Source organism: Neopsephotus bourkii, unplaced genomic scaffold, assembly GCF_033783945.1.
Source record: "Neopsephotus bourkii isolate Nb327-2 ecotype Australia unplaced genomic scaffold, CSIRO-AGI_Nbou_v1 NB_1057, whole genome shotgun sequence".
NCBI classification, from domain to species: domain Eukaryota; kingdom Metazoa; phylum Chordata; class Aves; order Psittaciformes; family Psittacidae; genus Neopsephotus; species Neopsephotus bourkii.
The window spans coordinates 211,523-459,837 of NW_026901546.1; the positions used below are offsets into that span (position 1 = coordinate 211,523).

Below are 248,315 nucleotides of genomic sequence, written 5' to 3' on the forward strand. Positions count from 1 at the left end.
TGTGGCAGAGGAGAGAAACATGCAAGCACTTTTTTTAAGGAGGTATTCCAGAGGCAGAAGCTATTGCTGAAGCTGTAAGGACAAGTGGGATTCTCTTAGGAAGCCCAGTCTCATTTTTCCATGGGATGTTCAGATAGCAGCAAGAGGAGGCTGCTCCCCAAAGGAAGGAGAGAGGCAAGCAGCCATAGGGCAGGTCAGACGGTGGCCTTGCCAGCAGGATGCAGTCCCATGGCGCCAGTGACAGGTGGGCAGAGCAGAGTGGTGACTACAGCAGGTCCTATTGATACTCTGCTGAGCATCAGGGAAAAAGGAGGTAACATGCCTGGTCCAAGGTGAATACAGGAAATCCAAACAACGATGCAGGTACAGAGTTAGGGGTAAGCGTACCTGTGATGTAGTTCAGGCAGCAACTGGCATGAGGCCCGGGCATGAGGTTAAATGGAAATCTCAGTCAGAGGATGTAGGTGGAGGCTCTAGGAGAGGCTTGTCATTGCAACCAAGGCCTATTTGTCACCTAGGTTCCTGACAGGGATTTGGCTGTGGGCTTTCTCACTGGCTCTGTGTAAGTGAGAGGCAGAAAGAGGGTGGGATATCAAGACAGGCAGTAGAAAGGTGAAGAAGTGATGAACCACTGTTTAGAAGGAAGCTGATGGTCAGGGCTTCTTTTGAGCAGAATGTCTGTTGGAAAAGTAGACACTGCTTTGGGGAGAAGAAATATTCCTACTTTTTTTTTTATTTATTTATTTATTCCCTAGTGGGATACAGAGTGGTGTGAGCATATTTTATTCAAAAATATCCACCACCACCCCCCCCCCCCAAGCCCTCTGAGTAACACCAAAACACTCTGACTCATGTAGCCCATTTTTTGCCCCAGATGGAAGTGGTTTGACTATGCAATTTACTTTGTATTGGAACAGTACTTGATGTCATGAGGTAACTAAGGAGAATATCCTGATGTAATAGTTCTGGCAATAGTAACGAATCTCTGAATGTTGGAGATCATTTGGTTTCTTAGTTGACATGGTTGTTGACTGAAGAGAAACATGGGGTATTTTACTCTATTGTCTATTTTAAACATCTTCTTTTCAGGACAGAGTCTTATTTCTTGTACTTACATCTCAGTATTCTCTGATCCACATTTCTGGTACAGCATCTGTTCAGTAAAGTTACAAATGGTATTAAGATTTGTGTTCCTTCTCTTTCGAGTACTCTTTTCCTCAAAGACATAAATCTAAGTTTTTTGAATTTTTCTTCAACTGAGACCACTGCTGTGCCTAATAATGGATAAATGATCACATCTTTTCCATAGACAAACCTTTGTATTTCAGGATGGCAACAGCACCACATGGAAGTAATGGATTTGTTACCTCCTCCACATGCCTTCCTGTTGCAGCTTAACATCATAGGTGTATAATAGATTTGTTAGCATCTCCAGGTGCCTTTCTGTGACAGGTTGACGTAACAGGACCCTCCAGTGGTAAACTTTATTTGTTTGAGTGTTTTGGAAATGCCAGGGAAACAGCAGAACTTCTGAGATGGCCAATTAGCTGATAACTGTTACAGTGGAATCTTATTATCACACAACACTTTTTTTTCCCTCCATGAAAAATTTCCTTGACAGTCTACCAGTGTTACAGATGAGTTTCTGGTAGTAAGTTTCATTAGTGGACTAAATTCCCCATCAGTGTATTTCTTTAGTATATTGAAACACATCTTTATTTTACAGCTATGGTGTACTTACTCACATTCCTTCTTTTCTCTCCAAATATTCAAAACATACCTACTGTTTCCGGTAGGCAAGTGCCAATTTCAATTTTCTTGGTACAAGATTCTTCTATATCCATGATGTCCCCATACAGACATGGACTAATCTTGCCTAACATCATGTTTATGACTTGTTTCTTTCATACATTTTTCATTAGTTAATTCTCCTTTAGCAGCACTGGCCTAGATCCTCAAATGTGTTTATGCACCTGTTTCAGTTTTCAAACACTGTTTTTAGAACTTGTCTAATATAAGATAATAATACCCAGTCAGTTGCCAGCACCTATAATAAATGCTCCAAGCAATGTAGAGATGTTCCATCTGCTCCAGCCAATGAGCCCACTTCATTTGGAGCTCAGCTCAGATGCGTCTATACAAACTCCCATAGCATGGGGAACAAACAAGAGGAATTAGAGATGTGTGCATGTCTACAGAGGTAAGATACAATAAGCATCACAGAAACGTGGTGAGATGGCTCCTATGACTAGAGTGTTGAAAGATTACAGGCTCTTTAGAAAAGACAGGCCCAGCAGACGGGGAGGGGGGGTTGCTATTTATGTTAGGGATAGGCTGGAGACTATGTAAGTCTGCCTGGGGACAGGTGAGCAGTCGATAGAGAGTTTGTGGATCAGGGTTAAAGGGAGAACAGCAATGAGAGACATTACTGTGGGGATCTGTTATAGACCGCCTGATCAAGAGGAATCTGTGGGTGGAGCACACTATAGACAGATAGGAACAGCCTCACGCTCGCAGGCCCCATTCTCATGGCTGACTTCAACCACCCTGACATCTGTTGGAGGGACAGTACAGCCCGGCACAAGCAATCCAGGAGGTTCCTCCATTGTGTGGAAGACAAATTCCTTCTGCAAGCAATAGAGGAGCCGACAAGGAAGGCTGCCATACTTGACATCTTGCTCACCAACAGGTTTTCCAAGGGCTGCTTGTAAATGGGACACTCCAGGGCAACCTTAGTTGCAGCGATCATGAGATGGTTGAGTTCGAGTTCCTCAGGACAGTGAGAAGAGCAGGCAGCAAGCTCACTGCGCTGGACTTCAAGAGAGCAGACTTTGGCCTCTTCGGGAACCTGCTTAGTAAGGTTCCATGGGATATAGCCCTAGAGGGCAGGGGTCCCCAAGACTGTTGGTTGATACTCAAAGATCACCTACGACAAGCTTAGGAGTGTTGCATCCCAACTAGAAGGAAGTGCAGCAGGAGGGCCAGGAGACCTCCTTGGATGGATAAGGAGCTGCTGAGGAAACTTTGAAGGAAAAAAGAGGCTTATAAAAGATGGAATGAGGATGATTAGGGGACTGGAGCACCTCTTGTATGAAGATAGGCTGAGAAAGGGGGCCTATAGGGATGCTGGGGAGGGAGTCTTCATCAGGGACTGTAGTGATAGGACAAGGGGTAATGGGTTCAAACTTAAACAGGGGAAGTTTAGATTGGATATAAGGAGGAAATTCTTTCCTGTTAGGGTGGTGAGGCACTGGAATAGGTTGTCCAGGGAAGTTGTGAATGCTCCATCCCTGGCAGCGTTCAAGGGCAGGCAGGACAGAGCCTTGGGTGATACGGTTTAGTGTGAGGTGTCCCTGTCCATGGCAGGGGGGTTGAAACTAGATGATCTTAAGGTCCTTTCCAACCCTAACTATTCTATGATTCTGTGATTCTATAAGATATGGACAGTTGTAGTAGTGATGAATTTCCCTACTTTTGAGAAGGCTTTAAGGGGCATTGTGTCAGAACCAAGTTAATTAACTGTAAATTCTGCTTATATTGCTGTAAAAGTGAAAAGAAATACTTGGGGATGGGGTAGAGAAGACTAAAGCAAATGCAGCCTAGAGTTGTAAGCTGAGAGAGACAGGGACAAATAGTCTACCCTTAATTTCTCATGTTCAGGAGGAAACACCCGGTTATGTCTTTGGTTCTTTGCTGTCAAGAAGATCACTGCCTCTGTGATTTGTTAAACTTGCTTATGGTGTTAAATAGAAATGAAAAGTATATGTTGAAAACATAAATGGAAAGATACTAAGCTACAGATGGTACTACTAGTCATTTTTTAAGCATTCTGTCTATTTCACTCACTGTGCAAGGTCCATCAAACACACCCTGCAAAAGTGCTTTCACAAATTGCATGGAAACCTATCTTCAAATTCTGCAGTTTGAGTTGCAGCACAGGATAGTATTATTTGTCCGAATTTAGCTATATTGTAGAGGAAAAAGGAAAAAAAAGGGCAAAAATATGCTAACTAGTAAATGCTGTAATCATTCTGAATCTACACAAAACTGCCACATTTCAAGGGAATAATGTAAGAGTAAATGCCTCTTGAAAAACTCCAGCCAGAGGTCATAAGATAAAAGAAACTACTGAAAGCTTTTCTAACAGAATTACTACTTCAAAGCACATTCAATACTATTTCTTTGGTTGGTTTTTTGGTTGTTGGGGTTTTTTTTTGTTGTTGGTTGTTGGTTGTTTTTTTGAGAGAATCTTTGCAGCTGTCATTCACTCAGCTCATCTTTGTGAGTATTCTAAAATTTAAATGCAGTGAGTCCATAGATTCAGAAGGAGTTTTGAAAAAATAGTTACAGACAAGGTCAGGGCAAATCTGACAAGCCTGGAGTGGATTATTTGTTCATTCAAAGTCAGTTATTTCTTGCTACTCACCCTCTCATTTAAAACTCCTGAAGAGTGATGTGCACAGATGTTCACCAAAAAAATCTGTTTTAAAAAGTTAATGTTTTCAAGCCATACACTCTTGGGGTCAGAGCCAACTTTCTGTATATTAAAGCAGTGTTATTAAACTTGGTGGGACCTGCAGCATGTCATAGGAACAGGACTGAACATGTAGCTGGCCTGTTTCTGTACCTATGAAAATTGACTCATTTCAAGAAGATGTCACCATAGCCTGTGCTTCACCTCCCCTGGGAAGACTTCTCAGGAAAGTCAGACCTTCTGTGTAGTGAGCACCATGTTGATTCCCACTAACATAGCCTTGAATGTGAAGGAGAAAGTGCCATCACAAATTGTTACTTGTATTGTTTTGTCTAGCTTGTTAAGTTCCCTGAAGAGAGCTGGACCAGTCCCAACAGTGTCTTTGAGGCAGAGCACCCTAGACAGGGGTGTCTGCAAGAAGTGTATGCAAAGAAGTTGTTCAGGGTGTTTCCAACACTGGTACAGTTTTGGAGGTCTTTCACAGAGGCTGTAAGAAAGCTGTGAATTGAACTCTTGGAGCTCAGTTATCTGTGTGGAAAGTAGTAGGATATAACATTTGCAGCTGCTTTTTGCATGACACTAAAGGCACAGTCAGGCATTCTTATCCCTATAAAAGTCACATTGGTTCAAGGGTGGAGCGTAGACTTCTGCTTCTGAGCTGCCTTTCAGCTGTCTCCTCTTTTCCTTTCAATCAAAGGTGAATGTCTGTATCTCTTGAACAAAATGGTAATGAAAGTGGAGAGAAACCAAAGTTTTATTTGGATGGCAGACCTTTAAGTTCAAAGCCTAAACTGGGTTCCACAGCACAAGATTTAAACGTAGTAACCTTTGGAGGCAGAAGCTGGTGAAGGCTGTCACTGCAGCTAAGGGGGAGAACCTTACTAAACCTCTATATGTAAAAATACAATCTAAGCACATGAAATAATAATTTTGTAAGGGTTTGTAGTGTATTTCACTTTCCCAAGTAGAAAGTGTCTAATCTTTAAAGCCCTGCAAAACAGTAAACCATGGCCAGATGGTGGTCTACATGACACTCCCTCCTTCACAGATGCCAGAATTCCAAGGTAAAAATTACAGAAAGTAACTTGTGAAGTACAAAAGCCTTGGTTACAGCAAAACACAGGAGGATGCACACTTCTAGGTTCTGGAAGTCTTTCTCAGATGTCTAGGTGCATGTTCAGTCTCTGGCATGCTCCCTAACAGTGCAGTGGGTGCAGGTACCAATAACTGCCTAATGCATACCCTGCTGTGGCTTATTTTTGTAACCAGTTGTATGGAGCACCAGGCACAAGACATCAGTGACAGCCCTGCTGTTTATTATTAATTATTAAGCATGCTTCCTTTGTTGTACATGTTATTTGAAACTGCAGATGTATTTGAAAGCCTTGGAAAACTTGGTTTTGAGATATATGGTACCTTTATTTTTTGTTTAAGCTTCTTTTTTTTCCAAAGATACATTATTTTTCAACCTTTAATGTTGAAGATTCACTCTGTTCGATGTTTTAGGTCCTTCCCCTGGATGTATTAAAACTGGTGTGATGGATGATTGTTATTGCTTTAGAATCTTCCTACCCTTTGCTAGAATTATGGCTCATTTTCACAGATACCTTTCCTAAAATCAGGGTGGAAACATGTCTTTCCTGAAGAGATCACTAGTTAGATAGATAGATAGATAGATAGATAGATAGATAGATAGATAGATAGAAAGAAAGAAAGAATAGGGTAGAAGAAAGTGCATAGAAGTTATAGTCCAAGGTGACACAACTGAGCTGGAACTGACACCTGACAATGTCCTCTCCACATCACAGGCCATCTTACATGCCAACTTTTAGTCTCACTGAAATGGAGTTACTTGTACTTGTTACAAGTACTTTGTACTTGCTTTGAAATGGCATTCCTGAAATATCCTTAACCAAGAAATGCATTGTTATATCATGACCCTACTTTTCCCCACATTTGACAGCATGAGAAGTGCCAAAATCTGGCCCCTTTTTCTTTGCTCTTTTTCACTCTGCTTCTTCTTTCTCATTCCTTGCCCATTTTCTTGTCACTATCCATATTTACAAGAACATCAGCTAAATGGAGCTGTCTGAAGAAAATGACAAGTAGAGGAACACTAGGATTCATCTCAAGGTGTTTAAAGAAAGTGTAATCTGTTCTGCATAAACAGCCACCTGTAATATCTTGGTTTATACTGCATTCAAATAAGTCAAAGTAATTAAAAGCCTGCATGATCCAAAGTTGTAAAGAACAATTTTTGGTAGGGAGCGCCTCATTTTTAAAGACATTGGGAAACTGAAACAGCAAGTTTTGTGCTTGGCACAGGTGATCTGTTCCTGTCTGGAGATATCCTCAGTCTATCAAATGAAGGAAGAATGTAGCAGCTGAGGTCTCTTTTAATTAATCCTCATTATTATATTGGCCCTTCAGTTCTTTGTATGCCTGTGTATATGAATGCATAAAGGGGAGGTTGCACCTTAGTTAATATGTTATGTAGTGAGATTTTGCCTTTTTTATCAGCTTAGCTTTCATGGTAGTTGTACTTACTGGTAATTTATTACAGGCTTATTAAAAAGCTTCTCTTTGAAGAAGGCAATGACTTCATTACAGCTTTTTGTTTTGGTTTGCTGTGGGCTTGTTGGCTTTCTTAAAAACAAAACCTGCAAGATCTGCATCAGCAACATATCAAACAAATAAGAGATTAGACTTAGACACTTGGCTTAATAATTTTTCTAGCCATCTGTATTTAGATGTACTGTTACAATCAATATGTTCTCCATATATCAACTTTTTTTGAGATATAGTACTGTGAGGACTGTGGGCTAGCTATTGCTTTTATCTTTTTTTCACTGTTGAAGTATGTAGAATCCACGAACTGAATACCACACACAGTGACTGCCACTGCTTCAAAACAGAAATGTAGTTGAAATAGAAACAGCCCCATAGTGAGACTGCATGTCATGTATGTGTGATCGTTACTGACAAAGTTTTGCTGACATGAATGATGTAGATTGAGAAGAAGCCTGGAAAGATGGCTTACCACCATTGCTGAATACAGCTCAGTTAAATGTAGCTATACTGCCAAAAAAAAAAAAAACCTAGCTAATTAACAAAAGGATTATCATTGGCATGTCTTGCTTGCAAGCAGGAGAGGATGCTTGCTTTTACCTGCATCAGTAGAGGCCTGCATTGCTTTTACAAAGAGAGCTACAGCATTGTAAAGTACCAGTTACTTTACAATTGCAACTGCGGTTACTTTACAGTAAGCTGAAGTTGTAAAAACAAGGCAGAGGGTTGGGTACAGGTTCACACTCTGTGTATTTAAGGGTAGGTTCCTGTCCATCCACAGGTGGGTATTTTGAGAGGAGGACTAAGGTGGATCTGGGAGTCTTTCTGTAGAATATATGGAGTCCTGTGGGGGACTCCAGAGGTAGCCATCAGATTGCCGGTCCCGTTTCAACAGCTTTGCCTTTTCACTGTGATTTTACAGTGAAACTCAACATAGCTGTTGACATGGGACTAGCAACAAAGACCTGCTGACTCCTGCTCTCTACCACAAAATTCAAGGTGGAAATAAACAAGTTTTCTTCTGAAGACAACTTCAGAAGGGTTAGGGTTTTTCTAATGGTTTTGTCTTTCCTTCTGGAAGTGAAAGTAATGATGTTTCTAGAAACACTAATCAAACTGACCATCAGCTTGTTTGCCCTTATCAGTCCAAGGGTTTACATGTGAATTTGAAGGTTTCAGTTTTCTGGGATTCTTCAAAACAGCTTGTTTCCACCAGCAGCAGGAGCTGGAGGAGCTTGGACAGAACCAAATTCAGTGGGCAGGCACCTGAACTTTGGAATCCAAATCTCAATAAGAGATTTTGCAGAAGCCTAAATGGTAGCCTGGGGAGGTTGTACAGACACCTGGGGTCTGAGAGGTCCCAGATTAGAAACTGGAAAGTGATCCTTGCTGAGAGCTCAGGAGTGTAGTGCCTTACCAGCAAAGTGGTGAATGGCTAATTGGGGATGTTGCCAGGCCACTACCAGAGGCCCTACCTGTCAAGCCCCATCTCATAGCTAGATCCCTGTGAGCAGACCATTGTGCCTGCACAGTGTTTGATTGAAATCATTGCATAAGCTGAGGCAGCTTTTGTTATAATAGCCAACTGGAGCCAGTGGATACAGGCTCCCTTTGGCTTAATGAGGAGTAGTATTTTATAATCCTGTAGAGTCAGCTAGGTAACAAAGAAAACTCTTTTACCAGCTTCTCCTGGATTTTGGAGTTTCTTATATTTCTCCCTTGTTTTAGATTAGTTTTAATGCCCTTTTTATTACCTCTGTGGACTGATTTTTTTCAAAACCAGCATGCGCAGAAAGCCCATGCTAGTATTTCAAAGCATAAGTTTGCTGATTTATATCATTATGTATAAAGTTTTGGGTTTATTCTAATGAGAGTAATTACTAATATTTGTGTAAATTTACCCTGCTTGGTTCTGATTCTGGGTATCTGCAAGTGCTTGTCTCGTAACTTTATCTCTCTTACTCCAATAAATATTTCTTCATAAAAAATAACCATAGACTTAAATAATTCCTGCAAGCATTAGCATCACAGCTTTCTTCTCTTCCTGTGTTTCATTGTGACTTATTATTAACTTACTCCTTTTCCAAAAATAAATATATTTTTTTTATATATTTGACACGTTCCTGATGGTATATGATATTATTTCATTTTGCTAGGGCTGCCCTGATGTTTATTCTAACAGTCAAGGTTTCTTACTTTCCCTTGAATTTCTCTTCTCCTGAATTTTTAATCCGGTCTTATTTCAATTTGCTTGGCTTATACTCTTGTTTTGGAAAACTTTGTTTATTGTTATTTTGTTGTTGTTTTGGTTTGCTTAATTTTGTTTGGTTTTTTTTTTTTTTTTTAATTATGTTCAGATAACCATTGCAGTCAGCTGAGGACCTATTCTCACAATTGTTTTTTGACCCGCTTATTAGAATACCGCATAACTCAGTGGTATGAATCAGTTTGCTGATTGCTGGCACATTTCCCTTCTTTTCTCTTTGATGTATAAAATAACTGCTCTGTAAACTGACCTCTCTAGCAATTGCTTGTAAATAATATGTGCCTTCCCCCAGAGAGGTTTCTGTGTGGATCACAAGGCTGAAGCTGTTTGCCTTGCCTAGTGGAAATTGCCCAGCCTGAGTTTTCACTGGAACTGTGGTTGGAAGAGGAAGATGTGCAGCAGCAGGAAACGTTTGGCTGGTCAAGCCGTGTTTTGCCTGTCACTTTGGAGAGACTTGTCTGCTGCTAACAAGATGCATCTCTTAGTTTGTAAACCCCCAATCCTGTTGAGCCGTTGTTCAGTTTCTGCAGGAGTGTTGCTGCATAGCCCTTTAATGACTGTGGGCACTTCACACACAGCAGTGTGTCTCTGTATGTGCAGAGGGGGGTGTTTTCCTTTGCAATTGCTTGTTCTAACTTCTAGGAAAAAATGGAACTAGTGCAGCCACTGCTCCCGCTTCTCTGCCAGATGCCTTACCATGCCAAGACGATTAGCCTTATTTGCTTCAGCTTTGCATACTCAGAATGAAATTAGGCAAGTTATTTCAGTGACAAATATCATGATAAATCCTGTACTGACCTGTACCTTGTTGAATGCAGTTACTGATGGAGTCACTGGTTGATTTACACAATAGGGATACTTAGAGCTACTTTTCAGCATAGAATATAGCCCCAGTTTTTTACAGAGTGAGTAGGAGAAAAATGTCAAAATAAGAAAGGTGTGATATTCAGAGACTGCAAGACAGCTACAAAGGAGAGCTACCATTTGGAAAAAATGAAACAAAACAACATAATTATGTCAGAGATGGACTAGTTTGCTGATCCCTCAGCCTTATTTGTGCCTTTATTTTTATTCTCACTTTCGTGATTTGGAGGACTAAGGTTAACTAAGGGTAAGATATATAGATATATATATATAATGCACAGCAACAAGCCAAAGTTTACTTTTTTCCCCACCAAGTATAATGGGTTAAGTTTGTGATGGACTTTGTCCTGCAAAATTCTCAGTGTCACTTCAATGAAGGATTCTCAATAACTTCCAGGACTGGATCTGGAAGGTGCTGAGTGGTTTGGTAGCTAGAAAATAGAAGCTTTCTTTTTACAGTTTTCCTTTTGAAGCAATGTAAGCAACACTGAAATTCCATTAACATCGTGGTTACCAGATCTCCATTATTGTATGCTAGAGTGATAAGGCTTTAAAAAATACATCAGCTGAGCCAAGACATGTAGAATGAAAGCCTTTCTAACAGCATCCTAAGAGAAATGGAAGATGGAACCTTCATTCTGCTATTTGTATAGTGAGTCTGGTATTATGAGTGAAAACCTGCAGAAGTATAAGGAAACACAAGAAAGGCCACAACACTAAAGACTGGGTTACTGCAGGAGCTAAGCCTTTAGCAACAAGTGTTCTTATTCATGGACAGCTGACTTAAGGTTGCTCTAAGTTACTGTGAATATTTGTGTTTAGAGAGTGACTCCATATCTAGAGATAAGCAGTAAATTGTAAGGGATTGGTCATCCCTCAACTGCTCAAGGATTCAAGAGCTATGTGGGAAGCTTCCAGCCCACTTGACACCTGTGGCAACCCGTTCAGTCACAAACTGAAGCATAATCCTTACATGTCTGTATTAATTTGAGTGACTGGCACACAGAGAGGCAGGAGTAGCCAGACTGCAAAGTTGCTAAAATGTGCATTTTTTACCTCTGTATTAGTTCAATGTATGGGACCATATTTTATGGTTCATGGAGATTCCATACACTGAGATTATTTGTGTATGGTATTTTCACAGTTAACTGCAGAGGCTGTTTTAGAAGTGCTGTGTTTGTCATTTGGGAAACATGGAGAAGTATGTGATAGAGCAGTTCAGCCTGCAGGTTGACTGCCTAAACAAAAGGCACACTAGGACTTTAATCTACATTGCCAGCTGTGTAGGGGCCAGAAGTCCCACTGACACTCAGAAAGTGAAGGGGAACATGTGCTGTGGCATCTCCCATATAAAAGCTGTGGTTGAGCTGGAGCACTACATGCAGTCGTTTGCATCTCTGTTGGAAGTCAGCTTACGTGCAGACACTGCAGTACCGAGCCTAGCATATCAAAGGTTAACTGTGTGCATTCAGCAGGTGCCATGTGAGCAGCAAAACCGAAGTCCTGATCCCCTTGCAGAAAGGGTGGGTCAGGTAACTTGGAGGGGAAACCTTTCAAGCATTCAGGCTTAGGAAGCATAACTTACAGGTTGTTAGCAAATATTTGAATATGTTTGGAAGTTGAGGTCATTTAAGTTACTTCATGTCAGAGAGAAGTAATCACAAGGAGGACTTCGTAATTAAATCAGTGTTAGAGTGCAGGTAACTGAGCACAGCTCTTGGAAGCATTCTCCTTGAAGCGACAGCTGCTTTTATCCTTAATACAATGTGTGTAGTTTGTATTTACATAAATTCACATGACCTTTTTGGATATTTTGGTGGAAACAAACCTCTGGAAGTAGTGCCTATCTCATATTCTTTGGTTTAATTTTGGAAAAACCTTAACAATTGCAATTTCCTATGCAGCTTCATCAGGCTATTTCATAACATTATCGCAGTTCCATCAGGCAAATGGATTATGAAAAAGGTGCTACATAGCAGAATGGTTTTAATTTAAATGTATAGCAAGACATTTCTGTGAAATAAGAACTGCATTAACAAAGCTGGCACTAAGCCACAGCTGACTTTGCTCAGATTGCTGCAACCTGCATCACCTCAAGGCCGTTTACTCCCGAAAACAGGCAGAGTCAAACTTTTCCTACTGCTCTCTCAGTAGTCTCTTGTAAAGGTGCAGGCTACACAGTCTGATTTCAGGTTCATGCTGCAGATCTCTTCTGTGATTCATACTTGTTATAAAAAGTTTAATCTTACAAGAGTAGTGCTGCAGCAAATTGCTCTGACACTGGGATGCAGAGTTCCAGCTTCCTACTTTACCTCATCTGTTCATTGGTTTTCAGCTAAGTCAGAGCGAAAATCCAAGTACAAGAGTGAAAGTGTGAGGGAAGGCTACTTTCTCTTTTCAAAACTTTCCATTAACATTTTTAAATTAGAGCCTTTAAAAAAAATAATAATCCTTAGTTGACATCTTTAAATGAACTCTCAGTATAATGCTATCGAGGTTGCTGTGTCCTTGGCTATCAGGCAGGTACGCAGGGAGGATGGGATAATGCTTTCCTCCCTCATTCCTTGGAAAAAGGATTAAGACTATCTGAAATAGACTTGAAATAAGACTATCTCCCTGTGAAAATTTAGAAAGGCAAGTTATAATTGAATTTTACTATGCATCCTAATGGCAGGCAGCAATTAAGTATTTAATACATTAAAGGTTCTGTATGTGGTTTTCTCTTTGATAACTCCAAAATCAAAGCTTCTCATTTCTTAGGAATTGATGACAACAAAAATTCAACACTGTACATTTCACAGCAGTAGAAAAGACAGGTATCAGAGTACAGAAATAATTAGCCATTTTATGAGGCTAATATAGCCAAAGTATAAGTAAAAACCAAAACTGGAACAGGCATTATGAAGAACAAGGGTTTCAAAAGGAAGATACTATGACTGATTTACTTAAAGTAAGACAAAGTCAAGTTAAAAGCTAGAACCAAAGGGAAACTTTATACATTACCCACTGTTTCTTTTGCTAGCAGGTGGTTTATTTCTGCAGTGATGCTTTAGCAACTAACAAGCTATTAAGCAGGGGTACTGAAAGCAAACTCCTGTCTCTGCAGGATTTTAAGCATTAAAACCAGAAATACCCACCTCATTGCTGCCTTAAAGCTTTAGCTCATCTCCTAAAGAAAGCTAATTCAGATTTTAGAGTTAGCAGACAGTTTCAGTCATGGGCTAGAAAAGAAGGAGCAGTGCATACAATGTGTAAAATGTCATGTGCAAGAAATATTGCTGGATTTACTCGTTGCTTTTAAAACTGTCTAACTTTCAGTAAAGCTACAATTTAAGGCATTTTCTTACTCTATTCAATATTTGTCTCACTAATACGCTATGTTACACTGTCTTTGAAAGTTGACTGAGAATTATATTCTGGTTTCACTCACTGTAGCCCTGAAAAGAAACTGTAGGTAACATTGTTTAATAGTCATAACTTCAGCTAAAGCTTCAGCTGGCAGCAGAGCTACAGCACTAAAACTTGTAGCTCAGGCCCAGCTAGCCCTTCTGTCCACCAATATATCTGGCCCCAGTGAAGAAGATGAAAATGTAGTATCTTTGCTATTCACAACAGAATGCACCAGTTCTTAATTTTGGACTTCTATAGGGTGTATTCAACCTGAGCTGCATCAAGATGAGTGTGACCAGCAGGTCAAAGGAGGTGATCCTGCCCCTCTACTCTGCTCTCATGAGACCTCACTTGGAGTATTGTGTACAGATCTGGTGTCCTCAACATAAAAAGGACATGGAACTGTTGAAACAAGTCCAGAGAAGGGCCACGAGGATGATCAGGGGACTGGAGCACCTCTTGTATGAAGACAGGCTGAGAAAGTTGGGGCTGTTCAGTCTGGAGAAGAGAAGGCTGCATGGAGACCTCATAGCAGCCTTCCAGTATCTAAAGGGGGCCTATAGGGATGATGGAGGTGGACTCTTCATTAGGGACTGTAGTGACAGGACAAAGGGGTTACAGGTTCAAACTTAAACGGGGGAAGTTTAGATTGGATATAAGGAGGAAATTCTTTCCTGTGAGGGTGGTGAGGCACTGGAATGGGTTGCCCATGGAGGTTGTGAATGCTGCATCCCTGGCAGTGTTCAAGGCCAAGCTGGACAGAGCCTTGGGTGATATGGTTTAGTGTGAGGTGTCCCTGCCCGTGGCAGGGGATTGGAACTTGATGATGTTAAGGTCCTTTCCAACCCTAACTATTCTGTGATTCTATGATAAGCTTGGCAATGGAAACGTGTGCATTATTTGGTCAATTTGCACTTGGCTAAAAAGTGAGGGTGAGAAAGGGTCATCTAGAGGTTAGTACATTTTCAGTGCAGGAAAGGGTTAATAAATGTAGTGGTTTGCAGTGAGGGAGGAACTTCAAAAGACAATGGAGCAAAGACATTTTGCAGGCTTTTATTCCTTTGGCATCTACCACCATGAAGTATGTTCCTAAAAGTCAAAAGAAAGATTAGTTTAAAACATGGCAATGAACAAACATGAAAATGTGCCATGCTGATGTCTGCCAGGACGCTGCCCTTCTGGGGAAAAAAGTGCTGATGATGCTAGGAGAGATTTATAGCCGCACAGACCACACATGGAATCAAAGTCTGACTCTGTCACCCCTTTTCTAAAAATGCAGCTGATCTCACTGCTGTGTTTCGGGAAAGAAGGGAGCCCCTGAAGAAATAATTGAAGAGGTCTCTGGAGAGCAGAACTGCTGTTCCGGTCTGCCCGAGTATGGCTGCCACTGGGGTCACCATCCATGACTGACTGGGTGTCTCCTCTGTAACATATTTGTTGCTGCAGATGCTTGCAAAAGACAATAAAGGGGTTGAGAGGTTTCTCATAATCAGCGTGTTTCAACCAGTTTGAAACCAGAGGTGGCCTGGACTCAGACAGGTGCCCTGCCATCAACCTTGCTTTTAGGAAGAACTCTCTCCCTTTGTTGCAACACTGGCATGGGTTAATGCCTGATGATGTGGGCACCTACACACGTTCAGATGGCAGCAGTCTCTGCCATGAACATGCTAACTGAGCAACTAATTGCCTTTCTTGAGAACAGATTAATTCATAAAACGTGTAGGAGATAGAATTCTCAAGTTTCCAAGTTTTAAGTCTGATGGAAGTTTATCCCAGTGCAATCCTTATGAGCCAAACAGTCTTGTCATATTTGTAAACTTGTTCTTTACTCTTACTATTCAAAAGCTAAACGCTTAACTTTAGAAAACATTCCAGTGACTGTGAGATATTTGAAAACATCAAAACCAAAGATGTACTTCAGTACTTGCTGGATAAGACACCATGGATGTAGTTTTCAGCAATTTGCACATTTTGGGCTTTCCTTATTTACTCTGTCAAAATAGAAAATACTTATTTAAATATTTTAATTTGAAATAGTCTTGCAGTGTTCTTTCCTTACAGGTTTCATGGTTTTAGTTCATTAAAACAAGAGGCAAAACTAAAACACTCAGCAGTATATCTTTCTTAAAACTTCCTCTTGGCTTCAAATGAATCTCTAATACATGCTGAATGAATGTAACAAGATTTAACCAAAAAAGAATATACATCTTACATATTCACCACTGCTTCTGTATCAGTCATACCCTGTTGCTCTCGAATCCAGTACTCATCTCCCGTTTTCAAGTTAATAATAATTAACTCTCACACTAATTTTGAAATAATGAAAGGCTTTCCTTTATCTACTGATTAGTAAGAAGCAAGAAAGAGACTTTGATGTCCTCCCCTTGGAATTGTTGTAATATTTTAGCTTAAGCCTCCTGACCCAATTTGTAAGGGTTCGAGTCAAGAAGGATTACTATTTTCTCATAACTAAAAAAATAGTTCTCTACTGCTATATCCTTTTGAGATTCTTCTCTTATCTCCAAGGTCAGGTAGAAACATTAAGGGATTAGGAATATGCTCTGTCTGTGGGATAGCTCAAGACAACCTTGTGGTGTTCTCTCACAAAATATAAATAAGTTTGTTTATTTCTTCTTAATTCAAGCAATGTTCTCAGGCTCTGCAAAAGCAGCACAGTCTCCAGCAGCTTTAAAACTGATAATCCTCACCTAATTTTCAAGCTGTTCGAACATCTTTCACTTCTTTCTCTGATGAATTTTAACAACTAATATTTTTATGGGATGCTGTTGCTCCAAGTTGCTTTCTCTGCCTCTTACACAGCTTTAGATCTTAGTGCCTATTGAGCTACTTGCAAGATATGCTTTGTGTTTTCCTCAAGTAATAAGGAGAACATCTTCTGCAGGTTAAATCTCTGCCACAGTGTTGTTCTCATCATACTAGCTGTTAAGGGAACGTTCCCTTTTTGCAGCAGTACACAAGCGAAAGATCTATGGGTATGTTTCTGTGTGTCGTGGACTGGCATCCCTCAGCTAGTTCCTAACGGAATCAGGCTGTGCAATCTGTACATTTTGCACTGTCCTCTGTTTGGTTGCTTGGTTGTTTTTTCTCAATTATGTTTGTTATTTTATCCAAGTGATTGTTCACATTCCTGGCATAGTAAAAATCCTCTTGGTCTGACATAGTGCCTTAAGTGACTGCTTCACTGCTTTTTTTGAGCATGAAGTGATTATGTTCGTGCTGTTTAGAATACATATAAAGAAATACAGTATGTTGTTTATTTCCACCGAATGCTAGGTGAAGCCAGTGGAAAAAACGGTAAAGGTTACAGGGGGGTTTATCTGAAGGTGTCTTGCTCACAGGAATACTTACTTCGGTGTCTGCCATATTCTTACTACTGACACACCCCACTGTGTGAGCAGATTCTGTATCATACCCTGTTTCTCCTGGTTTTCTAGAGTAAATCACTGGGAACAGATGTATCTTGCTGTCCCATCATAGCATCCTCTACAACACGGAGAGATCTTTGACAAAGAAAATAAATAAATAAATAAACAGAGTGAATATCTCAGTACATATGCTTCTGCAGGCTGATGGTGAGATTCAAATGTTTTATTAATCCATTTGACTTATACAGTCAAGGGAATTTAGATGGGGGAATACGAGAAAAAGGATTTTGCTGGTAAACGCTGGAGTTATGCTATAAACAGGAAAATCAGAGCAGTAGGCCTTAAAGAGACCCTGATTCCAAAATTCCCTAGAGAAGAGTGAAAATTCTTTGCATAGGTGTGTTACTAACACAGACTCATTTGGTGAGGGAAGCCATTTAATATCACTTAATATGAGCCATTTAATATCACTTAATACCGTTTAATAAATGCTTGTGCATTTTACTGTAATGAGGTTCACTGCCCTTGCCATTTTACAGCTCTTCGGTCTTCTATCAGTGTATGAAGCTTTCATACATCACTATGAAGCTTTATTTATTTCAGGCTTCAGTTTCCTTTGACAGTCTCAGACTTCAGAATATGCAATGCATAGAAAAATGTCTCCATTACAACAAAATTATTGCAGTCCTTTTTTAAGGATTTAAAAAATTGTTCATAGTTGGGAATGAAGTACCTTGCAGTGGAAAATGTGGTCCCTGACTAAAAATTAATTCTGTCAGAATTCTGTATTTTAGCTGCATTTTTCCTGACTCAGAATATCTGCTATTAAACATATTTGTCTGCACAGTAATAATCAGGGGATGCCTGCAACCAAGCCAACTTTTTCCGAGTTGAAATTAACTGACCTTGATCCTAATCATCCCAGTGTAGCAGAGTATCTGAGTCAGATGCCTAGTTCAGTAAGCATCATGAGCAGTGCTGTGACTAGAGGTCTTCAGGACAAACATAAACAATTAAACTCTGGATCAAATGGAGACACTCAAGAGCAGCAGGTGTCGAGAATGCTCTTTTAGAAAGACATAACAGATCCTACAAATCCTTTGTTTTATTCAAATAGTTTCATTTGTTCATTAGAGTGAAACCTTAGATGACTAGGAAAAACTAAGGACTTCTTTGCTGACTTCAGATAAATCAGAACCACAAACTGGAAGAATAACTTAAATAATGTCTGGTGTTCTCTGTTCTAAGAAAGGATCTTCGTAAGACCAGCTTTACATACCTATCTTCACTGTTTATTTCCTACTGAACAAATCATATCTCTGTTCCTCTGATGTTTTGGTTTTTTCCTTTCTGTTTAGGTTTTCGTGTAGGTTTGTTTTGTTGTTTTATGGTTTGTTTGGTTTTTGTTTGTGGTGGCATTGGTGTTTGTTTATTTTTTCTTTGTTTTGGTTGTTTTTTTTAACCATGAGAAGAAGTTTCAGAATTGATATGGCTTAACCTTGAAGAGAAAGGAGGTATTTTTGCTGGTTGGATTTCTCACTCTGGTTCATAGCAGGACCACACAGTGTTATACTAGCAGAGCTGAGTCACAGGCACCCTGCAGGACAGAGCAGAAAATGGGGGAGAGGGCTGGAACTGCTTCAGCTAGCAATGGAGATTTTTTTCTGTTTGTAATTTGTCTGTTCACCTTAAGCACAGAGGAAGGGAGAGCTAAGCTAACAAAATCAGAGAGCAGCTTTAGCAAATGATAACATCAACCCTATCTTTAAGTCTTTCAATTCATTTGCTCCATGTAGATCAGAGCATCCCAAGTTGTGTTTTCCCAGAGGATCTTCAGAACTTCATAGGTCTCTCCGAGCCCATACACTTTCCTTGATGGAAAGTTCCTCATAATGCCCTACCACCAGAAGAGCAGCTGGCAGGGGTGCTTTTTACTGCCTGTACGTAATTAAGGGCTGCCAAAGGCTGTGTTTGCCTGCGTGTACAGTAGGTTACATTAAACTGTTGTATTGTGGATGTGCACACAGAGCAATGGTGGTCACCAACAGTAAGAAGTAGCTAATAATGATATTAAGGGGGACTAGTATGGCTATGCTTTGACATGCTTAATCGGATCTAGGTCGGTTTATGGGCTGAAGAGATACTGTAGCTCTGTGCAAAATATTTAGAGATCCCCTTTCACACAGATACATTGTTTTGAAGAGCCAAGACTGAAGCTGCATTAAATGAAGAAACAACTAATCCAGATTTTTCATTGAGGAAGGGTGGGTGGATTATTTGAGACACCTAATGGTATTCAACTTCAGTAAATCAGTGTAAACTGAAGTGTTTGTGGAGCTGTATTTTACACCTCTCTTCCCGTGGATTTATGTTGTTTAATATATGCATTACAAGAGTGCTTTACTGTATTAGACATAAAAAAGTATAATAACAGTGCTTTTCCCTCTCCTCCAAAACACTAAGCCATTACATTTTCCAGCAAATCTAATTGCATAAAGTATTCCAAACACAGTCATAGAATGGTTCGAGTTGGAAAGGACCTTAAAATCATCAAGTTCCAACCCCATGCTGTGGGCAGGGACACCTCACACTAGACCATGTCACCCAATGCTCTGTCTTGAACACTGCTAGGGATAGAGCATTTACCACAGGGCAGCCTGTTCCAGTGCCTCACCACCCTTACAGTGAAGAACTTCTTCCTTTTATCTAATCTGAACTTCCCCTGTTTAAGTTTGAACCCGTTCTTCCTTGTCCTACCACTAAAGTCCCTAATGAAGAGTCCCTCTTGCGATTAACATTTCCAAAAGAACAGCTAAACTATAAGAAGAGAGCTGATACTAATATAGATCACATTAAATCTGATCAGCGAGTGTGAAGGAGGCTCCTCCCCTAAGGTAGCTTAAAAAGGCTTAAGCTGACAGATACCTCGTTCCTCCTCTGTTCTGAAACAACAGTCAAGTTGCTCTGAAACAACCTGGATCAGTCAACAATATCCTGGGCATTTTCCAAGAAATGTTGGAATATGGCATATACACAAAAGAGAGAGAAAGGAGAATCTTAGAGCACACAGAGAGTTGACTAATGCCCACACGCATTAGTCATGTGGGTGAAAAACTGTAGGGACACAAACAAGGGATCGTAATCAGTTATTTCAGTCATCAGTAGATGATTTCAAACGTTCTTATTTAAATAAATGCATTGTGGCTAAAAATGGCCTTCATTTTAAGAGTTTCTCTAAGGTAAAAAAGCTGGAAAAGATGGAAATGCTTGATACGTAACTAGTTTCCTGCTTGTACTTGCATCACTACCTCAAAGAAATCCTATGGATAAAAGCTAAAACGAATCCTGGTAAGCTCTTTGGTAATACATTAAGTGTGCTAATAGACAACATACTGTAACTTACTCATGAAACTGCCAGTTTTTTTTCTCCTTTTGGTAACAGACATAAAACTTTAAAATACACAGTACAAGTCTTAAACATTTTAATCATTATGAGCTGAAAATGTGTTTGTGTTGTGTTAAACAATTTGTGTTTGTTAATGATGTGTTTGTTTGCGATGGTAGCAAATAATGCTGGCTATAGAAATAGCTATTCCACAGAATATGCTCCAGAGGTAGCTGCTTCTCTGTTTAAAGCAGCAGTGGAAGAAATGTATTGCCTTTTGCAAATCCCATTTCCAATAAGAAGTGGAGTCTTCTGTAACACAGTTAGAAGCCCTGAGATTGAACTAACAAGAGATGTACCAGTCACCTGATCTCTTTATTGCCTGCCTCTACCAGAACTGCTGTGGTGGGGCTGGTGGGGCTTGCTGAAAAGCATGTGTACCTCTTCTGGAGGGGCTATTGTAGTGCTTAAAGGGATTCAACACACCTCCACATCCTCCAGAGTAGCTAGAAGCCTGTACTATACACTTCTTGTGTTTGCTGTAGTGTCTTTTAAACATTGTCAATTAAATTAGCTCATAAAAGTTTATACAATGAGGAAAAAAAATCTTTTATGTGGGAAAGAAATTAAGTAATTGAAATCCTTCTTCCTTCCTGAAAACACACTCCAGAGACAGTCGGTTCAATGGTGAGATGAGAGAAAGATTTCTGTGGAAGCAACTGGTGTCGAAAAAAGCCCCATCATTCCGTTTCAACTACTAAATACTGAAGAGGAAAAAGCACTTGAGGGGAAGGCGGCTGAATGTGATGCCTAGGGGCTCCTCCTGCAGGTACTTCTGTGCACAGCTGAAACCAGCAGCTCTCTACACAGGCAGGACACCTCACTTACATAGGGCTCGTTGCAGGCAAACGAGGCTTACCATCCTAGCATTGTCACACTCGAGCCAAGTGCCTCCTTACTTGGGCTGAGTGGCTGGAGAGAGGCTGAAGGACGGTTGCGCCTGAAGATCTCAGCAAAATGATTTCACTTCTGTCTGTGCAGAATTCCACCCTTGGGAAAGCAAGCAGCATGAAAGCTGTTCCCCTTGCAAAGAGTTCAGACAGCCCTCGGCCACTTCTGTGGGAATGATGCATGACAAAGCCAAAGTCTGCAGCTCCATGTCAACAGCAGCTGCAGTGACAGTAGAACAACAGCTAACATTATGTCAACACACAAGGACTGCTTATGGCTTAATATGATTACTGTTCAAGTCACTAAACCCATCTGCCTCTATCCTTACAGCGGTATCAGCCCCACTGGGTGATTTCCCCTCCTGGCATCAGCTCGCTGTGAAACCCAAATCCCTCTCAGGATGCTGCGCAAGATCTGTTAGGGTGGTGAGGCACTGGAATAGGTTGTCCAGGGAGGTTGTGAATGCTTCATCCCTGGCAGTGTTCAAGGCTAGGTTGGACGAGGCCTTGGGTAATATGGTTTAGGGCGAGGTGTCCCTGCCCATGGCAGGGGGGTTGGAACTTGATGATCTGAAGGTCCTTTCCAACCCTAACTATTCTATGATTCTATGAAAGCTGGAGGGGAGAAAAGGCAAGCCAAAGGTGGAAATTGGTGGAAGATCTGCCAACCGTAGCATCAGGTAGGCAGCACAGCAGGGGCATGGGGAGCTTGCCATCAGGCACCAGAGGGAGGAGGAGATGATGTGGGAAGAGTTATGTGCAGATGTGGTTGCGCAGGGTTTATAGGCAAGGGCTGACCTGGCAGTTACTGTGAAATGAGAGAGGGGCCAGGGGAAGAGGTGAGGGAGGGAATGGGAATGGTTAGGTGAACAGAAGGCAGACAATCCTGCCACAGGCACTCGATCAACCAGGAAGGCAGAATGTGAGATGGAGGCAAAGCTCTGGGCTTTGAGCAGGACCAGAGCAGAGCTCAGTTCAAAGCAGGGAATGAAAGGGTGTTGGAAACCTCCCATCTGCACAGATGACAAATGGGCATGTAAGCGCATCCACAGGCCAGCAGGCCTGAACTGCATCATGGAAAACAAACCCCATACTGTGCGGCAGACGAACGTTGTTCCCTATAGTTACTTACCACTTAGTTTTTCAAGATAAAAAGGCTTCATATTTGTGAAAAACATGTAGCCCAGCACCTCAATGCCCCGACTGGTTCTTAAGCAGGAGACATTCAAATTCTCTCATAGTAGTAGTTTCCCAGTGTGCAGTTCTGAGGAAGAGCAGCAGCCTCCACTAAGGAAGGGCAGCTGCAAATTCCTTTCCATTTGAGTTAGGACTTTATCTAATCTCAGATTGGTTTGTATCTCTTAACCCAGCCACTTCACTCTCCTCACAGCCATACCCACCTGTTTTGGGGCTGCCTGTCTGCTGTCCGTCTTGCTGGGATAAGCAGCAGTGCACTGGCATTATTAACTTGAAAGTCTCTCCCCATATGCTTAGCTGTAGAATTTGATACCATCATCCCTTCAGACTGCACTCAGAAGTTTCCCAAAGGTTCTGTCTCTAGAACTCTCCATCCACTACAGTCTGCCTCAAATCCAGGCCAAAACAATCAATAACTGATAGTCGCTTTCCAGGTCTAACACTCAAACCAGGCATTATTTTGGCCTTTGTTCTTTTTCCTGTAGTGGTTTCTGCTTCAGAGAGAAGCGGAGCATAGACACTTCTTTATGGTGGTGCACCAGCCAGTAGGATGTGTGTGTATCATTGCACCATCAGTTCCATGTTCAGTCTCCTCCAGAGGACTCTGGTTTCCAACACTGGATCTTCTTTCCCTCCTATTCCATGTTCTGGTGCACACCAGTGCTCCTGCTCTCCTTCAGCTGGCAGGACTGCATGGACTGACACTGCTCTGGAGTCAGCAGGTCAGCAGTCAGGGACAGATCAGTGACCAACCCAGACAGCAGGATGGGAGCGGTAAGCAGGCACTGGCCAGTGGAGACTAAAACCTTTGGGCACAGCCCCATGGGACAGCAGCACTGCCAGCAGGAGCATGGGAAAGCAGTTAGAGCTGCACAGTGGGCATGTGGCCATCATGGGGAGTGTATTTTGTGTCTTTTGGGGACACTGAGCATGTATGTTAAGGGGCTGGTGCACCTGGTTTTGCAGATGCTGTCACACAAAGCTGCAGATCACAGATACGCTCTTCCACTTAACAGACTGGGGACATGTGTGACCTGCAATCTTTACCAGCCAAAGGCAAGAAAGAGGAAGTGGCTGGTTGCAGTGATGTAGGTTAATCCTCATAAAGTTACCTTACAATGCTGTGGAAGACAGCACCTTCTCTGTGACAGTATGGGGCAAAAATTAATTAATGAGATTTCCATTTTCATTTACATTTTTGATGGGACAGGTGTGCAAGCAACTATGTGGGGATAAAAAACTCACTTCAGGAGTCCTTCATTGATCTAGAGGAGCAGAAGTAAAGAAAACACCAACAAACTGATGCCGGTATTTTTGAGAAGGAATTTGTTTAATGAAAAACACCTTGTCTAAATCAAATGGTTATTTCTTCTCTAAAATAATCTTACATTTTATCCATACTTATATTACATCAGAGAAAACCAAGGACTACCATCTTAAAATAGCATTGCACTTATATATGAAAGGCCAGAGTTCTGCTGTTAACAGTTTCCACTCACAGTTTAGAGTTAAGCTGTGTCAGCATCTTCTCAAGCTTTATTGCCAGTGCCATGTTACCTTTAATCCTTAATTTTCCTGTCATGAAGGCCAGGGTTGGCTTTAGTTTACCTAAAAAGAAGAAACAAAGGCATCAAAAAATCAGAAGGAACTGGTGACAGCCTGTGCACAGGAAAATATAACGCCACTACAGTGAGCCCTAGCAGCTATACTGATACCAAGTTCTGCTGTTAAAGAAGTGCACACTTAGGAAAACAGTAAAAAACTGCTCTGGAGCCAGAAAAAACTCAGAGAGCAAAACTGCATCAGATGTGGTATGCTGTCATGTAAAAAAATTATCAGATCATGACTGATTTTAACTGAGACAAGACCACACAACTCGGGTCTCTGAGCAGAGAACAAACAAACCAGGTTACTTTCCGACCAAATTCAAGCAGCACACATTCAGGAAACACACACTACAGACGCACAGGGCAGAAGCCAACAGATTGACTTGATTCCTTCTGAAGCTACACTGGCTGCTAATGTTGCAATGTCTGGTGAGTAACAGCAGTATCAGCTTGTAAGCTCTTCCTGCTCACAGGACAGAAGAGTTCTGAAACACTGAGGATTTTCAGCTGAGACACAAGAAGTCTACGGCCCCTCCACAGCAGGACCACAAAGCCCTGATGCTGCCATTTGCCCACCAGCAGGTTTTCTGAGCACCACCACCCTGGCAAACATCCCTGTCACTCACCTGTGAACATTTTCACAAAGTCAGTACTGGACATGCTCATAACCACATCAGCCTTCAGAGGAGGCTTCCCAGGACCAGCATTCCCTCCCTTGTTTTTCAGGTCAATGTACCAGGTGCCCCCTTCATCACCTGAACAGACAGTGAGAAAGGAGGTAACGAGGCAGCAGAGCATAGCCCTCCCAGCTCCTCCCTGTCAAACAGCAGCTGCCATGCCCATCTGGAGCAGTTACAGGATGGTGCTTGCGCTGGCAGTGCTTGCCCCATGTGCTGGCAGAGCCAGCCCCATGCAGGTGCCAGCAGCAGCAGAGCCCCAAGGCAGCATGCTGCTGACAGAGCTGGTGGCAGCTAGTGCTTTCACCATGGCCTGTGAGTGCTCCCATCTATCAACTCCAGGACCCTGTGCATGGGGCAGAGCCACCCCAAGCATCCCAGGAGCAGCAGCAGCTACCATGTGGGCCGAAACTGGGCCCAAGGAGCATCCCATGGAAAGGAACAGAAGGTGGTCTGTGTTGGGATCAGCTGGAAGAGGCGAGTGTTGCTGTCTGGAAACATCCCATGCCTTCTGCTAGGAGTGTGAGCATGTGGAGGCTGTACGAGTGAGAGTCTTACCGGATAACTCAAACTGAAAGACACCCTGAGTGGTTCTCACATACTCTTCACTTATTGCTCCCTGAATAACTCTGAATGTTTCTGCAACAGGACTCAACAGCTTGGCTGCAGCAGATTCTGATCCTTCTTGATGGGATCCGCTTAATTTCTTTTCCTCCTTGAATGCTTGGGAACCACCTACAAGAAAGTGCTTATTTTACTCTTTCCAACGAAAAACATTTTAAAACTGCATGTAAAAACATGCACAGAAAACTTAATTTGAAAATCTTTGAGCTCCACAGTAAGGAAAATGAGTATTTTAGTATTGATACTGATAAAGGATGTTTTTCGCACCTGGGAATGTGAACAGGTATACAGCACTGAATACAATTCTGCAATATATTTCATTTCCTAGTATGTCAAAGAAAAGTGGAAATAAAACCACAGAAAGATTATAATTCTGACTGTTCACAGATGCTTACGCAGCACACTGATTTCTAACACAGTCCACACACTCCTGACAGCACTCACATAAAATAAGTCAGTGTCTTTAATAAACGCCACTTGCATCTCAAAATACTTCTGTTTTATCTTGCTAAGAACATGGATGTTTTCATTCATTCTTCTGCAAAGGCTTCTAAGCTGTAAATCCATTCACTGCTTCAATTAGCATTTTACTGTACTGCAGAGAACATATACATTTTACAACAAAGGACAGCATCTGCCATTTACAAAGATGATCAAGTTGAACAGCCTCTAAAAATGTTGCAGGCAGCCTCTTTGGTGTCTTCAGTATCAAAACCCCAGGTAAGACTATTCTGCAGCTCCCTACAAAGTAACCCGCATTATGAGGCCCAGGGAACCAACAAAATCTGTCCCCAGATGAACAGTCTTAGTGCAACTGCTCAAATGGCATTTCCAAGGGAAAGTGACTCTGTTCCAAACCTTGCTTCTCTGCCCTTCTCTTACCCCTATGTTGCCACTCCTATGCAACCTGTTCAGCATTCTTGGTTGCCTTCCTACTTGACACACTGCAATTCTGAAAAAGCAAAACCGATATTTTTCTGTAGAAGGCTTTTCCATTTCTTCCAAGAGGTATTTAAGTTGTGTAAATGTGCAAGTTTTGTCTAATAAGCAATGGAGGCTCTATGTTGTGCTCTTTAATATAAATTTAGCAAGGCAAATGAGACCCTCCTGCAAAATATGCCGTCTGTTCTTCAATTTCTTATTCTAGCAGTCTTTTGCCATGATATTTACGCTATCACAATTCACACGTTTAAGAGAAGACTTCTCAAAATAAGCCTCTGATTTTCTATCATGAGAGTCCTGCAGAAAAGAGCTTTTTTTTCTAAAAAAAAAACATTTTTTTCCTAGCTTTAGGTACAGAGTGACTTCCATTAAGTTTTACTCTCCAAATGATAAAAAGTTTTTGTCAAATAGCTAGAGTGGAGTCCCAGCTCTTGGGAAAAAAGAAAAGACATTTTGAAATAGCAAGAGCATTCAATATTGTCAGAAATTATGGACTTTCACACACAGTGCTTTCCTTACCATACCCTTCTTGTTTCCTGCCTATCATGTCAGTTTCAAGATCCAAGAAGAAGTCAGGCATCAGGGGGTGACCTAAAACAGACGAAAAATGTAAGTCCAAGCAAAGGTGGACAGTACAAACAGGAATCCATTTCATATAGAACTACAGAAAAATTGTTTAAGTAAATAAACTACAATATGAAGGAAAGAGATAGCATGAAATAACGTGCTTAGAGTTTGGTTCATTTAAAATCTGACTTAAAAGTCTCTTAAACTTGCAATGAAAAAGATTTGAAGAAAAACCAAACTTATCTCACTAGCTGTTAAAGAGTAACATATACATCTACAGCACAGGTAAATTTTCTTTTCATTAAAAATTGGTAAATAATTCTTTTCATTAAATAGGAACCTGAAGGTGCAGAACTGCATGGGACCTGAGAATATGCACCAGTGGGTCCTGAGAAAACTATTGGATGTACCTCCCAGGCCATTATGTATTATATTTGAGAAGTCATGGTAGACTGGTGAAGCTCCTGCTGAGTGGAAAAGAGGAAACATAACCCCTATTTTTAAATAGGGAGAAAAGAAAGACCTAGGGAACTGCACGCCAGGCAGTCTCACCGTGGTGGCCAGCAAGATCATGGAGCAGATCCTCCTGGAAACCATACTAAAGCACATGCACAATAAGGGGGTGACTGGTGACAGCCAACATGACTTCACTAAAGGCAAATCATGTCTGACAAATTTGGTGGCCTTCTACAATGTGGCCACGGCATTGGTAGATAGGGAAAGCGCAACTGACATTATCCACCTGGACTAGTGCAAGGTATTTGTCACTGCCCATGCAACATCTTTGTCTCTAAACTGAAGAGGAATTGATTTGACCATTATAATTCCTTATCACTGAGATGGACCACTCAGTGAACAAGGAACTGGCTGGATGGTCACTCTCAAAGAGCTGTAGTCAATGGCTCAAGGTCCACGTGGAGATCAGTGACAAGTGGTGTCCCTCAGGGGTTGGTGCTGGGATTGACACTGTTCAGCATCTTTGTTGGTGACATGGACAGTGGGATTGATGCACTCTCAACACATTTGCTGATGACATCAAGCTGTGTGGTGCAGTCAATGTGCTGCAGGGAAGAGATGCCATCCAGAGGGACCCTGACACACTTGAGAGGTGGCCAATGCCAACCTCATGAAGTTCAAGAAGGCCAAGTGTAAGGCCCTGCATCTGCACTGGAGCAATCCCAAGCATAGCTAATGGCTGGGTGGAGAACTGGTTAACAGCAGCCTTGAGAAGGACCTTATAACAGGACCTGCAGGGGACCTACAAGAAGTTTGGAGAGGGACTTTTTAGAAGGGGGAATGGCTTTAAGCTGATAAAGGGGAGACTGAGATTAGACATCAGGTAGAAAGTTTGCACTGTGGGGGTGATGACGCACTGGCACAGATTGCCCAGAGAAGCTCTGGCTGCCCATCCCTGGGAGTCTTAAAGGCCAGATTGGACAAGACTTTGAGCAAACTGGTCTTAGTGGAAGGTGTCCCTGCCCACAGCAGGGGCGTTGGAGCTGGATGATCTTTAAGGTCCCTTCCAACCCAAACCATTCTATGACAATTTTTTAATTTACTAAGATTTTATGGTTAGATTCTCAGTGAAGCAAAGCAACTCTTTACAAACTGATTAGTTTAGAAGACAGGCCGAGAAAGTTGGGGCTGCTCAGCTTGGAGAAGAGAAGGCTGTGTGGAGACCTCATAGCAGCCTTCCAGTATCTGAAGGGGGCCTATAACGATGCTGGGGAGGGACTCTTCATTAGGAACTGTAGTGACAGGACAAGGGATAACAGGTTAAAACTTAAACAGGGGAAGTTTAGATTGGATATAAGGAAGAAGTCCTTTAGTGTAAGGGTGGTGAGGAACTGGAATGGGTTGCCCAGGGAAGTTGTGAATGCTCCATCCCTGATGGTGTTCAAGGCCAGATTGGAAAGAGCCTTGGGTGATATGGTTTAGCGTGGCAGGGAGGTTGGAACTAGATGATCTTAAGGTCCTTTCCAACCCTAACTATTCTATAATTCTATGATTAGTAAGAGTCCCTATAAACAGAACTATGTTAGTATTCTCCATACAGCCTTGCCTCCTTCCTGAACTTACTTCTCATCTTAAAGATGTGTATTACCTGGTGCAACTGCATAGACATCAAAATCCTTAACTCCTTCTTCTCTCAGCAGAGCTTCATCAATAATGAAGTTTCCAGTGAAACTTTTTGGTTTCGTTAAAATGCAATATGCAGCATCTGCAATGATGTCTGTTTTTCTGCACTGTTTTTCTATTCCAGATCCTCCTAGCATATCCATAGCAGCTGTATGTATGGCTAGAAAGTTTGGAGGATAAAAAAACCAAAGTTTTAACAGTGACGACATGAAATGCCCATTTCTCTGGCAAGCATACAGACTTTGTTTTCCTTTCATGCAAAAGACTGTATCAAGATAAAGCTATGAAATACTACCAACCAACAAATCATTCTCTAGAAGCACCAGTAAAACCCAAGAAAACAAAGGAACCAAAAAGAGGAATAACGAGCGAACAATTTATGAAATTCCCTCTATCTCTTTACCAGTGAACCCCCCTGGACTTCCTCCAGCTTATTCTGGACACAAAAAACTAACAGAACAACTATTTTTCTCAAAGTGAATGTATGGCACATTAGTCATTACCAGATCTTTCCTCTGGTGATTATCACACTGAAAATCTTGATGCTTTATTTTAACCATGTAATAACTCTCATGGAATAACAAACTGTTTCTCCAAGGCTAATGACAAACCAAAAAGCAAAATTTCAAATAATTTGTTCTGTACTCCACAGAAAGGCTGTTTGGCACAAGAATACAATCCAGATCTCCTAAACTTCTGATTGTTTTATTAACCAGTTCTACTAAGTTCTGCACCATTCCACCACTCTTTTGTTATGCTTCCCCCAAAGATGCTACTAACACTATGGCATGTTACAGTTCAAGCCTGTCATTTGCTCTTCCAGGTTGAGGTATCTGTCCTATTTTTCTTTCATCCTGTTCCACAGAGCAGCTATTTCATTGTAGCATTTGGCACTTGCCATGTTATTGTTTTCTCCTCATACGGTTCTGCTTTGTGACTTTTTTCCCATCTACTAGCCAAGACTCAACACTCTGCCTCCAAGTTTTGGGACAAATTTGCAAACCCACTCCTAAACTGGGTCTGGCAGGTCCTTGGAGTAGAAGGGTAAAAACCTGACTTCAAATTACTTCTGTCCTTCTTCCAGTGTTTCCAATTCCACACAGTAACAGCAGCTCTGATTCAAAAATGATTGCATCATCCTTTAAAAACCAAAGAACAGGCATTGTGCAGGACACATTCATCTGAGCTGGATCATTCAACTTCCAGAGCAGGAACTGGTAAAAAGGACAGCAGTCTTCAATGCTAGCCAGGACATTCTATCAAATGTTTTCTAGGAAAGTGCAAGAGTGAGTAGATGTCCTTGTTGACTTCTGTATTTACTCTTCTGTGGTGTGGATTAGGTTTCAGTTACCTTTGACCAACCTCAGCTTCTCTTTTCCAAATCAACTGAACTGCTATGAATACACACCCAAATAAAAAGCAGCAAATAGACGGACTAGTACATATTCCTAGGCTTCCCTGAGCCACCTTCCCATTTTTAAGGACAGGAAATAAATTTCTTTGATCCTCTCAAATGTGATCTGTCCTGAAAGATGGTTGTTGGATTTTCTTCATTAACTACCAACAGTTCACATAATATTTCTGCCCTAATACTCTGATGAAATTTACCGGGCTCTGTTGACCTGAATATATTCCACTAACCTGTTTCACTTCTCCTGCCCATGCTTCTGCTGCTTCTCTGTTAGCATCAGCTACGATTCTTCTGAGCACAGTGAACCTATGTGCACATACTGAATCAAAAAGGTTTTAAACTATGAGGTACTGCCTCATAGTCTGGTTGCCCATCGTTCCACCTATTTTATACAAAGTGCTTTATACGAAGATAAATGGAGAGTTCCTAGCATCTCATTACCAGCCTACTTTCACATGTTTCAAGAATCAGATTAATCAACAAATACTAGCATACACACTAGCACTGAGGCTAATCACACTCATATGAGATTATAGCGGATTTTTTAATTAAGAACTTTGCAACTGTATTTTCGATACCATGGAAGCCTGTGTCTCTATCTCTCTGGTGACCACATGAAGTAGTTAACTTTGTCATTTTTTGGAAGATAAACCTTTTGAAAGAACATTTTTTTGTACTGGAGAATTTGCACATTATTATCATCTTTCATTGATGGCACTTCAGTTTTCAAAGAGGCATCGATGATTTATATAAATTCCAAAAGCTCATCTAATGTTTATAACAGTCTTAAAACAAATGAGCAAGAATGGATTCAGCAAGTACAAAGCTCTATCTGCGTATCTTTGGTTTTATAGAAAGCTTAATTACTTTCTAAATTACTTTGCAGCATCCAGCACAGAGAAGTTACGATTTAAAAAATGCATTTATTAGAATATACTGTTGTCATTTGTAAACTGAATCTTCCTGCATTTCCAAGCCTCATGTTCTGCATGTTCCTGGGGGGAAACAAATATCAGCTGCACTCTATAACAAGTGCCAAATTCTGCAGTGTCAAACTCTTTTTTGTTTTAGCAGGTACACAGTGGCACTCTAATGCACAAAAGAAAGCTTTTCTTTGGTTTGGGTTTCCCTTCGGTAAGAAAGCCAGATTTTGTAGAAGTTCCTTTAATACCAGACTGTATCTGGGACACTGGTACTACTACTGACATTTGGAGTGCTACAGCATATGCAAACATGGGAAAGAAATCATGTATTGAACTATGCAACATTGAGACTTAATGTAACTTCTGCCTGTAAAGTTAGCCATCCTTCTGAAAAATTCTTCATTGTGAGCAGGTGGACAAATTCTCCTAAGTTCCATTTTCCATTGCCACGGAAAACATGAGGCTGAATTAATCAGATGGGTGGGGGAAAACACCTACGCTATAAAATGAAGATTTAGTATAACCAGGTGGTCTCTGCAGGAAGATAGCTTCCTGCTATCAACACTTCCAGCTTCCAACACTCCACTGGGACCCATAAAACCACCAACTCACTTCCACAATAGTAGCAAGTGTTTTCTACAGCATATCCAGAATCAGAGAGAAGGTGTTTAAGAATCAGAAAGCTGTGAAGGGTGCAGATAATGTGCCTATACAGCTTATAAATGTGTGCATTTACAAGACGCAGGTAATCTTGTAACACCTTTTTGCATTAGAAAAGGCAGCAAATTAGTAAGTTGTCTGTAGCTTGATACCACATCTCTGTCTGAATGAGATACTCTACATCAATTCCTTTGCTGTCCCTAACCCCCACATACAATTTACATTGCTTAATCAGTGACAAAAAAAACCCCAGAAAGTGGTAGGTTTTTACCTCTGCTAATGGAAAACCAAACTACTCCTACACGTTAAGATTCTGAGAAAATATAAAACTCATTTAGCAGCAGTATTTTAGGGACAGGTCAGATGGAATGGACATGAGGTCTAGTGAGCTAGAGGCTTTAAAAACCAAGTTTCATGGCTCTATTGCAGATAACAAAGATCTTGGGAAATCTCCACTGAAACTTAGGTTTTCCTGGAGCACTCAAGAAGCAAGTATGTGAAAACAAGCACATATTTCTTCTATCCTTCAGAAACAGAAAAATACACCAGACCCAAAACCTGAAGGGCAAGCTTTCACTCCACTGCCAGAAAGGCAATCCAGACCCTGAAGTAAGATGTGCAGTTGCCTTCAACACATCAAATACTAAGATCTTATCCTCTTCAAATTAGTACAGGTTTTGTGATGATATAGTTATAATAAATTATACAATTAGCATTACAAAAGTTGATCCCTTATCAAAATATTTCTAATGATAAAACTGATGGTGCAAGCAGGATTATGATGCATCCATTTCCTGGGGGAATTTAGGATGCAGGCATCCAGACCTATGAAAAGGGACTAAGTCAGTCAGAGATACTAATCCAAGTGTTCAACTGAGTATTCCCAAAAGCATTTAAGCAAAGAAACCCAGCTGATTTTATTTGAGATAATTAAGTTTTGCTCATATTCCTCACTTCAAAGAAAGCAAATCATAGACTTCTAGGTCACACTAGAAGTTAAAACAGGCCTGCAACTCCTAGAAGGAAAACATGGAAAAGTGTCCAGTTACACTGGAGCTCCAGGCACAGAAGAGGATTTTGCTCCGCATTTCGCTTCTTCTTCCTTGGCAATCCCAAGGTCTGGACAGAGAAGAGATTCAGAGCAGCCCTGTGGAGAAGGACTTGGGGTGGGGGTTGAAACTTGATGATCTTAATGTCCTTTTTCCAATCCTAACTATTCTATGACTCTGTGATTCTATTCCTTCCTCCCTTCCTCCACTAGGTAAGGGAATGAAGTGCTGTTGTGGTGTTTCATAGCACAGTGACAGGGCTCACACCATTAAAGGGCAGGATTACCCTTTCTTTGCTGATATTAACAATAGTACCTTTTCTGTACAGAGATGAATTTGAGGTAGAGAGACTGGCCTTTTTGGCAAACAGCTGACCAGATGTTTAACAGCAGCTGTGATCCTAACTGCCTCATAGAGAACAAACTTCAGTTAACACAACATGGGAGCACCAGGTTATTTTTCTTCCACAGAGCTCTTTAATTTCCTGATGCTTGCAAGCAGATGGTACTGTGAACAATATTTTGCTTGCCCACTGCGCTCAAACTTCCAACAACAGAATTATTTCTCCATTTACAGAGGCACATTATCTCAGTTCTACCTACGTTTTGGCAATTTAACTAGCAAGGAATTCTTAACAGTACTACACAGACAAATATGTAATTCCTACCAATGAAAGCATGCTAGTACTGTTGTAATTTTGTTCAAACCAATACTCCGACTGCATGATAAAGAACACACACAAACCACGAGACTATGCAGATGCTTCAGCCAACTGAAAGGGTTGAATGGGTTGCAAACTAGCGTTTGGATCAAAGCGGCAATGGTCTAGTGTGAACAACAAATGAACACCAGCACCAGTGCAAGATGACACATATGCATAAAAGAATATGCATGTTCTTATGCATATTGTTTGATACACAAAGAATATAAGTAAGAAGTGCTTGGTCTCCTGAATCTATTCCAGAAATCTGAAGTGTACTCAAAGTCAAATAAAACATGCTGTAGAGACCAAAATACAAAAAGCGATTATTTTAATACCATTACAAAATAAAGTTTAAAAAAAAAAGAGAAAAAAAAAAATCACCTGTTTTAGGCCATAAAGCATTGACAGCAACTTCTCCTCTAAATTCTTCTGCCATTCCCAATACGCACATAGACATCCCATATTTTGAAATGGTATAAGCTAAGACAAGAAGTATAAGAAACAAAGGTTACAGTCTGTGAATGGAACTTTAACTGTGAAGGAAAAAAAAAAAAAAAAGAGAAAGAATTATTTTTGTCATAAGGAAAATTAAGTTTTGGAGGACAAACCAGTATCTTCCTAGAGTCAAAATCTCTCCCTTCTCCTCACCACCCCAGCAGATACAAGCTATATTTTCACTACAAGCCAGATTTTCACTACAAATAAAGTAAGAGCTAAGATAAGATGCTGTGGCAAAAACAACGACTGAAGCCTAGCTGTATGGTGGTTTTGTTGTACTTTTTATACAGCACACTGACAAGAATGATGATTTTTTTTAAGTATCCTAAGGCATACAAGCTGCTAGCAACCAAAGTTGTATCCTATGCAAAACAAAAACAGAAGGAAAAAAATAAATTAAAAAATAGAAAATTAAAAAAATAAAAAAATCTAAATCCTTGTCATCTACCTACTGTGAGATGGGAAACATTTCCGGGAAAAAACTGGGACTTGCTGGAAGATTTTAACATGACAAATGTCCAAAACTGAAAGGCTGTTTTACAGTTTCAACATAAGCAACATTAATGTCAAGAAAAAATGGGGTTGCTTTCCAACTTCAAAATTAATTTCCGTTTAAAAGACAACATTCAGCTTTATCTCTATTATATCAAGTAAGAAGTTGAGTCAGTAAGAAAACAGATTTTGGATTTCATTCCCTATTTGGAACAGAAAATGTTTTCTAGTCTTCAGAATTTCCATGAAAAAGCACAGACTCTTACCTTGAAAATATTCTTGAAAATGTAAAGGACGTATTAGGCCATGACACCTGCTATATGTTTTCCCATAAAATAGTTTATTTATGTTAGGTATGAAATACTGAGGAACCATTAGGGCCAGCCTGTATACAGTGCTAAGAATACAAGATCTGAATTCTGGGCTGGCACTCCTGCACATTTCACCAAGTATTTGTAAGGTTCTCAAAAAAGTAACAACAAAGGTTCCAAAAGCTACTCACCACAATGATTTTTGAACCACATGGGATTCAGATTCATAGGTGGGCTGAGGTTCAGGATATGGGGGTTCTTACTCTTTCGCAAGTGGGGAAGGCATGTTTTAGACCTGAAAGGTAGATTTAGACAAATCAGTCACCTCTTTTTTTATGAAACACCTATAATTACAGTAAAACCATACAAGTAGACCAGTATTTTCATTTTCGTGAAAGTCCCAACACTACACTGAGACCCTAACTGCATCACTATTTAACTGATATAAACAAGGTCTGTCCTAGCTTACTTATCTCAGGCCTAGTACAGGACCACATTCTCCAAACAGTGCAGCAGCATCTACTAAAGCTGATTTTCCAGATGCTCAGAAGCCACAGTCTCCTTGTAATAGTTTTGATAGGGACAACAAAATACTATGAGGCAACAAGTGAACCACTGAGTCATAAATGTATTCTCTTCTGATCCCATACCTATTTCTCCTTTAAAACCATGATAAATAAATAATATTTTATAGTGAAAGGCTATTACAAGTATTCCAAGCAAAACTGTAAACTTCTTGCCTGCTGACTGGACAAGTCACTATTTCATTCAAATCAGACTTACACACTTACACACAGATGTGTAAATCATAACCATCATTTGGCTTTACTTGTAGCACTGAGGTAAATGTCTGCATTTCAAAGGGAGAACAGCAACACATTAGTGACCTACTCTTTACACACTTCACCAGGACCTATGCATACTGTCAGTCACAGCAGGAATACCTTCAACTGCAAAATCATTACAGTAAATTATTTACTACCCGCTTAAACATTCTGGGGTTTCAACTCCCTCCGGTGTCAGTGTGAGAGGTTCACTAAGACACATCTCAATTTCCTAATGTACAGGAACCAAGAATATGTCAACAGATATACTCCGTAAGATGGGACATCCTCCCTACCTTATTCCACTTAAGACAAATAATCCACATTTCTTTTATTTTTTAGCTATTGTAACTTATTAAACATTATTTGGGAACAGATCTCTACAAATTACAGAGGCAACATACAAAGCAAGAGAAAGAAAAGCTTGAAGTCACAGAAAGGTCTGGGTTGGAAAGGACCTTAAGATCTATTTCCAACCCCCCTGCCATGGTCATGCATACCTCACACTAAACCATGTCACCCAAGGCTCTGTCCAACCTGGCATTGAATACTGACAGGGATGGAACATTTGCCACTTCTTTGGGTACCCTGTTCCAATGCCTCACCACCCTCACAGTAAAGAACTTCTTCCGTATGTCTAACCTAAACTTCTCCAGGCTGAACGGCCCCAGCCTTCTCAGCCTGTCTTCATAGAGGAGCTGCTCCAGTCCCCTGATCATCCTTGTGGCCCTCCTCTGGACTTGTTGCAACAAATGCTTCACTAGGTCTTCCCAACTGACAACTTATTCCCAAATAAAAGCAATGACAAAAGACCATTTTAACTTCCCTTGAGAGGTATTACTATTTCATATACTCTTTCATTCACAGTAACACAGTGATCTTTTTGATCTTTTTAAGGTACAGTAAGTTAGGTCCCTTCTAACCCAAACCATTCATTCTATGATTCTGTGAGAGTAGCAGCTAGAGGAAATATGACTTCAGGAACCCGGCATCAACTGTGACTAGCTAAATGTCTTATCAAGAAAGTGACTGTCGCTGTTCGGCTGTGAGGGGGAGCCTGCCACTGGCAATACAGTGGAACCCATTCACAGATTTAACAAGACATACCACAGAGTGTCTTCTGGAATGCCAAGCTCCAAAACCGATTTTCCTTTCTGAGCACAGAACCGCTTACACATACAGGCTTTCAAAAGTAGAAATCACAGGGTGGAAGCAGGAAATACCACTCTCCAAGAAGAGTCTTTCTTCCACCCTCCTTTTCTCTCCATATTAACCACATGCTATCTCTCTAATTAAGAAAGCTTCTATTTATGTGTGGGTTTACACTATTCTAATAGCAAATAGCTTCACTGATTCTTAGCAACAGAATATTAAGAAATATAATCGTATCTTGACAACCAGATTCATCAGCACACAGGGGAAACAACATTCTTCTAGGTAAAACTCTGATACAAAAGCTTCTGATCACATCAAACAGCTAATCTAGAATTTAGAGATTCTGCATTATCCTAAGGGTCTGTGTTTGTTGTTACTAACACAATCCCATCAAAATCAATGTTTTCATTTTTAAACAGAGTAATTTTGAATTACATCCTGTAAATCTAAAGATGATACCACCTGCTGAATCCATTTAAAAAAATGAGCAAAGTAAGGGCCACAGGAACTGTGAAATCAAACCTTGGTGCATTTAATAGATAATAGAACTGGTAAGCTGAATGTAGGCAGGGAACACTTTAGATTGTTTAGTTACACCTTTAATGGTTCTCTTGTAACTATGGGAAGTTGTACCATGCCTGTGAAGATGAGAAAGGAAGCCAGCAAACGAGACGCTACACCTGACATATGAAAAGAGTCATTTTGCTCAACTTGAAAAAGCAGACAGCATTTAGCAAAGCCAAGCTGCACCTCTGTTTGAAATAAACTAGTTTCTGCTTTCTACCTGCATGGAGGGGCTTGTGAACACTTAATAATTGCAATTTGCAATGAATTCCTGGAAATATTAATTTTAAATCAGTTGGCCAATAAGCGAGCAATGTCAGCTAAGCACACAGAGAATACTTGCTCTCCAACTCTAGGGCAGCAAAACAGCTACACAATTTCTTAGAGAAACTGAGGTATACATTTTGCTACAGTTTGCTTCTTTCTCTCAGAACTTACGTAAGGTAGGTTCCTCGTACATTGACATCCATCATAAGATTGACCTTCTTCATTTCTGTTTCCAAAGTGCCAGTCAAAGAGATGGCGCTGGCATTGTTCACCAAAATATCAATCCCTGGTTTTAAAAGAAGTCATTTCACGTAAGTGTTTAAGGACAAAAGCAGCCTGTTCTTTTCTCTTTTTGTTTGAGCACTGCCTGTTAATGTCAACCCCACACTTTAGCGTACCTCCAAAAGTCTTCACAGCTTTCTCCACAGCATTAATAATCTGCTGTTCCTCCCTCACATTAACGACGCATGGCAAAGCTTTTCCTCCAGCCGCTTCAACTGCACAATTAAAAAATTAAACATTTAAAAACTTGCTCTCAGATGGAACAAATGGCATGCAACTATTGAAAATCTCTCATTCAGTGACATGCTTCAAGAAGGCAGTGAAAATCACACTCACAAATTGCCACCTTTTTACGTATCGCATAAATAATAGGGAAGCCAAACCCAAACCTTAACACCAAGAATGTGTACGGTTCACACATACATCTCAATTAACACAACACTTTCACATCTATACACATACATCTTCATTACAGTAATATTATGATAACTCCCAGCATTCCTGGAGGGCGCAAGAGGCACTAGGCTGTGAATTGGAGCTAAGAGAGTCTATTCAGTTTTCCGCTCAGGTACAACAATCAAGCCAGGGCCAGCACCTGAAGCCCTCCTCATTTGTTACAACTTACTCTCTGCTGCAGCAGTGTAGATAGTCCCTGAAAGAGTTGGATGGGGCTCAGCTGTCTTGGCTGCTATCACAATGTTTGCACCATCCTTGGCAGCTTTCAAAGCAATGGCTTTGCCAATGCCACGGCTTGCACCTGTGATGAAGAGCGTGCATCCTGCTAGTTTCCTAAAGATGAAGGGGGAGAGCAAAACAAAACTTGTAAATCATTGACTTTTAACAAAAGTAATTAGCAGAGTCTTCAAACCAAATGCCTTCATCATTGTACTAAGAAAACAGTCTCTAAGTATAAAAGGAATGGCTACCACATAGCAAAGTACAGTAGTATTGAAGGCAAAACCACTCCCCAAATCTGCAAACACCATCAAGCAAGAAGGTCACTCAATTACACTTCTCACTGTTCACAGCAGAGCTGCTACATTCTCCAACAACAGAAAATGAGTAAGCTGTAAAAATGAAATGCTGCTTTCTAATGAGACAGCACACCTCTGTAATTTACTAGTCACTGCCCTCTAAACACAAAAACTGCTGCTTCAATGTGGTATAAAGTTCAAATCCAGAACCACAATGCCAATGCAGGGTGCCACACACAAGTGCCAAAAACCTCCATTTTCAGAAACGGCAATTATTTCTTCTAAAGCTTTAGCACTAAACTCAACAGTTTCCTGGTATGGAGGTAACAAAATGCCATGGGGGTAGACTACAAGAGGTTCAGAAGCTATCCAGAGGATCCTGACATACTAGGTGAACAGAAGCCTTGTGAAATTCAACCAGAACAGATGTACAGTCCTGTACCTGGGAATAAAAGTCTCTGCAAGGATACAAATGGGACTGAATGACTAAGGAGCCCTCTCTGGAAAAGGCCTTGGGCAACTGGCAGAGAACAATTTGGGCATGAGACAGCAGTGTGCTGGGCAACAGAGGCTGGCAGCATCCTGGGCTACAAGAACACCATAACCAGAAGGTGGAGGGAAGGGATTATGGCCCTCTGTTTGGCACTCATAAGACCACATTTACACCCCATAATGAGCTTTGGGTCCCTCAATAGAAGCTATATGCTGACAAACAGGAGCAGATTCTGCCAGTGTGAGACAGAGACAGCCGGAGGCTCAGCACTTGTGTGACATGCCCAGTTCAGCCTGGAAAGCAGCTCTGGGGGAAAGCAGCAGCAGTCCCCCAATACCTTTGCAGCAAAGGAGGAGATGGAACTGAGCAAACACGATGTGGTGCAGTGCAGGAGGATGAGAGACAACAGGCCCTTTCAAACTGGAAGAAATGATTGAACTGCAGAGGTCTGGACTGTCTTCCCCAGCGTGAGAGTCAGGCAACAAAGTAGTAAAGAGCTGCTGCCAGCCTTGGAGGTTTCCAAGACCAAAACAGCCAGCCTTGAGCTGTCTGACCTCTCCCAGCTGATCTGTCTTTCTTGAAAAGGCAGGGCTGGAGACCCCTCGAGGTCCCTTCCAACTGGATCTATCCAGTGATGCAGTCTGGAAGAGTCCAACCGAAGATTCCTTTCCCCAAATTATTACCCCATTCAAAATGTCAAGGAACATACACTACTCGCTCCAGTTACACTCCCTAGTTTTCATCTCCAACCTTTCTTACACCATCGGGGTACCATCCTCAATTTCTACTTTTTCTTCGCACAAACTGCATCTCCAGCCTACAGAATCCTCTTTTTCCCCTAGGCTTACGATCAGCACTGACTACACACTCTCTTCTGGAGCTTCTTTCCTTCAATTCCAGCTCCACAATCTCCAATTCTGGCTCTACAGCACACAGAAATAGTGTTCACCAAAATAAGCAATGTCTTACTAACAGGTAAAATTAATTTTCATCCCTTCTGGAACATCGAGCTGACTTGATACCCTCTCACACACCCCTTTTATACTTTGTGTCAAAAAAAAAAAACCAAACCAACCCAAAACATTCTTTCTCCTTCCTTAATTTTACTTCTGTCTCACTCCAAAAGTTTAATTTATCCTCTGCAAACTGGTGTGACAGCATCCTCCCAGCCACTTGCACTAACCTCTTAAAATACTTATTCAATGCTACCAAATGAACTGCCCAGAATTTGGAGCACTTTACTCTCTTGAGCAAGTTATACTCACAAGACTTAATGGTCCAATACTTAACAAGTTTTAAACCTATGTTTGCCTAAAATTGCTTACGCCCTGTATCGTGAAGGTTGCTGCCATTATTGTTTCCACCATAGCTGGTTAAATTCACCTCTGTGCCCTGCGGTCTCAGGGATCTTGGAAAACAAGAGAGGCAAGTTCCTGCCTCACCAAGCACCAGTGCTGATACAGAAACTTGCAGTTCACATCAGAGATGGTTTTTGCTGCTTGCTTACACATACATTAGGAATTTAATGAACAATCCTGTTTATAACATACAGGTGCAAGTAATACTATCTTATCTTGATGGCTATTAGCAGCCCTGGCTCTGAAAAGCCAAAGGGCAGGAAATGCCTTTAAATTAAGCTCCTATACTGAAAGCAAAGTTGATTGCCAGGTAAAAAGGCACTGGCTTAGAGAAGAGAGAATAAAAGAGAGTTTAATACCTATAAAACCACAGTTACACTACCTAATTTGGATGCAAGTCCTCCGACAGCAATTTCCCCTGCAAACCGCTCCGCTCAAGGAAACCACTAACGAGCCTCACCAACGCTTCCAGGCCCTCTGCGAGCCGCTCCCTGGACCCGCTTCCAGCCTCCCCACTGCGCGGAGCCACCGAATCGCACCGCCGGCGTGCTCCCCCCTTGCGGGCCGCGGAACGGGACCGGGGTCCGGCGGGGAGAGCGAAGGCCGCTCGCAGGCCCGAGGAAGAACAGCCCACAATCGAAGTTCACCTCGCCCCCCGCCCTGAGAGGCTTTCGGTGGCGGGACAGAGGCGGCTTCCACCTCAGCCTCCCCCCGTCCCCCGCGGGTCTGTCCGGCGGCGCCTGAAGAGCGGGAAGCGGTGGCCGGAGCCGAGGGTAAGGGGTGCACCCCGGCGAAGGCGCTGAGGGGAGCGGCGGGCGCCTTACCCCGTGTTGGGCAGCATGGCGGCGAAGCACGGGCCGGAGACAGCCGAGGAGGCTTCCGCGCTTCGCGCAGCCGCCTGCACGGCAAGGGGCGGAGCGGTCGGACAAAGGTGAAGGGCAGCGCAGGGCGCCCCAGCCCTTGTGTGCGGATCAGGGAGGCCGGGCCTGCGGGAAAAGGCCCTGGCCGCGGTGCGGAGCGGTGTGGTGTGGTGTGGTGGGGTGTGTCTAGGCGGGCGGCTGGGGGTGCTACCGGTGTGTGAGTGGGGCTGCTAGGAGAGCAGGGCCGAGGTGGTCGGGGACATAGACCGACCTGAGACCACACAGGGGCGTCCATGGGGTGATACAAATGGTGCTGGGAGGCTCCCAGCACCATTTAGTTCTGTGCTGAGTGTACGAAGTTTTGCTTTGATCTGAGCTCTGCTCCGGAGCTTTGAACAGGAACAAGTAATAGCATTCCTCCATCTCACTCTCTGCCTCCCCAGTTGATCTGAGCGCCTATGCCAGGATCGTCGTGTCTTCTGCTGGCCCAAGCGTGGCCATCCCCTCCCTCATTTCCTCTCCTGGCCCCTCTCTTACAGTAACTGCGTGGTCAGCCCTCGCTTACATGTCCTGAGCACTGCTCTGACCCCTCGTTTGTCAGCACTGTTTTCATCACAAATCGAACCCACAGCCACATACTAGCTACTACGAAGAAAACGATCCCTATCCCAGCCAAAACCAGCTGCTGCTATGGCAGTGCCGCTGCTGCCCCTGGCACTGTGGACCGCTGTCTGCAGGTCCCTGCTCGGTTCCTCACTCCCCAGCCTTCCCCCGTGGTTGACCTGGCTCCATCCGAGGAAGGTGATGAGGAACACACAGCCTTTAAAGAGGAGCCTGCAGGAATGGTCCTGGTGAGCAGCGCCAGCTGGGGCCTGGGTGTCCTCCACACAGATCTTTCAGCCCAGCGACAGGCTCTGAAACAATAATTCCTCCTCCAGCTGACAATCCCAACAAACTCGCTGCTGCCCTTCCAGCTGCCTGTGTATTTCACATCATAGAACAGTCAGGGTTGGAAGGGACCTTAAAGCTCACCCAGTTCCAACCCCCTGCTATGGGCAGGGACACCTTCCCCCACTAGACCAGGTTGCTCACAGCCCCGTCCGACCTGGCCTTGAACACTGCCAGGGATGAGGCAGCCACAGCTTCTCTGAGCAACCTGTGCCAGTGTCTCACCGCCCTCATGTTGAAGAATTTCTTCTTAATGTCTAATCTAAATCTCCCCTCTGTCAGTCTAAAACCATTCCTGCTTGTACAGTGAGTTTATAAGTGTGATTTCTACATTTGTCCCTATTTAAAATAGTTCTGAACAACAAAATCTCAAAATGGAGTCAGAAGAGATTAATAACAAAAAAAGAAGTAATACATTAAATAATTTAGTCACTATAATCAAGTTCTCAAAAAATACCTTTAAAAAAAGGACTGGAAAAGCAAATTATATTTTAATTAATCATTAAAGTGCTTCAGTATTATGATATATATATATACACACATATACACACATATACTTTGTTAGACTGAGGTGTTTGAAGGATATGAGATTTAATCACAGAGTCTGATTTAGCATTTTTGCTACGTGGATAAAAATACGAACTATATACTTATAACATGCACGAACAAAGAGGTGTTTCTAAAGAACTCAGAGATCTGACTGTAGTGGTATTACTGTTTCCTGTGCACAGCCTGTATCCAGTTCCTTTTCATTTTCTGATGATTCTGTTCCTTCTTTTTAGATAAGCTAAAGCAAATCATAGCTTTCATGTCAGGAAAATGAAATGTTAAAGGTGACATGGTACTAGAAATGAGTCTGGAAAAGACGCTGCCACAGTTCATTTTTGAACACTAGCAGAACAGTGGCCTTTCATATATAACTACAATGCTGCTTTCAAATACCAGTCCTCATTTTTCTTTGATGCAGTTTAATACTCAATAAAATTTGGAATTGCTAGATAAGACACAGTCTGATTGTAATGCCCAACAAAGAACATGTTTTTCTTAATAACTTGCTATAATGATTAGAAGGAAAAAATGCCCCAAAATTGTGATGTTTCAAGGATATTTTTTGTAATTTTCACTTCTTCTGATTGCAAGCCATCCTCTGTTACTGTGAGAGATATATTATAATGTTATCTTGCCTTTAAATTACCTGATGTCTAATGAGATGTGAGTTTGAATCCCAGTATTAGGGGATGTACAGCATGTTTCCAGTGCGCTGTAACAGTTGAACTCAGCACTAACCTTTCCTCTGAATGGGAGACAAACAGCATTTTTCTCTCCTGTACTGGTTTCAAAACTTATAGGAATTGACCATCTCTATCATAGAATCATAGAATAGTTAGGGTTGGAAAGGACCTTAAGATCATCTAGTTCCAACCCCCCTGCCAGATTTTATTAGAAAAGGCTGATGATCTCAAGCTATTGGAAAACTCAGAGTATATGCTTGTCTGCAGAATATGGTCCCATCGTTTGTTTCTTTAGGGACCCATCTTAAAATACTTAAAATACATAGTTTGAAATATACAGATACTACATAATATCTTTCAAGTCAACATACATATTCCAATATCTTTTCAAGACTGTCCTGTAGTGGGTATTGGGAGCAAAGTTGTTTAATTTTATACCTATTGCATCATTAACCTATGTCTTTGTAGTTTTCCCTTGTGTGCAACTTCTCTGCCAAAGCATTTTGAGTTTTCTCCGGGATTGTGTAGGTGAAGGAAAAAGGTGTGCGGCATCCAATTCAACATCAACTGTGTCTTGGCACCCAAAGGCTGAATGTGCTTATTTGCTTCCCCGTGTCTACAGTTAATGCTGTGTGTTTCTTGTGTAGTCATTAATACTGCTCTTGCACAGAATGGTTGTTTTGAGTGTTGTTTGGTGGTAGACTATAATGCCTGTGTAATCACAAAGAAGGGTGTCACCTTTAGAAGAAAAGTGCTTTTGTTGGAGATGGATCCAGAGCAGCACAACCTGTCTCCGTCTGGCCACTGTGTTTCTTCTCTCTAATACATCAGTAGTGTTGTTTTGCACAAGGGAATACTGAGAACTCACTGTGCTCCTCTGGGGAGACTGCTGCCAGTAGCTGGATGAGGGCTGTGCCTGACCACTGATGGCATTGTATGAATAACTACTGATGCCAGGGAGAGAAGTGTGGGGGTTGGAATGTATCAAAACTGTCAGAGACCATGGGAAGGAGAAGCTACAGCAGGCAATTAAGAGTGACCATGGGAAGGAGGAACCACAGCAGGCAATTAAGAGTGACCCGTCCCTGACTGGTACTTGGAAGATGTTGGAACTGGCAGGGAACAAGGACATCAGACTGGGAAGAGGATGTCAATAAGAAAATCAGATAGACCGTTCACCTGATGTAACCGCAAGGCAAACACAGATGTGCTTGGCTAATTGCTTGGAAGCATATAAATACCGTGTAATCTTTGCAATAAATGATCCAGCTTGCACTCTACCTCTGGGTCCGTGCCTTCATCCTCACAAATGGCGCCCAACATGGTGCAAGACAGAGAGCCGTGACTCTGCGACTGGTGAGGATGCCCAGCTGAACTCCGAAAGGCTGCAGCAATTAACCGATACCTCTGACTGAGGTAAGCGGCTGGGAACGGGAACATGGGAAACTCAGTATCCCCCGAGCACAAGTCGGTGTACAGAGTATTAGTAAAATTCCTAGAGAAGAAGGGGGTTACTGTAAATGAAGATAAACTGACTTACTAATATGGGCCTCGGCCTATGCCCCAGAGGTGCCATCAACTCATATTTATCAGAAGGAAGTATGGGACAAGATTGGGGTCTACCTTTGGGCCGCAGCCACAGGTGATGATGCGGCAGCACCCAAATTTCTGGCTGTATGGTGCTCAGTCTATGAGGCACTTGACGAGGCAGTACAGGAAGTGTTGGCACCGTCAACCCCTTCTGTCCTAACAAACAACACCCCTTCTGTTCTTGCAAGCAACACTCCGGATCTTCTCGACTCGGGGCCGACAGACCCAGAAACCGAGCCAGATCTATTCCCGTCTGATCCTGGCATTGGCTGTCATGAGGCGCAAGCTTTGCTGGTGCTCACACACCCTCCCGCACTTATCGATCTGTGGGAAGATATCCGCCGGCAGGCTGCAACAGCAACTGAGCCATACAAAGATGACCCTTTTGATTCCGGACCAATCGACCCTGACAGAGAACCCTGCCTCTACCCCCCTGACCCGCATGATATGTGGAAAAACATTAAAAAAGAAGCGGAAAATCAAGGTTCTGTGAACCTGCCCCACAGCCTGAATGCTCCACATCCCGTCCGTCACAGAGCGACCCGCGGGCTGGGCGGCGGGGAGGAAAACGGCGCTCCCGCGGGAGCCCAGCGGAGGCTGCGGCGGGGGCTCCCCTTCGGCAGAGGGGCTGCACCTGGTTGCAGCGGTGGGACCAGGAGCTGCGGGGCACGGGCGCGCCGCCTCCACCTCCCCGTTGCCGCGGCGTCACTCCCTCGCAAGGCGGAGGCAGCAGCAGCTGCGGCGGGCTCCCTCCATTGTCTGCCAGCGGGCAGAGGGCTAGGATACTCGTCCGCCCCTCGCCTTTGTGTGCTGCGGTAGGCGCGGGTGCGCGCTGCGCCCGCCAAGATGCGCGCTGCGGGGCGGCGCGGGGTCCACTCCTCCCGGTGAGAGGCGGGAAGAAACCCAGCCTCTGCTCCGGAGGTTTTTCACCCACAGCAATGGTCTGTTAACAGATAACGATTCCGTCAAACATGCTACCCTTCAAAATAGAGCTGCCATAGATTTTTTGCTAATAGCTCAAGGACATCGTTGTAAAGACTTCGATAGAATGTGTTACATGAACCTCTCTAACCATTCTGAGTTTGTCCATGAGGCAATTCAAAACCTAAAGGAGTTCAGAAGTTGTGAGTGGAGAGTAGATGGAACTGGCTAAAAAGTTTGCTGTCAGAATAGGGCATCAGTGCATGGTTGAAAGACATTATTAAAATCGGAGTAGCCTGTGTAAAAATCTTTTTATATATTTTAATCACAGTTCCTTGTTTAATTGCTTGTATAAACCGTTTGATTGCTAAGTCTATTAACAATGTTTTGTTAGTTTATAAATAAGGGGGAGATGTGGGGAATGCTGCACAAGAAGCTGCGCAAGTAGACCTGGACAAGAGCCCGGACATCTGGACTCTCATCAGCCACAAACCTTGGGAGAAGTGAATGGGACAAGTGGGGAAGAACCGGTGAAAGAACTGGAGAAAGAACATCAGGTGGAACTGAAGAAAAAGCATCAAGATAATTTCTGAGGACTGTAAATTTGGAAACAGGAGGATGCTTAAGACAAGATAAAGAATGTATAGTCAAGGGGAAGTGGAACTGAGATTGTAATGAGTAGTGATAGCAAAGGACTATGTTTAGAAATAATTATTCAAGCAAAGGCGAGTGGACAGTAATGTGATTGGCTGAAAGAGTGCGTGATCAATAAGATTGTTTTGTGATGGAAAAGTACCAAAGGAACTAACCCCTACTAATTGTTAGGCAGAAAACTATGAAAACCTGTAAGCTCACTCAATAAGGGATTTCATTTGTAGCCAGAACTGGAGTCCATGCCGCAGTTGCCACAAGATCGGGCCTGGCAAGGAGTGCCATCCCATATAAAGGGCGGCTCGTGTGCAGTAGGAACCTTAGGCATGTTTATCCTAATAACACTATGATAATAAACAAGGATTGCATTCTCGAAGGTCAACGCACGCTTTTCAGCTGAGCTGCGATGACAAAGTAAATTTTTGGAACCTGGGTGAAATAATAGCTGCTTCATTTTTAGCTCCCAGAGTAGCTAGCGCCCAAGCTTTAGCAACATTGAATAAGTTAGGATGTTGGCTTGCTAAACAAACTAATGCTACAGCATCCGCTGTCTCTGCGCTGCTCACTGATGTTGACTCTATTAGACACACAACTTTGCAAAATAGAGCAGCAATCGATTTTCTCCTCTTAGCACATGGACATGGGTGTGAAATTTTGGAAGGAATGTGTTGCATGAATTTGTCAAACCACTCAGAATCCATACATGACCGTATCCGTAAATTGAAAGACAGTGTAATGAAGTTAAGGGAGGATGATAAAAGATTGGTTATCATCACTTTTCTCTAACTGGGGTATAACTGGGTGGCTGTTGACATTGGTTGAGCATTGATCTTTTCGCTTGCCCTCTTCACCATCATCTGTGTTGTACCTTCTTATTACAATGTATGCAGCGAATGTTATCCCAAGCTTTTGAAAGAAGTATATACTGCATTGCAAAAACAAGAAGGGGGAACTGTGGGGGTTGGAATGTATCAAAACTGTCAGAGACCATGGGAAGGAGAAGCTACAGCAGGCAATTAAGAGTGACCATGGGAAGGAGGAACCACAGCAGGCAATTAAGAGTGACCCATCCCTGACTGGTACTTGGAAGATGTTGGAACTGGCAGGGAACAAGGACGTCGGAACTGGGAAGAGGATGTCGATAAGAAAATCGAATAGACCTTTCACCTGATATGACTGCAAGGCAAACACAGATGTGCTTGGCTAATTGCTTGGAAGCATATAAATATCGTGTAATCTTTGCAATAAATGATCCAGCTTGCACTCTACCTCTGGGTCCGTGCCTTCATCCTCACAAGAAGGGCAGGAACTACCACATCCAACACTTTGATTGGTATAAGTGGTTATGGATTCACGGCCAACAAGGACAAGCAACTTAGGACAAGAGGAAACAGCCTCAAGCTGCTCCAGGGGAGGTTCAGACTGGAAAAATTTCTTCATAGAGAGAATGATCAGGCATTGGAACAGGCTTCCCTGGAAGCATTCAAAGACTGTGTAAATGAGGCCCTTAGTGATATGGTTCTTAAGTGGTGAACTTGACAGTCCTGATGTAACAGTTGTACTTGATGATATTAAAGATCTTTTCCAACCTAGTTGATTCTATGATTAGCAAGAAAAGGAAAGCCAGAAAACTTGGACCTCTGTTTTTCAATTAAATGTATTTACACTGTCTACAGGAGGAGTGTGCATCCCGTTGGCAGCACCATGAGCATGTGATAGGTATCCCACTGCCCATCTCTCACAGTCTGTAGGATAAGTGGGCTGGTGGCTGTGCCATGGGATAGGTGCTGTGGGACCTGGTGATGTCGAGTATTAGGGATATTTGATCTTTACATTGCAAATGTTCCTATTACGCTATTCCTGGAGTTCCTGCTGTGAACAGACATGGCTGAAAAACCTGCTAGTCAGCTATGTGCTGCTAGAATGAGGCCCACAATAGGTGCTGTAATGGAGAAATTGCTGCATTCCACTGAGGATTTTTTGCATGAGGGCAGGAATGTGTGGCTTTTTAATCTATTGCTCAGTGTGCTGCTGTTGAGGCCCATAAAAATGAAGTGAACAAATAGTGACTATTTTTCTACTCTGAGTAACTGGAGAGAATGCAACAGGTTCTTTGGGTGACAGCTCCAACTGATACATGAAGAAACCAGCTCCAAGACCTATGCAGAACACAGACATCCTCTGCACGCTGCTGGTGATAATGAGCAGGACTGACGGCTCACTGCGCTGCGAAGGAAGTGCAAGCTCATGTGCCCCATGTGCCCAAGGGCTCTATTTCGGTGTCTTCTCTCCCACCTCTTGAGCACAGCTCCAGCTGCCTCGTGTTGCTAAGGTGCGGGCGGGCTGGGTCCGGCCCCGCCGCCAGTGCCAGCAGAGGGAGCAGTCGGCAGACACACCGGAGAGCTTTGCGTCCCGTCCCTCCATCACCCCTGGTGCGCGAATGAGGGTGTACTCGATGACGAAGCACCGGGACTTGCCCCTATTTGTCCCATCCAAATAGACAGTGAAAGCGTAATGCTTTGTTGCCAGGGAGAGACTTGGTTTGAAGGAACATTAGCATGAATCCTTAAAGCTTTGGCAAAAATTAAACCCACTGAATCTCGGTCTTCAAAACGGAGTGTTGCTTTATCTTAGTTCTGGGTAGCTTTCTTTCCTAGAATAAGGCATTGCTTTCTATAGCAAAGTTAAGTGAGAACTGCCTAAACATAACTAACTCAAGCAGTAATACATACACTCAGTATTTTTTACTAGGGTGTAGCTCTTCCTCTGTATCTCTGCTTTCCACCATTCCCACTGGGGGCTGATGCTGGAGAAGAAGAGGAAAGGACCTTGACAGCTCTATGGGGACAATATCAACACTCCTTTTGAGACAGATTTACCTGCACAGTGTTATCAGTGGGGTCCACACATCAACTTGAAGTTACCGTAGGGGGGAAAGAACAGAAAGAGAAGGAACAGGGAAGCTGCCCAGAGGCCAGCCAATAAGCTGGGGCCCATAAAAGAATGTCCTTTTCAGTGTCAGCAAACCATAAGGATAAGGAACATATCTATCCATAACTATTCTTGCCAGGTTTTTTCCTCTATTAACTCTGTGCTGGGCATTAGGACCCAGTTAAACACCCTCTTATCCCTGGACGCTGTCAGTGCTGACAGGATCTTATCTAGTTGGTTGCAGGTGGAGCATGCCAGTCACTCCAGTTTGTGCGTGTTTATGGCTGGTAATGGGTATTTACATGACTATTATCTACTTTTCTGATTGCTAACTCTTGATTTTCCCCTAATGTAAAGTTGCAAAACATGCAGGAAGCACAGGGGTAGTGAAGGGGGAAATCTCGGAATGTTATCAATTGCTTTCCATAAGAACCTATTGTAATACTGAGCTGCAGCAGGTGGGAGGGCATTCAAATAACAGCACAAAGGCAACAGTACAGGAAGGAGAAGGGAAACAGACTGACACAGCAGCTCAAGTGGAAAGCTGCAGGGCTGCAAGTGAAAGGCTGGCCACAAAAGTGTGCACAGGATGCCCTTAGCATTGTAAAGATGAAGGCAGTTGTGCACCTGCATATGCAGCAATTGATGTGCTGCATCACATATAAAAGAGGGTTTATACAATTAAACTGTGATCACAAAATTGGACTTGGAGGCATATTAGAACTTCACAACAGGGAAGAGCACACAGTTTCTGTGTGGCATGGTTAAACTCAAGCTCTATGGTTCAGTCTCTATGCAAGAAAGGAAAAAGTGGGTTTTGATAAATTTCTTAAACTTGACTTGTAATTTTAGGCTTTTTTTTTACTGCTCTTACTTTCTCCCATTGATAGGAAGCACATGGCATGAGCATTGACTCTCAAAACATTCCTTTTCATCAATGGTTAAAGTTTCAGTAGGGTAGGGGATGACAATCATATAGTTATCTTCAGTTGTAATTGTTCTAATGGTGTGACAGTATGTGTGACATAAGGCATTGGGAGAATAAATAGCATAAAGCCAGTGTACAGAGGTCTGGATTTCTTTTTTTTTCCCTAGGAATGTAATTCATAATCCATTAAAAAAAAGAAATTGTTCAGAAGGATGTTGTCAGCTATTTATTTATAAGCTAAGAGCTTACTATTTCTGCTAAACAATCGTGATACAGGAGAATTTTGTGATCTGGACTTTACTGTAAAAGCAGAGTGCCCAAGGTCACATCTATTCACTGAAACTCAGATCTCTCAAACTTCTGAGTTTACCAGGAGAAAAATGGAGGGAATAAACGAATAACATGGTTGCATCACCCAAACCTGGGAGCAAATAAACCTATCTGGCTCACTCAGTTATCTTCTTTGCCAGAGGAATAAATGCTTCTGTGAAAGTGACAGCTGAACATATCCCAAGTAAATAAAACCCCTTCTTCATGTTTACCATCTTGGCTGGTCTTATTTTCTTTTCTTTGAAGAAAAGGAGAGCCTCCCATGATATGACATATGAGACACTGTTACATCACATACCGGTAGGAGCAGAAATGGACATGCGGTCGGTCTGCTACAGCCTTCAGATGCTGCTTGTAGAAAGACACCCCTTTTCTGAACCCAGGAACTCACAGCTAGCAATGCAAGGGGGTGAAGAGCATGACCCAGTTATGTTTTAAAGTCACTCTCTGTGTTGAAAAGCATATAAGGGACTAACTTGAGGCCACAGGCTGGAGAGCATCATAGTTTCTTAGACACAGAAACAGCCCATTGTCCTTACCCTATATGCAAAAATTACACGCTGCATGTTCCTACTAATATCAGCCAAATCTCCATCCTATAATTAGCACATGATTATACTGCCAAGTCCCCTGTTTTCTTTCAAGTGGTTTTCTTGTTAGGCTGTTATTATACTTTTTTACTGCATTCATTATTCAGGGGTTTGTTTAAATTGCTCAGCTTTACCTGTGTATTTCTGTCATGCACAGCTGACACTTGCCTGTTGTTGCCACAGATATGTGTTGTTTCAGCAAAATCCAAGCTGTCTCCACTATCATGTTTTGGGTCTTCCCAAAACAGATGGGGAGCTGCTATAAAGAGGAAATGCAGAACTCCAGTCCCATCCTTTTCTGTCTCAACCCCTTCTCGCAGATGGCTGCTCTGAGGAAGCAGTACAGTGTACACCACTGAGGCTTGCTTTGACTCTTGTTTTATTTTCCAGGTTATTTTCACTTTTTTTTCTTTTTTTTTTTTTTTTAATTTTGGCCTGTGAGACATTTATATTGTTTACTTAAAGCAGAAGTAATTTACATACTGAAAGCAGCTCGTTCTTTGAATTTTTAAGACATTTTTGTAAGAGTTCTGTCTTCCAAGTAAACATTGAGGAAGTCAGAAGCTTTTCTCTATTGCAGCAGCTGATATTCTGATTTACACACAGAGAGCAGTCAACCTCATTTGTTCTTCCACAAGAAAAAACAACTGGAACTGCTTCATTTGTGTAATAGAGGTGCAGTGAGTGCTGAAAATGAGACTTACTGGACTCTCCGAAGCCACATCAGACAAGACGAGCCTAGGACGTACACTAAATTTAAATGTACACGAATTTCATATAAAGCAGAGTCGTGTAGTGACAACTCTGCAAACACTCAGACTGGGTTTTCAAGGGTATTTCAGCCCTCTGGTGAAGTAGCATGGTGGTAACAGTCTGAGAAGTGAAGGACCAGCAGGAAATTAGCTCTGCCCTGGTATGCTTGGGTGTGAATGTGAAGTAAGCCTTGTGACAGCCACAATGACAGGATTTGTCTGCAGTGTTTCCTACAGCATCATGCACATGTGAGAGAAAGGTGGTTGCTGAACATGACAGTGTGAGTTCTGAGGCGGAAAACAACAGGTACCTCTTTCAGGTCATTAGCTACCAAAGATGGGTCAAGCAACAAAATCTAGAGCTGACCCAGAAGCTCTTCATGGATGTTACTCTCACTCTGCAGGCTCTTGTGAGCTTTTAACCTCTTTTGCATTTCATCAATACTCACTCACTTTGGTCTTAACTTTGACTTGAAGCTAGGCATTTTGCCCTTTTATTTTTTTACGTGATGTCTAACTGCAGTGCTAACAAATCCATTCACTGTGGATCGGGTGGTCTTCAGTGTTGGTACTTATTCCCCCATGTTCCTTCAGGATGTCAAAAGGAAAATGAGTGCCCACATGTGTGCATAGGCTGGGTTATGAATGTCCAAATGAAGTCTGGAAAGGGCAGGAGTCTTCTGGTAATCAGTGATAAAGACAAAACCTCTTCAGTGCGTTGCGATGGCTAAATCCCTGCACCTCAGATTTTCCCACTCTACCTTCTGCTTAGGAAACAAGCCCAGGACATTCCTTACCTGATCACCCCTTCTGATTCAGCCTGGTGCTTCCTACAGGACCAGAAAGATGTCTGCTTGAGTGCTTGCAAAAGTCTGCCCTGACACAGTCAGGCAGCTTTTGCAACACTTAACCACAGCAATCTACTGCAGGCAGCTGGAGCAGAACACTCTTCTGAAGCTTCCCTGTGCAAATCAGGCTTCTTTTGGACTTGTGTCCCCATTACTGATCCAGAAGGGAGCATGGCTTCCTCTCTTGTGGATCTGTTTAGCAACCTGTGCTCTGGTTTCTGACCTGTGGAGCAGGGACATAGAGTCAGTGTTAAAAGCAGGATTAAAATAGCTGAAGTTGTGTTGAGCAGCGTGCATTCAGATATTGTGGTAAAGGACTAGAAGAAAGACCATGGTCTACCTAAGCTGCATTTGTTCTGAAATCATCTGCAGAAGTGACAGAAACCTTACGGCAACGTGCGGTGCCTCTACAAGTAATTTTTGGATGGGGAGGTAGCTGAAGGGCAAACTAACACTGCTTTGCTTTAACATATGACATGTATTTGACTGCAGATATTCCAGGAATACAGGTATGATGCTTCACAGACTCTGCTTGTAAAAACCTTCCTTACATAATGAGAAGGTGTGTGGGCATGAGGGAGAGGTTGCCTGGTTGCTCTCCCTCTTACAAGATTACTCTTAGGCAAGTGGACCATGTTGTGATGCTGTTTTGCCAAGACTTGGTAAAGGAATTGACTTTTCAGACATTAAATTGCCAATGTTTTCGATAGGAGAGCTAAAAAACACCCAACAGACAAACATCTGATGCATGGCTATGTTCTGTTCTCTTTATTTTCCAAGGAACTTCTCAATTGCAGCATCCCTGTCCTGTCCCATGCTTTACTCCCTGAGAGTGCCAATGAGGTGTGTCCACTGAGGTGTTCTCAGCCCACTTAGTGGTTTTGATTCTAGACCTGCCTTCACCAGTGTAGCTCTGCTACATTACCGCTGAAAACAGGGATGCAAGTCCCTCTGCATGGGCCATGAGAGAAGGACTCTGCCTCCTTATTCACCAACCCCAGCATGCAGGAATGTTGCAATACCCTGCCTTCACTCGTCACACCAGTTGTCTGCAATTCAGACCACTTGTCTTCCTGCGGTGAGGGAGGAAGCTGCCGCCCACCTTGCTGTCCTTAATTTCCAGTCCTCATGGCTATGTGACTGGGACGTGCACCTGCCTTGAACTGTACCTACCTACCCCTTGCACTGCACCTCCAGAGCACCCACATTCCACGAGGGAGCCCACCCCTTGTCCAACATCAGTGCTGACTTGTAGGTGCCTGTCCCTCACCAAGCCCTTTCATCTGGAGAAACTTGTAAGCAAAGGCTGAGTGGGTCTACCCCATGTTTAGTCCTCTGAGAGGGGACTACAGGAGTGCTCCAAGTGACTCATGGATTTTTGGGGTAGGAAGTTGCCTCCCTGGATTTTCTGTGCTTGTATCTTTGGCTTACCTAGAGGCACTCAAAGTGAAGATCCCACTCTCTGCCTTACGCACTGGAAGGCTATCTGAAACAGGCTCCCCTCATGGTGGTATGGAGAAGACACTGCAAGATTCTGCCAGCATTGCATTGTTTCTGGGACATTCTGCGACCTCCCAGATACTACTCTCTCCATGCTCCAGCTAACTGACGGGGTCAAATTTTTCCTGGGTCACAGTAAATGAAGTCTAAAAAGGAAGATGCTTCTTTTAACATACACTGCTGTCTCAAGGGGCTGCCTTTCTCAGAAAGATACTGGCTGTGCAAGGAAATTTTTCTGACGCAGAAGTGGTTCTGGCTTAACTCCTTGTGCTGCAGGAGCTAGTCTGGTTGGGCACACATTCCTTACAAATCACAGCAAAGTATTCCTACTGTGATAAGACACTTGTTTGTGATCTGCATTTGACTGGTGCCAGCTGCGACCAGCAGGCCTCAGAGGAGACATGCCAGTGTGCTGGTACACTGCTCAGCGGGGCAGGAATGAGCAAGCATGGTCATGGCACAGACCGCAGGGACATGACTCATTCATTGCTTCATTGCTGCCTGGGTCAAATGCAGGGCAGAGCTGGGTAGCAGAAATAAACTTCTCAGCATGAATGCCGGCTCACCTGCCCATCCTGCACAAACAGGAAGGAGCCGCTGGCCCATGCCACTGACAGTTGTTGGTACTGGACTCTTCCCTCAGAGGACATCCCCGGGAAAAGCCAAGCTCTGCTCTGTTACTGCTTGAATGATGTAGTGCTCGAGGGATGCTGGGGAAGCTGAGCAGGTTCATAACAACGCCATGTGGTCAGTGGGTGACTGTGAGTTTTCTATGAGGTGGTGGCACCTCTGCTCTGAGGCAGCTGTAACTCACCATGACCGCTGGACGTCTCTTCAGGCAGGCAGCCAGGTGTCTCCAAACAGGACAACAGTGACTCCATTCCCTCCTGTTTGACAACACGTAAACCCATTTCACAGCCTGCTGGCCCAGCCAGTCTTTCTCTGCAGAAGACTCAGTTCTTGCAGGACCTGGAATGCGTTTGCCTTTGCCCACTGCTTTTGGCCCACTGGTGGCACTGGTGTTAATGGGATGACAGATAACCCGACAGGCTGCCCAGTGGCTCAGGAGGGGAGAGCATGAGCTTCCACTGAGCACCATGACCTGCATTCCTGGCACTGGGGCCTGGAGTGAGCAAATTCCTCCTTTGTTAACAGCCTTATAGGGCTGATAAATGGTCACAGCACAGGTGGTAAACAGAGGCTAGTGAATTGACCAAGGTCACAGAAGGAAGTCTATGTTAGTTGTGGGATGAAGATGTGACACACCTTCTTCCTCAGCCCACTGCACTAGTGACAGGACCCTGCTGCCTAATGTGAGTATGCCTCATCTATGAAGAGAGGCTTAGCACCTCTGGAAGGTGTCTGTCCACACCAACAGAGCTCTGTGTCAGTGTGTTTTATGCCAAGTTGGGAATAGGAGAAGAGACAACCGTCAATAATACCACCTCACTGTGGCTACCTCACTCGTGCCTTGGCTGTGCAGGGGCAGAGTAGTCTGTGTGTCCACCCGCCTCACAGAAGACAGCACAGTCCTGTTGAGTCTACAGCAGCAGCCCTCCTTCCCAGAGAAAACCTTGCTTTTGCAGGAACAAAGCACACGCTGCTCACTGCCCTTCCAGTGCAGTTACTAATGCAGGCAGTGAGCTCAAATCAGTTCATCTAAAATTGCAGTTCTGTGCTGAAGTGCTGGTGACATTACTAGGCTAGCTGAGCTCTTTGGCAGTGCGTTTGGTATGAGCCAGAAGCCTCTGATGCAATCACAGCCCTGTGTACAACACTGTGATGATAATAAGGCATGACAGCCAAGCAACCACATTAGAGGTTTAAGAAGCATTTTCAAACCCTCTTTTTAACTAATGAGTGCAGATACAGCATTTACCTGGGGCTGCTCCTAATAATGAAGAAGTGAAGGAGTAGAAAGAGATGGGGCAGAAGGTGGGAAGAGGGCAGGTTTGGAGGCTACTTTGTCCTGTTGCCACAGAAGAGCATAAGAGAAAATGAGAAAAGCAAATAAAAAATACAGAGGAGTCGGGAGCCAGGAGAAATGAGAATGAAGAAGCCATATAAGTAAGATAGGTAATGGCTTTCATGGGCTGCTTGCAAATGCTCTGCAAATTCAATTGCAAGAACCAGGTTCATGTACAATTCAGCAGTCTACATAGAAGTTATGGCCAGCAGAGCCAGCTCTGCTGCTGCAGAATGGACACCAACAAGACAGAAGATCAGCAGTGAAGAGCAAGTCCCTTATGTTGCCTGAGTGAACATAATGCTCCAGGTTTTAAGGCCCTCAGAGACACAGAGTGTTTATTCAGAAGGCAGTTCTCCTATTCAGAAATTCTGTACTGACATTATTTGGGAAAATGTAATTATTTGATCTTAAAAAGAGAGCTCAGCAGCCCCACCTTGGAGGCAAAGAGGCACTGGCTTGAACCATACGACCCATGCAGTCTCTGCCCGGGAGGTGTGTTTGGTGGCCTAAGGGGTGCTGCTCCCCAAAAGACAGCCCATCCCAGCCCTGGCAGGAGCTTGTGAATGCAGCAGAATCCAGGTGCCCCTTGTCTCACAGGAAGGTAGTGGTCCTGTCCTCAGTGTCCAGTACTCTGATTCCAAGTCCCTGCACTGCAAGTGAGATGTGGGAGCAAGGTGTCATGTGTTTGATCATTACGGATGGAGGCAGACTCTCCCCTTACTCCCTGGTATAATTACTGCTTCCATTAAGGGTTCTGCATCTTTAGAAGTCTACCAGTGAACCCTTCAAGTGTTAGACCTCCACTGAGTTGCAGTGACATGGCAATGACATCTTACAGAAAATAACAGGAGCAGCAGGGATGATCTTTTCAGGCAAGGTCCACACTGCTACCAAATTCCCCTGCTGCACCACAGGCGAACCCAGAAAGAGCATTACTTTGGCATTAATACATTTCCAGCTTGTTTCCATTATACTCTTGTGCAAGTATTGTTGCCACCGTAGCTGGCAGCATGTGTTAGCCCATTCAAGTTTTGCAGATGTTGGCATAAGGAAGATGTGGAAAGGAAACCTCTGGGGCATCAAGCAGGTGGGTTGGAAGCCCGATACTCTCGCAGCAACAACCAGGCCTGCCTCCTGGAGTGATGCAACAAAGCAGGGGGCAAAAAGCCCAACAGAGGAGATGAGTGGAGTTTGCTTTGGCACGTGCCTTGCCAAAAGAGGGAGAACCAGCACTCAGAGAAAATGCTGCAAGCTCATGGTGAGCCCTCCCATGATTAATCACACAAAAAATCCTCACGTGAGTCATGTTGCTGTTGAGAGCTGTGGTTGCAGACACATCCAGATATGCACAGTTTTCACAGCAGATAAATTGCAATGTTCATTGCTCTGCAGGCTGGGCTAGGAGGGGCACACATATATGCATGTGGAGTAAATACTACACACAAAAATGATAAAATCGTGATGCTGCACTTCTGATCTTATGCAGAAATGTGAAGTAACAGTGATTTCTGTATGCCTGAGCAATGCTGCTGAGTAGCAGTCGTTCAGACACACATACTTCGAACAACTCAGCTGGTATAAGCCAACAGAACTCCGTCGGGATAACCAGAAAGGCATCATTCTGTGCCAGCTGAAAGCGTGCTCCTTAGCGCTAGTGAGCCCGGTTTTCGGGCAAAGGCTCCCACACACGGCAACGCGGATGCCCGCAGGGGTGCGCGGCGACCGCATACCCCCCCCTTGCGGGCCGCACCAGGCTCGCCGTGCTCGGTGCCCCGCTGTGCACGCCCCAGGCGAGCGGGGCCGGTGCGGGCCCGGTGCTCGGTGCTGCCGCTGCACACTTCCTGCGGTGTGTGTGACCGGGCGCCGGTTTCCGGCAGCTGACAGGAGCCGGGGCCCGCCGCTGCCTCCTCCGGCGCGGAGTACCACCGTGCAGCGCAGCGCAGCGCAGCGCAGGGCACACACGCACGGGGGGAGGAGGAGGAGGAGGAGGAAGGAGAGGGCGGGGGGACATGAGCAGCCCCCCCCCCCAAGTCCCCCAAGCTGTAATATCACAGTAATCCCCCCATGCGATACAGGCAATATCGCACAGTCACCGACAGGCACCTGCAGGTACGTGACCCGCCCGGCTGCACCGTGAGTGTGTGTGTGTGCGTGTGTGTGTGTGCGCATCCAGCGCTGGCCGCCGGGGGGGGGCGGGCGATATTCCCGTATTCCTGGTATTTCTCTCTTTGTGAGCGGCGGAGGGCTCTCCGGAAAGCGTCCCCGGGCAGACACATAGCCCCCCGGTCCTTCCGCGGGCTAGCTGTGCCCCGCCGTGCTGCACGGGAGCTGCCGTTGCAGGGGGAGGTGGGGTGGGAGTGGGGTAGGCGTTTGGCACAACGTTGGGAGCAGGGTGACCCCCCCCCGCCCCGCGTTGCATCCTGTTGTAGTAAGAAAAGCGACCCTTCCTGCCCTACTTCCCACGGCTGAAATAGAGGTGGGAGGGGGCAGCCTGGGGGCGGCGGTGTGGGGTCTGGCGGGGGACAGAAGGGCAGCGCCTGGCGCTGTGGTTTGTACCCCCCCCCGGGGGATGTCGGAGCGCCGGGGGAGCCCTGGGCCCCAGCCCGAGCAGGCAGCAGGGTGCGCACTGGGGTAGGCAGCCCCTCGCAAACTTGGCTTGTCACTGAGACGAGGCAGAGCGATAAAGGGAGCCAGAAAACTGTGAGACAAGCTTGGAAAAGACGGTTAAGTGCAAAGGCAAAGAGTGAAAACGGTGGAGATCTATCGAGCCTTCTGTGATTTAATCCCGGCTGTCAGAAACAGAGCCACTCTCCAGCCAAAGAAGTAACTGTTACACATGTTTTAAAACTCACCTTCCATCTACAGTGTTAATAGTTATAAATATCCCATGAACACAGCTGGTTACTCGGTAGTACTAGATGAAGAGTAAGGCTGTTTCCACTCGAATGAATGAAGATCTGTCATAGAAACAAAACAATACACCGGGTAAAAATGACGTCCTCATACATGCCTGGCTTTCAACACTTCAGTTGTTAATCTGTGAAGTTTGCTTTTGTCTGCCTTCTTTACCATTTCCCCATCCTTCTCAGAAATACAACCTCTACAAGCAGTGCTGCAAAGCTAAAACTGTGATGGATGCTGAAAGCTTGACTGTGAGCTGCTGGGGACAGTAATGGTTTTCCTTTCTTCTGTTGATTTGAAAAGAAGTGGCACCAAGCTCTTAGTGTGCTTGTTAGCAGTGGTGAGGATTTGCATAAACGAAATTATTACATCCCTTCACTACATTCTGGATGTCAACGCTTTAGGCCAGGGACTAGGCTTGGTTTTGTTAGATTTTTCTTCTTTAAGCAGAGTAGCCCCCAAAGGTCTGTTCAGGTCAGGAGTGACCAGTTCCTGTTTCCCCCTGCGGCTGCTTCTATTCCCCTCTGTATAATTCAGAGCTCAGACCGACAGGGCTGTACTCATGTGGTACTGCAATTAACCTAATAACCCGAGCCAGCACCACGCTGGGGCTGCACGTCTGCCCCACAGCATATGTGTGTAGGTTCAGGCTCCTTCCGTCTGACTGGCATTCCTGGGAGCTGACTGAAAACACCTTGGGGGTCAGATCTGCCAGTTGTTTTACAAACGTCATTTCAGGCTTGGCTAAATCTATTTTTGCCCACTTCGAAAGCCACACAAGAGTCAAAGTCGGAAGTCACACGGTTCATGCACTCACCTGCTGCCCTGTGCTGAGCCCCGCACGCGACCTGCCTAAATGATACAGCCCCTCTTCCCCCTCCACCAGTGCCTTTCAGCAAAAAGCTGTTTTTCAACCTTGTTGTCAAGTTTATCAGCCCTTTGAAATCCTTTATAGGATTTGTTGGTTTATAGGTAAGCCAACAAAGCAACCCAATAGTTTAAAAAACTTGCTCCCAGATGAGTAATAAAGAGATAAGAATTGACAGGTACTGGGTGAGCTAAGTATTAACAGCTACTGTTCAAGGGATAATAGACGGTCTTACATTCCGTGAAAAGCTTATCATGAGAGAAATATGCAATGGAGTTACTTGTTCTGTTGTTGCCAATAACTTATCTCAAGAGCGTAACACAGCTGTTCTTCGTATGCCACTAACATAGTACGTTTCCAGGAGGTAACCTTAAACTTGTGCAAGAATTGTAACAGCTCAGGTTCTTCTCCAGCCATTGTTAGTAAGCTGGTGTTTTGGATTGTTTTGGTTTTCAAGCAAATCAATGTTGGTGTTGCTCCTGTACTGATGCACTGGTAGTCTCTGTACTACACCAGGATATTTCCTGTAACAGAACTTACTGGAAGTTTCAAAAGCACAGTGTAATTCTGTTTTGTTCACTCAGTGATAATGGGTCCGTAGTCCCCGAGTTCCCAAAGTTGGCAGTTTGCTTCACCACCAGTTCACACCTGGCACTCACCACTGCATCTTTGCTGAGCTGCCACGGTTCCTCACCTGGGTGTCAGCTTGACTGGGCTGTTGTGTGTCCATACACTCCAGCTCCACGAAGACTCTCAGAGTTGCAGCATGTTTTGGTCTTTCTGGTCTCCCAGCCTTATGCCTCTCTTCCTCCCTTCCCTGTTCATTGCAAAATGCAGACAAAAGAGGTCTGAAGGTCTTAGGTGTGGGCGGAGCTGTAATCCCACCCTTGGCTCTCATTTCCCTGGTGCCACTGTTTTTCCACATCTGCACTGTGGGGGTGATAACCCATCCAGGCACAGCCCTCAGAGGTGGTGTGAAAATTAACTACTGTTTGTAAGGCACTTCGCAGAAATGTGTGTGGCAATTAGTCCTCTCAAGGATCGTTATTCATCTGGTAATTCAGGTGTAACTAGCTCAACCTAAGGCTCTGCTTTCAAAGTTTATTGCTGCACACCTTTCTGCGAAGTAGAACAGGGTGAGAAGGAGGTTTATTGGCTTTTCTGGTTCCTTCTCTGTAAAAAATACTCCAGAAATTGAGCCAAATGTTTCCATTATGGATCTGCATAACAGCTCAAAGGAACTTGAAAGGCTTGTACCTTAGTACTTACTAATAATGAAGGTGACCCATGCAGCACGACTGCTTCATCTTCAGTTACTTGACCTTGATTTTGTTTTGTTGATTTATGAACTTTATTTACTGGTGGGGGTGGTGAATTCTTTTGCAAGACAGAAATTACAGCGTGCCAGCCCTCCCTTGTTTCCATGGTAACAGGTACACCGCACAGATTCCTGAATGAGACCCCTGGATGGCCACTGATTGTGTTTTTCTGGTTTGGTAATGCTGGGCCCTGAAGTAGATAAAAGGTCGTGTTCATACAGCTGTCCGAATTCGAGCAGTCAAAATGGAAACAGAAGTAAGAGTAGATGCCTTTAGCACGGTGAGAATGTATTGTAATGTAGTCTCAGTCACACATACATGGATGGGATAGAAGCAGGTAATTTTCAGTACTGTGTTTTCTTCCCAAGAAGGGTATGGTGGAAAGGACCAAGACCCTGGTTTTAGCTTGAGCTTTATGATCAGCTCCTGTGGCTGACTGACGTGTGTGAAGAAGTAAGTTATTCTGAATCATCTGGGGACTGTTCTCAATTACGGATGTTTTCTGCATTTTCTGCCCTGACAGTTCTCTTTTTACAGTCCTTGTATTGCTGGAGAGTTCCTTCATACTCCTCCACTCCCTCTTCTTAGTTATTTTTTTAGCAACAGGCAGGATCTGCAAGCTTCCCTTGACTGATGCCAGCTCAGAGACACCGCATGGGCCATGCTGGACCCAGGCACCTCAGGATTAACTCTGTGGAAAGTTACAGTAACAAAAGTTTTCCTGTAGTATGGTATTATGGGATCAGATTCGTGGTGCTCACAGAGTAAGCACTGTGTGAGACCTTGTATTTTCACTGCAAGGTTTCAAAGTAATTAATTTGTAAAAACCTTGTCTGTACCTAAGATGTTTTACGTAAGCGGTTTATAAATGGTACCTAAGATAACTGGAAGAGGTGAGGGGAGGGAAGAGACGCCTCTCCCTTTTTCTTCCCAGCTGTAGTTTAGTCATTTTCCCACCCTTTATTGTGTGGTCTGTGCTATTATTTTCCTTCATTAAAGTGAGTGTCTTTGGGCAGTGTGGACAAGCAGGCAAAAACCTTCAAAAATGCATTTTTAAAAAACAAGAACATAAACATAGAGCAGAAGGCAACCATCCAAATGCATATGTTGCTCAGCTTTGGCAACTGGCATAGATAAGAAGATTTTTCTAGAATCACCAATGCTATAGTTTGAAAGCTTTATCATTTAGTCCCTTTTCACCTCTGAACAGCTGCATCTTAATGAAAGAAATAAACAAGATAGTTATCCATGATATAATTATCTCTTATTTTATTCAAAATAAATGGTAACTGGCAGAACCTGAATTTAGTAATTTCAAATTTCAGTGTCTGTCCCATCATGGGTTACAGAAAAAAGATGAAGCACTGATGGTCTAGTAGTTCACACTGAAATTCTTCTGTTGCCCTGCCAGAAGCAGCCTCTAAATGACCTGTGATACTTAACTTCATATTAACCCATCCTGCCTTAAAATTGCTAATTGGTGTGACAGACAGAATAAAACTGGAACAAGTGGTGGGTTAGAGATCTGTCTTAAAGGCAAAGCTGCAGTGGAAGGGTGTGGAATGACAAACAGCCAGACAACACATCATTATTTTGTGCGCCCTCAGCAAGTTTGCCGATGACACCAAGCTGTGTGGTTCGGTTGATACGCTGGAGGGAAGGAATGCCATCCAGAGGGACCTTGACACGCTTGTGAGGTGGGCTGATGCCAACCTTATGAAGCTTAACCGTGACAAGTGCAAGGTCCTGCACCTGGGTCGGGGCAATCCCAGGCACAGCTACAGGCTGGGCAGAGAAGAGATTCAGAGCAGTCCTGTGGAGAAAGACTTGGGGGTGTTGGTCAATGAGAAAATGAACATGAGCCAGCTTCAGTGTGCGCTTGCAGCCCAGAAAGCCAACTGTATCCTGGGCTGCATCAAAAGGAGCGTGACCAGCAGGTCGAAGGAGGTGATCCTGCCCCTTTATTCTGCTCTCGTGAGACCTCACTTGGAGTATTGTGTGCAGTTCTGGTGTCCTCAACATAAAAAGGACATGGATCTGTTGAAACAAGTCCAGAGGAGGGCCACGAGGATGATCAGGGGACTGGAGCATCTCCCGTATGAAGACAGACTGAGAAAGTTGGGGCTGTTCAGCCTGAAGAGGAGAAGGCTGCATGGAGACCTCATAGCAGCCTTCCAGTATTTGAAGGGGGGCCTGTAAGGATGCTGGGGAGGGACTCTTCATTAGGGACTGTAGTGATAGGACAAGGGATAATGGGTTAAACCTTAAACAGGGGCAGTTTAGAGACTGGGTATAAGGAGGAAGCTCTTTCCTGTGAGGGTGGTGAGGCACTGGAATGGGTTGCCCAGGGAAGTTGTGAATGCTCCATCCCTGGCAGTGTTCAAGGCCAGGTTGGATAGAGCCTTGGTTTAGTGTGACGTGTCTCTACCCATGGCAGGGGGGTTGGAACTAGATGACCTTAAGGTCCTTTCCAACCCTAACTATTCTATGGTTCTATGATGATTTAGGCTCTTGATCACTGATCATCATCGTTAGGCTTAGAGGTAGCAGCACTTTAGATCAGTGTTTTCCCCTGTGTGGAGATGTGCTGGCTTGCAAGCAAGGTGGTTGGAAGCTGTTGTTGAGTTCTGCTGGTTTGGCTGCTAGTGTCAAATCTGTCCCCTGCCCTTGGAGACTCCCACAAGGTCCCAGCAAAAAAGCAGAGTTTCTAATATGTCTCTGCTGAACCCAGACATTTATTTTGTCGATCTAAAGTTCCACATGGTCAAGGGCTGTGGTTTACAAACCGTTTCGGGAAATCACTTAACAGTTTGCCCAGTAGTGACTCAAAATACCTGCCATTAAGTCTATAAATATGTAAATATGCACCATATTAAAATGGTGATAATATATACATGTTAAATTATGCTTATTTATAATATATATGTGATATATACCTATATTTGTACTATGTAAAAGTTATTCTTTATATTGTATTATGTATTCTTTATTATTTTATGTATTACATCTTCTGTTAACATGGTATATATGATGTAGTATTATTATTATGCATATTCTATTATATTCTGTAGTCAGGTGAGAGAGAACAGATAGGCCTCACAGAGAAGGCGTCTGACTTACGGGTTGGAGGGAGCTGTTGTTCTACTGGGATCTGTCCTGCTCCCGGTCCTATCCAGTGTTTTTCTGAATGATACATTGGAAGGAGTAACACACTTGCTCTGTATTGCACGTTCATGGAGCATGAGGCCAGAAGAAGCCTTAAAGACATGGAAGCACTGAACCGAGTTTCAGAGTTGTCTCAGCAAGTTGGTGGCTTGTGCTGGAGATGGCAGGGTGTGAGGTGTAAAACACAGGCTTCAGCTCCATGTCAGCATTAGGGAAGTGCTGAAGTTACAAGCTGGGTAGCAATTTCTTTTTGCCAAAATATTTTTGAAGAAAAAAAATAATACCCTGCAAAGGGGAGGGGACTAACTGCTGCATGGCCAAGGTACATGGGACAGGAAACAATGATTTTCAGTGAGAGGGGAGGTCAGGGCTCAGCATCATAACATGCTCTGTAAGAAAAAGGCTCACAAAGCCTTGGGATAACCTGTGAAGATGTTGCCACAGGAATTCCTCACAGTGAGGTGAAATGAATGTCTGTCAGCAGGGAGAGAGGAACTGTGAGTCTGCTTAGGGGGAGCCTAAGGGAGCGTTCTTTTCTTTCATAATTAAGCCCCTTGTCTGTAGGAAGTGTTTCTTTAGAGCAAGAGTGTGATGTTCGTTTCCCAATATGACTGAAGAAAGACAACCAGAAACCCATTTTTTTCAATGGGGAGGTGGAAAAAGAAGGGTGCCTGTCTGAAGCTGTAAGTGACTGCAAAGCACCATCTTGTAACAGAGCAGTGTGACCCAGTGTGATGTGTGAACGGGTGCATGGAGGGATGTCAGTGCCATGAAGAGGAAAATCCTCTGGTGAAATGAAAACACTTTTCAGTTGGCATATCTTCAGCTTTATTCTTCTCGCAGTACCATTACCTCTCTAGAAGTAATACGAGTGCATGAAGATGCTTGAACAGCTAGGAGCCTCCTCCCTTTTTTAACCAGCACACTAGCATGGTATTTACATGGTGTTCAGCTGGGCTGTGGTCAGGTGCTTCCATGTGGCTGTGCACCATGAGTTTCCAGAATGACAGCTGAAACTAGGGAAAGATGAGCTTTTGGTATGTTCTTGGTGCTACAGTGTTTTCCGAACTGTTTGTCTCCTCTTCATAAACCTGAAGCTGCATACTGTAATTTCTATACTTCTGGTGTCTCTGCAGTCCAAGTAGGGAGAGGAGAGGATGTATTTATGTTCTCTGCTAAGTGTTCCCCTGAAGCTGTAGAGAAAACCCTTGTCGCCCCGTGATAGTTTGCAAAATCTGCTGCAACACACCATAAGGAGCCAGCATATTTTAGCTGGTAACACTCCAAATGTCATAGCTTAGAATTTGCAAAATATTGCAGGGTGGAGAAAAAATGAACGAACTAATCTCAAAATGTGGAAGCTGACACTTTTTTTTTTCTTCTCCTAATCTGTGAGATTTTCATCCTTGGTGTCGAGCCAGCTTTGCACAGAAGATGCAGATGGCATTCAATGGCATTTTTTCTCTTGTGCCCCTGCAGTAGTCCACAGTCATACCAGGTCATGCCACTGTACACTGTGATGTTAGTATCTGCTCAGATTTTATTGTAACCAAAAGGTTTTTATAAGAGTCTTTTTTCCTCATGTTTAACTAGGAAAGCGAATATTTCCTGTCTGAATGAAATTCAGGTTTCGTACTGTCTGTTTTTACCTCTGTTAGGGTAAAAATCATGCCTGGCTTCTTTCTCCTCTTCACACCCCCCCACCCCCCCCCCCCTTTTTTTTTTTTAACATTCTGATCTGTAAATATAAAACCAAAGGTGCTTTTTTAAAAACTGAGCTCTTACTCACAGACTCAGTGTTCAATTCTTTTGGACGCAAGAGGCAAACATTTGTTGTGTAACCAGTAAACTACAACTGAAACTGTCCTGTACAGTGCTCGGCACAGTCTGTGCCAGACATGTGAACCCTAGAAATTTTAGCAGGCTTGATGAGTGTGGATGACATGATTTTAAACCACTCAGGTTTAACATCTCAATTTCTGATTTCCAAAAGTACAGACAACTGTTGTGGAACTAGGCCAGTTAAAAGGAAGGAAGTGTTGTTTTAATGGCGAATGAACATTAAATATCCACCAGCATGTTGATAATTTTCAAATCTTTTAGATTTCAAGTCACATTTTCAAGTAGATTTTCCTCACAAGTTTAAAATTTGTGCCCCCATGTCAAATATACAAAAAAAACCAAAATACCCCGAACAAAACACTCTCATGTAAATAACTTCTGCCCAAAACCTCTTTCACTTAAATCATGTTTGTTGCACACAGGTTCACTTCATAGCAGGTTATAAATAAGAACCCCGTAAGTGAACTATCTTTGCTGAACTGAATATTATGAATTAAACAAGCAGTGTAGGCCTCTACCTACTTTGTCTGACCTGACGAGATGGTCAGACAGGAGAAGATCTGATAAGATTTTAGCCTGATGTGTGGCATCAGCGTAAAAATCAGGCATGGAGCTGAGTGTCTACCAAACAGCAAGTGTGATTTGACTGAAATACTGGTGACTGGTGGAGGATTTTTAGCTGGGGAGAGCTGCATCAGATATTTTGATTTTATAAATTTCTCTTGATTTGAGGGAGAGAAGATACTTGTTGTGGGGGTGAGTGAAGATGGGAAATTATGTATTATATATAGATATATATGTATATATCTATATAAATAAATGCACAGTATGTAGCATTTTTTTGTCCTTTGTCTTACCATAAATAGCCTAAGGGCTCAGTCCTATAACATACTAGACGTTCTGGTGCAATCTGGCAAAACACAGGTGAATAATCCTCCCAGAAACAGAAGCACTAGTCCATTTATGCTTGCAAATTTTAGTAGATAATTCAGTTCTGTGCATTTTTTTTCCTGTATTTTTTTTCCCCCAAATTGACTGTGAATACGTTTCCCCTCCAGCTAGCTTTTTTGTCTGGTTAGATAATCTATTCCGAAATAATGAGACTGATTTCAGTATGGAAATGTGCAGCAGCCCTTCTTAGTAATGAATTCACATGGGGGGGGGGGGAAGGCTGTCTGGCAGAGGGAAAAAAAAATAGAAATTTGCAAATTTGGATTTACAATTTCATTTGGACTGTGAAAGAATACATTATACTGAACATCGCAAATAAATCATGTTTTGGAACAGCTCCACAAGATAGTGGAGCATTACTGGAATACAGCATCAGGCAATTTATATGGAAGGTGGTTACTCACCCGGCCCTTTATTTGCAGGAAACATTCCACACTTTAATTGAGCTCTCTTCAGTATGCTGCATGTGCTTGCAGTGTGTTTGCTGTGTGCATTTGAACTGTCTCGTAAAAATGGTCAGAATTTGTTTTGGTCTAGCCAGGAGTCAAGGAGAAATAGCAGCTCAGAGCCATAAAGCAAAGATATGCACTATTAACCATTGCAATTTATTTTTTGTGTGTATATGTTAATATTCAATACTTTCCTGTTGGATAGTTAACTGTAAAGCTAAGTGACCTTTTTCCAGTTAGGCATCTCTAAAACTGTCTTCACCTCTATTCACCTCCTAGATACTGATTAAACTGTGTGGCTGTGTTTGATTAGCTTAGTTTACAGACCATTTAACTGGTGCATAAGTATTTACATGGGATAATACTGTGAAGATTAAGGTGGGGAAACTTCAGACCTGGAACCACTTCAGCAGGCTTTATAAAACAAAGAGGTATGATTCCAGAATGAGTGTGGATTTTAAAATCTCAGGATTTGCCCTCTGGGCTCAATCATTAATTTTTCTTCTGGAGGAGAAGTTGCTCTTGCTCCTGGGGTGGAAGGCAGTGATTTCCCTCCTTGCAGCACTTCCCCTTGTGGCCGTACCCTGATATTGGTGCCCTGTCCATGGCTGTGAGATTCACATTGGGCACAAGGAATATCCTTTTCTTAACATGTTCATCAAATTCCCTTTTTCCCACTACTAATGGCCACTGGACAGTGATCTTCATTGACCTGTTTCAAGGGAGTTGCCAGTCGGGGTTTTGTTTTCCTCTCTTGGATTTTGTTGTTTGTTGGGTTTTTTTTTGGCAGACTGTAGCGCTTCAGAAGTGATTGGGATGAGCAGTGCATAGTCTTTTTCCTACTCAGGTCATTCATCATTATGTCTCTCGGTGAGGAGATGGGGCCCCCATTGATGTCCTTGTCAGGGTTTCAAAACTGGGCTGGCAAGTCAATAGGAAGGCTTGAAGGACACACCTGGTTCCCTTGATGGTACTGAACAAAGCTTCCTGTAAAATTAAGGCAGCCTTTGGTAACCTTGGGGGGAGCAATAAGTGGGGATATCCTGGCTGTGCAGAGGGACCAGTGCTTTTGTGTGAATGAACCTACCGTTCTTCTGGGGTTTGCGTGGGTTGTCTGTCTTGTACAGTATGCAGTTTTGAGGTGCAGTAAGTTTCCTGCAGTCTTGCATGGTCTCTTTGTGCAGAGCTGATGTCCCAGGAAATGTGCTTCTGGGACCAGGTTAAGCAGAAGTCTGCAGCACTTTCTCATGGGAAAACCTTCTCTGTGAGCCAACCTGCAACTGAGAGGGTTATATGCAGTACCCAGGCCTCCGTGATGAGTGCCAGAGCTCTCCATAAGCAAGGCCCTTCTCACACGGCTGGAGAGTCCACTGTTCCTATTGCATACCGCTTTTATGAGAATTAATACGTGCTCTCTAAGGCATGAGGTGTCTTGTTGAAGCTTTATTGAAGGTCAAGTAAATTAAGTGGTGTAGGTCATTCTCATCTCCTTGATTCACCTTTCCTCTCTATTTAATTACTACATTGAAAGACTCACAGCCATCAAGGGTCTAGCAGTTTTCCCTCATGACTGTTGTGCAAGTGTGCTATCTGGCTGCATTTGTTTTGAATGCTGTACCACTTTTAATTATGCTGTAAGCAGGATACCTTCTCAAAAGCAATAGAAGTGTATCACTTTTTCTGTATTTATAATTATACTATAAGGAATTCAGAAGGATGTCAAAGTAAAATTTCTGCTGATGTGACATGCTATTTAAGGAACAATGTCTTGTTTCATTGTGTGGGGTGGGGGTTTTTTCCTCATTTCAGGGGGCTGACAAAAGAAAATGGCATTACCATTTTTCACATGGTTTAACCCATTAGATTGTTTGGTAGAAAGTATTTGATTAGGCAGCAAATTGAATTGCTTTTACATTTTCAAGACACTTAAGATAGAAAATAGAAAAGACAGCACTAGATAAGCATGCTGCATATATAATAATATTACTGCCAAAGAAATTTAATTCAGTCTTCGGTGATGGGTTTGGGCAGATGTGTTGCATTCAGCTAGAGATAAGGTAATGCATGCAGTGCAGTCTTAACTAAGCAGGAACGGAATGAAACTGATATTTTGCATTAGTTATGTATTATTTATTGTATCTGATATAAGTGTACAGCTGATACAAGACACCTGATGCCTGGTATCAGATACTGCGTCTGCATGTGGAAAGGGTAGGGTCAAGCTGTCTGGACTTCCTGTAGTTGCTTCAGAGAGCTTTTACTTTGTAAACAACTACCTTGTTAGGGCTTTTATGGGCAGCTTGCTTTCTTTGCTAAGGCTGTAGTCCTGTCATTAAAAATGAAGATTCGCATTAGTAGTTGGCTGCTAGTGTGCAATGGTTCCAGTATTTCATCTCAAGGCACTGAAAATCAACAGTTGTATTCAAGTTTTGTAAGAAACAAGTATTTCTGTGCTCTGAGGGTAGGAATGTGCATAAAGACAGTTTTGGGATAGTTCAGGATCAGAATGTACTGTGAAAGGGAAGAAAGCCTCAAGTTTTGCAAACATACATTCTTTGAGTGGCCTGATGGAATAGATGTCAGTAATATCCTTAGATGGAGAATGAGAGAAAGAAGAAAAGACCACAAAAAATGCAGGGAAGTTTCCAGATGTTCAAGTAGGAAATTAACTGATGGAAGAAACTATCCAGTGCACCACATATGTGCCTTGGTACCATTTACATGGGAGATGAGTTGGGACTCTCAAACTTAAGTTTGCCTCAAAAGCTGCATAACTCAGAACTGGTGCTTTCAGAAAGAGTTTACCCTATCTTGGCATAAATCTCTCAAGGGAAGACCAAGTTTTGAATCAGACTCTGTAGACAGGAAACTAAAATTCCTCTAAAACGGTGTGATCAGCAATGGTTTGCCTTGGTCCTGTCAACTCTCCAGCCAGCTGCCCCTCAGAGCCACATGGGCTTTGCACAGTGCACTACCCATTGCACTACAGGAACATGGCTCCCATTTTAGAGGAGAAACTGAGTCAGAGAGACCTGGGCTAAAGGGTGTTGTGTTGCTGAAGGGTGTGACGTGGAGCCAGAGACCTCTGAGTTCCTGACTGCGCTCCAAGATGAGAAACACGTCCAGGGTGATCAGCCAGGGTTTCCTTGATCTTCCCAGGGGTGCTGACAGATACAGGAATCTTCCTGCCTGCCTGAGAAGGGCTGAGCTCCAGAGTGTGACAGACGGATGCCACAGCATTGGGCTCCAGTTGTGCAATCCTGGCATTTGGAAAGGTTTGTGTTTGAACAGACCACCACTCAGACCGTCCATCACCTGCATGCAATGATGAGACCTCTGTTTAAATCTTAGGCTTTTTTCTGATCGTATGGCTGGATTTTCAGCTAGCCCAGTAGTGTTGGGTTTATAATTAAAGCAAACCAGCCTGTTGGCCACCGCCACCCTATCATTTACAGACCACAGTTGTTTCTAGAGTGCAAACCCAGTGATCCAGTACCTGCAGAATGGGGACTGCAGGTCAGGTAATCTGACAAGTCATAGGGGCACAGAATGGGGAGAATAGTCTCTTCCCTCCCACCTGCACCACCAAGAGCAGCTAGGTCCTTCTCAGTGTCACAGAGAACTTACTTCATTTGAGGGGGAAGAGTGTGTGAGAGGTTCACTCAGCTACAGAGGTGGGCAAAAATAATGAGCATGTTTCGGTAAATGCATGACTGCACTGAGGAGTGTCATGTGCTGCAGCCTTGATGAAATATGCATTTCTGCAAGTGAAGGGGAAAAGTGCTCAGGAAAGAAGGTGCAGGAATAGTTTGTAATCTTAATGAGCGCCTGAGCCACCGCAGTTGGCTTGCAGGCACTGGCCAAGATTATAGCAGTGTGTTTTGGGGATGAAAACTTAGCCAGTGATGCCTTGAAGGAAAAGGGACTTACAGCTAGGCAGCAAAAGAGCGAAAATGGGCAGTGGAAGAGCTATGCAGCACTCCTGGATGCTCATCAGGAAATGCCGCTTGCAGTATGTGGTTCACGTGGACCTCAAGCGCCCCACTGTACCTGCTGCATGCAAGCCACCAGGTTTGCCTGTGCAAAGCAATATGCCTGCATTTTGCTGACAGAAACTGAAATGTTTTTTGCTCTTCCTTATGGGATGCATTTGCTTGTTACACTGCAGGAGCATGGAGTAACCTGGGCAGACAGGCAGAATGACCATGCATACCAGGGGGCAAGACGCAGTGTTTGTTCTGGCAAAATCCTGTTTTATTCTGGTTTGTTTTGTGTTTGTAAAGGCCTCTGCAGTGCATGCTGGGGATCGAGTGGGCTGGGAGTGGGAGGTTGCAGGCTGCTGGGGAGAGCAGTTTTTCAGGAACTTCTGCTGTTGTAAATGAAACCCATGGCCTGTCTGGTTGCCAGCTTCCTCACCGTTAACAGGGGAGGTTGGTGAGAAACTGCCATAAAGGGCAGTCCCAGATTTTCTGTGGTAAGGGTGGTTTGGGAAGATTTACAGGCATTGTGAATTTAATTTTACAGGCATCTGTGCACGCGCTGCTCACCAGGAGTGCTTCCAACAGTTCCCCCTCTGCTGTGTGGCACAGTGAGCACACACTGCTCCAGCTCTTACACCCTGACCAAAATACTCCTTCAATTCACATACTGCAAAACAGCTGCACTTGTGAGGTTCTAGTGAGATACATCTCTTGTTATCTCAGTGACAAAAGTGCTTAGTGTGGTGTGAATGGGGAGAGATGCAAGGAAAATCAAGTGAGTGTCCTCAGGATCTGGCATATGATTGTCAACTGGGAATCCCACTTGGCTGCAACATGCATGGCAGAAGCATGTTCCATGCAGGTCCAGGGGCTGGATGGAGGTGACGACATTGAGCCAGGCATGAGACCTTCACCCCACCTTCCACCAGTCCCTCTGGAGAGGCCTAAGCATCTCACATATTTCTCCATGCCTTTATGCCTAATGGTAGAATGAGCAGCATCGATGTGGCAGTCAGATGCTATGAGAAAGCATTAAGAAAGTTGCAGCATATGTAAGCCTTGCTGGAACTGGAAATGAGTATTTGAGTTGGACAGTTGTGTAAAGACTGCATTTCTTCATAGTAATTATTAAAGTCAGTCTCTAACTGTCTGTGCAAGCACTTGTTAGAGCAGAGGCAGGTGATAGTATTGCTCTATCCCATTGAACAGTTTAGTCTAGTGATAACATTACCACTTGTGGTTTTCATGGGCATTTGTTAAAATATATCCGTGGTTTCAGTTTTGGGGACTTTTTGCTGACATTGATTTGTTGAATCTGACTTTCCTAATGTTACCTGCTGATATCACAGACATTGTACATTATTGGCATCAAAAAAAGTTCCATAGGTAGAAGAAGTAGGCTGGTTGTTTTTAAGGCATGAAATTAAATACAGAACACCACCAGAATAGGAAGCCCCAAAGGATACCGCTGTAGCTGAGCCCAGCATTGGATGTTGCACAGCCGTGGCTGTGGCTCAGACTTCACTGTGTTCAGGGATAAACACCCCGCACCTGCAGCCACACAGGTGACCAGATCACGCTCAGTGAGCACCTAGCAGCACTTAGCAGCAAGGTAGTCTCTGGTGCCATCCCCTTCTGTCACCTCTTGCTGCTGCCCTGAACAGTCTCCATGCATTGGAGGGCAACGGGAGAGAGTTTCTTTGTGCGTCTTGTATTTTCACAGGTTCGGCTCAAGTATCACTTCTAACTGCTGGCACAGAACCAGTGCTTTGCTGCCAAATGATGTATTTGTCCCAGATACAGCTCTCCTTCCCCACATTCTGCCCTTCTTTCTCTATCCATTGGGTCGGACTCCACATGTGAACAACCAGGAGTTTTACCTTTAAATAACTTTTTAATGGCTAGTTACCAATCACAGTGCTCTTAGTTATTAAATGTTTAACTTGTGCAGCTGTTCTGCAGAGAGAAAAAATCTTTTGACTGCCTCTTCCATATCTATCATCTTTCAAAAGTGTACAGCCAGGAGATTTTAATTTCTTTCTCTTTTGTCTCTGGCAGATTTATTATTGTGCTGTACAGCTATTCTAAACACAAGCCTTTTAAAATGCTCTTCGAGGCTTTGTTTATTGTTTTGTTTTAGACTATTCCTAGGTCGATTTGTTCCAGTCTGGCAGATGGTAAGTAGGTTAAATTTCCCCTGACATCCATGAGTGTTTTGCTTGCTTTAGATTCCACTGTAGTGAGATGTTTGTGCAGCTTAAAATGAAACCTGACTTTAACAAAGGTGACCACACCTCTGAGGGCTGAACTGAAGGGGAGCAGAGCTGTTATATGTTCTCCTTCTGCTGGGCTTTATGAAGCTGGTAATGTGGAGCTTGCTCTTTGCCAATGTAATTTGGGATGCCAGAACTTCTCAGATATCCTCTGTGTTATGTAAAGCCTTTGAGTGTTTTGTTTCAGTGCCATTGTTTTCATGGACATTGGATGTTGTAATTTGGTTACAAACAGGCATGATTACAGAAGTGATAGCATTCGTGCCCCATTAGAAGCGGCATTTCAGCATGTGCATTTCTACTCTAAGGAAATGGTTACGTTTGAAAAGGCAGTTGTAGTAAGATCAGCTTGTCCATATTGTAGATAAGGAAAAACACTTGTCTGTTCTGCAAAACTCTGTTCATCTGCTGGGTGTGGCAGCATTTCTTTTCCTATCACAACAGGGAAGTGTGGGTCAGAAATTATTGTTAACCTTTTGTCTAACCAGGACAGGGTCATGCTGTGTCCCCACAGGATAGTAAGCGAAATGTTCCCTTCTATTTGGCACCCCAGCAAAGTTCTCAGTTCGATGATTGCATTGCTAAGGGCTCGTTTGCAGCATTGCTCTTGGCTTTGTACATGTAATGGGGCTCCGGCTGGAAGTGCCAGCTCGTTCTGACCCTTCAGTGTAATCTTAGAAGACAAATGCTATTGAAACTTTAGACTGAGCTGGCAGCATCAGTAGGATTAGAAAGCTGAACATAGCAGGGACACTGTCACTTTTTCAATGATTTCAATGATAGCAATCAATCTGCACTCCCTTTGGTCTCACTTCTCTTTGGTCCGAGCATGCACATTTTGCTTTCAATTGGGCAGGTGGAAGTGGGGACACACATACACATAAGGAGTGCCCCTCAGATCTGTTGGATCTTGTTTTCATGCCTTGCATGTGGTGCAATAGTTCTGGAGATGCGTACAGGTAAAGGTGAAATGCTGTCAGTGCGAAGCAGGGGTGCAAACGATCTGAAGGCTTAGATCTGGTGTCACGCAGGGGATATCGCCCCCTGGCTTCTCTGTTGGGTTGCTCCATCATCAAGTATGGGTATTTCAGCAGGGTGGAAGGACATCTTGGCTTGGCAAAGCCAGAATAAGTGCTATCCAGAGAGAGGTGCCAACAACATCACTGCTGAATTTGGTGGTAGTAATTTTCACTGTTCCCCCACCAGCTTGCTCTCACTGGTGACAGTTTGTTTTTGGAAGAAGCCAGCCATGTTTACAGATAACTAAAGAATGGTGCAAAGCATTAATACAAGAATACACAATACAGATTCTTTGTTTTGTTTTGGATTCACCATAATAATAAATAATTATCACCTCTTAGTGGAGCATCTCTTTCTGAGAGAAGAGGAGATAAAACTGTCCAAGCGCATTGCCAAAGAAGTCTTTTTGGAAAAACATCATCAGAAATTCCAGAAATTCATCAGAAAGCTGGTCAGGCCAGTTCAGTACATTTAGTCTATCCATTAATGTCAGCATCTGCTTTTCCACCCTTTCTCCTTTTTTAGATTCTTATTTCTACGTTAGACCCTGTGTCATTCCTCAATATAATGCCAAAATAGCTCTTCTAGGTTCTGCTTTATTCTTTCAAACAACATATGTCCAGGTATCTTCTGAATCTGCATGAACAGTTATGTGCAAGAGACCTGCCTGGCTTAAAATGTAAATACACTCCTTGATATTGTTAGACGAATGTATATCTAATGTGTGCATGTCCTTGCAGAAAATGTTTACAAGAATTAGATTAATAATTACAAATGTTAGAAAGCTTCGTGTTACCTGGACTGTGATCTTCAGTTATACTTGGCATGTTTTTCAGTGTTTCTTATTAATTGCTAATAGGTTATTCATATCTGGGTGGAGTTAGACAAAACTAAGAAATCAGATATTGATATCAATGTCCCTGGAATCACCGTAGGGTATGACACTTTTGCTTGTATTTAAGGGACAAATGTTTCTTTTTTCCTTTTTTTTTTTTTTTTTTTTAATGAGCAATGGCTGTATGTTTTCTACTAGTTCTATTCAAAGGCTGGACTGAATGCAACCACAAGAAAGAACTATTTGGAAACACTGTCAAGTTGATATAGTAAAGTATCTTCTGGTATCTTTGAAACCTACTGTGTTTTAAGAAATATTTGGTTTATTATCTGTCTTTTAATTGGCAAGAGAAAAGAAAGTCTGCAGTACCACAGATGGAAAGATTTATATTTTTTAGGGTTTATTTCTGTTACGTTTGGAGGGGCAAAGAAGCTTATCTGGATGTATTTCTCCAAGGAGGTTAGTCATGTTTTTGAAGTGTGTACCTTAAAATAAATTACTGTTCTGTTTGTAATTATTTCTGTTCATCTGTTTTTACTGGGATGCATCTTATTTAGGGCCATTTCTCATTCTAATCATGAAATGAACTAGTATGAGCAGAAATGAGTAATTTTGGAAAGAATTTCTTAATCTATTTGGTGCAGTAAATCCAGTACTAATGAAGCATGGCAAGAACAGACTTTAATGAAGATGTGAAATACAACAATGTAACAATATGTGCAATAATATAGTCACAATTTTTCTCATACACCCACTTCCATTTTACTGGTCCCATGATATAGTCTTATTTTCACTTGCCCTGCCAAGCATTCAGCAGCCTAAGTAACATGTTGCTCTGAAATGCAGTGGTCCAAAGGCTGCATTTCTGGTTTTGAATATTCAAGAGGAAATAAGTGAGGGTTCTTGAGACTCTTGAGTGTCCTTCATGACAGATAGAGCTCTTCCTCCAAAGTTGTCTTCTGTGTGCTACCTGCCAGTGCTTGTCTACGTAAAACGAATATTCTGGGCTTTCTGTTTCTTAATCATGTACCATCCCAAAATCTCCATGTTGTACATGCCAAATCTTGCGCTGATGTTAAACAAGAAGTGCGCTTGGTTAAGAACACAAATTTAGCTCTTTTTGCCAAAGCTTTGGGACTTGCGTTGCCAAAGGTTTCTCAGGTTTTTAGGCACTTGAGGTCAGATTTTATAGCTGTTTACACACCTACAGCGAGCTCTGAAAATCCCACTCAGTGCCTGTCCATCCTTTTCATTACATAAATGCTTCTGAAAACTGGGGCGTGGGTTGACTGAGGCAGCCAAAGTCAAAGGGACCTTTTCCATGTACATATGTTTAAGCCTCTGTAGCTCCAGAATGACCTGGGTAAGCTCTGTTCCTCAGATCTCTGCAATGCACTGTGGTCTGCTCCCTGCTTTCTCCATCAGGAGCAACTACAGGTCAGGCTGCTTGCCCTGTGGGGTTGCTACCAGCTCCTCACCTGCACAGAGGTCCAGCATCATCAGGCTTCAATCTCTTTGGCCACTTTCAGGGAACCTATCTCAGTAATCCTAAAATGTGATCTGTTTTAAACCTTGATTTAAATTTTGAGGTAAGCTGAATTGATCAGTTATTTTATGCTAGAGCTGCACACCTAGGGATGTTTCTAGGGGTAACAGAAAAATTGGTGCATGGTTGGATGGAGTGGTTTTAATTTTTTTTTACCCACTGGCTGTTGACTACGAGATGTTACCCAGTATTTCTGACTGGCTTACATTTGAATGCAAATCCTTGCTGGCTCATCTCTAGGGCGCTGTTCTTATTACTGTTTTTTCTATATCATGCTGAAGTCTTGTCTAGGAGTTTTATTAGGGACTCAGCTTCATGTGATCTGTTATGCACAGTTGGATATAAAGCTGTCAATGGAATAATCTGATTTCTTTGTTTCCTGTATGTTTTCAAGTATGTTTTTCTTGCAACTCTTTTTTTTCCAAGATTTTTTTGTTGTTTTTTGTGATTGTTGTTTGGTTGGGGTTTAGTTTTTTTAAGATTTTAAAAAGCAGACTTCAGTCTGATACCAGTTTAAAGATACAGATAGTTGTTGGTATGTCAGGAAGAGCACTGTAAAGATAGTTCCAGAATGTTTTTCCTCGCTGAGAATTAAGTTCTTGGAAAATAATTTAGAATAAAAAAAAAGGAAAAAACCTAAACCCATACATTCTAATATAGAAAGTGAAACTTCATCCTCACACAGAAGTGCCAAGTTCTGTGCTTGTTCTATTTTTCTACAAAAACCCAACACCTCTGTTTTGTGCAGATGGTTAATAGTGTGATTTCACTGGCACTATTTAGCCAAATCATGCAAGTTTTCAATATTGCCGCAGTTGCACTATTCTGATTTCCCTTGGTTTAAAAAAGCCCCAAAGTGAGAAAAATCCTACAAATCAAAAACACAAACTGAATTTGGCAAAGTTTTTCGTCAACAGAAGCAGCTTGCGTGTGTTTGTGAAGAATAACATGGTGTAGTTAAGTTGTCTGGGTTGAAGCTAATGGCATTGGTTTTCTGCTAAAGAAGATGGGAGAGTTTGGTCTTCACATTTTATGTGCAAGTCAACCTAATATTCCTGTTTTCTTTCTGGTACATTACATGGAAGCTTTCTCTTAACACATTTCTACAAAAATGAAAGACCAGGGAAAACATCTTGCCTTCAGGCTGTGTGTGCTTCATTCTTCTCATTGTAATTCTGAAATTGGAGAGCATACACACACATCATTGTAAACTCAGAAAATTAGATATTTTAAAGATTTTCCAAGCATGTAATTCGATTTCTCCCTTAAAAAATGATTGTAAACTGCAAACTGAAGCAAATGCTGGTGTCTGATATGGTGTGGTTTTGTATTCAGATCACCCTGAGAAATGGTGTGAAGAAAGATAGAATTTTGGAACAAATTTTAATAAACAACACAAAATAAGTGAGCCATGATATGTAAGCTCCCTGGTAGCTGAGTAAAAGCTAGGCATTTTTTCAAATACTCCACACATTTAAATCTTATTGTTGAAATACTTTTCAGAAATTATTTACCAGAAAATGTGTTCTTTGTTTTAAAATGTTCTTTGCTGAATACAGAGCTAGTAAAATAAGAGATGGCCAAGACTGATTTAAAAACTCCCTGCCATGTTTTACTAATCACAATGCACATGTGTCTTCTCAGGTACCCCTCTGAACTGTGTGGCTGGTTGCATGGTATAGCACTGTACATTAGTGTCAACATCACATTTGTGCTGACGTTGCTGTGAGCAGTCATACTGACAAGGCTCATAGAGGCGCTGTGAATATTGGCTCTTTACCCTGGCACTGTTACAGCAGAGCTGTAACCATTAAGGTGTTGGCTGGATGCAAAGTTCCCTGTCACTGTCATATCCGCCTCCTCTCCCAGAGCAGCTTTTATACCAGAGGCTCTTCACTGAGTAGTAGAGGTACCAGAGACTCCCTGTTTGGTTATTGCAAGACCCGGTTCTGGCAAAAGCAGACCAGGGATACGCTGTGTTTGCTCTGGAAAGCTGTGTTGCTTTTGTCACCACCACCCCCACCCCCCTTGGCTTGCTGTGAGTGAGGATGCCAGCTCCTGTATGAAGCATAGCCTGCAGTCATTGAAAATGAAGGTAAGTTTTTAGCACTTGTAAGAGATGCTGAATTGAGAAAAATGGAGCAAGAGGTCTTATTCTTGTTTCCTGTTGGCCTGACCCCTTTACCATGCTTCAGCCCCACTCTGAGGGCTACAGGTGTGTCTTAGGGCTCTTGACCTGTTGGAAATTCCTGGGTAAAATATGAGCCTGGACCAGAAACCAAACAATTCAAAATGGCTGTTTTCCAGGGCTGTAACACACCTCTGTAACTGTGTTTGAGCAGAGCATGCATATTTACACATGACTTGCAAAGCACTATAACTATGTTTACACTACTCAGTGTTTTCAAAATCTTAAAATCTTTTCTGGGTTCAGCTGTACACTGCTCAGTTGTAAGCAGTGTGGAGGATTACTGTTTTACAGGATTACCTTAGTGCTACAGGACTGGGAAGAGCATGGCAGAGCATGTCCTTTATGGCGTATGCAGGGAAGATACAAGGTAAGTGCCTTGACTTCTCTGGAGCTGGAGGTGCTTAGCAACTTTGCAGATATATCCATGAATGGTAGAAAGCTCACTTGTGTCCTGACTTCAGCTGTAACGGTTATTTTTTTCCTTCCTAGTATCTGATGCAATGCTGTGTGTTGGCATGAGTCTGAGAACAATGCCTATAACACATGAATGTTTTAGTTGTTGGTCAGTAGTGCTTATCCTGATGAAGGACTTTGCAGTCTCTCATGCTGTGCCAGTGAGGAGAGGCTGGGTTAGTGTTTGGGTTTAAACCACAACAACTTCCTTTTCCAAATTGTTTCTTGGAAGGAAGATCCTTCCTCAGCAAGAAGAAGTGGTTCCATGCATTTCTGTACTGTTCTGTGATAATCCTACTTAACTGTAAATCAGGATACCCAAATCAGGCCTGTAGTCCTAAGGACTGAAGTTCAGGCCTGAGAAGCATCAGCACAGGGAGTGTCTTGGTAGAGGATTTATGATAATGAATTAACATGTCTGCATAATTGGCAGGAGAGTCACAGTGAGTTGGAGGGAATGGAGGGAGAAACAGGTGAGTCTGAGGAAGCTTAAATTGAGACACCAGCGTCTGGATGAGAGAGAGATTCGCAGGTGGCTAGAACCTGCTCAGATCACTCAGATCTGACATACCATCTCTTCTGCTCCTTTTCACCTGCTTCTCCTCTTGGTGCTTTTCTGGTCCCTCTGTGACTCTTCAGCCATGCTGTGAAAAGCAAGGCTCACATAGCTCCTCTTGGGTGGATGCTGAGGAAAAATGCAAAAATAGAAGCAGTGGTGCTTGTAGCATTACATTTGGATTGAGGATTGAGCCCCCATACTGTTCCTCTATCCACTCTGCTGTCAATGGATAGATCTTTTCATTTTGTGAATGAGGCAGGCTCTTGGAAGGCTCATAATCTTGTGTAAGTCTTCCATGTGAAAAGGCAGGGAAACTCCCAGACACTGTCCCAGCCAAATCCTCTTTTTTTCTCAGCCAGCTGAAGGCGTTTCAACAGCAAACAGGTTTTGCTGCTTTCCTTGGGCTTGCTGTGATGACAGCTGTAGTTGAAAGCATGCCATAGTTGGCACTGAGAGTGTCTTCCCTTGAAGACTAACCATCAGCTGAGGAGGAGCTGTGGTCTTGTGGAGCAAGTGTGAGAGACAACCATGAGATTTTTCTGAATGGAGAACAGCACCTCTTGCCCAGAAAGATGTCTGCTTATTTTTATTTCCTACTTCCCCCTGCACCCTCATTCTTGATGCTGCTCATTAGTGATAGGAAGGGTAGCTGTGAGTCATTGTGAGAGGAGCCCTGGCCTCCTTATTGTGCAGCAGAGCTCCTACTGACTTCAGAAAGCTCAAGATAAAAGCACAGAATCTCTGAGGCACACATAAGGGAAGGCACTTGCTGCAAACAAACGATTGAATTGATATAAAATCTGGGATGAGCTTAGAACTGTGAAGGTGAAAAATTCGAATGAAGGTTTTGTTTTGTTCCTACTGTATGTCCCTATTTATTTCTAAATCAGTTTTCACAGAGCTAAAAATATAAACAAATAATATAAGCTCACATAATTTGGAAATAGTCAGTGATTTCATTAAAGTGAGAAGTTGTTTTTCCCTTGAACACACCAGATGGAAACCGTACAAAAGAGATAAGGAAATGGACAAATGAACATAGCTGGTTTAAGCATACATGACATTACCAAACTATCTCACAGACTTGCAGAACTTGCTGGAATTTGTGGGCCTTTCCTCTGTAATTTATACTTTTTGTTTCCTGGAGAGACATTCAATTAATAATATGTTTTCCTAGCTAAAGAGGATCGTGTGCAGTTTGTATCAGAAATAGAGATTTGCCCCTTTCCCCCATGGTAAAGCAGAAGACCTAGAGGATTCATACTTTGCCTATAAGATGTCATTATTTTCTATACTATTTCTTTCTCTCCCTCTGCTTCTTCTGCTTTGCAGTTTTTCTTTCAGGCAGAAAGTAAATTCAGTAATATGTCACAGAATCATAGAATCACAGGATAGTTAGGGTTGGAAAGGACCTTAAGGTCATCTAGTTCTGACTCCCTGCCAGGGGCAGGGACAACTCACACTAAAACACATCACCCAAGGCTCTGTCCAGTCTGGCCTTGGATACCACCAGGGATGGAGCATTCACAACTTCCTTGGGCAACCTATTCCAGTGCCTCACCACCCTCACAGTAAAGAACTTCTTCCTTATATCCAATCTAAACTTCCCCTGTTTAAGTTTGAACCCATTACCCCTTGTCCTATCACTACAGTCCCTAATGAAGAGTCCATCCCCAGCATCCTTGTAGGCCCCCTTCAGATACTGGAAGGCTGCTATGAGGTCTCCATACAGCCTTCTCTTCTCCAGGCTGCAATGAGGTCTCCATACAGCCTTCTCTTCTCCAGGCTGAACAGCCCCAACTTTCTCAGCCTGTCTTCATATGGAAGGTGCTTGAGCCCTGATCATCCTCGTGGCCCTCCTCTAGACTTGGCTCCAATAGTTCCATGTCCTTTTTATGTTGAGGACACCAGAACTGTACACAATATTCCAAATGAGGTCTCACGAGAGCAGAGGAGCAGGATCACCTCCTTTGAGTTGGCATATAAGTTTTGTACTCCCAAAGTCTAAAATTAGAGAAAATGCATTGACCTATTCCCAGTCCTTCCAGTCTGCTAGCTTGTTTTGAATGTGGTTGTCCATCCTAATCCTTTGGCAGGTTGATGACATCCTTAGCAATATCAGTGAAGAAATCAAAACACTGGGGCAAAGAAGCTGAGCTTTAACTCCACTGTTAGTAACAGTCCCCTCATAAGATATCGCAAGAAAGGTAATCAGCAGTGGCATGATTTTGAATGCTCTGTTGCATGGCTGGGACCTCTGCATTTGGAGAGCACTCTATGGAGGAGGCAGCAGCTCTGCTGAGTCTGCTTCACCCTCTTCCTTTGGGAAGGAAAAATACTGCCTGCAATCCTGGACTGACGGTGGGGCCTAAAGGACTGCAGCAGAATCTTGTGGGGACCTCAGTACACACGCTTCCCACTGCACACCTCTGCTTCATACCATTTTTTTTTCATTCAGCTCCTTCCCTGCATCCTTGCCTCTGCTGCCTCCTTTCTAGGGAAGCCATATTACAGATTTCCCTGTTTGTCCTGAAAACATCCCACATGAAGTCCTAACCAAAACTTCACTGCAACACTCATCCAAAAGGAGAAACGAGGGGAGCTGATTGAGTTAGCCATGCCTTTGTTCCCCACTGATTGTTTGTTCTCTTCATGTGGTATAGGAAAGAGTGGCCACAGCTACCAACTACTGTTGCTTGTGTTTCTTCTCTGGCTCATAATAAAGGGCCTATTCCTATTGTTGTGTGTAAAACTAGGAAGAATTTTGTCGGCCTTCAACTAGCTAAGCCAAGTCTCGTCCTAGAACATGGAAGAGGGATGCTCTTTAGAGGTCATAAAGTAGATCACCTACAGCAAAACCCTGATTCTGGATACAGAAAATTCCTTTTCCCAAATCACATGATGTCCAGTTAATGCATTACAGATCTCAAGGAATGATTTTACAACAATAATGCTTTCTGTCATAGCACTTATTCTGTACACATTAGTCACTACACTGACATGTTGCAAATGAGGTCGTAAAAGCTAAACAAGCCATAAAATTGGATTCTTAATTTAGGGTCCAGATAGCTCCTGTGTATTTCTATCACCTAGACATGCTTCACTTTGAATTAGATATTGCCAGACTCTGAACTGCAGAAAAGTGCTGTGGAAGGTTAAGGCTTTGCCATCTGTAATGCAGTTAAAATACCACTGTTATTCGCACTGCAGCTATAGTGTGTTTTTTGCCAGCTATTGTGTATATGGTAGCAGGTTATTAAGCATGAGTCATCTTACTGAACCTTGCCAGTCTAAATGAAAGACTTATATAATCTTTAAAATGTGATTTGGTAAACAAGGGCAGACTGTCAGCCAGCATCATGCTGTCTGACTGAGCAGACAGGAAACCAGGTAGATAATGATGTTGTTTGCTGTGCTTTCTACGGAGTCCCTCCCTGCCAAAGTAGCATTGCCAACTTCTGCAGCAGTTGGTGAACCAAAGACACATTGCTTCTGAATAATGGATGGATTTGGATTTTCAGCTCTGCACAAACAATCTATACCATGGTAGTTGGCCTGATCTCATTTAAGTGTGAGGAAAATGGTTCTTCAGCCAAATAGGGATTTCTGTCTTCCAGGATATGTCCGTGGTCACGCAGCAATTGAGCAGCTCCATGCTTTCCCATGCGTTTGCACTGATGTAGGTTCTGACTAGAGCCCTGACTACAGCTGTCCTTCCTTTCCCCTTCACCGTGAGTAGGGTGTTAGTCCTCACATCTTTTGGTGTTTCTACTGTGGCAGGAAGCATTTTAAGTGTGTATCTTTGAATATACCAGTCAGCAGGAATGTCAGTGCCCTTGGGGTTTTGATCCCTGTCAACATCAACAGGTTTTTTTATAAAGGATTAAAAAAATAAACAAATGAACGAACAACTTTGAGATGCTTAAAAAGAGTATGTCAGAAAAGGGGAGCCTTCTCCGCTGCCTAAAAGGCTTGCAAGGTGGGGACCTACTGCATTTATTGTACTACACAGAAGCACTGGTCATGCAAGGAGCTTTGTGTTGCAGACTTTGCTGTGAAATATGTACCATTATTTGGGTTTCATGTGGGCAATAGTAGAAGCTGGAATTTGAGTTATTGTAGCTGTTGTTCCCTGTGCATGAACCCTGGCTTGAGCTACTGCAAAACCAAGCTTGAATCTTACACCATTTTAACTCTTTTTCCTAATGGTGTACTTCTTCCTGTTCATCCATTATTCAGGACTTCCTTACATGTCCTGCTAATCTCAAAGATGTTGTGAAAATACCTTGTTTGTAAAATAGCTAGAAATTCCCATCCTGGCGCCATTTTTGACTCCACCAGTGAGGCACAGCACCTGGGTAGGGAGGGAAGACCCATGGCGAACCTCATGGTGGGAATCGTAAGTATAACTTGTCCATTCTGTCTGTGGTTTTGGTTTGCACAGGCCACCCTTTGCTTGCTAGATGAAAGTGTGTGGGCAGGAATATGCAGGCTGAAAAAACACTGAAAGACAGCCCGCTCGCCTCCCTTGGCTCAGAGCAAACACGGTTATCTGCAGCTAGCTGGCAGGTGACTTTGTAGAGCAAATAAATAGGCAGGTAGTAATTTGTATTGATTTCAGGGAAAGCCAGGGGCCATTAGCCACCATGCAGCTGTGTTTTTGAGCCATGGCACAGTTCATTTTGCATCTCAAAAGGTTTGTATATAAGAGGACAGGGAACAAAATGAGGTGTAACTTTGACACGAATGCTACATTTCAGTTGGGAAAAATGTAAAGGGCATTTCTGCCTATATGAAAATGAAAGTGAAATGAGAACAATGGGAGCTCTGAGTCTTGCAGGTCATTCACAAAGCCCAAGAGGGATGTTAGGGAGAGCCTCCAAAAAGACCTGCAGAAATAAGCATAAGTTCCCAGTTACTTTCAGCTGAGCAGTAACTTCAGAACATTCTCAGCCCATCCTGTGCCCAGCAACCCTGAAATTTTGAGTGGTTTGAGTTTTTTTATTATTGATCTTTTCCAGCAACTCAAATAGCCTTCACTTCTAAAAGTATGACAACAGTGTAAAGAAAGAGAGTGTCTAGTCTGAAGACCCTGGGTGAGGGCTATGTGTGATCCATCTGTGAAGCACTGACTTTGCTACCACTGGAGTTTGAGTTACCTAGACCTGTTGAAGTCAGCTAGACCTTCACAGTTTACTTTCCTCTATTTCTCCCACAGTCCTTGAGGATCTTTGCAGTAGGGGGAAGTAATTTACCCCCTCAGAAATGGACTGCTGAGGGGTCCGATATCCCACTAGTGGCATCTGTGAGAAAACTGATTTGTGCTGTCTTTCTCAATGCTCTGGGATTGTACAGACGTTTGACTAATTATATCTCATTTGGCTGTGGTAAAAAAAAAAAAAATTAAAGTAAAACGCCTGAATAACAGTAAAATGGGCATTGACTGCAGCTTAAATGTGGAAGTGTGCAACATTTTGCATTTGGCAGAACTTCATAAGCAAAACAAAAGTTGAGAAATAATTAACAGCAAATGTTCCTGTGAGCAACGTCCTACAGTAAAGGATGATTTACAGCCGGTACAAGAGGCCAACTGAGCATTCCCACTGCAATCTTAAATTTTTGTGGATCAGAGAAACAACTGTAAGTTGCTCTGAAGTCCTGAGAAGTTGAGGACTTGCAGTCTTCTGAAGGATGTGACCTTGCCTGGAAAGTAGTGGTACAATGTGGGCAGGAAGCAGTTTCTGGCAGGAAAAGATGAACATCTGCAAGGTTTTCTATTTTCATGTTTGACCTGAAACATTGTAGGATTCATGGCTTTGACCCGAGTTCCATGCCTTGTGCTACAAATTTCCGGATAGTTCTGATTAAAGTGGCAAGTGTTTCTCTTGAACAGAATTAATTATTTAGATCTGGGAAAATAAACTATGATAAAAAGCGAAAGGTTAACTCTCAGAGTTTAAGAAAGGTTAATTATATCTTAAACCTTGCACATCCCTTAAGCTTCTTGTAAGCTGCTGGAAAACTGATGGCTGTCAGTATAGCACAGCAAAGGGTGAATTTGATTGTTTTTTCCTTATATTGAAATGAAAGTTTATGGCCTTCATTTTCATGCCTGTCAGATTAGTTGAAAAAGAGATATTCGATACATTTGAGAAATGCACATAAATGATTAAAATGTCGTAAAATTTCATCAGGTGCAGAGGGACTGTCTGAGCTGGAGCTTGATTGCCGCACTGGTGTTGAAGATAAATTGTATGTTTTAAGATTGGATTTAATTTTCACTTCCTAAGTATGAGGATGCAATCATCATGTTTTGGGCTGCATTTGGATTTTTTCAGAGATTTAAGCTTCAAATCATATTGCCTCTGATACTGAACTGCGTTGTTTAAAAAGCCGTTTTACGTTATTTTAGTTGTGTATTGCAGTGATGTTACTTCCCTTGGGTTTAAAGGCAGAGTTTTTGCAGGCAGAAAGAGAAATGAGGCCACTTAAAAGCAAACGCTCTTTTGAGAAATGTATTTTGGAGTGCATGAGATGAGTGAAATGTGTTTAGCTGAGCTTACAAATGTTTCACTTGCCCACGCAAACGTGATCTTGCTTTGGAAGTGCTGAAGAGGGGGGTTTTGCTCTCTATTTGCAGGCGAGCAGCAAGCATGAGCTTGGCAACACAGCACTGTGAGTGGCAGGACCCTGTGGTCTGAACCGCATCTTCAGCTGACTTTCCAAGTGGCAAGGCGCCGTTGGTCCTGTACCATGGAGGACTGCCTTCACACCTCCTCTGAAAACCTCTCCAAGCTGGTGAGCTGGGCCCACAGCCATGGGACCATCTGCAGCCTCATCCCCAACCTCAAGCACCTCCTCTCCGAGGGGTCCCATGGCAATCTGACTGCCATGTGGGGCTGTAGTGCCGGCCATGCCTACCACTGGCCCCTGGCTGCCACATGCCGGGCTGGATCCCAGGAGCGTGTCTGTTTCCAGGACAGTCGCAGCTTCAACTCGGACAGCCCCAGCATGCTGGGGGTGCCCTCGGAGGTACAGGCCAGCCCCCTGGAGCGCTACCCAGGCCGGTCAGGCAAGCCCAAGCTGGATTGCACCCGCACCCGTGACTCCTGCGACTTCTCCTACTGCAGCGAGCCATCGGAGCTGGGTGAGCCCGTGGAGGAGTATGAGGATGAGGCCACCCTCTTCGACATGGTCTGTGAGTCCTCTGTCACAGATGAGGACAGTGACTTTGAGCCGCACACCCAGCGGGCCCCTACCGGCCCCCGCAAGCGGCCAGCTTCCAGCCAGCCCACCACTGCCCAGGCCCAGCCTGCTGACGAGGGCGGTGGTGAGGTGCTCCTCAAGAAGATCAAGCAGGAGCTCCCTGAGGACTACTACATAGTGGCCAATGCTGAGCTGACTGCTGGCGCTGACGGGCCGGCCCTGGCCCTTACACAGATGTCCAAGCCCAAGCCTCAGACACAGGCCGGGCCCTCCTGCCTGGGCCCTGCCAGGGCCCTGCCCCAGCCCACGGTGGGCCCCGACCCTGATCCACAGCACCCCTCCACCTCCCCACCTGGCCCACCCAGGCTGGTCGCACAGAGGCCGCTCCGGGGCCCCCTGGCCTCCCCAGCACGGGGGGCAGGCAGTGGCCCCGTGGCTGCCCTGCAGGTGCCAGCCACCAGCTCCAACACGGCCACCGCTGCCTCTGGGAAGTCCATCAGCATCCCGCTGTCAGCCCTGCAGCTGCCTGGTCAGGAGGAGCTGCCGGCCGCTGAGGACACCCTCCCTCCCGCCCCGCAGGCAGCCCCAGGCGGCGAGACGGCCAGCTCACCGTCGGTGGGTGCTGAGCCTGAGGTCAGCTCCAGCCAGCAGCAGCCTCCCACCGTCCCCACCACCACTCCTGAGGCAGCAGCACAGTCAATGCCAGGTATGACATTGGGTGGGAGCTGAGGGGTAGTTTTGGGGGCAGGAACCCCAGGCGTGGCTTTGGGAGGAGGGCAAGGAGACAGGGAGAAGGTACAGCATTAGCACAGGGGTGTGCTGGTCCTGTGATTCATAAGTCAGTATATAGAGAGACAGTCAGAGGATTATAGAATCATAGAACGGTTTGGGTTAGAAAGGACTTGAAGATCTTCTAGTTCCAACCCTCCTGCCATGGGCAGGGACGCCTCACCTGGAAGACAATTTGGAAGACCTCAAATGAGCAAAGTCTAGGAGCAACAACCCCCATGAGAAACTGTACTGCTGCCATAGGGAAAGTGCTCTTTGATTTCAGGTTTATAGGCCCAATTTGGATGCAGTTCTGTCATGGGAGAGGGTGCGCAGCCTCTTTGCCATGTGCATGGGACAGGGAGGACATGAAATATGGCCATGCACACTTTTGATGAAGTAGAAAAGTGGTCTGAATCAGGGGAGCCTAGAGTTGGGGGCCAGGTGTTTCCTTCCCCCTGAGAGAAGAGTGGTGTTTGACGTGGAGAGGCAAAAGAGGGCATAAGGACAGTATTGAATGGTTTCCCTGACCCATAAATCAGAGTAGCTTCCAGAGAAAAGGAAAATCACAACCTTAACAATGATATTGGTAACATTTAAATTTTAATCCAAGAGAAAAAAAAAAAGGCAAGTTTTTTTTTTTTTTTTACCCTGTTCTCAGGGGGAAAGTGTAAGTTTCGTACCTCATGCCCTTCATTTTTTCATAGCCTGCTGCTGTCAAAGCACCGAGAATTGGGACCAACAGATCAACATTATCACCCAAACAGCAGGTTAAACCAGTGTACTTATGCTGAATGATTATTTGAAGTGCAGAATAACTCAGTGTTGGCTGTAGGTCTTCTAGAGGGGGCAGAAATCTGTTTCTTGGGCAGATTTGCTGGCTCTATCTGGACCTGAGTGCACACAGTGATGGCTTTGCTCTTCCAGCTGGTGAGCTGTGGCATCCTGGGAGGAGGCCAGGGTAGGAGCAAGTTCTCCATCTGCTCCCTTGCTGGTTCAGTCTAGGAGTGTCTGTCAGACAGAGTAGAGCTAAACAGTGGAGGGGGTGGAAAACTGCCTATATGCTGTCTTTCTGGCAGCTACCGTAAGCACTAGGAACAGTGACTTTAACAGCTTGGATGCTACTTCAACGTGGACTCCCTGAAACCTGATTGAACAACAGTAAATCTGTTAAGTGTCCTGCAGGTCTTGCTGTCAAATAACACAATAGGCAAAGTTAAATGCTCAGTTTTGCAAGTAAAACTTCACTAACCATTACAAATTAGAAAGGATGGTAATTGCCTTAGTTGCAGCAAAGAAAATTCTTTGCGACCCATTTCTGTATGGCTGCATCTTTGAGATGTTACTTTTCAGTAGTCCTGTCGTGTAGCATCCCTTGTGGAAATTCCTCACAAAACCCCACGTGGTTTAGAACTGACTCTGCTCAGCTAAATATGAGAGATATGGCATGCCTGATGTCAATCCAGATTGTATGGTAAACCCATTTATTCTGCATTCCTCAATTCATAGTGTATCACTGCTTTATATATTCGAGCTGGTTTCTACCAGCCTGCCTCTACACCTTGCTTAGTCTGAAACTTGCAAGCTGGGACAATGGAATACAAACCTAGGCAGAATTTGTCCATGTAGGTGTGTGTTATTTGGGAGAGTGATTTACTTTCAACAGATGCATTAAAAAAACCTAAACCCTTTCAAACTGCTTTTACCAGATCCTCAGAAACCAAACAAGGTAAGCAGTTACTACCGCTTAGGGTTAAACCTCACAAGTGTGGACACAGTGCCGCATTTTCACATTTACAGTTTCCAGAGCAGGGTAGGTCCACATCTAGCATCTCACTGTGAGAACAAAGTGGGAATGCATTTGAGTTTACACCCACTGTGTAAATTAACCCTCAAAGCCTGCTAGCACTTCTTGCAATGTGCTAGAAGATCTCAGCATGATGTCCAGATTCCAGCTTGGTCAGTTATGTTGTCAGTACTTAAATTTCTTGTGTTGTTCTCAAAAAGTGTTACACAGTTCTCCTCAGCCTGGTATAGCATTGCTGTAATATGCTGTTACATACTCAGAGGTAGCTGCATTTTAAGTAGGATAAAATGACTGACATATGGCTAAAACTTGATACATCAATAAAGTCTCCAATTTCCATAAAGCCTGCTCCTTTGGGAAAGAAGTGCTGGCATTAATAAATCTTCAAGTTGCAGAAAAGTGGGCAATGTTGGCAAGTGAATTCATTACAGATGTGTAACCCTGCACAACAGATCCTTGTAGATAAAATGTGGAGGTCTGATTAAAGACTAGTGTAGGGTGATTGCTCATGTATAGTGATTTCGTTAGGTTGTCTCTTAACAAAGAGCAGTGCACTGGAAGTGGTGCATGATGTATAAAATTCAATCAATAATGAACTACAACAGGATGTTTATTTATCCTGTGTAAAAATATTCCTGTCCTGAAAAGACAGAAACAAGGATGAGTATAATTCTTATGTTGAAAAAAAATAAGCAGGAAATTACTATACTAAGGAGCCTAGAGCTAGTTTATAGACTCAGTGGATGCTTGACAAACAAACAAAGGTGCAGTTGCAAGTAAGTAGAGGATTTAAATTATGCCTTGTCCTGTACAAAGTGTGGCTTAATTTTAAAATAATATGTGAAGCCTTGCTCCTGGTTCCATTAGAACTGGTTGTATGTTTATGTCTTTGCAGGACTAAGGACTTAAATGAGAAGTTATGTTTAAATGTTGTGATCCAACCAGCATGAAATACTACTTTGAGTTTTAGTTTAAGTGACATATCCTTGCATTTATATCAGACATGGCTGATAGTTTCCATGCATAGTAATCTTGCAGATCATGAAAGTTTGAGTGAGGCTCTCCATTAAATCAAAAATCTTAATGATGTTATGTTAGCTTAGAGCAGTTCAAGCTGCATTACACTTTTGGACTAGTTTCTCTTTCAAACTTTTTTTTTTTTTTAATCTCTTTTACGCTGTTTAATTAAACTGTGCCAACGCAGGAACTTTACAAAGGTATTTTCATGTCTTAAAGGTGAAATGGCATGCCAATGACAATTCAGTGAGCTTAGACACTGATTTCTGTTGATTTTAGGTCTCTGTCTGAGCTTTGTGAAATATACTGAATTATTTTTGTTAAAGCTCAGCCCTAATAAGCAGACGTTCATCTGTGAATTTTCAGATTGTTCCTTACCACTTAGCAAAAGCCTTCAAGCGTAAATGTAGGTACTATTTAGTCTTTTTTTCTTGTAGAAAAAATGAGAGGATTTACATCTGATAGGACAGAAATTTTTGCAATAGTGGAGAGCACAGAATTTCTGCAATTTCTGCTTTCTGAACAGCCTTTTTTTTCCTTTAGCTAATATCTGGTCTGGTTTTTATGCCTGAAAACCAGCAGAGGGCAAGGTAGGTCACATCAGTGGAGATGGAAGGTCAGTAAGAAACATGATGCTTTAGGCTGCAGTTCATGCAGGCTATAAAAATTAGTGACATTAGGATAGCTGAAGCCATGAATGGAAAAGATCTGGTGTTATTGCAGAAAAAAGTGGAGAATTACTATGGCTTAGAGGGGGATATTGGTTACTGTGAAAGAGGCAGTTTTGATTCTCACAGAGATAGGGTTCACTTTGTAAGCAGAATTGCTGAATTATTTATGAAGAATACTCACTTGTTTCCTGAAGGCTGAGGGTGAAGATGTGCTTTGGATTAACAAGACAGTGCAGCAAGACATCTCTGGTCCAACACTGTAAGTACAGGAGCAAGGTTTTCCATGAGGATACACTAAAATACATCAAATCCAAATGTAAAAAATATGCAGAACGCAAAGAGTAGTGCGTAGAGAGAGAAAATAAAAAATCCAATAAATGAAGTGACTAGGTTGTTGCTTCTGCCAGACACATGGCATATCATATTATCATATTCTGTGGGACCATCACAGGGCCTTCATGCATATCCATTTCTGAAATTGGCAGGCTTTTGGGTGATATTTGCAGAGTTTGGAAAGGAAACAGGCTGTCCACAAGCACCACTGCTTTCTTATACAGCGTGCCGCACACTGTCTCTCTGCTGTGGTAATCAAACGGTACTGGAGGTTGAATACGTGCCCTGATGAATGGTGCACTGATCTGTGCTGAGGGCAGTACTTTGCCTTGGCCTTGCTGACTCTGATGTCTCTGATGCCTCTGAGCTCTTGCTGTTCTTTGTTTTTCTGCTTGCTGTAGCTGTTGTGTGAGGTGATCAGTGCCTGGTGATCAGCTTAGCCTGGTGACTTGGGCAAAGATCTAGTTCTTGTTCTGTGCTCACATCACAGGAAAGTGCAAGCAGGGATTGCAGCCTTTCATGATTGACACCTAACATGGCTTGACTTTCACTCTCTTTTCAGTGTGGACATCCCTGTCTGTTCCAGGGTTCATGGAATATCTCTATCTGATTATAACCATTATAAAATGCACTGCATCTGCATGCAGTGAAAGTCTTATGTTCATGTAGAGCTTTCTTAGGTGGACTATTTTGAAGTACTTTTCTGCAAACAAAAGAGCTAGGACCTCTTCCTTCCCCTTTCTCCTGCTTTGCTATTGTGTGGGTTTAAATTAAGTGGGAGCTGAGGTCCTCGTGTGATCATAAGACTTGCGAATTAGGAGCTGTTAGAGAAGCATCAAAATGTTACAAGACTTAGAGGAGAAAGAAGCCCCCCACATCTCATGATTTGCCAGTTTTAACTAGGTTTAGCTTAAACTCCTGAATCACTGTTCACACTGCAAGGGGAAAAAAAAAAAAGAAGTGTCAGCTAGCACATACCAAAGGAATGCAAACAAGGAAAAAATCTGTTTTTTTTAGAGGTATATAGAGTATTAGCCATACATACACAAAGACCATACCCATCCCAGCTGTAATCCTTCCAAGTCCAGTGGAACTCTGCCATGAATGAATACAACACAAGGCAAATAATCATGTCAAAAGAAAGTCACAAAGCTCTTCCAAGAACGCTCAGATACTTGCTGATCAGTCTCTGCATTTGTAATTTACATACAAAGATTGATGACTTTTGGCTAAAATGGCTGCTGAAGCCTGCCTCCAGGGACATGACTGCTGAATGTGGTCAAGCAAACAATTAAACGTGTGTAGGGGTCAGACAGTCTCTTCCTCTTTGTGTTGTACGAATGAGTACAGAGCCCACTGGTATCTCCTTAGGTCCTATGATTTATATCTATTTTTGCTCTAGTAGCTGAACTAAAAATAGTAAGTGCTGAGATACATAATTATGAAGAGCACAGTGCTTTTTTTTTTTTTTTTAAGTTAGAAGGGCCTAACTTATTTAGAAGAATAAAATCAGATCATTATAGTTTTAATCATCAGGAAAAGGAAGGTAGTGAGTTGATAATCCACCACCTATCTGCACTGCAACTACCTTCTTTCTGATCTTGCAGCATGGATTTGCCAGCCCACTCACACCCTTAATTATCTGTGTTCAAATGCTGTTAAATTATAAAGTAGTGTTTGGGAGGCTTGATCTTAAAAGTTCTGCTAATGAGGCTGACACTGTTTATCTTTACAACATTGTAAACGAGTTTTTTAAACTGGACAGGATCATAAAAAGGAGAATTCCAGCACTGGCAAAGTAGTCGTCTGTTTGCTTTTAGCATCTGAGTATACAGCATGACAGTCAAATAGAAGAAAGAATGAAACCATGGTACTAATAATTCTAATACAAATGAGTATGTTTTATGAAGCTGGTCCTACAAGAAGCATTTGTCAAGTTAGCAATTCTTGCAGAATACTGAAATGAAGGCTTATCACAACATCTTTAGATTTTCACTGTAATTAAGAGATGTGTTTATCACCATTTCAGGATTCCACATGTATTTTCTATAGTGGAAATTCCTTCCAGACACAGAATGCTCATTCCAGCCTCTGAAACCTTGAAGACCAGCAGTAGACTTGTCATATACAGAGAGATCTTCTCGCTTTCCTAAATATTACGTAATTATCAAAGCAACTATGCACACAAGAGTTTAGACTGCTGCTTTTCTTGATGTCAGTGCTTGTTTCCCCTGTTCACCATGGACCTGCAGCACACAGAGACACCTCCTGGCAGCAGTGTTACTGAATATATAGATAATTTTGGAGGAAACAGTTCATGAGTTTTCATGCTGAAAATAGTTTGGTGTAGGAGACATTCAGAATAGAGTAGCTAGGGTTGGAAAGGACCTTAAGATCATCTAGTTCCAGCCCCTCTGCCATGGGCAGAGACACCTCACACTAAGTCATGTCACTCAACCCTTTGTCCAACCTGGCCTTGAACACTGCCAGGGTTGGAACATTCACAACTTCCCTGGGCAACCCATTCCAGTGCCTCACCACCCTCACAGTAAAGAATTTCTTCTATATGTCTAACCTAAACTTCCCATGTTTTAAGTTTGAACCCGTTACCCCTTGTCCTATCACTACAGTCCCTAATGAAGAGTCCCTCCCCAGCATCCTTATAGGCCCCCTTCAGATACTGGAAGGCTGCAATGAGGTCTCCATACAGCCTTCTCTTCTCCAGGCTGCAATGAGGTCTCCACGCAGCCTTCTCTTCTCCAGGCTGAACAGCACCAACTTTCTCAGCCTGTCTTAATATGAGAGGTGCTCCAGACCCTGATCATCCTCGTGGCCCTCCTCTGGACTTGTTCCAACAGTTCCATGTCCTTTTTATGTAGAGGACACCAGAACTGCACACAATACTCCAAGTGAAGTCTCACGAGAGCAGAATAAAGGGGCAGGATCACCTCCTTTGACCTGCTGTTCACATTCCTTTTGATGCAGCCCAGGATATGGCTGGCTTTCTGGGCTGTGAGCACACACTGAAGCCGGTTCATGTTCATTTTCTCATCAATCAACACCCCCAAGTCCTTCTCTGCAGGGCTGCTCTGAATCTCTTCTCTGCCCACCCTGTACCTGTGCCTGGGACTGCTCTGACCCAGCTGTGGGACCTTGCAGTTATGGTTAAGCTTCATAAGGTTGGCATCAGCCCACCTTACAAGCGTGTCAGGGTCCCTCGGGATGGCATTCCTTCCCTCCAGTGTATCAACTGAACCACACAGCTTGGTGTCATTGGCAGACTTGCTCAGGGCACACTCAATCCCACTGTCCATGTCACCAACAAAGATGTTGAACAAGACTGGTCCCAACACTGATCCCTGAGGGACATCACTTGTTACTGGTCTCCAGCTGGACACTGAGCCATTGACCACAACTCTTTGTGTGCGTCCATCCAGCCAGTTCTTTATCCACCGAGTGGTCCATCCATCAAATTGATGTCTCTCCAATTTAGAGACAGTGATGTCATGTGGGACAATGTCGAACACTTTGCACAAGTCCAGGTAGATGACATCATCTGCTCTACCCCTTTCCATCAGTTCTGTAGCCCCATCAGAGAAGCCCACCAAATTGGTCAGGCATTCCCCTTAGTGAAGCCACGCTGGCTGTCACCAAGCACTTTGTTGTTTTTCATGTGCCTTAGCATGCCTTCCAGGAGAATCTGCTCCAAGATTTTGCCAGGCAGAGTTGAGACTGACTGGTCTGTAATTCCCTGGGTCATCCATTTTCCCCTTCCTGAATATGGGGTTATATTTCCCTTTTCCCAGTCATCAGGAACTTCACCTGATTGCCACTATTTTTCAAATATGATGGCCGGCGGCTTAGCAAGTTCACTCGCCAGCTCCTTCAGGACCCACGGAAGGATTTCATCAGGTCCCATGGACTTGTGCACGTTCAGGTTCTTAAGATGGTCTTGAACCAGATCCTCTCCTACAGTGGGCCCAAGGTCTTCATTCTCATAGTCCCTGTGTCTGCCTTCCAAGGTTTGGGTGGTGTGGTCAGAGCCTTTCTCAGTGAAGACTGAGACAAAGAAGTCATAAAGATCCTCACCCTTCTCCAAATCCAGGGTAGCCAGTTCTCCTGATAGCTTCCGGAGAGGGCCCATGTTGTCCTTAGTTTGTCTTTTATTTGCAATGTACCTATAGAATCCCTTCCTGTTATCTTTCACGTCCCTAGCCAAGTTTAATTCTATCTGGGCCTTAGCTTTTCTGACCTGGTCCCTAGCTTCTCAGACAACATCCCTGTATTCTTCCCAGGCCGCCTGTCCTTGCTTCCACCTTTTATAAGCCTTTTTTTTTCCCCTCTAAGTTTCCTCAGCAGCTTCTTATCCATCCAAGGAGGTCTCCTGGCCCTCCTGCTGCACTTCCTTCTAGTCTGGACTCAACACTCCTGAGCGTAGCAGGTGATCCTTGCATATTAACCAACAGTCTTGGGCCCCCCTGCCCTCTAGGGGGGTTACTAAGCAGGTTCCTGAAGAGGCCAAAGTCTGCTCTCTTGAAGTCCATCGAAGTGAGATTGCTGCACGCTCTTCTCACTGTCTTGAGGTGAACAGGACCATCTCATGATCGCTGCAACCAAGGGTGCCCTGGAGCATCACATTTCCAACCAGCCCTTCCCTGTTGGTGAGCATGAGGTCAAGCATGTTTGAGGATGAGCACTGAGTTGTATTCCTGCAGCAAAAGCTGCAGAGGCCTACTGATCCTGTGTAATAGGTGAGGAATGGAAGTTTACATACTGTCTGTGGAAACTGCTTGCCTGTAGCTAGGAGGGAGTTTAATCTCTACCCTCAGAAAGATCTATTGCAGCCAAGCTCCAGCAGTTTTTAAGGATGAAGTCTGTAAAGCATGCCAAGTTCACTTGCCAGACAGTCAGGAATATTCTCTGGGGTTCTGAATAGAGAAATAGCATCACTGGGAATTATTAACATGTCATTAAATGTATGTTTTTAATTCACAGTACCATAGCACAAACAGTATTAAGGAAGAGGGTGTCTCATATTAAAAGAGGAATTGCCTGTTTCGATGAATGGTTGTGTTCTGGAGCATCAGTCCTCATTTCAGACTTGGAAATGTACCTTCTTCTCCATTACCCCAACAAATAAGGCAGAAAAGCAAAAAATTGGAAGAAGAAGGGAGAAGTAGAAAACAATCATTTTTGCAAGACCATCATCATCTAGGTGCTATGCTCTCCCTTTCACTAAAGGCATTCTAAACAAGATTAAACATTTCTGTGCAAAATGCTGTGTTTTGTGATACTGGTGTATAAAGGAAGAAAGTAAGGACTCTGATAGTTCAGCTATCTTAAAAACATGGAAGCAACAAAGGAAACTGGACAAATCTGTAGTGAGCATCACTTCATTTTTAGGAAACAGGAGATTATTAATGTAGTGGGTGAGTTTTCTTCGTGTGGTCTTTGCAATTGCTTTGTTTAATTTGGAGCTATTTCCGTTTTAGGATTTGTGAGTCTTTAAGTAAGAAAAGAGAGCTAAGGCAGGATCAGATTGGGATCTGCAGATGAGATGCAGCACAACAGCCATAGACACTCACCCTGGAAAGGCCTCAGACCTGCGCTTTTGTACTTTGGATGCTAGAACAGAAAAGGAATACAAGATTTGGTGGTTTAGGTCAGCATAGTTTCTGAGAGGTTTTTCCCACTTTGGATGAGGCTGGTACTTGAGTAAATACATTTACAGAAAAACTATTTATGTATTCAAGGCCAGAGTTTCTAATAGCAGCAGTAAACTTTGGGAAGAATTGTTTTCACCTGTATCCATAATGGGAGCATGCCATTTTTGCATGGGCTGTTCTCTGAAGCTAGCACACAGTCACTTCTTACATCTCCCATTTTCTTCATATGTAAATTATTATCCTCTTAGTGAGACTTGTTCTGTCATGCCATCTTCTTTTTGTGCTGGCAGTGTGCCTACAACGTATTTGAGCATCAAACAGACCAGTAAAAATTTCTGAGTGTGTTTCCTGTCTATCTAAGCAAGATAACAACTTTGAATACAGAAAATCATGTTTGATTTTTCCAGAAAGCAAAACAGAAGCATGCTGGTAGATATTTTGTCATGACTGGCAAAGCACTGGTGCTTGCTAAAACATCCAGATCCTGGAAGCATTGAAACGTGCTGGAATACATCTTTCTTTGATAAATTATGCTTAAGTGAATCACAGAATCACATGGAAAAGTTCTCAAGATCATCTAGTTCCAACCCCCCTGCCATGGGAAGGGACATCTCACACTAAACCATGTCACCCAAGGCTCTGTCCAGTCTGGCCTTGAACACTGCCAGGGATGGGGCATTCACCACTTCTGTGGGATGTTCCAGTGCCTCACCACCTCCATGTCCACGCTGATTGCAGGAAGTGTTGAACTAGGCTATCAAACCAGAACCTCGAGAGAGAGAAACTGAAATGTCTACTGCCGCAGAAAAAATTGGACTGATATCAATGCGATCAGACCAAAGCTGTTTAATACAAAGCATCTATCCTTTTTATACTATTGTCTGCATATGCTTACAGTAGCTTGCTGTATTATATTCGGATGCATATTCTTGTAGCACACAACAACTACGGCTACATATACAATAGCTCACTGTATTATATTTGGATACATATTCAATAGCTTGCTATATTGTAATTGGATACATATACAGTAGCTTAGTATATTATGCTTTGATACATATTCTTGCAGCACACAGCAACTAGTATACAATTGGTCCAATAAGCGTATGGGAACTTAACCTTTAAAACTTGCTAATAGTTCACTATTTTGTATCTTCGCACATCCCAGTTTCTTCGTATCTTGCTTGCACTGTTACTTTTGCTTCCTTACATCCTCCTTCATCCTCGATTCATGTCAAGCTCCACATAGGCACTTGCTGACTTGGGAAAGTGGCCATTCTTTGCTAAAAATCCATCCACAGTCTTTCTTTGATGAACCTTGCTAGGGCACTCCACAGACTGGTCACACAAAAGTTGCTTTCAACATTGTTTTTTCTGAACAGCTTGAATGTGTCTAGTAGCCTCTGTAGGATGTGTGGGCAGAGCAGCATTTTGATTTCCCAAATGAGTGCGTTTGGCTGGAGCCAAGCAGTGTTGCCCTGCAAAAACGGTAGGATGCAGCTGATCACTTGAACTTCGTGATCCTGGCTGCCACTGAATCCTGCCCCTGTTGGAAGCTGGGAACAGGGTTTCTTGCATGCATATCATGTAAAAATTGGTGCTGAGGACCTTGTTGAGTCTGATGAAAGCTTTATGTTACGTTCTTAGTTATACATTGACCATTAAATGTATTGGCTGCATCTTACTTCTAACATACACCTGTCGCTCACATTAATTAAACAGTAAGTGCATACACACAGAGAAATACTGTGTATGTTCCTGTTGATTAAACTCAGAACGACTGGCACGGACACTGTGGTCTGTTGTTGCTTTTCATTAACTAGGTCTTCATAATGAAAACACCACTTGAAACCATACAGCTATGGATTAATAATACTTAATCACTTGCTTGCTGTGGGAGAGTCCTTGGGTGGGAGAGAGAAAGGGAGTAAGAAAAAAAAAAAGCTGTTTTTTTGTTCAGAGAAGGGAAAAAATGATTTTGAGCTATTCTGACTCAGGTCATGTCACCCCAGTGCAAAGCTGAATATGCCATATTACTGATTTTTTTTCAAGCAGGACATTCCTGTACTCAGAGATCAACCATGTGAAAAATTCATCTCTGATCTTTGAATAGCTTGCTTTAGCTTTCTGTTTATACACTCACCTCTCTCCTAACTGGGTGTCTGCCTCATCTCTGCTTTACTGCTGCGGGTGGTCAAGGATAGTAGTATGAGTGAGACACAGGGATGGTTTTGTATAGGAATAATTTAATTTTGTCCACAACTTGTAGCACCCTTCTGATTGTGGTGAGCTCTATCCTTCAGTCATGTGCAAGTGCCATATTCCAGGGATTTTTCACTGTCATTGACTCTTGGTAAATGGAGTACTACAAGTTCTTTGGGACTTGCTCTCTTACTGACTATACATCCAAGAAAACAACAGTCAGAAAAACTATTATTGGCATTACAGTGCAGCATTCATACCTGGATGCTGGTATATGCTTTGCTTTTTGCTCACAGATTTACTTCTTTCTTTTTTTTTTATTCTGTCTGTATAGTGTCTTTTTGCTTGTTTTCCCTCTTCAGATTTGAGATCACCCTTAGAAAACTTAGTTTGACAAATAACTCATCCCATTTACCATTCACTTGTACAGTTGTTAAATACATTAGACTGGTTATTGTGCTAGTGTGTAACAAAATAGACATATATATGTATAACATGCATCCATAATTACATCCACTAAATTACATCCCATGTCACCTCTTACATGAATTAATTGGTGTCGGTTTTGGTACCAAACTCATTCAGTAGCAGGGGAACTGGTTGTTCATATCCCACAGAGAAGGACAAATTATTTTTATGGAAATAACAATATAATCCCAACAGAAAAATTTTGACAACATAATTACAGAAGAGAAATAATAACAATATTCTGAGTGACAAAATGGGGGGGGGGTGTGTGCTTTGTCTCTGTATACACAACTTGAAAAAATAAATGAAATTACTCAATTTATTTACAGAGACTTTACTTAAGAAGAGCTGCAAAATGTGACTAAATCTATTCATTTAAACTATGATAAAGTAAGTTTAAACATTTATTCATGAAATAAACTAACTGTGCCATGAACAACAGCCTGATTCCTGGTGAATGTGCATTCCTTATCTCTTCTCCTCTCTGTACAGAATTTCCAGCTGCTCCTTTCCAGCCTTTTGGGATTCCTTGTCCTGGCAAATGCCAGGACATGCCGTGGCTACTCTGGAACAAAGTGTGTGCACTTTTTCAGCCATGGTGTGTGAGCAGCTGCCTGGCAGAGTATCTAATGTCTGAGGTCTGTGGCCTTTTCTGCACTTTGAGATGTGTTCCTGTCTCTGTCCTCTGCCCAGCTGTTGATTCTCCCCCAGTCTTGTAGGACCTCTACATCTTTGGACTTCCACTCCTCCTTAATATGGTGAGAGTTGTGTTTGCAAAAGTTAAAGTGAAATTTAAAGTTGACTTTTTTCTGGCATGCAAGGAGGAGAATACGCTCAGGACAGGTTGAAAACAGGAAGGCAGGCAAAAAATCCACCTTAGGAGCTGTTTGACTCTCAAGTGCTGCACTTCATCCTCTCTGGAGATTCGTGTAAAGAGCTTGTCTTTGAAGTCTACTCTGACCCAGTGAAGACAAAGGAAATATGTATGTTAGAAGTGTGCACTGAAACTAGTTAGGCAAGGTTGTAAATTGTGAGCTCTTCATAGAGTTGTACCCCTCATAGGTTGCTTCACTCATACTGGGGAATATACAGTGTGGAAATGTAAAAGGAAATTGGTCTGGTTGAGCAAAATCACCAACAGAGTATCTCAGAAATAAAACTGCAAGCTCAGTAAGAAGGCAATTTGAGTACGTTACTAAATAAAAGATGGGTGTGAGAGAAAAGGTGCTGAAATGCAGTTCTTTGTGATGCGTGTGCTGAGATCTTGTTATCAGAAGTCAGTGGCATGAGCTCTCAACACGTTTCCTATTACCTGCAGGAGGTAGTTCAACCAGAACAGAAAAGGGTACCTTTTGATTCACTACCACTGGCACTTTAATAAAATAAAGGGAGAAATGTCTGCAGTCTCTAATAAGCAATATATCAACTAGCGCTGTCAGCCTGTGTAGAGAGCTCTACAGCATGATTTATTATCTTAATTACAGTCATGTGGGCCTCATGCTCTTAAGTCTGAAACTGCTCACATTCTCAGCGTGATTTAAGAATATGCTTTGGCCAAGACTTAAAGTACAGCTTATTATGATTAATGTAATAAAATATTTATTACATACTCCTTTCCTTTGTTTCACTACCCTGCTTAGACTGCCTCATTCTGAATCAGTAATATAAATTAGATTTAGATGATTAGGATCCTCATCTGTTCTTAATCTGTCTTCAGTGTTGTTCTTTTTTTCACATCCCTTTGTTCTGATTTTCCCTTCTCTCCCCCTCATCTTTATTTCCTTCCCATACTTCTCAGCTCTGCCTCTCAGCTGCTGTCTGGAGTGAATCAAAGGCAGGCAAACTTCATAGCCCTGTCTCATCCCCTCGAGACTTCTTGCATTGCCTTCTCAAGTATTAAAGTTGCTTCTTAAATGGAGTATGGCTGAAACTGGTGGAAAGCTGCAGCTGAGAACCCGCTAAGCCTCTGGTGATGTGGGTTAGCATGTAAAGAGAATACTGAAATGTAAGGGGTACATGTTTGTGTCCCATTTCTCATTCTTCTTCCACAGGGTCTACAACTGCAAACAGGCATAAAATTCTACTTACCAAATCTTATTAAATGCTGTTTAAATCTGTACCTGTGATTTTGTGCAGAGCAACCCACTAGTTAAATTGCTGCCTGAGCAATCAGGACTTGCGAGATCTGTTTACACATGTTAATCTGGTTTTCTCAGTGTGAGCATGTACAGGTAGAAACCTTTTGGAAAACGTAGCATTGTTTTTTTCTTATGTTAGAAATAAGAATTTGCTGTGATAATTTTTATGTTTCCCTTAATGCTTCACTAATTTTTAAATGATAAGCTAATTCAACACAGGAGGTGTTTCTTAGATCTTTACTGTCATTTTCTTCATAGTTTTGATTTTTCCTTCTTGTTCTTTCTTTTAGCAACTTTTTAATTGAGTTGTCTTATACATACAAATGTCATTCAGTTGCACCACTCTTCCACCTTCTAAACATGCAATGACTTAGTCCAGTTGATTTCTACATTTCTACATAAGCATACACTTAAATACAGGGACCTCAATCCAGAATTCACTTAAAATATGCTTTGGTGAGTTAGAAATTTATTAGGGGAAAAGCAGGCATTCTGCTGAGGGTCTGTATGCAACACCTTCTGGACTGGTGCCAAGCCAAGTAAGTCCTCTTGGAAAATGAGTGCATCGCTTCTGCTGTACATCATCCAGTTCCACTTGTCAGGGTGGGTTAGACAATCACTGACATACCCCTTTAATTCCTTCTGCCACACATCATGAAGTAAATAACATGCTTTGAAAGGACATTATTTCATTGTATTGCTAAAAACTCCTGGGTAAAAAAGATTTTTTTACCTGAAGAAAATAATAGGCAAAAAACATCTCTTGTCTTTAGCCTTAAAGTGAAATCAGGATTTTGATTTTTCTAAGTGGGGTTAGCAGTAAATTGGTTGGAAATTATTAGAAAATTATATGGCTTAACAGAAAGCTGCATGCTCAACATAAAGATGACATTTGCTTCACATTGTTCATAGTGGTTTGCCACTTAATCAACACAACCAGCACTCCAACAGCAGTTGACCTGCTTTTTTTAACCCAAGCTCTGGAAGAAGAGCAGTTACATGTTAGAAGTGAACATAGCTGAAGGAAGTTTAGTCAGTTATTTTGAAAGGAAAGGGGTTTCACATCTTTTTGAAAGTTTTCTAATATTTTCTTAGGTTTGCAATATAGGAAGCTCCAAGCATGGCTTTTACATCCTCCACCTCTATGAAGAGTTGGGTACCCGAACCTCAGTCAATTATATAAGGGTGCTAAGGATTTCTTTTTATAAACCTTCTGTAAAGTTGATAGCTAATACAGAAATGAGAGAGGGATAAGGCAGAGCAGATAGACCTGGAGCTGGTTCCAGGCTTGGTTATGGTAGAGGTGACCAGGTGTGAGCTGAGTATATTTTGCCTGGACATCACCTGAGTACCAAATATCTTGTTTCTCCAGTGCTGTTGCAAAATATCTTCAGCTCCTGCTGTTTTCAATGCTGTGCCCCAGGGAGCAGCTTCAGTGTCCTGCTGTCAAGTGTTGCAGTGCTGGAGCTGTTTTTCCTGGGAAAGCTGGAGTTGGTGTATTTGTTCCTGCCAAATGGAGGTGCGATCTGGGTAAATGTGAACCGAGTAGCCCCTCTGTCAAGGTACAGAGGAGACGTATCCCATTTTGAATTGCAGCATTTCACACCAGTGTGCATTACAGGACAGCTTCAAAAGGAGACAGGAAACTACACAGGCTCATACCCCAGAAATACCACTTTACATAAGTGTTCAGTGGAAGAACTTGAGCCATTGACCACAACTCTTTGTGTGCTTCCATCCAGCCAGTTCTTTATCCGCTGGGTATCCTTTTTCCTTTGACAGAAGCTAAAGCTTTTTAGAGTCATAAAATATTTCACTGATAATTTTGTTGGAGGAGGTGAATTGATGAATTGAAGCATAATTTGGTTTTGTCAGAAAACATAACATCTTTAATAGATTTTAATTTCTAAATTTCTATCATGCTACTGATTTTACTTGCTAATGAAAGCCTTTTCTGACAATGTGAAACTACAGCAAGCTCAACTTTATGTAGTAGAAGTAGGGAACTTGAACTGTTAAACAATATTTAGTAGCAGCATCAGATGGGTAGGGCAGAAATTCAAGAAGTAGTGCAGAAGCATGTTCTTCTGCTCCAGGAATCTGCATTTAATAAGTTAATCCTTTGATCCTGTATTGTTGAGAAGCTGTTAGATTTAAAAACCTGATGAAAGTTACTAGGCAGTCATAGGGTTTTCTCCCCCTCTTTTGACTCTGACTCACCAAGCCTAAGCTTAAGTATCATTATTATAGCATAGAAAGTGAATGTTATTTGGTCTTAGGACTTCCTAAAGAAATGGCTATTGTTTTATATGAAATAATTACATTAAAACATATGTGTTTTTTACTTAAGCCTTTGACTCTTGATCATGTGTAGGCATTGCCCTGAAGAAGTTACTCTGTACCAGACACTGCCAAAAATATTTTTCTTCAAGTGTTTAGCTCTCCCTGTCTCTTAATCTCAGGGTGTTTTTGCAAATGCTCAGAGGCACTTCTGCCAGGGAGACCTCCTTCTCTTACCTTCACCTTTGCTTTTTGCCAATGACATGGGAGAATGGCTTCACCAAGTTATTCCTGTGATGATACAGTGAAAACCAGCTGTCAGCTTTCTAAGTTGTGCATGCAGAAAGTGGACTGAGACTTTGGGATGCTGTGGCATGCAACAGTGGCATTCAGCTGCCCCTGACAGGGGACCTATAGCACTGCTTCCAGGAGGGCATGTTTGTCAGAGGGTCCCCCCAGCCTTTCACCACTATGATTTGACCATACCTTCCTCTCCCTTGTGCAAAGCTGAGACCTCAGCCCACTGCGTTTGTTGACTTAAGAATGTTGTTTGCCTGCAGATTCTTTCTTGAAACAGGAGGGGACAGAAGAAAAGAAAGGTAGAAGTAGGTGATGGTTCACATTACCTGTTTTAGTAAGCTGCATATGGCTCATAGACTGGGTATCGCTGTTTATCAATAATTGCAGAGCGGGGGCAAGAAACAACCTGTAAAGTGCTGGGGAGTGGAGAGAGAGCACTTAGCTCCAGTGTGGAGATACATGTGTGTGGTTAAGTAGGTTTTTTCACGTGAATGAAGGTGTTTTGGTGGAAGCAGGTCTGCTGCATAAACATTTTCCTAGTCAGAACACAAATTGGGCAGAGAGGACTTTGGCTGGTGACGTGATTACCACCAAAACCCACACTTTACTTTTAAGTATGTCTTCTGAGATCTCACTGCCTACCTTAAGCAGAGTTTAAGACTGTTTGCAGTAATAGCTCAGGTTCGTGACTTCCACTAGTGTTACAAACACACTCTGAACATCTGTCTGTTGTGAAAGCAAGTGCCTTTCCTCTGGCAATACATAATTACAGAGGTTATGTCCTTTTCAGGGAGTCTGAGTGTGTGTATATGCGTGAGCTGAAATTAAACCAACCCTGAGTTTGATAACTCTGCTGATAATATTAAGTCTTGGCTGTGTTAAGATCAGATTATGAAAAGATCAGAAGACAGCTGTTGCTCTGTGGGAGGGATCATTCCATGGCAGTGGGCTAGCCTGGGACAATTGGTTCCCGCTAGGTTGTCTGTTTAATCTCTTTGCTGCATTTAAACTTGGACATGTAAACCACTTGTCAGTTTTTCAAATTCTTAGTTGGGAGTTTACACCAGATCCCACAGTAGGGTGGGTTTTACTGGTTTCTGACACATTGTGGGTTTTTTTTTTAAATGAAACTCCAGTGTGGGATCAGATAGGAAACAGAAGTCATCCACCCAGCTCCTTTGTGCAGGGATGCAGCTGAGGGGTCAGGACCTCAGGAAATGCGTAGCAAGTCAATTTATTTTATATGTTTCTGCACCTAGTCTGTAAAACAGCGGTAACAGCACTACCAACTCCAAAGGCTGCATTATGACAAGGAAAAGGCATTAAGGATAGCTTGGCTTTGTAAGATCAATGATGACAGTAACTTTTGGTTGGTTGGTTCAGTCTACTTTACTAGCCAAGACAAATTAGACCATTAAATGAGAGTTATCTGTCTTCCTACAGCCTAACAGCAGACACCTACAGAAGACTGTAGGAAAGGTGCAAGCATATGTGACACATCTCCACTCTCCTGTCTCAGGGCCTTCCTGATACAGAGGTGTTCTCTTCTATTGAGGAGTGCTTTGTGATTTTTTTCTGTGCTCTTCCCCAGTTTTGGAAGCCATGCACACTGAAGAGTTGGACAATGATCCTGTGAGCAGTAGTCAAGGAGCTAACGTGGAACCTCACCTGTATTTTTAGTTTCCAGCAGGACTACAGAAAATGAAAAAAAAAAAAAAAGAAAAGAAGTAAGCTCTGGCCAAAAGAGCTTTTGGTCTCTACTCAGCAAGATGCAGCAAAGTGAGACCAAGCAAGCATCTAGGAGCTGCCACATTGGAAATGTGCATGGAATGAGAATTTTTAACAATTACACTTTTCTTTTTTTTCTTCACTCGGGGGAGTTGACCTATGAAGGAGACATTCCCTCACACCCTCTGCTCCCCAACCAGGCTATTTACAGTAGAAGTAAATTCTGGGAATGTTGAAGATCTGCAGTATCCATTCAGTGCCCTTGAAAGCACCCTGCTGCTTTTGCTGGGAACCAGCTTGTTGCTGCATATGCTTTCTGTGGTTTGCCTGCGGCCACACCACCCTGAAAACTACAGATCTGGGAAGCTAAGCAGGGTCCGGCTCAGGTCTTGTCTGAGGCTAAACAACTATCTAAGAATACCACTATGAGATTTTTCCCAGGGATGGACAGTCATAAGTGGCAGGGTGTGTGGGATCGCATGGGCAAGCTCCTAGTCCTAGTGCTTTGGAACTTCACTCCTGAACAAATGCAAAATTTGGAAAGATTAGCAGAACGCTTAAACAAGGTGTGCTGTTGTCCTGGCAATATTAGAGAGGGACAACTTACTGCAGTGTAGGCTTGCAGTGTAGGCTTGGCCTACACCTTCAGAGCCCTGTTCTGTAAGGAGCAGGAGAAAGATGTCTCTGGATCTGATGGCAAAGCAACAGACAATGCAGCTGCTAAAACCCCAAGCACAGCAGCTCCTCTGTTTCCAGCGACAAGTACATCAGCTACAGTCTCCCACAGCATCCTCACAGCTAAATTGAGGAAGTGTGGTCTGGATGATCGGGTAGTGAGGTGGACTGTGAACTGGCTGAAGGAAAGAAGCCAGAGAGTTGTAGTCTATGGGGTGAAGTCTAGTTGGAGGCCTGTATCTAGTGGAGTGCCTCAAGGGTCGGTACTGGGACCAGTATTATTTAATATATTCATCAATGATTTAGATGAGGGAATTGAGTGTACTGTCAGCAAGTTTGCTGATGACACTAAGCTGTGAGGAGTGGCTGACACGCCAGAAGGCTGTGCTGCCATTCAGCGAGACCTGGACAGGCTGGAGGGTTGGGCAGGGAGTAACTTGATGAAATATAACAAGGGAAAGTGTAGAGTCCTGCATCTGGGCAGGAACAACCCCAGGTTCCAGTATAGATTGAGGAACGACCTGTTAGAGAGCAGTGCAGGGGAGAGGGACCTGGGGGTCCTGGTGGACGACAGGGTGACCATGAGCCAACACTGTGCCCTTGTGGCCAAGAAGGCCAATGGCATCCTAGGGTGTATTAGAAGGGGGGTGGTTAGTAGGTCGAGAGAGGTCCTCCTTCCCCTCTACTCTGTGCTGGTGAGACCTCATCTGGAATATTGTGTCCAGTTCTGGGCCCCTCAGTTCAAGAAGGACAGGGACCTGCTGGAGAGAGTCCAGCGCAGGGCAACTAAGATGATTAAGGGAGTAGAGGATCTCCCTTATGAGGAAGGACTTAGAGAGCTGGGTCTCTATAGTTTGGAGAAGAGGAGACTGAGGGGTGACCTTATTAGTGTATATAAATATATAAAGGAGGAGTGTCACGAGGATGGAGCCAGGCTCTTCTCAGTGGCAAACAATGATAGAACAAGGGGTAATGGGTACAAACTGGCACACAAGAGGTTCCACTTAAACTTCAGAAGAAACTTCTTCTCAGTGAGGGTGACAGAACACTGGAACAGGCTGCCCAGGGAGGTTGTGGAGTCTCCTTCTCCGGAGACAATTCAAAACCCGCCTGGACACGTTCCTGTGTAACCTTATCTAGGTGTTCCTGCTCCGGCAGGGGGATTGGACTAGATGATCTTTTGAGGTCCCTTCCAATCTCTAGCATACTGTGATACTGTGATACTCAAACCATGACACGCTCCCATCTCAGGACAAGAGCATTCACTTTCAGTACCCAGATCCAGATATGAACTTGTACGGTAACAGTTCTCCCAGCTTGTCATATCCTTACTGTAACATAAACTTTTTCAAAAATTCGCTATGATGGCACTTGAGGTGCCTCTTAGTTTTGAATTTTTAATAATTGAATTACTTCATGTAGCCTTTCTTTATGTGTCATTCCGGGTGGATTTGTGAGGAACAAAATGACATTACACCAGCCTAATCTCCTCTGAAAAGGTCACAAAGCCAAGTGGCTAAAGCAGAAGCAATCAATGCCAAATATCAAGACTGTGGTAAAGGTTTTGATTCTGTTTCTGCTTATTTCCTGTAGGCACAGTAAAGATGTGTACAGTAGATGGGTTTCTTGTACATATTTTACAAGAACCATTTTCAGGCTGCATCCAGAGAATAGTTTTTGTGGCCACCTTGTCCTGTTGTATAGAATGTATGCAAGGTGTGCCTGGTCTTAGGCACTGTACCGTTAATGATCCAAATGATCTAATTGTACTGGGTATGGCTGGAATGGAGTTAACTTTCTTCCTAGCTGCCCCATACCCTGATGTGTTTTGGATTTGTGACTACAACAGTTAACGGCGCACCAGTGTTTTGGTTGATGAGCTGGACTTTCACAGTAACAAGGCCTCTTTCTCCCAGTCTGGGTGGCTGGCAGTCAAGTCTAAGGTAGGAAAGAGGCTGGGAGGGGACAGCCGACCCAGGCTAACCAAGGGGATATTCCCTGCCCTGCAACATCATGCTCAGCAATAACTGAAGGGAGGGTTTTGTAGAGGGTGGTGAGCATTGCTTAGAGACTGTGTGGGCATTGGTCTGCTTGTGGGAGGTGGTGAGTGACTGCCTTTGCATTACTTGTTGGTTGGGTTTCTTTTTCTTCTTCAGCTATTAAACAGTTTTTGTCTTGACTCGCAGGTTTTCTGTCTTGCTCTTCCTGTTCTCTTCCCCATTCCTCTGGGGTGGGGAGTGAGCAAGTGGCTGGGAGGTGCTCAGGTGCTGATCAGTGTCAACCACCACAGTAATAGAGAACTAGATTATGAAATTAGCAGAAAACACAAAGTTTGGCAATATTAAAAGTGTGCCTGGATACAGTTTGTGTCTTCGTGGCAGCTGGAGATGGATTATATAGTTTCTTTTAGCACTGTGAAATTTCCTTAGATAAATAAGACTTTAATGACATGAAGAATTATGTCTCCTCCCTCAGCTATCCTAGGCTATAAAGAGCTGTCTTAGTTAACACTCAGCTGCACTGTCTGCTTTTGCTGTGGGTGAAGAGCGTATTCAGATGATGCCAGTGGCTTAGCTGACATCTGGTAACTTTGTCTGTTTCAGACTCTGCCTGTTGGGTCTCACTGCCTCCCTGCATTCATCTCATGCTAAGAGATACCCCTGATATTTGAGCAGTCCCAAAGGAAAAAAATAATCCATTACCACTGTGGGCTTCATTCAGTTAAAATTGACATAGCTCTCCTGATGTGGCTGGATGAGAAGCTGACCCATTCTCTTTAACATCTCCCACCTGTCTTGAGGAGTAACACACCACAGTGCTGCAGCAGTGCAGTGTTTCCGGGGTGCTATTTCACTCATGCAACTGCAGGGGATCTTTAATTCAGCATGAGTTTTATAACTGTTAGCTGCAGATATGGCAATTTCCTTTGCAGATTAAGGAAAATGCCATAACATAAATGAATGACTGGGTGTCACTGCTGTGTTGTGACAGGCTGTCCTCTAAGAAGTAGTGATTGATGACGTGTATAAAACCGAGCCATTATATGTGCTGTTTATATTGAAACAGTGCTTAAACTGTGGGCTGTCAGTCAAAGCACTGATTACTTACACAGTGTTGTAATCAGCGGTGGTGGGTGCAGTGAGCAAGGTACCAGAGTAAATGTTTGTTTTGGAGTTATGAACAGCATTGTCTCTTTTATTTCCAGCCTGCATCTAGCCATAATGAAAGGATCTATCCTATACATTGCCTAAAGCATGAGACGTCACTGTAGGCTGCTAGGAGCTCTTTGATACTGTCATCAATATTAAAACTAGTTTCAGAAACAGGCTGGTAACCTTTTCTTCTTCCCTGTGAGCACAGTTTCAGCAAACCTCAGTGCTCTGTGGCAGCACTTTTGATGGCTGCAGAAGCCTCCAAAGGTCTCATCTCAGCCCCCCACTTCTCTGTGCTTTGCAGAGTATTCGAGGACCCCCCTCAATAGTTTTCGCTAAGTGCTGTGAATGCAGTAGATGCCTCACAGTGAAGACACAGGACTTGGTCCTGGGTGGTATTACTGCCCTGTTTTCGGCAAATCCTAGGACAAATTACTCCCCATGCTTGTGTCCACATCTGTGGTATGGAGGTGATGGGATGAACTCGTCACTCTGTAGATGAGTAGAAGGGAAAACTGCCCAGCTGAGCACTGATGTTTCTGCATGTCCTGAAGCATTGCAGGTGGGTTAGAGAAGGGCCTGCAGGGCCCTCCTTCAGAGCCATCTTCCTTTCCTGCTGTATCCCCCATTTGTAGGCTTGCAGGACAGTGTAAGCACGAGCAATGAGCATCTTAGCACTGCTGCAAAGCATGGATGTGCTATGTGGCCTGACATGAGCTTGGCATGACTGACAGAGAGGCAGTGGGAACTTTATCTGGTCTCATACCTCTTTGTAGTGTGCATATTGGGTGGAAAACACCTGGCTAGTGTGCCTGTGGTGGTGCTGACAGGACACCAAAATGTGTGGGGTTTGCAATGAAACAACAAAAAAGGACTTGCTTTTTTCCTCTCTTCTGCATATTAAGTGGAAAGAGAAGAAAGAATGTTCCATTCACAATTACAGAGAATAGTCAAAACAATTAATTTTTCCTTCTTTGCATTTGCTAAGACCATTAAGGTTTGTCACATTCGTGACAGTTCCACCTATGTGCTTGTAAGCTGCATCCTAGTACAGATAGTTTGCATGTGCCAAGAAAACAGTCTTTAAGCACACACATCACTTACATGCGAAAAGCTTTTCCTTTTTATGCTTATGATTAGCCCAAAAATCAGATGTCAGTGACAACCATTGTAGTGGTAGCACCCGCATAATTGTGTTTTGATATGTCATTGATTGTAAGAACCTTTGAGTACAGCCTTATAGAGCCATAAAAAGTTTCTGTTTCCAGATTTTACTTAAAAATGAAAAAACTTGGTCACGATTATACTTCTGCTCTCGAGGTTCAGCTGTGTAATCATGTTTTCCTTCCCTATCTCCTGATGTGAACATGCTAACTATATTTGTACATTTGTAACTTACACATTCCTCTGTAGTTTTACCTGCCAGCTCCTTTGTTAGAATGTGCTGCATTATTTTTTTACTGTACATTTCTGTCTATATTTATTTAGATCTTCAAAAATGTGTCTGATTAAAGATAGTTTTTACTGTCATAAATATGATGCTTTAATTATTTTTTGTAGAAAAAAGCGTAACCAGTACAACCTCCGGTTTCACAAATGAAGCAGTTCAGATTATGCTTATAATTTGGATTGGGCCTTGTACAAAGCATTGGGATCCACAGAAAAACTGTTCATTTGTTCTAAAATCATATTGCCTCTAATCCCATTATTTTCCACAAATCTCCATGCACAAAACGATGCCCCAGTGTCATGAGGAGCTCACTTTGGTTTTAGGCCATGCCCTAGTGCATTTGTGAAACTGACTTTTTCAGTCATGTGACAGGTATGTAATGATGTTTTCCAGTGCTCTTTGTGGAATTGATTTTTTTTTTTCCTTCCCTTTCAAGGAAATCTCTTTTGGAGAAAAGCACGTTGCACAAACTCACTGCTTCTGCTTTCTTTTGTCTTTCCCGTTTTCCCTCTTCCAGACCAGGATGAGAGGGCGGCTGAGCTCAGCAGGGAGCAGAATGAGAAGACTATTCGCAGCACACAGACGGCTCTCCGCAATTTCCGAGAGTTTCTTATCTCCAAGTACCCCTCTGAGACACGGGAGATCTATGTCATTCCCTGCAAAGAGCTTGATGCCTACCTTGCTTCCTTCTTTGTGGACGCCAGACAAAAGGATGGTTCTGAATATGAGCCAAACAGCCTGGCCAACTACCAGTGTGGACTGGAGCGGTACCTCAAAGAGCACAGGTATGGATACAGTATTACAAGGGATAAAGAGTTCAAGAGGTCCCAGGAAGCTCTAAAGCAAAAGCAGATAGAGCTGAGATGTAAGGGGAAAGGAAACAAGCCACACAAATCCATGAAGCTCACCTTTGCTGATGAGCTTATCCTGCGCAAAAGAGGCTTATTGAGCCGGTACAATCCAGAAGGACTGCTGAACCTTGTCTGGCTAAACAACACTAAGGCATTTGGACACTGCACAGGCTTCCATGGGTCTACCCTGAAGTGGGGAGACATCCGGCTGCGGGTGACGGAGACTGGGTTGGAATACCTGGAGTGGATGGGGCCGGACAATGGAGACGTCAATGCCAAGAGCAAAAGGGGTGGGACAGACTCCCGGGTGTACGCCACCCAGCACTCCCCACAGACCTGCCCTGTGCAAGACTACAAGGAGTACGCCCAGAGGCGGCCTCCAGCCATGCGCTATGAGGATGCACCATTTTACCTGTCCATCAAACCCGTCGTCAACTTGGCTGCGCTTCACTGGTACAACTGCCAAGCCCTGGGGAAAAACAAGCTTGCCAAGATGGTAAAGACAATGTGTGAGAAAGGCAACATCCCCGGCCGGAAGACCAACTTCAGCGTCTACCAGAGCTGTAGCACCCTCTCAGAAGCACAGAGCAACCAGCTGGTGCTGATCTGCAATAACCTGAGCCAGCAGGCTGCGCAGTCCGTGGCAAGCCACTCCAATACTGGCAACTTCATAGTGTCAGCATCCTATGACTCCTCCTCAGACACAGCTTGAAAGAGGGACATCACCCTAACACTTCTTTCTTTTCTTTTTTGTTTCAAGCATTGAGTTTGTGCCCAATAATACACATCAACTGTGATTGTACACTATTCCCTCATAGCCCTTTCTCCAGTGTTAATTCATTTTATAAAAATATATAAATATATAATATATTTTTCTTTTTACAAATAAGTCAATAGAAATAGTTTAGTATTACTAACATAGTATTTATAGTGTTAATACAAAAATGAAAGGTACTTATGGGTTATAATATAAACACAGATTTTAAAAGGACAAAATGGTTCTCAGGCAACACAAGATAGACTGAAAATGCCATTTTTAACATGCACACATCGGTGACTGTAAAACCCCAGGGAGGCTTACACAGCAATTCTATTTTAAAGCATTTTTTGAACTTCTTATTTTAACATGACCTCCCAGAGTGGAGGAGACAAACTTACCACTGGCTGCTGCTTCTTACCTGCTGGCTTATTCTTGATCAGCAAGACCAAGAAATAAGAGATACATCCATGTAAGTCCACGAAACCATTTACATTTTTGTCTGGTTTTCGTTTTCTTTCCTGAGACTTATTTATGCTAGATGGGAAAAAAAAGCCTGAAGTCAGCTAAAGGCTATTTTTAACTTCTGTTTTTGTTGATGATTCTCTGTGATCGAAATGTTGCTGGTCTTTAGACTAAAAAGTATTGTTTTCAATTATGTGCAGCAGTATAATGGCAAAACAATTGTCATACACATAATTTAAACTGTTTAAGCATGGGTTGTTAGTACTTTGTCACTGTGCGTATATATAATGTAAAATTTAATGACTTATAGCAGCACTCTTTCATATTCTAGGGAATGCAACAGTGCAGAAAAATCCACAATCTTATCCCAAACTGTACAGAAAAAAAATGCATTAAAGACTTCTTAAGCCAGCATCTGAAGTCCACAAAAATAGCATAGAAAGTGTAATGGTAATTTCATATTTACCACTGAAAATGAAAAATCTGGATAATTTATGTGCCAGAAAACAAATTTAAGGTAGCTACACATAATCTCTTTCCATTGTAGACTGTGGAAAATGTGCGTGTGAATCTGAAGGCAGAATTTGGTCCCTAAAGTCTTGAAATAGTGAGCACTACTGTTCCAGCATTTGACTTTGCAATATATTTGTTCTTCTCCAAGTATGGAGAAAATGCTAAAAATTCAGTATTTCAGTGAACAATTGTAATTTTTGACCTTTAAGATTATGTATGGTACTTCTCAAGTAATTCAGCTTAGTTTATATTCCACTAGGATATCCTAGAGCCCTGACGAAGCTTTAGACAAGTCAGCTGGAGTGATCTAATGCCCACTGAAGTCAGTGGAAGACTCAGCTTTCCATAGTGTTAGATCTGTTACTGGGTGTTTTTTCTTTATTTCTTTACCTGCTGTGTTTCTTTATGCTTGTTCATCTTTATTCCTTCACATTCTTGCTTGTCTTTCATATTCTTTAGATCTTCAACTGTGCAGTGACTTGAATCATCACTATTTCAAAAGAAAAGGTGAAACAAATGTAGCAGATAATGAAAAATAACTCTCCTGATACCATTTAAGACCTGTTTTCTGTGTTGCTAGGATGAAATATTCCTGTGTGCAAGGGAGGTGGCCTGCACCTCACTTAAGCCTTACTGAAGGTCTGTTTTTTGGGATGGGGTAGATAGCAGATGCGTCACTAGAAGGTCTTAAGAGCAGAGATTTACACTATAATAAACATCTGTCTTCTCTGCAGCTTCCTTCATATGACAAAGCCTGGCTGTGATCTCTGTGTTCCATACACAGTAAGGCTAGTACAAAGTCTGGGTTTCCTGTGTGCTGGCTGTCCCAGGACCCTGTGTGACACAGTAGTATAAATACCAAATCTACAGCCTCTGAGTTACTGGCCACTGTATCTCAGGGCTAGGCAGTGGATAGATGGGCATAGACATTCATAGTGCAGAACCATGCTTTTGTGGCTTTGTTTTGGGCTTGAGACCAAATCATGACATTGCTGAAGTGAGTGGAAGATGTGTCTTTGATTTTCAGGGCCATGGCAAATGTGACGTGTAGGTGAAGGAGAAGGAAGCACAAAAAGACTTCAGATTCACTTAGCAAGACGGCTGCTCAGCTTCCAGGTGAGGCCAGCCATCTCATTGCTGTTTATAAAGCACTGCCTTTTCACGGCAGATACAGTTTTAATGCAGTACAGTTAAAAATAGTTTTGCAAGGCTGGTGCTGATCTCTGTGGGCTTTCTTTGCTGTTTCCCATGGAGGACTCACACAGCTGCTCTTGGTATGTGGAGTGCAGAGGATCCCATGCCAAGTAGCTACCCAGACATGCCAGGTGAAGCAGCTCCATTTCAACCATGGAACCAGCCTCTAGAAAAAATCTGGTCTCTGTTTCCCCCCTGTTGGTACTTCGCAGTGGCAGCTATTGCACGACCTGACCTACTTTCCTACCTTGCCTTTCCTGTGTGTGACATGATGCTGGGTATCAGCTGGCCTTTGTCAAGCAGCAGGTGTCTGCTTTCCACCTCTCCACCCTGCTCAACCATCCCTCTTTGCTGGGAAAAGCTGCCTTGAGCTTGTAGGGAAAAGTAGCAATGGCAAGGCATGGCTGTCTTGTGTCTCTGCAAGCCCCACGAGGCTGGAAACTAGACCTTATAACCAGATTGTTTCTCACACTATTACCAGGTTCAGAGCCTGTCAATGGTTCACATCTGATGCAGGCTAGTTAGTGTGGTAATTCCTCAATTTGTCTTGTCTCTGAGGAGGCGTATCACTGGCTGCGGGTGTGCCATGCTGCAAGTGAGTCTCTGAAGTGCTGCTTCACATCAGTGCTGTAATTCAGCCCCAGCACAGATGCTGGCTCCATTGGTAGGAGCCAAAAATGCTTACAGTGACCCAGAAGAAGGAAGACAGACACTCTTGGTTTTTGAGCTGGGAAGTCAAAAGCATTTCCCATGACTTTGTGACTCCACATTCTATCTTGAGTTGTTGTTTACCACAGTATTAGGATGGTACATGCTAATGTACAGACCATGCAGCGGGCGAGGCAATTTCTGGGATACTCTTAGCTTAGCAAGGCACATCAGCCACTTTTTCTTGTCTGGTTGGGGGATAATCTGTGGAGTATGTGAGCTTACTGTGACAGCCCCCATTTTATAGGGATTGTTTTGTTCTGCTTTGTGACATCTGTAGTAACTCCAGCTTCCAGTTGGTGCTGATGACAGATTGCCTGGCAAATCTGCCTGACGGGGCAGCCCCAAATACTTGTTGAAGTAGTTAAACACATATGGCCAGAATATGATACCCAAGTAGTATCATACTCCAAAAATAAATTCATTAGCTTCAAAGGTCTTAATCTGTGGACAGTTGGAAGGAATTGAGTGACTACAGCTCAATGAACTACCATTTGTATTAAGGCCCTGGGATGGTTGTTAACCCACTAAGGGGGAGACTTCTGATTCAGATCACTCTCATGGTTTTGTCTCATGCTGGCAGAAGAGTAGATATCCCAGTCTCTGCAGCTCAGCTCACAGGTGACAACTCAGTAGCTGTCTCCCAGTACTCCAGCTGAGGGTGTCAGACCTGCTCCACCAGCAAGTTGCAAACTCACTGTGATGGTGTGCCCCTTCACTGCATGGGAGGGACGTGGCAGTGTGGCCAAGGGCTAGCGCTGACAAATCTTACAAGCTTTCCTCTCTGCCTACAGCAAAGGATCAGGGTCTTCTACCATGGCTCTTGATATGGAAAACCTTTTCCCATTAAGTCAAAAGGGCAGATGGCAAAACACCATACTGTTCCCATCTATTACAGTCCATAAGCTGGTGGTTGGATAAGGTGGCTTACAGTGCGGCACTGTAGGTGGCTGCCTATGCTCCTGACTATACTGTGCTCTGGTGTGAAAGCTGAATTTTTCCCCATAAAAGGGCTGTGATGTCTGCAAGATGAGAGTAGCTGGCTCCAAAATGGGGCTCACTTTTCTCCTTTCTTTTTCCCTTTCTTCATCCTTGCCACTCACTTTTCTTTGATTTGGTGTTACATCTCTTCAGCAAGTTTCAACTTACTTTTTCTCACATTTCAACTTCTGCTGCTGCATTTCTGCTCAGCAGAAAAGAGACAGTATGGCAGCGTCATTAGCCTGTGACAGCTACTCAAGCCGTTTAACCCATCAAAAGGGTAAGGGAGATTGAGACCCTTCTGAATCATTTGCAGATGAATTGGTTGCCTCCAGAACCATTTACCAGCTTTTGGGAAATTGGTTCAGTGCTACCAAGAACAAAATTTGGCCTTGAACTTAAGAAAGAGGCAGCATGCCAAAGCACAGGCGTGCACACAGTCTGCGCCAATGTCAGCGCAGGCTTTCCCACGTGGCCTTCTCATGACACCAAAACAAGAGTCAGACATGGGGATAATACATGGATGTCACTGGATGGATCTGGATGCAGTGTGCATAGTACGTGCACTTGGATCTGTTTATGTGATAGCACATTTAACTGGGCAGAGCTGTGGGCACTTGGACAGCTTCAGCTGTATTGTGTTAGTCACTCATGCATGATATTGTGGGTTTGCATAGTGCACATGTATTCATGCAGGTAGTTGGAACTGAGGTCTCTGATATCTGGCTGTTGCAAACTGCCTGTTCAAATATATATTTATGCAACTAAATGTATTTTTAAGTGCAGGAGAATGAAATACTGTTGTGAACTACATTGTAAACTAAATTACAAGGGTATCTAAAATAACAGCACGTACCTTGGTCATTTGCATAGTGCAATAATTCTGTGTTAGCAGCATCCAGGCTATTGACATATATACATCATATAGGACATATAGGACAATCTAACAGTGTCCCTGTTGAACATTCTTCTTCATGAAGAATATCAACTTTTTTCAAATTGTTTTTTGTGGGTTTTTTTTTTAGAAGATGCTGTTAACTGGTATTCAGTCTACAGCATAGTTGCCCTCCTAGAAAGCTGTGTAGAGAATGAGATGCAAGCAACAGATGTTTGTGACCGGATCTTGTTCTGCTGTTTGTGCAAGCAATGTGGGGTGGATGATGGGGATCAGGAATTGACACCATTAGGTTATTGGTTCGACTCAATGATCATACAGGGTTTTTTCCAACCTAACGATTCTGTGAGTCTAAGATCAGGTGTTCTGTCACTCTAGAGCCTGGGCTGCCCTAATGACTGAAACAGCCTTAAAGTAAACCGAGATTCCTATTGCACTAGGTTTCCTCCCTCGTATTTCCCCTTTCTTGTCACCCTGTGTGAGTACATCCATAAGTGCATTGACTGACCTGATGAGCACATGGGTTGATCATTCCTTCTGACAATAAGCTGCAAGTGACTATGATTGACTGACTGGTCTTCCCCATTCCCAATATCCCTGTCCTCTCACTGTCCCTGACCCTCCAATATTTCCCTCTCCTGGTGTCTGCACCATGGGGCAGGGGGACCACTTTGAGCAGGGTGGCTCTTGGATGAGAGCTCCCTCCCTTCCTATCAAGTGACCTTGTGCTTTGGGGATAACGCGCTCAGGGCAGACTGCCTCGTGTTGGGAACACGGGGTTTGTGGGATACTGCATGTGAGCACTTTGGAGGCTCACATCTTTCCTTCTGAAAGCACTCTCCCTCTCTGTTCACTTCTACTCTTTGTGAGAAAGCTTCCAAATAGTGAAATTAGATGAAATTCACTCCTGTGTAGAGGACCAGGCCCACATCTGTGCACTGTTTGGTCTTCCACTGACATTCTTAAAATAGGACTGAGATGACTGGTCCTCAGCAGTACATAACTTTTGGGCTCACTCCATCATAGAAATCAGCTCATCTCAAGTGGTGCAACCAACAGGACATCATGACTCCCCTGATTCCCTGAACTCCCAGAGGCAGTGTGAATGTGTGGGAAGGAGAAGATCTTACAGGACACAGAAATGTCATTTGATTTGCCTGAAATGAGCCGGCTCATGCCTCTGGGTTAGAGTAGAGAACTCAGCTGTTCACTATGAAATGTGGCGGGAATGGGTCTGCATTTCTTAACAAGTGTACTTTGCTAAACATTAGTGTGAAGAGATGATTGCTTTGCTGTCCTTGTTCTTAAGAGAGAAGATGTATTTTCTTTCTGTGCATTCATATGTGTACTGAATCTGCACTCTCAGTGCTGAGGAGGAGTGTGGAGAGAAGGCATAAAGTATGGATATATTCCTAGCCAAGAAAATTGAACCATACTCTCTGGTGGTGGTCTCCATGTGCTGAGATGCGGCTTGATGGCTGGGGACAGTACCACATCAGATGATGTTTCCCGACACATCTGTTCACTCTCTGCCGAGCCAGCTTGAGTGTCACTATAGCTCTCTCCAAAAACCGAGACCCTGGGGATAGTTTGTCAAGGATGACTCTATCAGCCACGCATCTGAAAGCCAAGAAAGGGGGAAGGCCCTAAGCACAACTAAATGATGATACTTTTCCCGTGGACACCATATGATGGACACATGAGTCTACACTTTATCTCCTCAAGGGTTTCGGATAGCCAAGTGCCAGCAGGGACATCACAACTCCACGTCTTCCACAGCAGCGTAACTTCAGCTGGTGATGGAGTGGCCCTGCTGAGGACAAGTCGGGTTTCTCCAAGCTGCCCACCAAGTTGCATGGTTGCACCACTTCCAGCTCCACTTGTGCAAACCAGGTGCCAGCCCATACCTCCCCACTCTCTGTCTGAAGCTCTATGGAGCTCTACTGAAGCTGTCTTCCAGCACCTTGACCCTTCCTGAAAGCAGCAGAGAGGCATTTACAACAGTAATAATGGAAAGATAAAGTCCACAGCTTAGAGACACCTGTGAACTTGTTGAACAGTTTAACACTAGCCATTCACTGGAACAAGTTCAAAGCAGTGGTGATGTCTAGAGCTTTACTTCCTGATCTGTTGGTAGAAAAAATCTCTTTGGCACAAAATTTGCTTGTTACATGAACTGTTGGGTTTTAACATAGTCTGCAGAGTCTCTGTCTCAAGCAAGGAATTTATTTCCTCTGTTCTCTCACTGAATTAGTTATTGTTAGTTGGTAATACAGACAAAATTCTATTTGTTTTGTTATACAACTGCCATTAAATGAGTTGTCTGTGCATTGGAATTTGAGTTATTGTTTCAAAGAGATCAGGATGCTTTTGCATGATCTTTTATTCTTGTAGTCAGCATTCATTACGCAGCAGTCACTAGATTCTGAAAGGAGCAGTACCTTTTCAGATTTCAATTTGACCTTTTGCAGTTAATAGAGGTTTCATTCACAGTGTTCATAGAAACTGGTGAAGTAGATGCTATCATTGAAATTCAGTGGGATAGTGTTTCGTGGGAATGAGAAGAACTGTAAAGCTCTTTCACAATGCTTTGGAAATCTGCCTTTGCAGTTTTTCGGTTGCTACTGTTTTATACAGTCCATACATGTCAAAAGAAAAAACCCCAATAAAACAGCCAAGTAAGGGAAAAACAATTCAGTTTTGGACAATTATGCTGTATTATTCTTATGCTAGAAAACTAAACTCTTAAAATTAATATTACAGATATTATCTTTGCCAGTGCAGCTGTCATTTTTGTGATCAAAACCAACTTTCTAACATTCCAAATGGATCTACTTTCTGAAGGCTGTAATCTTGCGAAGACTGCCCTCCTGACAATTATAGCATGTCTCAACTAACCTGAATCGCATGTAGCCTTAAGTCTGGTTTACCCTACACTGTCTCTGACAGAATTCTTCCTTCTACTGTCAGTCATTAATACTTTTAGCTTTTGTCACATTTCCAGCCTGAAAAGAAGTTAAAGCAGGAGACACACTTCAGGCTCTGTATCTTCAGCAGTATCTATATTTTGCATAAGAATGCATGTAGCTAAGGTGAGGCAATAGTAACTGGCTTCAAACTGATCTTGATAACTTCTGTGAAGGAAGACTCATAGCAGGGGGTTTGGAACCAGATGATCATTAAGGTCAACCCAAATCATTCTGTGATTCTATGAAGACAAATCTTCTTCTAGTGGCTCTTGAGGCTGAAGGTGCAGTGAATGATGACTGCAGTGTAAATCACTTTGTGGGAACTTTGTTTTTTGCCTGGTGCTTGTAGTTGAGATCTTGCAAGCTTTGCCTTCCATGAGAGCTTTGTCTGTAAGTGTCTTGCCAGACTGGGTTCTTCTGCACGAGGCTGGGTGCATGGATGTGAAATGTAAGTGCAGAAATACACAGAGCATTCGATGCTGCACAGACAAAATGTGACATGAAACCTCTTAATGGGGTTAGAAAGATGTCAGGGGAAGAAGTGGTAAGAACCTGATTTTGCACCTGTTTATGGCTTTGCCTGCTAGCTGGATGGTGCTGCTGCTTGAGAGGATTTGGTGCCAGTTCTGCAGAGCATTGTGGGAAGTGCATGGCTGTACTGCCTGCTTCCACACAGCTCGGGCTGTGAACAGACTAAGCTGTAAGCCCAATACTATCCCCTTTGGAACAAATGGGTCTGCATTGTGCAGGGAAGGACATTGCTTGGACATAGTTGTGTTGTAGTGCTTGTTTTCATCCGTGTGACCCATCTACCTCAGGGTCATATTGAGACCTGTTAGGGAAGACCAAATATTTAAGACTGGAAGTAAAAGAGGTGGCAGACTATACAAGTGTTATGAAGGTAGTGGAAAGGCAGTGGAAGAGCCCGACAATCATAATGGCAGTTTTTGTCTTTTTTTTCTAAAGAAGGCAAGCATAATCATAGAATCAGAGAATCACAGAATAGTTAGGGTTGCAAAGGACCTTCAGATCACCTAGTTCTAACCTCCCTGCCATGGGCAGGGACACCTCACACTAAACCATATCACCCAAGGCCTCATTCAACCTGGTCTTGAACACTGCCAGGGATGGAGCATTCACAGCTTCCCTGGGCAACCTATTCCAGTGCCTCACCACCCTAACAGTAAAGAACTTCCTCCGTATATCCAATCTAAACTTCCCCTGTTTAAGTTTTAACCCATTACCCCTTGTCCTATCACTAGAGTCCCCTAATGAAGAGTCCCTCCCCAGCATCCCTATCCTTATCCTTTAATATCTTACTTTGTTTTCCACTGGAATTAGAAAATGTTTTCCATTTGTTTTAATTATCTGCTGGCTTTAACTTTGCCTTTGAAAAGTATTTTTTGCTATGACAACCCTTGGTCTCATAGTGAGCAGCGCTAGGGAGAAACAGCTAAAGTAAGACTTCTATCTCTCCTTGCACGCAACATGTAATCTTTCTAATCTTTTAACATGAATGTATTTTCTCCCATTTTTGTAAATTCATTAGCAGTGTTTCTTCCAAAAAAAAATGGTTGAAAAATATATTTTGCTTTAACAGAACCAAATTTCCATCTAAAAATGTGAATTCTCTTAAGTGACCAATTCATTCTCAGAGTTAAACCTCTTGCTAAGGCTAACTTCCAGTCACTGACTTTAATGGCAACTCAACTTTTTTAAGAACAGTTTGTAAAAAAGTAGATTTTTGTTAATGCTTTTGTTTTGTTTTATAATAAAAATATTCACTGTCTTGCCAAATAAAATGACAGTAATAATATTAATAATGATAATTCTATGCATTGTGTGATTCAGTGATGTTGCTGTTGAAATTTTGCACGTTTTCAAGATGTTCTGATATTTGTATGTTTCTGTGGTACTTGTAAAAATGCTAACCATTGCTGCTATAATCACCGCCATTGTAGGTATATGAAAACTGTACTCTGAAGTTGTGCCAGTTAGAGGGTATTTTGTGTGTCATGGTAATACTCTGCATTCTGCTGTTCATTTCCTCTTTTAAGCCAGTATTTAGTGCCTTCTGTAGAAGGAATCAATGTTGTGGTAGACAGGAGGTGCCAAACTTCTAATATCTTGTTCTGCACAGATGATCACTTACCAGCTTGAAGCTTAAAAAAAAAAAAAAAAAGGAAAAAGGAAAAAAAAAATCTCGAACTCTCCATCTTTCTTTAAAGTGTCTTCTCATTAATTGTCATTTGGGTAAAAAAACCTTTAATAGGGCTGAAAAGAAGCCATCTTCCCCAGCTATGCCTCCTGCAGCAGCAGTCTGCCAACTGTGAATGAGGGAACACGCAGTACCCAAATGTTCTTGTTGGTAAGGGATCTAGTGATTAGCCAGGGCTGCCCAAGTCATTGCAGAGCATGCTAAAATGCTATTTAATGAAAGCAACCCTCTGATTACCATCAGAAATTGTTACCTCTCGTAATACTTGTTATCCTGCTCTTGTAAACAAGTGTCAGCCTGGTCAAGTGGTGGATTCCAGTCCCTGTTCCGCCTCCACAGAAGCCACACATTGCTGCCAAATGAGACTTGGATGAAATTCAAGCCAAAGATTTTTGGTCTCGTTCTTTCCAACTGCTTTCATGGCAGACAAGCCTTGTTTATAAAAATTCTGACATTGCATTTTCAGTTCCTGTTGCACCCTCTGCTTAGAATCTGGCAGTATAGCAAACACGCACACGCATACACATTCATTTTCATTTTGATGAGATTTTGACAGGCTGAAATTGTACCACACTGTAATCATACAACAGAAACAGGCAGGAGGGAAATGCGAGATGGACACCTGTGTAGTTCATTTCCCAGCCACCAGGCATCGTCCAGTGAATCTAGGCTGGTCTTTAATGTTTTGTGTGGAAAAGAGAAAAGGCTAACTGTCGGTTTTACATCATTACTGAGCACTGAGAGCCTGTTACATGTCTTGAAAAGGCTTTTCAAATAAGAATACCAAGTCGCCAGAAAAATTGTATGATTGGGAAAATAAGAGTGCATTAAATTCATCCTTACAGGTACTGGTCTAGAGTGATCTCTGTTCCCATCTCTTGGAGGGAATGGGGTTCCCTTCAGAAATGCTAGGTCCTTTTACTGTCCATTAAAAATTGGTAGCTTCTTCAGGGTCGTTTTGCCAGAGCAGATGCCAGCTGAGACCAGTTGCAATGTGTTTCTCCATTGTTTTGCTTGTCTGGCATTAAATATGTTAAATACATAAAAAGCAGTGGTACATGGTCATGCATTTCTTCCATTTATAGCTAGATCTGAGCCCCCATGGTCCCACCAGTTCCACTAATCATTTTACCAATTGGTCTTCATAGCTTATTTTAGGTGTTGGTCCAACTTAAAAGAAAGAAAAAAAAAAATCATATTCTTGCAGCACAGCAGCTGTTTTTTTACCCCATCTTCTTCTCTTCCATTGTGAGTCTAGATAGAGCTGCATTGTCTTCAGCTTAGATTTAAATCAAGAAAGGGACCAGTATCCTTTATTTAGCAGTTTGCACTCTGGAAATGCAGTTACAGTTTTATAGGTGTAGACTTGACATCAGGATTTAGCTTGCTGCCTGTGGCTTCAGTAGCTTTTGTTTGCTTTTCACTGTGGTTTACTGGTTTCAAGATACAAACTGGCCGATTTAGATACCACCACCCAGTTACTGTGATGCCTTTAGTGTACTTGTCAGTCCTGTCATTGCCCTTGTCATTGTGTTTTGTGTGAGGTACATTACATCGCAGGACAAGCTTTCTTTTTATTTTTGTTTTGTTTTAGAAATACTGTATCTTAGGCTGTGGTGCTGAAAGGAGCCAGGAGAGAATAATCTGTCCAAAACCCAGTGGAATTTGGGGACTGACTTAGCCTTTTTTAGACCCCTTTGCAAGCCTCAGCTGTAATCAGCTGTTTAAGGCAGAGATCTTGGCATAAGCAGCACCACACGTCTTCCACTCAAAATGTAGTTTCCTGCATGCAGGACACCTCCTTACGCAGATCTTTTGCCCCTGCATTAGGGAGCAGTAATATTCTAATGCTTTTTAATGCATTAAGCTCTGCAAATTTGGAATATCTGACGGGAAGGGAAAGATCACTGGATCTTTTTCTGAAAATGTGAGCAAAATTGTCAGCTATAGTCCATTTTCAGACCAGGTTCAACCCCATTGTTCTTGAATTACTTTCTTCCTGGAGTTTTACAGAGACCTGAGAAAAACAAGCAAAAAGGCTTTGCCGTTGTAAATTAGGAAAGTTTTCATAACCTACTTTAAGCCCCAGATCCCCAGCTGGGTTTCCAGGGTTGGTGATCTTTTTACTCGCCAGCTGGATTGGTTTTGACCTGTGTGGATGCCATGTTGCTGTTTCTGAGGTGTCTTTTTAAGAAACAAATTTCATACAGGGTGAAGTTCTTCACAGGTGAAGAAGTCAACAAAATTGTCTGTCACCTGTACCGGTTGAGAACTATGTTTTTGTTAAGTTGGGTTGTTGAGGGTTTTTCCCCTACTGCAAGGCATACCACTCTAATCAGAATAAACAAGGGCATGTTGTACTGTTGTCTGACACACTTCAGTAAGATGCCTCCTTGAAAAATGCTCTTTTAGTGTACTTCCATAGTACAAAAGTGCCCTCAATAAGAAGATGGTACAACCAGAGGTCTTTTTTGGTTGGGTTTTTGGTTTTTTTAAAGGTGTCTGAGTTTCATCCCTTTCTCAGTTGTCAGATAATTAGGCTTTGAAAAGAATGATTCGGTTGTGTGCTAATTGGAGTATGACATTCACTTTTACTGATCTGCAGATTTCAGATGTCCTGATCTTTATAGCACTTCAGCTCCATTTTTATTCCCTTGTGATAACCTCTGAGAAATCTGGTTCTGCTGCGTTAAGAGACTGATTTCACTGTCTGTACAATGTTTGCTACTATTGTAGTGTGACCTTTTATTTTCATTTTATAAGATTTGGATTGGTACAGCCTTAAGCTTACAGAATTAAAGGCCATTTTAAAATAATCAAGATAGATAGTCATCGATGTCTGTGATAAGTGCATGCTTTATTCATGGTGTTTTGTCTGTAATTAGGTGTAGCAACCAAGTCTTGTGTATTTAATAAACTGTTTTCTGCAAAGTTGACTGCTTTCTTTAATCAAGTGAAAACAATTTACTTGGCAATTTGAAGCATATTGTATATATATAAAAAAAAAAAAAAAGCACATCTCTCTCTCACTTTTCAGTGTCAGCATTATCTGAGAAATTCCCATGGACCTGTGATGCATTTCAATTAGCAGAGTACAAATAGGCTCACCAAGAAATAGTTGCTGTCATACCCTCTTTAACTTCTGGGGCTGTGTTTCAGGAAAACATTCAAGCAATTGCTTAAATTAAGTCCTTCCCTGCTCAGGAATGTAATTAGAAGCAAGATTGACTTGAACCATGTAGTCATTTAATCTTACTTAGGTAGAACTGAAAACCTACATCTTGAGAGCCTTTTTGGATTAAAGTAATTTTCCTGAACCTCATCTGGTTACATCAATTCCAAGGAACAGTTTGGCTTGAAATTATTTATTTTGCACTTAGAATTTCAGCACTATGGTCTGCTCTTCACATAGTTCTGTTTTAATTTTCATCTAGAACAAAAGTAAATGTTCCTCCAAGGATATGCATCTTTTAAGACAGTTGCTTGTCAAGTCTGACTTCTCTCCATTCAAGAGTTTTTCAAATTAAAAAACCACAGAAAACTAAAGCTAATAAAGCCTCTATATTATGAAAATGAGACATCTGGAATGGAAAAAATCCATTGAGAGCCCCACTGCAATTCCACTGAGCTGTGTTCATGACATGATAACTGTGTTGGAGAACGTCAGAGTGTCTCTGCCAAAGGAACACGAGAGAAAAAGTAAAAAGCCAAATCACTCAGGGAACTACCATCTAGGGACCAGCAGTGTATTTGTGTTGATGTTAGAACATCAGCGCAGGACAATAAGAGCTATGTGAGCTCTATACCTCATGGGTGAGGTACACAGAGGACCATGATTTTCATCAGGTATTCTGGGACTGCATTTCCATCACCTGGCAAATTCCAGTAAATAAATCCCCTTCTTGCTGCTTGGTGCTAGTGTTGGGACTGTGTGTTGTTGCTCAACACAACAGCAAGTAGAAGGCATCATGTGAAAGGTCCTGCCATGGTCCCACTGATAAGTGAAAAGAAAAAATAGCAGCCTTTGGATGAAGGGACAGAGAAGTGAGATATGGGCAGGTGATGGCCAGGGGCTACCAGTGCTTTTGCTGTCTGTTGGAAATGCAAAGTAAACTTGTTGGATTAAACTCTGTAGCTTGGATAAAGCTGTCTTCACATGGGTTGAAATTAATGTTCTTTTATTTAATCTAAAAGTAAGTATGCTTGTGGTGTTAAATGGCTAATGCAAGTTCAGCTAAGCAAATTGTTATATTTCTGATGACTGAGCTGCTTTCACTTTTCCTTTTGTACACTGATTTTAGCCAGATTGCTGCTTTAAGAACCAGCGTGCTGCACAGCCCATGGGATGGCTGCATGTCCTCTCCTCCTTCTCTCATAGCCAGGGATGGCCAGCAGCAGCATACACATGTTGTGTGCAGTCTTGGATGGTTCAGGCCTTCTGGGTAGCTAGGCAAACAGCTCAGGCAATCTGGAATGCTTCCCCAGGATAACATCGCAAACTGTATAGAGCTTCCTGACTGATGCTGACTACAGCTGAACACTGTGCTCAACACATTGCTTAAGAATATTATGACTGCAACTGATGAGGAAGTTGCTTGGGCTTGGAGACATTATGACACATTGCCTCTTCAGATAGGTTTTGGGGATGGCAAAGTGGGGTCTCTAACTCACTGGTAATTTGCTTTGCAATGTGCACCAAAGACAAGTGGAAACTGGCACCTATTCCTGGAAAGATCAATGAGATTTCTTTGTAGTGTAGCATAATGGCTTACTATGTTATGACCTTCACTATTGATAGCATTTCATAATTTTAATTGAATAATTAACATAATTTTAAGATGGCTATGTATAAGATTTAAAAAGGTGGCTATGTATAAGATTAAAAAAAAATTAAGATGGCTATGTATAAGATGGCTATGTCCATTTTTATACAGACACTTTGTTCTAAGGGCCAAATTCCCACAGGTACCAGGAAGAGAATGCCCATACAAGACTGGCAGCACATGAGCATTCTTAGTGTCTACTGAAACATGTGAGGAAACAACATCTGGAAGAGTTTGAAGACAAAATTCTTCATGTAGATTATTCACCTCAGAGCTCCTTGTGTACTTGCAAGTACAATATTTTTAGTTATTCTTGTCCCATGCAAAATGGCAAACAGAACAGGGACTGGAGAGAAAAACTGTTTCAAATGTACACTGAGGGAAAGGTAAGTAGAGGCATTGAGTGTTGAGGAGATAGGATGCTGCTAGCCATGGAGCCATTAACCTGGTAATACAAGATGATGCCATTCATCAGCATTTGGAAGGACATTTCTGTGTGTCTTGGTGAGGGACGCTCAGAAACCTTTTGGAGGTGCAGCACAGCCAGATGTTCTTGTGTGCAGAGGGTTCCCTGAGGAAACTGTTGAGCAGACAAACATTGTCTGTATTTCAAAGCCAGGTACTTCTGCAATGCCATCTGCTCATGGGGGGTGCCTCTCCACGTTATCTGTGTCATTTAGGCTTCTGGGACCAGAGCCCCTTTTGGAAAAGGGACTGGTTACACAGTGGTAAAATGTGGCCATCAAACTGCTCAGCAGACAGGAAACAGGCCATGATGGTGCTGAACCAGACGCCTGGTGCCTGCATGCCACCTCAGTGGCTCCAAACAGCATCTAAAAGCCTCCTCTTTCTGGACAACAGTGGTATCTGCCATGAGCCTGTATTAATGTCAGCATTATCACACATGGGCTAGCACAGAAATGAGTAAAGGGCAGTTAAAGATGAGTGGAATGTGTGGATCTTAGGAACCTCCAGATATGGCAGAGGTCTTCATTTTCTTTGTTTAGGGTAGATTGGTTAGGGGATTAGTATTTTGCATAGAGGGAAGATGAATACAACCCCCAGCTTTTCTAATGGAGTGCCACTGAGGGAGTGACTACTCATTTGCAGTGTGAGCAAGTGCTGTGTGAGAAGTAGCCTTTGCTTTAGGGGAAGAAAATAGAGATGTACCCAGCCTGAGATCTTGTGAGGTTTTATGGCATCTTACTAGCTTGTCTGGCAATGCACCCCTTCTTCCCTCGCCATACACACACACAGTGCAACCAGCAGAGTAGCATATGTCTATAGACATTTACCATGTGCATTTCAACTTCAAAGGTCTGGTGTGGAGCACCTGCAAACCATAAGAGCTGCATGCATAGTTGTCTGTACTGATTAGGGTGTGTGCATGTTTTGGCAAGCAATGACAAATGTAAATGGTTTTTTCCTGTATGATGTATCACCTCAGTGACAGAAGTTCGGCAAGAGGTGCTGTGCCTCTGCAGATGGTGTTTTTGTGTGTGACTTTGCAGTGTGCAACCAGGTAAACTGAACATGAAAATGACTTTTTCAACAGAATCGTCATTATTTCTGTGCTGCTCAAGTGCTGTGCATTCTAACACCTAGCCTGAATTCCCTGAAGTGTTGTTTGACAATAAGCCCCCAGGTGACCTCCAGGAAGAGAAAGGCAAAAGACATGTTAGGGGTGAGGGAACACAGCCTTACAACTTAGGTGCAAGATCTTCTCTACGTTTGTAAGTTACTCTCAGCATACCTACAGCTGTTCTGAGTCAGGACTTGTGTGCTTTCACTAGCAGCTTGTGAGCTCCACACATAAAAAGGCTGTATCATGGGGCTTGATCCAGAATATGCAACTGTTGCTGTGATTATAACCCGGAGCACCAGCAAGGCCCTTCTGGATATGGGATGTGTGTTCCTGGCTGCTTAATGCTTTTACAAATTCCGTCTGACAGGTCCAAGTGGGAACGCCTGGCAAGGGTGTAGGTTTTGTCAGTGTCTCTGGCAGTGTCCCAACGCCTCCATCGGGCACTCCACGAGGTGTTCAGAAACAATTTAAGATTCCTAGAGCATCATCTGGCTGCTGACAAGTGATGTCAGGCCAAGAGCCTTGTGGTTTCATTTGCAGCCACTGAAGTCAGCGAGGAAGGCAGCATGGGAGTACCCTCATCTTTAAACAGAGCCTATGCGCTGGTTTGCTTTCGAAGCAAGATCCCAGCCTTCTTCAGGACAAGTTCACATTGCCTGAGAATGAAAGGGTTAAACTGCTTTCTTACGGACTAAAGAAAGCAAATCTTCATTATGCTGATTTAAACATAAATAAATAAAAGAAGAAGCAAGGATTATCTGTTTCCTGCAGGAGTGGAAAATTGGGTAGTTCTTGTTCCTGCCTTCTGATGATATAACACCCTTACAGATGGTAGCTGATAAATGCCTGCCATCGTTTCATTTCATTTTATATTGTTACGCTAAGACTCCTTTGCTGCAAGTATTAAAACTGTCACAATGCACTGCTCACAGTCACCCTCTCTTTCTTACCTGGCTACACTTTCTTTTAGAGCAACTCATGCCAATTTTTGTAGTTCTGAGGGCAAAGCGCCTAGTGAGAAGAAAAGGAAGAAGCGATATGGTCTTTAGTGGGAATCACCGTGCATAAGGTATGAAACATCCCTAGACAGCTGTCTGTGGATCCTGTTCTGATGCAGCACTTGACTCACTGTCCCAGTTCAGGGCTGAAGTAGCACTGATAAAATGCTGTTTGCACTGTCAACTATCAGAGGTCAGCTCAAACCAGATGCCCGTTTTGAAAACCTGGAATTTGGAGAATCCAGGAACTGTAACTCAATTTCCTAGTGCATGATAAACCCTGACTTGGAAAGCCACAGTCCATCTTAGTCTGTCTATTCTTGTGGTTCAATAGATCATCCAAGTGATCCTGTGATTCAAGAAATAGCCACCATAATTTTCACACCAAGGCCTGTCAGAATTAAAACCTGTAGGATTAATCACAGCATGAGAACTTAAGTGAGGCTGGTGCTGTTATGTCTTTCAAGGCAACCAGCACTGTATGGTTAGGCTCTTCGTTTTAGTAGGCTCTTTCCCAAAGTGGCCTTGGTGCTCTCAGAAGAAGTCTTTGGGTGAGCCAGCAGTGTGAGCTTGTTTTGCTTGCAGTGGGTTCTTCAGTTGGGTTTATGCAATCCCTTTACCTTTTATATACTATATTAACAGCAAAAACTGCAATAAAAACCTCTTCATAAATCACCTCTTCCCAGTGTGCAGAGTTACACCTCTGGGGCTGCAGTAGCAGTCTGCTAGGACTGCGGAATGGAAGGCTAACAGGAGAAATCCATTAGCTCCCCGGAGAGTACCACCTTTTCCCTTTTCCTGCAGCAGTGAGATGGTCATCGTGGGGATCACTAACTCAGTGCATGGATGTTCAGAACAACCTTTCACAGCTATTTCACAGCCAGCATGCACTGAGCTGCTGAATTCATTAGCTGCAGCACTGTAAGAAGTAGACTTACAGTGGATATAATAAAATTATAGTGGCATCATAAAAATGTATTACTCTTTCATAAAGAATATTAAGTGTCTGAACATCTATAAAAGGGTTCTCCATCAATCTTCTACTTTCACTGCCTGCCTGTGGGGCTGAGGATCTCCTTTTAAGAAATGCATGCTGCGTGTCCACTTAACTCATGGTATCCATCAAGATGCACCTGCCTTTGGTCCATTGAAGCAACAGGGCCTGATTCTGTTGTACCTAACAGGGAGTAGAGGTGGGTATGAGTGGAAAATCCTACTTGGTTAGCACTGCCAGTGCAGCTTGCATCCAGTGCAGCAGACATCGGTGGTGGTGTGTCACCCTGGCAGCACAGAGTCAGGCCATATAGGTACAGGACAAATATTTCCCTTGCTCCTGAGTTGGCTCACAAAGGAAAAACCTTTGCCTTTGTCACCCACCCACTGTTTCTGCAGCAAGGTAAAAGATGCTGTGTTACTCCTTCTCTATTGCTGGCCCTACATATTGTGCCATGTGTGGCAGTACATTTTTAGCTTTGTGGCAACATTAGGGTGACTTTGTGTTGGTGCTCCTCCTGCTGTGTCCGAATTTTCAGTGCATAAAGTCGTGGGGAATCATCAGGAAAGAGCTGTGTTTCATATTCCTTAAATTTCTCACATTTTGTGCAAAACACTAAGTTTCTCATAGGCAGGAATGGCAGCATGTCATTAGGACAAGCTATTTCATCCCCATTTTGGTTTGCTTTCTAGTGTATTCAACTAAGCTCAGCAAGGTTCCTGTGTTTAATTTTGATGATGGCCTCAAGTACCTGAGTATCAGTGCTATGAACCCTAACACCATCAAGGCCACCCTCTATGCTCTCAGCGTGTCAAGATACTGGTTCCTGACTAAAGGACTCAGAGATTACATGGACATCACTAAGGTCAGAAAACAGCAAAATACTGCTTTTTCAGGTGGCGACCAGTCCCCCTGGTCAAATGAAGTTATCATAAAGTTCGGAAAGAAATGGGGTTTCAGCCGTCTTTAAGTTTTTGTGGTTGTGGGGACCTTCCAAGTTTTTTCTTGGACCTTTCTGTTAATAAAGCTGTAACATTTTCTAACTCACACCCCATTGCCTTTATGGTAAAGCCAGTAGCTTGGAAAACCCGGATGATATTAAAGATTTTCTTGTAGATAAGATTTGTACACAGCCTTGGCCTCGTGGCCCGTGGGACAAGATTTCCTTCTCTTACCCTAAGAACCCATACTGTTTGCATGATTTCTGCTCTCAGAGTGAGCCAATGCAATTCAGGGCATTTCAGGATTTTTCTCCAGAAATGAACTCACAGCAAAATCAGTGCACAAATCAAAAATAAGGACTGTGGCTGAGAGCCAAAGGGGAAAAGCCACACTCACATTTTTACAAACATGTCTCTGTGTTAGGTTATTCTAAGGTACTGGCAAATTAAAGATGACTGGCAGTCTGGCTGCAATACTGACATCTCATGGCCAAAAGAAGAAACTGCTACTGCTTCTCCTTTTCCTCCTCCTCTTCCTCCTTTGCTTGAAAAGATTCCATAAGTAACAGGTTACTGCAGAAGTAGAGTATTATGCCCAGGTGGTAGCTCACACATTTGCACCGTCACACCTCAGTGTGACTGAAACCCTCATTCACTTCACAAAAGCCAGGAATTTAGCTCCTCTCTTCTGAATCTGAATTTTTACAGCTTGTGCAGAAGTCTTGCTGGCCACAGAAATGTATCTGCTCTGTCTGAGCATCCTTGCACCATGGGGTTTCTACCCATCTCTTTTGCTTAGGTAAACATGTAGGCTCTTCCCAAGACTCTAAGCCTGCCCAGGAACAAACTTCTGGGGAAGTTCTGGGGAAGTCTGGGGAAGGGTAGAACCTGCTGGAGGTTCCTTCAGAAAAGAGCATGGACAAGCCCTAAACATGTCTTCCCCATCTGCTACACATTTCCTTCCCGTAAGCACTTTGACATATCTTTCCCCTTCCTCCTGTTCCAGATCCGAGCAACGAAGCTCAACAAAGGAAAACAGATGGGTCTGACTTTTTAGCCACAACCCTCCGCACTATTCAATGAGACCTGGACAGGATCTTGAGGAATACTGGTGCTGGCTGTTCCATCACCAGCAACACCTTCAGCTCTTCCACCATCGGCTCAAGGAGAAGCTTAATGTTGTGAGCAACGCTGGGATGTTTGGTGCCTGCTCTCACAAAGCTGTCTGCTTCTCCCATTCTCATAAAGAAGAAGTGGAGGAGATGACAACCCCCAGGCCCTGCTGTCCATGGTGGTGAAATACAACAGCCAGTACCTGGACATGTGAACTTTACGGGAGCACGTGTCTGGTGACACTGGTTTGCCCAGAGACTCCCAGAACAGGCTGGGTTTTGCCAGAATGGATAGCATGAAGCAAAAAATCAGGGTGAATGCAGAGTTTTTATGGCCGGGTCTACCATGAGCACCCAAAGGTCACAAGCTCTGCCCATACTGCCTCCTCTACGAGGACATGTACATACAACACCCCTGACGCAGATGGAGGCCAAGTCACCCTTCTGCCTGATGGCCTGGAAGGGGTTCAAAGGTGAGGAGAGCATCTGGTACGAGGAACAGAGGATGGGGCTCCGCTCCCTGATGGGTGTTGTCCCCAGGCTGGCAAAGGAACTCAGGGTGGAGCACTTTGGAAATTTAACTCCTTCACTTAGGGTTCCAGGAAGTTTGTCTGCCTTAGGTCCTACCAGTAACCCTGTCCTCTGTCTGCTCTCACCAGCCAGCATCCCAAGAAAGGGCTTTGCCCAGGAGCTTTGGTGTGATGTGAAGAGGGTGAGCTGCTTTCAAATGAGAGCAACAAGTGGAAAGACAGGACCTTACATTTTCATATTGGGAATGACTACAGTCTTGTTCTGATAAGCAAGGGGGCAGAGGTCTCCACCACTGCCATGTCTCCCAAGCAAAGAGGTGGTGGAGACCTTTTTCCTCCTTAGGGGCAGCAATGTGTATATCATGGATTTTCCTCCTTAGCAGGCATAGCTAGGAGAAAGAAGGCTGAGTTTTGGGACCAAGAACTCTTGAAGCAGAAGTGGCTATGCTTTCTTTCAGAACTACTGTACAAAAAAGTTACTCTCTTGTGAACCATGTTTTTTGATGGTTCACCATTTTCTGCACTTGTTGGATGTATCAGAAATACACCCATTTTTCAATACCTGATCATTTACACTGGATCTGTAGGTACAGCTGCTAGAAACTCCTATTGGCTTTACCAAATAAAACCCAAACAGATAAAATTAATTACAGTATCCCCAAAAGACAGCATTTTCAGTCAGTCAACTGTAAATGGTGAACACTTAAACATCAGTAGTTTGGGGCTGTCTGGGTTTTGAGACATTCAGCAGTCAAATGCTCAGCATCTTTTGAAAATGGAAGCACTCTGAGGTATCTCAAGACTGGCATCCAAATTATGTAATTTTCAAAAATCAACAGTCAGTTGTAAAATTAATTTCAGTAAACTTCTATAGCTACAGCTCTGCCTGCTTTCTGTTGAGAGAAAAGCTTCATTTCAGCTGGAGATGTGGCAAACCTTTAAGTCACAAAAAACAAAACCTGGAAGACCTAAAACAGAATGTGTTGACATACAATCTGCTTCTATTCTAACGGAAAAATAGGGCTCTTTCTGGTTTTCCCAGTAGGTTGCAGGGCCGTGAGAGGTTTGATAAGGTTTATCAAGCCCACTATGCTGTGCAGTCATTGATTTTCTAGAGCTGTATAACACCTTGAAATCAGAGCTTCTGTCCAACAGGTACACATTTGAACTCCTTCTTTTTGTCTTAATTATATGTATATATTAATTTGATTTGTAGCATGTCTGTGTTGTAAGTTGTAGTGTTGCTTCTGTCTCTTAAATGCTTTTGCACAGTGTTATTTCCCTTTTAAGAAAGTAACAAGCTGGGTATTGAAACACAGAGTAGCATCAACTTTAGCAGGGGTAACATCGGCTAGGAAAGGCTGCTACCTGCAGCCCTCACAGGCTGTGGACATCATTTCTCATTGACATGATGTTTTTCCAAGAGCCTGATCCTGGGAGGTGTTGGCAGCCTTTGCTGGAGGAATCAGAGGATGTTCAGGACTTCCAGAGCAGCTCATGTGATGGAAATTGAAGCTTCTGCCTGAACAGGGGGTGCATTGCTCCAGAGGAAAAATGTCATTTGTCATTTTTGTCTGTTTCACGGGCAATGAAAAAAATCCCATTTTGAGTCCTGCAGAGCAAATGATCAGTTAAGACTGAGGAAAAGCAGAAGGGCTGGGGGAGGGTTTATTTATCTTTGAAAGGAGCAGAAGCAGCTGTTCTGACACAAGCCATATTGAAATCTGAGTGTACCCAGATAATCAGAACTCTTCCTTCAGTAACTAATCAAGGAACTTGTTCTCCAGAGGTGCTGATCTGCTGGAGTCATGCAGTTCCCATGCTGAGAAGTAAAAACAGTCATGGTGAGGTTTCCTTAGGCACAGACAGGAGGTACAAAAGCCAGTGGCTATTCCTCTAATCTCTAGGAGTTTCTTGTCCTTAATTTCTTTGTTCAGTTGATGCAGCTGTCCTCCATGCATCAGGAATGCTCTCTGGTGGGCTCAAATCCTGGCCCTGCGGCAACACAGAATGAAGGGTTTCCTAGATAAGACTGAACCTCCCTTCTCTGCCCATGTGCCATGGGGAAACCTGGCATTGTAAGGGAGGTGGGCACTTGCCTTGGTTCAGACCTCTGCAAAATGAACAAATACTTCCATATATTAGCAGGAGGAACATAGAGAGCAGTAGGAGGGGTTGCTTTAAGGCATAGTGGTTTCTCTCAGACTGCTGTGGTTTCTCTCAATGACTGCAAGCTTCTCCCTGTTCCCCCAGAAGTGTCAAGGCACTAGAAGCATTGGCTGCAACTAAACAGCACTCTTCTGCCCATGTGTATGTTGTTTGTAAGAGTCAATAAATACCAGGGAAAGCATTTAGCTTATGTCCAATGTCCCAAGTGGAAGGATAGTTCCTTTTCCATGTTTTGAAAATGACTGAATATTCTATATACAAAATCTAAGTAAATCACCATGGTTGGTAGGCATACAACTCAGACTGACTTGGAGTTGTCCTGTTTGTTGTCCTGGTCTGGTTGCCCTGCAGCAGCCCTGATACCACAGAGAAAATGCTCACAGTTCATCAGACTATTGCGCATTGTTTGTTTTTGTTTGTTTGTTTGTTTTTTAATAGTGACAGGAAGTGAATGAAAAAGAGGAAAAATGCTACTGTGTGCTTTTATGAAGAAGAGTTGGTCTTCATTTTGTCTCACAGTATGTTTTCTTCCTTTGTCTGATGTCTTTGTGTTTTGACGATTTAGAGTCTTTTTTCTCGCTTATTAAGCAGTGTTTGTTCTGAAAGAAAAGCAGTATCACCTTTGTAAAGTGTGGAACCATTATGAACTGAAATGTTACACAAATCGGATAACTGGGGAAGAACATGCAGCGTCTAGCTGTCAATTTTTGCCACAAGGTATATTTACCTATCAGTCAAACTTCTTCAGCCCTGATGGTCCTTTTGTTCTCTTTTTATGGCAGCTCCTCAAATCCGTGATCCCAAAATGTATGTCTTATCTAACAATATTTGACTCGTTTGACTTATTTGGCCCAACATATAAGTATCTGTATTTCAACAGTGGTTAATATGGTCTAATGAGACCAGTATCATATTAGTACGTTAGTTTTATCTGAAGAAGACAGTTCCCTCATGAAGCAATTCCTGCCAAAAGGCAAAAAGACTAGGCCTAAAGAGGTGTGAGTATGACATGTCGAAGGCCACAATGTGGGTGAGTAGGGTATGTCTCAACCACTTGTGACACCTCTCATCTGCAAGGTTGTTGCTGATAAATGCAACTCCTCTGGGGGTCCTGGAAGAGACAGCACTCAAGAATCACCTAGTCAAAAAGAAGATCAAGGTGTGAGAAGTGGCACTTACCCCTTTTGACTATTAACAAATAATAAAAAGCTGCAAAGAAGAAAGAAACACCCCCTTCACATCAGTGGCATGGCCCCATTTCCAGCCAAAGCAGGTATCATTTGTTGTATGCCCAAAGACCCAAATTCCAGGTAGATGGCTTTTATAGCAGCCTTGTACTTCTGTGGTGCACTGAAGAGCTAGACCATGAGTTTTGTGTTTCCAGCCATGTCTCACATGCTGGCTGTGCTCTGCCCTGTTGAGAAGCTAGGTCCTGCAGACTTCCAGCCAGGCACATGTTATTCAGTGGGTATTTCTTGCACTCCTCTAAAATACCTCTCATATTGCAAAATCAGAACACTCAGCAAATCCTGACTTTATTAGTTTTTGTGGGACATGGAGGTCATGCTGGCACAGCATTATTCTTTATTCTGTGTTCTAAGGTAGATATGATTGCGGGTCATTCAGAATTTGCTGTAAATTGCAGGGATTTTGTTTTGCATTCCTTCACCACTCACCCCAGACCAAGCACATCTAGGATGTGTGGCTAACACTCATCCTGACAGGCTACAGAAATATGTCCAAGATTATCAAAATACTGCCTAGCTGAGTGACTAGCATGATAAGACTTTAGGGCTTATGATTTTGAGGCCTTTGAGGCTTTTTCCACAGTGTGTTAGGTTGGGCGCTCATAATTGCTAGTTCCTTTAGGTAGGTAAGAATGACCACCACCTGCATGGGTGAAAGGAGACACCCACGCCTCTCTCCTTATCAGGGTGGGGCTGTATGCTTATAGAAAATAGCTTAGTTGGTTTAGTTTTAACATTCCTTGCCATCAAGATGGACTGCTAATACAATGTCCTTCTGCAATCTTGTGTGCTGAGGGGGGGAGGCAGCCCTTCCTGTTATACAGAATAGACAGCTAAGTAGAGTCAGAGTATGTGTGTGCGTCTTCACTTTGAAATGTGGTCCTCCTCATGAGGTGGACACATTGAATTCATGAGGGCATGGAGCCAGCAGAGCATCTGGCATGATGCGTTCGGTCTACTTGATTTAAGTTGAAATTAAGTGATGTTTCAATTTTGCACCAAGAAAATGTTTTTTCTCAAGTCGATGCAAGAAATATATTTAATTTAGTTAAGTAAACTGTTCCATTGTTTGGCAGACTTTCAGTAACTCAGAACATTGATTTCAGACCTTATCTGCTCCATAATATTTAGTAGGTCACTAAGCTCTCCTGAAAAAACAAAACAAACTCCCAAATGCCACATACCGCACTGCTGAGCCGGGCCACGCAGAAGTACACCTGCACAGAGGCAGGAGTCCAAAGAACCCTGTATTTGAACACCCATGTGGTTCTTTTTTGAACACACCATGTGTTTTCCATGGACTCAAAGATGAATGAGAAGGGAAAATAATGACAGTTTAAGATGTTATCATTTACTTTTTGAGAAATCTCAGGCACTGTGCTTTTTATCTCTCCATTTGTTGTCTCTGCCCATCTGATGACTTGTGTGGAGGCAGCTTAAAGGAGCTGAATGCTTTGGGTTGTAAGGCTGTAGTCCATTTTGCTGGACTGGAAGTCTGTAATTGTCATGGTGGCCCAGGGGTGATTGCAACACTGCTTGGAAGAACACTCAGGCCAGGAAATGGAGATACCTCCCAGGCTCAAGTCCTCCCTCACCCGGATGTGGGAGGGTCTGCAGAGTCACTGTCAAATATGACATGCTAATTGTTAAATGTTTTACTGATCTGTAGGAAAAACTTGCCTGGAATTCCACACCTCCCTAAATAATTTGTTCCCTGACACAGAAACAAGGGCTGTTATTACTGGTGCTAATGTTGGGGTGAGAAAGCAACTGGGCAACTGTGGGAGAAGAGGCAGGTGAACAGACAGTCAACCAAGAAGAGCAGAGAGAAAACAGATGGCATTAAGGAAGAGATGCAGATGCAGGAAGCAGAGCAGAGGATCACAGACTGCTCCCAGTGGTGCCCTTCCCAGGGGTTCCAGGAGTGAACGGAGGGAGGCCCAGAGCAGCCCTTCCCAACAACACCAAGGGAACAGGGGCTGAAGGAAGCCCCTCAGATGCAGAGGAGGTCCCTGCCTGGTGGCTGAGGGCCTCTAGTCATCCTCGGGACAGCTCCAGCATGTCCAGTCCCTGGGTGAACCTTAGGGTCCAGGACCTACCTGAAGGGGCTTGATGTAAATACATGTAAGCGGATGAGGTTGCTGTTGCTGAGCTCAGTGGTGAGGTCTGTGGGAAAACGGAGCCTTTCTGGGGGAAAACAGTGAGGGGACATATGATCAAGTCATGACATGATGGAGCAAGAAAGTAAGGTTGAGTCACAGTGGATGTTCTCACAATAGAGCTTCTCATACCTAGTTAAAACACAACCCCAAAGGGAACCATATCAGTCACTGATCTCTCAGGAGCTTGGAGTAATCTACCCCATGTCTGGCAGCCCAGGTCACACTTGTGCTGGTAGCTCAAGAACAAGTTGTTGTGCAAGGCCTTACTTGAAGAAGTAAGTCCTACAGACAATTCTGGAGTATTTTCTGTGCTTTTGGGTTCTTTCTGCCACCTTCTGCTGCTGGTGTGAAAGAAGCACGTAGCTGGGAACAGCTCTGGAGCTTTTTATGTTGGGGATTTTTTCATAAAGCTTTTTAAAACTTGCTCCCAAATTGTCAGTGTTTGTTCGGAGCAGCTCAGGGTGAGGCCCAGCCAGTTGGGTACAAGTCCATTGAATGGATTTCTGCTCTGTTTAGAAGATTAACTCCTAACCCTGCCCTTTGAAGGTCTCTTGCTTTGCTACCAAAAACTCACCCACGACCTTCGTCCTCCTGCAGAGATCCTCTTTGCTCTGTGTAGGGAAGACAGAACTTCACCCCGTTTCCTACACTTTGGCTGTGCTGCTGCAAAGTAGCCTCTTTCCCAGAGGCAGGATAGCCACGGAGTTGGCTCAAAGCCTGCTACGCACCTTCCTTAACCGCAGCAGGGTCTATTGGTCTGCTCCAGTGCCTTCTGCTCTTTAGGATTACCATCTGCATCACTGGGGTGCAGCTACCCATGAGCAGGGATAGCAGCTGTGTGCTGGGGAGGAGGCTTCTGGGGACAAGAGTGGAAGAAGACGCTAACAGAGACTGGTGGGAACACCAAGACATTTGAATGGTTCCTCCAGTATTGTATGCTGGCTATTAAACGTTTACAAGGTGAGGGGCCAGCTCATGTCTGCTTTTCAAAGCAGTGGCTTTTCCTAGGGGCCACTTGCCTACCCTTTATGCTGTTAAAGGAGAACACCTCAGCTTTGAACACTTGCAGATACTAAAAAACCAAGCTGTGATGCCTGGGATATTAGGTGCGAGGGGCAGGATTGTTACTTAAGTGAGCAGAGGGTTCATTGTGAAGTTGAGTAATGCCATGTTGATTTCTCTGCTGTTCATTCAGATACAGCAGAGTAGGTGGGACAGTGTCCCCCGAGGGACAATCCGTTATGTCTGCAGCATTGTGGTACAACACTAAGTCTGACTGAAGCCGGGGTCAGAGCTTGCAGCAACATGTCACTCCTCCTTCTTCCTTCCCTACTTGGTCACCTGTTTTTCTTAAGAAGGATGCACCTAAACTTACAAACAGGTGTTCATATAGCACATGAACAGCTACTGACCGGCTGTAAGTTACATCTGAGCAAAGCCTAAAACAGGGGACAAACAAGAGATGACAAACCTTTGTGCTGAAGCTGGCATCAGCTTCAGAGGCAGGCTCTTGCTTGTCAGAAGCAATCCCAGCGTGTCAGAAGCAAGGATTTACTGGAAAGAAGCAGACCAAGATGCAGCTCAAGATATCACTTTCAAGACCCAAGTCCTTCTGAAAGCTGTGCGAGGAGCCACCCTGCAGGTTCGGTGGGTTCACCATGTCCCTGAACCAGACATTTTGCTCCCTGGCATTTCCGACCAGCCCTGGCCCCAGGGCAGAGCCAGCCTCTGCTGTTCAGCCCCTGCCTAGCACTGAAGTGCTCGCAGGGCTCCTGTGAAGGGCTGGCCCTGTGCTGAGGCTGCAGAGCCCCTCCTGCCAGCAACCCCGCTGCTGCAAGGATGAAGAACATTCCCTTCCCTCGAGGCTACCATGGGCACCTTTGCACTCTTCTCCCCTTTGAGCAAACCAATCAAGTCCTTAATTTCCCACCTCTATCACACAGGGACATTCCTGCCTAATTTCCCTGCCAGGAGTCACTCTGGATCATGAGTGTTTGACCCACCTCCCATTATGGCCTTTTGACTGGTATCTTCCCAATTAAGGCAGTGTCCTTTTTATGACCTGATGGGACCCTGGAGCATCTTGACTGACTTTAGCCATACCTATTCCTTCTTATCTGTGCAAGTCACGGTGACAGTGCATCTCTCCCTGACAGCACAGCCATACTTATTTTCAGAAGAAATGTAATTGGCTTCTAAGTCACACTTGGCTGCCAAGTCAGACACTACCCTGTGATCTCGTAACATGAAGTCTATGTCAAGGCGCTGCAGCCTTTCCCATCAGGCACTTGATTATTTTGTGCTTGCCACCAGCCTGTTATAGACATTACTGGGACCTAACAGTGGCCTCTGTAAAAATAGTCATTCCTGCAGTCTGCTGCAATACTAAAGGGAGGCCAGCTCGAGGCACGAATGTGTATCTCACCACATGAAAACTTGCCTGGTTCCTAGGTGTCACCTAATTAGTTATTATGTCTAGATATAGCAGTTGTGAGGAAGCCAAATGACAGGACAAGCATATGTTCTTTTACACATTTCTGAAGAAGACTCACCTCTCCCATGCCAATAGCATTGTCTTTTGCACCTGAAATGCTTTGTACTTTCGATGTTAACTTACTTTAATAAAATCAAGAAATGTCCCTTGACTGCCTTAGACTTCCATTATGCTGTAATAGGATTTTTTGTTTCAACACTGCTTTTTGCTGTTTGTCATACTTCTCTGTAACAAACACACGAAGAATCGCCACCTTAGAGTCTTCAAGCTAAATCACAGTGAGAAGTAGGACTTGGTCCTAGGGAACTGTTGGAATAGCTGGAGTCAGTTTCTGAGAGGTCTTACAGTTGACATATGCTCTGGAAGCATCTTCACCCACAGCCCATTTCAGCCCTGATGTTGGCGGTCTTTAGCTGTTGGGCTTTCTTCTGAGCTTTTCTGAGCTCTGAAGCAGTGTGGTATTTCCTAATTGTTCACCGACTGATCTGAATGTGCTCCGGGAGCTGGAGGTAAGACGCCTATGGTCCATATGGAGAGCTTTGATATTGGAGTTACTGTCCCCAAAGCCATATAGCCAGCTGCTGTGCCTCATGGTACCTCCAGGGGTCAGCATTCTACAGGACTAGGACTTCAGCCTGTTGACCGCTACAAGCAGAGCCTAAACCAGAGACTGGGGCCACAGCAGGTAATAACCCAATGAACAAATGGAAATGCAGCACTCTTTCCCTCCCCTGCACTAGACTGGGACAACTAGTGACAGCAAAGTACACTCCACACCGTACATGGTTCTGATGCTCCGTGACAAATCCTGACCACTTGTATGTGTGATTAAGATAGAGAAGACTTGTACAGGTTTACTTTTGTAAAGGTTTCAGAGGAAGCACATTTAGATCACACGGGGATAGCCTGAGGAGCAAGGAAAGCATTACACTTGGGAAGGAAAAAGGTACATTTTTGCCTTAAGCCATTCTGAGTTTCAGCTGCACTGTGTGCACTTGCCTTCATGCCAGGTGCCAACATCCAACAGTGGGGCTCTTGGTCTGGTTTTGACATGATTCAGAGCTTTGTAGGCTGGTCTGAGGAAACTGCCATACATCACCACAGGACTTATCTTTCCCTGGGATAGGTCTCAATGTTTTGAATGAAATGTAGGGCATTTCAATGCCCTAGAACTCACACTGGGGATTTTATTCCCCAGTGCTGCATGAAGCAGCAGTGTGGAATTACATCTCCAGGAGACAGAGCACATGGTGCTGCTGTTGCTGCTTGTAAATGCTGTTCAGCTCAGGGGGCTTTTCCAACAGGATGTTAAAGGACAGACAGTAGCAGGGGTACATGCAGTGAGCAGCTGAAGTGCCTCCCGCCTTCACACCCAGTTGTGAATGATTTGACTGTGACTCAAAGCACAGTCTGGGATCACTCTTGGGGACGTGAGGGTAAGCTTCTTTAGAAACCAGTATTGGAAGTCAGCTATAAGGTGGTTCACTTACTGTTACTCAGAACCAGAGCCATTTTAAAACAATTTCTTGAAAAATGAAAAAAATCCCCTGCAGTGTTTAGAGGCATTTACCTTTCTTTTACTCCTGATCTCGTAGACTTGCATCCCCTAGAGAAACACTCTCAGCAATCTTCCAGTGGAATTCCTCTTGCTACCTTTTTATCTGTGTTGTGTTTAAGTGCAGATGATTGATCCTCAGAAAGGGATATTAAAATATTGGGGAAAAAAGGTAAGTAAAACCAGAAAAGAATAAATCCAAGCTGTTTGAGGTGGTTTATCCTGCTGTTCAAATGTGCTCTAGGGCTATTTGTGATGAGAGAGCAGTGGGGAGAGAAGCTTAAAGGTGTGCGATAAACAGCAGTTACGTGTGTTAACTGAATACATCACTACTACAGTGATGTAAGTATATATATTTGTACAGCACTGTATGTGTTCTGCTTTACAATTAATCTAGAAAGCATGACTAAAAGCTCATCTTGCCATAGACATTAGAGAACGTATCAACTGTAAAAACATGCACGTTCCTACAACACATGATGGGGTAACATGCAGTAATGAGGATACTGGGGAGAGAAGATATGTTCTTTCTTTTTAAGGTACCTTACCCACTAGGATCAGCTAGGCCAAGAGAACGGGTACAATCTGATAAGAAAGATTGTACTGTCATTGTGAGACATCATATTGTCTCGTGATGAGATGAGATGACATCATCAGTACATACCGAAGAGAAGTCAGTTAATGGGCTGTTGATATATGGTGGTTTGGTGTGTCACCTGTATTGTGTCATCTGAGTTAGATGACCTCAGCAAGGCACTTGCCCTTTCTATGACTCAGTTATGTTTCTATTTAGAGAGAAAAACAACAGCTACTGCTTCACAATGTTCTTTCACAAACATGTGGACAGAACAATGTCGAAGAGGTGCTCTGTGCTTGGAACAAACACTTGCATTGCAAGGAGTGCTGTACTGCAAGATGAGATCTTCCTACTTTTCCCCTGCCATGTCAGAATACAGCAGTGCCATGGCATAATTTATCATCATCTGACTGCTAATGAGAGCAAAATCCTTCAACTAATTTACCTGCAGCTGGAATCCCCAAGTGAACAAAGCATAACTGCTCCCTCATCTGAGTTCTGAATTCTTTTCATTTCCAAATCAGACATTGACTACACAGGAAATAAAGACACAATTCCCACCCATTGAGAGAAATACCCACATTATGAGATGCAGGGAAGCTAAGATTTGCTAGTAAATAATGCATTATGTGTCAGATTGGTAAGAACCACAGCAATGTTTGAGTGGTTTGCTTTGTTCCTTGTGAAAATGGTCTCAGTTTGAAAAGCTGTCAAATTTATGGGGGGTACTGCAAGGTGTATTTTGGAACTCACTGTAAATATTATTTATGGGAATATTTCTGAAATCAATTTTGCTGCCAGATAGACAGCTATATAATTTACACTATAGTGTATGTGTTAGGAATTCCCATAGGTGTATTTCTTTCTGCCACTAGAAACCAATATTACAGGAAATCACTTACCTGAAAGAAAAACAGTCGGGGAGGGGGAAGGAGTCCAGACATTGGCTTTCACTTCTGGAAGTACTAAAAGCTAGAAAGAGATCTGTAATGGCATATCTAGGCAAAATGCACAATGCATACTGAACACACACTGCAGAAGTGGGAGGCAATGAATTGGCATCTGATGGAGATCTGTGTTTTGTGAGTGCTAGGAAAGTCTTGTGTTAATTCCTTTTGGGTGTGAATTACTGAGAGATGTAGCCTCCTCACCTCATTTCAGATGGCATTATGCTTTGGCCATGCATAAAAATACTCACTAGCATGGGATAGACATTTTCCCGACCTAACTTTCCCAACCTCCCTCTTTGGAACTAATCCTGTTTAGATGAATATTCACTGGCTTGGAACAAAACTAGTCTAGTTACCTTGTGGTTCAGGCTCTCTGTGGAAAACCCTGGGTCAGGTCATTGCTGCAAGGATTATTTCACCTCTTATCCAGTGAGAAGAAGCTCCATCAGAGGAGACTGAGCACATTGTCTTTGTGAGCATGAATCTCCTGTGCTATACTCCAGGCCTGGGTGGAGCGGTGCAGACTGCTCCTGAGTGATGAACTTCTCCCTCTGGCATTTCTTGTTGCTGCCTCAGATGGTCTGAGAAGCAGCACAGAGTAAGGCTATTTTGAAGTCCCAAGAGCTTTCTTGGAAAGGGGGAAGTATTCGTCACTCAGTTCTAAGTTATCATGTTACATTTAAGGGGACATTTGCTCCTGCTGGCACAGCGCTGGAGTTTGAGGCTGTCTGTGGGGAACAAACAGGGACTGAGAACTCTCTGGGGCTAGTAAGATGAAGGTGCTCCCACATACACAACACAAACTCATGTTGTAGAACAGCACTAGCATCACACCTTGCAGCCCCTTGGCCCACAAGGAAAACCTTCATCCAATCACCACCCAGCTCCTTCATCCCCTTTTTCTGACCTTTACAATCCAGTGGCAATAATCAGCTCCCGTGAGTGCTGTGCCAATTGCATGCCACTGCGTCAGAGCCTGGGAATGAGGCAGGCTGCCCCCATGAGGGCTGCACATGCTCCCTGTGGATGAGCGTGGGAAGGCGTACATCCCCTTACCTTAACCCATTCCCCACAGACCTCTAGACAGACATGGGTTGATGTGAGCTTTATCAGGTGATGTTGGTGGTTACCTAATCCAAAGTTCACCAAGGCAGCATCCCTCACCAGGCCTGGGCTCAGGCCAGAATTGTCCCACATTTCTTTTGACTGGACTTTCCAAGCTTTAGGCAATCAAATGCCACTCTCCAGCAACAGAACTCTTCAAGTGCTGCAAAAGACAATTTCCTCATCAATGAATCTGAGTACATTAGGGTGATGCTGAGCTACCCAATAGTGTCATGAATCTTTCCGTAGCTGAATGCACTCAGGGTTCCCAGAAAGTAAGTTCTTGATCCCAGTCTCGCTTGCATCTGTCAAGACATGTAATTACATCTTTAGTATTGAAATGGAGCTTAATTAAAGCACATTTGCTATGGTGTAACAAGATAGCTGAGGTAAGGAATATTGCAAGGAAATGAGGCTGATGAGAAGGAAGAAATGGAGTTGAAGGAAGACATGGCAGAAGGAAGGAGGGAAGTACATAATTGAGAGATGAATGTGTGTGGCAGAGGATGAAATGGTAGTACTGACGGTTGTTACCCCAGAAAGTGTTGAAGAAAATGCTGGAAATAACTCCAGCAGAGTAAAAGGGTATATTAAACAGGTCAGCTAGAATCACAGACCACATTAGTATGGAAAGGCTGAAAAGTAATCATCACAGCAATAAGAACATGTTTCCGTTCTGCTTTACGGCTCTGTTGCTGTATTGAGGTGTCTCCAGCTGTGTGTTGAGGCAAGCAGTTTGTTGACTTAAGACCTGGAAAATATCCCTGAGCTGGGGTTTAGGATAAACAAACATTTATTGGATTTGAGACTTTCCACTCTTAGATGGCTGAATATCACCTGCTACCCTTAACGTACGTGAACAGACTGCATCATCAGAAAGCTCTGCTGAGTGGTGCTGGCAGTGCACTCTCTTCTGACATACTGCAGCACGAGTGTTAAAAGCCCCACATGTGGATCAGGACATCATACCGGCAGATGCCTCTGAAACCCTGTCCCTCAGTTTGTCACTGGAGTAAGATACAAAGTAGCATGGGGGATATTACTATAAATGGGACACCATCTACAAAACCCGTGTGCCAAAAGTAGCATCCACTAATACTACAGTATCCAGATTAGAGGCCTTAATAAGAACTGGTTGAGAACTGTGTCACTATCACAGTATCACAGTATCACAGTATGTTAGAGATTGGAAGGGACCTCAAAAGATCATCTAGTCCAATCCCCCTGCCGGAGCAGGAACACCTAGATAAGGTTACACAGGAACGTGTCCAGGCGGGTTTTGAATGTCTCCAGAGAAGGAGACTCCACAACCTCCCTGGGCAGCCTGTTCCAGTGTTCTGTCACCCTCACTGAGAAGTTTCTTCTCAAGTTTAAGTGGAACCTCTTGTGTTCCAGTTTGTACCCATTTCCCCTTGTTCTATCATTGTTTGCCACTGAGAAGAGCCTGGCTCCATCCTCGTGACACTCCCCCTTTATATATTTATATACACTAATAAGGTCACCCCTCAGTCTCCTCTTCTCCAAACTATAGAGACCCAGCTCCCTCAGTCTTTCCTCATAAGGGAGATGCTCTACTCCCTTAATCATCTTAGTTGCCCTGCGCTGGACTCTCTCCAGCAGGTCCCTGTCCTTCTTGAACTGAGGGGCCCAGAACTGGACACAATATTCCAAATGAGGTCTCACCAGGGCAGAGTAGAGGGGAAGGAGGACCTCTCTCGACCTACTAACCACCCCCCTTCTAATACACCCCAGGATGCCATTGGCCTTCTTGGCCACAAGGGCACAGTGTCGGCTCATGGTCACCCTGTCGTCCACCAGGACACCCAGGTCCCTCTCCCCTACACTGCTCTCTAACAGGTCGTTCCCCAATCTATACTGGAACCTGGGGTTGTTCCTGCCCAGATGCAGGACTCTACACTTTCCCTTGTTATATTTCATCAAGTTATTCCCCGCCCAGCTCTCCAGCCTGTCCAGGTCTCGCTGAATGGCAGCACAGCCTTCTGGCGTGTCGGCCACTCCTCCCAGATTAGTGTCATCAGCAAACTTGCTGATAGTACACTCAATTCCCTCATCTAAATCGTTGATGAATATATTAAATAATACTGGTCCCAGTACCGACCCTTGAGGCACTCCACTAGATACAGGCCTCCAACTAGACTCCGCCCCATAGACTACAACTCTCTGGCTTCTCTCCTTCAGCCAGTTCACAGTCCACCTCACTACCCGATCATCCAGACCACACTTCCTCAATTTAGCTGCGAGGATGCTGTGGGAGACTGTGTCAAACGCTTTGCTGAAGTCAAAGTCATCTTTCATAATTCAATGCCCAAATGAACTTAGCAGAAGTTCTCTAACTGCGAAGAGCCATTTCCTCACCAGTAGTTAAGTATAATTTTTCATAGTGCCTGACTGCACTACTCAAGTTTTCTCTGGTTTAGTAGTGCTTAACCTTCTTCCTCTCTGAAGAAAAACTGTTCAAAAAGGAGTGTAAAAATCATTTCCCCAGGGAGTTATTTCACTTCATTGTTTCTTTCCAGAGCAAGATCCAGGAAACAAGGAGGCTAGTGTCCTTGTAAAAAGCCTGGGGCAAGCCCTATGGTTCCAACAAATGAAGAAACTCACTGGAACAAGCTTTTAACTCAATAGCATGAGAACTCCACTTTGCTGACTAGTGTTCAAAGTTACTGTTCATTACAGAAAACTCAATACAGTACATTTTAGCCCAATAAAGATTGCCTGCAGCCTCCAAAAGCAATTCAGAGCACAGATTAGCAGACTTGCCAGCCACAAGGGTGTATCTAGCAGGTGCTGTTGGATTTTGCCCTGTGTGTTAGTGAAACATAAATCAGGCATGTAAAGCTCTGGATGGGAAGACTCTTCCAACTGGGTGCAGACAATCCTTCCCTCTCTCCAATTCCTCCTTCAGAGGTGTCTGTACAGTGACCTGCCTTCTCTTAGATTTTCCCCTCAGGATTCGTGTGTATTTTGGTTACTGTCTAACCCCTAGGACACAGGAATCAGCTCAATTTTCAGCAGAAGTCCACAGCACAGTGCGCTGACCCTGTCCTTCAAGAAAACCTCCTATGTTAGCTGGTTTGACCCGAGGAACGATCAATAACATGATTTTGACCAACATGAATCGTTCTGCTGCTTTCTCCAGCATCCTCTTGGTTTTGAATATATGTCTTAACAGACACAAAACAAGAGCACATCATGTGCAAAATACAGGTATTCTTAGCAATGCTTCTGGTAAATACACCAAGTCCTATTTTTACTATCATAATGCTTAAGAGCATGCACTGAGATAATAACTGCCTGCTCATGTCTGTGACTGCATGCCACACTATTCTAGGCCCTCTCCTTCAGCCCTTGTGCTTTGTTCCTGAAACACTGCAATCAAATACATCAACCCACAAAATGTTGGGCACTCCGAGGTGTAGTTGTCTGCATTTCCTTCTACCGCTTAAAGCTCATGTTCCCTGTTACCTGCTTAATAATTAACAACTTCCTCTTAAAGAGGATATGAAAACCCTCGCCTCTTCATGCATTTCTACAACCTTAGGGCCAGAGCACTGTCCTCTCTGCTGTGCAGCAAGACAATAAATGACCTCCAGCCTTGAAGTGACCCAGGGGTCTAATAAAAGACTACAGCCATTCAAAGTCTCTACCTCACACAGGACTCCTTAGATGAACAGTGGTACCCAATTGCTTTCACAGGGCTTGCAAATTACAGATGGCTTGCCCTGTGCTTAGTGCACCTGAAGGCAGAAGTAGCACTTAGCTATTTTAACCGATTCAAAACATCAAAGTGACTAGGAAGTTTCTGGCAAGTGACATCAGAGGGTGCAATTTCTTTCCAATAGTAAACTTCATCATGTGTTTTGGCATAAGGTGCAAATACAACGTCAGGTACCACTGATTAGTTTCATACCAAAGCTTCTAAGAGATCAATAGAGTGAAAATACCAAGAAAAAAAAGAGACTAAACCCCTGAAGTGGTAGGAAACTGCATGTGGTTCTAGAGCATAGGCTTCTTCAATTAAAACTGAGCATTTTCCAGAGCCTATAATGGTAGGGGGATGGGGAGTGCCTCTGGAAAATAAGGGTGTAGAGAGAAAACTTACCTAGCAGGAGAAAAAAATGCATATAGCTAAGAAGCTGTGGTTCAGTTCTTTTACTGCTTCAAGAACTTTGACTTCTTTACTTCATCTGCTCTTGACAGATTAAGACTCTGCCATCACTAAGAAAGTCTGACCTCACTTGTGTTAGCCCACCTCCCAACTATCTGATCTGTTTAGTGCAAGACCTACCCAGCACTGTGACCTGCTCTCAACCGACCATCCACCTCTGATACAGGCTCTACCCCAGCCACCCGTGTTGAGTGGAAAGGCCAATCGCTACTGTAGCAAATAAATTACTGGAGTGACTATATGTGTTAAGATACTTTTAGGTACATAGGTCAGCACTAGATTACAGTTATTCTGGTTTTAAGTGATTAAGTTCATGGTTACTGACACAGGCAAGACACCCCAGGCACTTCCTGGATTGAGTATACTGTTAAGTAATAATGATTTGAACAGGCAATTCCAACAGGAGAAAAGACGTTTATGAAATAACTGTACAGGGATAGATGAAGGGGTTTAATACTGATTAATAGTGGAAAAGAAACAGTGTGAGTGGCAAGACAAATTGATGCATCTGACACTAATTGCTAGTCTGTAGTTTCGAAGATAGCAGTTTCCATATACAACATTTGTATCTCTGACAGTTAATTATATTTAGATATATCCCCAAGCCCCTCATGATTACACAGAATAATTTGAGGCATTGTAACTTAAAAATATTATACCAGCTGTGTCAATTTTTCCCCTTTCAAATACCTCCATCTTTGAGCTCAGGCCCTGGATTTCCAAATGAGATCTTTTGATACTCAAGATGAAAACACCACAGCCAGCAAGTTTAACTCCTCTAGTGGAGCAACTGTAGCTTTCTAAAGGAGAAAAATCTTTACTGTTTCATTGCCTGGATCAAATGCAACCATGGAACAACATGCAGGGATTCTGTAGCTCAATTCGTTAGCACAGAAAGTCTGTTTCTAGAGAAAGTAGATATTCTTCTGCCACTTTTCTCCAGGAAAACAAAAAGCTCCTTTAATATTAAAATGCCCAACCTACTTTTTAAATTCAACTGAAATCTAAAATCCAAACTTCCTGCTGTATCTACTTGACCTTTTTTGCCTTTGTATGTTTCCAAGCTTGGACTGATTCACAGGTGCCTCACAGATTTGCAGGCTCTTTTCTTCACAGCATCTAAGACACTCAGCTCACACTGCAGAATGGTGAGTAGCCAGAACAGCTTCATGGTGAAGTGATTCTTGACAATTAAAAAGTAAAAGCTACAGAGACACAACCACTGAAAACAGAAGTGACAGTACTCCTTTCTCCATTACCCACAAAAACCATCATTGTTCCTATGACTCACCAAAAAAGTGTATGACACAAGTAGTTCACGTTACAGTTGCACAATTTTAAGCTCTATCTTGGCCTCCCCCAGAAGATTCTCCTTTTTGCATATGTCTCAGTATGCCACAGATTCTGCAAGGCTCTGTAGTCAGCTGAAGTATATGGAAGAGGCAGCATTGTCCTTCTATCTGCACCCCTCTCTTGGCCCTCGCTCTGTATTCACGAATAATGGAACTGACAAAGGTACTCATAGTTCTGTAGTGCTTACTGGGTTCAGGCAATCCCCTGAAGATTATGTAACAGGGTACCCTAAATTTCACTAAGGAAATCTGTAGACTGCAACCCTGGCAACTTCACAGGACAACTAACTTTCTGCAAAGGACACAGCTGCTTCAAGTGGGCGCCAGTTTAACAGACGTTTTCTCATTTCTGGGTCTCGTTTAAGTTCTCCTGTTCTTTTTGTCTTCTGAAACTTGGCTCCGTAGGTAAAGCAATCAATGTATAACTGCATTAGTCAAGGATTGGAGATATAAGAATACGTAAGGACTATTTTTCTCTTCAAGTTACTTTATCATGGTAGCATAATCACAATTCCAAAATAATTTATCTTAAGAAACAGATTTTCTTTCGGCAAGGAGCTGGAATTCGTCACCACAGATAAAAACATTAAAAACCAAACCACACTCCCAAAAAAATTAAACACACCAAGTACTGAAAAAGTCATAACTAGAAAAATACGACTTTTTAAACTGAATTGTCATTGCAGCCAATGCTTTGCATCTGAAATATCCAGCCAACTTAGGACTTTTGTCTGTTAAAAGAGCGTTTGATACAATTGTTTGTTCCCCATTTGAATTCATTTTCGTATTTCACAAAACAAAATAAGATGCAGGCACACTGTATCTAAAGACTTGAGACCAGGCGATACTACAACAGCAAGCAGCACACTAGCAATGTCCCTGCATTCAGGTATAAAATAAAAAAAAAAAACAAAAAACCCCAAACAACAACCCCAAAAAAACCCAAAGAAAAAACTGATGCATTTGGTAAATTCATGTCTGTTTTGATGGGCAAAGTAACTTTTGTCTTTTATTAAAGTCAAACATGGTATCTGTACACAACAAAAAACCCACAAATGCTGATAAGAGTGTGCATCTCTTGATGACTCTGGTTTAAAATTTATTTAAAGGAAGCACAGAAATAGGGAAGAGCAATTCCTATGCAATTATACGCATCACGGAAGTCTTATGTCTGATTTTGACCTGACATAGGAACAGAAATACAGGATAAAAATCACTTCAACAACATTGCTTTTTCATCACTAGGGCTGACATTCCCAAAAAGGCAACCGCAGAAATCCAGAAAAAATTAGGTTTTAAGATAAGTAAAGAAATTAAAGGTCAGGCAGTTCCTGGTATGGCCAAAATCAGACCCTTGCAGTTCTGAGAAACAAGATTCCTCATTCTGCCTCAAGTCGAGGTAAGACTGGAAGAATAAGGTTTCCAAATGCAGAGTCTTGAGTTATGAAGTATCCTGAGGAATGTGCATGTGCGTGCTGGAAAGAGAAAAACAGTTGTTAATGCATAACTCCTTGCAGCACTGATACAATTTAAGACTTCACAGTTTCTGCAGTATCAATTATTTATCTCTCCCAGTCTGGTCCTCAACTCTAATAGTAAAGTTCAAAACCAGCAATTTTAGCTCAGCCCCACCTGAACAGTGCCAATCAAGGAAATTAACTTGACCATTCTCAGCTGCTCCTTTTTCAGCAAGTCCCATGGAGGAAGGCAGAGTGGTAAATGAACTCCTGGTTGCTGTCCTATTCCTAGACCCCATGCTCTCACTCTCATCTATCCAACCTGCAGGTCTTGGCTTGTGACAGATGCCACGTATGACTGCCAGAAGTGTGTATCAGTAGTGTCACACAACCTTAGGCTGCATGTGCAAGTTACATGTGAGCAGATACACTCCTGTACAACATGGGACACCAGCATTGTGCACACAATTTATATCTGCTCTTTCACCTAAGAAAGTCAGCTGCTGCTTATGGCTCTGGACAACCTTTGCAAAATCCTACACAGACGCTCCCAGTTCGAACACTGGGGATAAGTCAGACTGCCTACATCTTCCATACTTACACCATTAGGGAAAAGTCCTAGTGGGTATCAGCCAACAGTGTGCCCTCGCACACTACAAGCTAGCAGCACAGTGGGATGCACCAGCAACAGCACAGCCAGCAGGCCCAGGGACACTACCCATGAAGCTGCATTTGCAATACTGTGTTCAGTTTGAGGCACAAAGTACAGCAAGTCCAACAGAGACCCAAAGAGACAGCTGAGGGCAGGGCTGGAGCTCTCAACGTCCATGGGACGGTGAGAGACCTGAACTTCTTGTAAGAGGAGAAAGCTGAGGGGACATCTTGAGCTGTTTTCAGATACCCAGTGACAGGATACAGTGAAAATGGAGCCAGATTCAGAGTCAAGAAAGGCTGCAAGAAGTCCATGCCTGAAAAACTTCACAACTTGATTGGACCATGCCTTCAACAGTGTGATACAGCACTACTGAGTCATACTTTGAGCAGGGCAACCTACAGAGGATCCTTTCAGCTTACAGTGTTCTATGATCAACACAGGACACCAACCAGAGCTCACTTCTGCTCCTATTCATTTTAGGAGAAGCAATCTGGGGCCTTTACTAGGAAACAGAAACACAAGAAGGCATAAGGATATGTGAACAGGGTTGCTAGTTACATCTGGATGTTTTTTGGTATTCCTGTGCCCTCTGCTGAATCATGCTCTCTGGAGTGCCAGGAAGGCAGGAGGCCATGTACTGGCATTCCTGCTCCATTTCCAATTTCAACACACGCACACACACCCCACCCCCACCCCCACCCCCCAAAAAAAAAAAAATCAACCTCATCTGACATCAGCAAAACAGCAGCAAATAGAGGCCTGTAAATGTACAAGTAATTTTCCAAATCTTTCACCCCATCACTTGTAACCAGAGTATTTACGTGGCCTCTACTCAGATTCAGCCAAGGAAAGCTGTGCGGCTAGTTCTCCCTATGCTTCATGGGACACTGAGAAGTATGGTGAAACTGCCTCTTCACCAAGATGTATAGGACATCCGTGATGACACTGTAGGCTACATTCTTACAACCATATCAAGGGATAATGAGCTGGTAGATTTAAGCTTTCATAACAGAAGAAAAAACTTCATTTGTGACAAACACAGAAATGTATGAAATCTAACCTCTAAAAGGGACTTTTCACTCTCTCTAGGCACAGAGGAGATCTAAAACAGAGCCAAGCTAAACTCTACCTGACCGTACCAGCTTACCTGCAGTGCAGCCTTCTGTTGTGCTGCGATGTGCTGTTGCTCAGCATGATCACGGAAATCCTTGTTCAGAGGTGATCTTGCAAGTGCAATGCTGCAAAAAAGGAACAAGGTGGTATGAAAAACACCATCAAAAAAGTATGTTCTTGCCATTTTAGCTACAGATTTCAAGACTTCACCGCTCACAATTATTTGACTCACAGCTTGACAACTCTTAACTATTGTTTGGAATTACTATTTTAACACAGGGGAGAAAAGGAAAATGGAGTGGCCGTAGTATCATTTGACTTAGCATAAGTACCTGATGCTAACCTAATCCAAGAGACTCACAGTCCTGAAGCCTGTGTGGATTTCACTCATGGAAGTCAGTGGAACCACTAGGGTGCAACATTAAACAACGTCAGCATTTTTAAAACAACAGCTTTCTGTTTTCACCATTACTCAGTCACTCAGTGACTGTTCTAAATAACTGCGATAAACAGAAGGACTAGCAAGAGCTCTGCAGTCTTCAGTATAAGATCAGCTTTTCAGCAGGTGGGCAGCAGATCACTGCTTATGTTAAGGGAGCTTCCTAAAATTAAGAATTCCTAAAATTATTTTGCTTATCTAAGTGCAGCATACATTAGGTTTCAAATTCAAATTTTAAATCGTTTTCCCTGGCTTTTATATTTCAAAATTTGTCTACCTTGTAACCAAAAAAAGAAGAAATAACAAGCAGACTTTTTTTGCCCCCCAGTTCTATGTAAGTAACATGATCAGCCATCCTCCAGATAGAAATCAGTAAGGACTGCCATTAAAGCTGTGCTGTAAGGTAATTCACAACTACTGCAACTGGCTCTAGAGACTGGGTGCTGAAAGCCTCTCTCCTCCTCAGTAACAGAGGCAAAGGCATGAAGGACAACAAAAGAACCTAGCAAACCTGTCAAATGGGACCCTTCTCATCAGCTTTAATGTCAACAGCTAATTTAGTACTTCTTTTTAAAAAGCAGCCATGCTCATGAAAAGACCTTTAGCAAATCTATGCCTAAATACATAATGAAAGCTAAGTAACAATCCTCCAAACAGATTTTAAGACAAATGTTAAATTAAACTTCACTACCGGAAAAAAAAAAAAAAAGTACTGTTCCATTTATTTAAAACATGTTTTCAGTTATTTTGAAGGTATTTGTTTTGCATTTAATTCTGTACCCTCTAATTTTTCAGTATGATTTCTGCAGATAATCTTAAGGCCTCATCATAAGCTTACACTTTTAAAGACAGACCTTCTATTGTTGGACAGAAGATTCCCATATGCCAAGGCCAGAAGACAATCAATTAAGCTGGCCATGCCACTATTGTGCTATAGGTACATCAAGCTCTTTTCTGCCAAGTCTGCAGTGTTTCTGTGGTCTCATTTATGACAACTCTGTGGTCCCAAACCTTTAGCAAACATCCCTGTCAGATTGCCAGCTGCTCAAAAATGACACATCACCCCATCATGCCAAAGCAGAGAGCTTGACTAGAGCTTTGTAGGTTCCCTCCCATCCCTACTTTCAAAATTAGTAAATTCCAATTCTGCTCATGAGCATACAGTGTTATTTTTCCATAAAGAAAAAATAAAGCAAACAAGCACTCCCTGAAACTCTGCCAGATTTGCAATGGTGCATTGAAACACTGTTGCCTGGAGTCAAGATTTGTAGGTAGCAGTATAATACTCCTATTTTCCTCTCTCATCAATAATTTTGCTTGTATAATAACTGTATACAGAGATAATCAGATCTAACTCTGGCAATTTCAAATATTCTGTAAGTTTTTTGACAGTTTAACGAATTAAAGGTGACCTAAAATCTCCTTGAAAAACAAATACAGGTGGCACTCAAGACTGCGACTCTTGCACAGATACTTCATGGAACACATTGAATCTAAAATAGGTCCCTGTTCTCACTTTATGCTAACCCAAAAGTTCAAGTATCTCAAATTTCTCCATGTAAACCAGTGTGAGATTTTATAATTATTGATTTATGACCAAAACCTAATCTTTTTTCTTTTAGATGGGGGAAATGCCACTGGCAGCTTTTAGGCTAGATTATTATATCTTACGGTGTAGAATCATCCTTACAACATGGTATTTTTTACCAGATCTGCAGTAACATAAAATGGTTTTGTCTTGCACAGAGGGGGTTTCAAGTATAACTCACTTCCTAACTGTTCTTTCTAAACACACAGTACCCTGAACCTAATGGTCTGCTACTTCCATTCCTTAGGGCATTTCAGCTTAATAATTAAATGCTTTCTCAGTGCCTGCTCCTGATTTTTCTTTAAGGTAGACTTTAATACAGTTTAGTAAACATACCTGCTTCTGTTCTTCTCAAATGGAAATGATGTAACCCAAAATTCAGGGTCTGTAAACAATTTTAAGCACTAGTATGCTGCTAAAGTGCAAAGTTATTGAGGAAAACACTTCTGACAAGTATTTATGTAAGTTTACAGCTCACTCGATTTTTTTTTTCGCTCCTCTTTTGATGTAATCAGTGATTTCCAAACACATCTAAGAACATAAAATACCTGGCTCCAGGGTGATTTGTGGAAGACTGGTTTTGCATAAGTAACTTTCTCTTCTCCTTGTCTAGTTCTGCCAGGATTGCAACCCTATTTTTATTCTGGAAACCTGGTGGGAATGACAGAAAAATATTAGAGAGATTTACGTGATTTCTACATCTCAACTCTAACCTTGTGAAATTACAAGTCTCTGTTCAATATGACATTAAGATGAATACACTAATCTTCAAAGCTTTGCACCCATCTGAAAGGCTATTAATAAATAGGTTTCATTCTTTTCTCATTTTACAATATAAAGTAGCTTCCTTAAGCTATCATACATATTAATATATTTTAAAATATAAGTTTCTATCTCAGGTTAGATCCTACCCTTTCCAGGGACACCTCTGGAGCTATAAACAACATTTGTCATCAAATACTTGCCTTTCAAAAAAAAGGAAACTTACCAGGTTCTAGATTTAAGATGCAATTACTGAGCTTACAACTAAATGATAGTAGTGGAGTATACACTCACAAGACCTGAGTCCTCATGCCAGTGAACTCAAGCTATAATACAAGTTTTACATATGTAACAGTAAGAATGAGATTATCTTACACATGCTTGTGCAAAAAAAAAAAAAAATATACCATCTTTTATTCAAGGCAGAATTGAATTTTGAAAATTTGAATTTTATTCTATGCAGAAAGGTTTTAGTTTTAGTATACCGATGTCCTTACATATACACACTACCCTTATTCTGAGTATGACAACAGTGGAATATGACCACAGTGCTGGAATAGAGAAGCAAAATTTGACTGTCTGGATACAATAGGAGAGTGCAACCTTCATTTGCTTTGTACATCATTCTCTCAAAGAGACCGTGCATACTAAAGAAGTCAAGAATTACAGGAAGTGACTGAGGTAATTTAGAAAATGCCTAGAACAGCTGCCATTTGTGCATTTCAAAGTTGCCTTCTAAATGAAAATGTAGCAAACCTGCTGTACAGACACAAGACTCTTCTGTGGTAAAGGATCTTGCTGTGGCCACCAGACAGACAAGATCCACAAGTCCCTTATATTGCCCAATATTCCCCCTACATTTGGAGAGCTTTAAACTAGATTTGAAGGGGGATGGGGTTGTAGCTCGGCTTGCCTCAGTGGGACAGCGCTCCGGAATTGATGAAGACTGGGAGGCCTCCTGTAATCCTAGGGTGAAATCGGTGTGCTCGGCTCGCTCCCTGAAATGTCTGTACGCCAATGCGCGCAGCATGGGAAATAAGCAGGAGGAGCTAGAAACCTGTGTTAAGTCGGGAGATTATGATCTGGTGGCAATTACGGAGACGTGGTGGGACAGCTCACATGACTGGAATATAGTCATGGAGGGCTATGTCCTTTTCAGGAAAGACAGGCCAGCCAGGCGGGGTGGTGGGGTTGCTCTTTATGTGCGAGAGCAGCTACAATGCGTTGAGTTCTGTCCGGGGACAGATGATGAGCGAGTTGAGAGTCTGTGGGTGAGAATTAAGGGGCAGGCTGGCAGGGGCGATACTGTTGTGGGGGTCTGTTACAGGCCACCGGATCAGGGTGAGGAAGTTGACGAGGCCTTCTACAGGCAGCTGACAGCGGCCTCACGGTCACAGGCCGTGGTGGTTGTGGGGGATTTTAACTTCCCTGATGTTTGCTGGAAGGACTACTCGGCAACCCAGCCGCAGTCCAGGAGGTTCCTCCAGTGTATGGATGATAACTTCCTCATGCAAATGGTGGATGAGCCAACCAGGAGAGGTGCGCTGCTGGATCTCATCCTCACTAACAAGGAGGGTCTGGTTGAAGGAGTGAAGGTTGAGGGCTGCCTTGGTTGCAGCGACCACGAGATGGTAGAATTCAGGATCTTGTGTGGTAGGGTCAGTAGAATAGCAAGTAGAATCGCAACCCTGGACTTTAGCAGGGCAAACTTTGGCCTCTTCAAGCGATTGCTAGGGGAAATCCAGTGGGCTAGGCTGCTTGAAGGGAAAGGGGCCCAAGATAGTTGGTTGACGTTCAAGGACTGCTTTTTCCGAGCTCAAGATCGGAGCATCCCGACACGTAGGAAGTCGAGGAAGAGGGTCAGGAGACCTGCGTGGTTAAATAGGGAATTGCTCGGTATGCTCAAGTGGAAGAGGAGAGTTTACAGGTCATGGAAAGAAGGGCTGGCCACTTGGGAAGAATATAAGGCTGCTGCTAGAGGATGTAGGAAAGCTGCTAGGATGACTAAGGCCTCCTTGGAATTAAAGCTGGCGAGAGGGGTCAAGGACAGCAGAAAGAGCTTTTTCAAATACATGGCAGGTAAAACTAACACCAGAGGCAATGTAGGCCCGCTGATGAACGGGACGGGTGCCCTGGTGACAGAAGATACAGAGATGGCAGAGTTACTGAATGCCTTCTTTGTCTCTGTCTACTCTGCTGGAGGCAGTCCTGAAGAGCCCTGTACCGCTGAGACCCCGGATGAAGATAGGTCAACGGAGCGGTCTGCCTTAGTTGATGAGGAATGGGTTAAAGACCAGTTGAGCAATCTGGATATCCATAAATCCATGGGTCCAGATGGGATGCACCCGCGGGTGCTGAGGGAACTGGCTGAGGTCATTGCTAGACCGCTCTCCATCATCTTTACCAAGTCTTGGGAAACGGGAGAGGTGCCTGAGGACTGGAGGAAAGCAAATGTCACTCCTGTCTTCAAAAAGGGCAAGAAGGAGGACCCGGGTAACTATAGACCGGTTAGCCTCACCTCCGTTCCTGGGAAAGTGATGGAACACCTTATCCTTGGTGCCATCTTAAGGCATATCAAGGATAAGAGGGTTATGAGGGGCAGTCAACATGGCTTCACCAAGGGGAAGTCGTGCTTGACCAATCTTGTAGCCTTTTATGAGGAAATAACACGGTGGATGGATGATGGTAGAGCGGTGGATGTGGTCTACCTCGACTTCAGCAAAGCGTTTGACACGGTCTCCCACAGCATCCTTGCGGCTAAATTGAGGAAGTGTGGTCTGGATGATCGGGTAGTGAGGTGGACTGTGAACTGGCTGAAGGAGAGAAGCCAGAGAGTTGTAGTCTATGGGGCGGAGTCTAGTTGGAGGCCTGTATCTAGTGGAGTGCCTCAAGGGTCGGTACTGGGACCAGTATTATTTAATATATTCATCAACGATTTAGATGAGGGAATTGAGTGTACTATCAGCAAGTTTGCTGATGACACTAAGCTGGGAGGGGTGGCCGACACGCCGGAAGGCTGTGCTGCCATCCAGAGGGACCTGGACAGGCTGGAGAGCTGGGCGGGGAATAACTTGATGAAATATAACAAGGGAAAGTGTAGAGTCCTGCATCTGGGCAGGAACAACCCCAGGTTCCAGTATAGGCTGGGGAACGACCTGTTAGAGAGCAGTGTAGGGGAGAGGGACCTGGGGGTCCTGGTGGACGACAGGGTGACCATGAGCCGACACTGTGCCCTTGTGGCCAAGAAGGCCAATGGCATCCTGGGTTGTATTAGAAGGGGGGTGGTTAGTAGGTCGAGAGAGGTCCTCCTTCCCCTCTACTCTGCCCTGGTGAGACCTCATCTGGAATATTGTGTCCAGTTCTGGGCCCCTCAGTTTAAAAAGGACAGGGACCTGCTGGAGAGAGTCCAGCGCAGGGCAACTAAGATGATTAAGGGAGTGGAGCATCTCCCTTATGAGGAAAGACTGAGGGAGCTGGGTCTCTATAGTTTGGAGAAGAGGAGATTGAGGGGTGACCTTATTAGTGTATATAAATATATAAAGGGGGAGTGTCACGAGGATGGAGCCAGGCTCTTCTCAGTGGCAAACAATGAAAGGACAAGGGGTAATGGGTACAAATTGGAGCACAAGAGGTTCCACTTAAACCTGAGAAGAAACTTCTTCTCAGTGAGGGTGACGGAACACTGGAACAGGCTGCCCAGGGAGGTTGTGGAATCTCCTTCTTTGGAGACATTCAAGACCCGCCTGGACACGTTCCTGTGTAACCTTATCTAGGTGTTCCTGCTCCGGCAGGGGGATTGGACTAGATGATCTTTTGAGGTCCCTTCCAATCTCTAACCTACTGTGATACAGCACAACTGAGGACAACAGCTACAGGGCTAATTCTTACAAATCTCTACACCAAAAAGGACACTCTTCATGTCAAGAATATACTCTTCATCTGTAATGGTGCTGCTACCCTATAAATATGAAGCCACTACACTGTCATAAAAGAAGAGATGTAAAAGCCAAGTTATCTCCTTTATTTCCTCCATACAAAATGTCAAAGTCACTCATGCTGGGAACTGCTGCCTGTTGTGCCCTTGCCCTGAGTACTGTTTTAATAACACCACCAAAAAATGGTAGCCCACAAGCTGTCAGGAAAGCCAGACACTGTAATTCTTAAGGGGTGCGTTAGCCTGTCAAGTAACACGATTTCAAATTTATTTTCAGTAGCTGCACTCAAAGTTCATTCCCTTTGAGAGATCTTCTGTTGCTGCTCAATTACACAATCCAATATTCCTTTCATTTGGCTCAATGAAGGAGACAATTATCAGCTAGAAACCTTCAACTCTAAACAATAATTTGCATCCTTGTTGCCTTGCTATAAACTCCTCACCTCTTCCATTTACTATGCCTAACATATGCACTCCTGAGCCACAGTGTCTTGGCGTTCTCAAAAGGAGCAGACCAATTTGATTACATTTTACTGTGGTTTTGTGCAAGATCATCCATTATCACCTTTACATCTGTTAACAGATTTTTAAGTTGAATTTAATGAAATGCTATTTTCCCATCTGTTAATCTCTCTTTCCCACAAAAAACACTTCTCTGTTCTGAAAGTGTACTGATTCAGGTCTTCAGTGTTTCTCTGCTCTTCAGGTATTATACACTACCTTTTTATTAACACCCTTGCAATGACATTGAAACATTAAAACCCAGCTGAATGTGTGCTCTAACAGACACAAAGGCTGAGAAATCTTGCCAACAAGGTAAAACTTAACATGTCTGAGTCACAGCTAGCCCAGACTTTACTGTCTTGTCAACTCTGGAGACAGTAATGTAATAGGATGACCAAAGTGCCTCTAAGAGGGTCTGAGCTAAAGTAATCATGTACGTATGTTCATTCTACAGTTTTCAGCCAAAAGCTTAATATTTGATATATTATTCAGCAGCCTTCTGCTAGTGCTTATCTATCCTGAAATGCATACATCTAAACACATGCCTTGAATTCAGACTATATGGTTACTGAGGCAAGAAAAAGGAGACCACTTTTTAATGTAAGTTGCTCTCAAATAAAATATAAAGACTAAATACGCTTACATTTATTATGAAGCAGATGGTGTGATTCAGAAAGACTTGAGATGTGTAAGAATAATATTTTAAATACTGGTTTTAAATTGAAATCAGAAACAGTGCAAGATTATGACTGTCTTCTATTTTAGTATGAGTCTTGCTATAGTACCTTATGGCAGAAACGCTAGAGGAATTCAGAAAAAAAAAACAACCAAGTATTTTTTCTTCCTTTTCTCATCCTTCTACTAAATGTTTTTTTCCCTGCCCCTTTTTTTTTTTTAAGTATCACTTTACTCTAGAATTCAGACAGTGCCCATCAGCAACCTGCTGTACTGAAAAGTTATTTATTTGAAGTAATGCTAAGTACAAAAAAAAGCCTACTTGAGAAAATGGAGGAGGACACCCAACACATACATGTCAGTGCTCCTCAGCTGAGCCATGTGAAATTCCTCCAGGTATTTTAAACTCTTAAAATGTAAATAAAACACGTTCATATAAGAGTTAACAATGAAGGGGGTGGGATATGAGAAATCCATTTTTAAGAGAAAAAAACTGTTATCCTTACAAAATAATTCATCACATCTGACAATACATATTTGAGACTTCCATTTATATTCTTTCCTACTCAGGACCCCAAAGTGCTTCATTAAAGACCAACTTGAAAGAGCACAGAAGTCGTCTTTTTTATTTCAGTTATAATGAAAGTAATTTTACATCTGTAGATTTGATATGTCTGTTCTGCTTTCTAGTACTAAAAATGCAGACATGAAACAAAAAAGCCATCCTTAGAATAGACTGGATTCTCACCTGTGAAAGGAAGCGTAGATTTTCAAACATAGCAGCTTCTTAATAAAGCTTCAAGTTCAAACTTAACTTGGCCAAGTTGCAGTACTATTTTGAGTTCAAACAGTTCACGAATATCGCAGTTCACTAATATTCTTCTCTGCCTTGCAGACACAAGAGGTTCAACACAAAATGACCCGTTCAAGGCAGCTAAAACAGATTAATGGCAGTGTCAGATGTCAAACTGAGCACCTGGATCTTCAGATTACTCTCTAAGGTAGCAGATTAAAATTTAAACCTGTTCTTTCTGACACCTTTATTTCTGACTTCAGGAACTGTATTACATGCTCTGTGCAAGAGCTAGAAGTTTACCTGCACAGAAGTTTTGCATGTGAAATAAAACCAGTGGAAGTTGAAGCCTTGATGAGTGATCTGGTAGCTTTATGAGCTCACAGCAAGCTTTACTCTTTAACCTAATCCTAACACCTAATCCTAGTATCCTACCTCATTGATATGTAATGTCAGTTCTACCAGCTAATTCTGAATGGCAAGAAACAGCATTACCTTTATCTACTCGCTTTTCATCTTGTAATTTTTTCCCTAATCTGCTGATTGCTTCAAATTCACGGTATATATATATATGTCTTTTCTAATATGGATTTATCATTTATCCACAGATGTGCAACAGCACAAAAGAGCCCTCCACCACTCTGTGTTCAAGATACACTTCTTATTTGGGAAAAATGGTTTCAAAGCTCAATGTCTGCTCTAAGCTCTGTACATTAAAAAGCACTGTCATTACACTGCTCTGCCTGCTCAATTCAGAAAGCATTTTCACAGTAATTTCTTTATTGAAGTGCCTGCTTTCATAAATGGTGAGGCAGCAACCTCTTAAGAAGCAGAATCTAAAGACCTATTAAATATACAAAGGTTGTGAAAAGGATGAAGTAACTGTATTTTGATCTTCTCTTCTGCTTATGACTATTGGCATCACAAAAATCACCTAACAGTCCGCTACACATCAATACAATTTAGTAAAAGTTGACATTCAGATAGGCTTTCATATACATTGTGTGACAGCAAAACAAAAGGCATACTAGTAATTTAGTAAATTAACTCAAATTACCAAAATGTATACCAATATATTTTGTTTGCCTTCCAGAAAACGGCTACATGCACAACTGAACATAACTTAATGACTGTGTTATGTCCACTAAGTTTTCCAGAGAACAGATATGCTAAAGCCCTCAAGTACTACACTTGCACACAAACCAGACCTGGATGCAGAGCAGCAAAGTTTGCAGATGATGACACAATGCAAGGAAGAACAGCACAATACTTCCCTTTTAACACACTCCGTAAACAGAATGCTAAATCTAGCTGCTCAGACTGTGTAACATGAATGCACTCACATACCTTTAGGCCAAAAGGATAAACAACCACCAGGATAGAAGCAGACCTTGTCGAAGTCTTTAATTTAGTAGCACGTAAGGTATGCTGTAGCCTTGCTGTGCACAAGCAAAAGCATAAGAGCAGCCTTATTAATCCATGTTGTGTAAGTACTGTGAAGTATTGCTGCAGAAGCAGTGTATTACCAAGCACCTGAAAGTAATTTTTGTCATTTAAAAGCTGATTTCCCCCACCACCAAGATGTACCACTCTGGTCTATGAGCTCATCTTGTACACAATATGCAGCACGCTAAAAGCTTTTCTATTTCTTTTAAATGCTGTCACGACTCACATACAACTGGTGCAATCAGTTCCATGTGGTACTAAAGGTCTGAAGTAAGGCTTTCATTCAATTCTATTTGGTGTTGCTACACTCATATAAGTTCTCATCCTTGAAATTCTAATAAAAAGAGTGCTTTCCTAAGAGGCCAGTGAATTAAAAAGTCCAGTCCTCAAAATATTAACCTTTGTATTCCAAATCTGCAACTAACAGAGAACTTAATTAACTTATAGGGAAATACCCCATTCTGATTAAAAGGAAAGAAACACCTCAGTACAAAAAATTACAAACACAGTCTACCTGTATTGAAAGCTAATGTTTAATTCATCCTTGAAGCCTGAGTAGGTGCTACTGTTTGTAACATTTTCAGTGTTTCAGTAAACCCCTCCTTCTTTTGTCCAAGAAGAGGAAAATGAGAACAAATTGCTTGAACAATACCAATACGTTTGCCATGTAACAAGCTGAAAATGTAGTATTTGTCTCAATCAGTTCGACTTCAGGTATACATCTGGCCAAGAGAAAGACACAGAGGCCTTGAATGGTTGCTCATATTTAACTGTAATTTTCCTAGGTGTATTATTTATCAGCTCATTTGGCTAATTAAACTTGATGGTGTCTCTTGCCTGCTTAGTGCAAATAATTTTTGTATTAACACAGTTCCTTTAGTGAGTCTCTAAAGAGTATCGCAAAGTATAAAAGCAGGTTGCAAGGCTTTATTACATTAAAAGCCTCTGGAGTTTGGAAGGAAGCAAAGACATTCTGGCATGAAAATCTCATTCTACTTCTCAGTAAATTCATGTATTTAAGAAGTTGCTTTTGACTCTATATGACACCACGGTACCCCTTGCAGTGATACTGACTTAATATTCACAGAATAAAATAAGATTTACTGTTACATACCAAAAAATTCTCAAGAGATTGAACTGCAACTCTCTGCAATCTGCAATACTTCTCTCAACATTTCACAAAAGCTCAGTAAGTGTTCAAAAACCCTATCTGCTTTTGTCAAGTGTCTGTCTTTTAGATTAACACATTTCTTCTCTATTTATTTTGAAAGCAGAGGGTCACTGGAAGGGATGACCACAGAAGTGATCTGGTACTCCTTCAAAGTACCAGCATTTCCAAATTAACTACACACAGCCTTGTAGGACTGCTTTCTGGGTATGGATACTCACACACAAATGTGCATGAAGAATGTTCTTGGTTGCTGAGAAACTGAATTCCAAAATCATTTCTCATAACCAGTTAGTGAAGAGCCATACATAATAACGCTTGTTTCTCCTGAGCTCTTCTGCAGACAATGCTCAGTTCCACTAAGATTTCCAAAAAGCCCTCTAGAGGGCGATTTAAGACCCTTCTTTAATTTATCTAGTGACCTCCTCCAAGACCCTCAGCTCCCTCTAATGCACTTGCCTCGGATAGACAGATAGACCATTTCCAGATCTTGAATGATTTTATGGATGCAGCTCAGATGTGTCATCGTGCAATGAAGCATTTCATAGGAGCTAGCATTCTGATTTCATCTGGCTTTTCTTCCTAAACCAGAACACTTGCAATATATTTTTGATGGGGAACTGCTGCCTGGGTCTTGCTGTTCTCATGACATGGAGATTTCTGGTTGCTCCTGATGCTGAGCACAGGAGCCACAAGTCGCGTTCAGTGCTAAGCACTGTGTCTAAAGTATGCTTCAGGCAACAACCACAGGCACGATAGGTACTTCACAACCTGAGCATGAAGGATTGCACAGTAACAGACCTCCCCAGCCATAAGTGGACTTTTAATATGCATGCCTTCTTCCAGGCGGCTTGCTCACTTGCTACTTTCAGCTCTACCTTCTTTCATCTCTTCCCCTTTTTGCTCCTTCTGTAAACTTACAGTTTTGGTGACATCACTGGCATCTTGCTTAAGGCTTTCCCCAGGAATACTTAGATTAAAACCTACCTTGTCCTGAAGGATTTGCTGCCATCCTTTAATTTTCAGTCCTTGTTTTATTCAGCTGCAGTTCAACTCTTTTAACCCCACAAATATCTGCAAAACAGGCACTGTAAGATGAACATGTTCCTTTAAAAGAAAAGCTTGCATTTCATTATGTTATAGAGTTCAGAAATGCAGCAATTGTTGCAAAAGATAAGCCAAATACATCATGCATATTGCTTAAAATACATAAACACTATTTATATCGTTCTGATTGAAATTTTTAGTTTCAAAGATGAAGCACTATGGTCAATTTCTATGAGGGACATGTAGTGATAGGATGGCTTTAAACTGAAACAGGGCAGATTTAAGTTACTATAAGGAAGCAGTTCTTTACTGTGAGGGTGGTGAAATACTAGAACAGGTTGCCCAGAAGCTGTGGCTGCCTCATCCCTAGCAGTGTTCAAGGCCAGGTTGAACAGGGCCTTGAGCAACCTGGTCTAGTGGGAGGTGTTCCTTTTTCCTGGATGAGCTTTAAGTTCTCTTCCAACCCAAACCATTCTACTATTCTATGATAAAATTTTATTTATTTTTTAATATATTTCAGTACCTGAAGAATAACCTTTAGAGTCATTCTAGAGTTATACACACCTTTTCCCGACAGAACTTCTGTCAAAGTATGTCAGACTACACTTAAGAAACACACTAAAGTATTATACTCCTTAAATGCTAAAGCCCTCAGATTAAGCTCCAACTGAAAAAAAAAAGGATCGAAAAAAATAACCAAATTGATTATTTGAGGAAAGATAATTTACATCCCAGCTACATAGCCTGCTGAAGGCCACCATCTTCACAGCTGTGGCTGCGATACAAAGAGGGATGCCCGCTCCTCAGCCATACATCACCTCGGGCCACCATCAACTTCTGCTTCCGTTAAGGTGCCTGGCTATGAAGCGCAGCGCCAAGGGCTCCAGCTCAGCCGGGTGGAGGGCAGGGATGGGAGCACCGAGTCCTGCGGGAAACGGCAATCGGAAGCCTCGGTCGGATTTCAACGGGAGACCAGGGTAGCAGTTACACCCCGGGACGGCGTGCCCCTGAGCAGCCACGACAGCACAGCGAAGAGCTAACTCAACAACGGCCTTAACGCAGAGCCGTGACACGGCTCAGAACGGCCTGACCCGCACGGCGGCAAGGCCCCGCTGTGCCCTAGACCCCTGCTACCGCGCCACGGGCATGGCCGTACCAGGCGCGGAGGTACCCGGAGCTCTACTCCCTTCCCATTCCCCCCCCGCCCCCCGTGGTAATGAACTCCCCCACCCACCTGCTCTCCCCGGTGAGTGCGGACACTCACGCTCAGCTTCTCCCTCCAGCCTGAAAAGGCCGGGCTCTGCCTCTGCGCCCCCCTCCCCACGGCCCGATGCGGCCCCTGTCCTCCCGCTACTCACCTGCCCAAGAGCTCCGGCTCCGTTCCTGCCCGCCTACCCGCCCCTAGCCGCAGCCCGGCGGCACCTCGGCCATGCCGCCCCACCCCTTCCCAACTCGTTTTTCCCCGCCCAGCCCAGCCGCAGCCAATAAGATCGCGGCACATGCGCATGACGCACGCATTGCGCGACGACACCTCTCCGTCCGCACCGCTTGGCTCCATCCCGGGCGCCCGCGAAGCGTGTGCCTTGACGGATAGGTCGAAATGTCCAATCCGCTTCAAGCGGGGGGAGGGGAGGGGGGGGGGTGAGGAGGACCCGCCCCCCGTCTCCGGGCAACGGGAGGGGCACGGCATGGCGGCATGACGGAGTGGGGCGGGGCTTGGCTGGAGGGTCGGAGCCGGAGGGCAAAGCTGGGACAGGGTGAGGTTTAGATAGGCCCGGTAAGTGGTCGCTGTTTCCGCTGTATTGCTGCTGGAAGAGGCGTCGGCATGGGGTACGGGAACGGTGCAGCGGCTGTGAGGATCACCCCTGGATCACACATAAGGGGTCTTCAGGCATCAGCATAGTTAAATGGGGAAAGGAAACGGAAGAAAAGTAGAAGGGAAGGGTTGTTTAGTTTTTTATCATAGCCACAGGGTTAGAATTTGAATTCTGTGGGAATAACTATTTGGCATGAATTCCAGAAGGGTTTGTGCACTCACGTTACTAATGCATGTTTTGTTTTTGAAATGCCAGGAACAGCTTCCACTAGACCAGGTTGCTCAAAGCTCTGTTCAGTCTGGCCTTGAACACTGCCAGCGATGGGACAGCCACAGCTGCTCTGGGCAACCTGTGCCAGTGCCTCACCACCGTTAACAGTAAAGAACTTCTTCCTTATTTTTAACCTGAACTTAACGCTGTTTTAAGTTTAAACCCATTACTCCATGCCCTATCACTACACTCTCTGATGAAGAGTCCCTCTCCTACATCCTTGTAGTACCTCTTCAGATTTGGAAGGCTGCTGCGAGGTCTGTAACTGAGACTGTCTTGCCGTAATGCGATCAGGCCTGTCCTGGAGAATAAGCCTTTTATTTTATGTTCTTGACGTTAAAAGACTTCAGTTTGACTCAGATCAAGCTGAGTAGTGATTTAAACTGGGGCCCTTAACAGCTGAGCTTCTTATACATGAGTAAAATTGGTTATTAAGAACTGCAACCAATAAATAACAGGCTGCAAACAGGGAGGGGGGCAACACTGAGCTTGAACTAGCCAAAAAATCAGTCACGCTGCGTATATCAATTTTATACACAGGGTTTTTGCAAGGCACTGAATGGTTTTCATGAAATATAAGCCTTTTTAATTTAGAACCAAATTTAAAGATAAGCACAGAAAACCAAGTTGTTGGGTTGTGTTCTTTTTGTTTTTTTTCTTTTTAATAAGTGTTTGTTCAAGGTGTCTCTAGGTGGATACACTTTCATTGCAGGATATTAAACTTGTTGTTACTGAGATTTTGGTGGTGTATGCAACACACATTTCTGAGCAAATGACACTTCTTTATGGCAAGGGAGATCTTGGGTCTGTTAGTCAAACACTCTTTAAACCACAGAAGATTTCATCTGCTGCTTCTTCCATCAAGTCTCAGATGTCCATAACCTCCTCACTCCCAAGGCATAAAGTGGAAAAAGAGCTTATTAAAACCTGTTATTTTAGTTACGATGGAATTATTTGTATTGGTAGGAATATACACATAGTGTACACAGTGCTAAATGTCACGCTAGCCTGTTAGCTTGGACAGCCAAATACATGCATAACTTTGAAGGTAATAATTTTTTAATGTCTGTAGCAGCCAGCTATACTAGATGATGCAGAAAGAAGTCACATTTTTGAGAGTGTACAGAATGTATAAGAATCCAACCAGTATTTATAGTTGAATCGAATTCTGTGAGATATGTTCTGCTAACCAAATATGCTCTCTGTCCATGCATTTTTACTTTTCAAAGCCTCACTAAGTGTTAAATGTGTAAAATTGAACAAATATATGTCTAGAGATTTGTAATGTCCAGATTTAGAACTTGGTTAGCTAGATCGTGTGCCTGGTAAAACCAGTCTGTGTGTGTTTGTGTGTTAATGAAAACCCAGACCAGCACCTGAGCAACCAGCAAACATCTGACAATCTCAGGGAGTTTTCTGTTTGCTTTAAAGCTGTGTTAATTAATACTGTGGAGGGGAAGCATTGCTGCTTTTCTCACATGTGACCATTATTTTCAACTATTTGCCTGAAGATGCTGGTTGAGCACCTCCCATCCTTCTGATGTTTTGTTTTGGTGTGGTTTTGGGGTTTGGGGGGTTTTTCATTGTGGTTTGGGTTTGAGGGTTTTTTTTTTGGGGGGGGGGTGTTTTGTTTTGGGGTTTTGTTTTTTTTTCTGTTGTTGTTTTCTCTTTTCCTTTTTTGTTATTTCTCATTGTGACTTAAGAACTGCCATATGTGCTTTCTCACAACTCACAACTCCCCCTTTTAATTATTCTCTCTTGCATGATTTTCAGTGCATTTTACCTAGACATCATGCTTGTAATCCTTCTGAGAAGCACTGGGGGTGAAAAGTGGTGCACTGCCTAAGCTAATAATCCTACTTGATGCATGTCTTTGCATTGTCATGCTGGGTCTGAGGATGGAAGTGTTCTGGAAAGCTGCAGTTTGAGAAAGACAGGTTTAGCTGATGGGCTGTTATTTGACAGAGCTAACTGATAAGAATAATTGTGATCTTTGGCTAAGGATCAAGTGAGAAAGGTTAGAAAATGAAGAAGTAGCAGGGCAAGGACAATCATCAGTAAGGCAGCTCGGCTGCAGAAAGGTTGGTTGAGACTCATTAATTCTACAATTCTGTACAAGTGTGGTGAAAATTGGTATTTTTAGTAACTTTTGAGCATCTCTATGAATACACAGTCCTGCCTGCAGTCAAACGATCCTTTGGCTTTGGGATGAATTTCGTATCAGTAAATTAATTTCCTCTTTGGGTTGAAGAAACAGGAAGTGATGTTGCCTCTGAAAGAAATTAAGTCTAATCTCTTGTGTATCAGAATACTTCCATTTTCCCTTGTTCACCATAATAGAATAAAAAAATTGCAAAATACATCATTTATAGCATGTCTATTGGAATGTCATTACAAAATCTTCAGTTTTTTAAAAAAGGCTCTTCTTGAACATTGCCTCACTAATCTGGCCATGCTGCTTCTTGAGCCAAAAAAGTGCTGGTTTTCAGGCTGGCTGTGCTCATCATCTTGATGTAGATGGAGCTGTCTATCTCATTAAATAAACAAAAGTGGAATTAAATTGGGTGTGATACTGAATGATCATAAACTGTAATATTTCAGAAATGTCATGGGCAGTTCTGTTCACTATAAGCTGCTTGCAGTTGGCAAAGCTGAGGTAAAATAGTAATTTACTCTTTCCCCCTGCCCCAAGAGGAAAGTGGGCTTGCGGGGTGTCTCCTTGGTACAAGACCAGATTTTCCAGAACACTGCTATTGTTTCCAACTGGCAGTGCTATTCATATGTATCCATTCTAAACACTCCCTCTTATTTATGTATTTATTGTGCCTGTCACCAAAAAAAAAAAAAAAAGAAACAACAAAAAACAACCTAACCCAACTATCCAACCAACCAAATTAGAATGTTTTCTAGTCTTTAAACATTTTAGGTGGTTTACTTCTTTATGTCCAAATGCCTCAAGATACTGTACCCGTAGTTACAGTTCTTCACGATTGGCCTGATTTCTCATTTTATAGACATTTAGCACAGACTTCTACTTTCTATCACAAGTGCCCTATCTTCACATAATCCCCTTTTTTGCTTTCCTATCAGACTTGACAGCTTTGAAGGCCTCTGATGGAGCTTGTCCATTAGCTTAAATATATGCATGAATAGTGATGTTAGCAGAATTAAAACGTTTATATTTTTCAGTGCTGCTGCGGTTAGAAAATGAGATGCTGCTTCCTCAGTGTTTAGTTGTACATGCTTGTGCCTGCTGCTGGAGCCAGATGACCCACATGCTGATGCATTCAGAAGTTTTCTGTTTGTGTGTGGAAAAAAACATCCTACAAGAAGTCAGCTACACAGCGTACCTTTTTTCTGTTTTGCTTTATGCACAAAAGATTTGGAATTGTTTGTAGCCTCTGTTAATAGTGTGCGACTAGTTCTAATCAAGATGCAAGAATTTTCTCCTAACGAATTTTTCAAATGCAAGTCTTAAAAACCCCCTCAGTCTTACGTTCTGTCATTCTGAAGTTCCAGCTACTGAATCAAGTACATAAAATTGTCATTTTCCATGTTAAAAACAAAAGTAGTGTTCTCTCATGGCTGAAGGGGAAGCTAGAAACTCACCTCAGTCTGTAATATGAACTTGCAGAGAAGACAGCAAAGAAGGCCATACAGTTGTACAGATATTTCAGGTTACAAATTTAAAGTAAGTTTTATGTATGTTGAGGTATTATTTATGATTTTTAAACTCTTTTCATAGAATCAAATCTAGAATGGTTTGGGTTGGAAGGGATCTTATAGCTCATCTAGTTCCAATCCTACTGCCATGGGCAGGGACATCTTCCACTACATCAGGTTGCTCAAAGCCCCCTCCAGCCTGACTTTGTTATTGTTCTTAGTACCATAGTCTGCATCTGCTGCTGAAGGTATGTATCACTGTTAAACCTGGATTGCTGCCTATACAGGTATTTACAGACTTAGTACTCACTGCAGTGAGAGTTAGATAGGCATCTATCTTTAGTCCTTAAGAGATTCAGATACCCCAATCCTGACAATTTGGTTTCAGAAAATGCGTATTATTACCAGAAATGAGTTGTAGTGAACGTTTATATATAAAGTGACCTAGGGATCAATATAGGAAAGAGACCTACTCAAAAGTTACCTATCTTGACTTTGTATCATGCTATGGTGTTAGAATTCTTAAATTTAAACATAATTATCACAGAATTTAGGAGTATCACCACAATAATCACCAGGTTTGTGCATTTTCCTGCATAGAAGTCCAGCTAATGTCTTCTGAGCTTTTCCCAACCAGGCTTCAGTTTGTTTGATTTTACAGATGTGCAGATATTCCTGTATTTTGTTTATACTGATCTAGCTAGTTATTTGAAAATGTTCCTAAGTAGATTGTATTGATGCAGAGGGTTGACCAACGTACAAGGGGATTGTACAAGGGGGTCATACAAGGGGGTTGTACAAGGGGGTTGTGCAAGGGGGTTGTACAAGAGGGTTGTGCAAGGGGGTCATACAAGAGGGGATAAAGGAATTTTGCCTGTTTAACAGAAAGCATTGTTTGAAAATACCTGTCAAGCTTGCCATGCAGTACCAGGACAACAGGCTATTGATAAGGGGAAGAAACAGACTGATAAGGGGGAGGAACAGTTACTTAGTTCCAGTGAAGACCAGCTTTGTGGGTTGGACTTTGAGCAGACTCCTAAAGAGCATGTGTGATGGCTAGAGGTGAAAAGTTCAGGCTCGAGGAAGACTCATTTACTTCATCTTGAGACCCTTGCCCATGACCGGGGGGGCACTGCGCAGGCGCAGAGTATCTTCTATCTCATTACAATACGACGTGGGGATAGGACATGAATATGTATAGGCGTATGATGCAACCTGATGAATATATATAACTTTAGAGAATAAATGTAGAGGGAAACAACACTGAGATAAGCATGCCTTTGGAGGAGCTATCCCCCATGCATCTCAGCGCTGAATAAAAGCATACCTACTTTACAACTTCAATGAGTTGTGGAGTCTATCTGCATATCAGTATCTTATGAAAAGAGTAAGGAACACATGATTTAGCTCCAAGCAGAAAACATCTAGATAACACAGATAAATATGATTAGTAAACAAGGAGACATATATTGCCTGGACACAGATAATATATTCACAGGGAGCCAGACCAGTCAGTGACTTACTACATCTTGGAACTTCATTCTTATATACAGGGAGATTGACAAGTTGCCTCACATCACTTCAGAAACTAGACATACGACTTCCATAGCAACAAACATTATCAGAATCAATGAGGCTGGAAGGGACCTAGGGAGGTGTCTGGTCCAGTCTCTTGCTTAAAGGAGAGTCAGAGATGAGATCAGATCAGATTGTCCTGAAAATCTCCCGAGGGTAGAGATTGCATAACCTCGCTCCACAACCTCCTCCACTGCTTAGCTGTCCTCAAGGGGGGAGTTCTTCCTAACATCCATCAGGAATTTCCTGTTTCAGTTTATGCCCTTTGTCACTTGTCCTGCTGCTGTGAACTGCTGTGAAGAGCCCAGCTCAATCTCTTCCACCACATCCCTGTAGGGTGATAGGGGTTGCAGTCGAATGCCCTTGAAGTCATGTCTGCTCTAGGCTGGAAAAGCCTCGGCCCTGCAGGTTCTGCTTGCAGGGCAAGTGTTTCAGACACCAGCTATTTCAGTGCCCTCCTCTGAATCATCTCCAGTTTGTCAGTGTCTTTGTTGTATTAAGGGGTGCACAGCTGGATGCAGTATTTCTGATAAGGTCTAATGACTGCCAGGCAGAGTGATTAACCATACCCTTGATCTGCTGCCACCACTGCTGGCTTTCAGGCAGCTTGGGTACTGTCGGTTGTCTTTGCTGCAACGATGCAGCAAACTTACACTCAGCTTGGCGCCCACCAGCCCAAGAGGTTTAATGTGCAGGTCATTTGTACCTGCACAGAGCTAGAATGTCCCCAGGTTTCCAAGTGTTGATGGTGTTGGTGTAAACATCCCTGACAAGCTTCCTTTGTAGAAAGGTCTGAGTTGGAAATGCAGCTGTGTGAGGATGTTTCAGGGAAAAGATAGGAAGAACTCTTGGTTAAGTCATAAGCCTTTGGGATACATGCTTGCACAAAGCTGAAAGGAGGTGGTTCCTGAGCAGTGCAGCAGGTACGCAAAGCTGCTTTGTCACAATAGTTTCCATTTCAGATTTGCATAGTCTAAAAGAATGCTGGGGCGTATGTATTTATGCCACCTCATTTTCACTGTTAACTTTTCCTGAAGGATAAATAGATAGTTGTTTCTTAAGTGCCGTGAACAAGGCGTATTTCACAGCCTCTCTCTCACTGGGGCCTAGGACTTGGCTAAGGTTTTTGATTGTCACCGGAGTTCAACATAATATCTTATTTATAGTAAGTAGTGATTTTCTCATAGTATTTTCCTGTGGTAAATGGCATTTCGTTTTCACATGAAAGGCCTGTGCCTGCCTTGCCATGTAACACCTGGGTCTACACATGGAAAACTTTCTAGCTGGGCAGTAGGTAGGTAGGTAGTTGTGCTGCCCTTCCAATTCCAGTGGGCCATACCTGCCCAGGACAAGTGGAACATGAGCAAAAATACGTACAGCATCAAGCTCTTTTTGTACCCGGACGCGTATCTTTATGTTCCTATATGGAGCTGGAAGGGATTGTGACAGCCTCACAGTGCTCACAGTGACCCATCTCCTCTACAGTGGCATGTGACTGCTACATCTGATCAGTGCTCAATCGTTTGCAAAGAATTTACCAGGCAAATGTAGCTGCTGTGTCAGCTCAGGGGGTATCTTAAACCAGACTGTTATTTTTCTGTTTATTAATCATTCAGAAGTCGTCTTTTTCTTTTCTTTTTTTTTTTTTTTCTTCACTGTTACTGTGGATAAATCACTTTATCTTTGTGGCTGGTACACGTCAGGCAATTTTGCATGGATCATTTCTGCAGGACTCGATATAATCTTTCAGCAGATCACAAGAGTCTGAATTTAAGATTGTCTGGAAAAAAACAAAACTTGTTTCTGCACAGGGTCAGGGTCAATCTTTTCGATGCATCTTGTTCAAAATTCGCTTTCTCAAACATGATAGCCACCCTCTTGCCTACACCCCGGCCGGCGCGGAGACCCTTCCGCCGAGTTTCCCTCCAAACACGGGAGTAGTTTGAAGCCGGAGACCCGCCCCTGGAGCAGCCGAGGAGCTGGTTTGCTCTTCTGCCTTTTGACCGGTGCTCCACGCCGGGGTGAGCGCAGCAGCGGGAATCACGGGCGAGGCCACCCGACAGCAGGGCTGCGGTCACGGCGGGGTGCGGGGGCTCCCCCGCCCGGCGGCAGGGAGCGGCCCGCCCGGGCCCGAGCGGCGGCTGGCACGAGCCGCCCCGCTGCCGGCTCCGCCCCACTCCCGCTGCTGGTCCCGCCCCACTCCCGCTGCCGGTCCCGGCCCGGCCCGGCCTGCCGGAGGCCTGCTCCCGGCGCAGCCCCGCCTGGTGCCGCCGCGCGGGGGCAGTCCCGCGCCTTCCGCTCGCTGTTCAGGGCACGGGCTGCAGCTGTGGCTGTGACCGGGGCCGGGGCTGGAGCGGGCGCGACTGGCGGCCGGAGAGGGGCAAGGGGGCAGGTAGTGCGGACGGTGCCTGTTTAAAGGGGCGGGAGCGGCGGTGCGGGTGGGCGCTGTTTTCGCTCCGCCTCCTCTACCTCAGCCTCCGCCTCGTAGTGCGGTGGTGGCGAGCAGGGTCCGGCCGCGGCTCCGAAGCTCCTCGCCGAGGCGCCTCGGCCTCTGCTTCCTTTTCCCCGCGGTCGCTGTCCGGTCCCAGCGCGATGTCGGGCGGCGCGGCTGGCGCCCCCAAGCCTCTCCCGTCCTCCGGGCCCAAGTCTCTGCGGGAGATGCCGCATCCCCTGGCCACGTCTAGCAGCGAGGAGATGGGGCCGGCGCTTACCCCTAGCCCCGACCTGCTCCTGCCCCGCAGCATCGCCGACAAGGTACGGCCCAAGGGGCGGGGGTGTGCGCCTCTGGGAGGGGTGTCTGCCCTTGCAGGGAGCATAGGGAGGAGGGTCGTGTGTGTGTTTGTGTCCCTGCCACGTCCCGTGCCTCGGATACATCCCCGGCTCCCCGCAGGGAGGTGAAGCTCTGGGGGCTGCTGACATCCACTGCAAGAGCCTGGGGCTAATCGGGAGGGGCGAAGACACCCGGCGTGGGGACTGCAGGCACCGTGTCTGCGAGGGACCAGCTGTAATACTGGTGCTCCCACTGTCACCAGAATGGCTGCGTGAGGCAGGGTTTTACTGATTGTATCTTCCCGTGGTTCATACTCTCTATAGATGGGTCTGAACGCTTCAGCAATTGCTGCAACTCCCTCACAGTCTCCTTCCTGTAGCCCTAATGGGAGCCTTGGGGCTCCCGTTGTTTCCTTACTGCCGAGCTTGCCGTTATCTTGCCTGTGATTGTCCCCTCTGTAGCTGAGCTCCTGCTTGCTTCTTCACAGCAGTGTAAGATGGAAATGATGCTGTTGCAGGAACATCTGTGACGGCTTTCCCTTCCCTAGGTCTGGCATGCGTCTGCAGGACACTAGCAGGCTTCGTAAAGAGCTTTGCCTGTGTGTGGGCCTTGGATGTGATAATTCCGGAATGTGAAAGCAGCAGTAGCAGCACGGCACTGTTGATATGTTAACTACACTTGCAAGGACTTGCTATCTCTCTGTGCAGAGTTCCTGAACTGTCTTAAGGTCGGATTTCCTGGGAGCAAGGGCTTCAAGGGACGAGATCAACTTGAAGCTTTATAGTAAGCTGTTCTGGGGCAGCTCGTGTGTGAGCGAGGTGCTACAGAGCTGCTAGTATCAAGAGGTGCTTCCTGTGGTGGTTGTCCTGGGCAGTGTGGAGCTCCTGATGGGGAGGACAGATCTGCTAGCTTCCAAAAACGCTGCGGCTGCCCAGCAGTATCTGGCATGTGTCTCCCATGTTCTAGGGAAATGAGTCAGGGTCGTCAGGCCTCTTCCATGTGTAAACTGTGCTGCACAGATTCAGCACTTGTTCCTGCCCAGGTCGAGGACCCCCTTCTCAAACATTTGCCCACTGTTGTACAAGTAAGAAGCCAGGCTTACCTTCCCTTCGTGAATGTATGTCTTCATTTAAGAAACTTGTCAAAACGTTGATGGCCCTGTGAGACAGGGAGGTATGTGATTAAGATGGGGGTAGGAATTGTGGAGTCTTTTGTCTGTGATAGGTTGGATTTACTCATGTAATGAAGTTGCTGTCTGACCAACCTGCAGCAATAGGAGTTGCTTTTTGTGGGCCCTTGTGTGGTGGTGGTATTGTAGCACTGTCCATCCACATTGCTGTGTAGCTAGTAAAAAGTGCTGTTCCAAAGAATAGCTCACACCCTATAACTTCTTTCCTTAGCTGTACTCATGAGCTTTTTTGCTTCTGGAGCTCAAGCAAGCTCTTCTCTGCTTTACTGCTTTGAGGTGCCTGAGAAGTGTATCAACACCCCTAGTAATCTTGACGCACAAATAACTCTCTAGCCTCAGGTTGTGGTCAGCTAACTTCTTACCAGTGGAAAAGTTTTTGCCCAGTTTTTCTACGAGCAGCACAGGTGTGTAACCCATTCTAGGACTGTCCTGTTCTAGCAGTTTGCATCAGAGAAATATTTTAAAGGGGAGAGCAAAAAGGGGCTGATGTAAGCAATTTTTAGACTTGAGAGCAGTTTTGTGGTTGACCTGGAAATGGCACTAGGGTAATGAGCCTTGCAGAATAAAAGGATTTCCAGTAGGAAGAGAGAAGCATTCTTTTTTTTCTTATTTATTAATTTTTTTTTCCGTCCAGGTGAATTTGCAGAAAAAGCTAAATGTCTGATCCTTCTGATGGAAGGAGTCCAACAGCTCTACTGTGGGAGGGATGTCCCTTCTGCCTAATACCTGATGCACTGTCAAGAAAAAAAAGTGATCTGACTTCTTTCCCGGTTTAGGAAGAACTGGTGTTCCTAACTTTATGGCAATAGTAAACTTTAACCACTTGCACTGTTTATTGCATAGTCTAGAAAGTGAATAGGGTCAGTGGAGGTAAACAGGTGTCCTGGGTTCAGCAGTAGCAGTCATTTTTCTCCTTCTTGGTAGCTGGTGCAGTGTTGTGTTTTGACTTCTGGCCTGGGAACAGAACTGATAAAAATGATGTTTTGGTCTGGTCAAGGACTTGGTGAGCCTCATGCTCTGCCAGGGAGGAGGGAAGCCGGGAGGAAGCAGAGACAGGACACCTGACCCAAACTGACCAAAGAGGTATTCCATACCACAGCACGTCATGCCCAGGGGGGAACTGGGAGTTTCCCGGAAGGGCTAGGAGACTGCGGGGTTGGAGGAGGTATCGGTCCGTGCTTGGTCGGGCTGGGGGGGGAGAGGGGGCGAGTTATCGGTCGGTGGGTAGTGAGATGTTGTATTCTCTTCCCTTGTTATTTCCTTTATCATTATTATCACTGGTGGTAGCAGTAGTGGTTTGTGTTATGCCTTAGTTACTAAGCTGTTTTTATCTCAACCTGTGGGAGTTGCATTCTTTTCGATTCTCCTCTCTGTCCCCCAAGGAGTAGGGGGAGGGCAGAAAGGGGGGGAGTGAGTGAACGAGCTGTCTGGCTGGGGTTAAAGCACAACAATAGGTAAAACTGTCTTTTAAGCAGTTAGTATGTCTCCTGGTTTAAAGCTGTGGTGGAAGGTCATTAATCTTTTGAAAGGCTGCCTCACTAATCCACTGACAATGTTCGGATAGCTCCAATAGTTGGGTAACAGGAGGCCAGTATTCAAGTCTGACTTGGGCTTAAAGCTCTACAGCTGTTCTTTATTGATTCTTGAATAGGAACTCTGCGCATCTGCTCTGTTGGCCTTTCCAAGAGTCTTTGTGGAGAGTCTGATGGAGATTAGCACCATGGAAGTTTGGGACAAAGTCTCCAAAGCTTCAGAGTGCTTCTGAGTCATTACATTTCTGTAAGGACCACTGCCCATAACCTGGCCTGTACTAAGACATTTCTCTGGCAGAGGAATTGTGGCAATGTCTTGACCCATTGCCATGAAGTGGGTAACTTTCTTTTTCTGGGTGTTTCTTACCTGCTCTAAGCAAATATTTCCTAAACACTGCTGCAAGATAAATGTAGCAGTGCTCTGAGTGGAGAAAGTGCAAAAGTAAGGGAACTGCCCATAAAGCAGTGCTTCAATTTCCACTGCCATAGATGTGCAGCCTGCAGTTGTTGAACCTTTGGCATCACTGATTTGCTTTCTTTAAGGCCTGTTTTCTTTGATTTTTTTGGAGCTACTCAGTAAGAACACTTAATTTATCCTGAATCAGGAGCACTGCCTACGTGTCTCCTGTTGGGTTTTGATACAAATGTGGGAATAATCTAGTATCTTAGACCCTGACTACCTTTGAAGTCTCGTGAACCTTTGGTTGCTGTTTAAGAGCAGTGGCTAATACTACTAGAGCAGTAGGTCATAAGAAAGAGAAGGAAAACCTGTGCTGTTTTCTGTGGCTTTCCTGGTTCTAAGTAGGCTAGTTTCAAGTTTTCTGAATCTTATGGAAAGGGATGCAGAGCTTTCGTTGTTTGAAATATTGTCCTCATCCTGACTTGGAGAGAACACTTTTAAGAGCCAGGAAACCTTGACTCCTGAGCAGCATCTAATGTATTAAATGAAATGGACATTTTGGCTAAGTACTTGGCTTTCACAGCGATTCTGCAGCAAACATGAAACACTTGAGTTGTAGATTAATGTCTCTGAAGCATTTCTGTACTGGCCAGATCTTTCTATAATAATCTTTCTGTTCCCCTCAAGTCTAATTGCATTAAACATCGTTTGCCCTTATACTTGACCACCATCAGCTTTTATGAGCTTATTTAGAGGTTTTGCCCTGCTAGCCTCCAAATAAGGAGGCAACTAAAGCTGAATCTAAGCAATAGCCCCCATGCCCCCTCCCCCCCCCCGTTTTTTTTTTTCCTGGTAAATATATATACCTATTTGTTGAGAGGGAAACATGCAGGAGGAAGCAATCCCCCAGGATACATGCCCAGGTCCATTGCAGAGTTAGCTATTTAAAAAGAGTTCTTGCTCTCTTACAGAGCTTTGGAAAGGCATACAAGCTAATTGAGATCTGCTTCTCAGCACAGATCCTCTACAGAGGAGGGTAAGACAAATGGGGAAGTGTCAGTGAGATCGTCTTTCCTTTTTTTCCCTTTTTTTTTTTAAAAAAAAAGCAAAACCATAAACTTCTGCTTGCATGTGACTGCTTGACTCCAGTTCATTTGTCACTTTTGATAGTGAATCTGCTGTGTGCACTAGGACAAACACGTTGACACTGAGGCAAAAAGGTGTTATTAATGCTTTTCTGGGTTCAGAACAGAGAAATAGATGGTATTCTGCTGTGTGACTGTACCTAAATGGTTGTGTAAGTATGGTAAGGCTCAGGATGCAGCCTCACTGAGGCTGTGCAGATTTAATAGCACACTTCTAATACTGTTGGAAGTGCCAGGCTGTACAGAATTAGGAAGCAAGTATTCTGTATGGCTTACTCAGGCTGTCCTCTGTCAGCTGTGGTCCTTGTAGACCCTCTAGACTTGTGAGAGTATCTTCTTAACAGGATGATGTTGGCTGTTCTTGATATGGTTTACCTTGAGACAGCAAGGCAAACTGATAGGGTTCTGACTCCCAGTGCTGGTTTCTTGCCTGGCACTCCAAAAGCTTTTATATCCCACCTGTCCTAGGGATCAGACTGCCTTTTTTCAGACATCTCTGATGACCTGATAGTGTCCTTGTGGCCAGCTACCAATAACCTGTTCAGCTTTTCTTTGAAGATGTACATGCCTTCTATTTAGCTCTGTTAGCACTAGACAGCTGAAGTGAGCTCCAAGGCTGTTTTGCACATAGTATATCAAGCAGAGCTTATTAAATACCAGGCTTGCAATAAATACATAGCTTGAATTTGCTAATTCATGGAGATGAATGTTAAAACACCTACTGCAAACTTCTGATTACCAGCTGAATACCATTGCTTGTGTGCTTGCTCATCTGCTTCTGAGCTACAACCCTGGTGAGCCCCTAGGCCTGAATTAGCACTTGATCAAGTATTTGTACTGGTTGTGTTTGCTGGAGTGCTGATACCTAGCACTTATATTCTGGAAGGGAGCCTGGCAGCTCTCCAACAAAAAATATACCAAGAGTCTGGAGAGCTACTTCCAGCTTTCTTGGTTCCTAGTTTATAATTATTGCTCTTAACTTCACCCACCCACAGATGAAACCATTTTGCAGTATAATATGAAAGCTTAAAGTAGATCTGCCTGGGCTTCTACAAACCGCTTGTGTGACTACATGAGAACCGTTGTACCAACACCATGTATTACTTTTAAAGCAAGCTGGAGGTAAATTCTCAGTCTTAGGAGAGACTGAGGGCTACAGAAAGTCAGGAACTGGAGTTGGTGAACTTGTGAAGGATTGTCAGTGTGGATGGGTTGATCTCGGTTCCAATCTACAGGAACACAGAACTGATAATCACAGAGAAGTTGAAGCTGGGAGGCATCTCTATATATCCTCTAGTTTTAAGCCTTTGGCTCAGAGTAGGGCTAGCTAGAGCAGGCTGCTCAGGGTGCTGTGAAGCTTTTGAGTATCTCTCTGGGCAGCCTATTCCTCCATCCAGCCACCTGCAAAATAAAATTGCTTTCTCACATTTAGGTGATTGCTTTCTCACATATAAGTGAGACTTCCAATATTTCAATTAGTTCTGTTGCTGGATCCACTGAAAAGAGTCTGTCACCACCTTCCGTAGACCCTTCCATCAGGAATTTATCCATATAAACATTCCCTGAGCATTTTTCTTTCTAGGCTGTTGGCCTCCTTTGCTATGAGGCATATTCTTGGCTCATGGTCACCTTTCAGTCAGTATCTGGTGTGTGGTGTGGATTATTTTTGTGGTTTTTTTCTTTTTTTCTTTTTTTGGGGGGTTTCTTCTCCTTCTGCATTTCAGAAGGAAAGCCCCCAGCACATGCTGCTGCTACATGGAGGTATTTCTGCTAAGTGCAGGACTTTGCATTTTCTCAGGTTGAGTTTCATTAGGTACTGTCAGCCGATTTGTCCAGCCTGTTGAGGTCCATCTGATGTATCAAGTATTTTACCCAGTTCTGTACCCTCAGCACAGTTTTTGAGGATGTAGCCTGGCCCATCGTTATGTCATTAATGAAGGTGTTAAAAAGTTGTGGCCCTCTTACTATCTGCTGCTATACTCCACTAATAACTGCCTTCCAGTTGGCTTTTGTTGGGATCGCAACCCTTTGAGCCCAGCAGTGAGTCATCTCTTTGTAGCAGGTGTTGGTTAAGCATGACTTCCCTGAAGTCCATGGTGACTTCTCATCACCATGTCTTTTGTGCCTTTGGAAATAGTTTCCAATATTTGCTTGATGACCTTTCCAGGGACTGAGGTAAGGCTGACCTGCCTGTAGTTCCCTGTATCTCCCTTCTTGAAGACAGGAGTGACACTTAATATCTCTGATACTTGGGAATCTCCCCTTGTAGCCACAGTAAGGGCAAGATAATTGAAAGTGGTATTGCAGTAGCATCATCCAGCTCCCTCAGCACTTGCAACTCTGTCTCATCATTTATGTCACCCCAGTTTGTTGAAATGCTCCCTAACCTGGTCTTGCCTCACTGGTGGTGCGTTTGCCTTGTTCCAGATTTTCTCACTGGGCTCAGGGGCCTATGATCCCTGAATGCTAGTCATCTCAATAAACACTGAGGCAAAGAAAGCACCAAGTACCTCAGTTTTACATGTGTCCTTTGTCATCATACCATCTGCCCCATCACACCTGTGTTTTCCTTGTTCTTTATTTTGCTGATGACGTTTCTGTAGAAACTTTATTGTTGCTGTTGCCAGACTCAGCTCCGTACCACTGAATCCATCTCTGCATGCTTAGACAGTGTCTCTGTATTCCTCCTGGGTAACTTTGCCTGCTGCTTCCTTTTCTTATGCTTTGTTCTGTGAGTTTAGTCAGGAGCTCTGTGTTCATGCATGCGGATTTCTAGCCACCTTTTCTTGATTTTCTGCTTATTGGGATGCACCACTTTTGATGTGGGAGAGGTGTTCCTTAAAAATCAACTAGTTTTCCTGGATGCTTCTCCTGAACAGGCAAAGTCTGTTCCCTGGAAGTCTGGGGTTGCAATCCTGCTCTTTGCTTTGCTGCCTCCTCTTGGGATCCTGAGCTCCCAGAAGCTCATGCTTCTATGGCCAAGGCAGATCCTGACTTCACATCTCTGACCAATTCTTCCTTCTTTGTAAGACTAAAGTTCAGCAGACCCTTTTCCCTCATTAGCTTATCAGTCACCTGTGCCAGGCAGTTGTCATCAGTGCCCTTCAGAAACCTTCAGATTGATGTCACCTCCAGCAAAAACTGTAATTCAGGCTGCCCATAAGAACCTGTGAACATGAGGCTTTTTACAGTAATCCCCTGTCCTTGTCTTCAGAAGTGCTTGAAGGACAGAGATATATTGCTTTCCGCCTAGGACAGTAGCATTGCTACTTTGGTTGACCTGTCTCCTAACTGTTTCAGAATTCACTCATTTATGAAGCTGTTATCCCAGCCTTTCTGAAATCTGTGGTTGTCTTTCTCCCAGTGACTGCACTGAATGGCAAGGTTATGTTGCATGGTGGATACGTAAATTACTGAACCATGTTTCTTAGGCCAGGAAGCTTTTAGGTACAAGCAGTCCGCTACAAGTTTCATTAGTGGGCCATCACCTCTGGAAGGCTAAGCTTAGTTACTGCCTTGTTTAAAGGAACTGCTGTTTCTTCTGTTGCACTGTGTATGTGTGTGCACACATGAACAGCTCTTTTGTAGTCTCCTAATTGAGATAAAGGACTCAAACCTAGCATGGGTTTCAGCTCACCATCAGTGCTCTACCCACAAGCAAGCTGCTGGCTGAATCCATTTCCTCTTCTGTAATTCTGGTAACTAGAACTGGTTTCTCTAGCTATTTAATCTTTCAAACTCATATCACTTGTATAGGTTAATACTATGCTATCTCATTGAAGAGAGCGCTTTTCTCCTTTCTGCTTGTGAGCCACTTTAGGGTTTGTTGTAGAAACACACACAACATCACATTAATGTGCTTGATTGCAGTCACATTCATTTAAAGCAAGCTTACCAATAAAATCCTAGTTCTGTAATGGTATCTTACAATGTAGGTGCTCTATTACTGTCATAAAAGTGGTTTCTTATGTCTAAAACTGGTCTCTGGTCTGCAGCTTCCCAGTACAGTGAGTTTCTCTGGAATTGGCAGTTCCCATCTCTTCTGAACAAGATGAATGATAGTTAACATTTGATTTGGGGCAAACACATGCATCAACATAACTGTCTTAGTACCGTTAGGTTTCTTTTAATCTTTCCATCTGGTAAAACTGAACACAGCTTCTACTGTATCACAATATTATTACCTGTGGTTCTTATTTCAACATAATGGAGGGAGTGGTATACTTGGAGGTTGGGCTTGGTGTTCAACTGGTGTTCAAGCTTTCATAATCTTTTCAGTAGGATTGCTTCATACTTAATGAGACAGAGTGTTAAAACCAGATATTCAGAATGTATGTGGAGGAACTTGGTTCTTCAGCAGATTTTCAGAAGGGTAAGTCTTGGCAATAACTTGTCAGCCATGGTGGAAAAAGTTATGCTTGGTGGTTGGAAAGAATCCACTGGGCTGCCTGTGCTGGAATGCCTCAAACCTACCCGAGATGCTGGATGCTCTCTGAGCTCCTTCATGGGGAGAAAGGAATAACCAGATTAAGAACCTCTTTTTATAGCTCTGTGGACATATCATTCTTCTATTGGTGCCTCAGGGGTTCGTGATAAGCCTTGGGCAGTACTTTCCTGTAATTAATAATGAGAGGGACAGAGGATAAAGATGGAGGATTTCCTACTGACACACTGTGATCCGGGAGACATCAGTTCCTAGGCTGACGTGCAACCTACTGTCCCGGTGTCTTCTAGCGCTGTGGACTACTCTCGTGGTATCTCGAACAGATCGTCTGGCTGTCACATTAGCCAGTCTCTTCCTTATCTGAATGGAGAGACTGGTTTCTGTAAAGTAGGTCGTGAGACAAGACAGAAGCTTTTATGTGAGGCTTAACTCAGTGCTGCTACATAAAAATCTACTTGAAAGACCTAAACTGCAACTCTGAGATTGTAACTTGAATGTTCCTTTAGTATGCAGAAGGCAGTACAGCAATTAAAAACAACATTTGATCTTGTGTAATTATCAGAAGTAACTTCACTGAGGCTTGTACTTCGCTGACCTTGAGCAAGGTGTTAAATGCTGAGCTTTTTAGCTGTGGCTGACTTGCCTTTGTGAGCCCAGGATTCAGTACAGCTGAGATCCTGTACTTCTATGGCTAGGGAAAACTACTCCCACTGCTACGACGAAATGGTGGCAGAAAATGCTGCCTTGGAGGTGGTGACAGCTGTGACGCTGAAGTAGAAGCTGAGTGAATTTGCTCTTATTAACAATTTATGCTTAGTAAATCATCAAAACACCATGGGGAATCTGTTTCTCTTCCAGGTAATGTTCACTGACAGCGAGGTAGCTGCTAGAAACAGTGTTATGACCAAATGAAGATGGGAAACAAATCCAGTGACTCTTTTAAAGAGCTAGTTTTCCCAGTGCCAGCCCAGTTTAGATGGGTTATTGACAGATGAATTTATGGGGCATGTTTTATTTTCTAAATAGTGAGGGCAGGGGGTGGAAAGAAGGGTTGCTTTCAGCTGTAAGTGATACTATAATGCAAAACTATTACTTATCAACCAGATACTTCAGAAATCATGAAGTATTCTGTCTGAATAAGCGTGTAGGTGACATAGGTTAGTGGAACTAGCTGAAATTGTTCCAAAAATAAAGTTAATAATAAAAAAGCTAGACATATGACAGCAAGAAAAGAGCTCAGCCAAGAGCTGTATTGAGAGTGGTCTTCAAAGCATAAATTCCTTTGGAGAGCATCACTATCTGAGCTTCTACAAAGCAATGAGCATCAGGTGAGGAGTTACTGTGGAAATGAAATTGGTAGTGTCTCTAACCCCTGAAGTTAGGTTTCTGTTGGACTCAGGTTTGTGGGTTTATATATCTTAGGTTGAAGAGAGCAGTACTAGCATATGGGAGCAAAGACATGAAAATGTGTGGTGCTCTTCACTGCAGGAAAATGAGCAAAAAACAAACAGTGGCTGGATTTTCTTGCTTCTAGATGATACCCTCAAATTAAGGAGTGCAGACTCTACTGACAACCTCTCTGCCTGTCTTGGAAAATAGTTGCAGTGGTCTGTAGTGTTATTAATGGTGGATAGCTTACTGCACTGAAGCACATGCTTTAGTCCTGATTCTTATTTAGTCTATGCTCCAGCTTCAAGCTGAATTTTAAGCCTAAAAAACCAAGCTGAAAGCAGCTATTAGCCTCTCAAAGACAATATAGTAGCAAGAGGTGAAGCTTCTCTGTTGCGTTTATGGGGGAAGGTGTTACTACGTTGGTTCAATGCCCTGTCCTTACGGGAAACTGTTGCCTGAACATTGCTTCAGTGGAGGCAATCTTGATGTATCCTTCTGAAGAGCCTCTTAGGGTATAAAAAACTGAGTCTTAAAGTTTGTCTTCCTAGTTGGCCTCGCTTTACCGGTAAGCTTGAATGATGCGATGTGTTCCTTGAGAAGGAATATACTGCAGTTCAGGTATTGCTCAAAGGCAGAGAAGCCTCTTCCCCCTCAGTGCTGTGGATGGTGCTAGCAACAGCAACTTTTGACTAGCTTAGTGGTGGAAGTGCTGACATGTGGCCACGGTTAAGTGATAAACTACCCAAACAATACTCAAACCCATGCTTACCTGGGTAGTCCTAGTGCCTTTGCTGTAGCTTTTCAGATCATAAAATCATAGAATAGTTAGGGTTGGAAAGGATGTTAAGATCATCAAGTTCCAACCCCCCTGCCATGGGCAGGGACACCTCGCTCTAAACCATATCACCCAAGGCCTCATCCAACCTGGCCTTGGACACTGCCAGGGATGGAGCATTCACAACCTCCCTGGGCAACCCATTCCAGTGACTAAATCATGTCACCCAAGGCTCAGAGGCTAGAATAAGGCAAATTGCAAGTGGAAATCTTAGATGCTGCCAAGGCAAAGCTGTATTTTGGATTATTGCCAAGAAAATCCCTGTGAAAATGTAATCAGTACTGTTTATTACATGTGGTCAGCTTGGTCTCTTCAGGATTTGCATGCTGATTTTCAGCCTCCTGATTAGCTTGTTCCTGGTTCAGTGTACTTCACTTGAAGCTATGTGTGCCAAATATGTACTGTGCTGCAGTGGCTGTCTAGGATCATCTAAATGTATTAGTCTATGCATCTTATGTCTTGTTTCTTCCCTCCATCAGTCTCTATAGGTATGAGGAAAAACTGCATGGCTGCTTTTCCTCACTTGCTCTCCTTAAAGCGAGGGACTGAAGTGGTCATGGTGTGTGGTGGGTTTTGTTGTTTTGTTTTGTTCTGTTTGTTTGTTTTTCTTACTTTGGTTATTTTACCTCTCTGGGAGCAAAAACCTTTCTACCTGAAAATGTCTTGTTTGTCAGCAAACATGATGGAGAGCTAGCTACTAAATTGCACCTGAGTAAACTGACCTGGAGAGCTCTTCCAAAAGCACACTGCTGCAGCTCTTCCCGGCTTTGAGATGAAAACATGAGCTCTTCGCTTTGAACATCTCTGCCTCACTTGCACGGTGATGCCTTGTCAGTCTTGACTGGCTGTCATGAAACTTCCACTGATCTTGTGTGGGGAAATGCTAATGCAACTCATCTGAAACAGTGAGCACAAGGAAACCCACATCATAATGCAGCATGGAAGTATATTCATGCTTGTTTAAATGAAACCAGGATACTGCAGTGTTTTCCATCTCTCTATCATTTGTTTCCTTCTTGTTTCTACTCTCTTCTTCTCCCCATTATTTTGCATCTGTTCACATTTAAAAATTACAGTTTGCTTTCAAAATCATCTCAGCCAAATTGGCACTTTGATGACACTGGATACCTAGATAACTGATGCAGCTAAACCTTTTTCTAGAGAGTGAACAAGAAAAAACTGTTGCTCAGTATTTCTGCAGAGCTGTGACACAAAACTGTATGTCTCTAGGAGAAAGCAGCTGAGTTTGAACAAGCTTAAACTGTTCCATCTATAATCAGATGTAAATCTGGCTTCTTGGATTGGGAATCACTCCTAGTCATATGCTGGATTCAAGTTTTCCTGCTCATGGTCTGAATCCTGGCTGCTTCTTTGCTAGTTAAAAGGTCACAGCTCAGATTCTGAAAATGGAGCTTTAAAGAAAACACTGAGTGTGCTAGGCTTGTTCATTAATGAGGTGCTCTTTAGCGTATTAAAATGGGTTACCTGATGTTCTTGTGCACACAGGTGCAAAAAAGCCCTTTGACCTTTTGGGCACAACACAGCACAGTAAAATGGTCGATTACATGTTTATTACATCAGGTGAAACATCTGTGAGATGCCTTTCATGAGCCTTATTTTTTTAGAGTGCAGCCTGAACCACATCTAGCTTAAGTGTGACAGTTCCCCTTCCAGACTATGAAAAGAGGCTACCCTCTTAAGGACTTTGTGAGAAGACAGACATATAGCCAGACTGTATGAACAGATGGTCTGATGTGGTCTTGACATCTTATAGTGACACTCCCCTCTATCCCTATGCACAGGAGGGCTGAAAGTGAGCAGTATTGTAGCTGAGTCCTGGAAGACTTCAGCAACAGAGGTAGGAGACGGCGTATTGCTCTTCCTGAAAATCCTGTTTGCAGAAAACACTTCTGTGCCCACATTCCTGCTCTGGTTGGCTTAACTACGATGACTTATGGGAAAACAAGCCACATTGTAAAATAATCCATCCTATGAAAGTTGGCTGTTAGCCTCAGGAAAGAGATGGGAATGCCATGACCTGCATGAGAAGGCTTGGAAAGTGCTCATGTCATACAGAGTCTTTTTGAAGCTTGTTCCAATCTTTCTCTGTCCAGCCAAAGTGCAAAGAAACGCTATTTCAAATATGATACCTTTAAGTGTCATGGTTTAAACAAAGTCCGCCATAAATCAAGCAGTTGTTCTCTCACTCCCCCCACTTTTTGGCCTCCCCCTGCTCCTAGAGGGATGGGAAGGAGAATCAAAAAGAATGCAACTCCCACGGGTTGAGATAAGAACAGTTTAGTAACTAAGGTATAACACAAACCACTACTGCTACCACCAATGATAATAATGATAAAGGAAATAACAAGGGAAGAGAATACAATACCTCAGCACCCACTGACAGATAACTCGTACCAGCAGCCCAACCATGCACCAACTGATACCTCCTCCAACCCCGCAGTCTCCTAGCCCTTCCTGGTAACTCCCAGTTACCTCCCCAGGCATGACATGCTGTGGTATGGAATACCTCTTTGGTCAGTTTGGGTCAGGTGTCCTGTCTCTGCTTCCTCCTGGCTTCCCCTCCTTCCTGGCAGAGCATGAGGCTCACAAAAGTCCTTGGCCAGACCAAAACATCATTGTTACCAGCTCTGTTCCCAGGCCAAAAGTCAAAACACAGCACTGCACCAGCTACCAAGAAGAAGAAAGATGACTGCTACTGCTGAACCCAGGACATTATCCACCCCTTATTCCCTACCATTCACGTCATGCTCAGATCCCACATTTTCAATATACCATCACTCTTATCTTAGTGCATAGACCAGTCCCTATAAAACTGCTGAGTTCATCCGGTCCATGATGTCAGGCTCCGTCTCTTGTAACAGTCTTTCAGAGCAGGAGAGACTGTGTGCAGTGTTCACACTCGTGAATAATCTGGACAATAGCATCCACTGCTAAGTCCACCCCTTGTTCATGAGTCCATCTCTATGTTGCATCTCTGCTCTGGTGGCCTGAAGTGTCATGGGCCCAGCAGAGTATAAGTTAGGCCTTGATTAGTACCAAACTGCATGCTCTTAAATCAGCTGCTCTATCTGAAATTCTTATTTTTTTGCACAGATACTGAGGAGTCTGTCTTGAGACAACTCTGACCTACAGAGCAGAAATGCTAGTTTGTGATGAACACCAGAACCAAGTCATCAGACCTGGGGCTTGGCAGCATGCCGTACTCTGACACCTATTTAAAATATCCCGAGAGCAAATTGGTCCAGTCTTTTATCTAGAGGCTTTTTGGTTAGATGTGCAGAATACCAGTGGTACTACTGGAACTGTAGAGGTGTGGCTCGGGCCAGGAGTGGTATGATTGTCCCATTAGAGTTGAGAGCTTTCTGCCCAACACTGCAGGGCCCACAGACTTGCTGCATAATACTCTCCATGGCTGGGAAATAAAAGACCTGGACAGTGCTGGGTCCTCCATCCTTCCTCTGCTGGCACATTTCTAGGTAAGAGCAAAAACTGCTTTGGGCTTGGTCTGTATTGCTCTTAAAATAGCCTCAACCTTGCAGTGTGATTTTAGATGATTAATATAGCGGGAAACACTCGCCTCTTTTGAGGTAATAATCTTTTTCCTTGTGAGTACGCCTACACATACTATACTCTTTCCCATTAATGGAGAAGGATGTCAGGAGCCAGTGTACATGTTATTACTTACCCTTTCCCAGGAGGGTAGGTCCTTCCTTAGAAGTTGATTCTTGCAGTTGTCAAACTACAACTTCGCACTGTCTTGTTTGTCAGTCAATGTAGAAACATGGTCCTTCCTCCGGGGAATAATTAGCTGCGTGCTTTTTGTTTGTGTGTTTTTGTGTTTTTTTTTTTTTTTTTTTTTTTAATTTAATCTTGTAGAGCAAAACTGCCTTCTTAGCCTGTCTTCCCTTGTGTGTTCAGAGCATTCTCCCTTCTCTGCAGCCTGGATCCCTACTTTGGTTACTTATAGTAGCTGCCCAAAACCTTGTGCAAGAGAAAATGACATGCAGCATCCCATATAAGTCTCAAGTATGTGTAGAGAAGCAAAGCTGACCTCTATTAGCAAAGTATGATGCTGATACCTGATAGAGAACAATATTGAACATATATGAAGGGGAAGCAAATACCTTTTCTTCCCTTGTTCTCTATCTGAAGAGAAATGTAGGTATTTCTCTGCAGCTGGTCTTGGTTTATCGTTTTATGCAGACTGCGATTTCAAGGTACAGATGCTTGGTGAGATCTTCTAGTAGGATGCTGTGCTGTCAGTGACAGATGAACTGATCTAGATGGACTGGAGGATGCAAAGGTGCTTTCCGTGGCTACACAGAGCTGACCTGTGTACAGGCCAGTGACAGAGAACTCTAAACAAAAACTACTTTCAAAACCTGCTGGGATGAGCCAAGAGGTGCTATGAGCAGGTCTTTGAAAGCAGAATTAATTCAAACTTTTATAGTGTTTTTGGGAATATTTAAATCTAAACCCCTTTTGTTTTCTAGTCACCAGCAGCAGTTCTGCTATGGCTTACTGTTGAGTACTGGTGATACAAAGGTAAGGCTGCTTCAAAAGTCAGCTGCAATCATTGTGTGGAATCATTGTCCCCTCAACATGACTGTATCTGTGGTTGTGTTTCTCTGCGAAATGGATGGCAGAAAGCAACAGAATGCCTTGAAACACAAGGGGAATGGTACAGCACTCTGAATTTCAGAAGGGAAGCAGTGAGGCTGTAGTAGTGTGGGCCTGGCTGTAAGGTCCTCGAGGTAGGCACAGGTATTTGGGGTTAAGTGCTCCACTTGCTTCTGAACAGCAGTATTGCTTAATGTCTCTTACTGTCACCTAATATTTGTTGAATGAGAGCTTTGTGCTTGCAGCACCAGGTGGTTTCAGGCTGACCCTTTGCAGAAATGAGTTTATCTGTGCCTGTAAGTCGTAGCTGAACCACCTCTTCCACATCAAGGCTGCCTGGTTAAGCCGTATGCTTGGTAAGGCAGGATAGGTGAAAACATTCTAATTGCAGAAGCTGAAGTAGTGTGTAGCTGCATGTAACTCAGCAGGAGATTGCCTGATCTTCGCTTGACAATAAACCAGTTCCTACAGAATTTTAGAACCGTTTTTAGCTTTGAAGGGCTGAATCCTGGATGCTTTCTCTGCTCTGAAAGAACTCAGGGAGGTGGCTATCCAGAAGACTGAATGCCAAGCTCCTGAGGTTTTCACTTTATGCGGATCCAAGCTGCTCCATAAATCCAAAGTCTTGAAAAATCTCCCGAGAGATTGAAGGAGGGAGAAGATGACATCAGCTGGAAACTTCCTAACTCATTTTGCATCTCACATGTAAACTTCTAGTTTATAAAATGCAGATGAATTTTAAACTGGAATGAAGTGAACTTCTTGATAGATTTAGTATCTGTTTCTGGGTAAGCTAACTAGTGAAGGTGTTTGGACTGCATAATACAACAAAAGAATGTGAAGCTGCTTCCTCACCAGATAGCAGCCCGCATAGTTGGCAGGGCTTATGTATTTCCAACATAGGCAGTTAGTTCCTAGCTGCCCTGTGCTGTAAGATACCAGACATGTGCTGCTTGAGTCATCTGATCTCATGTACCCATAAATTTGGGTGTCTTGAGGAATCCTGCAAAACCCATAGGAATGCATAGTCTGTCTATAGGAGATTGTACAGCTGTGCACAGAAGCCTAGTATTTAACCGTTAGATCGTGAACCTGGAGGTCTGAATGTTGCATTGCTTCTGCTATGGGTTGTGATACTGACCATGCTAGAACTTCACCTGTCCTGCTTCATGAGCTGGTGACAAAGCTTTGAGACTGGCCTGAGGAGGTGAGGGACAGAAGCTAAGGAATTTTTGCTCTTTCATTTAGAAATAGCTGTGAAACTTGAAGTCTTCATTGATACTCTCTAAGACTTGAAGAATGTCTTGACAGAATTTGTCCTCTGTTCTATCTGCCTGGCTGCCAGAAGCAGCCTCCCCTCCTCCCTTGCTGTGGGACTGCTCAGGTTCATGGCATGTTCTGAGAGAAACAGAGGCTGTGACAAACAAGTTGTGTTTTTTTTCTTGTGTGATAGCTTTGTGAGCAGTAGGTACCTGCTGGAAGCTGGACTGTGCTGATATCTGATAATGCAGATAGGTGCTTAATGACAGTGGATGAGCAGATGCTTGCTGCACTAAAGGTGAAGCTGATGCATGAATTTCTAGCACTGAAGTCAAGATTCTTATACAACACAAGTAATACTAGTTAGTACTTCAAATGCTTGTGGGTATGTAGCTACACTAACAGATAGAAATGCAGATGGCTACAGTTCTCCTTCCTGCTAGGCTCTGCAGGACATACTCCTCTTTCTATGGTAAAAGCAGACTAGAATAAGATGATGCAGTCTTGTTTCAGCACTGCAAAAAATCCCCCAAGTCCCATAGAAGAAAGCCAGGACCAGTTAACATGATTAGGAGGTGCTCTGCTGAAAAGGATTACAGACTGAAACAACTACAATTGCTAGGCCATCTGCTGTGACACTTCAAAGCCTACCTTTTTCTAGCAATAGCAAAGACTTCAGCAAATGGATTCTGCCTGCTGCTAAATGAAGGTACAGCAGTCATAAGCATTGTTCCTTGTGTGGCTAGATAGGAGGCGCCACCCATAAAGGACACACAGCTTCTAACTTGGCCTTCAACTACTCAAGACAAGTAGCAAGGCGTGATGCCAGGTAAGGGTTCTGCCATCACAGATGAGACAGTCCACATCCTCTGTCCTTTTCCCCTGCCCCCCTAGCTAGCAGACCTTCTGCACCTAGCCTGAGTTTGTCCGGGAGCTTCACTTGATTTAGGTTTGGGGTATTATATCCAAGGCTCAAATGAGGTAAAACTGTTATAGCCTTTGTTTTAAGGGCTGAGACATTCCACAGGAATGCCACAGGACCCATGACTGTTAGAACACACTCAGGTAGGTTGAAGTGGATTCCAGCCTTCACAAACCTCTGTTAGAACACACTCAAATAGATTGAAGCAGATTCCAGCCTTCATAAATCTCTGCCCTTCTTAAAAAGTGCAAGACATGCTAGTATGGTATTGTTTATCTACCATCTGAGTTGGTGAGGAAAGTAGCCAACTTTATGCTGGTGGCTGCAAGCTCCATCTTTGGTTCTTCTTCCAGATGATACAGAGTTTTCATATTTTAAGCAGATTCCATCATATTCTTTAGAATCTCTTTTGGAAGGTTTTGTTACAAGTTTTTCAGATCTCCTGTGCAACCAGGATTAAGCTGTTTCTGCAAGTTAATTTATTTCCATACTGGAAGCTTAGAATTTGACTGGCTGCATTTCTGGCACAACTTGTCTTATACTAATGCTTATTGCACATGGGCAATGATGATCTGTCTTTTCCTTTTGGAAACAGGAACAGATTTGTCTACAGCTACTGCAGCGTCCCAGGGTTTGCTTCGCTTTTTACTCTGCTCAGCCAAATCCCCCTGTCTAGCTGAACTGCAGATTTTCTGAAGCCATCTCCTGTTGCTAATCTTATCCTGTCTTCTGCTTATTCTTTTTGTGTAACTCCAACTGAACTCCTTATCTGCTGAGTTATTGTAGCATTGCTTCTTCCTGCTGTATTTGCTCCTGATATGTTGAGTCTGAGCCAGATGCTTTTGTATTTCAAGCTGTCTTCCTCATATATGAGCTGGCAAGCTGTGCCATTCCCAACCGGCTTCTTTGCCCTCTGAAGAGAGCACTTAAGTGCCTACCTTCTCTTTCTTGCTCACTTGCCATTTAAATCTGAAATCTCTCATTTGTTGGCAGCCACTTCTGAGCATTAGCTGGGAGAATGTAATTGACCTCTCTGTTAGTAGATATTAGTTTAGATCATAGCTTTCCCAAAATGTCCAGGCTAAAGACAACTTATTCTCCCGCTTCATAAGGCAGTCTTCAAAGTGACCAACAATACTACCACAATTCTGCAGGATTGCAACAGGGCTGTCTATGAAATCCCAGTACTCCCATGATGCGTTTGTGATGAAGACTGTAGGAACTTAGCCTTGTTCTTAACTATTGTCAAAGGCAGAGTAGCTTTAACTTGAAGATCTCACCTGTAATTCTGAATCTGTGAACAAAGGAGGTTTTCCTCTGAAGACAGGGTCTACCCATGTCCAGCTGAAACAAAAACTACAATTGCATAAGGAGCACTGATGGACAAAGAAGATCTTAGCTAAACGAGATTGCTTTGCCAAGATTTAAAGCCATTTAAAGACCATGTGAAGTCGGGGCTAAGCAGAAATTCCAAAACTAAGCCACTTCAAACTAACATGCTAATTAGCTGTAGTGATTTTTCTTTGTCTGGCAGAGGAGCCTTTGTCCTTACAAGGGAAACATTCTGTGGATAAATATATTCTTGTGCTACTAGTTCAATAAACACACAAAACTCTTCTCTTCTGTGACAAGAAGAGCCATGGATCTTGGGACTTTCTAATACTGTTGTCAGATGTTCCTACATACTCTACACCTTGGCACATGCTTTCAGCTCCCTCTGCTATGACACCAGAGAAGAGAACACATATGAAGTTGCTGTGATGTTTATGCAAAGTGGAATAATCAGTAGCTGTGTCCAGTAGTTGGCCTAGATCAAAGTGTGAGACTGGAAGGCGTGGGAATGTACCAAGCTGGCTATAAAGTGTTTGATTTGTTGTTTGCTTGCTTTCTTTTTTTTTTCCCTGCTGCTGAGTCAGTTTCAAAGAATTAGAGACTTTCTAAACCCTTGTGTGTCCCTTCCTAAAATAGCTGCTTGCTGGTTCTTTTAGCCTCTGTCTTCCCTAGGCACTGGATGACAGTTTTAGACTTGGAAGGGTGGGAATGAGCACCTCTCCAAGCAAAACAGTGTTTCAGTTAGCCTTAGGATTCCAAAAGGGAGATGTTCATACACACTGATGCTGGAGTGTATGATCTGTGACTATCCTGTAGTGCAGTGATGGCAATTAAATCTGACCTCTGTCAACACGTTTGAAAGTTGATAGACTGAATGCCTTTGACAAGGTGATTGTCCTTCTTCCTCTACTATAGGAATGTCCAGCGGTGGAGGCTGTATTCCAGATGACTGAACTGTTGACACTTTGCCAAAAGCCTGTCTTATAAGTAGGTCTCTTGACTTGCCTAGCTGTTTTGTTTTCAGTCTTAAGTTTGTTCAATCTCACCAGGAACTGTTGGTTCAGCCATACTTCTACTTTGTCATGAACAGAAACTAGTTTGTGCCATATTAGGTGGAGGTATAGTGGTAATGTGCTTTCTCTTATACTTGAGAACCAGCCAAACAATCTAATACTCAAAGCTCAGACCTTAGGGGATTGACCAGGTGTCATGGAACGGGGTGATCCTTGGAGGTGCTGAAGTAGGTAGCCCTGATAAATAAATATCAGTGAAGCTTGTCAGTGGCATCTTTGAAAATACTGTGTTTCACAGTGAATCAGTTCAGTTATTAAAAACCTGCGGTTTTTTTCTCTCCGATGCAGGATCTCAGTCTACCCAATGGTACACCTGTGGACACTTCTAGCCCGGCCTCCTCATCATCTCTCCTCAACAGACTGCAGCTGGATGATGACTTGGATGCAGAAACTAGAGACCTCTTTGTTACTGTTGATGATCCCAAAAAACATGTGTGCACCATGGAGACGTATATCACATACAGGGTTACAACAAAGGTACAAAGCAACTTTCCCCTTTTCTAGTACTTTATTCTCTGGGGCAGTGTTTCTAGGACATTTTCTGGATGTCCCTTGCATTGTGTTTCTTTGTGTTAAGGACAAGAACTGAGCGCCTTTTAGTGCCTTGTGAATGTATTGCAGCTGTGATTTGCCATAGCAGAAATGTTATCTACTTCAGTATATGAAGCTATGCAAAGCTTTTAATGCGTCAACTTAGATTTTTGTCTGACTCTTAAACAGAACTATTTGTAAACTTGAAAGTCCGGTTTCTTTCACTAACTTGTAAGTTCATATAAAGCAATCTGACACTCAGCTGGTTTGAGTTACCTCCCTTGAAGGGGAATGTGGCTTGTTGATTCACTGTTAATCATCTCACGTTTTGTGTCTACCCTTCTCTGAAAAGCTTTAAGCTGCTTCTTTTAAGTGTTTACCATGCTTCCTCTATCTGCCACTTACCTAAATCATAATCTTGATCCTAAATTGTAAACTAGTTTCTTTGCAGTTGTTGGTACAGAAGGCTGTACAGCTGCTGCTGAAACTAAGTAGCCTAAGAATGCTACTGTCTACCAAAAGAAATACGCTAGTTTTTTTCAGCATGTGTTGTAGTTCACTCATTAATGCAATTTCATTACACTAATCAGAAAAGTGATCTGAAAAGTCCATGCTCACAGCTGGAGCATTAATTTCTGTTAACTAGCTCGTTCTCATCAACATCATCTCCTAGGTGACATTGACACCTATTTTGGGCATTTGTAGTTAACTAAGACAAAAAGAGTTCACTAACTTTGCTAGGAATATACTTCATCCACTTGTCCCAGTAGTTCAACGTGCCTCTAGCCTAATTAGGTGGCACTGTATACTGGAGAGAATTTTTTTTTTCTTTGAGATAAGGAAAGTTTTACAAGCCACAGATAACTCTTTTTTTTTTTTTTTTTTTTTCCTCCCCCCAAGTTCTACTTTGGAGAAAATGATTTCCCTAAAATTGTAGCTACCTCTTGTGGCACACTTAACATAGGCCTGTAATTCTTTGTTGCTGTAAGTGTCTGAATCTTGAAAGAAGTGTTTTATCTTGAGTGCTAGAAAATGCTAAGAAGTATTGGAGGAAACTTTTCTACTGGTAGCAAGTCAGCCTTCAGCTGTTACATGATCAGAAGGAATAAGAGGCACAAAATGCAGCTGAACTTTTCACAGGCAAATTGGCTGAAATTGCTTTTCCCTTAATTTAAGACCCAATTAATCTGTTTCGATAAAATATTTTTACACACTGATACCCTAATAATGTTTCTATGCTTGGAAACCTGTGATCATGCAAGGGTTCCCTTTTTAAAGCAGAACTCTGGAGAGTGGGTATTTACTGTATTTAGATCAGATTTATTACCCAACAGTAAAAAAAATCCCCTCATCTTGTACTCATATCTTTTGCGTATCTACCTGCCTGTTAATACTTGTTTAGAGATCTCGTTATAGCACATAAGTCTGTGATATCATAGTATTACAGTACTGTTGTGAGGCAGTGTATAATTTAGTCCTAGCAGGCACCATGACAGCCTCACTCCTGTTATTATTTTTGTAAACTCCTGGCTAACCTCTGGGGTCAGCAGTTCTAGTGCCAGTTGTTTAAAAAAAAAAAAAAGCCTGTTTAGAAGGCTAACAATATTAATGGTCTGACTCATTCTTGCCATACAAACAAGGCCTCTTTGGTGCCAAGCTAATTGTCCAATCAGCCACTGCAGCTGAAAGCAGTAATTAAATGTAGCAAAAAAGCTGTGCAGCAGTAATCCTAGACAGCAGTGAGGATGAGTGGTGATGCTTGCATCTCCAGATTGTAGGTCAGGGTTCTGTAGCAGACCTTGCTCCTGTAAGGAGCTCTCTCGCCACTCAGTGTAAAGCCATACCTTCCTACCACCTCCCTTGTAGCCTTGTGTGACAGGGATTTGAAACCTGTAAGAGGTCTCTTTGGTGGCTCTGGATGAGGAGGCATGCTTTTTCTCCACTGAGGAACGCTACTGGAACCTTAAAGGTTTGGATAAACTTAGATCCTATGAGTTACGCTGAAGACTTCACTGCTGTGAAAAGCAGCATCAATGGGTGGAAGAGGGAAATGTAATTGCTAGTGCTGTTAGTATGTGCTTGTGGCTGTGACTAAACACCACTGTAGGGAACAATGTAACCTGACCACAGTCTTGTTTTTGTGATGTGCATTTTTTTCTTTCTTTAGAAAGGTTCTTCACTGTAATGGGGGTGGGGGGTGGGGGGAGAAAAAGAGAAGACTTGCAGTATGCCCCTGGCTGTGAATTATGTTGTTCTAGCATAATGTCATTCAGTACCCTAATCGAAACAACTGAAAGTGGTTCATATGAAGCCTCAGAAGTTTCATTTATAGCGTGGCATTCTTAACATGTTAAAGAAGCTGGTGTTTCTCTGAGGTATAGCTGAGCAAAGTACAAATCTGCACTGACTATCTAGGTGTTGGTAGTCCCTCATCTACAGACACAACTGCTCCATTGGTTAGTCTGTGGACTAACACATATATCTCTTGCCATAGCTAGCAGGTCAAAAGAGGAGGTGTACTTGAATTTTTTATGTCTTTCTATGCCTTCCTTTTCTAGAAACCACACCATTTAAGAGGTAATAACACATTAGCATGCTGTTTATAGTATACTAGGGCTGCTGTTGTGTTGATAGTGTGTTAAGCTTGCTGGTACACCTTCCCCCCCCCCCGAAAAAAGTTTCTGGCATAGAGCCTATACAAGATCCCCAGTGGGGAGATTGGTGGGAGTAATGTGCAGTAACTAAAGAGCTGGAACCACCCAGAGAGGGAGTGAAGGGGTGGATTGCACTTAAAGGCTACTATTTGGCTGTCTCCAAATATGTGGCAGTTGCTCTCAGTCTGAAAGTAAATACAAAATCTCTGCTGGAATTTAGCAGGTGATTGTAGTGGCTAGGAGTAGCAAAGCAACATAGTTCTGGACTCAGTGCCAGTTCAGAGCTAGGGGAGCTGATGCATTCCCCAGAATGGAGTGGGTTTGATGTCGAGCTGTACATACAATGTGCTGGCTCAGCATCATCGCCTTCATTGCAAGATGGGTCTTGGTGCTGTGGGTAAGTGAGTGTAGCTCTGGGTTAAGGATGAAGAAGGTCTCTGTGTGATCTGTGCTTCTCAGTGGGACATAATAAGGGGCATTTACCTTCCAATCAGGGCTATCAGAACAACAGCCTCTTTAGCAGAGACTCCTTATTGGCTCAGTTTTATTAGAGCTTTTAGGCAGTTGTAGTATATGCTCTGCAGGCACCCACATGCAGCCAGGCTATGGACTGTTTGAGGACTGGATAAAACATTTGCCAGCAGTTTCTCTGCATGCTTACATTCAATCTCAAACTTACAATGTTAAGTTTAACTGCTTGCCCTATGGAATTAAAACTTTAAAAATGTAACTTAATGTACAGATATCTCTAATCAGGCATGCACAAACTTGATGTAAATAAGCTCATTTATTCCTCCAAGAAATCAACAAAAACAGACCATGGCAAGCTTAGTAATGGCTTATGTTCTAAACTTTTAGCTTTAAAGGAGTGTAATAAGCCTGTCACTTTAGAAATACGGGGCAGTGGTGAAACACTTTATCACCCATGGTTAATGCGTATCATAGAATAAACAAGTCATTAAATATCTTTGTGTTTAATTCTTGGTAGCTGAAATAGTCACATCCTTGCAATGAAGATTTCATACAGTCTTCCCCACAAGTTTGGAACTGCCAAGGGATTAACATGGTTCACAGTACTCTCCTCTCTACAGACTCTTCCCATAAAGTTTATCTGAGCAGAACATGTAGTGAAGTGCAAATAGAATTTTAGGAGCACATCAGCTCCAAATAATCATTTTTGTTATTGCTGGCTTCCCACTGCTTGAAAAGCCAGAGAATCTGTCTCTCATGCTGGCTACAAACAGTACTTAGGGCATTGAGCCCCTATGCAAAGTTTGTCTGGCCTCGACCTTGCCAGTGATGGCTGTACGTTTGCATCTAAGCTCTGAAGCAAGAGGTTTTGGTGCACGCTAAGTTTATGCTATTGCTCTTTTCCAGACCACACGAGCAGAGTTTGATTTGCCAGAGTATTCTGTCCGCCGGCGGTACCAAGACTTTGACTGGTTGAGAAACAAGCTGGAAGAGTCGCAGCCAACGCATCTCATTCCGGTAGGTAGTAAGCAAGAATCTGATATTAAGGGCAGTTCTGTATCTGTTTTCCAAGGGTGATATTTTGATGATGTCTCACTTCAGGTCTAAATACAGTACTCAATTATCTTCTAGTATTTAGATTTAAATACAGTAATTCATTTACTTCTAGGGAAGTGGGAAGAGCTTCCCCATTCTTGACTGATAATAAAGCTTAGACTTGGGTGGCACATCGAAGAGGTGAACTTTGGCAGCCTCCTTTAGCACAGTATGCATGGTGATGACATTGTTGTGGCAAAAATTGAATATTCTTCATCTGCTTGCTCAACTAATATGCCTAGATTTCTGAGTATCTGAGGCTTATAAAAAGCTACACAGGTACTTCAGGTCCTAGTCTTAGTTTTCAAGGTGGGCTTTTGAGCTGGTTTTAAAGAGTATTTTCAAAACTATTTGTTCTAACACTTAATAGCACAGACTTGCAAATCTTAGCTTCTGGCTTGATAGCTATTGCATGTCTTCAGTAGGCAGAAATTTAGTTAATCTTATTAGCTAAATTGCTGCACCCCTTCTTGTTGCTGAAGCTGGCAGTCTGACTACCTTATGTCATAGAAGGTTGATACTGATCTTCAGCAGCCTGCTTTTCATGCTGTAGAAGATCACCACTGTCAGCTCTTTTAAATGAAGAAATTCAAAAAGGCCCGTAGGAGGCGAATTGTCAGGAAATAACAATACTGCTAGCATACCTTAGCTTGCCCATCTGGGTTTGGGGGAAAGTGTATCTGTTTTCTCTCTCTCTCAGCAAGGACTGTGCTGTGTGAGAGGTATTCAGTTACGCTGTTCCAGGGTAGAGAGCTATCTAAGTCCTTAATTACTCTGGGACTTGCCTCTAAGTGGAATAATAGCTCAGTCTCTCGAAGATAAAAAATAATTCACAGAATCATGTGACACCATGAGCTGGCAGCAAATATATTTTCTGAGGGATAGGGAGAAGAGGAGAGACAATGAGCTTACAGGGGTAAGGTGGGGATATGAGATTAATGTGTTAGCTGTCCAGACCCTCTTTTCTCCCTGTATGTTCTGTGATCAGCTGGAACTATTGAGGTTAAGCTGCAGATTCCTGAGTATATGTACTAACAGGTTGCCACTCCTGCCTGAAGGCCTAAAAGGCAATAAATAAAAGTCTAGTAGAAGAAGGTGAGTCACAGCCAGGGAATCGAACTGGAATTTGTTGCTCACAGAATGGGAAATTTGGCACAAGTTATCTCCAATGCTGGACATGAAACTGGATCTGAGCAAGGCAATCTCTTAAGTGCCTCCCTTCTAGAAAATCTGGAAGCGTAAGCATGCACTGCCCTCTTATCTGTCTATGCACAAGTTGGCAGTTACAGAATCTCCTATTAATCTCCTCCATGCAGTGGTATGGCGGGGAGATTACTGAATCCTTTAAGTATTTTATTGGCTAAAAGTAGATGGGGATTACAAAATAAAGGCAGGTGGTGTAATGAGTGCCTAAAGTGTCATCTACCTGGATTTGTGTAAAGTGTTTGACACTGTCCCACACGACATCCTTGTCTCTAAATTGGAGAGACATCAGTTAGATGGATGGACCACTCAGTGGATAAAGAACTGACTGGATGGCCACATCCAAAGAGTTGTGGTCAATGGCTCAATGTCCAGCTGGATACCTGTAACAAGTGGTGTCCCTCAGAGATCAGTGTTGGGACTGGTCTTGTTTAACATCTTTGTCTGTGACATGGACAGTGGGATTGAGAATGTTCTTAGCAAGTTTGTCGATGACGCTAAGCTGTGTGGTTAGGTTGATATGCTGGAGGGAAGGAATGCCATCCAGAGGGACCTTGACATGCTTGTGAGGTGGGCTGATGCCAACCTCATGAAGTTTAACCATGCCAAGTGCAAGGTCCTACACCTGGGTCGGAGCAATCCCAGGCACAGATACAGGGGGGGCAGAGAAGAGATTCAGAGGAGCCCTGTGGAGAAGGACTTGGGGATGGTGGTCGATGAGAAAATGAACATGAGCCGGCTTCAGTGTGCACTTGCAGCCCAGAAAGCCAACCATATCCTGGGCTGCATCAAAAGGAGTGTGACCAGCAGGTCAAAGGAGGTGATCCTGCCCCTTTATTCTGCTCTTGTGAGACCTCAGCTGGAGTATTGTGTGCAGTTCTGGTGTTCTCAACATAAAAAGGACATGGAACTGTTGGAACAAGTCCAGAGGAGGGCCACGAGGGTGATCAGGGGACTGGAGCACCTCCTGCATGAAGATAGGCTGAGAAAGTTGGGGTTGTTCAGCTTGGAGAAGAGAAGGCTGCGTGGAGACCTCATGGCAGCCTTCCAGTATCTGAATGGGGCCTATAGGGATGCTGGGGATGGACTCTTCATTAGGGATTGTAGTGATGGAACAAGGGGTAATGGGTTAAAACTTAAACAGGGGAAGTTTAGATTGGATATAAGGAGGAAATTCTTTCCTGTTAGGGTGGTGAGGCACTGGAATAGGTTGCCCAGGGAGGTTGTGAATGCTCCATCCCTGGCAGTGTTCAAGGCCAGGTTGGACGAGGCCTTGGATGATATGATTTAGAGTGAGGTGTCCCTGCCCATTTCAGGGGGGTTGGAACTTGATGATCTTAAGGTCCTTTCCAACCCTAACTATTCTATTATGATTCTATGTCTTCTCAGTGCATTGAGTCATGGTAAGTCCTACATTTAGGAAGTCAAACTATGGGTTCCTTTTTGTCTCTTTGGTTACAGGTTTTTACTTTTTTAAATTTTAAATTACTTGAGACTTACTCTAGTTTATTATTTCAAACAACAGTAAAAATGCACTCAGATCTGTCTCTAGACGAGAAACATAAGCCTAACAGGGGCATGAATCTTGTCACTGGGTGGCAATGTTTGGCTACTGGAAGCCATTTCTGACAGCAGTGAGCTCTGCTCACAAGTTGCCGCTGGGAAAATAGACTATTAAGCTGGAAGGCTATAAAGTAGATAAGTAACACACATTTAAAGCAGGTTCTCTACTGTTAGCTGTGTGTATTAACTGCTTGGGGTGGGCCTCCAAAGGCCTAAAAAGTAAAGGACTGTACTTCTATAGCTAAAACCAGGTTAAATGGCGAAACCTCTTTAATAGAGGTGCACCCTTCTGTGGGTCTCAAATACTCAAACTTCAGTCACTCTTCAGTGCCAGTTTGCATGTGTTTGGTTGAACTTCTTTTGTCTTCCACCTTCTCCTCCTACATATGGTGCTACACTAGCAACTTCTTCAAGTGTACATTCTCAGCTAAAGTTTACAAAGCATGGAAGAATGTTTCTTCCTCCCTGAAGGCTACTGCACTAAGCTTTATTCTTCTAAGGAAGTCTAATTAGGGTGTACCTAAAACTGGTCTAACTAGAATGACTGAATATCTTATTCTGCTAAGCATAATAATGTAAGTCTTGAATTGTTAGAACTAAATACAGTGGTCAAAATGTAGCTGTGTTGCAGCTAAGTCCTGCTAGCTGTGTTTTTTTAGGAGGTGCAATCTTCATGTACATCCCACATCAGCTAGGGTATGGTGGGAAAGCCATATGCATATACAATGTTGTTTTTTGGTCTTAGAATTATTTTTGTCACAGATTTCAGGTGACAAAGACTCTTTGCAGTGAAGAAGCCTGATTCCTGAATTGGGTGAAAAAGGCTGTTATTGCTAGCTTAAGAGTAAGCAGATATTTATCTGAGCACTGTTACACAAAAGTAAAATGCAAAGCACAATTTTAAAACTAATACTAATCTGAGAGCTCATGCTGTCTAATGCTAAAACAAAATCAGATCTAGTGGTAAAGCTGAGCCTAACCATGCTAAAGCTTATAGCTGTCTTCTGTCTGAAGAGGTAATTTGAAGTCTGGAGTCAAAGTATAACAGGTGGACTGAAGAACTAGTAAGTCTGGAGGTAGACTTGGGCTTACATGTTAAGGTGAACTGCAGGAATTAACTTGTGGGGTCAAAACAGGGGGAAGATGAAAGAGTAGTTATGTCGGCAGAGCTTTGTCTCTTGCACAAACATGCTCAGGAATGTTGGCTATGATAGGTGACGAAGTGTGCAAGTCCTTCAGGAAAGGTCCAGCTTGCACCACTTGCCATATCAAGCCTGCCTGTCTTTGCACAGTGTGGTGCTATCACTGTCAGCCCTCTGCAGAAGGAGCTCTAAATTGTTCAAAATGGAGGAAAAGAATAAGTAGAATTGCTAAATTTTGAGTGTTTCTGGACTGAGTAGCCTTACTTTAGCCCTGGGGGATGTGCATTTGTGTAGTGAATGATGTGCAGCTCTGCTGGCATCTCCTTTAGAGCTGGAGCTTGAATATGGCTAGCAGTAGGGAGGAACAGCCTAAGCTGTGCTAGAAGTACTTAGTATGGGTACTATGTGGGTTGAACTGGTGTGGCTCTTGGTTGAAGCCATTTAGTAGGATTGCTACCATTAGGCCAGACCATTTGCTGTTATGGTTCCTGTTAGCTAACATTGAGGTTCCTGTTAAGACTGGAGTTTGACTGTTTTGTGTATTTCCAAATAGCAGAAGCAAGTTTTTTGTCTTTTGAATCCTGTGCATTTTGCTTGTCCCTGACAGCCTCTTCCTGAGAAATTTGTGGTGAAAGGTGTTGTTGATCGCTTTTCTGAAGAGTTTGTGGAGACAAGGAGAAAAGCATTAGACAAATTCCTGAAGAGAATAACCGATCACCCAGTGCTTTCTTTCAACGAGCACTTCAATGTGTTTCTCACAGCCAAGGTAAGCCAGTAATTTTCAAACACGGTCATTGACAAGAGCATCAGGACAGGCACCTTTACAGTCTCTTTTGAAATGAAGGTATAAAGGCATTAATGAAATTACATGTGCAGGTCTGAACTTCCCCTAAAACATCAGAGTTTTTGGGGACCCTGAATATTGTGTGTGACAGATGCCTCTGCATGACAACTCTATGGGGTTCCCTTTGCTTGAATGCAGATGTACAGATTCAGTTCTCCAGACCTGCTTATTTTGTATCCTTGTGTGTAGAACATACTCCTCTGATACAAGAGAGGTTCAGAATTTAGAAAATTGTGGAGTTAGTAAAATTGTCTTTTTAGGAGGAGGGAAGTGGGGAAGGAGAAGGAGAGACGCCTCTTGCACAAAAGTTTGCAAATTTCCTTTTTTTTTTCTTGTCTGTGTTTCTATACTGTTTGCACTTGTTGCTCTCAAAAACTAAGCATGAACACCTCATTCTTGTTTGTTCTTGGTCAACAACATAATGCTCATCTTCTGCGTGACTCATCCAGCAACAGTGCAGTTTTCTTTGGCTGTCTTTTGATCTGCATTTTAAATAAGACTAGAAGGACCTACAGTCATGCTGGGGTTTAACTGATAAGTGAGGAGAGCTGGAAAAGCACATCTCTCCAATGTTACATTAGGCTACTTTACACAAATGTGACAATTTGAACTCAATGTGAGTTTGTGCTCTGCATGCTGGTAATGTGAAGCTCAACCTTCAGTTCCCTTTTATTTCCCCTCTGTGATGAACCTAACCACTGAAACAAGCCAGAAATGCAGAATTTTAGAACCTTGACAGTTAAATGTCAGATAGCTTTGTTCTGCTTTTTAGCTATCAAAGCATGATGCAACTTTCTTAGCTGGTTAGTTGTTTCCTCCCACCCCTGTAAAATTAATGGAAAGGGCTTTATTCTCAGCTCTGGGTAGGGTTCAACTTCAGAATACAGAACACCCAGGAAGGCTGAAGGAAAAGGATATGTGTCTTTCTGGCTCTTTAGTGTTGGAACTTGCTGCACTGTGTTACAGCAGTGAGGTGTCAGTTCAGTGTGCTAGGACTTCACAATTTAGTTACTGCAGAAAGTAGTGAGACCACCTTTTGGCTGAAAAAGAGAAACCAACCTTTCTTCAAGTTTTCTGTTTGGACCAGTAACACACCAGAATGCTGTGGTGGGTTAAAGGATCCTTTTCTGATGCCTGCTTGCAGGTAATGCTTAGGAAAGGTGGAAGGCAAGAGTCAGTGAACTACTGTGTAAATGCAAACATAATTCAAAATTATAGTAGCTGTTGAGATGTCAGGTTCTTCTAATCACACTTCCGTATGAGACATCCTTGCCCATTTCAGGAGGGTTGAAACTAGATCTTACGGTCCTTTCCAACCCTAACTGTTCTATGATTCTATGTTTGACTTACGTATAAATACTTGAAAAGAATACCATATTACATGTTTTGAACATGGCTGTTGTACTTTTTTTTAAAGACCATTTAAGCTTTTAGTCTAGTCTATAATACCATGCCTTTATTCTTGACCTCTACATGTCTGGTTGGTTTCCTGATTGAAAGGTCTTAAGCCTGCTTTGAGATGTTGAATAGTGACCCCTGCTGGAAGGAGTGAAATGCAAAAAGGAGAGCATTTGGACTAAAACCGCTTTCTTTTTTTCTCTTTTTTCCCCCCCTGATTTCAAGATGGAATCCCCTGAAGATTGTAGGTTAAAAGCCTTGCTAATGTAGGTTGTCTGGATGATTTTATGCAAGTGTTTAAAGGCTTGGCAACGAAGTTTAAGCTTTCTGTGCAAGGCAACATGGCTACATGTGACCACCATGAACTGTAGTCTGTCTTGCAGAAAAGCTGTGCTCATCTGCCTAGTGGTGCACATTTTCTGTTTACAATCTTCTCCTGCCTCCTATCTGGCCACACAAGCTTTGTGAGGAGACTGCTGACCAAACAGGCATGCAATATGTAGTTCTGTGCTAGGTCATCAGAGCAAGCTGGTGCATTTGCATATACTGGTACTGTGGGCTATGACTTTAAAGTATGTGTAGGTGAATGGTGTGAACTCCATGGAAACAGCTGTTAATGTTGGTACTTCCTTTGTGACAGTACAGGAACATGGGAAAATCTGGCCATGTGGAAAGGTGGACCACTTACTCATTTATAATGCATTTTATACCATTCACCTGGATAGCTTATCTCCATCTAGAGGGAAACTTGAAACTGTGCCCAACTGTGCAACTTGTACAAAGTAAGGTTTTGTACAAGGCTACATATCACACGTAATATGTTGCCTTCACAAGACTTGATTGGGACTGGGAAGTGTCCTTCACTGTATTAATCTTCAACATGCAAGTAAAATACTTCTAAACTGTTGTTTGTTTGTTTTAAACTTCCTAGGATCTTAATGCCTACAAAAAACAAGGAATGGCATTGCTGTCAAAGATGGGAGAGTCTGTCAAATACGTAACAGGAGGCTACAAATTAAGAAGTCGACCACTGGAGTTTGCAGCCATTGGGGAGTACCTAGACACATTCTCTCTAAAGCTTGGTACCATTGACAGAATAGCACAGCGGATTATCAAAGAACAGTTGGGTAAGGAATACAAGGTGCTCTATCATAATGCTTCATTCTCAGTGCTGTGTGTCTTGCTCTGGTTTATGGCAGGAATGAGTCAACTTACGTCCATGATTCCGGCCTGTAATGAGCTACATACAGAGCAAAATCTAATGCCTTTTGCATGGTATCTCGTCTTAGCACAGCTCTCAAAGTACCTTTTAAAGTCGCTTTCGATGTTATACCAATCTACTTTCTTACTAGAGTTATTTTTGGAAAGACTTGGAAGGGGGAAGAACTTGTAGATTCCATATTGAGTACAGATGGAATTCTAAACCCAGATAACCTTTACAGATCTGTCTTAGTAAAGCCAAGTTTTATGTGTATTTCAAAGAAAAAGTACTTTGGCTATTGCACAGATGCAACTGTCTCTTGTATTGGAAGCTTGAAGGAATGGTCAGTTAAGCTGGAGACAGCTTGGACCTGTCAACTCTGCAGCCACAGAACTCTTGTCTGTTAAGATCATAGAATCATAGAATAGTTAAGATTGGAATGGACCTTAAGATCATCAAGTTCCAACCCTCCTGCCATGGGCAGGGATACCTCACACTAAACCATCTCACCCAAGGCCTCGTCCAACCTGGTCTTGAACACTGACAGGGATGGAGCATTCACAACCTCCTTGGGCAACCTATTCTAGTGCCTCACCACCCTAACAGGAAAGAATTTCCTCCTTATATAGAATCTAATCTTCCCCTAAGTTTTAACCCATTACCCCTTGTCCTATCACTACAGTCCCTAATGAAGAGTCCATCCCCAGCATCCTTATAGGCCCCCTTTAGATACTGGAAGGCTGCTATGAGGTCTCCACGCAGCCTTCTCTTCTCCAGGCTGAACAGCCCCAACTTTCTCAGCCTATCTTCATACAAGAGGTGCTCCAGTCCCCTGATCATCCTCGTGGCCCTTCTCTGGACTTGTTCCAACAGCTCCATGTCCTTTTTATGTTGTTGAGGACACCAGAACTGCACACAGTACTCCAGGTGAGGTCTCACGAGAGCAGAATAAAGGGGCAAGATCACCTCCTTCGACCTGCTGGTCATCATGTTCCTTTTAATGAAGTCCAGGATACAGATTGGCTTTCTGGGCTGCAAGTGCACACCTAAGCCGGCTCATGTTCATTTTCTCATTGACCACCACCCCCAAGTCCTTCTCCACAGGGCTGCTCTGAATCTCTTTGCCCAAGCCTGTAGCTGTGCCTGGGATTGCTCTGGCCCAGGTGTAGGACCTTGCACTTGGCATGATTAAACTTCATGAGGTTGGCATCAGCCCACCTCACAAGTGTGTTGAGGTCCCTCTGGATGGCATTCCTTCCTTCCAGCCTATCACCTGAACCACACAGCTTAGTGTCACCGGCAAACTTGCTGAGGGCACACTCAATCCCACTGTCCACATCACCAACAAAGATGTTGAACAAGACCAGTCCCAACACCGATCCCTGAGGGACACCACTCGTTACTGGTCTCCAGCTGGACATTGAGCCATTGACCACAACTCTTTGTGTGTGGCCATCCAGCCAGTTCTTATCCACTGAGTGTTCCACCTATCAAATTGATGTCTCTCCAATTTAGAGACAAGGATGTTGTGTGGGACAGTGTCAAACACTTTACACAAGTCCAAGTAGATGACATCAACTGCTCTACCGCTGTCCATCAGTTCTGTAGCCCCATCATAGAAGGCCACCAGATTGGTCAGGCAGGATTTCCCCTTGGTGAAGCCGTGCTGGCTGTCACCGAGCATGTTGTTGTTTTTCATGTGCCTTAGCATGCCTTCCAGGAGAATCTGCTCCAGGATTTTGCCAGGCAGAGAGGTGTGACTGACTGGTCTGTAATCCCCTGGGTCATCCATTTTCCCTTTCTTGAAAATGGGGGTTATATTTCCCTTTTTCCAGTCATTGGAAACTTCATCTGACTGCCATGATTTTTCAAATATGATGGCCAGCGGCTTAGCGACTTCATTTGTCAGCTCCTTCAGGACCCGTGGATGGATTTCATCAGGTCCCATGGACTTGTGCACGTTCAGGTTCTTAAGATGGTCTTGAACCAGATCCTCTCCTACAGTGGGCCCAAGGTCTTCATTCTCACAGTCACTGCATCTGCCTTCCAAGACTTGGGTGGTGTGGTCAGAGCCTTTGTGAGATGGTTGTGCAACACAAGACTCCTTGGGGAGTTAATGTTTGCTAAGCATGGCGTAGTTTCTCCTGTTTGGTGTGACAGTTTGCAGATCCTTGTGCCTCACTTTTACTCTGCTAATCTACTTTTTCCATCTGCCTCTTGCAGAATACTTGGTGGAACTACGAGAATATGGACCTGTTTATTCAACCTGGGGAGGCCTGGAGGTTGAGCTATCAGAGCCACTGGAAGGGGTGTCTGCCTGTATTGGGAACTGCTGCACAGCTCTTGAAGAACTTAGTGAAGACATGACTGAAGACTTCCTGCCTGTACTGAGGGAATATATATTGTACTCAGAGTCGATGAAGGTAAAGGGAGCCCCATGGCAGAAGACACAGCAGTTGTGTTTCCACTGAATGTTATATCAGCGAGTTCATCCTTTCTAGCAGTGGGAAAGGTTGATGGTGGAAAAAAGGGGGAAGTAAAGAATACATTCATTAGGAGGATATTTTAATAGTAAAAACCAGGTACATTTAGTAGCAGGGTGTTGCATGATAGATAACGCAGCATAGAATTATAATGCATATAGCTTTATTTATCTGCTCTGCTATTCAGTTAAGCTAAGATCAGTAATGCTGGAGTACACACAGATCATAGTTCAGCATGTATTAGCAGTCCGCCTTTAGGAAACTAACAGAAAATTCCTTCTGAGGACTTTCTACTTGGAACAGCCATTAAAAGGTTATGATATGCACTCCTTTAGAGATCTGATAGCCTGTTATATATCTACAGACTGAACATGGTAGTCATCTGTCTCAATCATTCTGTACTTCTTAAACTAAGAATTGAAACGCATATTTCTTTTCCCACCTTCAGATGCCTAGTTGTATGGCTCCTGTCTTCTGGCTGAAGTATTTGTGTGGAAGGTTTTGCTCTTATTCCCTGAGTATACTTTGTACTTTTGTAGTCATGGTACTGCTCCAGTATAAACAAGGTGTATTGTCCTTACAGGACTATTAACACCCAAGCTGGAACAACTGAGCTGTAGCTGGAAGCCTTGATCCAGGGTGTTCATACTTAGCCTTATTCTGTAGGACTGGTCGTCCTGTGTGTACTTAAAGTGCATAAGGCTAATGGTTAAAGCTTTTAGCTCAGAACATCTGGCTTTGATGGTGCAAATACCACAGCCTACTGGAGATGGCATCTGAAGTGGCAAGCTGAGTTGAGAGGTGCTTTTCACAAATGTGGCAGGGGAAGAATATTTTTAAGCTAAAAAGCAACAGTTTATTCATCTGAAGAGGTACTTCAGACAGCTGAACACCACTTACCACCGGGATAGACCCATTCTAAAAGCCCTAGTGTCAGATGATGGCAGAGACACTAAGTGCAGTCTCCAAGCCAACAGGTAGTGTAGCTGCAAGTATTTAACACCTCTCTGTGGCATTAAAGTGGTGTTTAACTGCCTGAAGTATCTCTTCAGCTGAAGAAACTCTTGCTTTTTCGCTTAATTTTTAGACTGTTGATTTGACTTTCTAGTGTGCTAAAGGATTCAGTCTTGTCAATTACTCTCTGGTCATAGATTGAACACACTCATCCTGCTGATGCTTCCTAACAGGCTGGGTATAGAAAATAGCAGTTGTACTTGTGAAATAGCAGTTAATAGCAGATAAGGATTATGCTGCCTGATGTCTTGGTTGGGCATTTCATTAGCTTTACTGTGTCTGAAAGTCAAGAATAAAAGCTATTGCTAGCCAAGGCAGACTCTTCCTCTTTTCCTTCCCTTCCAAATGCAAAAAGTGAAATATCTTTTGTCATGCTAAATGCAGTATTCTTATGCTAGAAAATAGCAGCAGACTGATATTTCTGCAGTAAGCAGCTACAGAACTGTCTTTTCCGACACCATAAAAGTGGGTAACTGTAAAGAAGGCTACTCTTGGAGTGCAAGAGGCTTTCTGCTGAAAGGGCTGCCTTCTTCACTAGCATTGCAGTCCTATTCATCAGCTGCTAAGAGGACTGCTTGTGAAATTAAAAGTGTTTTGGTCTTTCAGGGGACAGCTTTGGAAAGGGTATTTGATAGAAGGCAAGTCTTTTTAGGCACTAGGAGTTCAGTGCAACCTTTATAGTTTTCTCTGTTGCATGGTGTACCCTAGGTATTGGTATGGGAACTTGGACCTCTAGAGCAGTCTCTAGCTGAGTGAATGTCTGAGTAAGAACTGCCACTATTTTGGGGATTAAGCTGAAGACACCTTAGTGTCTTCAAGAGCACTGTTACACATGAGGGGGACAGCCCAAGGGAACTGCACACAGGCAGTTCCCTTGGGCAAAGAACCAACTTCTGGTTGAAACAAATACGGACTGGGGAGGCCCCATCTTGAGGTTCATTTGAAAGATTTATGGAAATGGCAAGAGGCTGGCATTGTAAGCTCCAGTTAAATGTGTGCTGGTAGTATCTAAGGAGGATATTGCCTAAAAACATGGCCATATGTGAGATGGCATGGGGACTTCCTGAACCCTGGTGCAGTGGGGCCCTTGTCAGGAAATGCATGGTATCACGTTCTTTGTTACACTGGTGTTCCCCAGGGAGACAAGTGCAGAGGGTGAGCTCCACTATACATAATTCAGTGCTGATATTAAAGTGTTACATGAACTCTAAATGCTTAACATTGCCAGAAAGGCTTATCAGATGATGCAATCCCCAGCTGTGTGCTTGGACAAGACTTTTAATGCATGTTTAAAACAAGCACCAGGTAAATAGCTAACTGTCTCTCTAATGGAGTACAGTAAATAAGGATTTTCCTGTGAGGGCTAGTCATAGTAGGAAGCTCTGAAATGGCATAGGATTGCGGTTTGAGAAAGGAAGCTGATGGCAAACTCCTGAAGCTCCTTCAGAGATATGGGCCAAGGTAAAATGTTTCGAGTAAATACAAAATGGAGAAGAACCTGCCTTACTGAAAGCAAATTGCCTTGCTTGTGCAGAGACCAGTGGTTTAGTTCTCTCCCCCAAATAGCTGAAATGTGTGTTTTCTGTTTGGTGTTGGTTTATTCCAACTTTTTAACAATTATTTGTCAAATTTGTTTTTCTCTCTGAGGTGTTAGCTGGCAGAAGTTTTGCATGGGCTATGTTAAGTCTGGAGGTACTTGGTACAGAACTTTTCAGAGGAATCATAGAGTAGTTAGGGTTGGAAAGGACCTTAAGATCATCAAGTTCCAACCCCCCTGCCATGGGCAGGGACACCTTGCTCTAAACCATATCACCCAAGGCCTCGTCCAGCCTGGCCTTGAATACTGCCAGGGATGGCGCATTCACAACCTCCTTGGGCAACCTATTCCACTGCCTCACCACCCTAACAGGAAAGAACTTCCTCCTTATATCCAATCTAAACTTCTCCTGTTTAAGTTTTAACCCGTTACCCCTTGTCCTGTCACTACGTACCCTAATGAAGAGTCCATCCCCAGCATCCCTACAGGCCCCCTTCAGATACTGGAAGGCTGCTATGAGGTCTAGTTTTAATGCATTGATCTACAGCTGAGAAGAGATTGCCTGGAGGTGTTGGGGGAAACAATCCCTTTCACAAAAGGAAAGCAGTATTTTTCTGTCACTTACAGGTCAGCCATTAATAGACCCTTAAGGCTGTATTCAGAAGCATACTGTTAATGGACCACAGTGGATGGACTTGAGCACTTAAGGAGAAATAAGACACCAGCCTGCTGATAACTGTTGTGTTAATCATTGGCCACTCCAGCTTATTGCACTGTCTCCAGGCTCTTAAAGGCTGACTGCAGTTGCTGGAGATGGTTATTTTTCTCAGAAGAAATTCCAGCTGACTCAGGTTCAAGAGGCAATACAAAGTAGAAATACCTGCTAAATCCCTCAGGGTTTTGTTGCATTGGTAACCTCAATCATCTGAGGGCTATTCCACATTGCTGCTTAGATTCAAAAAATAACAGGAATGTTGTGGGTTTTGGAGCAACCATGACCAGTGGCATGCTTGCTTGTATCCCTCTGGGGACAAACGGGAGGGTTAAACTGTTGAAGGAGAATTTTTCAGTTTTACCACCCCCTCCCTTTCTTTTTTTCTTTTTTTTTTTTTTTCTTTCCCTTCCCTAAACCAGTAGCAGCTTTGTGAATGGGCAGCCGTTCCCATTTATCATGGACTGAGGCTTGTAAGGATATTGATTGCAGTGTCTCCTGTCTCTACTCCAGAGCAACTGCACTGGTGACCTTCTCTTGGCTTAAGAGGGAGGAGGGGGAAGGTGGTGATTAGCAGTAGATGCCGGTTTTGTACATAGAATGACAGAATAGATGGGGTTGGAAAGGACCTTAAGATCATCTAGTTGCAACCCCCCTGCCATGGGCAGGGACACCTCCCACTAAACCACGCAGCCCAAGGCTCTGTCCAGCCTGGTCTTGAACACCACCAGAGATGGAGCATTCACAACTTCCCTGGGCAACCCATTCCAGTGCCTCACCGCCCTTACAGTAAAGAACTTCCTCCTTATATCCAATCTAAACTTCCCCTGTTTAAGTTTTAACCCATTACCCCTTGTCCTATCACTACAGTCCCTAATGAAGAGTCCACCCCCAGCATCCCTATAGGCCCCCTTCAGATACTGGAAGGCTGCTATGAGGTCTCCATGCAGCCTTCTCCAGGCTGAACAGCCCCAACTTTCTCAGCCTGTCTTCGTACGGGAGGTGCTCCAGTCCCCTGATCATCCTCATGGCCCTCCTCTGGACTTGTTCAAACATCTTTAATTAGGAAACAGATCTTGGCTAGATTGGCTCTTAGAGCTCTGAGAAATACTCTTAAACAGATATTTATGTAGGCAGCAATGCATGTTAGTTCTGTTTTACTTAGGCTTGTCTGAAACTTACAATGATTACTTACCTCCTGTTGGCCGAATGGCATAATTGCATCTGTGTGGCAAAAGGAAAGGCTCAAAGTACGAAGTGACTAGGTTGGCTGCAAGACAAGTTCAAGTTTACAGGTGCCTCAGCAGAGAGTGTTGAGTAACTTTCATCTAAGCATTTTTCATAATGTCTTTGCATCATCTGAGTTATCGAAAACTTAATAGTTGTTTCCTTGTGAGGACTGAAGTTGCCCACTCTTGTTGACACAACTGCTTATTTTTTTAGTAGTAAATTCTTAAAGATTAATTTCTGTGCTTACCTTTAAATTGTAAGACTATATCATAACCTGAGTGGGGATCTTGGCTTGTGGAAGTGTAGCATAGTTTGTGTTCTATTCTGAGAATATGATCAATAAAATGTTTACTGCTTAGGAAACTCATGTAGGTAGTTGAGTGCTTTTAATGTAAACTGTGCTTTTCATAGTTATTATTAACTAAACCAAGAACCAACCTCCCCCACTGCCAACTGATCTAAAACCAAAGCTTTCTTTTAACACAAGGATGTAATAGCTTGCTATAAAGGACTTTGAGAAGTCCTTTGCAAGTGAAAAGGGAGATGTAATACCTTCTGTGGTGTCCTTCCTGTCTTTTGGCTCACAATGTCTGCTGCTTGAGCATATCAGAAGCTTTGCACTAGTCCTCAACAGCTTTGATGCTTCTGTTTATTTCCTTTTCATGCTAAATTCAACTGATTAATTGAATTTACGTAGGATTATATTCATGGTTATATGGCAGCTTCTATCTTGCATACTTCCAGCTTGTCCAAAAGTTGAATTTTATCTGGCCCTGCCAGCTGCTGGAGAGCAAGTGCCCTTTGTTTTTGAAAGATACTCCATAAATACTGTAAAACAGGACAAAGGAAGTATGGAAGTCTGACTTCAGTCTGAATTAGCACTTAAACTTTGCAATTTCTTGCAGGCTGGGGAGGGAAGGAATGAGAGGATCCCTGTCACAGGTGTCTTTTTCTCTTGCTAACAGAATGTGTTGAAGAAGAGGGACCAAGTTCAAGCGGAGTATGAAGCAAAACTGGAAGCTGTAGCCTTGAAAAAAGAGGAACGCCCAAAGGTTAGCGCTTTAAACTGAAGTCTTGAAAAACAGCTTGCACTTACATTACTACATGAGAAGAATGGAGATACAGAACTTGCTTTGTCTGGCTTTAGTGGCTTCTTTGCAGTATAAGCAATTTTTGGCAGAACAGATGCTGCTTGTTGGCAAGCTGGTGTGAAATTAAGACCTAGGTATGAACATACATAACCTGTCTAGCGACTTCTGTACGACTGATCTCCCACCATGCAGAGCAGGATGTCTCTGACCTGTGTAACGCAGGTATAACAGCCAGGAACCAGCTGAAGTGTTCAGTGACCTGGACTGAAGCAGTGGTAGAACATTACGTGGTGATTTAGCAGTATGTCAGTTAGCTAGTTAAGGTGCCAGCCCTGGCACTGCTGAACTGTATTGTAGGATACCTGTTTTGACTGTGGAAAACTCCATATTTTGCCTCTTCTCGGGAGCTCTTCCTGTCCGATGCTGAACAGACACAGCAGATGTTGCTGGCTGGCAGTTTTAAGATGGGCTTCACGCAGAAGCAAAGCTGTCTACTGGTGTGCTTGTGCTGCCACCTGCTTTCTGCATGAAGCAGTGTGCAAGAGCCCCACCTTACATTCATGCAGCTCTAACCAACAATGACAGCAGGTTACATTCCCTTCCTCTGCTTGGGGATTTTTGGTTCCCCTTCAGTTTTCATTAACGTTAAACGAGATATAAAGTGCTTAAAAACTATTAATTACCTTAAAATTTTGTTTAAGCTACTGAGTTGCAAATTCTGTCCTGGGAAGCTGCGGTTTTGTGAAGAAAGGTATTTACGTTCCTGAATTGCACTGGTGCATGTGAAGACACTGCTTTCATGATGCCTGTGGAGACTTAGCTGGAGTTCATTGCTGTTGCTCGTTAATTAGAGCATATGTGACCCATTTGCTGATCGCTAGGTTGTCCCTGTAGCTCTAAACATTTGTACAGCACTGTCAGTCTGAGCTGGTGGAGAACTGGCTCTGAGAAAGATAATATTTTTTTTTTAAATTTTTTAATAATATTTTTTGTTGTGGTTTCAGATCTTGGCAGAAGAAGCAGGACACTTGCAAACTAAGAAAATTGGGTTGGGAGATCATGTGTGGTTTTGCTTCCAGGCTTCATGACTTTTAATAGTCTATCCTTTCCCGTTAAGATAGCAGAGTACTTATAAATTTGATGCAAGGCATACCTGGCTTGAAAGAAGCATCTGCTAAACATTCCAGCCAGTGTCTTCATAGTTCTTGTCTGAAACCTGTGAGAGAGCTTCGTATCTGTAGTTGCAGTAGAGTGGATTCCGTAGCCATAAGTATAGTGCTCAGAGAGGGTAGGGGAATTCTGTAGCTGCTGAACCCCCAAGCTACCTGTAGTGTAGATTTGGTTGTGTGAATCAAGTGGTACTCAAATCCTATAAATACGAAGGAGGTGCTTCCTGTGTCTCGGCACAACCTTATTGGAAGATAAGAGATGCAGGATCTTTTCTGAGTTAGCGCAGTACTTCAGCAATTGGCTGTAATCCACATCTGGAGAAGAACCAGAGTTGGTACATTTCTGTTTAAATTGTGTACCTTGCCAAATGCAAGGTAGTAGTACACCTGTAACTTCCAATGCTATTACACATGAAAAACTTCTTACATAGTCTGTTCATCCTCTTCCTTCTTTCCTTCATGGCCATTAAAGAAAAAGGGAGCTCCCTGAAAGTAACAGAACATATCAGAGGAGCCACTACAAACATCTGCAAAATGTTCTTCATTCTGCCTTTGCCTCTGTGCAAGTCACAGCTCTGGAGCAGAAGTTAACTCCTCACACTGGTGCTAGACTACAGGGGTTTCTTCTTCTGAGACCATGGGCTTAGTCTCCATGTCCTTACAGGCCTCCTGTCTGTGTGGACCATGCAGCACAGTGAAAAGGGCACTAAAGGTGCTTATGGCTTTTCTTCCTGAAGAAACATTTTTAAATTGTCCTGGTAATATACATGATGTTAGTTAAAACACAAGCAAAGAACACCAATTTCTTTGGCCAAAAGTGCATCTGTCTTAGGCCAGTGACTACTGTCATAATCTGTTTAAATCTCTACTTAGGCTTGCAATAGGCTGTCTTTCAAGGTTTCTTACACTGATTGTGTCCACTGTTGAGCCCAAAGATCTATGAGCCCATTCACAATCAAAATCCTTTGCACTTTGATTTTATTTTTCTTTTTTTTTTTTTTCAGGCAGCCTGTAAGGTTAAAAGTGGAAGCTAGAAACTAGAGACTTAGGAATTTTATTCTGCCATAGCTGTTCACTGCTGTTTGTGTACTACAGCTGAGAGAGAGCATTGAGGTTTCTTATTCAGCTCTTTGGAGGAACCTAAATGTTTGTTGTTCGTGCAACAATTTGCTAGTGTAAATTGGGAAAAGCCTAGTGCAATGTAAATGGGAAATAGGAGAGAAAACTTGCACTGGAGCTGTAGCCAAGCTGTTCATTTGAGAGCTAGGAACTCAGCCTAGGCGCCCAGCACTTACACCAAATGGTTTTCCTCTTTATGTGCCTCTTGAAAACTCTCAGTCTGCCTCCATATCTAGCATACAAATGGACAGGCACAACTGCCTACCACCTCAAACAAGAGAACAAATTAGGCAATCTAGTCTCACTGATATGGAACTGGGGCTTTTCTCCTTGCATAACTGCCTTTATTCACTGTAACTTGTGGACTGTTAACTTACCCTTTCCTCTGTAGTTTTGCTGAGTGAGATTTGAGATAATTCAGCAGTCTAGAATTCTCAATGTCAGTTTCAATCTTCGTTCTTTTTTTTCTTTTTTTTCTTTTTTTTTTTTTGCTGCAGGTACCCACAGATGTTGAGAAATGTCAAGATCGAGTAGAGTGTTTCAATGCTGACCTGAAAGCAGATATGGAGAGATGGCAGAACAACAAAAGACAAGACTTTAGGCAGCTACTCATGGGGATGGCAGACAAAAACATCCAGTACTACGAGAAGGTATGTGGCACTTAGCATTGGCAAAGGACTAAGAACAGTTCAAATTCTTCTGAGAGGATGGTGATAATTCTTCAGGAAATTTTTCCACTGTCTTGAAGAAAAGAATCTTGGACATGTAAATCAGTTGTCTAGCTCTGTGGAAGCAGTTACTGAGTTGCTTGTTATGCTCAAGTGTGAGACTAGCAGTCTTCCACAAGGCAGGCCTGTAACAGCATTTCACCCTGGGTGCCTTCATTCTTGCACTGAACAAATTACTGAGCAGCAGTAGTGGTGACAAAAAAGACCAAAATTGCATATTCTAGTAATACCAGACTAGAAAATCTCTTGATTCTGCCTCTTAGATCCAAACTACATGGGTTAACATAGATCCATGGACCCATCTGTAGATTACACTTGGTATGCATAAAAGGTTCTAATCTCCATCCCTTTGTGTATAGTTTTGTCCAGTGTATGCTAGTCCTGAAAATACCTAGTCAGGCGCCTCTGCACTTTTTCAGTTGGTGCATGTGTGCCTGAGATTCAGTGTCAGACTGTTTTAACTGAAAGGGCTTTGACATTTGACTGCATATGATGGTAATCTAGTTTTCCTTCCTGTTAGATCAGTGCTGCCAGTGCAATGGTTGATATATTAAACCCTTCTAGTTTTATGCATGGTGACAAATTTCTTGCCTATTGATTTCTTCTGTATGTGCTTTACAAACTTTTCTGTCTTGCCACAAAGATGTGAATTTCTACTAGAAACAGTTTGGCTGCCTAGCTGAAAGCTGTGGTGTTCTTCAGTTTAAAAGAATATAGATTGATATTTGGAAATTGTGGATATTCTGATGATTTTTTAATGGCTTGGACCAGCTGTTTACTTTGGAAAGCTTAGATTTGTTTTCCTCATTTGGGAACTGCACCTATTCTTTCTGAATGCTTTCTTGCTGTTTGAGATCGGTTTTACCTCTTTTCCTTCTGTATTAACCTATGAAGATCTAGCTAGCCTTTCTTGAACTTTCATTCTACTGGTCTGGAAGGGTTGGTTAAAAGTTACAGGAACTAATGTATAACCCATTTTTTAAATCTCTGTTTCTTTCTTCAGTGCCTTACGGCGTGGGAGTCAGTTATACCACTATTGCAAGACAAGCCAGACACCAAATAAGTACCATCTCCATGGACAGTCTAGCACTTCTATACTCAGTACCACTAGACATACTGGAACTGTATGAAGGACTCCTTTTGTCAACTGAAACGCCAGCTGCACTTAAGCTGGAACAGACACTTTGAAAATTAGTTTAATTTTTTTCCTCACTTTCTCTGTTTAAACTGGGGTATTTTTCATCTTTTTAAGTTATCTTGAATGGTTCCTTCTTTATCCTATGGAGTGATTGGGGGTTCACAGTGAAAGCCCATGGGGATCTTGATAAAACTTACCTCTCTAGTCTGGAAGGAACTGATGAATGGAACACTGAAAAGATGAAAATACTACTGCAAGGTGCCAAATGACATCTTTATTACCCTTCTGTTTTGTTTGCTTATAAAAAACCCACAACATAGTAATTATTCCTGTGATACACTACTCCCAAACCAATCCTTATCTTTTTTTTTTTTGAATGCACAGGGAATGGCTGGAAATGAGTATTTTCTGTTTTGTTACCACCTATATGCTCCTTCTGGATCCAAAGGTTTCTGGAGACTTTAATGTGTGGGAGTTGGTCTGGTCCAAGACAGAACATACCAACACCACCTGCAGATAGCCTGTGATGCAAGCATGAACTGTGGTTTTTTGTGAGTGTGGCATGCTGTTGGTTCATTCTGAGTATCTTTGTTTACCTTGGTGCTTATGAAGTGATGTCAGTTGGCTGAAGTGTACTTGTGATGGACTTGGGGATCAGAATCAGCCTAGCTGTGGGAGCAAGTTGAACAGCTGTCTTTCAAGGCTTATGGCAGTGGTGGAAGAAAGTATGAGTCTTTAGTGTATTTTCTTTAAAGCTAGCACTAGAGGTTGCATGGTAGAATTCTCTTGGCCCATGCTTTAAACTTTTGGGGTGTGGAGGCTTTTTGTGTGTTTAGTTTCTTTCTTTTTCTTTTTTTTTTTTTTGTTTTTTCCTGAACTAGAGCCACTTCGGGCTTGGTCACTTAAGGTGCCTGTTACAGTAAACTTTGCTTCTCTCGCCATGCCTTTTGTTGTTGTTTTTTTGTGTTTTGTTGTTTTGGTTTTTTTTTTTGGTTTGGTGGTTGCTTTGGTTTTTGTTGGTTTTTTTTTTGTTGTTTTTTCTCCCAGAAGCCAAAAAGTGTCAAATGCTTGCTTCCTCCACGCATCACTGTGTGTGAAACTTGCCTTAAACAGGTTGGTGGACATAGATAGGTACCCTATTAGATACACGTAATGTTCATATCTGTCTTACTGAACCACATGGCAAGTCTTTTAAAACTACTTTTGGTACAGATCTATTTTCTTAGTAGTTAGAAATGTAACTGCTTCTGCATGTCCCTTTTTTTTTTCCTCTTGCATTCCAACCTCAAGTAAATGCCTGCTTTTTGTTAATGACCTTTGGAATGCTGCCATGATTCCCAGGGTCTCAAAGTCTTGGTTTAACAGCATGCAGATAAATCCTTTTTAACCATCCTAAGTGAGGCAGCTTGGGGCTAATATCAGTGTAATACTTGGATTTTGGGGGAATAAATAATTCTTGAGTGCTTAGTACTAGCCTCAAGTGATAAGTTGATCTCTGGTAACAGTCTTGTGAAGAGTATAGTGGTAGTTGAGTACGTACAACTGCTGTGTTCTCTTCTGACAGCCTACCAGGTACTGGTCTGTTTGGACTTTATCCCTTCATAAACACCAAGTGAAACTGAAGTTCCCCTGCTCAGCTTGGTGGATTTATAGCAACTCTCAAGGTGAGGTATTGCAGCAATGTGGTAACTCTCTCAGGCTAATGAGATGCTGTTGGTGCAGAAGTGAAGTTTAAGACGTTTTAAGAGGTCTTCCTTTTTGACTTGGCCTTCATTGACAGCTGTGTGGTACTAAACTATGCTTGCTGGTTTAAGCTCGCAGTTTGTCAATATATACTTACTTGCTGTAAATGAGAACTCTCCTTTAAGTTGTTGTTAGGTCCAGAATGACAAACTACTACTCTTGTGCAAGGAAGTGCTTAAGAGGACCATCTTTAAGCAGTAAAACCAGGTGTTTTCCTCAATCTTCCTATTGTAAAATAAGCACTTCTGTACTGTTTAACAGTCTGACCTTCAGGGTTACAGTCTTCCCTATTTCCCACAGAGATCAACATGCCTTTTTGAGCTGGTTCCTTTGTAGTAAATGTAATTTTGTAGTTGATTCTGAAACATCACTGGGAATGAAGCAAAATGTAATTTGAACTAATATTTAGGCAAGTCTTCCCTTCACCTTTAAAAAAAGTGAAAGATGAGTAGAAAGAGTGGTGGTGATATGTGACATCATAGCTATTCATGAGAAGCATAATGGACAGTGGGAAGCACCAAGTGAAGCATCAAATTGATGTGTAACTTCTGAGGCTGGAGCTGTTGAAGACTGTCTTAAATTTTTTGTAATCCAATGCCACTGATCCTGCAGTATGGTTTTGAAACTAGTCCTCTTCCAAAGCATGTTTTAATTTCAGATAAATCCTGTTCTGGCTGAGCTGTTGAAAGGCAGGCACGCTTTGCACTTCTCTGTTGCATTATGTAGCTCTGTGGTACCTGCAGGTTGATGTGGATTTCTTCCATGATGTGTAACACCAAAGCTTCTTAAGCCCATACAATTAAAGTAAAACTCAGTATTTGAGAGAGGAGTCCTTTGCAAGAATTTCTTTAGTGTAGTGGTGGGTGTCTTGGCTTGTATGTGCTATAGAGGATACTCTTACAAAGAGCTGTTGTAGATCACTAGGTAACTGTGAGAGGCTGTGTAGGGAGGATCCTGACTGAGTTTTGGGGCAGCAGTGCCAGATGGGAGAACTACAAAACATCAGGAAATTCCTGTAAGATGTAAAGAGTGACACTTGTAAAGAGTGCATTTAACCTGCTATTAGTAGGAAGCTGAGATCAGAAGTGTTAGCAAAACTCAGTCAAATTATCCTGTAATCCTTACAGGATAGGTGTCTCTCCTTTAGATGGTCCAAACTTTCATGTGAAAAGTAAGAGTTGTTGGTAAAGGGAAGCGGGAGTGTAGTGAAGGAGCTTCATCTTTGAATAAGTTCTTAAGTGTGCAGTCACTGAAGGTCACCATGCACATATGCACTAAAATTATGTCAAAAGTAGTTGGACCTTTCCTCTGAGTCTATGTAATGTGGGTCATTCAGCAGTCCTTAAATTAGCCCAGTTTCACTCGTAATCCATAGTTGGACCAAGTTCCCTCTCAGAGGATGCTTAATTCACTCCTGTTGTGGTTACTTCTGTGTAATTTCTAGGACGTTTGTTTCTTGACTGTCACCAGCACAGTGAAGCAGGCACTGAGATCTTGTTTTCATGCTGGTAATGAACTGTGCATTGTTCATATGTATCCTTATCAGGCTCTGACTCTTGCAATAAACACAGGTGTTGAAACACCACAGCTTTTTCAGGTATCCTTTGAAAAATGAAAAGGTAATAGGTGTAGCACTAAACACACAAACTCTTCCAATGTAACCTGTAGCAGAGAATAAACTATGGATTCTTCACTGAAGTCTACTTGGATTTTTGTCACCCTGGCACTTCTGCTAAGGATAGAGTAGTGGAATACGTGGTAGGGAAGAAGCATCTGCAAAGCTTGTGTGACAGAGGCTGTTCTGTGGAGGTTCTTTGAGGTAGTCTTCCAGCAGTGGCTCTGTGTAGCCAGTTTGGGATGCATATTTCTTCAGGTGTTGGTCCTGCAGATAGCAAGGTACGAAAGAATTCCCTCCCAGTCTACCAGGGAGTGCTCAGTGTTTTAACAGGAGCTGTGTTTTGTTAAAACTTGCACCATTTTCCTGTTCATGATTAATGTTGCACTCTGTTTAAAAACCTGGTGCTGAAAACCACTGAACAAAACTGCATACATTAAATTAGCTCATTCATCCTTCTTAAATTCTGAAGGTAGACCAGTCTTTCCCTTGGCATACTAACTTCCACTACAACAACCAATAAATAGGGAAAATGGGGTCTTTTTTTTTTTTTTAAGATAGGGGAGTTGCTACTACTTACCAAAATTTTATTTATTTTTTTATATAACATAAAACTGGGGATCACAGGAATAAATTTGCCTTCTGGCAGTGTGAATGTTGCATTTTAACAGGCAGCATTTTTTGGGAGTGCTCTTTAGCCAAGTGTATGAAATAAAGCAAAATTTAAAACTGCTTAGCATTTCGTAGTCTTGCTGGAGTATCTGACTTCTACAAGTGAAATGGGCTAATTTTAAGGTTGCAGGGCTAAGGCACAGTACTTATGCAGAAAATAATTCACTTTCCAAAAAGGCATAAGTAGATCACCCTACCTAAGTGGCATGCTAAAATATTAAAGGCTAGTCACTCTCCTGGACTACTTTGCAGGCCTTGGTACTCTATGCTTTGAAGCTAAACCATTTCCTTAAATTCTGCTGCTGGGATAAAAATCTATTCCTTCAGATCGAGCAGCAGGGTTGAAGTCAGTGCCACATTCCCATTGCACAGGGAGATAGGTTGCAGAGGGACAGTCTTACAATAGCAAACAGCCAAAGGGCTTTTGTCTTTAGTACATGAAAATAAAGCATCGTCCATGTTTTTTTCCTCTGTGCCTGCATCCCTCTGTTCCTCCTTAAGGTTAGGAGAGTTGGACCATGTGGGTGAAGGTAAGATGGCTGTGAGTGGAGGAGGTGGACCTCATCCCCTCCTTGTTGAAGGTGTCGGTACTGGGGTTCGCAATGACCAGTGCTGGCTCGTGGCCCAGACTCTTTCAGCCTGTGTAAACCCACTCACTGGAATTAGAGTGTCACCATTCATACCATTGAAAACCAAAATGGAAGCTGTGAAAAGACTTGTCTCTGTGTGGATTAGCTTAATAAACAGTGTAAAAATGGGAAGGAAGCTTTTGTTTCCTGCGCTCGACCAAATCTGGCAACTGTGCTCTTGTTCAGACTCGCAGGCTAGGAAATGTTGTCTTGCCTTCTGGTGCTGGCATGTTTCTATACCCTTTCATATCTCTGTATAAATATACTTTGTGCATTGTTTACTATGGAACTAGTATTGATGGAGAAAAACACTTTGAGGTAAAACTGTTTGTAATTCTCTATTAGTGTGTACATTTTTTTAAAAAGCTCTGTTTTGTTTACCTCAATTAACTTAATGGAATGGACCAGTAAATGTATTAAAAGATGACTCCTTTACCTAGAATAAAACTTCGTTTTTGCAGCCTTCACCAGTGAAGTGATGTGTGTACTTATTTTGCTGGGCTATCTTACTGCAGAAGTACCCTTCCCTTAAAATCTAGTTATACTGCTGATCCTGAACTACATCTGGTATTACTTGAAAGTGACCGCTGGAGATAAGGGAGAGGTTGCAAGGGGGGGGGGAACGACGACAACACGGATGGACGGACAGACAGACAGACAGGACTGGCAGCGACTTCCTCAGAATAAGGGGATGCATAGCGAGTAATTGACTTCTGCTTGCTGCATCCCTGGCTTGAACTGTCTGATTAGCTGTCAGATTATTTCAGTTACTGAAGGGTTTTTAATTTGCTTTTACTTAGTCCAGGAGCTTGGAAGCCACTTACTCCTTGTTAATTCAATTAATATGTGAGTAGACATATAATTTAAGCCCTGATCCTTCGGGAGCATGCCAGTCTTTTGAATCATGTTTGGATTTAGCAGCCAACATCTTACACCAATTGCTGTATTGTATGAGGTTCCTATAGGTATATTTTTATTTCTAACACAGGTAATTAACACTGAATATTATCTGGCATCAGTGTCCCTACACCTCTGTAAAGCCCATAGGAGTAGTGTGCTGCACTTAGCTGTTCTTAACCTGTTACAAGAGTAGTATGCTCTGGTGGTGTGAGTTGAAATGCTGGTATCGGCTTTTGAGTCATAGGTGTCCTCCCATGAACTGTGTTAAAGCACTGCTCAGGGACAGTGTGGCAATCTCCCAGAAAACAGGGGTGTGAACATCTGTTCAGGAGTGTTTTCTTGTAAATAATTACTGAAAGTGTCCTAATCTTACATTTAATGTTTTGGTTTTTTTTTTTTACAGTGGTGTTTCTGTGTTCAGTAATACAGTGTATAACATTGATTGTCCAGGCTGACACATCTTCTGTAGCAGTTGGAGATCAAGTGTCCCCTGCTGACAACTGTGCACATATGGCTTGTGGGCCCCTGCTTCATCAGCTGAAGGCACAGACCCCTGAGGTTTCCTAGCGAAGAGATGGGAAGAAACTAATGAAAAATTGATCCTCTGCTTTCCCCTTCCACACTGAATGATGTGTCTCGAAATGCCATTTTCATTTCTACCTTGTTGTCCCTCTGCATAACTGCTAACCAGCCTAGCAGAAAAGTGAAATGCTGTGAAGACTGCTGGTGTTCAATAGCAAGTGCACGTACTCTGTAAGATGATGTACTGCAGAAATAACAAGACAAACTTATTTGTCCTGGGTGAGCTCAGTGGCTGAAAGCCTGTGGCATGCTGTGAAATGGAAACACAAACTGAGATGCTTCCCGTCATGATAACTGTGGTGATTAATGTTTGTCAAGTCTTCCATTTTGGTAAGTTGAAGAGTTGATTAACACCAAAAGAGGCTTTAGCTGGTACAGCCTCTGTCAGTCAGTCAGGATCTGAAGGGAGCCAGTGGTTGAACGTTGTTTGATGGCCACGATGCTTTAAAGAGCAATAAAAATGCAGGTTACAAAAGAGCTAGAAAACTACTTTATGAAACTGTTTGATATCCCCCCCCCCAATTCTTAGTTTAAAATTCACTGTGGTGTCTGTAGCTGGCTGAGTGCTCATGTGATTTCTCTCAAGATCTGCCAGCCTTGTGTACAAGTAATGATATTGGCAACATTTGTAATGATTTGGACTTCAAGTCCTAGTAACACATGTTTGTGCTGATAATGGTGCTAACTTCTATTTGGAGCCTGCATTAAAAAGCAGTTGAGTAGCTAGCAGTGACTTGCTGTTAGAACAGCAGGGTTGTGGTAAAGAAGTTTCCTGATATTCACATAGGATTCACATCTTAAGCTCCAGTTTACACCCACTGCGCCTTGTCCTATCACTGGACATCATTGAAAAAAACCTAGCTCCATCATCCTGACACTGACTCTTTACATATTTGTACACATTGATGAGGTCACCCCTCAGTCTCCTCCAAGCTAAAGAGAGCCAGCTCCCTCAGCCTCTCTTCATAAGGGAGATGTTCCACTCCCTTGATCATCTTTGTGGCTCTGCAATTCCCTGTCCTTGAACTGAGGGGCCCAGAACTGGACACAGTATTCCAGATGCGGCCTCACCGAGGCAGAGTAGAGGGAGAGGAGAACCTCTCTTGACCTACTAACCACACCCTTTCTAATGCACCCCAGGATGCCATTTGCCTTCTTGGCCACAAGGGTACATTGCTGGCTCATGTTCATCCTCCTATCCACCAGGACCTCCAGGTCGCTTTCCCCTTCACTACTTTCCAGCAGGTCAACCCCCAACCTATACTGGAACCTGGGGTTGTTCTTCCCCAGATGCAAGACTCTACACTTGCCCTTGTTGAATTTCATCAAATTTCTCCCCGCCCAACTCTCCAGCCTGTCCAGGTCTCACTGAATGGCAACACAGCCTTCTGGTGTGTCAGCCACTCCTCCCAGTTTAGCATCATCAGCAAACTTGCTGAGGGTACACTCAGTTCCCTCATCCAGGCCGTTGATGAAAATATTAAACAGCACTGGTCCCAGCACTGACCCCTGAGGGACTCCACTAGTTACAGACCTCCACCTAGATTCTGCACCATTGACCACAACCCTCTGTCTTCTTCCCTTCAACCACTTCTTGATCCACTTCACTACCTGATCATCAAGCCCACACTTCCTTAGCTTATCTATGAGAATGCTGTGGGAGACAGTATCAAACGCCTTACTGAAATCAAGAAAAACCACATCTACTGCTCTACCATCATCCACCCACCTAGTTACTTTCTCATAGAAGGCTATAAGGTTGGTCAAACATGACTTCCCCCTGGTAAAACCATGTTGGCTGCCCTTAATGACCCCCTCATCTTTGATGTGTCTAGAGATGTTGTCAAGATTAAGTTGTTCCATCACCTTTCCAGGGATAGAGGTAAGGCTGACCAGTGAGCAAGTCACTTTTGCGTCTGGAAAGTATGAGGAGGAAAGCAGAGCCAGGGAAATGAATGTGAAGTAGCCTTCCCCACACCACCAGTCCTGCTAACACCAGGTGTCCAGTGTGCTCACCAGACCAGAAAGCCAAGACGATACAGAACTGATGGTGTAGGACCTTTCCTTGTAGCATTGCTTTTTCTTCCTAAGTGATAATACTGAAGTCAGTATGCATTAACCATATATATATCTATGTGTGTGTATATATATATAAAATCATGCCATATATATATAGAAAATCATGTATTTTATATATATAATATATATGTGTGTATGTATATATAAAATCATGCATTAACCATGCCTTTAGACTTATACTTGTTCCTGAAGTTCACCTATCAGTTGCTCTGTAGCTGCACGTTTGAGCAAATTCACCAGATCAGTGAGTGAAATGACCACCTCCTTCACCATGTAATGGTTTCTCTTTGAAAGAAACACCTGAGGGAGTCTCAGATTATTCCTTTTGACCACAGTGAGTAAGTAAACTGTAATGGATTTTTGAAAGAATGTTTCACTTTGTGTAGGATTATTCCCTCATTCTACTTATTACTATTTTTGTAATACCAAGCATTACATTCATGTGAAGGCTTTGTCCCCTGGGATTATCAGCTCTTAAACTCTGCTAAATATTCTTCCTACAGCAATTCATGTTACATTAAACAAAGAGAAGACTAACAGCATTGGCTAAATCACTTGCAAGTTTCAATTTTTGAATCTCCTTGGTATTTGTCAACTTATTTCTGCAAAATTTTTATTTCTTCCAATTTTCTCTTTCCTTTTAAGTTTACTTAAAAAAAAAATAAAAAATCCCACCTGTGTTATATACTTGAGACACAGAATCAGATAACATTGAGAAAATACAACATGTCCTTTTGGACAAAACCCTTCCTGTTCCTTACCTCAAAGGGAAAAGAGTCAGGCAGCCAACTAGAAAAGACAAGATGAAACAGAAGCCGCTGTACCAGTTCAGTGTGTTTTGATAGATCTTGTTGTAGACTGTAGATGTCACTACTCCTGTGGTGACTAAAGATAACTGCAGCAGGACAAACACTTTACCTGTAAACCAAGAACATAGTTTGTTACAGGGATAAAAAACTAACTCTGGTACATCTTGATGAATTCCGGATCACCACTGTGTGGGAGAGCCATGTGGTCATTGCTTCACAGGCACCAGATGGCAGGAGCTTGTATCTGCTTCTGTTTGAGATCAGAATTTAGTGCCTTTCCTTTCTTTTAGGCTGAAAGATGAGATTCAACCAGCAAACTGTCTGCTTAACAGTCTAGGTGTAGAGATAACTGCTTGGAAGATAAGCTGGGCGGTTAAATGCTCCTTTCCCTATAAAGTGGAAAAGCAGTTCTGGGCTAGGATCTTCAGGACAGGAGAGATAGGAGAAATTTCAGTCAGGGTCTGCTTCTGCATTCAGTCAGAATAGTGGTCCACTGGGTTGCAATATTGCCTGAAATGGGGAGGTGTGTGTGATTTAGATAGAGAAAAATGAATTCTAGTTAAAACAGCTTCTGTGCTGAAGTGCACCCTTCTGTTTCTGTAGTGGTAAAAGAGGGGAGGTGAAGTAACCCATCCTGCTGGGATGTGCAAGCTGGGAGCAAGGTCAGTGCTATACAGAGGGCTTGCTGTGCTGGCACCCTTCTCCAGCTGCACAGCAGCAGCAGCCGCCACTGAAGGGGACATAACTGCTACAAGAGGCTGCTCTGCTGCATGGCCCAGCTCCAGAGCCGATCTGACACTGTAATAGGGTGTAGCCTGCATGGCTCAAGGTGGAGTTTAAAAACAACATCGGGATTAATAACTATGATTAATTTGGGGTGTGAGCTGCTACCTGTGTGGTGGGTAGGCGAGTTTGCTATGGAGCGTGGTGAGGAATTAACTTAGTGGCAGAGCAGTATTGTGTTCATATGGTACAAGGGAAAAGGATTGCTGTAGGAACATGTTTGGAGGAGACTTGAACAGCCAAGGTTCTGAGGTCTTACCTGAATGCATGGCTAGTCCTGTCTGTTGTGCCTAAATTCAGCTCATTGGGGTAAAAATGGTAGCCTTCAATACAGCGTTGTAAAATACATGTATTTTACTGTTTTCTAATGCATTTTTAATATAAAATAATTTCTGTTCCTGTTTACCAAGAAGGGCTGATTTTTATGCAAAATTATACTTCGTTAGTTAAATCATAGTCTGACAGGGATAAATTGCCAGGAAACACTTGGAAGATGTGTTTAGAGAGCATAACTGAAAAAAGAAGATGAAAGAAATCCACCCTTTCCAAAGCTGGAAGTAAAAGAAGTCAAATATAAATGGTGTAAGTATCACAGTGCTGCAACACAATGCCCTGCTTCTCTTGGTTTTCCCTGGAGTACTGTGTTTTTGAGCAGTACCTCTGGTGTTTTCCCTGCCTTTGAGCTGCATACTGATAATCATCTTTAGAAGCATGTGTGAAAATTGTGTGGGTAAATGATGTAACTAAGGACAAGAAGTTCGGATGTGACAATCTTGCCCTGCAAGTTTCTCTGCTCCTCCCTTCCCATTTGTGATACCAACTGTTCCAGTTTTATTATGCAGAACACAGATTGCAACAATAACTTACATCTCCCTTTGTACCTTAGGCTGAATGGAGGGATTGAGGTTTTTTTGACTGGTAAGACAACCAAAATACTTACCATAAGATGATCCTTCAACATGCTTGGATAACATGGATCTGATGGTTGGTAAAGGGATGAGGGCGAAGAGCATCACTGCCCGTGCTGCAATGCAATGAGCATGTGGTTATCATCACTACCTGCTTCTTGTCTCCCAACACAACCACCACTGCTTTTGAAGACTATGGGCTTGGGCAGAGCCTTTGCTGCACTTTTTCTTGTTCCTTGAGTACCAGAAAGAAGTACAGATCCTTGGTAGGAGTGTAGGTCCTCACTCCATCCAAGCGATGCTGGGTAAGCCACCTATTGCTCCCACCAGCAGAGGTACTTTGGTACTCTCTTGGTCTAAGCCTGAAATCCCAGTGTAGATGGAATGTAGCACTGTCCTTTGACACAGAGACACTGACGATTTGAGTCTATCCAGCAGAGAGAGCATCCCATGATACATGGCTTTGATGTGAACAGTACCCTTGTCACACTACATCTGTTTTCTAATTTGGTGCTTCTGGCTTGCAGTATTTTAGGCTTTTGCTAGTGTGGGAACTTCTAGGGAGCTGGAATTACCTTCCTGTCGGGAGAACCAGCCTCAGTGAAGAGTTGGTCCATGTCTAGTGTACCAAGGTGTTTCTGCAACGCAGGGAACAAGCGTTCTGCACACTGTGTAGCAGCATGTGTTCATGACGGACATTAAATATTAAAACCCCCTATTTTTAATTCTTTTAATTTTCTTTTGTAATCGTTTCTTCCCCAGCCTGATTGCTGAAATGGACAAAATCTCTTAAAAAATTTAGCTCGATGTTTGGCTTAGTACACAAATATAATCTTTCCCTTTAGAATAACTTTGATTCTCAATTTCTTATTCCCTGTAGGGGCAGACAGATAAAGCACTTCAGGCCATTTATCTTAGACCTTTTTCTCTTTCTAGAAGAAAAACCTCAAAGCCATACAGCACACAATGCTCTTTTAAATATGAATTATCCATCTTTTTGCCACAATGGATGCAGTTCTTGGATTTTGCTTTCTGCATCCCTGCAGATGCTACCTACTAAATATAAACTTGCTTTTCGTTTGTTGTGGGATGCTGTCCCGTATGTTTATACACAGTTTGAGATTTGTACACTACATTATTGTGGTATCTAGTTGCTAGAGTAGCTCCAATATTTCACCATTAAGTTTCCCATCAGGCATAAATGCCTTAATGTAACAAAAATAAATCATAACTTAGGATGTTTGTTTAATAGGAAACCTTTGCCTTTTTTGTTTTGTTTTGTTTTGTTTTTTGTTGTTGTTGTAGCCATAAGCTTTATCTCACAAGAAGCAAGTGCTTGGGTGACACGACCTAGTGTGGGACGTCCCTGCCTATGGCAGGGGGGTTGGAATGAGATGATCTTAAAGTCCTTTCCAACCCAAACCATTCTATGATTAATGCGGTGGTGTGGTCTGACTAGCACCAATAGCCAGCAACTATTCTCACTCCCCTGTGGTGTGAGCATTGTTCTCCTGCTCTGATCTGGGCTATGATCAAGTGACAAATTACACGTCAACCAACCTTAAACTAACCTTGGCAGGAGTGTATGCCTCTTCTGGATATTGTAGGGTGTTGGGTGTCAGAGTACAAAGAGTGGGGATAGGGGACTGATAATGAAGCCCTCTTGGGTACTCTTCCTGTGACAATCTGCCTAGCTCCCTGCTCTGAAACTCAAAGTGAAGCAGACCAAAAGCCCTTCTTCTGATGCTGAAACACCCCAACCCCTTTCTCAGGAAGCACTTGCTTGTGTGAGTGGTTGTTTGACTCACCAATGTAGAAAAGGAATGTCCACCTAACGAAGGCCATGATGAGGATGCCAGCACTGAAGGATACCACTCCGATCATGATCATGGTTATATCCTTCAGGTATTTGGAGAACACAAATACACCTAGGAAGCTGGTGATGAAGATCACATACCCAGCAGCATTGCCATGTCCAATTTGCACGGCATTCCAACTTAAAGGCTCCCTGAGCAAGAAGAGTGGGAGTACATTCATTGCACCAACCACAGCAAGGTCATAGAGGATTGCTGCCGTAAACAGCATGGTGAGGATGAGTTTCGAGGGGGATACTGGAGTGGAGTTGCTGCTCTTTGCGTGGGCTGGTAGCTGGCTGCCCACCTCCTCTGCACTCTTGGGTTTGGCTGGGCAGGAATCCGCTGGCTGGGGGACTGTCAGGACAAAAGTGCTGTAGAGGAGGCAGAAAGCATAACAAGCGATGCTGCAGCTCACCAGCACAGTGCCCTCTTGATAGCGGTCACTGAAGCCAACAAAGAGGTAGCCAGATGCCATGCTTCCCAGAAAGCCAGAGAGGCCATACACCAGCTCAATAATGATGAGCCGAAGGGACCTTTTGGTCTCGGAGGAGCCCAGGGATCCCAGAGCCATGACACCTGCCCAGAGTGTGGTGAAACCGCCCGTCAGCCCATTGAAGGCAGCAGCCCCGTACATCACCTCGATCGGCCAGCCCAGCAGGATCAGGAGGAGCAGGAGAGTTTTGGAACCCAAGTAGCCAAGAAGAGGGAGGCAGATGGGGATCTTCCGATGTATTCTGTCCCCCAGCTTGGACAAGCCATACGCTGACAGCAGTGGGCTCAGGCCCAGGACAAGGTTGTAGATGATATAAAAGTTAGAGACAGCCTTTTGCTGAGCATCTTCCAGCGCGTGGGAAGGAGCGGTGGCATTGGTCTGGTTGTAGTAGTTCTTCACCACCAGCAGCAGCGCCGTGTCGTAGAAGGCACTGGCCACTTGGGAACCTGCGACCACAGGCTCAATCCACGTCCTCATCGTGGTCACCCCCACCATGCTGCTGGTGACCTCCTCTTCTTGGGGAGAGCTAGTTTTCAGGGAGATGTGCAGGAGGAAATGGCACTTCAGAAGCTCTGCTCTGGAGGTATGCTTAAGGAGGAGCAGCAAAGGGAAGAACAAAAGCTGGGCTGCACAGGATCAGAGAGTTGTGCAAGAGATGATCTGGCTGGGAGGATATCCGCACCTCACCTTGCTATGCACACTCGCACACGCACATCCCTGCGCTGCTCTGATTCCCGGTTCCCAGACAAGAGGCTTTTGTACAGCTGGAGAACGCCCTGCGCTCACGAGCTGCTGCTGCTCCTCTTCCTGGTGTAGTTTCAACAGAGGTCAGATGACCCAGGGGAATTTTTCTCTCCCAATTTAGGAAGTGAAAATGGTCAAGTAATTGCTGCAATTTGGAGTGATGGTTTGGGGTTTACTTGGTTTGGGTTACTTTCCCCCTCCCCCCACCTTTTGGCATCTTCACCTGTTTCCAAGTGGCTGCAGGAGGCTGTGTGCTTTTACTCAGGCAGTCAGTGAATTCCCCTTACCACAAGCTCTTTTTCCTTTCTTCTACACAAACACATTGTTGGCTGGTTTGCTCCTAAGTGGTCCTGTCTGCCCTGTTGCTGCACTGTGCCCATTATGCCATTGTTGTTTCAATAACTCACTCAGGAAATTACACCAAAAAGAAGCTAACACTGAAAAAGCCTGGTTTTGGTAACCTGCCTCCCGCAGCTGCCACTCTGCCTGTTGTATCCTTTGGCTTTGCAATGTGGGAATTTCCAAGAGAAAGGGGAAAAGTCCCAGTTTATCCAAAGGCATCGGCGACCACTGCACCGCAGTGAGCTGAGCTGAGCGAGAGGCTGGGAGGGGTGAGAACCCACCCCTGGGGAAGTGTTCTCCAGTCCCCACTCCTGAGGCCAGTAGCTGTGCCTCTCTGCAGTGCTGGTGCCACATGCAGCTTTGCAACTTGGGAGCAGGCCTCTGGTATTGCTGCTGCCCAGGGGACTAAGGGAAGCGACCCACCCCAACCGGCTCCGGGTGCTTGTGTGTGACTGGAACAGGATATGGCGCAAGCAGGCTGCCAGCTCCAAGGAAGATGTTTGCAGTCCCAGCTGCAGGAAATACTTGGGGGATATTTGGCAGCCTCAAAATTGCTAACTTAAATTGTAGTGTTCTCATTCTGCACTGGCTGAATAAATCGTAACAGGCAGAATAACAGTCTGTTCTAGGAAGATTTATGATGATCAGTTTAAAAAATAAATTAATGATTAATTTGCAAGAACAATGTTAAAGCCTGCATCTGTTACACTCTCTATTGATTCAGGTGACATTTACTCAATGCCTGTGTACTCATGGCTCAAGAGTTTTTCATTCTTAGGTCAGTTGTGCAATAACTCTTTTTTACGTTTCAATGCAAGAAAAAGAAGTTCCAATGAGTAACAGGGAAAGGAGTGGAATTGTCTGCTAGAAAGATTCGCTGCTAGACAATTCCAGTTTCACCAGAGAATTTGGTTTTTGGTCAGGCCAAAAGACTCCAGAAGCCAGATGTAAAATATAACATGGGGTGTTCCAACAGTTGGCTTTTTTATCATTTTTTCCCCCCAGATTTTCTGCAGAAGGTGTCCAGTTTCTTTCAGATTTTATTCAGAAGTGGGACAAGTCTTTTTCTCCAAACCCTGAAATATTTCCAGAAGATGGGAATTCCAGACAACCTTAATGAAAACCCCGCAGTATCAGCCTATGACCAGTTTAAGCAACAAACTCACTAAAGGAAATGCCACATTTTGCTTCACCCAGGGAGCCCTTTCTCATCCACCAGACATTAGAGGGAAAGATAGATGACTTTGTCCCATTCAAGCTTTAGTTTGGGATGCTGGCTATCTTGGAGTACAGAAGTACGTTACAGGCACTGTGCTTGAGAGACTGCAGATCTGCTCAACTCTTAAGTAAGGGGTATTTTTCCTCCACTCTTTGTTGCATGCACAGGCTGCCTGGCTTATTCATCTGACACTCCTGACACAACTAGGTGATATGATTTTATGCTTAATGCCTATTCAGGCCTAGATAGCTGGTGCCCTGTGCTGGGTGCCATTAGTGATCTCACAACTTACTTACATGTTTCCAGGATATTCTAAGTGTTCATTCACATTAAGTGTGCTTTTTAGAACTAGTTTTATGGAAGGATAGAATTTCATGTCATTAAATGCAGAACAGTGAGTGCTAAAGTAAGAGTTTAACACAGGCTCCGGGATATTTCCAACTGCAAGATACTTTTCATGAATAGCATATTCATTTAATGCCACAAGGACTTCAAAATTACTGTTCTCTAGCATCAGCTTTTCCATGAAGCCCAGTTCTCAAATTGCTAATATTTATAGGGACATTTGCATCCACTTTAAAATATGCTGGTGCCGCATAAGCACTGTGGAGCCATAAGAGCCTGAAGAGAGTGGCCCTTGACATTTAAAAAGAATGCATGTATTGGGTCACAGGGTCTATTCTAAAAGCAAAGTTACACTCGTGTAGCCTGTTGGAGAAGGAACACACTGTTTTAGGGCATTCCTCTCTAGAGTTGTCTTGCCTTGAAGCCCATCAGAGGCCAGGTCAGCTCCGTATCTCAGCAGCTCTTAAAGTGTTTAATGTCTCCATGTGGCAGTGTTATATGTTCCTATGTGGTATTATTTGTGGGTGGGTTGTTTTTTTGTGGGTTTTCTTTTTTTTTGCCTTTTTTTTTTTTTTTTGTTTTTAACCATTTATGATAGTTCTAGCACTTTTTCTGTCTGAATAGGGTTGCTGTAGGGATGTTAGTATGCTCAGGCAGCCAGGCTTGGCAGGTACCAGCATTTTGGAGCTTGGTTTCCAGAACTGCTTTTCTGCAAAGGTCCTTTTGACATCCAGGACTGCAATCCAACGTGGGTGCATAAGCCTTCTTCATCCCCCTTGCCTAAGCCTGCTGATGGGATCTACGATTTACAGTCTCTGGCTGGCAAGGTATTTCACCTCTGAGGTGGTAAATGAACTCTGTAACTACTCCTCCTCGGTACATGCTGATCATCCTGATACACATGGAGGCTTTGTGGCAGTGGCAGGGCAGGGCAACATGATTAAGGAGTGGGAACTGCCTAGTTCTGAGCCCAGATGGAGCTGTGGTCACATTACAGCATTGGAGAGAGGGGGAGCCGGTTGAAAACACTGTGGAGAAACTGCTATTTCAGTGATGGGCCTGTTCTCCTTTAGAAAATATGTCTGCATCAGAAGTGACCACAGGCAGTAATGACAAGCTATGCTCTTTCTCTCTGTGGTGTGGGAGGCTGGCTTCCTCACTGACTGCATTTAATTATATATTGTCCCTGTCTTCGCAAGGCATGTGGTTCTGCTTGCAGAACTTGGGGGAGATAGAGGGAGAGTGGAGGCGGCACAGAAAGCTGTGTGCAGAGGACAGGCGGAGTGACTCCTGGCTGCTGCTGCGCTACCAAAGGGATGTAACATCCTGGTCCAGGGCTGTTGTCTTGTGGGATCCAGAGCTGCTGCTGATAGATGCTAACGCCTGGATACTAACAGCAGCCCTGTTTCAGGGGCTCTGGAAAACAACCTCCAGGCTGTTAGGAAACTCTCAGCGCTGGTGTCAGTGACTGTAGCACGACATTGCTGTAATAAAATGCAGGACCATGCCCTTAACAGGTGTAGCTGGAGGTGTTCCATACACTGAGACCCCTGGGCCAGCAGTCTGGCATTCAGGAGGTGCAGCACCACCAGACATGTTGAGATTACCTATGGGAACATCTACTTTCATGCGCTCACGAGAGGATGAGGAAGTCCAGGCCATAGGCAGGATGAGCACATGGTGCCTCAGTTGCCCATGCCTTGAGGCCCCACGTGTTGCCCCACACAAGCAAAGCCCAGGGCAGTGTGCAGGCTGCAGAAAAGCTGGAAAACAGATTTGCTGCAGGGGGAGACCTCATGGGGTGTGCTGGCCTGAAACACATGAGGAAGGGTGATCCCATGACAGGGTAGGGGACGTCCATCAGCCTTCCCCCAGAAGAAGCTGGCTGTCCCGCTTTGGAAGCATGGGAGAGCTGGAACCAGCAGCGCTGCCCGGCTTCCTTTGTGACAGACACTGGCTGACCAGGCAGCACCAGAAACCTGTGCTGCCACGCTTCCGCCAACAGATGAAATGTTTCGTTTGTTTTTCTCATTTCAGTTTCCTGCTTACCTGGTTTTAGTCTTCTGTGGGCTGCTCCCTCTGCTGGAAAGACAAAATCATCCTCGACATACGCTTTCTGCTGACCTGGCTTGTCTTTTTCCTTAGCTTGAGGAATTCAGGCAATTAATAGTGCTGACAGTATGCCTTAATTGTGTGTCTTAACATCAATCCTCTGCATGGAATCGGGAAAACAAGCTTCTTGCAATACATGGTGTCTGCCTGATCAGCACAGGACGAATCCCGCTGTAGTTCTTAGATAAGCCCTGTGCCAAATGATTCTGTGTGTGCACATCCTCCTTTTCATTAACATCAATGTATTTTTTAAATTGTTGTCAAGCTGCATGGGTTTGGTGTGGGAGCATTGCAAAGTTCAAGAGTGTGTGGGGAGCAACGGACTTGAGAAATGGGATGAAACAAATATCCTGGAACTACAGCTGGAGCAATCCCATGTTAAATAAGGCAAAAGTGGATAGTCTGGAAAAATGAAATAACTGCAGCAAAACATGACTGTTAAAAATTTTCAGTACTGCATGAGCTACAGTCAATAATCCACAAAATCCAGTTCAAAACCAAAACCTGCCCCCCCCCCCCGAGTGCTCTCCAAAGCTATTTAGAAATACTTTTTGTTGTCTACTTCACCGTTTAATTTGTAATGTAGGTCTAGAAACTCGTGTGCCAATGGTGAATGGGTACCAAGAAGCCTACAAACAGATCTAAGTAATAATAGATTTGTGAAAAGCATGAAGGGTGAATGAAAGCTCTGTAGAAGGAGCGCGTGAGTGAATTTGACTTGGGCTTTATCAGATTGAAGAGGAACTGTGTGTTAGGGGTGGACATGAATCAGAGGAAGGCTAGACAAAGACAATACTGGAAAGGTTGATGTGCCAGATAAAGGAAGAAAAGAGATAGTAAGCCACACATCCTTGTGGAGTGAGGGGGAGGAAGAAGAAAAGAAAAGCGAGTGAAAAGGGAGCACTGTTTTTTAGGCTGATAGGACCTTTGCCAGGTAACTCAGCCCTTGACAGGTACAATTAAAGTATCTCTCCATAAGTCTGTAGCTCCATGGAGGTGGGAACACCAGCAGGCAGGGGACACCAGGACAATAAAGAGAAAAGGGACAGATACACCTTATTTCCCAGAGTGAGATATGGAAACAATCAAAAGCATCATAAATAATTAAAGATAGAGCCTCTGCCTTGTGCTTCCTGTAAAGCATAGCACTTCCTGTGGAGAGGAGTGAAGGTAAAATATTTCTCTAAATCTTAGTTCTTCTTCTGTTTGCACCTGGCAGATCCCAGGTTAGCTCTCTGCATGGCTAAAAGTATGTTGTGAAGGCAGGTAAAGCAAGCACTGAAGCCATCACCTGCAGTAAGCCTCAGTGACATCCAACCCCAGACACCCAATGCTGCTAGATGGCAACTTGCTCATCACAGCCTCTCTCTGCTCACTCTGCTGGGCTAGGTCCTGAGCATAGAAATTGGCAAGAAAGATTAACTATGATTTTAGTCACTTGAGTATTTAACATTTCCAGGCTATTGCATGCGCAACATCCTGTTAAAGACATTCAGGTCTTTTGTTTAAAAGCCACGAGAAGCTACATACATAACCCAGAAGCGGAAGATGCTGCAGCACACTCCAGTGACATTTGGGAGCCTTGCCATTCTGTATTTCCATGTGGCAGGCAGCTCTTCCACTGGAGGGTGTTTATGAACCACTGCAGTTCAGAAATAAAAGCCACAAGAAACTCATGAACAAGCTCTCAAACCCTCTCCTTGATTACAGAGCACCATCTGCTCAGTGCCAGGCAGCTCCTCCAGGGACCACTCCCCAGGGTGGTTTCTGAGATGCCGTTGCGTGGCAGTGCGTTTCACTGTGCTCACTGTAGAAAGTCCCCAGCGCTGGCGGAGGACTTGAGGCAACCTGGTATCACGAGGTGCAGATGATAACAGGGACAACCCTGTGTTTTTTACAAGTGCTGCAGCCACACCTGGCTAATCACCCAGGTTGCAGCCTGAGGGTGGGACACTTGTTTGGAGCTGGCAGGGTGGAGAGGTCCCTGGGACAGGAGGGAAAAGCACCAGCATCCTCCATGAGGGTGGCTGGGAGGCTATGGGGGACCATGTCTGTATCCACTTTGCTGCAGGATACCAGTGGAACGTGGCAACAGTGGGGTAATCTTCAAATGAGAGAGCAAAGGTGTGCCTGGGTGGGCAAGCTGCAGCCCTGGTGCTGAAGGAGGCCTCCCTGCAAAGCAGCAAGAGCTGCTGAGACTCTGCAGCCCCATGTGGTTGTGTCACCTCCATTTTGCACACAGGGAAGATGTGTCTGGGGCTCCTCAGACCCACAGCTCTGCGTCAGGCAACGTGCTCCTGGGGAAAGCTCCAGGCTCTGTAGAACGTTCATGTAGACAGGGCAGTGCAGGTCTCTGCATCTCATCTGTTACTGAGGAGAATTTTAGCTGGCACCCTCCCAGGCAGCTAGTGAATGAACAACCTTGGCAGATTTTGTGCATCCTTAGGACTCCACTATGTGTATAAAGAGGTATAATTGTGACTTAGATATTAAACTTCTTCTCCTTTCCCTGAAGGGTCCTGTTGCAGCTGCAGGAAATTCGGGACTTAAAGAGGGGTATCCGGTAAAAGGTACCAAGGAAACAAGAAAGTCCAGGCAGCAATATTGTTGCTGCTAACTTTTTCCAGGCCACAGTTCTTCAATGTCTAACAAGTAGGGATAAATATACCATAGTAATTTTTTATTTGTGTGGCAAGACAGCTGCCGGTACTGGTGTTTGCTACTCCCTTGCTGCTCCACTGCATCACTTCATTTCAGCACACATACAGTTCAAAGCTTTGCTGAGCCAAGACTTCAATTTTGTGCCCTCTTGTGTTGTTGAGAATTGCCCATACTTGTTGAGAGCAGCACTGCTTTTTCCCACTACAACCTCTGCGTTCCCTGATGAGTTCCTCAGAGGCTTCATACCTCCTGCTCACCATGCATGGGCAGTGGGGAGACATCTCCCGGCCACTTTGCCCATTTCAGCATGGCTTTGCACAGTGCACCTCAAGTCACCAGTGGAGTGCCAGTGATGCCCTTGAAAGGAGGGCTCCAGCTGCAGTCACCTCCCAGAGGACCACTCATCCCTGAGGAGCTTCCTTTCAGGTTGCAGGACCTGAGACACCCTGTTGTTAGCAAGAGGACACAGCTGAGAGCCACGTCAAGAGCATGCTCTTCCCTCCAGAAGACCTTGCTTTGCTTGCACTGCTATAGATGAGGCCTGCAGGGCTTGTACCACACACAAGTGATGTGGGCTCATACCTCTCATAGCCACGTGTGATGCACTTCCACATCACCACTTTCCAAGGGTCAGAGGCTATCACTTTCTGGGATTTTGTGCTGAATGTCACATTCAGGATGCCAGTGGGAGCTGTTACCAGCTAACCAGTCATGTCTGGCCACAAGTTTTCAGGCACCCTCTGCAAGGGCACGTAGCCTAGGGCAGATGCCTACAGCACAAACTGAGAGTGACATCCCTGATGTTTAAAGCCACACTGATTTAATACTTCTAAACAGGAAAGGAACAAGAGATTAAACAAGATTTGAAAAATAAAGCCCTTTTGGGCTTTACTGAAATGCTGTTTTGATCATTTAGTACTGGAGCATCTCAATAATATGTTCCTTGGAAACATTCTGCAAAGCTTAGACAGACTATATTGACTTATCTTTTAATTTATAAACTCAAAGAGTCTGCATGTCAATAAATTATGGGGCACATGAGCAATGATGTCAGTCAGCTATTTCCTGACTCCCTTCTGCTGAAGACTGGCTCAGTAAACAGTGGCCAAGTAGGACAGCTGATCTCAATCTTGTCCTGTACCACCATAGTCTGGACCTGGCAGCAGATTTACTGACAGCTTGGTTAAATATGCTTTTTGCCGTACAGCTTCCATCCCTGCTCAAATGCTGTCTGAGCATATTTTCAGAATATGCTCAGGAAATGGCTCCCTGCATGAAAAATCCCCCTCAGCAAGATTTTCCCCTGTTAAGCTTTCTGTTTCCCACTGTTCATACCACTCCCCTATGATCTGCATTGCGTACTCCCCTTTCCCTCCATTCCTACCGGAATTTTTCACTTTCTTTATACATCAAGTCCCACAATCTGTAATAGCCTTCTCTTTAAGAACAGCCCTCTTCATCTCATACAAGCTTAGTCTGCCTTCTTTGCAGGGCTCTGTGGCTGGAGCTTGGCTAAGCTGTTTTCCTCAAACACAGCATTAAATAAAAGCTGTAATCATGCCTCTTTTTGGCATGAGTAATGCAACCAAGAGAAGGTTTTTGTTTCACCTGGCTCTCCTTCAACAACCTTTCAAGTCAACCCCACTAACACACCCTCATCATTTTGTAGTGCATTGGCACAAGTTCAGTGGGCGGCTGAGCTCAGTGTAGACCTCAAAGGACAAGGTTAATAGATGTATTTATGTATCTGAATGATTTGGTTCATTTGGATCTGGCCCACTTATGGTTTATTGCACAGGCCTTGGTTTATCCATCTTCCATGGGATGCTTTGGCAAACAAGTTCAAATCCGGGTAAGTACCGGAGGAGAGGAAAACAGCCTGGGAGGGAGTCTGGCTAGGGCATATGGAGCCTTGCAGTGGCCATCAGTCATGTACCTGTGACTGGGATCTGATCTGATCAAGGGTCTTCTTCCTGTGAGGCTCAGTGGGAGCAGGTGAGATACCTGTGCTCATGGGAGCCATCCAGTGTTGCTGCCCAGAATCAGCCATGTTTGGGTGCAGATAGCACCAGAATGGAACACCAGAGGGTGAGGAGATGGCAGGGATTGGGAAAGGGTAATACTGTATATCCACTTTGGACCAGTGCTGTACACCGAAGGCATGCTCCTAGAAGCAAACAAGCCTTACCAGGGACTGAGCAAAAGCCCTACTTTAGCACCTTCTTTCTTTCACCTCAATTAAGTAGGGCTGAATCCTTTCAGCCTCCTCCACACAATGCAGCTGCAGGGGTGACGAAGTTGCCCAGCAAGTCAATTGCCACTGTGTATCAGGAAACTCCACCTTCCTCCATGGAGATGATGCTTTGCAGAGGCATGAGCTTTTCTCTCCTTTCTAATCACTGGTTATCTATCTGCAACCCTTGAAGGCTTGTGTGGGTGCTGCTTCACCAGAGTTGTATCATTAACCATGTAGTTTTGCTAGCATTTTCATGGCTTCTTGTGTTTCAGTTGCAGCTTGAGGTGTTGATGCTCATTTTAAGGTAAGGCCAAGAGAGTTCAGCTTTCCCAGATGCTGCAAAACAAAGAAGTGCTTTTTGGGGTCATCTGTGCATAAGCAGCCTGCTCACCTCTGAGCCACAGCCTCTTACAATAAGTGACACCACAAGGGGGAGTGCATTTGCCTGCTGCGGCCCAGCATGGAAACCTTACGTCTTCATGGAGCTATTTCCAGCTTCCTATTCTTCCCCCCTGCCCTGCATGCACCTTCAGCCAGCAGTAGTTCCCACAGCAAGCGTGCAGCACAGCCCCTTGCAAAGTGTTTTGTATACCCCAGCCATAGTTCTCCACCGATCTGCCTGCTGAGGCAACAGAGTTTACAATTATTTCCAGCAAGGGCTGGCTGGGAGGTCTGGTGCACCCCAGAAACTTGTGTAGGTGGAGACCCTATAGGGCTGTATAGGGCACTATGCACGTTAGGCACAGCAACATTTTCTAGGGTCACCATCCCGACTGTTTCCCCCTGAGAAGCTTGTGAGTTCACAGAAGCACAGAATCATAGAACTGTTTGGGTTGGAAGGGACCTTTAAAGCTCATCCATTTCTAACCCCCCTGCCATGGGCAGGGACACCTTCCACTAGACCAGGTTGCTCAAAGCCCTGTCCAACCTGGCCTTCAACACTGCCAGGGATAGGGCAGCCACAGCTTCTCTGGGCACCGTGTGCCACTGTCTCGCCATCCTCACAGTAAAGAATCTCCCATCTGCCAGTGTAAAGCCATTCCCCCTTGTCCTGTCACTATAAGCCCTTGTAAAAAGTCCCTCTCCAGATTTCCTGTGGTTCCCTCTTAGGCACTGGAAGCTGCTCTAAGGCCTCCTTGGTGCCTTCTCTTCTCCAGGCTGAACAAGTCCAACTCTCTCAGTCTGTCTTCTTAGGAGAGGTGCTGCAGCCCTCTGATCATCTTCATGGCCTCCTCTGGACTTGCTCCAACAGGTCCACGTCCTCCTAGTGTTTGGGACCCTAGATGTGTTGTGACTCTTTTCCGAATTTAGAGACATCAATTTGATAGGTGGACCACTCGGTGGATAAAGAACTGGCTGGATGATCACACACAAAGAGTTGTGGTCAATGGCTCAGTGTCCAGCTGGAGACCAGTAATGAGTGGTGTCCCTCAGGGATCGGTGTTGGGACCGGTCTTGTTTAACATCTTTGTCTGTGACATGGACAGTGGGATTGAGCGCGCCCTCAGCAAGTCTGCCAATGACACCAAGCTGTGTGGTTCGGTTGATACGCTGGAGGGAAGGAATGCCATCCAGAGGGACCTTGACACGCTTGTGAGGTGGGCTGATGCCAACCTCATGAAGTTTAACCATGCCAAGTGCAAGGTCCTACACCTGGGTCGGAGCAATCCCAGGCACAGCTACAGGCTGGGCAGGGAAGAGATTCAGAGCAGCCCTGTGGAGAAGGACTTGGGGGTGCTGGTCGATGAGAAAATGAACATGAGCCAGCTTCAGTGTGCGCTTGCAGCCCAGAAAGCCAACTGTATCCTGGGCTGCATCAAAAGGAGA

At 43.3% G+C, this 248,315-nt stretch overlaps 5 protein-coding genes, 1 long non-coding RNA gene and 1 pseudogene across 20 annotated transcripts; 3 read left to right on the forward strand and 4 right to left on the reverse strand.

The window, feature by feature from the left end:
• Positions 1-23,789: 23,789 nt before the first annotated feature.
• Positions 23,790-41,953, reverse strand: HSDL2 (hydroxysteroid dehydrogenase like 2). The gene is made up of 11 exons (XM_061361232.1): positions 41,825-41,953; positions 38,801-38,964; positions 38,292-38,390; positions 38,065-38,179; positions 35,275-35,378; positions 34,164-34,262; positions 29,002-29,196; positions 26,850-26,921; positions 25,323-25,499; positions 24,714-24,842; positions 23,790-24,088 (listed from the first exon to the last, which is right to left on the reverse strand). The coding sequence occupies exons 1-11, from the start codon at positions 41,839-41,841 to the stop codon at positions 23,976-23,978; spliced, it is 1,284 nt and encodes a 427-aa protein (XP_061217216.1). The 5' UTR covers positions 41,842-41,953; the 3' UTR covers positions 23,790-23,975.
• Positions 41,954-59,012: 17,059 nt separating this feature from the next.
• On the forward strand, positions 59,013-135,460 carry KIAA1958 (KIAA1958 ortholog). Of its 2 annotated transcripts, XR_009726657.1 has the most exons (5): positions 59,013-59,159; positions 88,043-89,314; positions 113,781-115,343; positions 133,907-134,079; positions 135,162-135,460. XR_009726657.1 is itself a non-coding variant. In XM_061361247.1 (3 exons), the coding sequence occupies exons 2-3, from the start codon at positions 88,156-88,158 to the stop codon at positions 114,824-114,826; spliced, it is 2,205 nt and encodes a 734-aa protein (XP_061217231.1). In that variant the 5' UTR covers positions 59,013-59,159; positions 88,043-88,155; the 3' UTR covers positions 114,827-116,190. The 2 variants fall into 2 exon arrangements, 1 of the variants encoding a protein (XP_061217231.1); XM_061361247.1 differs by lacking the exons at positions 133,907-134,079; positions 135,162-135,460 and having other exon boundaries at positions 113,781-116,190.
• On the reverse strand, positions 98,647-115,394 carry LOC133216497 (uncharacterized). Its single transcript, XR_009726658.1, has 3 exons — positions 115,293-115,394; positions 99,007-99,165; positions 98,647-98,829 (listed from the first exon to the last, which is right to left on the reverse strand). It is a non-coding gene; the product is annotated as an uncharacterized LOC133216497 (long non-coding RNA).
• LOC133216492 (uncharacterized protein KIAA1958-like) lies at positions 135,140-136,907 on the forward strand (annotated as a pseudogene).
• Positions 136,908-154,672: 17,765 nt separating this feature from the next.
• On the reverse strand, positions 154,673-170,578 carry INIP (INTS3 and NABP interacting protein). Of its 14 annotated transcripts, none has more exons than XM_061361259.1 (8): positions 169,996-170,224; positions 169,118-169,204; positions 166,864-166,955; positions 165,461-165,657; positions 164,692-164,757; positions 159,397-159,499; positions 156,856-156,946; positions 154,673-155,071 (listed from the first exon to the last, which is right to left on the reverse strand). In XM_061361259.1, the coding sequence occupies exons 6-8, from the start codon at positions 159,432-159,434 to the stop codon at positions 154,976-154,978; spliced, it is 225 nt and encodes a 74-aa protein (XP_061217243.1). In that variant the 5' UTR covers positions 159,435-159,499; positions 164,692-164,757; positions 165,461-165,657; positions 166,864-166,955; positions 169,118-169,204; positions 169,996-170,224; the 3' UTR covers positions 154,673-154,975. The 14 variants fall into 14 exon arrangements, with proteins under 14 accessions (XP_061217243.1, XP_061217240.1, XP_061217239.1 ...); XM_061361256.1 differs by lacking the exon at positions 164,692-164,757 and adding an exon at positions 169,740-169,844 and having other exon boundaries at positions 165,472-165,657; positions 169,996-170,223; XM_061361255.1 differs by lacking the exon at positions 164,692-164,757 and having other exon boundaries at positions 165,472-165,657; positions 169,996-170,223.
• An 8,375-nt stretch (positions 170,579-178,953) lies between these two features.
• SNX30 (sorting nexin family member 30) lies at positions 178,954-224,029 on the forward strand. The gene is made up of 9 exons (XM_061361263.1): positions 178,954-179,256; positions 199,726-199,914; positions 204,000-204,110; positions 208,704-208,862; positions 211,270-211,465; positions 213,763-213,962; positions 219,481-219,567; positions 222,392-222,544; positions 223,626-224,029. Exons 1-9 carry the CDS (start codon positions 179,095-179,097, stop codon positions 223,683-223,685), a joined length of 1,317 nt encoding a protein of 438 aa, XP_061217247.1. The 5' UTR covers positions 178,954-179,094; the 3' UTR covers positions 223,686-224,029.
• Positions 224,030-229,754: 5,725 nt separating this feature from the next.
• Positions 229,755-239,937, reverse strand: SLC46A2 (solute carrier family 46 member 2). Its single transcript, XM_061361264.1, has 4 exons — positions 236,289-239,937; positions 234,513-234,596; positions 232,742-232,898; positions 229,755-230,343 (listed from the first exon to the last, which is right to left on the reverse strand). The coding sequence occupies exons 1-4, from the start codon at positions 237,322-237,324 to the stop codon at positions 230,286-230,288; spliced, it is 1,335 nt and encodes a 444-aa protein (XP_061217248.1). The 5' UTR covers positions 237,325-239,937; the 3' UTR covers positions 229,755-230,285.
• Between the last annotated feature and the right edge of the window lie 8,378 nt (positions 239,938-248,315).

Coding starts and splice junctions, on each gene's coding strand:
- SLC46A2 (XM_061361264.1), bottom strand. CDS start 237,324: ATGGTGGGGGTGACCACGATGAGGACGTGGATTGAGCCTGTGGTCGCA. Junction 234,597..236,288: donor GACATTCCTTTTCTACATTG/GTGAGTCAAACA, acceptor ATTGCATTGCAG/CACGGGCAGTGATGCTCTTC. Junction 230,344..232,741: donor CTGACTCTTTTCCCTTTGAG/GTAAGGAACAGG, acceptor TGCTCTTTAAAG/CATCGTGGCCATCAAACAAC.
- SNX30 (XM_061361263.1), top strand. CDS start 179,095: ATGTCGGGCGGCGCGGCTGGCGCCCCCAAGCCTCTCCCGTCCTCCGGG. Junction 208,863..211,269: donor ATGTGTTTCTCACAGCCAAG/GTAAGCCAGTAA, acceptor TAAACTTCCTAG/GATCTTAATGCCTACAAAAA. Junction 219,568..222,391: donor AAAAAGAGGAACGCCCAAAG/GTTAGCGCTTTA, acceptor TTTTTGCTGCAG/GTACCCACAGATGTTGAGAA.
- KIAA1958 (XM_061361247.1), top strand. CDS start 88,156: ATGGAGGACTGCCTTCACACCTCCTCTGAAAACCTCTCCAAGCTGGTG. Junction 89,315..113,780: donor AGCAGCACAGTCAATGCCAG/GTATGACATTGG, acceptor TCCCTCTTCCAG/ACCAGGATGAGAGGGCGGCT.
- INIP (XM_061361252.1), bottom strand. CDS start 169,142: ATGGCAGCAAATCCTTCAGGACAAG. Junction 156,947..159,396: donor ACAAATCACCCTGGAGCCAG/GTATTTTATGTT, acceptor CCTTTTTTGCAG/CATTGCACTTGCAAGATCAC. Junction 155,072..156,855: donor AACAGAAGGCTGCACTGCAG/GTAAGCTGGTAC, acceptor TTCTCTTTCCAG/CACGCACATGCACATTCCTC.
- HSDL2 (XM_061361232.1), bottom strand. Junction 35,379..38,064: donor GTACGAGGAACCTACCTTAC/GTAAGTTCTGAG, acceptor TCTACCTTTCAG/GTCTAAAACATGCCTTCCCC. Junction 25,500..26,849: donor CAGGAAACAAGAAGGGTATG/GTAAGGAAAGCA, acceptor ACTTTCTTGTAG/GTGGTTCCCAAGCATTCAAG.